At 39.3% G+C, this 288,358-nt stretch overlaps 1 protein-coding gene and 1 long non-coding RNA gene across 3 annotated transcripts; one reads left to right on the top strand and one right to left on the bottom strand.

The window, feature by feature from the left end:
• Window positions 1-2,652: 2,652 nt before the first annotated feature.
• Window positions 2,653-212,851, bottom strand: ANO4 (anoctamin 4). Its single transcript, XM_087449050.1, has 26 exons — window positions 212,662-212,851; window positions 194,903-195,007; window positions 183,129-183,265; window positions 180,385-180,543; window positions 150,336-150,436; window positions 134,795-134,926; window positions 106,494-106,600; window positions 95,663-95,718; window positions 93,178-93,299; window positions 89,791-89,925; window positions 88,621-88,717; window positions 83,849-83,909; window positions 59,295-59,377; window positions 55,725-55,865; window positions 53,062-53,226; window positions 47,379-47,415; window positions 45,157-45,268; window positions 44,226-44,283; window positions 43,988-44,085; window positions 41,956-42,098; window positions 28,385-28,537; window positions 27,261-27,408; window positions 20,977-21,096; window positions 7,532-7,637; window positions 5,579-5,774; window positions 2,653-3,414 (listed from the first exon to the last, which is right to left on the bottom strand). Exons 1-25 carry the CDS (start codon window positions 212,714-212,716, stop codon window positions 5,583-5,585), a joined length of 2,823 nt encoding a protein of 940 aa, XP_087305176.1. The 5' UTR covers window positions 212,717-212,851; the 3' UTR covers window positions 2,653-3,414; window positions 5,579-5,582.
• On the top strand, window positions 81,066-104,680 carry LOC147913750 (uncharacterized). Of its 2 annotated transcripts, none has more exons than XR_015556377.1 (3): window positions 81,066-81,154; window positions 90,889-90,937; window positions 104,485-104,680. It is a non-coding gene; the product is annotated as an uncharacterized LOC147913750 (long non-coding RNA). The 2 variants fall into 2 exon arrangements; XR_015556375.1 differs by lacking the exon at window positions 104,485-104,680 and adding an exon at window positions 102,437-102,988.
• Window positions 212,852-288,358: the final 75,507 nt, after the last annotated feature.

Here is a 288,358-nt window from a genome sequence, read left to right on the forward strand (position 1 = left end):
ACTCAAGCCAACCCATACGCAAGTTCCCTGGATGAACAAGGCCACGGGTTTTGCTCTGCAGTTGATCAGCTCTACCTGCCATACTCTCTGCTTGAGTGTTGCTGTGTTACACAGCTTCTAGGTATTCTGGCCAGGCTTTCTGGTCAGGCAGGCTAGGAGCTACAGTCAGCAATGGATGGGGCTGTGAATTAACTCCCTTACCTGGGTGGAATGAGAGGGCCAGTGCCAAGCAGCCTCCTAAGAAGTGTTCCTGATCAGGCTTTCTGGTTAGGAGAGGCTGGGTGCAACACTCACTAGTAGGGGACGCTGTGAATTAGCTCCATCCCCTGAGGGGCAGGGATACCTCCAAGCCTGGCAAGGTTCTTTGTTTGCGGCTTGACTCAATCTGACCCACTCCCCAAATTTCCTGGCCCTACTGTGCCACTGGCTTTGCTCTGTGGACTGTCAGCTCTGCCTGCTATACTTTTTGCTCAAGTGTTTCTGAGCTACATAGCTTCCAGGTATTCCGGCCAGGCTTTCTGGTCAGGTGGGGCTGGGAGCTACACCCAGCAATGGGCTGGGCCATGATTCAGCTCCCCTGCCTGGGCAGGGACAGACCAGGCTCCAAGGCTAGCAAGGCTCTTCATTTGAGGACCTGAATCAGGGAGACCTGCAATGCCCCAAGTTCTCTGCTCATGGCTCTGCAGATGAGCAAAGCCACTGGTTGAGACTACTACTTGGACCCTGCGGGTAGGAACTCAGTCTGCCAAAATCCAAGTGTTGGTTGTTGCAAGTGCCTCCCCTCTTCTCCATCACAGTCGGATTTCCAATGATCAAGCCCTGTAGATTCCGCCACAATCCCTATGGAGCAAGAGCAGTGTAGGGGCTGCCAAGAAGCGACCCACTAGGGGAGCTAGATGTCCACATTGGGCTCTCTTTTCCCACTGGAGGAAATGTAGGCTCAGAAGAGACCTCTCCATGTGGTGCTGCGCTGGTTTGGGGGACGGGCAATGCAGTCAGGGTATAGCTGCTCCACTAATGTGGTCTGTCTTGGTCTCTGTGGTGCAATGGGGTGCTTCAGCCTCATCCCTGTGTTCTAGGACTTTCTCAGCAGAGTCTTGTTCAGGAATAGTTGTTAGTTTTCTTCTTGTGAGGGGGAGCAAAGTCAGGAACAACCTATGTTGCCATCTTGGTGACGTCATTCCTAGCACCTGATTTCTTATGAAGTCCCTCATACATTTCCCTCTATAACTTTCTTTCCTTTCTCCACCAATAAACCTAAATGCAACTTAAGATATTCACCACATGTTACTTATACCCAAAACAGGAAAGGTGAATAAATGCATTCACTGTGCTGGGAGAAAGAAATGAAAGGAGGGAGGGAGGAAAGAGAAGAATTATATGTTAGAAATGTATGAGAAATTGTGACTGCCAGAGGCACTTGCAATAGCGAAGGCAGAATTCTACGAGCAGGAAAAATTTCTCACCATAGAGTTGTCTTACGTTCAGTTTATCCTCAGGCCAGGTAGAAAGTGGTACTTAATAAATGTTTACTCCTTTATTCTGACCAGTGCCTTGGCTGGTCCTCTACCTAGTACTGAATATTCATGGTCCATTCTAAACCCAAAGAGGAGCTCACAACTCCCTCTCCTATCCCCATCACTCTCCATAGCTCAAGGAGCAAGAGAGAAGCTATGAATGTGTCAAATCCAAGGATTTATTGGGCTATGATGCTTGGGGTAGAGCTTCAGGCACTGCAAGCAGAAGTTACAATGCTGGGTCAGTAGAGCAAGTTGTCTTTTTGGAGCCTCTCTGGTATTTCATCTCTTGAGATTTTCCTTGGAAATTCCTCTCCCTGGGGCTGGTGTGAAATATTTCACAGACTTCTTAGCCAATGATTGAAAAGAAAGCTCTGTCAACGGCCTCTTGTCTTCAGTTCCCATAGAGTGCATCTCCTTAGTTTAGGCCCTGCTAGGGTTAATATTTCACTCCCAGGAATGTCAGGTCAGAAGGAGCATTAGAAAGATGAAACTAAGAAATGGCTGAAGTTCTATCCTGCCCAAAGCCACTCTGACTGACTGTTCCCATCTAAGGGAACATCTAATGTCTTTTGGAAACAGTCAGCTCAGGTGAACCCACAGCCAAAATGAGACAGTGTTTGATGGACGTGGTAATGGGAGCACTCTCATCTCCCCAACTGGCATAGGAAATGTGATGACATGGTTCAAGGGTAGGTTCTGGAATCTCTGGAAAAAGAGTAATTACAACAACAGGTATTTCTTAGAAACACACTTTTTTTTTTCCCCCCAGACAGCCAGCCCCTTTCCTAAGATTAGCAGAACATACTAGTAGGCAGGGAATTCAAAAGCATCATAGGTATCACTGGTTATACTTTACATTTCCTCAAAAAAGTGTGTCAATGGAATTTTCCAAGCTGTTCTGAATGATTTCTAATTAGTCAGCTTGATACTGTAAGAAGATAGCAAGCAAATAAGATGGAAAAGGTGGGTTAGGAAGAAAAGTGTAGTCTCTCTGAAGGGTGAAGTGATTTCTCAGGAGTGTTTGGGAGTAGTAGACCTTTCTTTAAAGATCTCACTCTTCTACAAGTCCTCTTATTTTATGAGAAGAAAATATGACAGAATCTCAGAAGATCCAGCTAAAAATATTCCATGTGCATAAATTTATTTTAAATTTTATTGCATCACATTATACAAGCATTAAACACGGCTTCATGTCGATGACTATTTAAATGTGAAAATTTGTCATTCGTGTCAGTACGTTTTGGCTATTTACAAGTAAGGAATTTCTCTGTACTTTATATATATCTGTATTTATATGTACATATGTAAGAATATATGACTATACATATGTACACACAGAAATACATCTATGGCCATACACATAGCTATAGATATGTCATATACAACAACCTCCTCAGAAAGATCTGAAATTAAAAAAAGGAAAGAAAAAGTCGTAAACAGGGTCTTGTTTGTGTTGTTTGGTGACATGGAATTAGGACCAGATGATGACATTCTAGGAATGCGTGCCCAGGTGTCTGAATATCCTTTTTAGCCCAGTGTCTGTAAAATTCACATGGGATAGAATGCAAAAAAGGTAGCAAACAGGCTGAAAAACAGGCCCAGTATACAAGTTCCCCTTGGTTTTAAAAACTTGAGAATGGAACTGCCCATGATGTGCATGCTTGCTTGGTCAAGAATGGTCTATGGATAGAGAGCAATTGTGTGCTGGACTGCAACGTGATTTCACAGCAGCGTGATTTCCCAGGCAGTCCTGTAAGGGTGCTGACCCCTCCGCTGCTGCCGATGTCTGCGACATGCACTGCGGTTGCATTTTAGTCATTCAGTTCAATGTGCTTTTGCACAGCCGGGAGAAGTAAACACAGTTCAGGTCCTTGGCCTGGAAATGAACTACGACCTGGAAAGAGAAAAGAAGTATTAAAATCCTATGTACACACGAAAGCTTAAGAACATGATGTGCAATGGTTTGTACTTACCATGAATCAAAGGCATTCAAAGAATTTTTAACCCGAAACTGGTATAAACATTATTGTGCCTGCTTTACAGATGAACAGATTGAGTCAGAAGGGCAGTCTGAAGCAAGGTGACATCCTGCCAACTACCGGGGGAATAGAGACAGACAAACACTACGCTTTCAAGTAAAAATTAGAAATGGCCTCCTTGGGGAGAAAGCAGTGCATAATTATGAGGATGGAAGAAACTCTCAATTGGTTACCAGCCCTGCGGCCCAGCGCAGCCCTAAGGGGTGGATATTGTCAGCAGTAGAGCTCCCAGGAGCAATTCTCTTCACTAATGTCTGCCTCCTATCCCAACCAAAGCTATCTGGATTATCAACCTTTCTCCTCTGAAGGCTGCCCAGAGCCAGGGAAAAGGTGATCAGAATGGGTGCAGGGTAGGAGCTTGGAACAAATTATAGAATCCCAGAAGGTTAAAGCCACACAGGCTCTTAAAGTATTGTTCAGTCCAATTCCTTTACTGTTGCAAATGTGGAAATCGAATCCACATGAATGTTCCACCCCAGGTCATAGAGATAGAGAATGGAAAAGCCAGGTCTAGAATCTGGTGGACTAGAACACAATGCTTAACAACAATACAAATCCTGTGTCGTATTCCACAGAACCTTATTGTTTCATAAATGTCTCAGGTACATTGCCTCGTTTGAGCTGCATTATTAGTTCTGCCAAATAAGAAGGCTTAAAAAAATTAAGTAATTTCCCCAAAGTCACATAGCCAAATAACAGATCTGGAAAATGGCAAAATTACTAAGTTGTAAAACATTAAAAAAAAAAAACATTTCTTGCCTTTAGTGAAGCCAAGGCTTACTTTGGAATTGAGGGCAGGGCCAATGTTCAACATCTATATACCACTGTTATCCCAGTGGACCCAGGGTCTAGGTGATTTCCTTCAAGTCCACCCTCCTGGACTCTTAATACAGATCTGGGCTGATACAACTTCACTGATTTAACAACAAACATCACTGCAGATATCTGCTACAGCTTAACTTATATGAAAAGTGAAAAATGTATTTTTTTCTTCCTGTATATCTCATTTTTCCTTTGGAGGCCACACTTTGGAAAATGTTTTCAAAGTTAGTCTTCAAACAAGTGGAGAGAGAGAAATGAAGGGCAAGGAAGGCAAAAGAAATGCTATAATATTAGGTTCACAGAGTATCAAAACTGAGAGCTCCTCTAACCATTTCATCACTGAGGAAACTGAGGCTCAGAGAGGTTAAGTGACTTGTCCAAGGACACACAGCTAGTAACTGACTTGCCAGAGAAGAAAGGTTTCAGAAGAACTTTCTGATAAGATATGGGGGAACATTACAGAACTTTATTACAATGTTTTTAGTCTTAATCCATCCAACCTTCATTAACCGAATGTGCGTTTAATGGATGCCATGTGTTTAACACTGCTAACTAGTTGGGAGAATAAAATTACAATCCATAGAGGCTTTCCTAAAGATGCTTCAATTGTGCTGAGGAAGCTTGATGACTGTTTGAAAATCATACATTAACAATAGAGATCAATATATGTCAATACATGTGGTACTGATGTAATAACCAGAGACGTTTATAAAGAGTCAGTTTCAATGGGCTGATGAGTCTAGGGAAACCTTCTTAAAGGGTTTGGCATGACATGGATCAGCCTGGGAGGAAACAAAAGGGTGATGGAGGGAAGGCCATCTTGGGTGAGATGGAAAGGTGGCTTTAACCAAAAAAGAAGGGGCAGGTTGCTCTGGGGATATTAAAGAGAATATAGTCAGGCTGGAGTAGAAGGGAAAGGAAGGTTTATTTCAGAGAACACCTAGGCCAACTCATGAAGCTCTTGACTGCCAGGACAGAGTGAGGCATGGAGGCAGAGAAGAGTTGCAGGAGTTGTGTGCAAAAGGATGATCAAGTTAAATTTGCAATTAAAGTAAGAAACAAGCTGATTTTGGAAGCTTCTAAGAAGTTTATTTTGATCCCTACCAGTAGAACAGTGGCAAGCTTTGATTCAGGGAGTTTAAAGCACCCCCTCCCAACCAAGGAGAGTTTCAGACCATGAGCACACCTCTCGCCTACCTGGTCATGGCCACTCATTGTGGTGTGCTTTTCCATTCTTCTTCCTCTCCTTTCGTTCCTTCTGGAGACGCTCCAGTTCTGCTTCATACATCATCTCCTGAATCAAGTACTTCTCTCTTCTCATTCGATCCCTTAGATCTTTTGGGAGGTCTGGGATCAGATATGAAATGAGGTGCTTTATACAAAACACGAGGTGCTGAAAACACAGAGCAGAATATACCAGCGTCAGGTCTATTGTCCTTTCTTTGCTACAAAGAGCTCTGGGAGTTGGTTCAAGAATTCATTTCACTCCAGGAATGTGGAGTGTCTGGAGTATCTGGAAAGGGGGATGAGGCCAGGGGAGGTGTGTGTGAAGAAAGATCGCAGGGATAGGTGAGGACTGAACTTGGTCTGATGGCACCCCACAGGGAATGAGAAGAGGAGTCAGGAAAGAAGGTGGAGAAGGAGTGGTCAGAAAATGCAAAGGAGAGCCAGAAGAACATATACTGCGGAATCAGAAAACCCAGGTTTGAATCCCAGCTTGGTAGCTTTTACTACTTAAGAGCTGTCTGTCTACCTGATGCTAAGTCAGTCTGAGCCTCAATTCGCTCAGGTATAAGCTGGGTATTACTGTGAAAATTACAAGAAAATGTTTTAAAATGCTTTATAGATTGCTAAATGCTTTGCAAATCTTGATTGTAACAATTATCAAAGGGCCTAAGGGAAGTGATCATTTCAGGAAGAAACTTTTATTCATTTATTTTTTTGTAAACTGCCACAAATACTAATAGCTGGAACTCTAGAATCACTGTCATTTCTGTTCATCTATATGATGATGACCAATACAGTACTAGATGACAATTTAAAGGTCCTTACAATTCTAAAGTATTAATAAAGATTAATCATGTTCAAATGATACCATTAAGTATTCTTAACTTTATATAAAATTTGGTGACACATGCATGACATATAATCCTGCCAATTAAGAGGATTTTCTGCATTTTTCTAGTATTTTAAAATAATTTAATAACAATATATTGAAAAGAAATGGAAAGTTATACTTGATAAGTCAAATAACTTAATACAACCACTTTTTTATTTCGTATGAAAAAGCTGAAGATAGTAGTGGGTTAAAAATATCTTCTTTAAAAAGGAATTGAGCCATTGATAAGTTAATTCTCAGGGAAGAGCAGCTTAATATTGTCTCTTTTTGGTTCCCTGGAGTGAAGGAAAAAACAGTGATGGAATAGTTTCAAAGAGGTATAGGAAACTTCTAGTCTAAGCCAAGAGGCAGCCTTAGCTTGCATTAATTTGGCTTTCATATATGTGACAGGAGATGAAATTGTCATTTATGAGCACAGTTATAGAAATGCAAACTATTTTTAGCAGCAATTTACTTAAAGACTAAAAGAAAATAGATGCTGTATTTTTATTGACACACAATATAGGCAACTACCAGGTAGATTATATTTTATAAGTCCATTGAGTCTTAGATAATGAATACTTATTTGCATGCTTAACATAAGTAATGTCATGATGATACACAACCAGAAGTTACCACCTGTAATACCTATTTCAATGTTTTCCAATCCACAGTCCTTGAACACCTGCATCAGAATAATCTTGGAGGGCTTGTAAAAAGCAAATTGCAGACATGATGTATCAGAATCTCTGGGAGTAGGGATGGAAAAACTGCAATTTTCCTAGTTTAAGAACCATAGTTCTTGAATATTATATTTAAGACCAATGATTCCTGACTTATGCATTAACAATCAACATTGTACTTTCAAATATTTCTTGGAAAATTCAAGTACTTTAATTAAGGAGAAGATAAAAAAGAGATTACATAACACTACTATACTAATTCTGGGCATAAATAATCACAATGAAAGTTCTCATAACTTCTATTTATGCATTACTTCTTGTTACTTCACTATGTCAAAGGAAATAAAGGAATCAGCTGAGCAAACTTACCTCAAACACAATGATAAAAGCCAGTCGAGCTGCTAGGACGTGCCAGAACTGCAGTGTGTAGCCATAGGGCACCAGTGAATGAGGAGGGTCACGGTAGTCTCGGTATCTATAAACATACAGGACAATGTTACACTCTGAACTATGATTTTCCTGACTCCCAAATCTCTACCATTCCCACTATGTAGTCCTCATTCATGAGAGAAAAGTTTAAAAGGTTTCTGTATACTAGACATCTGTCATTTTGGTTGTTCAGCATTTCTTCTTCTGGTAGAAGAATATCTCTTCTCCTCTGGGGTATCATCTGTGTGGGTTGGGCAGGGCTTGCCCCCTTTCCTGAACCCAGCTCAGAAGATGAGGCAGACCTGATTGGTGAAACTACTTCACCAGGATTTCTGTAAGAATGATTACTTAGTGAATTATCACTAAACCCACAGAAGTTAAAGCCTGGAGCAGCTGGTGGCCATCACAAACTGTACACAGAGAGCCTGCTTGAAAATGAAGTCAATAGAACAAAGAAAGCCAGCAGAGAGGCAGCATCTTGCTGACAGGGCTGGAGGCCTGGGATTCAGCCATAACTAATGTTGATATCACCCCTATAACCTCCCAGTTACCTCAACCAATCAATTTCTTTTTGTTTCAATTTATACTAGATTTCTGCCACTTGCCACTGAAGAGTCCTTCTTAATGTATGCTCCAGCTGTAGCTTTTGAGGCAGCGTCAAATTCCACAAATGTTTGTTGAGCATCTACTAGGGGCCAAGCACTATTCTAGGAACTTAAATCCATGTGACTCCATTTTATCCTTACCATACCATTACTATTATTGCAGGTGGGAAAACTGACTTTCTCAACATCATATAGTTTTCACGTGATTTGAATCCAATATTCTTTTCATTAGCTCCAGAAATATGAAAAGACCCAGAGATATTGGTTATTCCAACAGATCTGCTGTGTAGACATACCAAATTCCCTTGTCTGAATAAAAATTATGATTATTTAGGGGCCGGCCCAGTGGCACAAGCGGTTAAGTGCGCATGCTCTGCTGCAGCGGCCCAGGGTTTGCCGGTTCGGATCCCGGGCGCGCACCGACGCACTGCTTGTCAAGCCATACTGTGGCAGCATCCCATATAAAGTGGAGGAAGACGGGCATGGATGTTAGCCCAGGGCCAGTCTTCCTCAGCACAAAGAGGAGGATTGGCAGATGTTAGCTCAGGGCCAATCTTCCTCACAAAAAAAAAAAATTATGATTATCTAGCTTCTCATATGAGACAGTACCTAACCTTAAGATCAGCACTAATTTGCATGAGGGTACAGGATAATTCCTATGCAGAGTATCTTCGAAAAGTATCAAGGACTACAAAAATATGAGCTGTCACTATTATCATCATCTTCACAATCATCTTAATTGTTATTAGTGTCTATGGAATGTAGCAATAATGTATCATGATTATTTTGTCAGTAAAGTGATATTACATTGAGTACCCGGTGCTGAAATTAAGAATGAATCTGTTAGTGCCATCAGACTGTTGGCTCTGTCTATAATGATGAGGATTAGGTAATTGTCTAAAACATTGTTCTTTCTAATATATTGTTACATAATCTGTTACTGTCATAGGTCCAATAACAATGTCTGGAATTTTAGAAAGAAGAATTTTATTCAGGACTAAAAGTTTGCACGGACTATTCTAACCTTCTTTTACTTTTTGCAGAGCACAGCTAGTCAAGAACCAGGAATTGTGTTTTCTGCAATGAAGATAACAAATCTAATTCCTTTGTTTGTCTTTAGCTGCATATATTTCAAATATAGTCCAAATAAATATTCTAGAAGAAAAACAGCATATGCTTTTAATTATACATCTGGTCAATTATTAGACAAAAGTACATTTATAAAAGGAGGGAGCCCAAATTGTTTCAAGGGTCACCTTCACTAACTCCTTAAACTTTTTATACAATAGTGTTCACTAAAACAGGAAATTCTTTTCAGGACTTACTGGTCCGTCTCCTATTTATGCCTCTTCTCTGCTCTCGTCTTTGCCCTTCATTTTGACTACTCCATCTCCTAGCTTCTCAGACCTTGTTTGGCTTTTCATTTGAAGAATTTTTTTTTTTCTGTGAGGAAGACTATCCCTGAGCTAACAGAAGATGCCAATCCTCCTCTTTTTTGCTGAGGAAGATTGGTCCTGGGCTAATATTCATGCCCATTTTCCTCTACTTTATAAGAGACACTGCCACAGCATTGCTTGACAAGCAATGCATCAGTCGGCGCCCAGGATCCAAAGCTGTGAATCCTGGGCGCGCACTTAACCACTGAGCCACCGGGCCAGCCCCTCATTTGAAGAATTTTGAACAATCTCTTTCTCCCTAGATCCCTTCTAAATTCATTGAGTGGAAAATCATGGTTTTTTCCTTAACCTTGCAGACCAGTTTCCTTGACTATTTCCAGAAAATACAATTCAGATGTATCATTCTTGAAATTCTTGCTGCAAATTCATAGCAAATAAATGAATTCATTTATTCAGCATAGGATATGTCAACTCTAAACAGCCATTAAATATAAGTATCAAAACTAGAAAGTTGAAATACTTTTTATGACTCAATAATGAGACTAGATTATCAAACACAGTGACTCTATTTGTAAAATTGTACACATATAATATGCAAAAATGAAAACAGTTGTTTCTAGATGGTAATTTTAAATTTTAATTTATGGATTTTTAAGATGAAAAATTAGTGTTCTTTACATTTTCTTTTTAATATTTAGAAAACACTTATGGCTATGGTGAGCTGGCAATGTTTTAGATAATTTCTATGGAGAGATCCAGTTGTAGAGGCTATGCATCTATCTGTTCAGCCTGCATGTAATGTACGTCCATTTGTGGATCTACCACAGAGCTCAGCTAACCTGTGCTCAGAGGAACATAATGTGCCTATATTGGCACTTAGGTTCTGAGAACAAGAATCAGATGTTGTGAAATTCTTAAGTTTCAGTTTTCAGAAGCAGCAGGCCTCTGGCCTTCCTACTCTCTTAAGTCATTGTACCATAAAGTCAAGTTTCTCTCTAGAAAATTTCTTATTGCTACCCTAAAGGAATTAAAACTCAGTGGTGCCAATGAGTTCAGCTGTCATCTGCTTCACCGCCTGCTGCTGTGTCCAGAATTATGCACTGGAAAGCATAGTGGAACCAAGTTTGGGGTTTGCCTGATAAATATCATCTTGGGTAATTCATGAAGCTTCTGTGGACATCAGTTTTCCCTAGCAACAAAATTAGAGTCTCCCCGCTCACCCTGTCCTAAAATTTTGGACTCTCACTCTTTTCTTCTACGAGTTTGCAGGTGACTGTTGCAAGTGGACCTCTCAGATCATGCTCCAGCCTATCCTGATCCCACTCACCTTTTCCATGAGGCAGAGGTTTGAGGCAGGACTATGCTCAGATGTCATTTGTGCTCCAGGTCTCTGTTTTTGATGCAGTGCTGTTTATTTGCAAAATGACTGGCTACATGTTCTCTGGCACTTGTATAAGAAAACGCTTCCCTGTCCTGCTGCAGAAACAGCCAGGAAGCTAATCTTTAAAGCTAATTAAATCAAAGTTTTACTCCTCTAATCTTTTAGTCTAGTACCTTCAAAGACACTAAGTAGTCCAGAGGTATTAATGTTTGGGGGAATTTTTTCCTGTGAGTCAGAGTTGTTTTCAGAAAGTAACAGTTTTAATTTCTTGGCTTCAATTTTACATGTGGGAAAAGAAGGATGTTTCTTTTTGACTTAAATTAGTGCATTCTCTAAAGCTGCTTTTATTGCTCAGGCAATGGATGATTGGCTTGCAAACATTATTTTTCTAGCACCAGATATAGTTAATTCATTCCCATTTTTTAAACTGTGAAAATAAAAGTGCATGTACATTTGAAAGAATGATAAATGAACCTTATGTTCCATCCAAATTAAGACACAGAACATAGTTAGTGGCTAAGAAATGCCTCACTGGCAATCCCAGACACCCCAGGAAGTAACTGCTATTATAATTTCCTGCTTTTCTTTATTTATACTACTTAGGCAACTGTTCCTAAATAAAACAGTGCTTAGTTTTGTCTGCTTTAAACTCTATATAGGAGGAAGTCAAGATGGCGGCGTAAGCAGACTCGGAACTCACCTCCTCCCGTTGACACAGCCAATTTACAACTACTCGTGGAAAAATTACCCCTGAGACAGAACTGAAAACTGGATGAGAGGAACTCCTGCAACAATGGACAACCTAACTGAGGTGGAAGAGGCAGAGACTCCCTTCTGGAGAGGAAAAACGCCGCCTTCACAAGCCGCCAGCTTCACGGCCGCAGGGAGCAGCTCACAGGTACGCAGCCTCCCTGGAGGCGCGGGGCCCTGAGCCGGGGAGCGCCCCCGCTGTGGGCATTTTGTGGACCCAGCACAATCGAGACCAGCGGCATAATATCTGACTTTGCCTGCTACTAAAGCATTGGGGAGCACCCCCAGAAAACCCGGTTCACAAAGAAACTAAAACCGGCTCTTAAAGGGCCCGCGCGCAAACTCACCCGTCTGAGAAAGCATCCTAAAATCACCAGAAAGAAAGGTGCACAATGCTGTGGTGAAAAGAGACTCACCTAATAGGCCCTGAGTGCATCTAGATGAGGGGTGAGACCTCTCCAGGGACTGGGACATTGACGGCAGCCATTGTTGTGGCCTGGTGTGGGCGTGCTGACACAGACGCCATTGGAGTTCTCCCTGAGGCCTGCTAGCCCAGGGTCTGCTCCACCCACTAGAGCACCGATTTAATCCAGCTCAGCCAGGGCAGGCAGCCCACCCTAGAGACTGGCCCCACCCAACAACAAGCCCTCCGGCAACTTGTGGGCCTGCACAGATTGGTGACTGGATTCTCTGCAGCCTGGCAACTGAGCCGACTTGAGCAGGGCAGGGTGTGCACAAGGAGCGGGTGCAGAGTGTGGGGCGGTGGTGGAGTGTGTGGGGCTCCCGCCGTGGAGAGACTGGGTCCGCTTCGGGAGGTTGGGGCACGCACACGGGGCAGGACTGTGTTGACTGTGTGTGTGGACCTGTGGGCGGCAGGGCTTGTCAGCTGCAGAAGACTTGTGTTTCTCAAAGACCCACATAGGGGGTTTGCCCCACCTTCCAAAGCCTGAAACAATTGGGTGCTCATGTGCCCGAGGCCAGCCCCACCTAGCTGCAATCCTCAGAGAGCTGACAAGAGACCTAATAGGCTGGAGGCTTATAGCAATTGTAAGGCCCTGAGCCTAACAACCTGCCACGCTGGGGGCATACTCACTTAGAAGAAATACTGCAACACAAATGTGGTATTAGAACTTGCAGCCAACTGTCCTGGGGCTCCCCACATCTGATAAAGAGACTGAAGGGCCCACAACAACTACAAGCAGCTGAGCATTACAACAGCTGGCCAGGAGCATAACTCGGCCTCCCTGGGCACCTACAGGGAGAGCAAACAGGCCAAAACAGAAGGACACACGTAGCCCACATAGGGGTCTCCCCTGGAACACTGAGGACTGAGGGAAGCACACTGCAGGCCTCCTAATCCATCACTTACATAAGGTCACCTATCCAAGAGCAGGAGACGTAGCTGACCTACCTAACACATAGACACAAGCACAGGGAAAGAGGCAAAATGAGGAGGCGAAAGAATACATTCCAAGTAAAGCAACAGGACAAAACCCCAGAAAAGGAACTAAGTGAAACAGAAATGAGCAACCTACCTGACAGAGAGTTCAAACTAAGAGTGTTAAGGATGCTCACTGATGTGGGGAGAAGAATAGATAAACTCAGTGAGAATGTCAACAAAGAAATGGAAGATATAAAAAAGAACCAATCAGAAATGAAGACTACAATACTGGAAATGAAAAATTCACTAGAGGGACTCAAAAGCAGAGTAGAGGATACAGAAGAATGGATCTGTGAGCTGGAAAAAAGACTAGAAGAAATTACCCAAGCTGAACAGGTAAAAGAGAAAAGAATTAAAAAGACTGAGGACAGTCTAAGGGACCTCTGGGACAACATCAAGCACACTAACATCCGTGTTATAGGTGTCCCGGAAGGAGAAGAGCGAGACAAAGGGGCAGAGAATCTATTTCAAGAAATAATAGATGAAAGCTTCCCTAACCTAAGGAAGGAAACATACATCCAGGTACAGGAAGCACAGAGAGCCCCAAACAAGATAAACCCAAACAGGCCCACACCAAGACACATCATAATCAAAATGTCCAGAATTAAAGATAAAGAGAGAATCCTAAAAGCCACAAGAGAAAGTCAAGTTACATGCAAAGCAAACCCCATAAGGCTATCAGCTGACTTCTCAGCAGAAACCTTACAGGCTAGAAGAGAATGGCACGATATATTTAAAGTGCTAAAAGGAAAAAACTTACAGCCAAGAATACTCTACCCAGCAAGGATATCATTCAAAATGGAAGGAGAGATCAAAAATTTCCCAGACAAGCAAAAATTAAAGGAGTTTGTTAACAAGAAACCAGTGCTACAAGAAATGTTAAAGGGACTGATTTAAGGGGAAAAGAGAAGACCACAAATAGGAAAAATTATCTATTTCCATGATAATAACGTAATGGATACAAATGCACAAAAAAGAGGTTAGATATGATATCAAAAACATACAAGGAGGGAGGAGGGGAATTAAAGAGTAGAGCTTTCAGACAGAGGTCAAACTAAAGAGACCATCAATTCTGTATAGAAGAAGAAAGGAACAGAGAAGGACTACTAAAACATGGAGAAAAAAAAAGTTAAAAAATGGCAGTAAGTACATGCTTATCAATAGCCTCTTTAAATGTCAATGGACTAAATGCTCCAATTAAAAGGCATAGGGTGGCTGATTGGATAAAAAAACAAGACCCATATATATACTGCATACAAGAGACACACTTCAGACCTAAAGACACTCACAAACTGAAAGTGAAGGGATGGAAAAAGATACTCCACGCAAATGGCAATGAAAAGAAAGCTGGGGTAGCAGTACTCATATCAGACAAAATAGACTTTAAAACAAAAACTGTAAAAAGAGACAAAGAAGGGCATTACATAATGATCAAGGGAACAATCCAACAAGAGGATATAACACTTGTAAATATCTACGCACCCAATGTAGATGCACCTAAATATATAAAGCAATTATTAACAGACATAAAAACAGAAATAGACAGTAACACAATAATAGTAGGGGACTTTAACACTCCACTTACACCAACGGATAGATCATCCAAACAGAAGATCAATAAGGAAACATTGGCCTTAAACGACACACTAGAGAACAGATGGACCTAGTAGATATACACAGAGCATTCCATCTAAAAACCGAAGAATATACGTTCTTTTCAAATGCACATTGAACATTCTCCAGGATTGATCACATATTAGGCCACAAAACGAGTCTCCATAAATTTAAGAAGATTGAAATAATACCAAGCATCATTTCTGACCACAACGGTATGAAACTAGAAATCAACTATTGGAAGAAAATCAGAAAGCCACAAATACGTGGAGATTAAACAAAATGCTACTGAAAAATGACTGGGTCAACGAAGAAATCAAAGAAGAAATCAAAAACTACCTGCAGACAAATGAAAATGAAAATACGACATGCCAGAATTTATGGGATACAGCAAAAGCAGTTCTAAGAGGGAAGTTTATAGCAATACAGGCCTATCTCAACAAACAAGAAAAATCTCAAATAAACAATCTAACAATGTACCTAAAGGAACTGGAAAAAGAAGAACAAACATAGCCCAATCAGTAGAAGAAGGGAAATAATAAAAATCAGAGCAGAAATAAATGAAATAGAGACCAAAAAAACAATAGAAAAAATTAATATAACCAAGAGCTGGTTCTTTGAAAAGATAAACAAAATTGACAAACCTTTAGCTAGACTCACCAAGAAAAAAAGAGAGATGGCACAAATAAGTAAAATCAGAAATGAAACAGGAGAAATTACAACAGACACCTCAGAAATACAAAAGATTATAAGAGAATACTATGAAAAGCTATATGCCAACCAATTCGACAATCTGGAAGAAATGGATAAATTCTTAGAATCATACAACCTTCCAAAACTGGATCAAGAAGAAGTAGAGAATTTGAATAGACCAGTCACCAGTAAGGAGATCGAAACAGTAACCACAAAACCCCCCCCCCCCAAAAAAAAGTCCAGGACCAGACGGCTTCCCTGGTGAATTCTACCAAACATTCAAAGAAGACTTAATACCTATTTTTCTCAAATTCTTCCAAAAATTGAGGAGGGGGGCAGCTCCCTAACTCATTCTACGAAGCCGACATTACCCTGATACCAAAACCAGACAAGGACAACACAAAAAAAGAAAATTACAGACCAATATCACTGATGAACATCAATGCAAAAATTCTCAACAAAATACTAGCAAATCGCATACAACAATACGTTAAAAAGATTATACACCATGATCAAGTGGGATTTATTCTAGGTATGCAGGGATGGTTTAATGTTCGCAAATCAAGCAACGTAATACACCACATTAATAAAATGAAGAATAAAAATCACATGATCATCTCAATAGATGCAGAGAAAGCATTTGACAAGATACAGCATCCATTTATGATAAAAACTCTGAATAAAATGGGGATAGAAGGATAGTACCTCAACATAATAAAGACCATATATGAGAAACCCACAGCTAATATCATCTTCAATGGTGAAAAACTGAAAGCTATCCCTCTAAGAACAGGAACCAGACAAGGATGCCCACTGTCACCACTCCTATTTAACATAGTACTGGAAGTCCTAGCCAGAGCAATCAGGCAAGAGAAAGAAATAAAAGGGATCCAAATTGGAAAGGAAGAAGTGAAATGTCACTATTTGCAGATGACATGATTTTATATATAGAAAACCCTAAAGAATCCACCAGAAAACTTTTAGAAGTAATAAACGAATATGGTAAAGTTGCAGGATACAAAATCAACATACAAAAAACAGTTGCATTTCTGTACACTAACAACGAAGTAGCAGAAAGAGAAATTAAGAATACCATCCCATTTACAATTGCAACAAAAAGGATAAAATACCTAGGAATAAACTTAACCAAAGAGGTGAAAGATCTGTACACCGAAAACTATAAAACATTGCTGAAAGAAATTGAAGAAGACACAAAGAAATGGAAAGCTATTCCATGCTCTTGGATTGGAAGAATTAACATAGTTAAGATGTCCATACTTCCTAAAGCAATCTATAGATTCAATGCAATCCCTATCAAAGTTCCAACAACATTTCTCACAGAAATAGAGCAAAGAATCCTAAAATTTATATGAAACAACAAAAGACCCCGAATAGCTAAAGGAATCCTGAGAAAAAAGAACAAAGCTGGAGGTAACACACTCCCTGATTTCAAAATATACTACAAAGCTATAGTAACCAAAACAGCATGGTACTGGCACAAAAACAGACAATGCAATAGAATCGAAAGCCCAGAAATAAACCCACACATCTATGGACAGCTAATCTTTGATAAAGGAGCAAAGAACATACAATGGGGAAAAGAAAGTCTCTTCAGCAAATGGTGTTGGGAAAACTGGATAGCCATATGCAAAAAAATGAAAGTAGACCCTTACCTTACACCATACACAAAAATTAACTCCAAATGGATTAAAGACTTGAATGTAAGACCTGAAACTATGAAACTTCTAGAAGAAAACATAGGCAGTACGCTCTTCGACATCAGTCTTAGCAACATATTTTCAAGCACCATATCTGACCGGGCAAGAGAAACAATAGAAAAAATAAACAAATGGGACTACATCAAACTAAAAAGCTTCTGCACAGCAAAGGAAACCATCAACAAAACGAAAAGACAACCTAACAATTGGGAGAAGATATTTGCAAACCATACATCTGATGAGGGCTTAATCTCCAAAATATATAAAGAACTCATGCATCTCAACAACAAAAAAACTAACAACCCAATAAAAAAATGGGCAAATGACCTGAACAGACATTTCTCCGAAGAAGATATACAGATGGCCAACAGACACATGAAAAGATGTTCAAAATCATTAACTATCAGGGAAATGCAAATCAAAACTACAATGAGATATCACCTGACGCCCGTCAGAATGGCTATAATTAACAAGACAGGAAACAACATGTGTTGGAGAGGATGTGGAGAGAAGGGAACTCTCATACACTGCTGGTGGGAGTGCAAACTGGTGCAGCCACTATGGAAAACAGTATGGAGATTCCTCAGAAAATCAAGGATAGAACTACCATATGATCCAGCTATTCCACTGTTGGGTATTTATCCAAAGAACTTGAAAACACCAATGCGTAAAGATACATGCACCCCTGTGTTCAATGCAGCGTTATTCACAATAGCCAAGACTTGGAAGCAACCTAAGTGCCCATCAAGGGACGAATGGATAAAGAAGATGTGGTATATATACACAATGGAATACTACTCAGCCATAAGAAATGATGAAATCCAGCCATTTGTGACAACATGGATGGACACTGAGGGTATTATGCAAAGTGAAATAAGTCAGAGGGAGAAGGTCAAATACCGTATGATTTCCGTCGTTAAGTAGTAGATAATAACAACAATAAACAAACACATAGGGACAGAGATTGGATTGGTGGTTACCAGAGGGGAAGAGGGGAGGGAGGAGGGCGAAAGGGATAATTCGGCACATGTGTGTGGTGATGGATTGTAATTAGTATTTGGGTGGTGACCATGATGTAATCTATGTAGAAATAGAAGTATAATGATGTATACCTGAAATTTATACAATGTTATAAACCAATGTTACTGCAATAAACAGAAAAACAAAACAAAAAAAAATAAACTCTATGTAAATGGATTCATATTGTATGTGTTGTGCTATGATTACATCTTTAATTATGCAATTTATTTTTCAGTTCTCAATTCTGTCACATTTTCTATTTATCTGTTCTTGTGACAACACCACATTGATTAATTACTATAATTTTATACTATGTCTAACATAAGGTAAATCTCAACCTTCAAACGTGTCTTGACTATTCTTCATCCTGTGCATTTCCATATAACATTATTTTGGCCCTCAGGTGCTCAGAATTGGCCTAATCACAATTCTTAATTTTTATCACTAACCTTATTGGTCCATTCATGTTCTTCTTTTCTCTAATTTTGATGTTTATTCATTTAATACTTGAATAATATAGTGAACTCTCATAAACCCACCATGCAACCCATGAATTAAAACATTACCAGGAAATTCTATCTATCTCTGTGCTCCTCCCTCATCTCATCCCCTTGCTGTCCTTACCCTGAATTTCATTTTTATCATTAACATATATTTATGTATGTATATGTATTCTCATTTGCCTGAATATTATATTATTCAGTTTTGTTTTTGAACTTTATAGAAAGCCTTCTGAGGCTTGCTTTTTTTTCACTATCATGCTACTGAGTTTCATCCATGCTGTTGCATGTAGCTAATTTATTTCCACTGCTGTAAAATAGACCCTAGTTTATTGGGTCTATATCAACAATATATTATTGTCTTATGTGGTGTGTGTTTAGATTTATACTCAAAGGCTGGTCATTTCTCTGTTTTCTTTCAACTTCCCTAACCATGTGAGGTCTTGAAAAACAAAACTTAAGTCTACCCAGTTCAGCAAACGCCCTTTGGGTAAAAGTTGGTTGCAATGCTCTGCGTACTACTCTGGGTTCTGCCTTTATTTATTATTTAAAAAAATTTTTTTTTACAACTCAACAACAAAAAAACAACCTAATCAAAAAATGGGCAGAGGATATGAACAGACATTTTTACAAAGAAGATATGTGGATGGCCAACAGGCACATGAAAAATGTTCAAAATCACTAATAATCGGGGAAATGCAAATCAAAACTACAGTGAGATATCACCTTACACCTGTTAGAATGGCTATAATTACCAGGACAAAAAACAACAAATGTTGAAGAGGTTGTGGAGAAAAGGGAACCCTCATACACTGTTGGTGGCAATGCAAACTGGGACAGCCACTATGGAAAACAGTATGGAGATTTCTCAAAAAATTAAAAAGAGAAATACCATATGAGCCAGCTATTCCACTGCTGGGTATTTATCCAAAGAACTTGAAATCAACAATTCAAAGAGACTTATGCACCCCTATGTTCACTGCAGCATTATTCACAATAGCTAAGATGTGGAAACAACCCAAGTGCTCATCGACTGATGAATGGATAAAGAAGATATGGTATATATACACAATGGAATACTACTCAGCCAAAAAAAGACAAAATTGTCCCATTTGCAACAACATGGATGGAACTTGAGGGTATTATGTTAAGTGAGATAAGCCAGACAGAAAAAGACAAACACCGGAAGATAAACAAATACATGGACAAAGAGAACAGATTAATGGTTACCAGAGGGATAGAGGGTTGCGGAGTGGGCACAAGGGGCAAAGGGGCACATATATATGATGACTGACAATTAATAATATACAACTGAAATTTCACAATGTTATAAACTATTACGATGCCAAGTTTTGTTTGTGGTCACCATAGGCTTATGTATAACAATTTGTATTTATAACAGTCTATTTTAAGTTGATAACTTACGTTTAATCACATTCAAAAGCTCTACACTTTTACTCTCCCCTCCACGTTATGTTTTTGATGTCACAATTTACATCTTTTTGCCTTGTATATCCCTTAACTAATTATTGTAGTTATAATTATTTTTTACTACTTTTGTCTTTTAATCTTCCCTCTAGCTTTATAAGTGATTATTCTACTATGTTTTCTATATATTTATCTTTACCAGTGAGATTCATAGTTTCATATGTTTTCTTGTTACTAATTAGCACCCTTTCATTTCAGCTTACTTAATATATTTTGTAAGGCTGATCTAGTGGTGATGAAATCTTTTAGATTTTGCTTGTCTGGAAAACTCTCTCTCTTTCAATTATGAAGGACAACTTTGCCAGGTAGAGAATTCTTGGTTAGCAGCTGTTTTTCCCTTCAGCACTGTGAATATATTGTGCCACTCCCTCCTGGCCTACAAAGGTTGTGCCGAAAAAAAATCTGTTGATAGTCTTAAGGGGGTTCCCTTGCATGTGACAAGTTGTTTTTCTCTTGCTGCTTTTAATATTCTCTTAGTGTCTTTAACTTTTGACACTTTCATTATAATATCTTGGTGTGGGTCTCTTTGGGTTCCTCTTATTTGGAACTCTATGGGCTTCTTGGATTTAGATGTCTGGGTTCCAGCCCTAGAAATTCTGTTTTAATTGGTCTGGGTCACAGCCTGGTCAAGAGGAGATTTAAAATTTCTCCAGGGGATTTCAATGCATAATCAAGGTTGAGAACCACTGCTTTAAACCCACCAGTCAGAAAGGGCTGTCTGAGAAAAACCTCCCCATAGCAGAGCCAGCTCAGCTTAGGCTAAGAGTGTTATGCTCACCTGCAGTACTTCAGAGGAGTCCCTGAGAACTCACTGCCATCAGACTCAGGCTCAGATCGATTCTCAAAGTCAGAAATTCGAAACACAGACAAGCTAGCATTCACATAGCCAACCATGCACCTAAAAGAGAAAACAAATTCTATAATTAGAACTCTGATCACCTCTGCACCCAGTTCACTAAAGGCTTTACTTCCTAGAAGCTCCTGCAGTTGTAAGTACCTTTTGCTGGCTCCTTGTCATAAGTGCCCCAGTTAGGATACACTGGAAAACCCTGGGGATGTTGAGTCAGGAATAAGTAATTTCTTTTGTTCTAGTCCTTTTTGTGAAGAATCATTATATAGAACATCACTACCCCAATCAACGCTTCAGTGAACTAGTTGAAAGATAGCATTGCATGATCAGCATAAATGATAGGTAAGTCCCTGCTTCTTTCATTGACGATACACACACATGCATACATAAATACATTCTTTCATTAAGGAATATCTATACTTTTTCATAATGCCATGAACATGACTGGTGTGAATATGACTCCCTCTCCACACAGCCAACTCATATCCTATGCTACACTCATGCCAGACTATATTACCTGCATGTATCATAGGCTTTCATACCTCTGCTGAGGTTGTCTTTTCTGTTGGGATTCCCTACTCACTTCTTTACAAGTGGAAATAGTGCTCACCCTTCAATGGCCAACTGAATTGCCACCATTTCTGGGAAGACATCCTAATCCCCCCAGTAAGAAGACTCATTCCCTTCTTTCTGCAATGCTGCTACACTTACTTCACAATTGCCATACAGCTTGTGCTAGAGTTGGCTGCATATATGTATGCCTTCTCCTTTGGATTATAGTTTTTTTTTTTTTTTTTTTTTTTTTAGAGCAGAGCAGGTGTCATAGATATTTTAGATATTAGATATAGGACCTAGGACAGTCTCGTGCAGCATAGGAATCCTGTAAATATTGAATTCAATTGGAGGAAAACTGAAGTACCAGAGAGTCTATCACGGTCTTGAGAATGGACTAGGAATAAAACTATTGCCTGGATCCCCTAGGGATTATAAACTTCTTGAGGATGTGGCTTTCATTCTATACTGGGGGTCAGTAAATTACAATACTACAAACTTGGGCTTTGGGGTCAAATTGTAACTCTGCTGTTTTCTAGCCATGTAATCTTGGCAAATTATGTAACTTCTTTAAGCAACAAAAGTGCCCACCATGATAGGGATTAAACGAAATGATATATATAAAGCAAATGATATAGTGCTTAGCCTAGAGCAAGATCTTAATAAATGTGAGTGGCTATTATTAATTCATTTTATTTATTTCTTGCACCTAGCTGGAGATCAAGAAATAATTACTGACTGAATGAATAAATCATGGTCTTCAAACTCTCTTCATTAACATGTCTGTGTGATTATCTCAAGTTGCTGAATACCAAGCCAAAATGATGACACGAACATAGTTCTGAGAACACATAGGTTCTGTGTGTTGTCTTGCTCAAGACAAATCACTGGTTTCATCATGGCCTTAAAAAAAATGAACCAGGCAGAAGGACCCATTTGTCAAATCACTCATGGGTGAAACGAATGGTCAGCAGGTGTATAACATGCCTTACTCCAACTGGCAGCAGGCCTCCCCTATCACTGTTTGAAAAGGTAATTTGGAATGATGTCTCTCTCATCTATGAACTGCCTAGAACGTGACATGAAAATAATTAGTGCCTTGATGATTATTAGCTGTCACAGAGAGGGAGCTAGTTTTGTGAAATATAGTTTATGGCAGTCTTCTCAGTAGCTGAGCCATAGGAAAAGAAAGGTGCTCTGGAAACTGGGAAAAACAGGCCCAGTACTGAAATGGAATATTCATGACCCCTCCTACACTCTTCTGTCACAAAGCAGCCCTGAGCTGTATTGAGATTAAAGCTGCTGTCTAATGGCTGCTCTGTTCAAAAACTCACTTTAGATCTAAACTTGAATGAAATACCTGTCTCATGGACTGAACACCCTACCCTCAAAATAAGGAGGATATATCTTTGAACTATTTATTAAGCATATTCACATAATGTCAGTCATAAATCCAAGCTGAAAATGTGCCTTTAGTGGGTGTGTACACACTTCTGGTTATACCCTTCTGGGTACAAAGCATTACACATGGACCTAGTACATATATAGTTATCAGCTGTGTTAGTCTTCTTTCCATATTATTTCCATAATCAGGTAAAGAAGAAGGACCGCTAATACTGAGCTGTCTAGGCATTTCTCTAATTCTTTTCACTATGGTAGAATATTAGCTTGCCAACATCAAATAGATGAGATGGTCATCAATGCAGGGAAATGAAATTTCCCATGCTTTGCTGTATTAAGTTCAGCCAATGGCATCCATGTGTCAACTCAATGAACTACTGATACAGTAGGAAGGCCATGGGCAGCAGCAGATCCCATATCTATCACTAAGTTTGCTGGCGGGACATCTATATACTCTCACTGTGACACATCACCAGCTCCAAGAGAGACAGAGGAAAGACGAGGCTACACTGATGATCAGGGAGAAGAGAGAGGTATGGAGAAAAAGTATCAGACAGAGAAAGGGTTGCCTGTGAATATAAAATAATGAAGTCTATTTTCTTAAGGGGCTGGTAGATTACCTCTGAAGGCATTTCTAAGAAAGGAGATTCAGAACATGTCTTATGTAAGGGTAGCATTGTTTGAATTAGGATGCATACCTCTTCCAAGTAACTTACGAGAAGACCACATTCATTTAAATGTGAGAATTCTGGTTTTAAACCCATTCATTACTTATTGTTTTCAATCCTTTACTACGGGGAAAAGGATGAACTAGTCATCATTATAATTGGTTTCAAGAGAAAAAACAGAATCAGAAGTTGACTTTTGAGTTTGTAGATTCCAGATCCAACTCACTGCGGAGTGTCTTTGAATTCTGCTACTAAATTTGCTTTTGAGGTTTTAGACATTGTGATACAAGTAGCATGGGGATAAGACTCAAAGAGTGAAAAAGCTAGGGGAAATTAGATCAAGTTTGTGCATTTAAAGTCAAACATGCTTTATAGACAATAAATGACATTTATTTATAGATAATAAATTAGGCTGATGAAGACAGAAGAAAGTGGACTTCTGACTTTTTGCAATAAAAATGTCAGACTTTATGAAAAAGAAAGATTAGACCTCTGTACGGTAAGTTTTATCTTTTTAAATACAACTTTGCAACTGGTTATTGTGTTGATCTATTTAATTGATTTATAGTTTGTATAAACGTTATTTATAGTTCATTAAGTAAGATATATGTGGTTGATTCTGTGAAAATTTGAGCATTGTGTCCTTGATCAAGTCTCTAATTCCATATAATATCACTATTTTTACAGAAAAATCAGCTTTTATTTCTATCACTAAATCAGGTATATACCTCACAATAATTCGAAGGCCTGCATATATCCTTAAAGAATGTTCCAAAACTGTAGTCCATGTTTATCTGATAACAAAATAATTAGTTTATTGCATTCAGTGGGGGAAGAAATCAAGTGGTTATTTGTGCTGTCTGGAAAAAATTTTAGTTTGTTGATTGAAATTTTAACTCTGATTGACAGAACAATTTTATAGGATACATCTTCAGCTTTACTTCATAATTTCTGTCTCCTGATGTCTGCCCAGAGGTGATCTGAGTTCTCTAAACTCTTTTCTAAAGGGCTCTTGAAAAGATACCCTGAAAGAGGAAGTGGCTTCATTTTGCAAACAATGAGCAATCTGATCATGAGCATTGTTCCAGGAATCAACCCAGGCAGGCTGTAGCTGAAAAGAACGAGTGTCTTAAGAGGAAAAGTGAAAACTTTTGAAAAATTCTCCTGTACCTATTGTGGAGAACATCACCTCAAAGCACAGCATTCCTTTGAGGTACAGACCTGGCTGAAAAATGAGAATGTCTTCCCCACTATGCCACTGAAGACTCGTTTGCTGAGCATCCATGAGAGCAGAGAGACTGTAATTGGAATGCACAGCCAGGAACAACTAAAACATTCTGTCATAGGGACAAGGGGCATGTAAACTGAATGACCTTAGACGTATGTGTGAAATTCTCATCCAACGAGAAGCCAGGGAAAGCTAAAAGAATGGTAAGAAGGAGGCATGGAGGTAGCCTGAAGTTTTGGAGAAAGGTGATTGGTTTGGTTGGAGTACTTTTGATTTAAGGGTCAATTTAAATTGAAATATGGCATTTCTACAGCTGAATTAAATCATAGTAAGTGGGATTTGAACTATGACTGCACATACTACTCCAAAAGCCTATGACATTCTAAAATTTAACAATGCTGCTCCTCTATGAGTTCAGTCATTTCTAAACTGGAAAAAGAAACAAACCTGAAAAGGACAATAGAGTAGCTGGTGGGCAGAAAATAAGATTTATGAAGACACATACAAAATATAACTATTTAAAAACAAGAAAAATGACCAATGTATTAGAAGATAAAAAGTAGATCTACACATATCGAAAGTGGCAGAAGGCTTTTAAATCAAAGAGAAAGCTTATGTATATAAAAGCCCTAGAAAGCCCAATAAAACTGAATTAAGGAGGCTATTAGATAAATTTTAATCACCACAAACATTGCCTTAAATCTATTAGGCTGTCAAAATTCTAAAGCTTTGATTCACTATCAACTGCGCATAAATTTTTCCACTTTATTTTTTGGTTCCTCTCAAACCAAGATAGGCTTCACCACATTTGGAGTCGGGAAAGACCTGAAATAACCACTGGGACTTAAATCCCAGGGAGTTTCACTGTTAGATGAGCTAGAGGGCCACTTATTGGCCTTGGCCCTGAGGGCTGTGAGGTTCAGGGTGGAGAGAACCATATAAATCTAGGCTTTACCTTCGTGTAGGTTCCAACAGTTACTCTGCCTTGTGATTCTGGATTTAACTTCTCTTAATCTCTTTCCGCTAAAGTAAGGGTAATAACGCATGTCCCACTGCCAGGGTTGTTTTGAGAATCAAATGCAAAACATATGCGAAAGTGGTTTGAATAAAAGTAAGCTTTTTTAGGTTAAGTCAGCAGAGAATGTTGACAACAGTTACAATTAGACAGAAATGCATGGGTAGTGCAACATAAATCTTTAAATCTCTCTTAAAATTGGATGGTATGATCACTTAAAGTTGCTATATAATTAGTATTTAATGGCCACATGGTTATTATAGTAAAGAACTTTATAGAAGCTTCTTCAAATAGCTGCATTGTGAGATGTATCGCATTTGATCATCCATGTCCATCCATAGAGCATTTATGTAGGATTAATAATGAAATTGGACCTAGGCCAGGTGTGCATGAATTTAGCTGACTTGATTTGGTGGCACTTTACTCCTTGGGGCTAATTGAACTATAATTGCTATAGAGGATGAATTAGTTTGGCTCAGACCAACCAGGAGGCAGGGCTGCTTGTGTGAGTAGTCAGCGGCCCATGTGGGATGATTTCTGGGGCATTGAAAAGACCCTATGACCTCAAATTACATCCCATTCTGACCCACAGACATCTAAATCTCACAATCAGAACTTGATTATTTTGACTTTAGTCAAACAGGTATTTTTCTCCCATTAAAGTTATTAAGACTTCTTGTTTCTTTTCCAAGGGTATAGAAATGAAAGCTGGGGGACAAGTTATAATTTTGCCTAGGTTTTATGTTACCAGCAATACCCAGAAAGCCCTGGCTTTGGGAATCATTGATGTGATGCCGTAGAATTGAGCTCCCAGGGTCCACCCAATTTGCCTGGGGTAATATAGACAGTGGTCAGGTCAATAGCCAGGAAAGAATCATTTAGTTACTTATTCCACAAGTATTTATTGAGTACCTACTGTGTACTCATAGATTTGCAGAGTCTACATATAATGACACAAGGGGAATCAGATTCTAATTGTCCTTTTACAAACTCATAAAAACAGCATAACTATATACTACATCATGTACCACATTTTTGTCTGTACAAATTAGCATACCACACATTTCTGAATTCATTATGGGCAGGGGTCGGGGTGGGAAAAATGATTAATTGCTGCTCTCACATTGGGTTCCACCTAAAACTTGTCTGATCTGTATGACCTCCCTCCCTTCAGTAGATCGGGATGTGTTTTCTTTGGCTGAAAGTGTTATTATATCATAATTCTACCTCCCCCATCACAGGCCTTCTGGTCCTGGGTTACTTCAATGCAGAGGCTTCTGTCTGAGTGTCCAACATCACACAATGGATAGGAAATGGACATTTCATGACAGTTTTATGGACAACTTACTTTTGCCCAGCTTCTCCCTGGCCTGCACAAGGTCCATACTTGTAAGCATACACCAAGCGAGGGATAAAGTCAGACGTTATCGCTATGACAAATGCATTTGTAATAACAGACAGAATTCCGATGCCTTCAAGAATTCCATACCAAATTCCTATTCAAAGAGAAGTGTTATATTAGTTCTAGACACAACAGCAGAGATAATAGGTATGAAAACAACTGGGGTAACTAATTTTCAATAGTCCTTTCCACGGGTCCTTTCGTCTTCCCAAATACTGACATTTGCAACCAGAAGTAAGAATTAGTACTTGCAAACACCTTGGCATTGAAGGAATTTCTGTGGAAGTGCCAATGCTCATGACTTAATGACTCAGTCAGGATCAGACGTAAGTCAGAGTTCTGGTCAACGATAAGGCACCAAAACACCATCTGATAAGATCAGTACTCACAATGTCAAGCCGCCACCAGACTGGGAGCTCCTGAGAGGTGCTGACTTCTTTTGGGCCCAGTCCCTGACACAGTGACCCAGGGTAGGTACTCATTGAATGTGTGTGTGTTTCATACGGAGGTTAAAAGACCACTATGAGCCAAGTACATCCACACACACTAGCTGAGAGCCTGCCTGCTCTGTACTAAGCACCGAATGCAGAAATGAATAAAATACAGTCTCTGATCTCAGGCAGCTCTCAAAAGGCTGCACCTGATTCAACTCAGCATCTCTAGTCAAAGGCCAAAGGCCATCTCCACCTTTAGAAAAACTGGATCATGTTTCGTGTGACTCAGGCAAATATTTAGGAAAGGGCAAAACAAAGTTAAGCAAATGGAAGATCTACTTTAAAAAGGAAATAAGTGATAATAAATCAAATTTTTAGATTCCGAAGTCTTAAGATGGAAATAACCAAATTGAGAATCTATTGAAGCACAAATTCTCTAGCACTGGAAATTATAAATTTCCAAATAGTCAGCTTTACTTCTTGTCTACTATTATTAAAGCTAACATAATTATTCTTTTGCAAGACTCAGTTGAGTCATCTTACATGGAAACTATAAGTAAAAATCTAAAGTTGGTGGCTATTTTTATCCACCAGATGGTTAATATCTTTTAAAAAACATACCCAAATCCAACTTACCTATGTCTTTGGCCCTTGAAGCTAAAGGTCGCCTCCATTGTGTGACAAACTTGTAAGCATCAAGTCGAATTTCAATTATGTTATTCAGTAAGGCCAGAAGTGGTGCTAGGGGAAAAGCTGCCACAAAGATAGTTGTAAATCCAAACTGAAGAACTAGAGAAGAAAACAGGAAAAAGAACAAAGAGTACTGGTGTTCCATGACTATTTTCAAAAGGATAATAATCTGAATGTATCATTGACTTAACCCATATTTTTCTCAATACAGAAGCACAGGGAAGATCTTTTCTAGAAAAACGGCCAGGACACTGGAAAAAGAGGCACTCCTTGGGCCTGGAAGCAATGGCATCCTAGGAGCCATGATCATACCTAGGGTCCAGATCTTGTTTTCCAAATACTATTCTCTAATAAAAAGAACCAGGGCTCCTTGGAGAAATATTTGATTCCAGAGCTATTGTAGGGAAAATACAAGATGAGCCTGGAATATCTTGTGATGCCACAAAGTTAGGAAGCGCTTAAAAAATGATAGGGACACATAAGTAAGACACAGAACAAACTTGAAGGAGCTCCCAATGGCCCAAGATGGAACAATTTGTACAACAAAATAATCATAATACTGGACTACAACCCAAAGACTAAGTATCAAGGTCCATACTGATATAAATATACACTGACTAAATAAATGGGGAGAAAGGACAGCTCTTCCTTTTTGTAGAATTCTAATTAATAAATGTGGAAAGAATGATGAAAATAGAAAACTACCATTAGTCAAACATTACAGTAGTAATTGTTGCAGGTAAGAACCATCAAAGAATGCTAAAATTAGGAGGTGGAATTATATTTAAAAAATAGGATATTTGTATATTCTCCAAGTATCTCCCTATATGATAATAATTACAAAAGGAAAGATAGTATCTTTACAGTCGAGAAACCTGGTAGACATCTCTTTAACCAAGTGATCAAAGTTAATATCACCAGTGATAAGACATATTGATATCACATACCCCTAATATGATGCACTGAGGAAGGTACATCACCATTTCTATAGTATTCCTGCCAAAAATGCATAACAGCCTAATCATGAGAAAACATTAGAAAAACCCAAATTGAAGGACCTTCTATAGACTGTAGACTGTTACTATAGTCTACAGTATACAGACTATCTAGTAACTATAGACTATATAGTAACTCTATAATAACTATAGACTGTTACTCTTCAAATGTGTCATAATCATAAAAAATAAAGACAGAACTGCCACAGATTGGAAGAAACTAAGGAGACACAACATCTCAATCCAATGCTGGATCCAGGATGGAGCATAACGAGAAAAAAATGGAAAAACGCAATATTCAAATAAAGCCTGTGATTAGTTAATAGTATTTTATTAATGTTAATTTTCTGGTTTCAATAAATATGTAAGATGTTAACATTAGGGGAAACAAGGTGAAGAGTATATGGGAACTCTGTACTATTTTTGCAACTTCGCAAAAATAAAAAATTAAGAAAAAAGACAGTCTCTCATGCAAAACAACCAGATGGCATAGTTGAAAATAAAAAAATACAATTTATTAGACTCCAAAAAAGTACTTGGCTGAAGGAATGACTATAAAATGTCTTCTGTTTCTACTTTTTAAACTTTATTTTAGAAAGTAACAACAACAAAACAATGACTTAACACTTATACACCATTTTCTATGTAACAGGCACTGTTCTAATTACTTCACATATAATAACTCATTTAATTTTCAGATCAACCCTATTATGTGGGTACTATTATTATTCTTATCTTACAGATGAGGAAACTGAGGCACAAAGAGGTCAAATAACTTGCCCAAGACACGTAAGACATGCAGAATTGCTAAGAAGCAATTCTAACTTGGGTGATGTGGTTGGTTCCAGAGCCCCGAAGAGTCCATTTACCTCATCTATGTGGCACTGCCACCTCCAGGGTGTCTCCTGTATTTGGTCACATTCATACTCAGTGCCTGTGCTGGGTGGCTCTTCACCCACCAATAGACATAGGCATTCCTCTTGTTTTTCTCTTGGTTTTTATTTCTCCTAACTTCCCTCTTTCCTCGGGTAAGTCCATCCACTCTTATGACTTCATTATCATCTCTCTGATGAGGATTCTCAATTCTCTATCTCTATCTCTTATCAGGGAATTTCCAGTTCTCTGCTGTTATGCTGCAGAAGCAGCATCCTCCAAACCATCTCTCAGCCTCATCTTTAAACCTTTTCCTCCTTTCATGTCCTTCCTCCCCTCAGAGTTGTCTGGCATAAAAACGAGGTCTCAGCTAGCTCAGCCTTCAGAAACATGAGCCTCCAAGTCTCAACAATTAATAATCCTTCAAAAATGTCTCTCATCCCTCCCCCCTCTCCATTGTCCCTATTGGAGTTCAGACTGATTTTCTAACTGGCTTTTCTGCCTCAGACTTTTGCCTTCCTCCCCTAACACACTGCTGTATTAGTTAAAGCCCATCACTCATCATCTCCCTTCTCAAAATGTTTCAGTAGGTTCTCATCGCCTAGAGACTAAATCCCAAACTTTTCACTGTGCCATTCAAGGATCTTCCAAGCCTCATGTCCAAACATACCCCAGGCTCCAGACAGGTGTCCCAAACAGTCCTCTACTCTGGCCATACTGGGCTTCTGGTTTTATGGAGTCACGTCATGTACTTAGTGTTTCCGTTCATACTCTGGTGAAATTCTATTCTTACTTCAAGGGTAAGCTCAAATGTGCTCTCTTCTGGAGCCTTCCATAATTGTAATAAACTACTGCTTCCTTTGTAGCTCCCACAACTCTGCTTACCATCATAAAACTTATTTTGTCTTGATTTTATGGCTCTTTGCCTATATAGTATCAGGTCTTACATTTAAGTCTTTGATCCATTTTCAGTTAATTTGAGTGAGTGGTGTAAGACAGGGGTCAAATTTCATTGCTCTGCATGTGTTTATTCAGGTTTCCAACACCATTTGTTGAAGAAAAAGCATTTAGGTGTTCTTGGCTCCCTTGTTGAATATTAGTTGACTGTATAATTGGTGGCTTAATTCTGGGCTCTCTATTCTGCTCTGTTGGTCTGTGTGTCTAATTGTATGCTAGTACTTTTATGTTTTTATTACTACAGCTTCGTAATATAGTTTGAAATCAGGAAGTGTGCTATCTCAAGCTTTGTTTGTTTTCCTCAGGATTGCTTTGGCTATTTGGGGTCTTTTGTGGTTCCATACAAATTTTAGGATTTCTTTCTGTGAAGAATGCCATTGATATTTTGATGGGGATTGCATTGAATCTATAAATGGCTTTGGATAGTATGGCCATTTTAACAATATTAATTCTTCCAATCCACAAACACAGGATGTCTTTCCATTTGTTTTTGTCTTTTATTTCATTCAGCAAAGCCTTGTAGTTTTTGTTGTACAGATCTTTCACTTCCTTGGTTAAATTTATTCCTAGGTATTTTATTGTTTTTGATGCTATTGTGAATGGGATTTCTTTATTTCTTCTTCAGATGTTTCATTATTAGGGTATAGAAATGCAACTTATTTCTGTATGTTGATTTTATATCCTGCAACTTTACTGAAATCATTGATTAGCTCCAAAATTTTTTTGGTTGAGTCTTTGGGATTTTCTATAAACAAAATCATGTCAGCTGCAAATAGTGACAATTTTACTTCTTCTTTTCCAATTTGGATAGCTTTTATTTCTTTGTCTGGCCTAATTGCTCTAGCTAGGACTTCAGTACTGTATTGAATAAAAGTGGTGAGAGTGGGCATTCTTGTCTTATTCCTGATCCTAGAGGAGAAGCTTTCAATTTTTCTCCATTAAGTATCATGTTAGCTGTGGGTTTGTCGCATATGGCGTTTACTATATTGAGGCATGTTCCTTCTATACCTAATCTGTTGAGGGTTTTTATCATGAAAGGAGGCTGTATTTTATCAAATGCTTTTTCTGCATCTATTGAGATAATCATATGATTTTTATCTTTAATTCTATTAATGTGAGGTATTACATTTATTGTTTTGTGTATGTTGAACCAGCCTTGCATCTCAGGGATAAATCTCACTTGGTCATGGTGTATAATCATTTTAATGTGTTCTTGAATTTGGTTTGCTAATATTTTGTTGAAATTTTTGCATCTATATTCATCACGGATATTGGTCTATAGTTTTCATTTCTTGTAGTGTCCTCATCTGGTTTTTGTATCAGGGTAACGCTGGCCTCATAGAATAAGTATGGAAGTGTTCCGTCCTCTTCAATTTTTTGGAAGAGTTTGAGAAGGACTGGTATTAATTCTTCTTTAAATGTTTAATAGAATTCACCATATGGTCCTGGGGTTTTCTATGTTGAGAAGTTTTAGATTACTAATGTAATCTCTTTACTTGTTATTGGTCTGTTCAGATTTTCTATTTCTTCCTGATTCAGACTTGGTAGGTTGTGTGTTTCTAGAAATTTATCCATTTCTTCTAGATTATCTAATTTGCTGTCATGTAATTGTTCCTAGTAGTCTCTTATGATTCTACATATTTCTGTAGTATCAGTTGTAATGTCTCCCCCTTCATTTCTAATTTTATTTAAGTCTTTTCTTTTTTCTTAGTCTAAAGGTTTGTGAAGCTAAAGGTTTGCCAACTTTGTTTATCTTTTCAAAAAACCAGCTCTTAGTTTCATCTATCTTGTCTATTGTTTTTCTGATCTCTATTTCATTTATCTCTGCTCTGATCTTTATTATTTCCTTCCTTCTGGTAACTTTGGATTTAATTTGTTATTTTTTTCTAGTTCCTTGATCTGTAAAGTTAGGTTGTTTATTTTAGATCTTTCTTATTTCTTAATATATGCATTTACTGCTATAAACTTTCTTCTCAGAACTGCTTTTGCTACATCCCATAAGTTTTGGTATGATGTATTTCCATTTTAATTTGTTCTGAGATAATTTTTATTTCCCTTTTGGTTTCTTCTTTGACACACATTGGTTGTCCAGAAGTGTTTTATTTAGTTTCCACATATTTGTAGATTTTACAGATTTCCTCTTGTTGTAGATTTCTAGTTTCATACCACTGTGGTCAGAATAGTAGTTGGTATGATTTCAATCTTCTTAAATTTGCTAATATTTGTTTTGTGTCCTATCATATGATCTATCCTGGATAATGTTCTGTGTGCACTTGAGAAGAAATGTGTATGCTGCTGCTATTAGACAGAATGTTCTATATCTGTCTGTTAAGTCCATTTGGTCTAAAGTATGGTTCAATTTCAACATTTTCTTGTTGATTTTCTGTCTGGATGCTCTATCCATTGCTGACAGTAGGGTATTGAAGTTTCCCACTATTATTGTATTGCCTATTTCTCCCTTCAGATCTGTTAGTATTTGGTTATTATATTTAGGTGCTCTGACGTTGAGTGCATATATATTTATGATTGTTATATCTTCTTGATGTATTGACCCTTTTATCATTACATAATGATCTTCTTGGTCTCTTGTTACCATTTTTGCCTTGAAGTCTATTTTGTGTGATATAAGTATGGCTACTCCCACTTTGTTTTGATTTCCACTTGCATGGAATATCTTCTTCCATCCCTTCACTTTCAGCCTACGTGTATCTTTAGATCTGAAATGAGTCTCCTGTAGGAAGCATATAGTTGGGTCTTGTTTTTTTATCCATCTAGCCACTCTGTGCCTTTGATTGGTGAATTCAATCACTTATATTTAGAGTGATTATTGATATGTAAGGACTTACTACTGCCATCTTATTGTTTGCCTTCTGGTTGTTTTGTATCTATACTGTTTCTTTTTCCCTCTGTTTCTGCCTACCTCTGTAAATTGGTAGCTTTCCATGGTGATATGCTCAGTCACCTTTTTTTTTTTCTTTCATGAATCCACTCTAGACTTTTTCTTTGTGGTTACCATGAGGCTTACATAAAACATCTCGTAGATAAAACAGTCCATTTTACACTGATAGCAACTTATCTCCAAATTTGCCTATAAAGGCTCCACTCTTTTACTCCTCTCCTTTTATATTTTTGATGTCACAATTTACCTCTTTTTATGTTGTGAACTTGTTAACAAATTATAGTAGCTATAGTTATTTTTAGTGCTCTTTTCGTTTAACCTGTATACTATAGTTAAGTGGTTAATATACCATTCTAATATAGAGTTACAGTTTTCTAATTCTGACTGTTTATTTTCACCTTTACCAGAGTTTTGTGTACTTTCGTATGTTTTTGTGCCACTGATTAGCGTCTTTTCCTTTCAACTTGAAGAACTCCTTCCAGCATTTCTTGCAGATCAAGTCTAGTGGTGGTGAACTCCCTTAGCTTTTGTTTGTCTGGGAAAGCCTTCATATCTGAAGGATAACTGCTGGATAAGGTATTCTTGGCTGGAAGTTTTTATCTTTCAACACTTTGAATATGTCATTCCACTCTATCCCAACCTGTAGAGTTTCTTCTGAGAAACCCACTGATAGCCTAATGGGGTTTCTTTGTAGGTTACTTGCTTTTTTTCCCCTACCTGCCTTTAAGATACTTTCTTTATAATTAATTTTTGTCAGTTTCATTATAACGTGTCTTGGAGAAGGTCTTTTGGCATTGAGATGATAGGGTGTTCTATTAGCTTTGTGAACTTGAATGTCCAATTCCTTTCCCAGATTTGGGAAGTTCTCAGCTATTATTTCTTTAAATAAACTCTCTGCCACCTTCTCTCTTCTCTTTCTGGTACCAATTATTCTTATATTTGCCTTTCATTGAATCTGAGAGCTCTTGTAGGGTTTCTTCACTTTTAAAAAAATCTAAGTTCTCTATCCTCTTCTAACAGAATTATTTCTATATTTCTATTTTCCAAGTCATTTATTCTTTCCTCCATCTGGTCTTCCCTGTTACCTATGCTCTCTATTACATTCTTCATCTCATTTATTGAATTCTTCAGCTCCAGAATTTCTGTTTAGATCATTTTTAAAATTTCAATCTCTTTGGAGAACAAAACTCCTTCTGTTCATTAATTTTATTTATGAGTTCATTGAATTGCTTTGCTGAGTTTTCTTGTAGCTCATTGAATTTCTTCATAACAGCTATTTTGAATTCTTTATCAGCTAGACAACAATATCCGTGCCTTTGAGTTTGGTTGCTGAATTATCATTTTCTTTTTGTGACACCATATTTCCTTGATTTTTCCTAGTGTTTAATGATATGCACCTCTGCTTTTGCATTTGAAATAGAAAACACCTTCCTTAGTTATGAATTTGTTTACTTTGTTTCATACAATTCAACAGGCTATATGCCTAGTAATTTTTATTATATGCCAGACATGTAGAGGCTCTAGATTAAGGGTCAGCAAACTACAGCCTGGAGGCCAAATCTGGCCAGCTACCTGTTTTGTTTCTTTTTTTTTTTTAACCACCTGTGAGCTAAGAATGGTTTTTATATTTTAAATGATTATATTTTAAATAGTTGTATAAGTATATAATAGCCTCACTCTTTCCTGTTAGTCCCCAAAACCTAAATTATTTACTATTTAGTAAATTATTTACTATCTAGCCCATTAAGAGCAAGTTTGTTGATCTCTGCTCGCCGTGATGTTCTTTTCCACCAGAAAGGGTTCCTCATGCTCCTGTTAGGCAGATACGGAAGGAGATGATCACTTGAATTGGGTCAGAGATTAAGCTGGGCTGGTATTCAGATGCAGTTTTTGTAAAGCTTGGTCCACCTCTGGTTTGTTCTTGTTCCTTTGTTGTGATTGAGAACCTGGTGGGTCTTTATGTCCTCAGCCCTGAAAGACTACAAGAGACTCAGTTCTGCCCTTTGGAAGGTTTTAACATTAGCTCCTTAGCTTCTTGCCCATCACATCTTCAAAATATTGCATTATTAGAGATAAAGAATGACTTTACATAAAGATAAAAGGTAAATTTAACAGTAAGATAGAATAATCTTAAATTGTCTGCACATAATAACATAGCTTCAAAATATGTAAAGGAAAGTTAACAGAATTAAAAGGAGAATAAGATAAATCCACAATCATACTTGGGAATTTTAATGCCCTCTTCTTAGTAACTAGTAGATAACATAGACAAAGTTTAATAAGGACACAGAGGATTTGAACAACACAATTAAACAACCTTGCCTAATTGACGTATGCAGAACATTATACTAAGCAATTGCAGAACACATTTGAGACACTTATCAAAATAGACAATATGCAGGAGTACAAAGCAAATCTCAACATATATCAAAGGACTGAAATAACAGAGAGAATATCCTCCAACCACAGTGGAATTAAATTAGAAATCAATGATAGAGGGATAACTAGAAAATCCACAGATGTTTTGATATTAAGCAACACATTCCTAGAAAAACACACAGGTCAAAAATAAATTACAATGGAAATTGGAATATGTCTTAATAATGAAAATATAACACGTCAAAACTTACAGGATGCAGTTAAAGCAGTGTTCATAGAGAAAATTATAGCTCTAAATGCCTATATTAGAAAAGAAGAAAAGCTGAAAATTAGTCCTTTAAGCTTCCTTCTCAAGATGTTGGAAAAGAGAAAATTAAGCCCAAAGAACATACAAGGAAGGAAATAAGGATAAGAGTAGCAATGAATGAAATAGAAGGCAAATGTATAGTAGAGAAAAAAATCAACAAAACCCCAAGATGGTTTTTTCAAAAGATTAATAAATCTCTAACCAGAGTGTTAAAAAAAGAGAGAGAAAAACACAAACTATGAAATTATAAATGAAAAAGAAGACATCACTGCAGATCTTATATACATTAAAGGTTAATAAGAGTATAAACAATTTTATTCCACTAAATTTGAAAATTTAGATGAAATGGATAAATTTCTTGAAAAATACAACTAAAAAAAAACTATCACAATGGATACTAGAAGAAATAGAAATCTAAATAGTCCTATATCCATTAAATAAATTAAATCTATAATTAAAAACCTTCCCATGAAGACAATTCCAGGTCCAGCTAACTTCACTGGTGAAGTCTTCGAAATACATGAGGAAGAAATAATAGTAGCCTTACACAAACTGTTTAAGAGAATAGGAAAAAAAAAAGGAAAATTATCCAAATCATTTTAAAAGGCTATCAAACAATGATACTAAAATCTGAAAGAAACATTACAAGAAAAACTACAGTATGATATGTTTCATGAACTTATATACAAGTATCATAAACAAAATCTTAGCAAATTGAATTTGGCAAGTCAAGAAAAAAAATGCATCATGACCAAGTGGATATTTTTTCCAGGTTTTGCTAAGTTGGTATCACAACTTAACAACCAAAAAATGCAATCAATGGACTTCATCACATTAATAGAATAAAGAAGGAGCCCATATCAACATTTAAATAGATTTAGAAAAATGATTTGATATAATTTAATAATGACAACAATAATAACTCTCAGCAACCTAGGGATATAAGGAAACTTCTTTAACCTGTTAAAGGTATGTGTATGGCAGAGCTGGAGGAGAAATGAATAGGCAGAGCACAGAGGATTTTTAGGGCAGTGAAAATACTCTGTATGATATTATAATGATGGATATATGTCATTGTACATTTGTCCAAGCCCATAGAATGTACAGCACCAAGAGTGAAACCCTAAACCATGGACTTTGGGTGACTATGATGTGTTAATGTAGGTTCATCCTTGGTAAAAAATGTACCATTCTGGTGAGTGATGTTGATAACGGGGAGGCTATGCATGTGTGGGGGCAAAAGGCATATAGGAAATCTCTGTACCTTCCTCTCGATTTTGTGGTAAACTGAAAACAAGACTAAAACAACTGAGAAAAGAAAATCCCAATAGAAAAGTGAGCAAAGTGTATTAACAAGCAATTCATGGAAGAGAAAACATAAATGGCCAATAAATATATGTACAGACAACCAAAATAAAACAATGAGATATCACCAAAAAATAAAAAAAGGGGGGGGGGGGACGTACAAAAAAATACAGCTACCATCACACTTAATGGTAACATGTTGAACATTTATACTCTCAGGTAAGGAACAACGATGTCCAATATCATCGGTTTTATTCAGCATTATATGGAAGGTCTTAGTGAAATTAGGTAAGAACAACAAAAAAGGTATAATGATTAGAAAGGAAAACGTAAAATTATCATTATTTGTAGGTGACGATATGTATATAGAAAATCTCAAAAAATATAGAAATAATTATAATTGGTATTAGCAGTCTGTGTGATAAAGGGTCAATATACAAAATCTATTATATTTCTATACACTGGCAACAAAACATCAGAAAGTAATACTATAAAACAACATCATCTGCAATTGAACTAAAATTCACAAAGTGTATAGGAATAAATATAACCCAAGTTGTACAAAACCTGTACACTAAAATCTATAAAAAATTGCTGAGAAAAATGTAAAAAGGAATAAACACAGAGATATACCATATTCATAGATGAGAAAAAAATCTCAATTCTCCCCATATTTATCTAGGGGTTCAATTCAATTCCAAGGAATATCTCAGTGAGATTTTTGTTGAAATTAGAAATCTGATTCTAAAAGTTATGTAGAACCAATTTTGAAGAAGAACAAAGTTGAAACTTCAGTTCATTTAAAAACACCACTAAGAAAGTGAGAAGTCAAGCCACCAACCAGGAAAGGATATTTGATTTGCAACATACATACCTGACAAAGGACTCATATCCAGAACATGTAAATAACTTCTATAAATCACTGAGAAAAAGAAACTATCCAAGTGACCATAAGCATATAAAAAGGTCCTTAGCCTCATTGGTTGTCACGCAATTTCAAATTAAAACTATGATGAGATACTGCTCCAGACCAACTGGAATGGCTAAAATTTTAAAAAGACTGCCACTAACAAGTTTTAGTGAGTATGTGGAATAACTGAAGCTCTTAGACTGCTAGTTGGAGTGTAAAGTGGTACAACCCAGTTTTAAAAACTATTTGCAAGTGTCTGCTGAAGACGAACAAATGCATACCTTATGGCCTAGTAACTCCACTCCAACGTAAGTTCCCTTCAGAAATATGTACATGTTAACCAAAACACATGTACAAAAATGTTCATAGCTGTAGTATTTGTAAGAACCCAAATTTAGAAATGATCCAGTGTCTATCACCAGTAGAATGGATGGCTAGAAAATCTGCAAACTCACAAAATAGTTCATCCACCGGCACAATGATGCCTGCATTTCCATAAGTAAATTTGCCCTTCTTCGTCTCAAGCTTGACAGAGGCTTTGATTCCTATTTAAATGCATCTATCTAGCACATTAATCCTTAGCGGTGCTCAGATGTACATTTCACGGTACAGGAGAGAGTTGAGGGATTGGCCACAGTGGGGTTTTTCCTGTGTGCTGTGGGGGGCAGGGGAGAAGTTTGGGGAGTATCTGTGAATGGAAATGCAAAAAAAACCAAAAATGACTAAAGGAAAGATGGGAGTGGTTATCAGAGACAAACTCTGCCTGTTTCATAATTTTGCTTCAGGTACACATTCTAGGAATACTATACAGCAATCAGAATTAATTTCTGCTACCTGAAACAACATGCAAGCATCTTTTAAACATGATATGGAATGAAAAAAGTCATTTACAAAAGACTATGTATTGCGCAATTCCATTTATATGAAGATCAAAAAAAGGCAAAATTAATTTATGGCGTTAGAAGTCAGGAAAGTAGTTAGGGAGGGTGTTATGGCTGGGAGATGGGACAAAGGAGCCTTCTTTGATACTGATAATATTCAATTTCTTGATCTAGCTCACAGGATGGCAGACATTTTCTGTAAAGACCCAGATAGTAATTATTTTAGGCTTTTTGGGCCATACAGTCTCTGTCACAACTAATCAACTCTGCTGTTGTAGTGCAAAAGCAACTGTAGATAATATGTTAACAAACAGGTGTTGCTATGTACCAATAAAACTTGACTCACAAAAACAGGCAATGGACTGCATTTCACCTATGGGCTGTAGTTTGCCAAGCCCTCACCTACATAAATTGGTTACATTTGAGTGTGAGTTCATGAAAATTCATTGATTTGTACATTTATGATTTATATACTTTTCTTACTATATATTACACTTCAATGAATAAAATTTTAAAAATATAACAAAGCAGAGAAGTCACCAAGAAAATAACAAAATGACAAGAACAGAAGCAAGCAGGATTCACTAGTCTGCTTGCGAGGCCTCTGAGATTTGTTTCTTGTTGCAAAGATACTGCATTATTTGGAGCAGTACCAATTCTAGCCACATAAAAACTTTTCAAGCACTCAATATACCAGCATCATTGTTTATTTCCTTCTTTATGGGAGAAGAGTCCATTAAGAGACCTCAAAGTGGTTAGTTCTCTTAATGAATTCACTTTATTAAGTTTTATTATTAATGCCCAACTTGATTTCTTCTCCAAGTTATATCATTCTGCCATTCTATAACCGAAACTCTAAAAACATCAGTAGATACTTAGGACGTAAGCAATCTAAGAAGCATTAAGCATCAATTCTACTACTCTTTTAATTTTCAGTTTTGCCTAGAAAGAACTGCTTCTTTCAGAAGTAATGCATCTTGCCCATCCCTACTCCCACTTTTATCCCAATGTTACAAAGCTTAAACATAATTAAAAAAGAAAACAAACCTATACACTTAATTTATCTGGGATTTTTTTAGCTTTTCTCCCCTGGAAGATAAGAACAGAATCATAGTAATAATGATATAGATAATATGTGCCAAGTGCATACTACGAGCCAGGCATTGTTCTAAGCCCTTCCCATGCGTTAACTCATTTTATCCACATAAACACCTCCTAAAGTAGTTACTCTTATTATTAGCCCCACTTTAGAGACGAGGAAATTGAGACAAAGAGAGATTAAGTAATTGCCCAAGGTTTCTTAGTTAATAAGTGATAGGGCTGAGATTTGAACCCAGGTAATGTTTCCAAAGCCTATGCTCTTAGATACATGCTAAGATAAATAGCTGGGTTTGATTCTAGAGAAATCTGATTCCTTAAGTATAAATGTAGCACAGCTTAAGCATTCCCAGCTACCTGCCGTTCCCCTCCAAGAGAAATGACTATCCCCACTATACCCCCTACTGATTCACATTGCAGCATCTATGACACTTTATTGCACTTACTCTACATCTCTTGCTTTCCCCCAGTATCCTATGCTCTCTCTGAAAGCTGGGACTGTGCCTTGTTCCTTCTTGCACCTCTAGTGCCAAGTATAGAGTCTTCCTGGACATAACATGGCTCAACAGATATCTGCTAAATGAGTAAATCAATCACACCAGGAGTGATAACTCCTTTTTCTTTGGTTCACCAAGTTTTCCAACATATTTTTGTTTTCTAGTGATTTTTTACAAGGGACAGGACACAATGTCACGAAGAATTTGATGTGTCTATAGGCTTTTGGCACCATCTTTATGGATTAAGCTTCTAAAAGCAAGACACTCCTTCCTCTGCCTTTAGCTCAAGAATCCGCACACACTGAGGCCTTGATGACAATGGGTGTATGTTTAGTTGAATATAGCTAGAGATGCAGAATTTGCATTTATAATTAATAGGATAAAGGATGAAAGGATAAAGTAGAATATTCTCATACTCATTTCTAAGTATTCATCGAAGAGTCCGTAGGCATTCATTGGCTGAAGGTTGTAGTCCTTTTCCCATTGTGGGAAACTGATTTTCCTTTCAGGCCCACGTTCTTGTCGTACTTTCCTTCTAGTCCACCAATTCTGAATTAACCTGCACAAAAAGATCAATTACTTTAAAAAATATATATAACTGTTCATAAGACTTAAGTAATAAGAAAGAGAAGAGTTCGAATATAGAACCATAGTTTAAAAATTTTAGGACAGGCTGCAAAGGAAATGCAATCTTGGATTAGGAAGAAAATAACAATGGAGCTATACTTCAAACATTTGTACTTTCAACTGAACTGAATCATTGGTGAATTTATTCTAATCATTCATGAAACTGTCTCATGTTCAGTGTCATCTACGAGGCTTGGATAGAGAACTGAGAACATCTATAAATCGATCTCCCAGCACAAAGGCAACACCCAGACCTCTGAGTAGAGGAAGATTTGGCCTAGCTGGCTTAATTTAGGACCCATGAGCAGTCTTACCATGTGGGTGCTAACCTGCATATTCTGACTTGAGGAGCCCAGAAGATCTGCAAACCCACAAAATGCTTCCTCTCTTGGCACACTGAAGCCTGCAGTTCCACAACTGGACTTGCCTGCTTTTGGCTTGAGCTTGACAGGGGCTCCGACTCCCAGTAAAATTCATCTCACACTGGTGATGTTAGCACATTAATCCTTAGTAGTGTTCGAGCATCTTATGATATGGAATGGGGTTGAGGAAATGAGGGGCTCAGGTCTGTGTGCTGGAGGGGACAAGGAAAATGTTGAGGGGTATCCAAGTATAGAAATGTCAAAAAAATGTGAAATAAAGGAAATATGGGGATGGTATCAAAGACAAACTCTGCCTACTTCACAATTTTGCTCTATGTCCATGTTACTAGAAGATAAAATATAGTTCCCTTGATGTCTATGATATTTTGATAAATTGTGGTTTATACTTTAAAGTAGAATATAATGCTTCTAATTTTTTTTTTTTTAGTGAACGGAAGTAATATGCATATAGTGAAGTGTTTAACAAGACTTATAATAAAGATGTTTCTAACAAGCTACTTGCAAGCTGCATTCAGCACAGTGTTCTTTCAGTGTTTTTTAATTTTATGCTTTATTCTTTAAAAGCTTTATAGAAAACATCAAACACTTGCAATAAGATTTCTAAAAATAAATCTAAGAATAGAAAATTACTGGCATTGGTTCTGACAGAGAGCTAAGGGACGACTTTTTCAAAGTGAACCAAGTTCTAGCTAATTGTTCTGGCTGAGAGATCCTCCCTGAAACCAGGAGTCCTCTATGGAGACACCAAGCTGACATAGAAACCACCAGGTGTGGATTAAAGCAGAAATGGAAGAAGTGATGCTGATTTGTCCCTTTAAAACTTAACTGACCAGAGCTGAGCAAACACAGCAGAATTCAAGGTTATCCTTACAAAGGTGAGATAAGATTTTGTCCACTCTCATCAGTATAAACTATGATCACTGGGTGATAATATTTTTATTGGTTAAGATATACTGACTTAGAAATATTCTGGTTTCTTTTCTGAGCTCCTAAACTTTTCTCCTTTCTGTAAGTTTCTTTTCTGTACAGTCTGAATTCAAGGTAGTTTAAAAAAATTACCATTCCTGATTTATCACAGGGGTGGGGGAGTAGAGATCTAGTTAATATGTTGTAAATAGCTAAAGGCTTGCAATACGGGAGCTTAAAGGGCAGAGGCATCATTTAAAGCAGCTTGAAGCAAGTATCCAATATTTAGGGGCTCACTGAAACTTCTCAAGGAATATTCACTTTTGTTCATGTGACTTGTGCTAAATCTTCCAAAAGAGCCAATATTTGTTATTTTCATGAATGTCTTTGACTATCTAAGCATGAAGACTTAGCTCTGGCTATATACATTGGCTTAATTGCTGAATTTGCATTGCTTATCTTACTTGCCACACCTAGAAAAGCCAATAATGAGCAATGCTGCCTCTCAACTATAGATACCAAAGGTACTTACGGGTAGCCAAGTTCCATGAAATTATTCCAGGTCTGCTTTAGCACCATTATAATACCCATTTGCATACAGAGATCAATAAGGCATCCACTAGGGTGGCACTGCAAGGTAAGCAAACACAGAAATTCAAGAATCAACGGAGAGGAAGAAAGCCGGGTCTGGTTTATAATCTGCACAAAATTGCCCTTAGGCTGTTCAACACAAGTCTGTAGGAAACAAGGAATGACGGGAGAATACAGACCTCTTCCAGTCTCCACCTGTTTATCAGCCTCAAGTAGGCACCTGGGTGTCCTGTAAATCTTTAACACACACAGGAAAAGAAGCCATTAGCATCCTATAGCTTTCAGTGAATATTATATTCAGATTAGCACATACTCCAACGAAAATTACTGGTACAGTAAGTAGCAGGGAATTGGGCAACTCGCCAGAGCTGTCATAACTACAGCTTCTGGAATTCTCCAAGGGCTATCTCTTCCAGCCTTTCTGTCTGGCTCCTGACTACAGAGGCCAGTTCTCGTGGCTGGCTGTGACTCTTGACAGTTTCTGCTGAACATCAAGTGCCTGCCGTGTAAGCAGCAGGTTGGATTTAAACACATGTGATCATTTTCAATAATAGTAATGCTGTTTTTTTTTTAAAAAAATTAAACTATTTGACTAGAATTCCATGCTGAAGTAGCCAGAAATTGAGGAGAGGCTGCTCATCCATCTCATCAAAATCCAATCCTCGGCCCTTCCCCAGTTCTCATATCCTCAGAAACACTTCCTGGTATAATGGAATTCATGGGACACGGCCACTAAACACAGGCCATTTCCAAATCCTGAAGTCAGCATCTAGGACAGGCTGCAGGCCACCCTCCCCATCGTGTCACCTGCTCAGATAGGTGTGAGAGCCAGGGGCCTGATTCAGGTGCAGACGGAGCCTCCAAGTTTTAAATCCATCTTTCACGTGTGCAAAGGATTTTCCTCTACTTACCTTAGCAAGAAAAGGTGTGCAGGCACTTCTGAGTGGAGAAGACCATTCCCCGGGTTGGGAATGGGAAGGGAAAGGAGGAGACTGATCTTCTCTTTTTACACTTTGTATAAATCACTCTAAAGGGGGGGCTTCCTGTCACCCCTGGCCTCTGAGCACTCTGTCCCCAGCCCTCGGAGGTGTGGAGATACCGGGTCCTTACCTTCCAAGGAAGAACGCGATGTAAAATGTGGAGCTGTTCAGATTGACAAACTGAAAAAGAAACATTTTCAGGGTGAAGCTGTTCTCCCACTCGGACTCTGTGCGAGGCTGTTCTGTGGACAAAAGGGGAGCAGTTTGAGAGGCTGCATGTGAGCCCCTCTCAATTCCCTTTCTCCGCCTCCCCATACTCACAGGGTGGGAGCAGAGGCAACCTAAGGAGGCTGCAGGAGACCCTAGTTTGCCTACAGATGATGTGTGATGGAATGGACCATCCGTGGGATACTCAAGTTTGCAGACCAGCCCCAACAAAAGTTTGGTGGAAAGTGGCTACTGACTTATCTGAGGGGATAGAATATCCAGTTTGTTCCACTATTATAGGATGCCCAGAGATCCTGGAGTAGAGACAGCCAGTCCGACAGGGCCTCATTCCCAGTCCTGGCTCCCTGTAGCAGCCTTTCCTTTTGCTCTTAGTTTCTGCCTATGGGATAGGGCCTGGTGGGGTCAAGGTCTTCTTCCAGCTCCTAATAATTCCTTGGTCTCAACTTCTACTTCTGGTGTAATGCCAGGTGCTACTGGGGGAGAGAGAGTCAGACCCCCATCTCAGAAGGCTGAGAGTATTTGACTTCTTTGCCTATCACCCTCCTCTACCATTTTCATTCTTATGGACAAATACAAAAGAGATGATCTCATCCTTAGAGCTTTTACTGTATGTCACCATCTGTGCTTACAATATCCTGACCTCAGTCAGGTGCCAATTCTCATCTCCTCATATTTTTCCTTCCATAAAGCAAATGCTCTTCGGACATCATGATAGGAACCAAAATATGCATGCATCACACCTCCAACTTGACATCTCGTGTCAAATACACTTAACCTTCCCTAGGAGCTGCATCCTTACCTCAAGCAAAGTCAAAGAAAATGTATTTAAGGCACTAGCATTGAGCATGTTCCCTGAGCTTCTAATTGCTCATTTACCATTTCACCCCACCAATTCCTTTTCCATGAATTATAACTCAAAATGCTTCCTGGGAGCATATCTGAGAAGGGAGGGGAGAAAGAAAGAGACTCCAATTTAAAATGGCTTAAAAGTAAATTTCAGAACAAGGCTGTACGGCTGTTGAGGGAAGAAAAGACAAAGGATTCTTAAAGAGTTTTAGTTTTATTTCACTTCTGCTACCGATCTTTTGGTTCCATAGGAAGGTCTCCTAGGTGTTAGCCAGCTGGGTGGGTTCCCAGGTGTCCCAACCGTGGATGGACCAGGGCTGTATCTCCACTGGCCTCTTTGCTGGCCTGGATCAAAGTGCCCCTAACCGTAGTCAACCAATGGGCAGCTACCTCTTCTGTGGACATAAACCTCTTTCTATCTCTTTGGGCAAAGGGTGGTGGTGATGGGAGATTCCAATGACTTTAAAGGAGATACACCAAGTGCCTCGCTCTGTATCTGGCACATAGAAGGACTCACTACATGGCATCTTTTATTATAATGATTATTATAAATAAAAACACTTTTGTGATTTTTTTCCCCTTTGGACAAGCTATGTACGGGAATGTGCTAAAACAGGTTTTGTGTGGGAGCATGTAATTTTCTCAAACTGCGTAGAGTAAAATGACTAATATCTCATTAATAAAATTGGGACAATTTTGTATCTTGAATATGTAGTAAATGTCCAGCTTATAGCTGGCTACCAGAGTGTTCTGGTGCTTTATGGAGTCGGAGAAATGTTCTTGCGGGTGACTTGTACAGATGAATGCTATTTCTAAAATGTCAGTTATGTTAGCCTGCCTACACTCCTGGTAAGGGGTTCCCAGTCTTCAAAGCAACTAATTTTGCTGTAATTTTTATATGCCATGAAAACTTGACACGTTTTTAATTAAATAAAAATTGTAGGCAAGAGCAAATGAAAGTTTTTCTAAATGATTCTGGGCCTGTCATACACATGTACTTTTGTGATGCTATATTTTTTGTGCATTAAGAGAAACCTACTTTAATTACATTAGCTCATGATAGATAATGTTTGTGACAGGTTTTAAAGCTTTAGGTAGGAAAGATCTGCCAATTCTAGACATTTGTAAAATGTCCTGTTGAGGGCAAAGAACAAATTGTTGTATGCAATTCAAAATAAAGGGAATATTTCTTTTCAGCAGTATTTCAGAAAGGAACCCTTGAAAAGGCATTTTCTAGACCGCAATACTGAACTGTGAAATAAAAAGAGTTCCACTTACCTAAATTCGTCAGAAGCAGCGCAACTTTTTCATAGAGCTGTAAAATACATTTCATATATTTAACAAATGAACTGTACAAGTTCTAAAATCTATAATTATAAAGGAAATAGGTAATTAAGTCATGAGTGAAAATAATTTCATTAACCATCTACTGCTCAAACAATGAAAACATTGTGATCAATTGTGTCCTTCTAGGGCAAGAAAGAAATGTACAAGGTCCCATTTCACTATTTTTAAAAACTCAATTCTTGTTTTGACATAAATAATTCAGTGACAACAGGCTAGCTGCAACTAATTACCAGCTTGCTAAGTGATGCTGGATAAGTCACAACATTCCTGGGCCTCAGCATCCTCAGTGTAAACTCTCTAAGACTGCTTCTGATGGTAAAGACTCTGCAATCCTATTGCTTTTATGGACTGCTGCATTTTCTAGATTATAGCACTCTCAAACTTACGGTACTCTGTTTTCCATTCGTGAATTGGATGCTTCCTTAACTCATCCAGCCATCTGATAAACGGAAGATCCTACGACAGAATGGAAGGGGCATGTGTGCATGTACACGTGCATATGTGTGTGTGTGTATGCATGTATATATGAAAGTGCAGGGGTTGTAATTAGTATTTTTGTGGTGAACATGATGTAATCTATGCAGAAATAGAAGTATAATGATGTACACCTGAAATTTTTACAATGTTATAAACCAATGCTACTGCAATAAACAAAAAATTAAAAAAAAAAAAAAAAGAAAGTGCGGGGGTACAGTTTAGGGCAAACCCAGCTCTAGGAGAGTCCTCAGGAAGGGTATAAATTCAAAAAAAGAGCAAGTGCTTTCTCTCAAATGAAAGATGATAAATGAAAAGGAAAAGAAAAGAAAAACTAGTCAATGGATTTGAACAACGTGAAAATTAAGACCTCATTTAGACTAAAGCAATGAATTCGCCCTGGTTGAAATTGCCCAGGCTGGAATTACAGCTTTACTAGCCTGTAAGCTGTAGGTCTTGGGAATGTTACCTCACCTCTTCCTTAGACCATCATTTTGCCTATAGGCAGTTGAGAATGAGTACTGAACTCATTGATCTTAAGGTTCTTCCTAACTTTTGAATTCTCTTATCCTAGATTTTTGCTAACTACAGACACAGGCAAAATACTCAGATTGTATGACTCTAAATTTTAAGCAATTACTATGGTTTGTTATAAGATATAATTAATATGGCCATAGTATCAAATTTTGTGTATAGAAACCGCAGACTCTTGGAGTCCAATGTTAAAAGAGATTGGCATAATTTTCAATAAGAAATCCTATATAGATTAGTCATACATTTCAATTTTATTGCAAAAATAAAATACTGATGATATAAACCATGATTATTTTGGTTTGGACACTGAAAAAATTAGAATTTAAAAAAGGAAGAGCAAAGGAATTGAAATATGATTAATATTAACCTTTTGAAAAATAAGGCAAAGTGTATGGGGACACAGTAGAAATCCATGGCACCTGTGAACACTTTGTATATATGTTGAAGACACAATGAGATGGACAGTGAGCCGTTGAGCAGAATGCAGCAGGAAAGGGCACATAAACAGAGGGAATGATGGCTGGCAAGAGATCTTCAGATGAGCGGATTCTGGAAAAGGTCTGATTTCTCATTAGGCAGTTGAGATAGAAACCATGGATGGTTTGTTCTGATAAGAGCAGTAGAAAATCTAAGTTTCCTAACTGGATGCCACAAATTGTGTGTTAAATCTGTAACTGATGGCAAGCTTTCTGATCTTAAGGATATGTCCAAAAGAAGTTATGAGAACTTCTAATTTTGTCTTGTCAGACCAATTAATGTATGTGGGCTTGTTCTGATGCAAGCCATATTTTCCGGCTTGTTTCTTTGTGGAACAAGACTTTGTGGTTTTCACTGTTTATGGTATAATGAAATATCTAATTCATTATACCATAATTGCACAATAAAAAGGATGGTAGTAACTTTTAGTCACTCCCTGGGATATATCCTTTGTTGGCATATTTAGCTTGTAACCATCATATTGAGATGTTCTTTGGTCACTAGTGAAGCAGAATGGAATTGAAACAGTATGACAAGGAGTAAGAAAATCCATCCTATTCACTCCATCTTTGAAATATTTAAAGACATGGAATAAAATGAAAACTAGTAAATACCCCTTAACCAATCACTAAGAAGCATAATATTTTGTTAGGATTCAGAATACTTTTGTAAAATAACATGCATTTTATTTTTAAAGTATGCGCTACATAAAAGTAAATCCACATCAAGAAGATAGACATCTCTTATAGATCTGCTTCTTCAGTTAGGACTGTACAACTATAGCAGAAAGTCAGAAACAGAATACGTGATCCATAACAATTATATTATTTAAAAATTAGAGGCTTTAATGAACATAAATTAAAAAACAATCTAGCTCTCAAGGTTTTTATATTCAATTAATGAAAAATTATTAGTGATTAATGTCTACATGATGATATTTTTTTGTAAGACTAGTATGGCCAAACTTTTAAGCAGTTGAAAACAATTTATATAGCTATAAAAATCTATATTATTGAGTCATGAAAATATCTTAAATTGAGTAATTTCAGAAGTCAGTAGATAGTTTAGTTCTGAACTGGTCACAGCTATTTTATAGTCATTAGTCTGTCATCTCTCCTTTATGTGATATTTGCTTTATAAGGACTTACTTTTTTTTTTTAGACATGCTGATGAAAATCTTTCCAAACTATATTACACACTTGGTTACCTTCATAATGGAACCCGCAAAGCTTCAGGGCATAAGACAGAACGGTAAATGTGTGTGCTGGGATGGGGATGTCATGTCATCAGAGATGGCAGAGGAGGGCAAGGCAACTTGTTCCTGCACAAAAGGGTCCTGGATGATGCTGCTTTGAGAATTCTTATATAGGCTTCTAATTTTCTTTCCTTCCCGTTGCTATGGCTTATCATTTCCTATTCTTGTCAGTATTCTTGCCTTAGTAAGCTTCTGTTATTCTAGTTTGATGTTGGCTCAGAAATAAGAACACCAAAGATATTCACATTGCATCTAAAATAAATGAAAATAAACCTTAAGCGCATTCATAAGAATAATATATGTTAGCTTTAGCGTGTGGACTCTGCATCATCCATTTTGGTGACTCGGAAACCCTTTGTTAGAAAAAACATATAAAATGTCTAATAGTCTAGCTCCCAGCACATAGTAGGTGCTTTGTAATGTCCATAACTACATACTTTTCCCGCTCCTTATGCTCCCCTCTTCATTTTTAGTTTGTTTACTTTCTCTTTCCTTGGCTATGTCTCATGAAGTAGAGATTGCTGGGTAAGTGATTTCCAGCTAAATGAGGTGTTGCTCTGATAACACTGGCATCTGCTCAAAATGTAGGGGCAAACATGTATTTATAGACTCACTGCATAAATCAGAAATTTATTTCTTAAGATGTATAATTAAATTTTAATAAGACATTGGAGAAAAGAGATGATAAAAATACAGTAAGCTTTAATTCATTGCATCCTACCTAGACGTAGAATCTTTCACCACTCTGGCTGTTTGGTTAATTTCACTATGAATCACATTCCTTCACAATGTATATTCCAGAATTAACTTTGAGACTAGCTGAGTCGTGGAGATGAGAGTGCCAGGGGGTGCCAAACATCTACTTTCAGTCTCCACTTGATCAAGCAGTTACACAATCATCATGTCAAAATGATCAGCAACTGCTCTTTTTCCCTTTTTATAACTTCTGGATTCTGAAACTTTTTTCCTAAAATAATAAAGAAGTTCCTGTGTATTTTAATAATAATAATAACAACAAATTACCTATATTTCATAAACTCATTGATTACTAATTCATCTAAGAATCATAAATAAAGTCCTTTATTATTAGGTAGGTTGAATTCTTTTAGGAATCACACAAAGTTTATTTACTGTAGACTTTAGGATTGTTTAAAGAGCTAGAAATGAAGATCTAAATAGATAAAACTGTCGTTAATAGTTTTAAATTACTTGGCCTTTGGAAAGCCCTCTTCTAATGATGAGAGCATTTCAGCATATGGCCCAGATTTAAGATGCAATATAAATAAGTGTGAGGGGAACTATAATTCATTGAATATCTACTCCATGCCTGACACCGTGCTTGGCACTCCACACATATTATCTTATTTATTCCCTACTACAAACCCCTAAAGCAAGTATTTTTAGGTATAGGTTGACCTCAAGTCTAACACTGTCAGCCACTACCTTTTATTCTGCAAATAATAACAATTTACTGAGGCCTACTATGTGCCAGGCCCTGTTTCAGACACTGGGAAATAACACAGTAAAAAAAAAACAGACAAAAGTTTCTGCCCTCATGGGCCTACATTCCAATGGAGAACAGATAATAAACACAACAAAGTTTAAAAAATAGCATATGAGGTGGTGATAAATGCTGTGGAGAAAAATCAAGCAGGCAAGGAGATAGGAAATTGTCAGAGGGCAGGAGTAGTTGCAATTTTAAACTGAGTCACCAGGGAAGAGTTACATTAAAAAAGTAACATTTGAACAAAGACCTGAAGGAGGTGAGAGAGTAAGCTATGCAGACCCTGTGGGGAAGAATATTCCAGGCAGAGAGAAGAGCAAGTAAAAAGTCCTAGGATGAGAGCATGCCTGGCACACCCAAGGAACAAAGAGAAGTCCAGCGAGGAGCAGGAGGAGACGAGGTCAGAGATGTCACTGGGGCCAGATGAGGGAGAGCACCGGAGGCCATGTGAACTTTTATTCTGAGCAAGAGGAAAGCCACTAGACATTGTGAACAGAGGGGTGACATGAGCTGACTTACATGTAAGAAGCTCGCTTTGGCTGCTGTGATGAGCCTGGACTGAGGGAGCAAATGTGGAAGCTGGGAGACCAGTTAGGAAGGCACAGCAATAACCCAGGTGAGAGATGCTGGGGTCTTGGACTAAGGTGTGAGTTGGGGATATGTGAAAAGTGATCAAATTCTGGAGACAGTTTAATGGTGAGAGAAAGGCAGGAGTCAAAGAGAATGCCAAAATTATCAGCCTGAGCAACTACAATGGCGGAGGCTGTGGGAGAAGCTGATTCTAGAGGGAAGATAGGGGGTTTGAGTTTTAACGTTATTAGGTGAGTATGGTTGAGTAGACAGTTCAACATATGAGTTTGGGGTTCAGGAGACATCTAGGCTGAAACATACAATTGAAAAAAGCCTGGAGTTAACCTATGCAACATGTACTTTGCAGGGTTATCCGGAGGGATGCTTTGAATACTGATGACCTTCCCATCATTCAGATTCAAAAGGAAATGAGAACCAACATTGTTGAGCTTTGTCACAGATTCTGAGCTGGGCCTTTAAAATACATTCTTTCTCTAAATTTCCCCAAGGGGTATACAGTGTAATCTTATTGGGTAAATAAGGGAACTAAGATCCAGAGAGGGCAAATGCCTTGCCCAGTCTTACACTGTAGAAAATCCTGGAGCCTAGATTTGACTCAAGCCTTCTAGATCCCCAGACCTGAATGCATCTCATGTCAGGCACTTTGCCGCCAGGCCATCATGCTACATGACTGACTGACTCATCTCTCTGAGGCCAGGTCCCTTTAGCAACAGAAGAAAACTATCACCTGCAGCCCACATATTTTACCCATTTGACTAGCTACCTTGCAGCTCACTCACCACGTTCAGCAGCATAATGATACAGAAGTTGATGCACACAGCAGTCCCTGTGGTTGCAACCTGAGAGTTATTCCTGATTAACGCCCACTTAAAGGCAGCGAAAGTGCTGACGGTCACCACCCGGTAAATGACGATCCCGAACACGGCGGCGATCACCACGCAGATCTGGCAGGAAGACAGAGGAGACCCAGTGAGCACCGCGGGGGAGTGCTTCAGGAAGAGGGTCCCGCCACGTGGAAAATCCTCTGATGAGAAAAGGAAATAAAGCAACGGTGGTACTGACTCAAGAAACTACAACCAAATGCATACTCTTCATCATGGTTAATACTTTCCATTGTCTGTCTATATTTTCTTTGTCATTCAAATAGAAAAACCATAGCCCTTGAAAGCTGATAAACTGTAAGCTATGGGGTAACATTTTATTAAGCAGAATATTAGATTGAGCAGATAAATATTTATTATGGAAATCTTATCATGTCACTATTCTGTTTAAAACTATTTATTGGTTTCCTTTTAGGATAAAAGCTAAGACCTTATGGTGGCCTGCAAGACTCTCCAGCCCCACTGAGGGCCATTTTCCCCTCCCTCTGGAGTCTCTGGACCTTCTCTTATTGTTTCAAATGGGCTAGGCATCCTTAATCTTCAAGACCATTTCCTTTGCCTAAAAGGCTGACTCACCATTTTCCCTGCCAAACACATACACACGGACACAGTCTAGTTAATACCTACTCATCCTTCACATCTCATCTCAAGAACCACTTCATAATTAAAGCTTTTCATGACCCCCAGACTTTTCTCTTTTGTTACATGATACCTATACTTTTCTTTCAGTATCCTACTTATAATTTCTGACAATTTGTCTGTTTGATTGTTGTCAGTCTCCCCCACTTAGAAAGTAAGCTCCATCAGGGCAGGGACAGTATGTGTTTTGCTCACCATGGTTCCTGCAGCACCTTAACATAATTACAGGTGCACAGTAGATGTTCAGTTATTTGTTGCTGAATGAGCCAACCAGGTGATAGGTGCATAATCTCTTATTAATCTGATATATACACAGACTGAACTGAGGCATCTTTCTCTGAAGATTTCATGGTATTTGAGAATAATACGGCATATCTTCTAAATCTATGAAATAATGGGAATCTGAGACTCCAAAAAGTTTTGTGACTTTCATTAGGTGACTCACTTACTACGTCAGAGTAGAGACCTTAGTCCACTCAGTTATCAAAAAATGGACCTTAATACTGGGACTCAGGATGGCCTCTGCTAACTTAGAGATTCCTTTCCTCATAGAGGCATTCCTCTGTTTTACACAAACTCTATTTTTGGCTTACTCTGAGTGACATGCTCCAAAAGCTTGAGTGTGAACTCTAGCTGGAACTGGCCAAAATAATAGTAATAAACAAAGAAACAAAAAACTGCCCTCGTCTTAATCCTAGAGCTGTTGATAGGGAGATAGGTGAAATCTACTTTGCATTTCAGACAAGGGTGGCAACATGGTGGAATGGACAGCTCCCTGGACTCAGTCAGAAGTCAGGTCTGAGTCCTGGGTCAGCTACTACCTAGCAGTGTGACCTTGGGCAAGTAGCTAGTCCTCTCCATGGCTTCGGCCTCCTAGCTCCAGGTTCCCCATCTGCAGCATAGGGAAAGCTTAATCTATATCTATAGGTCTTGCTGTGAGAAGAAAAAACAAGACAATAAATATGAACGTACTTTTAGAAGGCAAAGCGTGACCCAATTGCTTACAAAGAAGAATCTGTAGAAGGTCATGGATTTGAATCTTCATCTGAGCTGAGGGACTCTGCCTACCCTTTCATCTATCCAGTTTCTTTCTGGCTAAAGGGAGCAGATTGTCTGGATTTGCTATAGTCTTGTCCTTCCTTCTCTAATGATCTAAGATATATATTTACACACTTGCCATTTGAAAAGAGGAAAGGAGAATCCTAGCTCCCCCTTTCTATTCTAAAATGACATTTCTGAAAAATATGCATATGTTTTGTTCAGTAATTAACAGGGTCGAAGTTGATCACAAAATGACTTCTTTTTAGGAAAAACTAAAAATCCACCTAATGTTTTTCAAACTTATATAACCATTAGTTATGCCTGGAAAGCAATTTTAGGGGGTTATAGCCGGTATTAAAAAAATACACTACAATAAAAAAGAAAAAAAAATTACAGTTCAGTGTGTATTGTAAGGATAAGCATTGTTTCAGTTACTAGATTTTGTTTTATACATCTATTTGCATAGCATATACTGAGTCATGACAGAGAACGTATTTCTTACATTAGTCTGGTAAAAAAAGTTTGAAAAACACTGATGTAGGTCCTATGTCATATTTTTAGTCCCTTTCAGCATGGTATAGAGAGGCAAGTGGAAAGAACATCAAATTAGAGTAGAGGATCTGAGCTCTTGGCTATTTACTGGTTGACCCTGGATAAGCCCCTTCACCTTTTGGAGTCTCAGTTGCCCCATCTATAATATGGGGACAGCAATACCACCCCTGACCACCTAATGAAGTTGTAAGAATTAAATAACAGAACATACAAAAATGTTTTGTAGAACTAGGAAAATGCCTAATATGATTATTGTTGTTACCATGCTACAAATATTTACTTTATGAAACAAATGGAGTTTTGAAAAAATTTGAAAAAAAATTTCAAACCATAAAAAATATTCCAGATGCAGAAACGATAAGTCGGCTGCATTTATCTGCAAATGCTTGATATGGTTCTGGCTTTCCCGATATGGGATTCATCCGCTCTTTCTTGGAATACTTGGCTTCAAACTGGGGCCGTATTTCTTCCTAAAGAACAAGCAGGCACATTTTTAAGCTCTGAAGAGGTGTTCAGACAATAAGAAAAAAATATCATTTTACTCCACTGTAAAACTCAATCAACAGGCACCATGTAATCAGTCAATCAGTGAGGTGGGCATGGAGACCCAGGTTTAAATGTTTGGAAATTGGCCACTTGAAGAAAATCTAAGGATGATGATCTAGACTTATTATCATCAAGGCAATGAAATTTAGACTAATAGTAAATGTCTCTGTTATCTTATTAAACTATGCTTGAAGAAAGAAACATAATGAGAAAAGGGACTACCCATCCTGTCCCGAGTGGTTTGAAACAACTAATAAGCTTTTCCTTTTATTACCAGGAAATGATATGGACACCAAGACTAAGAAAGCTTCTGAACAGCAAAATGTTCAGAATTCATTTTGTGAGTTGTAATGGCAATAAGATTCTTAGTTTTCTCCTACAATTTTTTTTTCTGTTTTTTGATTTAGGCAGCTAAAAACATGGTGAATTGATTTTTTAATAAGCTCCTATAGGAGTTGTTCACCTTTAACCAGTAGATTTTAAATGTATTCTTAATTGGCATTGAAAAAAAGGTAAATCCTTTCAAATCCAGCTGAAATCAAGGCCTCTCTAATTCTAAATCAAGCTGAGATTTTATTTCATTTAGTTGAGCCCCATCCAACATGAAAAGCTTCTGACTAAAAAGCAATTATGGGATTAGGAAAAGGAAATCAGCGAGAGGGTGTGCTGAAGTGGGTCCAGTTAATTAAGTATGTGTTCTGTTTGACTGTCTTGGAAGAGGAGGGAAAATGAGCGGAAAATCTGGTGAAATGGGAATTGAGTTAATCCAGGCAGAAATGCTCAAGAATCAGATGAAGGTACCGACAGAAAGTGAAGAAGGAGCCTACAGAAGAGAGGTTTTGGAGAATGAGCACAGTTTTGCAGTAGCCTGCCTGGGTAGGAGGAAGGGCATCCTGGCTCCTGCTATAGGATAGCCCAATGCTGGACCTCACTAAGTGACGGGTGATGGGGAAGGTCAGGGGGAGATACAGTCATAAACAGGTTCTGCCTTCTTTCACTTATTTTAGGCAGTTATACCTGAGGATATAAACAGAACAGACCTAGAATCTTCTGCTTCTTTGGGAAACTCTTTCAATCTATCAGGTTATAAGTGTCATCAAGAATGTTTGAGCTAATCATCCAGGAACTGAGGCCAATCACAGGGCCAGACCTGTGTTCTGGAGTGTTATGGGCTGAATCATGCCCCCTCCCCCAAATTCATGTGTTGAGGTCCTAAAAAGTACCTCAGAATGTGACTGCATTTAGAGACAGGGTCTTTACAGAGGTAATTAAGTTAAAATGAGGTCATTAGGGTGGGCCCTAGTCCAATATGATGAGTGTCCTTATAAGAAGAGGAAATTTAGACTCAGACGTACAGAGAGAACCGATGTGAAGACTCGGGGAGTAAATGGCCATCTATAAGCCAAGGAGAGAGGCCTGGAACAGATCCTTCCCTCAAGGCTCTCAGAAGAAATCAACCATGCCAATACTTTGATCTTGAACTTGCAGCCTCCAGAACTGTGAGAAAAGCAATTTCTGTTGTTTAAGCCACGCGGTCTGTGGAACTTGGTTATGGTAGCCCTAGCAAATCAATACCCTGAAGAAGGCACGTAGCAAGTCAGCGTTTCTGCACAGCATGCGAGAGCCACAGGCTAGAAGAGGCAGTTCTACAGCAAATCCTAAGCTGAGAACTGGATCTGCACGTGGCTACTGAGGTAGGCTCCTGTGCAAAGGTATGCTGAGTCAAAGAGTGGTTCAGTGCTCCAAGCTTTCTAACAGGAGCTGGGAAGACAGGGGGCTCCAGACTTACAAGGGATATGTTTACCCTAAGGGAACCTATGTCTTGGACTCACCACAGGTGCCAACGGTGACTTTTATATTGGTTTGGTCAAAGTTAATTAAATAATGCCACACACGATAGCTGAAAGGGGAAAATTTAGTCACATTTCTTTTTTTGGGGGTGAAAAAAGTCCAAAGGGGGAGTAATTTGTCCAAGGTGACACAGTTACTTAGTGGTGACTCAGATTTCCAGGAAAGAACATTTTTCATCCCACTGGAAAGCTGCTGCCATGCACACACATAACAAAAACAGCAGAATGGCTCCACCCAAGAGGAAGTCCTGAATGCAGCCTGACTGCTGCCAGTAGCCTCAGGAGTTTCTTCAAATGCAGAAAATCGTATTCTGGAGAATGCTTATAAAAGCATGAGAGGGGCCTTATCAAAAGAACAAGGATTGCTGACAATCCCAGTATCATTTCTAGATCTAAAAAACTACGGAAATGTGTTCACGCACATGAGGAGAAAAGGCAGTCATTCACGAGGCATGATTTGAAGGAAACAAACAAAAAATACCTCTCAAAATTCTCTCTCCCACCAAGCCTACCACAGGGTTAAAATTCTCCTTTATGTTTCCAGAAGATTATTTTTAATATATAAAAAATATATATGTGTCTCTTGGGAGAAAAATACCCATTAATACCCATTATCACAATATAGGATTAGTTTATCTGATTTACTGGCACAGCAAGGCTCTGAGGAAATGGGACTCACGAGAGGTAAGACATAATGGGTGGGAGCAAGGAAAGAAGAGATCAGGCCTGGATCGACTGACAAGGGAAAGCAGAGTCTGATGGGGCACATGGTGACCAAACCCAGCATGGGTACTCAAGACTTCTGACAAGAATGTGGCAAGACAGGAGTATCAAGACCAGACATAGGTTAGGAAAGGGCATAATGTATTGGCCTAGAAGGGGTAAAAGGAGAGTGATGGGGCTTGGGAATGTGCTGAGAAAGTGAAGTCTAAGGGACTGAGTTTACTTCTCTTTGACAGTTTTATTTAGAGCTGGCCCTGAATTGAGCCACATCCACCAAAGACACCACTTGAGGAGTAGTTTCTTCTCAGTATTTACCTCTTCAGGTAATACTTCTGTGCCTGTGCACACCTGGGCACTGTCCAGGGTCCTGGAAGCCTCACAGAAACCTTTCCTTGGAGTAATTCTCTTAGGAGATTTGCTTCCATATGCCTAGAGTTATAAAACTAACAACACTCATTCTGCTGAAGTAAAAAATGGATGATATTTAAGAAAACTAAACAAATCTTACTACCAATTCTTCTGGTGCCTCTACCTACAAGTGAAATGCTTTACTTATTCACGGAATTTTATTTCACTAAGGAATCAAAATATTGTCTTTTTTTTTTTTTTAATTCTGCTAGTACCTTTTATATTGCTTGAAATCTCCTGCAAAGACAGAAATTGAAAATGCTTTATCAGTAAACCTGACTTCTGTTACAGAGCAGAGAGGGGTGACTCAAGGAGACTGTGTATTTCTTGGTGACTTGCTTTTTAAAAATTTTTGAGGTAAATGATACAAACCTCCTCTTCTTCCCAATCTATCAAATCCCAGTCATAAGCAATTACTGCTCGCCGTCTTTTCCAAAACTCCAGGAAAACTGTTGCTGGAACAAGCAGAGAAAGACAAAGACATTTTCAAATAAAACGATGCTGTTAACTGTCACTGAATAATGAAGCCGTTGCAAAGAATGACAATTGTTTGTGTAAGCATCCTTGAAGATCAGAATTTCTAGGTAAACGTCATTTAACAAGGACTGTTCTCTGAGAATTATTAAGCTTGTGTCAAGCATAAAGAAAAATTAGAGATTTCATTTAGAATTAAATTAAGCTGATCTGCAAGTTGAGGCAGAACAAACTTAGAATGACAAAGCTCCTGGGATGTAAGAATACAGAAAACTAGGTTACCAACATCTTTCTAATTGATAGAGTATTTATTTTTAAAAGCAAGGGGCAGGTAGGGGCAGAGAAGAAAAAAGAAAACAGCAGTTCACATGCGTTTGATTGGCAGTGATTTCTCGTCCTCCAAATCTTCCTCACAACAAATATCTACTTAAAATGTATTTTACTATTCTATTGAAGGAAGCTATTTTACTGGAGGAAGGAGTCCTACTGCTTCTCTTTTTTTTCCAAACCATCTCTTTACTGTCACATTGAAGGCAAAGCTGTGCAAATTCTGTTATGAACTTTTTCCCACAGCTGACCTCCCCATGCAGGGATATCTGGGGGTTATCCTCATTCAGCCAAAGTAACTGTCTACTCAATTAGATTAAAAATATCTACTCTAGGGCTGGCCTGGTGGCATAGCGGTGAAGTTCATGCACTCTGCTTCGGCAGAGTGCCCGGGGTTCACCGGTTCAGGTCCTGGGCAGGGACCTATGCACCGCTTATCAAGCCACGCTGAGTCAGCGTCCCACATAGAACAGCCATGAAAGACGTACCACTATGATACACAACTATGCACTGGGGCTTTGGGGAGAAAAACAAAAAGATCTCCAGAGCTTAAAAAAATGTATATATATCTCTACTCGAATTATTGAGCCTTATACAATGGCAGAGAGAGATACAAAAAAAAATAATCAAGACATAATCTTGCTGCCTTGGAAGTCACAAGCTAAATGAGGGGATGCACACACATACACATACTCGAACTTTGAGGATAACTGCAACTAAGGACGTCACAGAGACACCCTAGGAGATGGAATTGGAGGATCTATCTCTGTTGGGTCTTGCTGTGTACTGAGACTTACAGAAGTAAAAATATGTCAGATATTTGGAATCAGTTTCGTGAGGAAATGTAAATATCCAAATGCCCATTCCAAAGAGAGATAATTACTTTCTGTTCCATTCCACTTTTCTTTCACCTCCTCATTAGTGGTCTTCAGACATAGAACATATATTTCTAAAATAAGTAACTGGAAAGACAGCATAGGGTGATAGTTAAGAGCTCTCTGGCATGTGATCTAGACATTCCTGGTTTTGAAATCTAGATCATATACACGCTGTGCTACTGTTGGCAAATCAATTAACTTTTTAAATTCTCAATTTCCTGCTAAGCAAACGAGGGATGGCAATACAGGTCTATAATCCCTTATCTGCAATGTCAAAATTCAAAAGGCTCTAAAAATTCTAAGTTTTCTCCCCCTAAGTTTGGCAGAAACTCATCTTGTGGCAAGCTCTGACCTGGACTGATGTGAGGCTACTTAAAGTCTCTATTTATCCCTCTTAGTGACAATATCTATACATTAAAAGCAGCCATATTAATGCATTTGAATATGGGGTCCTTCCCAGACCTCTTGGAGTATTACATAACATATGGTATATATGCCATACTGCCTTTCTAAAATCTGAAAAATTCAGAGTAGTTATAGTTGTTAAAAAGCCACACCTAAAATATTCAAGTGTTTAATTCTAGAAAAGGGAAATTAAAATAAATATATGTGTCTGGAGGTTAATAAAGTTCAAAAGCTGAGCAGCCATTTTCCACTGGAGTCTTTCCTGTGAGTCTTGCTGTGTCAGCGGGTCCTCAAGACCACCTCCAGGTTTGATGATTCACTACAAAGATCCACAGGACTCATATAGTGGTTCTCATGGCCAAGATCTATTACAGTGAAAGGATATAAAGCAAAATCAGCAAAGGGAAAAGGTGCATGGGTAATGTCTGGAGGAAACCAGGTACAAGCCTCCCAGAGTCATCTTGTCTCCTAGTGGAGTCACAGGATGTGCTTAATTCCCCCAGCAACAAGTTGTGACAACATGCGAAACGTCCTCTAACAGGGAAGCTTATTAGAAACCCAGTGCCCAGGGATTTTACTGGGAGCTGGTCACAGAGGTACCCTCTGCTTAGCATGTGCCAAAATTCCAGAGTCTCAGAAGGAAATCAGGTGTTCAGCAGAAACCATACTGTTTGAGCAAACAGTTTATGCACGATGAGTTACTCTTAGCAGTTAGGGTGGTGGAAACTCTCCTGAAATCCAAGTTCCCAGACACCAGCCAAGGGCCAATCTTGAAAGCAGGACTTTGTAAAGCAGGCCTGCTCTGTTAACTGTTTTCTGTATACTTATCCTCTGCCTCACCAAATTATCTTGTCTTTGCATGGGGTCCCAGAGACAATTTCTTTACTTGGTCCTATGGCCCCTCAAACAAATGCCACTTTGTAAAGACTGTCTCTCTTTGATTTCCAGAGTCTTCCCTGGCCTTGAAGAGACAAAGTAGCCTGATCTTGAATGTGTGGCTATTCTATATAAGAGTCAGGACTATACCCTGTGGCCTCAGAGAGGCTTGATGGGGACCATTCTAGGATAGCCTGAGGCATAGGATACACCTGCAGTCTGTCTTACTGGCTGCTCCCACTAAGGCCTACCAACCCATCTGTAGTTCTCATCTGAAGGAACTGACTTCTAAGGTGAGCCAGTGGCTGTCAGAAATATTCTACCACTTTTCTCCTCCCCAGCACGTGTTGAACCCTGCCTGGAGGAGACAGAAACTCTAACCAGTAATCCCTTTCTTTGAACAATCATCCTCTCTCTCTTCCATTCTAGAACTTGGGAGGATGAGAAGAAGAAATTGTTGCTTGTGCAATTGCCACTCTCTTGTGAGTGTTTTTGTGTGAAAATGCCCATTCATTTGAGGAAGAAGAATCTGCTTGTATCTCTACCCATGAATTAGAACATAACTGAACTAATATAGGTCTTTTCAAGGCAAAGCTCCAATCCCACACCCTCATTACACTATGATTGAAACACCCTTGTCTGAATACCCACAGCCCTGGGAGCCCACTGCACTTTGAGTATGCCTAGTTATATGCTGCCTTATGTCATGAGCTCACACTTTCCTTTGTCTCCTTTGGAGCTGGCTTAGGCCATATATATGATTATGTATATCTTTATGTTAATATATATCTTTGTCTTACACCACCCAATACTATGATAAGTTTGATTAAAAAGCATATATCTTTTATGGATTGATTCTCAAAAGACTCGAAACTCCTAAGTATTTTGTCAAGATTTTCTAATACATGAAATTCTTTCCCCCAAAATTTGGTCCAAAATATCTCCTTTTTCTCAGCTAAAGCATCAGAAGGTTTAACCTTACTGCTAGCATTTTGAACTCCTTAGATTCCAATCTTTCTTTCCATGTAGCTAATGATTTTTCTAAACCCAAATCTGACCAGGTCTCGTGGGGATCAGTGGAGCCATATCACCTATAGGAAAAGCTCCCATTACCAGCCCAGGATGCAAGGCTCCTAATGACCCTGCTTGTGCCCAACTCTTTCTGCCCTGACTTGAACCATAGACTCCAGGCTAAATCACTAGCAGTTTCCATGCCTGAGCTGTTTCATAACTTTCTTAGCTTTGCCCACACTATTTCTTCAGCTTGCAATGTTCTTCCCTATTTGGGTCCATTTGGTCGACTCCTACTCTCATCTCCAGACTTGGCCCTGTGTGTCCTGCAACCACTCCCTTTGAACCCTCTGTCTGTTCCCATGCTGAATTGCACATATAACTCTAGGTCAGTGCTGACCACAGCATTCAGCACTTAGAAAACAACAACAGAAAAACTTGATCATTTCTACCACTAGCTTATGGACTTCTTGAGAATAAGGGCTGTATCCTGTCTTTATTTACCCCAGAGTCTAGCACAATGACTAGCATCCACAGAAGCACAGTAAATGTACAAATGAAATGCTGCCAGGAAAAGGAAAGCAATGTGGCAAATTACTCTTTTCTCACATATCTAAATCTTATAAGAAATTTGGATATGTTTGAAGAACATGAAGCTATATCTTCTGAATGGCTCATGCATCAGTGTCAGTTAAATAAATAACTTATTAATATGAAAAATTGAAACTTATTATGCTTCTCTTTTGCCTTGCAATAAAAATATCATTCTGTTAAAGTTACCAATTCCATTATTTGGTTGCACGGAACCTGTGGCAAAGACTACCAACTGTCCTCTAAGATCCATTCATACCTTATTCCATGGTAAAAATATTATTGCTGGGAACATGGCTGTTCACCTATACTGTATTTCCCAGATATCCTTGCCATTAGATGTGGCCAATGGACAGTTCTCATCAGTGGAATGTGAACAGAAGTGACGTGATATATACCACTTGCCTGTTGATATCTTAAGACACTAGGGGTGCTTTTTACACGTTCTCTTTCCCTTTCTGGATGGGTGGAACCCAAGTGACTCAGCTGAGACCATGAAAATGATGCCAAGGCATCGGGGGAGGGCAAACAACTCTTTTGTAGGAATATGAGTCCTTGAATGACCACGTGGAGCAGGGCTATCTGCCATCCTGGAATGCTGACCTCACTTGGTCACTGAGACATTGCATGAGGCAAGAAGATGAAATAATGTATGCGTTACCTCCCTTACAGATCTTATATAGAGCAATCTCAAGCCACAATATCTGAAACTATTAGTTTTACTTATAAGATAGAGTTACACATGCTCTTTCCTGCCCCTTTTCTACCCTCACCTCCTGTACTACCACCTGGCCTACCCACAAACGAAGTTCACCTGAGGTGTTAACATCAATCCCAAATAACAACCCTCTCACAACATTAGTTGACACATCAGGAAAATCTGAGACTTCTGCCTTTCCAATATAGGTAGGGTCAGGGTTAGTGTTCAGGTGGGTTCGTGTTCAAATACCAGGACACTCTTGGCTCAGAGTCATACCCAGTTGAGAAGGCTGTCACATGTAGCCGATAAGGGACACAAAAGGGACATGACATAGAGTGTCCTGCAGGGCACACTCTATTATCATTTTCTTAAACAGAACAATTATTGTCAATTTCAAATCAATTTGTGGCAGACTTCTTTGCATTTACCAAAGCCACTTCTTATCTTTCCAGGCATAGTTAGATTACATTTTCCAGCCTTTATTGCAATTAGGCCACGAACCAAATTTTGGCCAACGGAAAGTAAGCAGAAGTGATGTGTGCTACTTTTGAATTAAAGAATTAAGAAGTAGGTGTATCATCTCTATGCCTTTTTTCTCCTTTTCTGGAATGAATGGAGAGGACTCTGAGAATACAGAAGAGGATAAAGCCACACTCTAGAAGGAATCTAGGTACTTGAACGACCGTGTGGAAGGCTGTCTGACAACCAGGAACACCTGGTTGGGTTTTATGTGTGTGGGTTCTATTGAACATCAAGGTTTTGTCCTTTGTATATTATGGCAGCTAACTTTACACAGCCTAACTGATATAGGTTTTTTCTGGAGAGTATAGCTATGGTTAACATTCTGCAAATAGGAAGAAAAAACCCACTGAGTTACTATATTTTTGTCATCTTCCTAAGTCACTTAGAGAATCTTATGCAGGGGGATCTCCCCCTTCAGCTGCATATCTTAGGCTCCATGGCAGGATTGAAATGCTGCACTATTTAATATTTAGCTACCATATAGTAAAACTTTCTTACATGTTAGGTACTATGTTTTATTTTCTCAAAAGTCTATAGAGGTTGGTATTATTTTCATCATTCTATGGATGAAGAATCTGAAGTACAGAGAAGTCACATGGCTAATAAATGACAGAACTGGGATTTGGACCTGATCTGCCTCTTTTTTTTTTTTTCAGCTTAAAACAACAGAAGTTTATTCTCTCGAAGTTCTAGAGGTTGGAAGTCCAAAATCAACGTGTTGGCAAGGTCAGTTCCTACCAGAAGCTCCGAGGGAGAGTCTCTTCTGTGCCTCTCTCCAACTTCTGATAGTTGCTTGCAATCCTTGGCATCCCTTGGCTTGTAGGGTCACTGCTCTAACCTCTGCCTCTGTCTTCACATGGCTTTCTCCCCTGTGAGTGTCTGTGTCTCTATTTTCTCTTACCAGTCATACTGGTAATGCAGTATGGCCTCATCTTAACTTGGTTACATCTTCAAAGACCCTATTTCCAAATAACATCACTTTCACAGGTACTGGGGGTTAGGACTGAAACATATTTTTTGGAGGGACAAAATTCAACCCATAACAGGGTTGTTTGGGCTATAACAATGACTAGGGGAACAACTGGCATTTATGGTAGGATCCAGGGGTGCTATATGTCTGACTTTTAGTTACTACATCACAGTCTAATCTGGGAGCTCTAATTTCTATCGAATCGAGAAGAGCCAAAAAGAAAGACAAACAAAGCCCATTATTCCAACTATAGGAGCACTTTGCTGAAACTAATTATAAATACAAAGTATCATACCCCAGGATTATACATCACTAGGGAGCCTAGCATTTACTCTCTATCCTTCCCTTAGATCTATACTCTTCTTCTGGGAGGCCTGGAAAAGCCCACACTTATTTCAAAAGCTTCCAGAGATACAATGCTGCCAATTTTTTCCCTCTGATACCATAATAGATATTGAAAGGCCTAATTTGATTCATTTTGAAAATGTCTAAACTGGTAGTCTAGAGGAGAATTATGTCTAATGCTAGAAAATAATTATAAAGGCATTTTTTCTTATTTTTGAAAAAATAGCAGCTTAAATATCCTATAGTCTAACTTTTCTTAACTTGTCAAAAGATTGTGTTCCATTTGTTTGTATAAAAACAAGAAGTGAGCTGCAGCCAGCAATAAAATGGGAAGTACATGTGGGAGAGAAAGGATGATTTTTACTTCAGAATGGTGACCTGCTGTCTGATGACTCAAAGCATCTTCAGATACTTGGTTAAGATGATTCTCTTACTTCCTAGGAAGTAGAATGACCTACTTCATACACACATTCAGTCATTTTCTCCCAAGACTAATTTCCTTTCTTAAAAAGTAAATTAATAATACTAACAGATCTCATTTTTTTCAGTCCTTTATAACTTTCCGAGAATGTTCATTTGGAGGAGGAACAGAGGAGTTACAATGATGCACTTTCCAAGAATTTAGAAATAGAGGGATGAGGTCACCTCCTGGGAGCATAACTTGTAAAATCTTTGCATAATGAATGAGCTTAGCCAGGAGTCACAAACTCAAATGCTAAAAGGGCCAGATCAGTACAGAACCTAGAAGAGGAAACCACACAATAGGGAGTGGTGGGGATTAGAACAAATTGGGGAGTGTGTGCACCACGTAAAGTGGTAGGTGTCCTCAGTTCCCATTGATTGTACTGTGACCAGATCTTCAAAATTTTCAAGGGAAACTATAAAAATGTATCTTCATGTGAACTATCTCAATTTCAAAACGATAATAGTTTATTTGTATACTTTTAAAATTGGTGAGGACCAAACAGAATATTTTTACAGGTTGTTAATTTGCAACATCTGAGGTAGGCCACTGACAGTAATAATGTAAGTGAATGTAAATGAGTGACTAGAGAGCTTGTGAAATACCCTAAAATGCCAAGGTGAGGGTAATCTCAGGATCCAGGAAGGACAGGAATGTGACTACATTTTAAGAAGCTGAAACTTCATTATTGGTATTAGAACCTTTTCTGGAGAAAATCAGTGTGTCCAGATAGGGGATGGCCAAGCTGGAACTTAGGAAAAACAAGGGTCTAAGAAAACAAATTTGATAGAGTGTGATCTAATGTAGGGTATTAGAAGGATATCCTGACATGAACCAGTCTCTAGGGGTGTTCTATGTAACTGGATAAGGATGACAAATTAAGCAAAAAAAAAAAAAAGAAAAATAGCTCTTGCTCCCCTCTTCCATTCATTTAACAATTATTACTTGCATTCTTTTGATGTGCGAGGGATTTTGCTAGCTGCGCTGATTTCCAAGCTCAAACAACAGATGATGATTAATTTGGCTTCCTAAGTATCCTGGCACAGGAAGAAGGTGCTCTAGATGGTCATTATAAAATAATATTCTCTACCATATACCTGTATTCTCAAATTCTGGATTATGAATTGGTGCTTGCGGAGTTTAGAAGAGGAGTCTGTTTCCCCAAGTCAACTTAGCTCTGGGTATTCCAACAGTGTTTCTGAACCGGTAAACCTGAGTAGATACCATGGATCATGGTAGTTTCCCCAAGGAATCACAATTTTCTGAGGCTCTGTCTGGGGGTATGCTTCTCTTCTATAAAAAGCCATCAAAATGCAGCAGGCTGAGGATTTTCACTTCCATTCAGGAGGATTAACTGCTGCAATATAAGAAACGACTGTTATCAGCACTGGACAAGAGACAGTGCAGGACTGTGACCCCTGAGAGAGAAGAAATAAGTGAGGTGAGCCCTAGGATCATACCAGCTCATTGTGTGGAGGCCGTTTCCAGGCTACAATTTAGGCAGGGGGAACGAAAACAGATCCTAGTGGTCTTACTAAGCTTGGGAGACAGAGATTCGAGTGGGGAGGCTGAGTTAGCAAGAATTTGTGGGGTAGAGTACCAGAGAGAAGGGAGCTACACTGAAAGAAAGTTCCATATATCAGCAATGAAGTCCCTTCTGCTCTTGACATGCATAGGGTGAAACTACATGAGGCTGCTTTTTGGTAGCTAAACAGTCCTCAGAGTTCACAGAGGGCTTGAAGTAATTCCCAATCCCACTAGTCAGAGTGCAGAGACGTTGCAATACATAGGGTATTGTAAGAGGCCTCATAAAGGTCATGCCTTACAGTGGATCTTTGGACTACCCTAACAAGCTAAAAACAAGTCTTAAAAGGATCCAACTAGGTTGCAAGTAAGTTAACTGCTAGCCTGAACAAAGTCCAACACTAAAGAAACACAACGAATACCAAAACTCAACCCTTTCCAGCATTTAATAAAAAATTACCCAGGCATGCAATTAAGCAGGAAAAGAAAACCTATAAGCAGGAGAAAATTCAATCTATCCCAGACTGACAGTCCAGAACTGACAGAAATGATATAAGGAGGATGATAAAACAACTATTATAAATATGCTTCATATGTCAAGAAAGTAGATGAAAACATGAGCACAATGGGGAGAGCAATAAAAGGTATAAAAAGACCCAACTGATTGAGATTTGAGATGAAAAATGCAAGTTATGGAAAGAAAAATACACTGGGTAGGATTAATATAAGATTAGATTTTTCAGAAGAAAATATCAGTAAACCTGAAGACAAATCAATAGAAACAATACAAAAAGAAGCACGGAGAACACAAAGACTAAAAAGACTAAAAAATATGAACAAAGCACAAGTAACCAGTAGGACAATATTGAGTGGTCTAACATACATGTAGTTGGAGTCCTAGACAATATGATTCTGGAAAAATATCTAAAAATATGCAATACCTGTATATTGAAAATGATACAACATGCTTAGAGAAATTACAGAACACAAGTAAATGAAAAGCTAAATGATGTTCATGGATAGAACTATTTGATATTAAGTTTTCAATCTTCCCAAATTGATTATTGATTCAACTCACTTGCAATCAAAATATTAGGATTTTTTTGGTAGAAATCGACAAGTTGAAACTAAAATTTATATGGAAATGCAAAGGACCTAAAACAGCCAAAGAATTTTTTAAAAGAATAAGATGTCAATCCTTACTATTACGCTATAACAATCAAGACAGTGTATTGTTGCCATAAAAGTACACATACAGATCAAACATAAAAAAATTCTGGATATAGATCCACACATATATGGCCAACTGATTTTCAACCAAAAAGTGCCGAGAAAATTCAAGGAGGAAAAGGATAATCTTTCAACAAGTGTTACTGGAACAACTGGATACTCATATATGGAAAGAAATGGATCTGACCCTTACCTTACACCATATAGAAAAATCAACCTGAAATAATTCATGAACCTAAATATATGAGCTAAACTACAAGCTTTCTAGAAGAAAACAGAAAAGATAATCTCAGGGACCTTGAATTTGGCAAAGATTTCTTAAATAAAACACAAAAAGCACAGACAGAAAAAAATAAAAAAACTTAAATTGGATTATACCAAAAGTAAAAACTTTTGATTTTCAAAAGATACCATTTAGAAAATAAAAATGCAAGCCTCCAACTGGAAAAAATATTTGCCAACATATGTATGATAAAGGACTTCTACCCAGAATGTATAAAGAACTCTTTCAACTTAAAAACAAGAAGACAAACAACCCAATAACAAATGGGCAAACAATTTGAACAAACACTTCACCAAAGATGTGCAGTTTGCAAATAAGCTCAAGAAAACATGTTCAACATCACTAGTAATTAGGGAAATGCAAGCAAATTAAAATCACAACGAGATAACAATATACACCCACTAGAATGACTAAAATGATAAAGACTGATAATTCCAAATGTTTGTGAGGATGTGGAACATCTGGAACTCTCATAAAATGCTGCTGGGAATACAAAATGGCACAGCCACTTTGGAAAACCATTTCTTATAAAGTTAGGCATTCACTTATCCTATGATCCAGAATGCCACTCCTAGTAATTTCCCCAAGAGAAATAGATACAGGGACTTTCATGCAAATGTGCAAAAAATTTGTACTAGCCAATGATTCTCAGGTTAATTTATAATAGCTAAAAACTGGATTGGATCCAAATGTTATTAATTAGTAAATGGATAAACAAATTTTGGTATATCCAGGCAATGGAATACTATTCTATACTGAAAAGGAACAAATTACTGACATACAACAACATAAATGAATCTCAATAGCATTAATCTTAGTGAAAGAAGCCAGACACAAAATGCTAAATATTGAATGATTCTATTTGTATGAGAATCTAGAACAGGTGTAACTACAGTGGTAGAAAGTAGGTTAGAGGTTGCCAAGGGACGGATGCAAAGGCATGAGAAAACTTTCCCAAAGATAAAAATGTTCTACATTTTCATTATTGGGATGGTTACACGACTATATATATTTGTTATAACTTGTCAAATTTTATATATAAAATTGTTGGATTTTATTTTATGTAAATTATATCTAAATAAAGCTGACAAAAACTCCCCATAATCCCATCACCTAGAGAAAACCACCATTAACATTGGGACATAATTTCTTTCTGTTTTCATTAGTATTTAATATACCTGAAATCACACTTTATTTGTATACTTTATGTCCTATATTTAACAATTTTTTTTTTTTTTTTTGGTGAGGAAGAGCTAACATCTGTTGCCAATCTTCCTCTTTTTGCTTGAGGAAGATTGTCCCTGAGCTAACATCTATGCTAATCTTCCTCTATTTTTTATGTGGGATGCTGCCACAGCATGGCTTAATGAGTGGCACGTAGGTCCATGCCCAGGATCCGAGCCTGCGAATCCCGGGCCACCGAAGTGGAGCGCACAAACTTAACCACTATGCCACTAGGCCAGCCCTAACAATTTTTTAAATATAAGCTTGTGTTATATTATATGCTTTGAAAGACTAATTTTTAATGGTTGCTTATAATTTCGCTAACCATTCTATTGTTGGATATTTAGGTTATTCCTAATTTTTTTTCAGCTTTGCTATCAGTTAATACTTTCTTTTATTTGAAGTTAGGTTATTCTCAATTTTTGCCAGTTATTAGTAACTAAAGCAAGGAAAACATATTTACATATAAGGTTTTTATTCTGTGATTTAGATCTTTCTTGAAGCCCAATTCTGCATGATATTTTGACTGCACATTGGAACAGCCTTCGAAGTGGCTACCTGCTATGTACTGGTCCACCCTCACCCCTTCCCACACTGTTGCCAGAGTTACTGTGCAAACACAACTGATGATGTCACTCAGCTTATAAGTTCAACCGGATTTCCTTTGCCTACAGGGTGAAGCCATGGTTCTCTGTGATGGTACAAATATCCTGTGATAAGCAGATCTCAGCCCACAACATGCACTCTGTTTTGGGTTGAATTGTGGCCCCCTCAAAAAAGGTATGTTAATTTCCTAAGCCCCAACCTCAGAATGTGACCTTATTTGAAAATAAGGTAATTGCAGATTAACTAGTTAAGATGAGTTCATACTGGAGTAGGGTAGGCCCTCAATCCAATGATTAGTGTCCTTATAAGAAGACAGCCAAGTGAAGACAAAGACAGAAGAAGAATGCAGGTGAGATGGAGGCAGAGACTGGAGTGATGCATCTACAAGCCAAGGAACACCAAGAATCGCTAGCCGTCACAAGAATCTAGGAGAGAGGAATGGAGCAGTTTCCTCCTCAGAGCCCTCCAAAGAACCAACCTTGTTGACACCTCAATTTTGGACTTATAGCCTCCAGGACTGTGAAAGAATAAATTTCTGTTGTTTTAAGCCACTCAGTTTGTGGTATTTTGTTACAGTACCCCTAGGAAATCAACACATATTTCATGTCCCTATCACACTGAACACCCAACCCTTCCCTTTCAGAGTTTTCCCCCACTATTCTTAGCTCAGAATGTCATCCACACCTTCCCCAACCCCACTCCTTTGCCTGGTAAATATATTACTTGGTTCCAGTGTCTCATCTGGGGTGAAACTTTTTCTGCTTTTCCTTTTTGTCTCAGGAAGTTGGCTGCATGGACCCTCACTGTCCCATTGTAAATTCGACTTAACCCTCCGTTTTATAATTACCAACTCTCTCTTAGTACACCATGAGATTTTTGAGAGCAGAGATCACATCTTACACATTTTTTGTATACCCAGTGCCATGCCAAGTGACAGTGAGAATGCACTGTCTGCTGAGTAATGAAATCTTAACCAGTATATCCCATAGAAGATACATGGCATGGTGGACACATTTTGGAATGACTCTGTAGTTAGGCTCACCAATCTGGTTTAAAATCCAGACTCCACCACTTATCAGCTGCTGGGTAATCTTGGGCAAGTTGCATAACCTCTCTGAGTCTCAATATCCTCATCTATAAGATGCGGATAGTAATTTCTTCCTGGTGGGTTATGAGAAATTGATGAGGCATCATATATGACTGCACCTACACACCTAGCAGGCATTTAGTAAATATATACTTTTTTTTTGAATATACAATTGCCATTTTTGTTGGATATATGGATAAGATTATAAAAGACAAAATGCATGTAAATACCTAAAACAAAACGCCAATTATTATAAAATTTATTTTCAAAAAATGAGACATACTTCATTCACAAATTACTGACAGGACCATCCACAGAATCTTTGAATTTGCATTCAAATAACCACAATCTTGTTATTTTGATTGGAGGGCTCTGAGAACCTTGACTTGTTTGTTGACTGGCGATAATTTAATTTTTGGCAACACTGAAAGTGGGAAAAAAAAAAAAAAAAACAGAAGAAGGAGGAAAAAAAAAAGAAACTAAGAACAGAGGGAGATAATCTGCTTCCGGACAAGTCTCCACCAACATCTAGCTCCTTAATGACTCATTTTTTCTCATAGGAAGAGAAGCTAATTCAGGCCATAACTGTTCTGTCTCTGAATCTTTTTGAACAATGCTGAGCACTGAGGAAAGAGCCACACTGTGGTTCAAGCCCAGAGGCCTAGGCTTACCGTGTACCTGGAGGGTCCCCAGGAGGCCCTGCTATCACACACGTGTGAACTTGGACAAAGGTGGAGTTCCGTCAAGCTTTCTAACCCCACATAAAGGCCCTCCCCAGCTGCTGCAGATGGGTTCCAAGTGGAGCCTTTTGTTTTCTCTGGTGAACACACAAAGCAAAAGGCAAACACATCAACCCTGTCCCTTTGGAGGTCTTGTAAACCACTTACATCTGTTCTCAGCATCTCTGTATCTAGCAATTTCCTGAAAATAAAGTACATTTGTTTTATTAAATGTTGTAACTTGTCAATCACGAAGGATGGTCCTGAGACCATTAAACCGAGCTCCATTAGAACTGACATGATTTTATAGAACGTCAACATGGCAAAGCAGGATAAATGGTGCTCAGGACAAGTGAAACAGTCCCTTATTTTAAAGTTCAGATCTCTGAAGCAGAAGCAAACAGGGTTACAAACAGTACGTGATCCTAGCAGTAGAGTGTAGGAGCTAAGACAGCCCAGTTTAACTCTTGGCTTTGCCACTTTCTAGCTACTGCCTCAGTTTCCCCATCCATCACATGGAGATAAACAGTACCTTCCTCAAAGGTTACTCTGCAGATTAACTGAGATGATACTGTACAACGCTTAGGATAGTGTCCAGTGCATAGTAAGTTCTCCTTAAGTGTATGCTATTATTACAACTGTTATTATTGGCCATTCCAGATTTCCGCAAAAGCTATAGCCTTATCTACAAAGAAACATCAAGGTAAATCATTCTTTTTCTCCAACTAGCACATTTCTGGGAACAATACAAGATTTAAGCAATAAGTTGTTAACTAAGACAAAGCAACTCAGAGGATGAATTATTCCAAGCTTGCCTCGCCTGGAGTGGCTCTAAAACGTTCCCTTGTGCCCAAAGGTTATCACAAAACATCTATCAGATTCTTACTGAGTACCCTCCAAGGCATGAGCACTGTCAAATCTCCAATCCACCCACTTGCAACTCAGAAGCTTCTCAACTCCATTCCCCAGGCAGCCACCACCAATCAGTTGAGGTCAGCAGGGATAAAATAGATCCTATTTGTTATCCCCAGCATAAGACATTCAAACTTGTAAAGAAGGGATGCAATCCCCTTTATAATGGTGATACTGGGTGAGGGATGTGGGAGATGACAACCTCTACCTTACAGACAAATGTCATTATATCAGAATTTTACTTCTATATAGTCCCAGAGGATAAACTGTGGGAGAAGAAAACATTATTTACGTCAAAGTATATCTAAAATTGGTGAAATGCTGAAGTGAGAAGGGAGTTTTGTATATTAATTCTTCCAGAATACCACTCTGTATACAGAAGCATTATCTCATCGCACAGTAGACTAGTAGCCCAAAGCAGAGCTTCCCAATAGGTATGCCAGGAATGGATTATGGGTTTGCAGGAGGTAATAACCCCTGCAGCCCTTGGGGCAGCTAAGGCTAGGGTGCTCTGGGCAGTTATTATCCCTGGCCATGAGCAGGCTCCTTCATGTATATCAGTAAGCTGTGCAAATATTATCATTTATATGTGCCCCATGACTTGAAGAAGTTTGGGAACCACTGGTTTAAGAAATGAATACATTTTCTAAAGTCTCCTCATTTGTAACCATGGCAAAGCTTAAGCACTGGGTGGTTTATGATACTTTCTGATCATGGTTACCGACACTGATATGTTCTAGAAAAAGCAGATACACATTTGTGATCTGAGAGCTCAGTCCTACAACCAAAACTCTGTTATGATTAGCTTCCTTTGTTTGCAAGGGACAGAGATGCACTATGGGGTAGCACAAATAGTGAGGGCTTTTTTTTTTTTTTTTAATTTTTTGTTTATTGCAGTAACATTGGTGTATAACATTGTAAAAATTTCAGGTGTACATCATTGTACTTCTATTTCTGCATAGATTACATCATGTTCACCACCAAAATACTAATTACAACCCATCACCATACACATGTACCGAATTATCCCTTTCACCCTCCTCCCTCCCCCCTTCCCCTCTGGTAACCACCAATCCAATCTCTGTCCCTATGTGTTTGTTTATTGTTGTTATTATCTACTACTTAATGAAGGAAATCATGCGGTATTTGACCGTCTCCCTCTGACTTATTTCACTTTGCATTATACCCTCAATGTCCATCCATGATGTCACAAATGGCTGGATTTCATCGTTTCTTATGGCTGAGTAGTATTCCATTATGTATATATACCACAGCTTCTTTATCCATTCGTCCCTTGATGGGCACTTAGGTTGCTTCCAAGTCTTGGCTATTGTGAATAACGCTGCAATGAACACATGGGTGCATGTACCTTTACAAATTGGTGTTTTCAAGTTCTTTGGATAAATACCCAGCAGTGGGATGGCTGGATCATATGGTAGTTCTATCCTTGATTTTTTGAGGAATCTCCATACTGTTTTCCATAGTGGCTGCACCAGTTTGCACTCCCACCAGCAGTGTATGAGAGTTCCCTTCTCTCCACATCCTCTCCAACACATGTTGTTTCCTGTCTTGTTAATTATAGCCATTCTGACGGGCGTCAGGTGATATCTCATTGTAGTTTTGATTTGCATTTCCCTGATAGTTAATGATTTTGAACATCTTTTCATGTGTCTGTTGGCCATCTGTATATCTTCTTTGGAGAAATGTCTGTTCAGGTCCTTTGCCCATTTTTTAATTGGGTTGGTAGTTTTTGTTGGTAAGATGCATGAGTTCTTTATATATTTTGGAGATTAAGCCCTTATCAGAAGTATGGTTTGCAAATATCTTCTCCCAATTGTTAGGTTGTCTTTTCGTTTTGTTGATGGTTTCCTTTGCTGTGCAGAAGCTTTTTAGTTTGATGTAGTCCCATTTGTTTATTTTTTCTATTGTTTCTCTTGCCCGGTCAGACGTGGTGTTTGAGAAGATGTTGCTAAGACTGATGTCGAAGAGCGTACTGCCTATGTTTTCTTCTAGAAGTTTCACAGTTTCAGGTCTTACATTCAAGTCTTTAATCCATTTGGAGTTAATTTTTGTGTATGGTGTAAGGTAAGGGTCTACTTTCATTTTTTTGCATATGGCTATCCAGTTTTCCCAACACCATTTGTTGAAGAGACTTTCTTTTCCCCATTGTATGTTCTTGGCTCCTTTGTCAAAGATTAGATGTCCATAGATGTGGGTTTATTTCTGGGCTTTCGATTCTATTCCATTGATCTGTGTGTCTGTTTTGGTGCCAGTACCATGCTGTTTTGGTTACTACAGCTTTGTAGTATATTTTGAAATCAGGGAGTGTGATACCTCCAGCTTTGTTCTTTTTTCTCAGGATTCTTTTAGCTATTTGGGGTCTTTTGTTGTTCCACATAAATTTTAGGATTCTTTGTTCTATTTCTGTGAAAAATGTTGTTGGAACTTTGATAGGGATTGCATTGAATCTAGAGATGGCTTTAGGAAGTATGGACATCTTAACTATGTTAATTCTTCCAATCCAAGAGCACGGAATAGCTTTCCATTTCTTTGTGTCTTCTTCAGTTTCTTTCAGAAATGTTTTATAGTTTTCAGTGTACAGATCTTTCACCTCTTTGGTTAAGTTTATTCCTAGGTATTTAATTCTTTTTGTTGCAATTGTAAATGGGATGGTATTCTTAATTTCTCTTTCTGCTACTTCGTTGTTAGTGTACAGAAATGCAACTGATTTTTGTATGTTGATTTTGTATCCTGCAACTTTACCATATTCGTTTATTACTTCTAAAAGTTTTCTGGTGGATTCTTTAGGGTTTTCTATATATAAAATCATGTCATCTGCAAATAGTGACAGTTTCACTTCTTCCTTTCCAATTTGGATCCCTTTTATTTCTTTCTCTTGCCTGATTGCTCTGGCTAGGACTTCCAGTACTGTGTTAAATAGGAGTGGTGACACTGGGCATCCTTGTCTGGTTCCTGTTCTTAGAGGGATGGCTTTCAGTTTTTCACCATTGAGGATGATATTAGCTGTGGGTTTCTCATATATGGTCTTTATTATGTTGAGGTACTTTTCTTCTATACCCATTTTATTCAGAGTTTTTATCATAAATGGATGCTGTATCTTGTCAAATGCTTTCTCTGCATCTATTGAGATGATCATGTGATTTTTATTCTTCATTTTATTAATGTGGTGTATTACGTTGATTGATTTGCGAATGTTAAACCATCCCTGCATCCCTGGAATAAATCCCACTTGATCATGGTGTATAATCTTTTTAACGTATTGTTGTATGCGATTTGCTAGTATTTTATTGAGGATTTTTGCATCGATGTTCATCAGTGATATTGGCCTGTAATTTTCTTTTTGTGTTTTCCTTGTCTGGTTTTGGTATCAGGGTAATGTCAGCTTCGTAGAATGAGTTAGGAGCTTCCCCCTCCTCAATTTTTGGAAGAGTTTGAGAAGGATAGGTATTAAGTCTTCTTTGAATGTTTGGTAGAATTCACCAGGGAAGCCGTCTGGTCCTGGACTTTTATTTTTGGGGAGGTTTGTGATTACTGTTTCGATCTCCTTACTGGTGATTGGTCTATTCAAATTCTCTACTTCTTCTTGATCCAGTTTTGGAAGGTTGTATGATTCTAAGAATTTATCCATTTCTTCCAGATTGTCGAATTGGTTGGCATATAGCTTTTCATAGTATTCTCTTATAATCTTTTGTATTTCTGAGGTGTCTGTTGTAACCTCTCCTCTTTCATTTCTGATTTTACTTATTTGTGCCTTCTCTCTTGTTTTCTTGGTGAGTCTAGCTAAAGGTTTGTCAATTTTGTTTATCTTTTCAAAGAACCAGCTCTTGGTTATATTAATTTTTTCTATTGTTTTTTTGGTCTCTATTTCATTTATTTCTGCTCTGATTTTTATTATTTCCCTTCTTCTACTGATTTCGGGCTTTGTTTGTTCTTCTTTTTCCAGTTCCTTCAGGTGCATTGTTAGATTGTTTATTTGAGATTTTTCTTGTTTGTTGAGATAGGCCTGTATCGCTATAAACTTCCCTCTTAGAACCGCTTTTGCTGTATCCCATAAATTCTGGCATGTCGTATTTTCATTTTCATTTGTCTCCAGGTATTTTTTGATTTCTTCTTTGATTTCTTCGTTAACCCAGTCGTTGTTCAGTAGCATTTTGTTTAATCTCCACGTATTTGTGGCTTTTCTGATTTTCTTCCTATAGTTGATTTCTAGTTTCATACCGTTTTGGTCAGAAAAGATGCTTGGTATTATTTCAATATTCTTAAATTTATGGAGACTTGTTTTGTGGCCTAATATGTGATCAATCCTGGAGAATGTTCCATGTGCCTTTGAAAAGAACGTGTATTCTTCGGTTTTTGGATGGAATGCTCTGTATATATCTACTAGGTCCATCTGTTCTAGTGTGTCGTTTAAGGCCAATGTTTCCTTATTGATCTTCTGTTTGGATGATCTATCCGTTGGTGTACGTGGAGTGTTAAAGTCCCCTACTATTATTGTGTTACTGTCTATTTCTGTTTTTATGTCTGTTAATAATTGCTTTATATATTTAGGTGCACCTACATTGGGTGCGTAGATATTTACAAGTGTTATATCCTCTTGTTGGATTGTTCCCTTGATCATTATGTAATGCCCTTCTTTGTCTCTTCTTCCAGTTTTTGTTTTAAAGTCTATTTTGTCTGATATGAGTACTGCTACCCCAGCTTTCTTTTCATTGCCATTTGCATGGAGTATCTTTTTCCATCCCTTCACTTTCAGTTTGTGAGTGTCTTTAGGTATGAAGTGTGTCTCTTGTATGCAGCATATATATGGGTCTTGTTTTTTTATCCAGTCAGCCACCCTATGCCTTTTAATTGGAGCATTTAGTCCATTGACGTTTAAAGTAGCTATTGATAAGTATGTACTTACTGCCATTTTTTAACTTTTTTTTTTTCTCAATGTTTTAGTAGTCCTTCTCTGTTCCTTTCTTCTTCTATACAGAATTGATGGTCACTTTAGTTTGACCTCTGTCTGAAAGCTGTACTCTTTAACTCCCCTCCTCCCTCATGTTTTTGATATCATATCTAACCTCTTTGTTGTGCATTTGTATCCATTACGTTCTAATCATGAAAATAAATAATTTTTCCTATTTGTGGTCTTTTCTTTTCCCCTTAAATCAGTCCCTTTAACATTTCTTGTAGCACTGGTTTCTTGGTGACAAACTCCTTTAATTTTTGCTTATCTGGGAAAATTTTGATCTCTCCTTCCATTTTGAATGATAACTTTGCTGGGTAGAGTATTCTTGGCTGTAAGTTTTTTCCTTCTAGCACTTTAAATATATCGTGCCATTCTCTTCTAGCCTGTAAGGTTTCTGCTGAGAAGTCAGCTGATAGCCTTATGGGGTTTCCTTTGTACATAACTTGACATTCTCTTGCGGCTTTTAGGATTCTCTCTTTATCTTTAATTCTGGACATTTTGATTATCATGTGTCTTGGTGTGGGCCTCTTTGGGTTTATCTTGTTTGGAGCTCTCTGTGCTTCCTGTACCTGGATGTCTGTTTCCTTCCTTAGGTTAGGGAAGTTTTCATCTATTATTTCTTGAAATAGATTCTCTGACCCCTTGTCTCGCTCTTCTCCTTTCGGGACACCTATAACACGGATGTTAGTGCGCTTGATGTTGTCCCAGAGGTCCCTTAGACTGTCCTCAGTCTTTTTAATTCTTTTCTCTTTTACCTGTTCACCTCGGGTAATTTCTTCTTGTCTTTCGTCCAGCTCACAGATCCGTTCTTCTGTATCCTCTACTCTGCTTTTGAGTCCCTCTAGTGAATTTTTCATTTCCAGTATTGTATTCTTCATTTCTGATTGGTTCTTTTTGATATCTTCCATTTCTTTGTTGACATTCTCACTGAGTTCATCTATTCTCCCCAGATCAGTGAGCATCCTTAATGCTCTTAGTTTGAACTCTCTGTCAGGTAGGTTGCTCATTTCTGTTTCACTTAGTTCCTTTTCTGGGGTTTTGTCCTTTTCCCTTACTTGGAATGTATTCTTTTGCCTCTTCATTTTGCCTCTTTCCCTGTGCTTGTGTCTATGTATTAGGTAGGTCAGCTACGTCTCCTGCTCTTGGATAGGTGACCTTATGTAAGTGATGGCTTAGGAGGCTTCCAGTGTGCTTCCCTCAGTTCTCAATGTTCCAGGGGTGACCCCTATGTGGGCTACGTGTATCCTTCTGCTGTGGCCTGTTTGCTCTCCCTGTAGGCGCCCAGGGAGGCTGAGTTATGCTCCTGGCCAGCTGTTGTAATGCTCAGCTGCTTGTAGTTGTTGTGGGCCCTTCAGTCTCTTTATCAGCTGTGGGGAGCCCCAGCACAGTTGGCTGCAAGTTCTAATACCACATTTGTGTTGCAGTATTTCTTTTAAGTGAGTAGGCCCCCACCGTGGCAGGTTGTTAGGCTCAGGGCCTTACAATTGTTGTAAGCCTCTAGCCTATTAGGTCTCTTGTCAGCTCTCTGAGGATTGCAGCTGGGTGGGGCTGGCCTCAGGCACAGGAGCACCCAATTGTTTCAGGCTTTGGAAGGTGGAGCAAACCTCCTATGTGGGTCTTTGAGAAGTACAAGTCTTCTGCGGCTGAGAAGCCCTGCCGCCCACAGGTCCACACACACAGTCAACACAGTCCTGCCCCGTGTGAGCGCCCCGACCTCCCCAAGTGGACCCAGTCTCTCCAGGGCGGGCGCCCCACACACTCTGCCACCGCGCCACACTCTCCACCCGCTCCTTGTGCACACCCTGCCCTGCTCAAGTCGGCTCAGTTGCCAGGCTGCAGAGAATCCAGTCACCAATCTATGCAGGCCCACAAGTTGCCGGAGGGCTTGTTGTTGGGTGGGGCCAGTCTCTAGGGTGGGCTGCCTGCCCTGGCTGAGCTGGATTAAATCGGTGCTCTAGCGGGTGGAGCAGACTCTGGGCTAGCAGGCCTCAGGGAGAACTCCAATGGTGTCTGTGTCAGCACGCCCACAGCAGGCCACAACAATGGCCGCCGTCAATGTCCCAGTCCCTGGAGAGGTCTCACCCCTCACCGAGATGCACTCAGGACCTATTAGGTGAGTCTCTTGTCACCAAAGCACTGTACACCTTTCTTTCTGGTGATTTTAGGGTGCTTCCTGAAACGGGTGAGTTTGTGCGCGGGCCCTTTAAGAGCCAGTTTTAGTTTCTTTGTGAACCGGGTTTTCTGGGGGTGTTCCCCAGTGTTTTAGTAGCAGGCAAAGTCAGATATTATGCCGCTGGTGTCGATTGTGCTGGGTCCACAAAATGCCCACAGCGGGGGCGCTCCCCGGCTCAGGGCCCCGCGCCTCCAGGGAGGCTGCGTACCTGTGAGCTGCTCCCGGCGGCCGTGAAGCTGGCGGCTTGTGAAGGCGGCGTTTCTCCTCTCCAGAAGGGAGTCTCTGCCTCTTCCACCTCAGTTAGGATTGTCCGTTGTTGCAGGAGTTCCTCTCATCCAGTTTTCAGTTCTGTCTCAGGGGTAATTTTTCCACGAGTAGTTGTAAATTGGCTGTGTCCACGGGAGGAGGTGAGTTCCGAGTCTGCCTACGCCGCCATCTTGACTCTGACCTCTCATGAGGGCTTTTTGGAAGACCCACTAAGGGAGGCAGAAATCCCACGGGAACTAAAAGACTAGGCTACTCAGAGACAGGATATGGAAGCCAGAAGCTTGAGAGACTTCAGCCACAAGAGATCCTGGGTCTTTACTTTGATATTCCACTAATAACATGACTTGGCTACATTCTCTCTTTGCTTCTCTTTGGGGGATTGTCTTGCATTCTCTCCCAGTTGGCTGCCAGTTAGCTTCTGGACCCTCTCTTCTATATCTTTTCCACCAGTTCTTTGCTTCTGTGTATTTCTAGGTTCTGATTTATTCATAATTTCAGCCTGCTCATAATTCCTCCTGAGCCCTACTTCTACCTGATGGTCAATCTTAATCTCTCTCTTTCTCCCCGCTGACCTCCATCTTTCAGTGTCAATTCCTATTGCTAACTCCCTGTCTCTTTCTACATTTTCCAATCCACATTCTTGAGAATAAGACTCTGGGTGGCCCTGCTAGTCCCTGTTTGGGCAGAATCTCAGGTCTTGTCCCAGGCCGCTTACCAACCTATGGTTTGGCTGATCTTGAGCCAAATGCCCACTGGTTGATAGGGGCTGGAGTCACAGCATTCAAAATATGTCCCTTCAACAGAGCTGTGGTGAGTGGGACAATTTTCCTTTGAAGATCTCTAGGTAGGAAGACACAATACATCTAGAACAAGCCTCCTCAAGAGAACAGTTTTATATTTCCACTTGTCAAAGAGACCATCTAAACACATTCATTGTCTCACAAAGAAATCCTTTTGGTAATTTTCTTCTCTTTTCCTTCTCTCTCTTTTTTTTCCATCCATCTATCCATCCATCCATCCATCCATCCATGCATCCATCGATCCAACAAATATGAATCTCTCTGTCTTCAAAAGAAATGTATGAGGTCTCCAATGACCACAATGGTCCTCAAGGACCATGAACCCACTAGGGGAGATAAGTTGTGTATGCAAATCATTATAAGTGCCCAAAGAATGACATAGGCCAAATGTTATGAAGTTTAAAGGAGGAAGACATCTTCTGGCTAGAGAAGATGATAATTCAGCTGGGCCCTAAAAGATGAGAAAGATTCTGACATTCATTCCAGATATAAGGAACAACATGAACCTAAGCCTTGGTTAGTAGAGTTTTATAACATCAAAATTCAGATTCTGGTATTTCAAGTTCTAGAAGAAATGCATACTCATTGTAAAAAATTAAAACCAAATTGAAAATATACAGTGTAAAAAGTTTCTCTCTCATTACTGTTCACTTACCCTTCCACGAATTCTCCTCTGCAGAGGTAACCACAATTAATTTACTCTGAATTTGTCTAGACTCTTTTCTACACTATTAAATTAAAGCTTTATAATTATTTGACTAGGAAGATATTATTAAACCCATTTCACAAAGAAGTGGGTTAAGTGATTTCTTTGGGTTAAGTAATTCTTTAAATGAATGTTCCATTACACCTTGTTATTATGGGGCTGTTGGCTTGAACTGATATAAAAGGACTCAATTCAGCCTTGTAAGTAGCTCTTGTTTATAGGGGGCCATTTTGACCAGAACTGGAAGAAAGCCAGATGTGGGTGCGCATACATTAGCCAGATGAAAAGATTCTTCTCACAAAAGAAAGTCCTATATACACTGAGATGGGTATTCAGGTCTCACCAGACCTTTTGATGTACTATAAACTTCATTTTTGTCTCCAACAGAAGGTGAATTTTACTCTAATAATGGAATGCTGATAGAATTGTTGAAGGTTTAAGAGAAGAGAAATCAGACACGTTTTTCCTCTACAATATCACTTTTTAAAGATTTTATTTATTTATTTTTCTTACCCCCCAAGCCCCAGTAGATAGTTGTACGTCATAGCTGCACATCCTTCTAGTTGCTGTATGTGGGACGCGGCCTCAGCATGGCCGGAGAAGCGGTGCGTCGGTGCGCGCCCGGGATCCGAACCGGGCCCGCAAGCAGCGGAGCACGCGCACTTAACCGCTAAGCCACGGGGCCGGCCCTACAATATCACTTTTTAAATAAATCAAATGTATTTACCAGCTTCCATCTAAAAGAACAGCCAACTGAATTTACTCAAGCTTCTTTTTTTCACATCCAAAGTCAGATTTCTAAAGGAACATATCATAGAGCATATGAGGGGAACTCAAGTTATACAGATGTAGAAAACTTACCCCAGACGGCCATGAAAACAGCAAAGAAGACGGTAGCTCCATTGTCAAAAAGGTGGGTTACCTGGGAACATCATGAAACACATTTAAACAAATTTCTTATATATCATATTCCAATTCACATTTTTTTCAAGTTCTGTGAAAATAGTTGTGATGATACAATGAATTTTGCAGGGTTTCTTTGGGAGCTATTCCTTTTGGATCATAATCAAGAAGGAGGTTCCTCTAACTGTGAAGCAGTTTGGATATGGAGGAGAGAATTGGTTCCCTTTATGTGCGTATCATCTAGTTGAACATTCATCAGCAGCCTCAATAGCGTTCTAAGGATTTCCTTTTGTGCACTATAAAAACTATCATACATGCACATATGTATACAAATATATTTATATTTAAGATCAGAAAGGTATTATTGTTGCTGCTTTAAAGGTTTCTGATTTTCCAAGCACTGTTTTTAATGCCTCATTTATTCACTTTGAAAACATGGCTACTTTGCTCGTGTAGTTTGGAGCAAACACTTTCTGGGTTGCTCTCTGGATTTCAGCATTATAAAGAGAAGAGAGCAGACCACTAACAAAATCCACTTCCACCTTTATTAAAGCCTTGGATAATCACCATATTTACTTATTACGTATAACAGCTAGCGAATACTGTATTGCTAGAATAACATATTCTATTGCAAACACCACAGCAGAAAGCAAAAATATCTATTCTCGCTGCAAAACTGCCAAGCTCATTTCTGCCTCCAGGAAAAATCACAGCACTGTCACGCCAAATTGAAATGATGACTGATACGTTCATAAAGCATAACCTTTTTTTGTGTGTGCTTTATAGCTCTCTGTAAAGTATACTTTACTGTCCCTTAGAGAATGTGGCAATTATAAACAAGTCTTTTCCTGTTATATCAGAGTGTGAAGTATTTCAAAATTTTCCAAAAGTTTATACCTTCTCTTTCTTTGAACATAGAAGAGATGGGCAGCAGTGAGACAAAAGTCTAAAGCTGATTTATTTCCCACGCCAGAGGGAATGTTAAGTTGTATACTGGGCACTCAGCATTAAACCAAGCCTGAGAGTTCCATTGGTATGTGGTTGGTCTCTGCTCTCTATGAGGGTATTTTCTGGGAGTTGGTGGAAGTTGTAGCCTGCACCATCAGTGTAGATTCTGAAATAGACTGTGGTTGCCATTGTTTTTGGTTGCTCAGATCATCTCTCCTCCCTTCTCCCTTCTCCAGATAACAAATCTCTCTCATGTAGGTGTCCAGGGGGCACATGGCTCAAATAGAACCAGTGGAATTCTTCCCTGGGACTGATATGCAAACATTTGGAGAGAGACATTTTCCTGTTGCAGTTACTTGGGAATTGTGAATCAGGATGGGTCTGTTAACAGGGACTTCTCGTTCCTACTAAGATGATAAGCTAGCATAGGCTGATGGCTCCCTCTGCCAAAATCAACCCTGGAGAAGCAAGATAGTAGATTCTAGGAACTAATAAAACACAAAAATAAACAAACAAACAAAACCCCTGAGAAGCCCAAGGAGAGATGGAAGGTTGCCTTGAACTGGTGCGTGTGTGTGTGCGTGTGTGTGAGAGAGAGAGAGAGAGAGACGGTAGGGGGTGATGGTGTATGGGGAGAGTTAGGCGGCAGTTCCCAAGCAGAGTGAGAGCACAGGTTAGAAAAATACATGAGTTCTACTCCAGCCTCTCTCTCAATGGTCATTGGACAATTAATTTCCCCTCCCTCAGAAATCAGCTGCAACAGGCCAAACCACAAGTGCTGGTGTTCTTAGGGTAACATCCAGGGATGCTCAGAGTCCTGCCTGGTTGAGGAGATGAGGAAAGCAGGTGCTGCCTGGCCAGCGGCCCTGGGGTGTTCACTCCTCAGTCCATTCCCTCTTAAGCCCTAGGGCTGGTAGATTACAATCAAGGGAGAGTGCCTCCTCCCAATTCTGCTTTGTTCTAAGCAGGCTTAAAAAGAAAACTCCAACAACAAGAAGCCTCTGGCAGAGTGGGAGTGCCTGGAACACACGGTCCTCTCTGTAAACTCACCAGGACTGACAGCCTAGGGTTGGCCTCTGACCCTTACCCAAAGTGGTTGACACCTCCAGGGGACAAGCAACCACAGGCCAAAATAATGGAACATCTGGGACAGACAGCTGCCTCCAAAAAAACTTCCAAACTAGGCAACATATACCTTCTGAAATAGACATTCTATAACAGCAAACAAAGAATTTAAAATAAGCGTAAACATATGCTTAAGGAGATAAAGGAAGGAAGACGTAAGCCTGGAGCTGCGGCAGTCAGCAGCCACCTTCCCCATGGTGTGATGAGAACCTGTCTGCACAATGATCATGTGGACAGGTGGCCAGAGAGACACCTGGAGGCCTGCAGGATTCCTCATTGTTCTAGGCCTTGGGGTCCTTGTTCTCAGACAGTGTGTCTAGTATCTTTTTCAGTGAAATGAGCCAGTAAATCCCTTTCTGCTTAAGCCAGTTTGAGTGGAGTTTCAGATCCTTGCAAATGCAAGGGTTGGGGATAAGCATCCCTGATCAGTGGAGCAGCCATTGACTGGATTGGATCCAGGCTCCGATTTGGTCCAACATTCCTATGTATCCTCAGTCCCATGAAGTCAGTTTGACATTTTTAATAAATGTTTCTAAAGGAGACTCCGTATTACTTCAGTTCTTTCACTCTGAGGCTTTCTAGCCTTCATTTAACTAAGTTTCTAGGCAAGACCAAATCTAAAATCCAGAATCTAAACATCTTGTAGCTCAGTATGGCACAATGACATATTTTGCAGTCAAATAAACCAAGGCCCAGCTACTTACTGCTGTGTGACCGTGGATGAGTAATTTTTACCTCTCTGAGTCTTTGAGTATAATGGGAATAACATCTACTTTGAAGTTGCTGTGAGAATTAGAAATAATAAATGTAGGTTACCTAGCTATTTTTATAGCCATGGCCTAGCTATTATTATAATTATTATTGCTCTAGATCTTATGTTCAGTAGCAAACTGCCCAAAGCAGCCTTTATAAAATCTGAGCACTCTAAACTATTCATGATGATCCTTTTGAAGAATTATGGAGCTCCTAAAGAGAAAACTTCACTCAAGGCATATCTTTCTGTGTAAAAAACAAACATAAACAAATACCCCAAAACAACAACAACAAAACTGGGCTTCTGAGATTCCCAGAAAGCAGGATTTTTGTACCCAAGTCATTCAGGCTTAACTCACAACGTTTTTTTTTTTTTTTTCCTGACGAAGATTCACACTCAGCTAACATCTGTTGCCAATCCTCCTCTTTTTGCTTGAGGAAAATTCGCCCTGAGCTAACATCTGTTGCAAATTTTCCTCTATTTTGTATGTGGGCTGCCACCACAGAATGGCCACGGACCAGCGGCATAGGTCCAAGCCCACGAACTGAATGCAGGCCGCCGAAGCAGAGCATGCCAAACTTAACCACTAGGCCATGGGGTCTGGCCCTTAACTCACAATCTTTAAAGAAAATTATATTACTGACAAAGTTCTTTTGATCTTCACCAAATCTATATTTCCCAAATCACTTTGTTAAATTTGTCCTCATCCATTCAGGTTTATCTGTATGTTCTCCAAAGGTAGGGAGAGCATTTCGTGCTTTTTTGGTCCCTTATAGCACATACTAAGAGCTGAAATCCTTCTAGAATCACAGTTGGCTGCTGTGGTTTGGGGTCCTCCCACAATGCTGGCCACCTACAGTGCTAAAGACGTCATGGATGGGCAGGATCCTGGGCTGCCTATCAAATGTTCTCTCATTTAAAAGGAACAAAACTCTGCAATGCCAACAGTATGATTAGACAGACCCAAGCTGCAGCAATTGCAGAGGTTCAGTCAAATCTGCCAACCTCTTTTATATCTGGAATCTGGGCAAGCTGTTGGGCAGTGGGTCTTGGAAGAGCTGTCATCGGCCCGTACTCCAGCTATTGCTTTGCATTAGTAACGCTGCCCCTAAGTAAAAAACTATAGGAATTTGATGAACGTGTCTAAAATTTTAATAAAGTAAGACATAACATGAGAAAGGGGCATGCAATGACATATGTTGGACATAACGGTGCTATGTATTTGTTTTTTTCAAAGCATTTTCACACATACTACCTTCTTGGGTCCTCAGGACATGCCACGGGGCAGGGAGGGCAGGTATTGCTGCCTGTGTTTTAGAGCTGAGAAAGTTCAGCCTCAACGAGGCTGTACATGTGCAAGGGCAAGGAAATAAGTAGCTGAGCTAGCTTTGAAGCTAAGTCATTTTGACAAATAATGATGATGAAGAGGAGGAAAAGGATGGCGGCTTTCATTTATGAGATCTTACCATTTGCCAAGCACTTTGCTCAGTATGCTGTGTCTTACCTCATTTCTTATAACAGTTGTGTGAAACAAGCAGCATGTTTTCCATTTTACACATGAGAAAACTGAGACTCAGAGAGGTTAACTAACTTGTTCCCAGACTGACAAGAGGTAAAGAGCAGAGTCATGATTTGAGTCTTTCTCTGACTCTAATAACCGTGGTCTTTGCACTATGCATGTTGCAGCTTCTTGTGATGATAATTAGAGCCAACACATTAAAATATATACACAGTAAAAAAGATATTTGAATTAGAATCCTGAATGATGGAGGTAAGTCTCTCCTACAACATAAACTTGAGAATCAAAGACCAGAAATGGCAGAGAGAAGACAGTAACCCTCTGTGCCTCAGGAAAGTGTACGTAAAACTCAATCCACCTAAAATGCTTCATATTTGAAATTACCTTGGCATAAACACAGCTGTCTGACAGCCTCATGAATGGACAGTATTTATCACACACAGGACACATGATGATATCTGTAGCTTGGCAGACTTCTTTACTGGAAAAGAGAACAGAGGAGGACTACTTCGTGATGACATAAGAGCATTTGTTCCCCTCCAATTTCACCAGAATATTCAACAAGCAAATAAGATCCAGTAGATTAAATTTTTGTCCTCAGAAGCTTTCAGCCTGCTCTGTTATTAATGTAAACAAGTGTCTGCACATTTTCATAATCTGATAAATCTACTTATTTATGAGGCTGTTTCTTAGCTTTAAATATTAATGTTAAACTCGGGAAAATACGTGACGCAAAACATTGGTTGTTCTACCCCAAATTATACAAAAATCATTCACAACATTGCATAGGTTTGAAGCAATTTCATACTGAATTATAAAATCAACAAGATACCTAAAAGTGCCTGCCTTGATCTCTATAGGCATGATAAGTTAAAACTGAAAATGGAGGAATAAATAAAAATACTAGGGATTAGTTCTAGGAGAAAGCTATATTTCATTAACAATTTCACCAGAAAGTAAAATATTTTTGTAGGTGAGAGGATAAATCAATCACTTTTATTTCTGTAATCACTTCTAAAGGCATATTTATTATTTAAGATCATTGTCCAGCCTTGCAATAAGATCTCTATGAATACCTTAAACTGTATTCTGGTGAAGGAACCAAGATAACACCCATCAACACCGAATCATTCTCAAAGCCCCAGTAAGTTGGTAAGATATCTTTCTGGCTTAGGTTTAAAGGGTCCTTGTATAAATACAGAATTTATAAAAAAAGATTGTTAACCCACTGTTTTACAGTATTAGCAGAAAGCAGAAAATGTCAGAAAGAGAGCAACTTTTAGCCAGTGAATGAAAGTGATTTGTTCTGTGGATGTAGAGTGGCCTATATCTCCGTAAATGTAAACTTTGCTTCCTTGGTAGCTGAAGACTACAGCAACAAGGGCAATGGATGGAGAGATCTATTGAACTGAGACATCTGAATTTTTCCAGGAGAGACTGGGAAGGAAGTAGGAAGGAAAAGCTAAGAGGTCCCATGGTCTGTGAACACCCCCAAAGCACAAACACCCATCTCTAAATATAAGCAAAGGCAGGCTCACCCAGGGCTCTCCGTACCTGACTTGGCAGTGATCCAGAGTAATGACTCCATACAAAAAGACAAACAATCCAATGAAGGCAGCCGGGAAGAGCATGCCGGTGTACCAGCCCAACCAGGCAAAATACAACCCAATCTTCTCTCCAAAGTACCGCCTGTTCAAGACAGAACAGCCTTGCAAATTATAGTGAAGTGTTTAAGAGTTAGGTATTATAACACTTTGCTCAGGCATTTTACTTTGTAGTTGTCTTGCTGCTAAACACACAGACAAGGTAAGCCAAGAGAATGGAACATTTGATCAAATCTAGGCTCTGGGCTTCAATTTCTTCTCTTACTACTCTATATCAGAAATAGAATGGGCTCTTCCATTAAAGAACATGATTATGCACAAGCTTGTTCTGGGAACACAAAATAAACCCATGCCCATTCAGGAAGATGACCCTTGTTAATACAGAACCAGGGGGATCTGATGAGTTGGTGCCAACATATAACTTCTGAGAGTGTGCTTGTTTGTAATGTACATATTATAATTATACATATATATATTTAAAAATTAGGAGACAAAGTTATTGTGAAAAACTTTAAACATCCCTTTCAATATTTTGCAGCTTTACTAGATGTTTACAATTCTAAAATCACAAGATATTAGAAAGAAAAGAACTCTAATTACTGAGATTCAACATGAATCAATACTGAGAGCCAATTTCCCTCTTAAGTGACAACTTTTCAGGCTTCAACATCTACCTTCATAAATACTTTTCTGAGACTAACTAGCTTGCCTAGTGCCCTGCGGTCTGTGAAGTTTGGACGTGTTCGGGGAATTCCTTGTTTTTTCTTTTATTTCTTAAACATCATTAATAATGTGATTGACTTGTGTTATAATACAAGCCAAATTGTGCTTTCCGTGCCTCTCAACTGCTACATTTAATTACTTAGAAGTTAATTATTTCTTAGTCCAATATAAAAATACTTTAATTATTTTTTTCATTCTCATTCTAAACAAATGTTTTTGATCATCTGTTTCCAAATACTGGCTGCCGCTTTCTTTTTGGAATGCCCAATGGCTCCTAAAAGCATGGGATTATTTATTTACCCCATCTTCTTCTGTGTCCCAACAGAAACTTTCCACCCCCAGAAGACTTTGCCAATGGATATTCAAAAACACAGGTACATTCTTTTATTCACTCAAGAAATAAAAAATTCCTTCTATGTGGCAAATACTATGCTAGGTGCTGAGAATTAAATGGTGAGCAAAATAAGCTTGGTCCCTGCTCTTGTGGGGCTCACAGGCTGATAGAGTAGACACACATCGATCAATTAAAGAAATAGGTTTACAATTACAAAACTGGGGAAAGAGCTACAAAAGGCGAGGAACACAACTCCACAAGTCTATAAAACAAGGCCATCTGACCACCCTAGTTAGGAAAGACTTCTCTTCCTAACTAGGAGGAGGTGACTATTGTGCTGATGAATGAAAGGTAACTAGGTGGGGTTGGGGACAGAATAGAGCATTTCTAGCAGAAGGAACAGTATGTACAAATATCCTGTGGTAGGAGGGACCAGGTCAATAGGGCAGTGTGGCTGGAACACCAATAATAAGAGGTGGGCTCATGAGGTAGCTGATGGCTGGGCCTCAGTGGGTCTTGTAGACCATGCTAAATGCATTGATCTTTGTTCTGAGATAAATGGAAAATCATGAAAGAGTTTTAACAATCAAGGGACATGAACAGATTCACATTCCAAAAAGATCACTCTGTCTGCAGGGTAGAGAATGGATTAGAAGGGGCCAGTGTGGGAAAAGGTAGACTAAGTAGGGGACAATAGCCATAGTCCAGGTTACAGGTGAAGGAAGCAGTATGGCGGAGATGTTGGGGTGTGTCTAGATTCAAGAGATCTGGAGGAAGCAAAATCCATGGGACAAGAACTATTTAAGAGATAAGATTCCCTAGATGCTCCACAACTTAACTCTACTCGAATCTTGCTGGTGCTTTTCATCTCCCTTCCCTTTGGCCAACACAAATCCCATTGTTCTTCTAGAGCTGAGCTCTACAGAGCCTTCCACAGGGGTACAGACCCACATTCGTCCTTTCCATTTTTCTGACTTATTGTAAAACTTATCACCTCCATCACACATTTTACCTAGTTGTGCATAGTCTTGTATTGCCTTCTAGTTGTCTCAAGTATGTATGCAAGGCCTGTTTTCCTGAAGGAAACTGAGTTTCTCAAAGCCAGAGATCGTGGCTTCTGTTTGTCTTTGCCAATAGTACTTAGCATTGAACTAAAAACACAATGGGTAGTTAATTAATGCTCATTGATAAACTACAGAATCTTAATCAAAACACTGTCGTAGAAGGGAGATGTTTTACCTGCAGCAATTTTCTGTAATTTTAAATCAATGTAATCCTATAATATGGGACTGAGGCTGGGAAGAGAATTTGCTTTTATTTTTTTCCCCACTGTTTTATCATGTATTGATACTGGTCAAAGGAAAATGATCCCATCTCAGAAAATATTTTGCACTCCCCCAGATCATCTGGATCATTTGTTATTAATACAGAGAATGGGACACAATTCATCAATGTCCTTGGGTCAACAACAGTAAACACTTGGTAACAACTCTGGCAGGAAAAGTGACTATCCAGGGAGACGAAATGTAAAGTGGGTTGTCATCTTATTTCATTTTCCTCTGGGCTCATCTTTTAAGGGCCCCAGAAAAAGTGAAAGAAATCCAGCTAGTCTAGGAAATGAGATCTGACTTTCTATTCCATAAGGAATCCATGAAGTGTGGATTGTTGCTACCCAATCCTAATAACCACGCTCTAAATAAATAATGAGATGTCAAAGGATAATGCTGCCATGGAAGAAAGTTGGGCATATATAGACAGTTAAAAAAAAACATTTTAACTGCACAATTATCATAGGTTAAAAGCTGACATACTTTGTTGACCTCCAGAGTTAAAACAATCTTTAAAGGTTATTAGTTTAAAATGAAAATTGAAATAAGCCTGAAATTTATTAGAATGACAGCACCTTATATTTCCTACTTACATAATAGTAACTAATATTCCATTTGTCACTGATATATGTAAGCAGTGTTATATCTCTACAATTGTTATTGATAATTTGTTAATAATGGTCACACGGTAACTTGCTCCTTATGGAAGCCTGTGGGAGGCCTGACTGATGTCACAGGTCCCTTCCTAAGGCCTTTTTGAAGGAAACACCATCCTCATCAGAGGGAAGCTTGGTTTACCAAAAATGAGCGACGTCCTCTGATGAGTTGCCTTCTCGAGATGAAGCCAGATTTCAGCAAGAGCTGTGCACCTCAGACCCGTTTTTCTTGTCCCAGCTGACTTGCCCTCATCATTCTGTGCAAGCTTTCCATTTGCAGCTGGTTAAAAACTCACCTTACAAGATCCAAAGGCTGGTATTTATACCACACGCCCCAGGAGGCCCAGCACTCATAGAGCAGGTGTCGGTGGTTTTCCGCTCCGTGGGTTCTAATGGAGTTTTTACTTCTGTAACTTCCCTGGGATAAAAACATCACTGCTGGTGAGGTAATACTCACAAAAGCCATAAGGAAAAGCTGATGGTAACACTCTTATGTCAGGAGTAGCAATAGGGATGATATGAGGAAAAAAACGGGTCCATACTATTGAAGAGAAAGCAGTTTGATGAGTCGTTCTGGACATTATCTTGTTGATGATACTGTGTAGTAAAAAGCACGTGCTTGCTAGAATTGGGCAGGTTTGAACTTAGTTCAAATTCAGTTCCACTACTTTTTAGCCAGAAGACCTTATATTCTCTGAGCCTTGGATTCCTAGTTCATAATGGAACTAATAATATCTGCCTCATTAGGTTTCTTCTGTGGTTTGAATGAATAAAATGTCTTGCCCAGAGGCCACGTCCAAGACTTATTAGTTCTCTTTCCCACTTGTCTCAAGCCCGTAGTTAGTAAACAGCCATTACTGTAACCTTGTTACATTGGCTTATCTATAAGAAAACCCTAGAATGTAAAAGCTGGAAGTACCCTCAGAATTATAATAATTCAAAATTAATTCGACCTCCTCATTGAACGAATGAGGAGACCAAGGGTCAGCGAGGTGGGGATTTTTCTGAGTTCAGTTAGTGGCAATGCTGGTTTCACAAACAGAAAAGGTACATTCTGGAGGTGAACTAATTGTTGACATTAACCTGAGGAGTCCTTCTATAGTGGAAAGTGTACAGGGCTGAGAGACAAGAAACTCGGATTCTAGTCTCAATTCAAACACCAACTCACTGTGTGACTAGAGGTGGGGTAACCTTTCCATAACCCTCTATTCAAATTTTTAACGTGAAGCAAGGGCAACAATATCTGCCCTTCCTGCCTCTGAAGGTTGTTACGAGGTTAAATAGTATAATCAAGCTAAACTGAGAGTAAAATGTCAAAAGAACGATTATGTTCTCATTGCTGCTGCTCTTAGTAATTTGGAAGTTCTCCTCTCATAGAATGCAGGGCTTTACCGAGATATGAAAACCATAGAGAAGGCCTTGAGTTACTCTGTGGTGTTTCATAGCCGCATCTCCTCAGACACCATCATGCCTGCCACCCACTTGCCTGCACAGGTACTTCTGCTCCCCTACCACTGCTCAGGCACTGCCCTTACCATGGGCAAGGGATGGGCAGTGGGAGGATGCAGTTCTCACCGAAACTCTCTTTTGGGCAATACAAACTAATAACTACAGGAAGCCACATGATGTTTTGGGGGGAAATCTGTCTTTAGAGTTCAGAAACACCTGTGTGTGGCTCTAGAAAACCTTGGGTCAAAATGTTTACTTCTGTCATACTAAAAGGATCACTCCAAAAATGTTCCATGTAAAAAATGTTATGTAAATAGGGTCTCAGACCAAAGCTTCTAGTTTTCTTAATTAACAAGATTTTTAAAATTCTACATCATCTTTTACATCCTCAAGGGGTCGAAAATAAGAAGTATATTTTGGAAAGACTTGCCATTTGTGGACAGTTGGAACTGTCCTCCAAAGTTTATTGGTGAACTGTTAACACTGTTTCTAATAGAAGACTGTTCTGAAAATCATTCTAACAGTAGTTTCACCCTGGCTAGTTTGTGAGGTCTTGAGGGCATGGGCTATGATATATTTATCTTTATGTTCTCTCTGTCATACAGTGACCAGTATGGAGTGGGGGCTCAATATCATGAAAATGACAATAATCTCTCACCAATAATGAGGATTATGTCCCTGAAAACCCATGTGTAAGAGAATTCTGCGTTAAACAACCCAAGATATAATGGGGAAACTAGAGTTGAGGGTAATCACAGTTACATTTACAAAAGTCCTTATATATGATAAAGACTGTGTAGTAAATAAGTAAATAAATAAGTTAAAAAGACTAATAAGTAAAAAAAAAGTCAGAATTTATGTATCTTAAATGAGCAATGATAAGTACAACACTATTAATTTCCATTTATCACCCTTTGGTTACCAGAGACTTTGCAAGATGGCTTCCTCTCACTCTTTAAAGAATAGCTATTTCTTTCTTTCTTGCAGAGACTATATATTTCAGAAACATTTTCCCCTGGGTCTGGTGCCTCATGCAAATTTCAATGCCTCTTTAATTTTATGACTTGGAGGCTCTCAGCTATTCCTCTGAATTTATGCTGAGTGACTCTTGATTCAAGTATTCTTGCAGTTACATAAAAAGATATACTACAGAAATAAATCTATGCTGGGGGAGAAACGTCACAATGCAAGTAGGCTCTCCCTAACTACCCATTGAACAAATTAAATTCATTCTGAACAAATGTCGTATCAACAAACTCAATTAATGGCTATCATCAGAAACTGATTTAATAATGAGAAATTGACAGAGAAGGAGAAAAGGCAGGACAGTACCTCGTGCAGAGGAAATGCAGCTTCATAGGAGCCATTGGTAAGCAAACGATTCAGACCTAAAACAACAAAAAAGTCCAACTCTAATACGAAGTTGGAATTCTCACATTGTTGAAGACTAATGTAAGGGTGCTACTTTTTGGAAAAAACAATCTAGGTTTTCAGAAGTGATTCAAGCCCACTTGGAAAGGCCAATAGTTTAGAAAGGAAGTCTTGCTATCTGCTTGGAAATTGGAATTAAGGGCTGGGAAATCAGGTTTCCAAACAGAAATAAAACAACGAAGCACACTTGGTACAGTGCTTGGCATAGAGAATAGAATGTACTGAGAAAAGTGGATGAATTTATCATCAAAAAGATCATTTTCCACCAGGACCTCTTCTATTTTCATCTGGAACCTTCAACATGGACAAATCTAACTCCTCTGCATTGGACTAGCAGTATGACTTTGGAAAAGTCCTCTTGTCCTCAGGCCTCAATTTTCTCATCCATAAGATGGGGGAGGCATGTCGGATATGTGATCTTTTTAAACAGCTTTATTGAGGCATAACTGACATATAATAAACAGCACATGTTTAAAACACACAATTCAAGAAATTTCGATTTATCTATATATCCATACAACCATCAGCACAATCAAGATAGTAAATGCATCCATCACCCCCAAAGTTGTTATCATGCCCACTCCTCCCTATGCTATCTCCAAGGCAAACAATGATCTGCTTTCTGTCACTATCAACTAGCTTGCCTTTCTAGAGTTTTATATAAATGGAATCATAGAGTATTTACTCCTTTTTGTCTGATTTCTTTCAATCAGCATAATTATTTTGAGAATCATCCATGTTGTAGCTCATTTCTTTTTATTGCTGAGTAGTATTCCATCATATAGATATATAACTCTTTGTTTGTCTAGACATTTGGGTTGTTTCCAGTCTTCAGCTATTACATATAATGCTGCTATGAACATTCGTGTATAAGTCTTTGTATGGATATCTGCTTTCACTTCTGGGTAAATACCTAGAAGTAGAATGGCTAGATCATGTGGTAGGTGTATGTTTAACTTTTTGAGAAACTGCCAAACTATTTTCTGACGTGTGTACAATTTTACACTTCCATCAGCAGTGTCTGAAAGTTCAAGTTCCTACATATCTTTGTCAACACTTGGTATAATCGGTTTTTAATTTCAGACTTTTTATTTTATTATTATTATTTTTTTGTGTGAGGAAGATCAGCCCTGAGCTAACATCCATGCCAATCCTCCTCTCTTTTTGCTGAGGAAGACCAGCCCTGAGCTAACATCTATTGCCAATCCTCCTCCTTTTTTTCCCCTTTTTCTCCCCCATAGCCCCAGCAGATAGTTGTACGTCATAGTTGCACATCCTTCTAGTTGCTGTATGTGGAACGCCGCCACAGCATGGCTGGACAAGTGGTGCTTCGGTGCGCGCCCGGGATCTGAACCTGGGCCACCAATAGCGGAGCACACACACTTAACTGCTAAGCCACAGGGCCAGCCCCTAATTTCAGACATTTTAATAGGTGTGTAGTGGTATCTCTTTGTGATTTTAATTTGCATTTCCCTGACAAATAATAATGTTGAAAATTTTCTCATGTGCTTGTTTACCATTTCTATGTATTCTCTTGTGAAATATCTGTTCCAATCTTATGCCCATTAATTCTTTTTATTGTTATGAGCATTCTTTATATATTCTAGATGAAAGTGTTTAATTATACATACACTTTGAAAATTTTTCCTCCTAGTATGTGGCTTCTCTTTCACTCTCTTAAAAATATATTTTAATGAGTAGAAATTTAATTTTAATGAAGTCCAATTTATCCATTTTTTCCTTTTATAAATTGCACTTTTAGTATTATAGTATTTAAGAAACTTCTGACTAACCCAAAGTCACAAAGATTTTCTCCTAGAATTTTTATAGTCTTAGGTTGTACATTTAGATCTATGATCCATTTGAGTTGATTTTTATATATGGGTTCAAGTTCACTTTTGCATATGGGTATGAATTGTTCCAGCACCATTTGTTGAAAAGACAATCCTTTATCTACTGAATTGCCTTGGAGCCTTTGGCAAAAATCAATTGTTCATATATGTGTGGCTCCACTTCCGGATTCTCTATTCTGTTCCGACTGATCTCTTTGTCTATCTTTATACCAATACCACACTCTCTTGATTACTTTAGGTTTATAATAATTCTTGAAATCTGGTAGTGTTAGCCCTCTATTTGTGTTCTTTTTTTCAAAGTTATTTTGGCTATTCTAGGTCCTTTCATTTCCTTATGAATTTTTGAATCAGCTTGTCAATGTCCACACACACACACACACACACACACACAAACACACACATACACAAAACCTTGGAAGTTTTATTGAGATTGCATTGACTCTATAGATTAAATTGAGGGGAATTGACATCTTAATATCGAGTTTTCTGATCCATGAATGGCATATGTGTCTCAATTTATTTAGGTCTTAAATTTCCCTCAGCAATGTTTTGTAGTTTTCAGTGTACATATCTTACATATCTTTTGTCAGATAGATATTTCACATTTTTTGATGCTATTGTAAATGGTATTGTCTTTAAACTTTCAATTCCTCAAGCCAGCCCGGTGGTGTAGTGGTTAAGTTTGTATGCTCCGCTTCAGCAGCCTGGGTTCGCAGGTTCTGATCCCGGGCACAGACCGATGCACTGCTTGTCAAGCCATGCTGTGGCAGCGTCCCATATAAAGTAGAGGAAGATGGGCATGGATGTTAGCCAAGGGCCAGTGTTCCTCAGCAAAAAGAGGAGGATTGGCAACGGATGTTAGCCCAGGGCTACTCTTTCTCACACACACACACACAAAAAAAATTCAATTCCTCGCTGTTTGTTGCTGGTTTACAGAAATACGATTAAGTTTTCTATATCAATCTTGTTTCTTGCAACATAGCTACACTCATTTATTATCTACTAGGCTTTTTCTAGATTCCATTGGAGTTTCCACATAGATGATCACGTCATCTGAGAATAAAGACAGTTTTACTTCTTTTCCAATTTGGATGCCTCTTATTCTTTTCCTTGTTTTATTGCACTGGCTAGTAAAATGATGAATATAAGAGCAGACATACTTGTCCTGTTCCTTATCTTAGGGGGGAAGCATTCAGTCTTTTATCATTAAGTATAATGTTAACTGTAAGTATTTCATAGATGCACTTTATGAGGTTGAGGAAGTTCCTGTCTATTCATAGTTTCCTGAGTTTTTATCAGGAATGAATGTAGGATCTTGTCAAATGCTTTTTCTGCATCTGTAGAGATGATCACAGCCAGCCCTGGTGGTCTAGTGGTTAATTAAGACTTGGCATTCTCACTGCCATGGTCCAGGTTCATTTCCTGGTCAAGGAACCTCACCGTCTGTCTATTGGTTGTTATACTATGGTGGCTGCATGTTGCTGTGATGCTGAAAGCTATGTGACCAGTATTTCAAATACCAGCAAGGTCACCCACAGTGGACAGGTTTCAGTGGAGCTTCCAGACTAAGACAGACTAGAAAGAAGGAACTCGCCATCCACTTCTGAAAACATTGGCCATAAAAACTCTATGAATAGCAGCAAAGCGTTGTCTGATATAGCACTGGAATGTGAGAGGATGGCACAAAAAGACCAGGCAGGGTTCAACTCTGTACACAAGATTGTACACAGGGTTGTACACAGCTGTACAGAAGGTTGCTAGGAGTTGGAATCAACAACAGAACTAATAACAGAGATGATCACATCGTTTTCCTTTGCTAATATGATGAATTATATTGATTGATTTTCACATACTAAGCCAACCTTGCAGTCCTGGATAAACTGTACAAACTCTGCTTGGTCATGATGTATTATCCTTTTTATATATTGCTGGGTTTTATTTGTTAAACTTTGTTTATAATGTTTGCATCTATATTAATGAATAATTTTATTTGTAGTTTTCTTTTCTAGTATTGTCTTTGCCTGGCTTTGGTACCTGGATAATACTGTCCTCACAGAATAAGATGAGAAGTATTCTATACCCTTCAATATTGTGAAAGAGTTTTGTAGAATTGGTATTATTTCTTTCTTGAATGCCTGATAGAATTCACCAGTGAAACAATCTGGGCTTGGAGTTTTCTTTGTGAGAAGATTTTAAAGTATAAATTCAACTTCTTTAATATAAATAGGGCTAATTAGGTTATCTATTTCTTCTTGAATGAATTTCAATTATTTGCCTCTGTCAAGAAATTTGTCCATTTAAGTTGTCAAGTTTAGTGACAATAGGTTATTTATAATATTCCCTTATTATCTGTTCAATTTCTATGGTGATATCACCTCTCTTATTCCTGATAATTTGGGAATTGGTGTTTTCTCTCTTTTTTTCAAGATTAGCCTGCCTAGAAGTTTCTATCGCTGTGTAACAAATTACAAGAAATGTAGTAGCCCTTTACTATTTCACAGCTTCTGTTGGTCAGAAGTCCGGGCATAGTTTAGCCAGGTTCTCTGCTCAGGGTCTCACAAAGCTAAAGGCCAGATTGCATTCTCATCTGGAGGCTCAACTAGGAAACAATCCACTTCCAAGCTTCCTTAGATTGTTGACAGAATTCACTTCCTTGCAGCTGCAGCATTCATGGCAGCTTGCTTTTTCAAAACCAGCAACAGAGAAAAAGAGTCTCCGTTGCTTCAAGTTTCTGAGCTCAGGGAAGGCCTAAACCGTCTTTTAAAGGGACTGCCTGTTATCCCACCCAGGATAATCTCCCTTTTGATTAAGTCAAAGTCAAACTGATTAAGGACTTTATTACATCGGCAAAATCCCTTAAACTTTGCCATATAATGTAACATAATCACAGGAGTGACAAAATCACCTTTGCAATATTCTATTTGTTAGATGTAAGCCACAGTTTCCACCCACACTTAAGGGGAAGGGATTACATGGGCATGATTCATTGACGAGTCACTCTAGGATGTGTCCACCACAAAGTTTATGAATTTTATTGAGCTTTTCCAAAGAACCAGCTTTTGATTTCATTGATTTTCTCTACTGTTTTTTCTGTTTTCTATTTCATTGATTTCTTCTCTGATTTTTATTATTTCCTTTCATCTACCTACTTTAGATTTAATTTCCTTTTCTTTTTCTAGTTTCTCAAGGTGGAAGGGGAGGTCATTAATTTGGGACATTTCTTTTCCTATATAGGCATATAGTGCTATAAATTTCTAAGTACTGCACACATTTTGATATACTGTGTTTTCATTTTCATCGAATACAACGTACTTTCTAACTTCCCTTTTGATTTCTTTCACCCAGGAGTTATTTAAAAGTATATTATTTAATTTTAAATATTTGTAAATTTTCCAGAGATTTTCTTCTTATTGACATCTAATTTAATTCCACTGTGGTCCAAGAACATACTCTGGATGACTTGAATCCCTTTAAATCTATGAAGTCTTGTTTTATGTCCCAAAATGTGGTCTACCTTGGTAATGTTCTTTGTGCATTTGAAAAAAAAAGGGGGTATTCTGCTGTTAGGGGTGGTGGAGTGGTCTAAAAGACCAATTAAGTTGAGTTCATTGATAATGTTGTTTAGGTCTTCTAACTCCTACTGATTTTCTGTCTACTTGTTCTATTAATTGAGAAAGGGGCATTGAAACATCTGACTATAATTGTGGATTTGTCTATTTCTCTTTGCAGTTCTATCAGTTTTTGCTTCATGTTGTTTGAAACTCTGTTATTAAGTTCATAAACATTTAGGATTGTTATGTCCTCTTGATGAATTGACTCCTTTATCATTGTAAAATGGCCATCTTTATCCCTGGTTAATATTCTTTGTTCTTAAGTCTATTTTGTCCTTATCAGTATAGCCATTCCAGCTTTCTTTTAGTTAGCATGGTATATCTTTTTTGATCCTTTTACTTTTTTTTTTTTTTGAGGAAGATCAGCCCTGAGCTAACATCCATGCTAATCCTCCTCTTTTTGCTGAAGAAGACCAGCTCTGAGCTAACATCTATTGCCAATCCTCCTCCTTTTCTTTTTCCCCAAAGCCGCAGTAGATAGTTGTATGTCATAGCTGCATATCCTTCTAGTTGCTGTATGTGGGACGCGGCCTCAGCATGGCCGGAGAAGCAGTGCGTCGGTGCGCGCCAGGGATCCGAACCTGGGCTGCCAGTAGTGGAGCGCGCGCCACGGGGCCGGCCCTGATCCTTTTACTTTTAACGTATTTGTGTCTCTATATTTAAAGTGTGCTTTGTGCAGGCAGCAAAAAATGGGGTCTTATTTATTCACGTATTAAGTTCTGAATTTTGGATTGGGATCTTTAGACCATTTACATTCAATGTTCTGTGAATGGTGAGGTGTTCCAATCTCATTGGAAATCCTTTTGGACTGTTCTTTCTCTGGCCTTGGGTAGCTTCCTGACACATATGCACTAATCAGTACTCTGCTCAATATTTGAAGTGGGGCCTCAAGTATTGATGCAGATCTTTAGGGTTCTCTCTCTATGGAGCTCTCTGCTGTTACTTTGTTCTGTGAACTCTAGCTACCTTGGTCCCCTGGACTCGCAGCAATATCTTCGCAACTCAGAGAATCTACCAGGTTCTACCTGTGTTCTCCCTCCCTGAGCTGCTGTCTAGAAACTATCTCAAGGTAGTAAGCTGGGGCAAGTGTAGGGCTCACCTCATTTGTTTTCTGTCTCTCAGGGATTCCTATTCTTGGCTGCCCAATGTCCAGTGTCTTGAACATAGTTGTCTCATACATTTTTCTGTTTTTTCTTTTTTGATTGTTTCAGGTGGGAGAGTGAATCTTGTGCCTGTTACTCCATCTTGGACAGAAGTAGAAGTATCATGTGTTGATCTTTAAAGTTTCTTTCAGATCAAGAATTATGCTACTTCCTAAAATGTACCTCAAAGAGGGTGACTGGAAGGATGTCTCTCAAGTGGCTTACAGAGGAATGTTCTCTATGCTTTAGATCCTGATTAGAGTTCAGAGGCTTAGCCTAACTGGAAAATGGAACATGCACTGAGTCACTTTTTATTGATGGAGAGTCAATCAATGTTTAGTTACTTTTAATCACAGTAAAACATTAATATGTTTTAAGATGCTTGACATTAACATTAAATGTCTAAGAAAAGCATTTGAAATACAAATATCCATAGGGCTTTGTATTTTGCCTAGCACAGAGGAGGCCCTCCATAAATACCTTTGTAATGAATGAATAAATGACTATGTAAAAGCTTTGATTTCCCGGAGTCTCTATTGAGAATTCCACACATCTCATCAACAACTTTCAAACATCCCAGATACTAGAAAAAGTAAGATTCACAAGGACCTAATAAGAAACTCTCATGATGATCTTTGAAAGTTTATCATAATTTATCAGAGTCATGCAAAGTGAGAAAGGAGTTAATATTTGAAGTCTATCACTTTACTAGCTTTCCCTCTGAGCACCAATTTTGAAAATACAAATCAATTTCAAGATTTATTTTACGTACTTATATTGTTAAATAAGTCTTTGTTGATCTATTAATTGTTAATCTATTTTGAAAATGGATTTCAACAGGTTTGATTTTCAGTTGTAATAAATTCAGAGTGAAGTTGAAAAACTTACATAGTGGTAATTTACATTCCACTGAAATACCCTTATGAATCACGTTTACAAATCAGTCTTTTTGCGTTATCTCTAATCATTGTTGGCTCATGAAAGATGCCACTTTCAGAAAGTGCTTCAGGCAGAAACTAACCCTGGATAAATATTAATTCTATCAATAAATTAAATTTTCTTCTACCTTGTTGTTTCTTTTATTTACAAAACCAAAGATTACAATGAAACATTGGGTCAACAGAGCATTTGTAATTTTAGTCCGTATTTTTCAGCCTATTGATCAGCATATTGATTAACCCACTGATCCTGGGTTAATAATTCATTCTGTGATTGGTCATGTCTCATTAAATACTTTTCCAGCTCATCATTACCAATTTTCAAAGCATTGGGGTTCTTGAATAAAATTCTCCTTCTTTTATCAAATGAGAGAACATTTTCAAAGATAATTTCTTACCAATAACAATACTACACTCCCTGTGTTCCTTCAGAACACTTAAAAATCACCCTCTCTGCCCTTCTTTTGTCTTCATCTTGACTAGTTGCAAAAATAGCCCACATTTCGAGATGCAAAAATTAAGAACAATAATTGCTCTACAGCTTCATTGTACATAGTTTTTGATTTTGTAAGGATGCCAATGGTTAGACAATGATCATGTTTAAAAGATTTCAATACAGTTCACCAAGGACTCCTACTATATGCCAGATACTATGCTAGGAAATGAGGATACAATGATGAATAAGGCAACTTATTTACAATTCAGGAGCTTATTATCTAGACTAGAAGTTGTTACTGCAGATTCTCAACACACTAGCGTGTTATAATAAGTTGTGAGGTGTGCTGAAACTTATAATACCAATATTATTGGTGAAGGTATTGTTTTTTAAAATTATTTGTATTTTTTGAAATAATCCAGAAAAGCTACTGCCGTAATCATTTCACATCCACTCACTTCTTTTCCAGTATGTTTGTGATATGACATTAACTGATAAAAGAGTGATAAAAAGTATGTGTAGCACATCCTAAGTTTATTAAAAAATCACATGGACAAATATGGGATAAATATGAAAAAATTAATGCAATATTTTAATTATTAAGTACACCAAAATGTTAACACTGGTTCTCTTTAGATGGTAGAATTTTCATAATGTCATTGAAACTAAATAATTCAGGATAATAAAAGAAGAGTTGTACATGATTAATTATCAAATAAACACTCCAAAAATAATTACCATAGGAATTCAGAAGACGGGAGAATTCCTTCAAGCTGGAATGGTCATGGAGAACTTTACGGTGAGGATGTGTCTCAAGGATGGATGACTGCTGCAGAGAATATGAGGATGTGCTAACCCACAACCACGTTGAAGTTAAGAAAGACTTAAATCAGGTTCAGTTTCACCATACTCACCTACACTGGCTCACTGAACATAATATTCCAGGTGTATTCAGATCTGGACTGGTAGCCATCTGTTTCTCCCTATTATAATTTATGCAGTTTGGGATCAAAGTAGTTTTTGGTAGCTCCAACATACTAGTGACTCACACTGAGCTGCATTCAACTAAACTTCTCAAGTCTGTCCCTCTCATGATCTTGTTGAGCAACACTTCTCCCACACTATACCAGGGTAGTTGTTTTGCTGAACTTGAGTGTAGGACTTTACATTTACAAACTATTAAATGTCATCTTGTTGGATTTGGCTGAAATTTCCAGATCACTGAGCTCTTTTAGGCTCCCGACTCCAATGACCAACATTTAATGCACCTTTCCAGTCTTCACCCTACCTGAAAGCTTGATGAATAGGCTGTTTAGGCTATGTGCCAGTTATCAATGTATTGCTCTTTAGCTCCAAGTGAACTTTCGTTGCCTGCTTTGCAATAATGGAGCTGGACCTTGTAAATATTTCTCCTTCAGATGGTACAATGTTAAGCTTTGTTAGTAGGAGGCACTGGAGGGACACTGGAGGAGGAAAGAGTTTGTCTAGTATACTCCTCTTGCAGGCTTCTGCAACACCCAGCTCCTGCAATGCATGGTGGCCAGCAGCACATGTCACCTCTTCAAGGGGAGGTATCCCCTTGAACAGCTTCATAGAGTAGTGCTGGTGGTGTAACATCTCCCAGTGAATGGCTTCCTTGGAATCCCTCCAGGCAGCTTCTCCCAGTACTCAAGAGGGCAGATTCCCAGAGAGTCCTACTGGCACAGAACCCCCAGCTCTGCCACCTAGTGAACCACAGGTGTACCCCTTCCAAGAGGGTCTGGATCTCAGCTTTGTTGGGGGGAATCTTTCTACGAGTGGTGGCTGCTCTTAAATATCTGCTATTCCTCTATTCTTTAGAGTTCTTCTTACCTTTCACTAGCCAATCCTCCATTACTCCAATCCTCTGTCAAAGTTAGTTATTTACATTAAACTTTCCCTGTTCAAATTATGTGTGATTTTTGTCTACCGATTAGACCCTGACTGATATAGGTCATTATCCAAACTATTGATAAAAATCTTGCTGGGACAGAGATAAGGACAAAGCCACCCAAATCCTCCTGATATATAATAATCTGTTTAATAAGGCAGGACATTTGGTAATATAATATGGAAAGGTTCTCATAAAAATGCCCAAAATATAAATTATGGAGGCTATTTAATGGGGGAGGTGATTATTTGGAGAATTTACTTACATGTGACAGTTCATCTCTGCACTTCAGATCCCTCTGCCTGGAACACCTACCCTTCCATCTTCCCATGCTGGCTCCCTCTTGTCATTCAAGTCTTAATTCAAATTTCAGTTTCCCAGTGAAGCTTTCCGTGACTACACCATCTCAGCTTGAACTCACCCCCACCCCTTACCAGTCTATCTTTGTAACATCATCCATTTCAATTTCCTCACATTACTTATTGTATTTACTTATTTGTTTATTGTCTGCTTTGAACTTGTTGAATATAAGTTCCTGGAGAGAACTGGGCTTATCTCCCCAACACCTAGCCCAGTGCCTGGCACATAATGGGCACTCCATAAATATTTGCTGAATTAAGAGAATTTCTGCATGATCTTGGATAAATGAGATAACATGCTATTTAAAAAAGAGATCTAAGGATGCTATTAAGATTTTACACTTGTGAGTTCTCCATCAAGGAGTAGTTAGAGGTTTTATAAATGATAAGCATTTCTAGAATTGAAATAAACTTAATAAAACCAAAGGAAAGTCTCTAACCCCCCAAAATCAAATGTAGCTTATTATACTAATATACTACTTACCAATTTTGTTTTTTCCTTCTTCATACTTTATTCTTTGTAATATATGATGTACAATTCTACTTCTTGTGGCATTATTGAAGAAAGTGTCTTTGTTGTGTATGATGAAGCTGTACACACATATTGAAAACACAAGTCGAGGATTAATTGGAGGTGAGGTATCTAATCTTTGATACAATTTGGTGTTACTCATATAGAAGCGTCTTCAATCAGTCATAGAGAGGGCACGTCTGGGACAGCATGAGAGACCCCAGAGGCCACACCAGAAGCAAGAGGCTCACAAATCTCAGTAGTTTTGGTTCTCAGTCTCCTGAGCTTTAACATCATTATATCAGGAAGGAGCTGGAGCTAAATAAAATTCAGAAACCTTAAACTAATAGCAAGTGTCTAGGCCTCATATCTTGTTTTTTTCTCAGTAAGGTCATTAGATAAATTGAACTAAAAATTCATTTTGTTTTTATCTCTTTTTGTCTTCTGCCCCATCCCCTCCCATGTAATAACCACCTGGTTTTTCAGGAATTTTAATATCTGAAACTGGCTTGGGTGGTGGACACAGGAGTTAAGTAAGGAGCTCTGGTCTGGCTCAGGGGTGAGGTGAGAGGTGAGTATCTAGAAATTGCCTCTGTCCATTCCTTTCCCATGTTCTTTCTCAGATGGGACCCCTCTTCCAAAGCATATACTTAAGATTGCTTTCTCTCTCAGCCACTGGCCCAGCCAGCCTCCAAAGTCTCTCACAGAGCTCATATACACACACCACGACATTGGGTTTTCCAAGCCTACTGAGAGGTTTTCCAGGTGACAGACAGAGCTTCCAGGGCCACATAATCCAGCATGAGGTGGCCATGTCTTCCCCTCCCAGGAATGTGTTAAATGGCAGAATATTAGAGATACTGTAAGTATAATTGGTCCATAAATGGTAAGGTTTATTAACTCAGCAAACTTTTATTGGGTAGTTTTATGAGCTGGACACCCGGCAAGCCATATCAATGTTAGTAGCATCCCTCTCAAAAACCAACTCAGAAGTCACCTCCCTCAGCAAGTCTCTCCACCCCTCCAACTACACTCTGCCCTCGAGTTCAGTACTTTCTCCTCTGAGCTACTTCTTATCTCACAAACACATCAATTCACTGATCATTCTGTACTGTCATTTATTTGTTTTCATTCATTCATTCAGCAAATGTTTATTGAGGGCACTCTGTAGGATACTGATTATACAGTGATAAACAAAAAAGATAAAATCTTTGTCCTTGAGAGGCTTACAGTCTAATGAGGGAAACAAATCATAAAGGAAATGAACATGATCGCACGGCAGAGACGGGCAGAATCAACCTCCTTTTGAATGCCTTTCTCCCACACAAGACTAAAGGCGCATTTAGGACAAAAGGCTGAATCATCAGAATTTCTGTAGCCCCAGGATCTAGTGAGAGGCTGGTACACAGCACAGGTACAGGTTTTTGAACAGCAATAATTGAAGGTCATGGGGGTTTATGTTGGGGAAATTGCTATTGAATGTTTTTCTTCAAGAAGATGGATTCTCAAGAGTTGTTCAAATGAGGGGAGGAAGAGAGAAAACTGGCCCTGAGAAAGGGTGGTCCAGGCATGAGGTTTGGTTTGGGAACAGAGTTGGGAATGTGAGTTTGGGATAACATATAAAGGAGAGAAAGGCCAGAGAACATGAAGACAAGATGTAAATCACATGAACTGATTCCTTGGAGAAGTATTCTCCTCTCACTTCACTTCTCTTGGATTCTGTTATAGAATATTGCTCTCAGAAAAAAGTAATTTGACTTGGTAGATGAGAGATAAATGTTATGTCAGTGAATGAGGAAGCTGCAGCATTTATCTTACATTTTCTCTAGGGTTTTCTGAAAATATTTTATGACAGCAAAGAGGAAGAAGGGAAAACCACGAGTTACATCAAATGCGGTTTCTTTTATTTTATCTTCCTCTGCTTTTTCATCTTATTTGAGATAGACCATTACATTTTAATACCAAATAAAGATGTCATAAAGAAATAGACAACAAATAAAAAAGCCCATTTTTGACTCACAATTTCAGATGATAACTGAAAGCTGATAAGCACGACCATGCTTGACAAGACAATTCCGGGCTAAAAGCCCATGTCCGTCCTTCATTAAATGGTTTTCTGCTTCCTTCTCCTTTTATAGCACCACATTACACTTCGTGAGCTCATGTAATAGTGCTCTATAATAGGCACCACAGACAAGCTTCAAAATTTTGTTTTCCTCTTCCTTACATCTAGGTTGTACCTGGAGCCCCAGATTCTATAGTGGGAACAAACACATAGAGCAGGTGCCAACCACAATTCTAAGCACTCCACAGACGTTACCTCATTCAATCCTTATGGTAAGCCAGGAGGTAAGTACTTTATAGCCCCACCTGACAGGTGAAGAATCAGAGAGGTTAAGTGATGCGCTCAAAGTCACTCAACTAATAAGGGGCAGAGCCAGGTTTGAACTCAGGCAGTGTGGTTCCAGAGGCTGCTCTCTTATCCACTCACTCCTCTGCCTCCCTGTGTCAGAAACTTCCTGATTCCTGGAGGTTGGCTTTCATTGGGATCAGCCCAAAAGTTGCCCTGCTTGGAACTCTCTCCTTACTTCTACTCATCCTTCAAGCCTCAGCTCAGGTCACATCTCTCTCCAACAGTCTTCCTTGACCCTCCACCCTCTCCCTGTAAACTGAAGTGGTGCTAAACAAAAAGAAGGAAGCAGAAAACCATTTAATGGAGGAGGGAGATGGGCTTTTAGCTCCAACATCACTCCTACTTTCCTTTAAGACTTTGAAGTGAGACAGACTTTAGTCCAAACCCCAGCTTTGCCACTTACTAATTGGTGTTGGAATCAGCTCTCAATTTCTCTGGGTCTCAGTTTCTTTATCTGTGAAGTGGGGATAACACTGTAGTCACTCTCATAGGGTTTTTGTAGAATTTGGCAAGATGACAAGCATTGCTGAGCCCACTGTCTGGCATTTAATAAGCTCTCAGAGTTAGCTGACAATATTGCAATTGCTTCTATGACGTTATATAGAACTTGTTTGCCTACATGCCTGATGTCTCTGTATGAGCTTCTTGAAGGCAGGGACCAGCCATGCTCATCTCTGTATTCCCAGCACTGGTACAGGGCTTGGCACATGACAAGCCCTTAAAGTTGGCTCAAATGAGCTGACCTTGTGGAGAACACTAACTAACACTGGGGGCTATGACACTAAATTTCATCTCCTTATACCTTGGCCTCTACTCCTGTCTCCTGGAAATCTTTCTATCCGCTCCATCTTTCTAGCTACCACCTGAACCATCCTCTCCACATTGCCTGTCTAAGGATCTTCCTGTAGGGTGTGGTGCAATCTTATTTTCTCTGTCACTCCTTCAAATAGGAGAGATAAGAAGGAAGAGTGATGATTCCCTACATCGTGGTTTTCAAGCTTTTCTTATCCATTTAGAAAAAACAACTGTCTTCAAATGAAATCTCTCTCTCTCTCATACACACACACACACACATACGATGTAAGCTGAGCTGTTCTGGCAAACATAAGACTTGGTGCTCAGTCTCTGAGGTATCAGAGCTCCACACAGGCTTAGAAACTGAGCTCTACTCTCATACATTGCTGGTGGGACAGCAAACTAGTACAAATTTTATGCGGGCAACTTGATCAGGTCTATCACAATTATGATTCACATTCTCATTACATACCTTTCGACCCAGCAATTCTTCTTTTAAAAATGTATTCTACAAATACACTCACCCATGTGCGAAGTGACAGATATACAAGAATGTTCATTATGGCATGGGTTATAATAGCAAAAATCTGTAAACGATCTAAAAAATTCAGCAGTGGCAGATAGGATAAACAAATTATGGTACAAATCTACAATGGAATACTCTATAGCTGTAAAGAGATTAAGGGTGCTCACTGTAGATATAAAAAATCTCCAAGATACTACAGGGAAAAAACAAGGTTCAAAACAGTTACACAGCTATTTGTGTCAAAGAGGAAAAGATATATGTAAAGGAAGTACACAGCTATAAACCTATTGACATATATATTGCTTGTGCTGCATAGAATGACTATGGAAGGATACATATACTTCTGGAAGCACTGGTTGTCCCTGGGGAAAACTAGGTGGCCGGGAAGGTAGGAAGGAAACTTCACTGTACACACTTAGGAAACTTTTATCATATGTAAGTATTACCTATAAAAAATGGAAATGTTTAAAAAAAAATTTTAAGGGAAAATGCAGCTTTTGTTCAAAGTCTGTTCTCACCTTTACCCTGAGGAGTGAGGAGGGAAATAAACTCTGAATTGGTGGAGGATCAACTATGTGATCAAGGCCCTAAACATATATCTTCTTATCCTACCCCCTTGGAGGGGTTATGTAATACACCCAAAGTCATACAAGCAGCAGGTGGCAAGGAGGGATTCAAAAATCATCTGTCTTGTTCCAAACATTTCCATTCATTTGTAAAAGGAACTGCTGAGAGCATAGGTCTGCCTGTGTGCATGTGTGTGTGAAGGGGGCTTTCTGGCTTCTATCTTGCCCTATGAAGAAGGCCTGCTGATCCGCTCACTAAACAATGGGCAGACCTGAGCCTGAAGCTCCCACTGACTCCCTTCTAGGACCTCTACTCTCCTGCTTTCTCTGGAGGTGAGCAGCCCTCTGTTTTCACTTGACAAGACTCCTGATCTCCTCTTTGCTAGGAAGGGAGGAAATGGGAAAAGAATGTGCTGTGAAATTGGGGTTTAGCTACAGACCTCCTGGAGCTGTGATTATTTGCTCTTTGCTGATATGTTCTCTCATGGAAAACTGTCCATAGCAGTGTTGTAAAGTATTGTAATATGCTGGCTGTTTAACAAGCAAACATTCTGCTTGTTCTGTGTAAAGCACTGTGCATCGATTGAGGGTGTTACTTGTGGAAGTAGGTGGAGGGTCAGAAGGGATGTGGGTGTTATGTATGTACGTATTTTGAGTGAAAAGAATGCAAACGTGGAACCTCCTCTCTTCAAAGGAGCTTCTATTTTTTTAGATAAAATGAGAAACACACAAACATTCAAGGGTGTGAATTGGGGAAAGTTACTCATTAAAGCTGGGTATAAAATCAGCTAATTATAAAGTGTGCCACTTTTAAAGCAAATAACAACTCATTTCTTTTTCTAAACTCTCCTCTTAGTCCAAAGCTATGAGGATAAGACTACACTTTCTTCACAATTACTTTAGTTGGAATTGTCCAGGTCCAATACTGTTGAATAGAAACATCTGAGAAAATGAAAATGTTCTATATCTGTGCTATCTAATATGGTAGCCACTAATCACATGCAGCTATTGAGCACTTAAACTGTGGCTAGCACAACTAGAAAGTGAGCTTTTACTTTAATTTTAGCTGATTAAAATTAAAATTTAAATAGCTACATGTGGCTAGTAGGTACCATATTGAAAACACAGATAAATGATTGCCTAAATTGTAGATTATACGTTGAGCATGTGGGAAGAGCCTTAATGATGGGATTCTTATCCTGCATCTCCCCTTGATTATAAAAACTGAAGCAGGAGAGCATTCTAGGGGTGAGAGTGCCCTCCAGGTCCATGTACAGGTTGCCAGAAGACCTGGGTTCAAGTCCTGCCCTTTCACTTTAGCTTTAGGGGAATTCATTGGGTTTCTTTGGAACACAGTTACTTGTCAGGAAAATGAGGGTCATAATGTCTTAGTAGCCCAAGGATGGGGTTATATAGTCACAAATTGAGACTATAAAGTATTGAGAGAGATTGGCAAACCTAGTTGGGAGATGACTGGACTCCATATATCCAACTGGCTATTTGACAGTGTATTTGAAGTCTAAGAGACAACTCAAACCAAACACGGCCCAACCAGAACTCTTGATCTGCATCCTCATAAGAGAAAAGTCTGCTTTTCCCTAGTTTTTTCTAACTTAAAAATGGCACTGTTATGAGTCTAATTTCTCAAGTCACAAACTTGAAATGCAACCTTGATCCTCTCTTTCTCTTATGTCCTATAGCCAATTAAGTTCTTAGGTCCCTCTTCCCAAATGTTATCCTGAATCTGATCCTTTCTCACCCTCTTTGCTTTGAAGTTGTTTCCAGGACAATGCAATAGCTATCCTAAGTATTCTAATTTTACTCTTTCTCCCTTTAGCGCATTCTCTATATACTAATGATTTCTTAAAACATAAATAAAATCTTATCCCTCTTCTGCTTAAAACTCTTCAATGACTTCCCATAGATTTGGAACAAAGCCCAAACTCTTCTCCATGGTCTAAATGCTTGTATATGGTCTGGTTCTTGTCTACATCAATGACCTCATTTCCTCTCCTCTTCCCCTTAATCATTGTAAACCAGCAATATTGTCCTTTTTTCTGTCCTTGAAAAAAAACCAGATTTTTATTATCCAGGATTTTTGCTCATGCTGTTCCTAGATTTTTGCACAACTTTTGGGTCTCAACTTAAATGTTACCTTGTTACCATCCTAGCTAAGACAGTCACTCTCCTGCCCCACAGGTCACTCTCTCTTTATTCCAGTACCTTGTTTTATTTTCTTCTTATGTTTTACTCTCTGAAATTTTTTTCACTGGAGTTGATGGGCGGAGATGTATCTACCTGTTCATTGTCTGCCCCCTTTCTCCTGTAGAATGCAGGCTTTATGAGGACAGGGGTTGGCATTATCCCCTATTCTAGGGCCTGAGTGAGCAGACCACGTGCTTCCCAATACCCAGAGGCTCACTGAATGTTCCAAAAATTGTCAGATTAAACTATAGATAAATTTTCACATTTTTTTCTTGAAGATCTTGAAAATCAGTTTCATATTATCACTATGCTTTTTATGTGGTACTCCTCTAGGGGAAATAGAGCAATGAAGATGGTTTTTAAACTTGATTTAATACCTATATTATAGAATATCAGAGATTGATAAAACAAACAAGTATCCTCAAAGGTATGAAAATCCCCATTGGTTAAAGCCTTGGGAGGAAGTGGTAACTTTGTCAAGAAGCATTTAACTACCTATAGATGGTACTGTACAATTATTTTAGAATTATAGCCATATTCTTGATCTCTATAAATTTAAAAATCTAAGGCATATGGCAAAGTAGGAAACAGAACCAGATAACTAATCAAGGCAATTTTCTTGGCCTTGGAGTAGAGAAGCTTGAAGCATGTGCCCCGCTGGATTTCAGAATTGCTCTGCATCAGTGACTGCTATATACTTCTAGTTGCTTTCCACTTTGAATGGAAGCATCTAGTGTATTATTCTGTGCCCACCACCCCACTATCTGTTGGAAATGTAGGGGGCAGTTAACTTGTCTTTTTCATTCTCAGATCTGTGGTTCAAGAAGAACCATACCTGAAGAGCTGCTTCCAAGGATTCTCATCCCCAGTGGAACCTGATGAGGGACATGAGATCCTGGATGCTGAGCCTGATGCCATATTGGTATGGGACGTTCGGGGATCCTGGGATGGGAATGAGTATATTTTCTATGTGGGAGAAATTTGAATAAATTATGGCCAGATGGCAGACTGTGGTAGATTGCAAAAAATGCCACAATTCCTCCCATCCCTATATACAAACCCCTTGGTGATGTGAATTTCTTGCTTCTTCCACCAAGAGGTAGAGTCTGTCTCTTCATGTCTTGAATCTGAACAGGACTTGGGACTGGCTTTAAACGACAGAATGTGGCAGAAATGATTTTTGTGAGTTCTGAGCCCAGGCTCTGCAGCTTTCACTCTTGATGGCTTGGACTATGGCCCCAAGACTGCCATGGAAAGAAAGCTGAGTTAGCCTCTCTGGAGGTAAGAGACCATGTAGAGAAAGAAACCCAGTTGTGAGCTAGCACAAACCACTGGACTTGTGAGTGAGACAATTTTGGACTGTCCAGCCCAGTTGAGCTAAGAGATGATGGCAGCCACATGACTCTAGGTGAAGTGGAGGAACTGACCTGCTGAACCCAGCAGAATCACAAGCAAACAAAATGTGTGTTGTTTTAAGTCAGTATCTTTTGTAGTAGATTTTTATGTAGCAATAGATGACCAATACATAAGTCTTTTCTGATGGTTGAAGTTGTATTATTTCATAATACAAAAAGAAAAGTAAAGGTTAATGCCTTAAAAATAAATACTTCAGGAAATTTTCTTAATTAGTCTTTTAGAGATTTTTTTTTTTAACAAGAAGAAGTAAAGGTGATACAGTTAACTGTCACTTAAATTATGTCCTCAAGTTAATGAAATCTAAGTAGGAACAAAGCAACCAATTAATTCTTAAGTCACAAGGCCTATTTTGAGAGTTTTTTTGGGCTTTAGACAACTGCAGTGCAATAACTCACTTCTCACGTTAATTATTGTAATGAGTAAGAAAAAAAGATGAGGTGATTATCAGATAAAACATATAATATTCAGAGTTCTGCCTGTTTGGTAAAGATTTTCAATCCTCTTTCTAGGATAAAGTAATCAGCTACTGGAATATAAAGCAAAGTGAGACATTTTTCTTATTCCAATGGTCATTTCTAATTGTACTAATTTATGACACCATCTTTGTCATCTGAGTGTTAAACACAAATTAGGAAATACTTGCTCTTAAGACTTCCAGGTAAAGATGGAAAATTAAACACTTGCATTCAATTTTGCTCTCTCTCAAAACCTGATGACAACAATAGTAATGTGTGTGTGTGTGTGTGTGTGTGTGTGTGTGTGTGTGTGTTAGAAAGGAATAAACCCTCAAGGAACAAAGATAGCAGAAAATAACAGCAACAAAACATTGCGATGTGAAATCAGACAGACAAGTGGTAACAGACTTAGGAGACCAGAAAAAGCTGAATCCTAAACCAGCTCTGGGGAAAACCAAGATCAATCATATTTATACTACAAAATCTCAAAAAATCTTAGAACTGGGGCACTAGTGACCACTGGAAGTGTGGCGAAGGGAATGCTAAAATAAGTGCTGGTTAAAAGCTAGTGAGGAAGAAGTTAGATCTCCAGATCCTCGCGAGTACTCTAACAGAAGACTGGGGCTATTTTTTTTTTTTTTTTGTGAGGAAGATCAGCCATGAGCAAACATCCAATGCCAATCCTCCTCTTTTTGCCAAGGAAGACTGGCCCTGGGCTAACATCCATGCCCACCTTCCTCCATTTTATATGGGATGCCACCACAGCATGGCTTGACAAGCAGTGCGTGGGTGCGCGCCCGGGATCCGAACCTGCGGATCCTCAGGCCGCTGCAGCAGAGTGCGCGCACTTAACTGCTATGCTACCAGACCGGCCCCTGGGGTTACTTTTTTTTATAAGGTAATACAGTCTATGATATCAGGCATTGTTAGGGGTAGGGGTACCATAATGAAAATAGAGGATCAAAGTGAATGTTTGCATCCTGGAAGCTAACTCCTGGCAGTCTTCATCCACTTAGACTCCAGAACATTGGCAGCCAGGCCTTGAATTTCCAAGCAGGAGACTGGCAGAGACTTCTCTGGGGAATCTGACCAGCCTAAGAAGAAAGATCTAAAGATAGTGACAATGCAGACTCCAAAATGAAACCACACAATCATTTCCCTACAATGAAGCCCACAGTTGACAGGACCCACCTATTACTCTGAACCTCTACTGGAGTTTTGCACTTTCTATTCTTAAATATGGACAGTCAGCCAAAGATGATTAGGTATCTGAAGAAATCCATTAACATACAAGAGAATAATACAAAGAGACAAAAACAAACAGAAAAAAACATGTTAGAGAAAATTAGGCTATGTAGAGCGATGAAACATTAAAAAAAATCATTATGCTCAGAAAGTTGAGAAAATATCGTTTATGTAAAAAAAAGCTCAAAATATGATTTTAAAAAAGCCAGAACATTATAAAAATATCCCTTAGAAACTAAAACAAAATGACAGGAAAAATTAAAAACTCAATAGAAGCATTTGAAAATAAGTTGAGGAAATCTTCTAGAAAATAAGTTGAAGAAATCTCCTAGGGCAAAAATATATAGATTAACAAAAAAGAGAGAAAATATAAAGCATGATAGGATCAGGTCAGAAAATCCAATATTTGAAAAACAGGAATTTCATAAAGAAAGAAAAAGGAACAAAACATTAACAAAATTCAAGCATTATTCAAGAAAATTTCCCTGAACTAAAAGATAAGAGTATTCAAGTTGAAAGGTGCACTGATTATCCAGTGAAATAGAGGAACATAGAGCCACATCAAGATACATCACTATGTATCTTCAGAACAATAGGGACAGAGATGATCATATAAGTTTCCACAGAGGAGAAAACAAGAATTAGGAATTAGAATATTTTTGAAGTTCTCAGCAGCAATATCAAATTTTAGATTCAGAAGAGTGAGACCTTCAAAATTCTGAGGGAAAAGGATTTGGGCTGGATATAGAATTCTATACCTAGTCAAACTATCAATAAAGGGAAAAGTATCAAAAATATGTGTATTAGTTAGCTACAGCTGCCACAACAAAGTACCATGGATTAGGTGTCTTAAACAACAGAAATTTATTTTCTCCAAATTCTGGAGGATGAAGCTGCCTCAATTTACTCTTTTGAGCCCAAGAGCTCATATAATAACATCTACTTTATTGGTTAAATGTAAAACAAACCTGGCTTAGAGTCCTGTTCTGCCAAGCAGTAACTATTTGAATTGAGAAAAGCAATTTCTCTCATTATCCCTATCTTTCAAATGGGACAAACTTCAAGAGGAGTTTGAGGATTGGGAAGTATTGCATGCAGTGCACTCATGTACACATCGTGCTCATAAATGATAGCTTTATGATTTTATAATTAGCTCTCAATTTGTCACTTTTTATAAGGATTACTGATCTTCATAGTTCTAATAGGCCCCAATGAATAAGCACCTGCTATTCTGAAATGAGCTATTGAAAGGTCTTTTTCTTTTAGTAAAATATCTTCAGACATACAAAAATGTATTGAATAATATCAAACACTTATATACCCACTAACTAACTTAAGAAATAAAAGTTTGCAAATACAGTATAAGTCCCACTGTGTGTCCTCTTCAACTACATTCTTCTCCCCCGGAGGTAACCACTCTTAGGAATTTCTTTTATAATTCTCAACGTGTATGTATTCATAAAAATATAGTTTTATATTGTATGTTTTAAAACTTGACAGAAATGGCATCATGCTATACTAATTCTTCTGCAACTTGCTTGCCTTGCACAACCATGTGAGGTTCATTCATGTTGCTACAAGGAGCTCCAGCCCAATCAGATGCCCCGCTGCTTAGAAATCTATGTATGAGGACACTACAGTTTCTTGGTTCATTCTCCTGCTGGTGGATATTTAGACTATTTCCAATGTTTTATTATTATAAACAACACTGTAAAATGCACATGTGCAAATGTTTCTCAAGGAAGAACACACCTAGGAGTGGCATTTCTGGTATGTATATTTGGATAGATCTTAAGAAAGAAGCAACAGTCAGATTTGGGAGTCTAATTTACCCATGTGTCACAACATCCTGATGTGACATGATCAATCATGAGGTGTGTTACCATTAATTCGACACTAATAATGGCTAGTGTGCCTAAATTCGGGAATTTAGTTCTTAAAAAATCGAATGGATTTGAGGTACCTTTATAAAAACATCAATTTATTCCTATGTATTCTAATATGCTTTCTAGAGGAACATGAAAGCACAAAGGAGGGTGCTGAATAAGTAAACATTACCATGTGTCATGGTAGAAAAAGGTTGGAGAAACGTTGATTGAACCAGTAAATATTTTTTAAATGTAAATTACCTAACACAAGGATAGCATTAATCGGGCCAGAGGTTGAAAAGCTATTGGTAAGACACAGTAAGTCAAACAGTACCTTTGATGTTGGCTAGGTGCACACAGAACCAAGGGAACTGGGGAGGCGGGTGGTAATCTGGATAATTCTGGAGGAACACGAGGAGGCAGGAAGAGCAAAGAATGGGGGAAAGGAAAGGAGAAGGCTGTAGGAAAGAGGAGAAAAGAGGAAGAGAGAAAAAACTGATATCCTGGAATTGGTAACAATTCAGACCAGTCCTAGACTATGTCCATCTTTGGGCTGCACAGTGAAAATCAACACAGATAGAACACACATATGTTAAAATTATCTATCTGTTTATACATCAGGTACATATATTATTAACAATAATAGACAAACTGATTAACATTTACCGTAGGCACTTACATACTGTGTTGCTAATTTTCACAATATTACTTGGGTATTATTACTATTTCCAACTTAGAGATGAAGAAACTGAAGCTCAGAATCATACAGCTTGTGAGTTGCAGAGCTGGGATTTGGGGCCCAGGCCCCACAGACTCCAGAGCCTGTGCTCCTAACCAGAGCTGTGTGAGCTCAACCATGAACTCTCAAGGGCAGAAACCATGATTCATTCATCTCTGTCCAGTGGTACACAGTGCCTGTCACTGAACTGGTGCTTGATGCTGACCGAACTGAAATGGGAATTCAGAATGAAAACACGAAAGCATTGCAATATTCACTTAGAGATCACTTTTATTTGCTATTCAAAATTGAGCCAGAATAAAGAGGAAGCCATTTTTTAAAAATCTATAAAAACAAGTTTGGAAACATAAGTAATTTCCTAGTTATTCCTCAGGCCAGAAAAATCCAATTTAGAATAACCCTGGGTTATTCTCAGCTTTCCACTAATTAGGATGTTACTGTAATTCAGTCAATAGCAAGTTTTTGCCTGAATTACCTAGGCAACTGATCATTCAGTGACTCATCCACGGCTACCGTGTTAGTCTGGTCTTGGTGACTAGCTTTGTTTCTATTTTCTCTATTGGAGCTGAGTTGGCCTGAGTGTTGACTGCAGGGCCAGATCTGTCTACTTTCCTGCAGTTCATTTATATCGCTATGATCAGCAAAGACCTAGAAACTCAGCCAAGCATCTATAAAATTTGGAAGTTGGTAAAATTTATCTTCCATAATCCCCAGCTTCTTTTGCCTTTTTTGACCTTTATTCCCCTCTACCATCTGAGTGGTATCCTCTCTCTGTCTCCGCTACAGCCAGTACCCTTGGCTGTATAGCTCTTCTTTCCTCTTTCACTTCTTTATTTTTCTCTCTCTAGAAGAGATCTGACAGACTTATTTATAATGGGGTGTGAATGAAGAATAACATTAAAATTTTCATCTTTCCCAGGGACATTTTTACTTTACATGCAGATGACTATAACCAAAGGATTAAAGTTCAAATCATAAAGTTTAGTCATTAGGGAGTGTACTGTTTATTGTTATCTCCTAGCTTCCCTCTTCTAAACTCTTCTCTGCGATGCTGGAGTAGGGACTCTGCCAACCACAATTCTACTTTGCAACCGGCTCTCTGATATCTTCTGACACTAGGGGGCACTACAAGGAGACTGGAAGGGAAACAAAGTGGGTAGAGGAACCTGGTCTTTCCTGATTGTCTGTTGTTTCTGTCAAAGTCACCCCAGCAGTGATTCCTCAACCTTGCAGTGGCAGTTGGTTCTAGTCTCCAGCTCTTAAAAAAACAAAAACACTCCCCAAACTAGACTCACTGACATGCCCTATACCCCAGAGGCACCAGCAGGGCAGCATTTCCTCCTCAGAGGTCTGGGGCTCAGCTCCAGGGGCCCCTCCTCTGAGCTTCTAGGTTCATCGGCTTCTAGGTTATCAACCTCCAACCTCTTCCTTCTGTTCTCCTAATTCTAGGGGCAGAGCTGCTTCACTTCCTGCAGTTATTATCTGTGTGGCCTATGTGCTCCCTTTATGACATTTTAGTTCTCCAATACCTATTTAACCAATCCCCCATATTAACGTCTCTGTTAAAATAACTGCTGGGTTTCAGTTTTCCTGAATGGAGCCTGAGTGGTATAGGGAGCTAGAAAAAGAAACATTTTAGGGGGAAGAGGCCTTCTCTCTCTTAGAAACCACATACCACATAAGCAGCCATCTACCTATCCTGCCTGTTAATCTGACAGGAATATCACCACAGTATAAAGATGGTTTCTAAATTTGAATTTTGAAATTTTCCAATCCCAAGTCTGATTTCTACCCTACAGAGTTTTTCTCTTTTCTGCCCAAGTCGTTGCTAACTTGCATGGAAACTTCCTTTCCTAAAAATATGAAAGATGTTTAAAACAAAACAAAACAGTGCAAGACATCATCTGAGCCCTAGAAGAGCTCACAGACTAATGCGTTATAGAAATCTGACAAGATAAAAAAAAAATTAATATAGGGTATTCCAGGGTAAACTGCATTATTATTCCCAATTTGCTGCTTTTCTTTGTGAGGATTATATATCCCTACCCATTATCATGGACTGGCAGCCCCCTCCCTGGGGGAGAAGTATAATTCCCCACCCCATTCCCACGCCTGGCCATGAGACTTGTTTTGGCCAATGGAACATGAGCAGAAGTGATATTTGCCACATCTAAGCAGAAATTTTAAGAGCCGGTGTGTGGCTCTATCATTACTTTTTCCCTCTGCCATGAGAATGCACGTCTTAGGTACCAGCTGCCCCTTCAGCCAAGATCCCATAATACACATGACATGTGAAGCAGAGCCTCAGCTGACCCACAGCTAATATGTTATATGAGGAAGAAATAAGTGAGCCACTGAGATTTCAGGTTTGTTTGTTACTGCAGCAAAACCTAAGCATAATCTGACTGTCACAGTCTCTAACCCAACAAAGACAATCCAGTAATTTATGGCTTAATTTGCTTACTCCTAAAGAGGATAGATTTCTTTTTCTGCTTGTGGAGAAGCTATGTCAGTCCACATAATAAAGTGATGTGAGATATGGGTGAGGCTTGGGTGAGGAGAGGAACAATAAAGGAAGAGGAAAGAAAGGTCATGCAGGCTACAGTGGGGGAGGGATGTTTTTGTCAGGGGTAGTAAGGGAGGGTGTGAAGGAAGGAGAAAGGATGTAATAAGTGGTTGCAGAGGACCATGTACTTGGCTTCTCGTTGTGTCTTTTGAGAAACTCCAGTAAAGACTGGAATTTCCCTCTAATGACTTTTGTTTGCTGAACCATGCTTTGTGCAACACACAGACATGGAAACAAATAATTGTGATATAATATAATCAGTGCCATAATCAAAGCATCTACAAAGGCTAATGGGCCCAGAAGTCTAACGCTGTCTGCAGGAGACATAAGAGGTTTCATAAAGATGACATCTGAACTAGTTCTTGAGGGGAGAACAGGCTTTCACCAGAGAGTGAGGGGAAAGAGAGCACACCTTAGGAAGAAGGATAAATAGTCATCGGATAGTCAGGCAACCCCCACTGCAGTGAGTCGTAGGAGCACCCAGCCCAGGAGGCTGGGGGAGGGGAGAAGAAACTGGAAAAGCAGTTTTTTGTGCTATGCTAAGGAGTTTGAACTTTATCTCAAAGGCCCTAGGGAATCTTTGAAAACCGTTAAATAAGGAGGCAATGCTACCACATGTGGCAGTGCATATTATTCACTGCCAAAGGTATACGACTAAGGAAATAAGAAGGTTAGAAATCCAGGCGATACTCTGCTTGTCAATCTGTGGGCTGTGAATGCCTTGAGGAAGGGTGTCTTCCTTCTAATTGTACAAAGATGCTATATGGGCTAAAAGTAGGAGCCCTGCAAATGACCTGTGACATGAGTGTAGTGGACAGATTTGGGAGTGTGGAAGGACGGCAGAGGTGAGGAGACTTATAACTGCTCATGCAACAGTTGGTGGCCACTTCAACTAAGGCAGTGAGGTCAGAAAGGGGGGCTGGGACCAAAGGACTTGGTGGTGATGGTGGACGGTGAGGAAGCCGGTAGTGTTCAAGTTGGTCAACCTGCAGTGATATCACTAACCAGGAGTGGGAAACACAAAACTGATGGACAGTATTGGGGGTGAGGGAAGTGGGAAATGAGAAGAATCAGGTTTATCCCTAGGGATAAAGACATTTCTAAGACATGGTCCTAAATTAGCAGTCATTTGAAAGTACTATTCACAAAGTCCACAGGTTTAACTCCTGTCCCCTCCCAGTGCCACTCTTAGATGTGAGTAAGAAGTATCCTGCCAAGGCCCCAGATTTTAGAGGACTCAGAAATGGGCTCCCCCAGCTGTACTGCTCCCTGTGGGGTGAGGTATCAGTGAGGCCAAGGGGATGTGCCCGCTTGGAGCCTGCACCAAAAGCCCCAAGCCCACTTCTGGGTTTTTGTGGGCCTCTACTCCAGGTCTGTCCTCCTGAAGACAACTCTACACATGACAAGTAGCAAGGCTGTTTGCAGGGGGTGTGGATGGTACCTGGATGTGGGGCTGGGGTGTCCACATGCATGACCCTGAGGCCCCGCAGTGCCGGATGGAGCTATGGGTGGGAAGAGAAGAGGGCAGGCCATGGGTGGGGGGACAGTTTTCCCCACATCTCACCAGTGGGCTGGATCTCTGAGGATCCTGAGAACTTGGACTTCCAGGTCTTTATGCAGGTGTATTTGTCAAGGTAGAAGGAGGGACTATGTTGTACTTAATTGTTAACATGATTTATTACTTTTAATTATTTAGACATATAGTCTATAGGCTTCATTTGTACTCTTGCCCCAGGCCTTACAATTGTTATGAGCAGGACTGCCCTCATCTTAGATTCAAGAGTAGTGATTTAAAAGAGATAAACCTATTGTCTTTTATCCCAAAACCCTAATTAAGATAAATGAGCGCCTTGGTGTGAGGGTGCCAGCAGAGTAGGTAAGAGTGAGCTCATGGCATCTGACTGTTCAAGAGGGTTTCCTGCTTCTGCTGGCTGTGTAACTCAGATAATTGACTTTTACCCTCTCTGTTCCATTTCTCCGTCTCTAAACTACCAGCCTCATAGATGGCCTGATGTCTAGTGAGTGCTTGATAAATGTTAGCTGTGGTATCATGAAAGGAGCCTGGGTTTGAAATCAGGCAGATTTGAGTTCTAACTCCAAAGTCTGCTTGTTACTGTGTAGCCCTGGGTAAACTATTTAACTTCTCTGAACCTGGGTTCCACCTTTTGTAAAGTGATGATAATGAAAAGTTATGTTGCAAAGTTGCTGCCAAGGTCAAATGAAACAATGAATGAAGATCACGCAGCACGGAGCTCCCCCAACCACCTCCCCTGTTCCCTCTGACCAGTGCTGCAGACGGTGTCATGCACAGTAAATTACATCACATACAATCCACCTGCAGATGCGCTACAAGGCCCTTTCCTTCCTTTTATGTTAACCCCTCCTTATTTCATTGTACCTAAATTGGGTAAATCTTCCCTTTTCCTAGAGATGCTTTAAATTGCCTTTTTCCCACTTTGATGAGTAAAATAGCATCTTTCCCAACAAATTTAACATGCTCAACTTAAAAATTTAAATGGAAATATACACACATACCTATACATATGAACACACAGCAACGTATATATTTCTCTACTACAGTACAATCCTTGGCACGCAACAGTACATTAAAAATATTTGTTGAATGAATGAATTGATAAACAAAAAAAATTATTTATTTACAGATGGATAAATGGCAATTTCTAAGTGACTTATTCATAGTTGTTCCCACAAATACTAAGAGAACACAGCTCACTAACTATTGGATCTCCAACACCCAAAGGTATACTTTTCCCACATGACTGTGTGAATCTTTTGTCCTTTAAACTAAAGTCATTAACTTACATCCTACTTAAAAGGAGCCACATCATCTTCAGAAGCACAAATCTCAGGCTGTGTGGCTTGTTTCATTTTCATCCCAGTTTAAAACCTTCCAGGACAGAGATAGGTCTCCCCTGACTCTATGGATCAATAAAAACAACCTGCATATTGAGGATCCTAATGCCAAATAGGTGACTGCAATAAAACAAGTGTCTGAGAGGCTGTAAGTCACAGAGGCATTAAGAGAACGTTAATCCTACCTCAATCAATCTCAGTGTCTCTTTGCCTAAAGGACTTTCTAAAGATTTCAGATCTATGAAACAACGGAAAAGCTCCAAACACTGAAAAGAAAATACAGTAAAAGGCACCTGCTAGAAGAATCATAGATATCTTCAGATATCCATGCTGAGAGGGTTTAGAAATCAAATATGCAGATGTCACTGACAAATAAATGTGAAATGGCACTGCATCCTGACGTAGTCATTCAAGCTGCTATAACAAATTACCATACACTGGGTGGCTTATAAACAACAGAAATTTATTTCTGGGAAACTGGAAGTCTGAGGCCAGAGTGCCAGCATGGTCAAGATCTGGTGAGGGCCCTCTTCAGGGCTCCAGGCTTCTCATTGTATCCTCACATGGTAGAAAGACAGTGAGCTGGCTCTCTGGTCTCTCTGCACTAATGTCATCATGTGGGCTCCACCATCAAGACCTCATTACATCCCACAGGCCTCACCTCCTAATACTATCACACTGGGGATTAGATTTCAACACATGAATTTGTGGAGGGACACCAACATTCAGTCTATAACATATCCAGAACACCGAGTAACATCTAGTTTAAAAGTAATGCTGTTCCAGTTCAGGTCAGATATTTACCTTTGCAAAAATTAGTCTTTGTCACCTCGAACTTGCCCTTTACACACTGACTGTAACTTTTCAGAGATTCTCCCAAGGATTCTCATTGTACTCCTAGCTCATAGTAGTAGGAGGAGTAGTAGTAGTAGTACTAGGAGGAGGAGGAGGAGTAACAATGGCTATCAATTATTGAGTGCTTTCTATGGCCAGATACCGGACTAAGTATTTTACATATGTCATTTCATTTAATGTCACCAAATTCTACTGCCACAACATTCCCTTCCTTCCTTCTTTCTTTTCCTCCATCAAAACTTACCTGTCCTCCTTCCTAGACCCTTGGGGCTTTGCAGATTGGCAAATTTATATAGCTGTGCTGGGCAGAATAATGGTCCCTCAAAGATGCACACATCCTAATCCCTAGAATCTGTGACTACGTTAAGCTAAGGTTGCTAATCAACTGACTTTAAGATGGACATTAGCCTGGATGGTGGGCCCAATGTCATCACAAAGATCCTTAAAAATGGAAGGGGAAGGCAGAAGAGTCAGAGGAGGGGCATCATGACAGAAGCAAGGTCAGAGTGAAGTGTTGCGATGTGAGGATTCAACTGCCGTTGCTGGCTTTGACGATGAAGGAAGGGGCCACGAGCCAAGAAATGTGGCAGCCTCCAGAAGCTGGAAAAGGCAAAGAAACAGACTCTCCCCTAAAGCCTCTAGAAAAAAATGCAGCCCTTTCACACCTTGATTTTAGCCCATTGAGAACCATGTTGGATTTCTAACCTACAGAACCATAAGATCATAAATTTGTATTGTTTTAATCCATGAAATTCATGGCAATTTGTTACAGCAGCCATAGAAAACTAATACATAACATTAATAGGCTGACTGGAGCCAGAAAGCCTGACCCTAGAACCCAAGCCCTTCCCCTTACCAACTGTGTGACCTTGGGAAAATCATTTAATTTCTCTCTGCCTCAGTTTTCTCTTCTACAAAAATGGAGATAATGACTATGCCTTACTCACAGGACTAAATGAGTTTATAATTGTGAAGTACTTGGAACCTAGTAAGCACCACATAAATATTAGCTGTCATTATTCCTTCAATGAACTCCCTACTGTTGTATTGAATTAGCTTCCCTGAAATTGTTTGAGTTTTGAGAGGGGCTTTCTGGAACTTCAATGCTTCAATAAAATGACTAACTCTAAGGATGACAACCTGGGCCCCACAGCTGGCTAGTGCAGGAGAGCTTTCTGTGTGGTCAGATCTTTAGGTTCCCACACAATCAGAGCTGGTAAGCAGCCTGTAGGCCCAGTTCTGGTGATACCATATAAAAGGACCAAATTGGGGGCTGGCCTCGTGGCATAGTGGTGAAGGTCACACATTCCACTTCGGCGGCCCGGGGTTTGCAGGTTTGGAACCCCAGGCATGGAACTATGTACCACTTATCAAGCCGTGCTGTGGCAGGCATCCCACATATAAAGTAGAGGAAGGTGGGCACGGATGTTAGCCCAAGGTCAATCTTCCTCAGCAAAAAGAGGAGGAGTGGCAACAGATGTTAGCTCAGGGCTAAGCTTTCTCACCAAAAAACAAAAAAATGACCAAATGTATTGTACATTGACTTACAAAAATGTGTACCCATAGATTTGCTTTCATTGATTCTCCAACATGAAGATATGTTCAAATGGAATGTGAGGCTATCTGCTTTTTAATCCATTCTCAGCTTTAATTTTTGCAGAATGTAGTTCAAACAACAAAGACTTAAAATGAGATTAATTCAGGGTACATTGCAGTATTTTGCTGAAAAGGTGTCTAAACTCCCACAGAAGGTTATGGCCATGAGTAACGAATTCTCCAGAACCATGCTGAGGGGCCTACCGGAAACAGCCTCTGGAAAAGCCCTACAAGGTGTTTGCTCTGAGGAGGTGGCTGAGGATATCGTCCACCACTTCATTCACAGCCCCCCTTCCCATGCAAGAATTTTATTTCTCGTAAATACTGGGAAAATGTTAAGCAAAGCACTGCTTCACTAAGGGATTGGTTTCCTTTCTCTCCAACAATCAGAATCACGTGACTTGCTTTGTTTCTCCCTCTGGTCTACCCGCTAGGCTGAAAGCCCAATTTTTTGGCTCATTTATCAACAACAGATATATAGGCCATGGAGGCCTGCAAATCTGAGCCTATTTTCTTCCTGAACTTGAATGCCTATTCTAAATGTTATTCTCCTTGGTTCTGAATATTTATATTACACCATTTTATCTGTCTCTTTAACCCACCTCAAATGCTTTAACAATAAACTCCAAAGGCAGTCAGATACTTTTATACGCACAGGCTCACGCTAGTGTAATATGTCTGAGCAACCACTTTGGATCAACTTGTATGGCACACATGTGAGGTGGGGGCATTGTGGAGAAAACACACTTCTCTCCTGTTCGCTAATCTGCCATTCATTGGAGCGACCTTGAGCAAGCCACCCTCTCTCTGACCTTCATCATACTACCTGTACTCTCAGAGTTGTCATGGATCTGTGGTGTAACTCTGGAATACAACAGTTGTTTATAAATGGTGGTCAGCATCACTTTTTATCATTGCAATTGTTGTACCACTACTTGAAGACTGCCATTCGGCTGATCACTATTGTCCATACCCCACTGCCGTGGTCTACTGGCTTATTTGGTTGAGAGGAAGATCAAATAATAAAAAGGCAATCAAAGGGAGGTTACAGATAATCTCCCACCACCAACCCTTCAGCAACTTTCTCCTGTCCTTATTAGCCCTTGCTGGCCTAGCACCAAGATTTCCACGATTAGTGGTCTCTTGGGCACCAAGAGGTGTGTCATTTTGTTAATCCCTAGACTTTTTTGTTATTCCCCAACTCACAGTCAGGATGGGGGGAAAAAGGCATGCAAGCCAATTTCATGGCAAGTGGTCTTTTTATTCCACCCATTTTGTATATGCACATGACACATGAATTAAAATGTGTGATGCATGAGTTAAGTATCTTGGGGTCAGGCATTAGTCTTGATAACAGGATTTAATGGATAGGGAAGATGATTTATCAGTTAGCAGAATTGAGACCAAAAATAAATCAAGCCATGGGTAAATTCAAGTTGAACACGGAGACCACAGTTGACTGACTAGTTGACTGTGTTTTTCAACTTTTCATCCAGATGTTCTGGTTTTAGGAGATGAGAGAATCTGACTCTGGAGCCCTAGCTCTGTCCTCCAGCAGTGGCAATAATGCCAACTCTGCTGTGCGCTCCTTTCCTGTTCTGTTAGGTCTTAGGAGCATACCCGGGTGCCACTGGCTGCCGGGCACACAGTTTCTGCCCTCAGTGGCTCACAGTCTAGCAGGGGGAGAAAGGCATGTGAATAAATGCCATTTCAAGGGGTCTTTTTATAATATCCATTTCATACACGCCCAGGACACACGTTGAAGTGTTTTGTGTACAACCAAGCTTTGCAAGGAAATGGACTGGTGCTGAGTTATATGTGGTACATATTTTCACTATGGACTTTCAAAATCTAGAAATGTAAAAAACATACATAAATACGTCGTCTCTCACTAGGATGACCATAATTGCCTCCTAACTGGTCCCTGCTGCTACTCTTGCTCCCTACAGTCTGTTCTTAACAGAGCAGTCAGAATGACTCTTTCAAAAGTTAAATTAGACCATATCATTCCTCTGTAAAAGCCCAAGTCCTTACAGTGGCCCCCAGGCTGTATATCATCAGCCTCTCTCTTACCTCTCTAACTCATCACTATTGCCTGTCTCCTTGTCATTTCTGTTCCAGCCACAAGGGTCTTACTTTTCCTTGAACACACCCAGAAGTGCTGGCAGATTACAGATTAGGGCCTTTGCTCTGGCTGTTCTCCTGCCTGGAACTCTCTCTCTCCCTCCTTCCCTCCTTCAAGTCTTTCTCTAATCACACCTTCTATCTGAGGCCTGAAGAATATAAACCCTGTCTTTTGAAAATGCAACCTGCACCCACGCCCCCAGGCCAGCATTCTTCATTCCCATCCTCTTTTCTCTTTATCCATAGCATTTATCACCTTCTAACATGCTTTACAATTGACTTTTTTAAATGTTTACCTCAGCACTATTGACATTCGGGGCTGGATAATTCTTTGTTTTGGGGGCTATCTGTGCACGGTAGGATGTTCAGCAGCATCTCTGCCCTCTACCTGCTAGATTCCAGTAGCAACCTCCACCCTGAGTTGTGACAACCAAAAATGTTTCCAGACATTGCCAAATCACCCCCTAATTGAGAACCATTGGTTCATAACTTATTGCCAGTTACCCCCAGCTAAAATGGAAGCTCCAGGAGGGCAGAGATCTTTGCCTACTTGTTCACTGTTCATTTCCAAGCACCCAGAACAACAACGGTGGTGGAGCATGTGAATGAGTGAATATCAATTTAAACATATACACACACGACAAACAAATTTCAGATTCTTCTATTAAGAAGTGATCAATATTTCACTTCCTTTTTATGGATTTTCATAAAAATAAACAAAATAATGGTAATATCAGAAATAAAAAATACAGGGAGGAACATTTTTCTCTCTGTATCTAACAGAAACATTTTTCTGAAAGACAGCTCAGAATTGATCTATTTCTTGAAAGACTATACTGTATATATATTTTAAAAAGTGATATGACTCTTTTTCGCATTTCCCCTTCTCTGTCTACCAGCAGAAAACCTTTATTACAAACATTGACCTTAGAAAGTAATTGCCCCAAGGGTGTGACTGCTATGCCATTTTAAGAATGAAGGGCACTGATACTCAAGCAGGACAATATTACAGGCAAGGAGGTGAAGATGAATAAATTAATTCCTGAATGGACTTGTCTGTCACAGTCATCAGATTCGACTAGAGGTTTAAGTTATCTCTGAGAGTGGGTGGTCCTGCCTGAAGGGTGTCACGTGGTAAAAGACAGCAGAGCAATGGTTCTCAAGGAGAGAGAGGGGTGTGATTTTGTGCCCACGCCCCCCACCACCACCACCAGGGAAAATCTGGCAATGTCTGGAGACATTTTTGATTTTCACAACTAAGGTGGGAGGGAACTGCTACTAGCACCTCAGGGATAGAGGCCGGGGATGCTACTAACCATCCTACGATGCACAGGACAGCCCCCCACAACAAAGAGTTATTCAGTCCAAAATGCCAACAGTGCTGAGGTTGAGAAATCCTGCAGCAGAGCACAACGCTTAAGAGTGTGGGATCTGAAGGCTCTCTGTCTGAATTTGAATTCCTGCTCCATCACTGAGACAGACTGTCTAGTTGTTCAGCAAACCTGTTTCCCTTTTCCTCTAGAGCACACAGCAATGCATCTTAGCATCCCTCGAGTTGGGGGTAACTACATGAGTAAGCTCTGGCCCACGAAATGTGGGTGAAAGTACTGTATGCCACTTCTAAACCTGGCCCATAAAAACTTTCTACAAAGTCATTCATCTCTCTTCCTCTGTCAACCAAGTGCAAGGGATCTAGGGGATGGCAGAGTTACTAGACAGAAGTAGCCTGGGTACCCGACTGACTATGTGGAGCAGACACTGCACCTCCCTCCCCGTGGTGACCCACACTAAGCAATGATGTGAACAGCAAATAAACTTCTATAGCGTTAAACCTCTGACATTTGGCAGTTGTTCGGGCAGGTAGACTAGCCTTGGTGTGCGACCTACTGCAGATTCTTTAACCTCTTTGTGTCTCACTTTCCTCATCTGTAAAATGGTGACAATAATAGCTCCTTTCCCATAGGGTTGTTGTGAGGATTAAAGTTTTTAAAATAGTGTCTTGCATCAAGTAAGAGTTTTCCCATCTGTAGGCCCACTTTTGGTGATACCACCTAAAATGACCAATGGCATTCTACACTGACTTATAGAGATGTGTATGCAGAGGTTTGCTTTTATTGCTTCTCAAACATGGATATATATGTTCAAATAGAATACTAGGCTATTTATTTTTTAATCAATTCTCAACTTTAATTTTTTTGTACAATATAGTTCAAAATACAGATTACTATTCTGTGTTGTCTTTATTACTTTTATCCTTACTCCATTCATTTCATAGACAAGTATTGAGCTTCTATTGTATGCTAAGCATTGTGTTGGTGTAGGAGATACAATTGTGAGCAAAAACAGACACGGCCTATGCCTCCATGGACGTCATAGGTTACCTGGAAAGTTTGGCATTAATCATACAATACCCAAATGTTATAAAACTTCAAATATGAAAAATGTTAACGTGGGAAACATGAGGCTAACAGAGTATACAGCAAGGAGACCTGGTTTTTGGAAGGATGGGAGGAGGGCTTTCCTGAGAAGAGTCTTTGGACCTGAGGTTTAAAGGATGAATAAGAGTAAACTAGGTGAAGGAGGAAGGAATGGGAAGAGAATTCCAGGAGAGAAAACAGCATGTGCAAATGCCCTGAGGCAAAGTGCATCCAAAGAATGAAGAGAGGTTGTATGTGTCTGGATCATAACAAGTGAGCAGTGGAAGGCAGTGAAGGCAGATAAGGCTGGAGAGGAGTTGGTAGCATGGCCAGGCCATCTGAGGCCTTGTAGGTCACCTCAATAATTTTGGTATTTATTCTAAAGTTTTTAAATAGGATGAAGTGATATGATTAAATGTGCATTTTGAAAACATCATTCTTTATGCACTTGAGAGAATGGATTGGAGGTGGGCAAGGATAGAACCAGAGAGATCTGTTATATTATTTCTGGGTTTTAGAAGTGAGATAATAGTGGGGAAGACAGAGAGAAGTTGCTGGATTAGAGAGATAATTAGCATGTAAAATCATCAGCCCTTGGAGATATACTAAAATCATCAGCCCTTGGGAAGTAGAGGTGGGCGAGGTATCTAGAATAGCTTCCAGACTCTGATTTCAGCAACTGGACAAATATTAGTGCCATTTACTGAGACAGGGGACAATGGAAGTGGACCACGTTTGAGGATAAAACACCTTGAATTTGGTTTGAGCTGAGTGTGCAGTGAGCTAACTTCACATCATCTTTATTCTTTACTCACATGATTCTCTTATTTTCATTCCTATTTATTTTCTCATTTAACAAATTATTATTAAGAACCAACTATGGAATTCAAAAATGGTGATACAGACATCATCTTTCAAGGAGCTTATAGACTAGGAGAAAGCAATGAAAATGGATGGTGCTATTAATTAAGAGCTATGATAGGAAAAAAAATATTACCAAGGCATAGAAGAGAGCATCTCACCCAGAATTGGGGAAATCATGGAAGGGTTTCTGGAGGAAATGTCTCTGTTGAAACCTGAAAGAAGGGAGCCTAAGGGAAAGGGTATTCCAGGCAGAGGGAAGAGCATGTGTAGACAGCAGACAAGAGGACACAGTGAGTTAAGGAGCTCAAAGCAGCTCAGTGTGGCCAAAACACACAGCCAGGCGATGGAAGCAGGAGCTAGTGAGCCAGCTTAGCTGTCTGGGTTTTATCCTGAGAGAGAAATATTTTTAAGGCTGTTTTCCCACTCTGTTCATTATTTATTAAACTTCCAATTCTCTTTTCTCTCTTTCTACTACACATACACACACACTTAAATTTCTATTATTCTCTTTTATTCCTAGACAAATACAATATCAAACATTCTGCAAAACCAAGAAGTCACAGGAGATTTTGGACCGCATTTGGAAAACCAGGAGATCATGTTATAACTCCCAGAGCTCATTAACCAGATATTTCTAATTACTTTTTCCTCCTTAGTCCTCCTATCTTGAAAGCTCATCTTCCACTGATCACTCCCGTTTTTCAAACAATAATGCCAGGTTTTCTCATGCCCTTTACCCAATCACAGAGGACTACTTGTAGTTCTTCAAACACTCCATTCTGTTTCATGCCTTTATTCTCTTATATACACATTATTCTCTCTTCTTGGGATATCTTTTCCACCTTACCTGCCTGGGCAAGTGTTATCCTTCAAGACCCACCTCAAGCATTTTCTTCTTGTGTTCAACCCTCACCTCTTACCAACTTTTCTCCAAATCTGGAAAATGGAACACTCTCTCTTTTAAGTCACACCCATCATACTATTTACAATTATTTTAAATGGTCTGCTGTCTTTACTAGGCCGGAATCAAGACTGTGTATTATTTATCTTTATATCTTCTGTAACCAGACAGTGCCTGGCAAGAAGTAGACACCAAATTAGTGACTGTTGAATGAATCAATTATTCAATGAATGAATACCCAAACAAGTCAAAAAAAGGCTTCTCAAATATATGACAGATATGGCTGAATACCTCTATCCCACATGCTATCATCCCTCTTTATTATATATTTTTAAAAACTTAAAACTTAAAAACTCCATGCATCCATCCATCCATCCAAAAATTCTGAGACCCTCCCAAGCTGTGGTAGGCGCTCTCTCAGGCAGGGGAGAAGCAAAGAGGAAATCTGCAGGTAAATCAGACTCTACTCCAGTAGAATTTAAAGTCAAACAATCACTTGTGTAAGAATCTTCAAGATGAACAACATAGGCATGGTGAAAGTTTAAATTAAGAGTGGAAACATGTCATTTTTACTTTTTCTCTTAAGAAAACACCCATAGGTCCTAATCTCTGAGTTAACATGAAGTCCCTCTCAGTTCCTATTTCTCATGCAGGATTTAACTAGAATTTTGAGGCCTGGCTGTGCGTTTCATGTCTTCTTCAATAACCCTTTCAAATGTTCACATAACGTGGCTAGGTTGGCATCAATCTGACCTGTGCGGATCCAGGGTTTGGCTATTTCAGAGGCCTACTGAATTGCTTCCTTTGCATTGTACATTATACATTTTGATACAGAACATTGTTTGATTTTCCTTCTCTCCTTTGCCCTCCAGAGGTCCACAGACTTTAATTGATTTTCTGTTGCTGAAATGTGCCCCCACCTCGTACTCCCTGCAACTTGACAACTACCATTTGGTTTATTTTTTTCTCCAAGTCGGTAACCTATTTTTTAAAAATTCTGTCACTCCTTTCCTCCCTCCAGGTAAGTCATTTTTATTGAGGCTGTCTCTATGGCTGGAGCAGGGAGAGGCAGGAATTCCTGAAGTCTGGCTGAGAGTGAGGCTGGGTCGACCTGATTTATCCCCCTTTTAGGAGGCTGTTTTTGCCTAGTCATTTACAGTCTTTGGCATGCTTTTCTCTCCTACCACAGACCCTGGCATCCAGCCATGATTTCTTGTCATCTCAGAAGCTTCAGAGTCAACTGTCTATCACTTTTGCAATTTCTCAAAGGCTCAACTACTCAGCCAACTTCTCTCTTGGCCCCCCTGCATGTCAATAGTGACAATTTACTGTTCAGAGATGTCTGATAAATGAACCAGGAAGCCAGCTGCCAGGTGATGTGGTTTTTTCCTGGAGCAACTTGGTGAGTTACTGAAGAAAGGGGAACTGAGAAGTGAACTGAGATTTTTAAAAAAGCCAACCCCTCTTTTCAACAGGGAAAGGAGTAGACCAGTTCCCTGCCTGCTGGCGAGATGCAGATGAGCCTGCAGGGGGCTCTGAGCACTGGGGATTGGCAGAACCACAAGACAGAAGGAGCCTGGGGCTTTGAATCACCATGGAGAAGATCGTTGACCCAACATACATATGGACACGTGTTCTATTGTATTAAGCCGCTGAGATGTGGGGATTGTTTGTTAGAGCAGTTAGCTTACCCTAATACAATAGGGATATGAACACTCACAGGACTGTTAGGGAAGAAGGGCACTAAGCTGTTCCTTCCACGTGCCAAGGAATCAAAGGCGCGCAGGAGCAGGCTCTGCCACAGCTGCACGTCCTTAGTAAGACAAGGGCTTTCACAGGAAACACTCACTGATGGATCCTTTGCTGGCTGAAAGGGGCAGTGTAGCAGTCATTCTCCTCCAGGTCTGGCAGTGTCTCCTTGTCCAACCTCATTGGCTTCTTAGGTAACCATCTCCGAAACCTGCTTATTTGTTTATCGATCCTGTGGTACACGAAAGGCAAGACCAAAGGGTACAGCATGTCAGCATTGCCCCAAAACACAGGCAGGAAGTCTCCACAGAGCCGTAATTATGACACCACACCCTCCAGGCACTCTCACTGCACTCATGATACCCCCATTTTACAGACGGAAAGAAGAGAGCCACAACTCCACTGTTCCTTTGCTTTCACCAAGGGGGCTCGATATTACTGTTTATGAAACAGCAGCCATGAGTTGTATGTCCACCCACATGCCAACAAATAACCAAGGAGTCATAACAAGGCTGGTAGGCTCTGGAAAGAAGTTGACAGTCCCTTAAGCAAAGCAGCAGAGACTAACTTCTTATATTCTGCAGGTTCTAGAAACTCATTTTGTGCTTGGAAAATCTCTCCCTCTGAGGTCAGGGAAGAGCTCTAGCTGTAGATAACTTTGGCCAGGGGGCCTGACAGCACATCCCAGTGGGTTGACTGCGTACAGAGAGCCTGACGTCACAGTTTGCTTCCTGCCTCTCATATCTTCCGTGGGCAGCCTTTCAGCAGACAGCAGGCTGGTTAGCTTTCGTGCTTTCTTCTCAAACTGACCCCATGGTTCTCATGGTGCTGGGGTGTCATGACACATGTGTCACTCTGGCCAGGGCACACAATGATGCCAAGTCAAGGAAAACAACAGTGTCCTAGAAATGGTTTTCAAGACACATTTTCCCCCTTGCTACCTCCCCATTTCCTCTGATTTCTGCTGATGAAACCATCTGGCTTCCAAGTGCTCAGATTCTGAATTATTCACAGCAAACCACTAGAAAGAGCAAATACCACACCAGACTTTAAAATGATTATGCTACCTCAGGTATGTATACCACTGGAAAAAATTGTTTTCCAAGAGCCCATATCAAATAGCATCTCTGTGAGGTAGACTGAACAGGTACCATTCTCGTTTTCCACATCACAAAAGAGACCCAGGGCAGACCCAGCCAGTGTATAAAGGACCAAGATGCAGATTTTGGACTCTTGATTTAGAGATCACCCCATCAAAGTAGTTGATAATGGGAATCTTCACTTAAGGGCTATAGAAGGGACAAATTTCTCTAAAGAAGAAAATCTCTAAATGACTTCTAAGTCTATTAACTGAAAATACATGGAATTTGGGCATGTTTTGTTTTTTTCCAATTAAAAAAAATTTACATGGCAATTTATCCTTTTTAGTGAAACTCCCAGCTGAATAGATTATTTTTTATATAACCAATCAACTCAAAAATGAAAAAATGAATGGTAAACTCCTCTTTTACCACCTCTTTTATTCTCAGCACTGTTCCAGCCTTATCACGACCCCTTACTCTGTCCGATGGCGGCCATCCTTTCTCCAGAACCTCTTGAAGTTCAAACTGGAAAGGGTCTCACAGCTTCTCTAGGCCCCTCCTCTCAAAGATGACCCATCTCCACCACATATTCACACAGAGAAGTAAAGATTCTACCCAGGGCCATGTACCCAGAAAAGAATAGTAGATTGGAAGGGCCCACAGCCCCAGGAAGGGGAAAAGTTCCCATCTCCTCCATCCTTCATCCTCCTGGTCCTCCCTTCCCTCACCATCTCTTTAAAGATAGCTAAAATACAGAGAGATGATGAGCTTCAGAGAGGCAGTATGACACAGCAGTCAAGAACATGAACTCTGGGGCAGGAGTGCCTAGATTCAAATCTTGGCTCTGTAAATATCAGTAGTGTGACCTTGGGCAAGTTATTGAACTTTGCGTTGCCTCAATTTCCTCATCTGTAAAATGGGCATGATAATGATACTCAATTCATGGAGTTCTGACGATGAACTGATCAACACATATGTAAAGTCTCCAGAACAGTGTCTGGTGTACAGTAAGCCACTGGCTATTATTACTACTTTCTTTTTCTTTTTTTTTTTCAAAAATAAGAATTTGAGCAACTCCCTTGCCTCTTAACATTTGCCTTTTTGCTTTTCAATTCAAAGTTAATTGTGCTTCACTAGCATCTATCACTTGTCCAAGTTCAATGATTTAGTCCTTAAAAGGACTCATAAATTTGACTTCCTAGGATAAGCTGGTGGTCTCCCTCGTGGCTCTTGGCTCTTGCCTTAAAACTCATTCAAGAAAGAGGACACTGGCTCAGAGGTTTTTCATAATAGAGCTTTTACCTCCCACACATCTCCAGTCTGCAGCACTAATCGGATTACACTTTGTGGAGTTCACATTCTCACAGAATCTGGGCTCTGCGTGCAATGACTATGAATTAAACCCAGCTAGGTACAGTGCTCAGCATGGATAAAAACTAATAAAGCTGTAAAAAATCAGGCATAAATACTCTATGGGAAAGAAATGGCAGCTTTCAGGAACCGCCTTGTAGCACACAATTTAAACGAAATGTGAAGATGGTGAAGAGAGAGAAGAACAGGGTAATGAAAATGATTAATAAATCGAAAAATGAGGAGGGGCAAAAGGAAGTGAGGGGAAGCTGCCTGATGTGCTGGAAAGAAGCTGGGATTTGTAATTAGGATGCCTAGATCCCGGCTCTGCTGCTTGTCAGCTGTGTTACCTTCCACAAATCACTCACCTTGCTGAGCCTTATTTTCAAGGGTTTAAAAATGGGATAATAATCATTGTCATCATCTTACTGACCTCACAGGATTGTTAGGAGGCTTATAAAAGATGGTGTGCGTGAAATGCTTTAGAGAAGCTTCCAGGTAGACAGCAGTGCTATTAATAACTTCTTGAGGACCACGGAGACTAATGTAAAAGTGATGGAAAGCAGAGGAACTGGGCTTTTTAAAAACTATGGTGGAAGATAGATATTTCAGATATCTTAAAAATAAAACCCCTGAGACACTAACTGGCTGGAGGGTATGGACTGGTCTTCACTGGGATAGCCTGAGCAGAAGCAAGAGGACCAAGCATGGATTGTCCAGGTTCCATCACACACGCTGGTCCATGCTGTGTGCTCTTCACAGTGACAGAAACAAATACTCAAACGTGGTCAGCAGTTTGTGCCCTCTTCTGGTTGGCAGAATGGCCCCCCCAAAGATGTATGCACCCTAATCCCCGGAACCTGTGAATACATTATGTGACATGGCAAAAGGGACTTTGCGGATGTAAGTAAGGTTATGGACTTTAAAATAGCATCCTGGATTACTCAAGTGGACCCAATTTAATCACATGAGCCTTTAAAAGCAGAGAATTTTCTCTGGCTGGAGACAGGAGAGATGAGACAGAGGAGAAGTCAGAGAGATTCAAAGTGCGAGAAGGATCCAACCCGCTGTTGCTGGCTTTGAAAATGAAGACAGCCAGGAGCCAGGGAGAGTGGGCAGCTTCTAAAAGCTGAGAATGACCTTTGGCTAACAGCCAGTAAAGAAATAGAGACCCCACTCCTACAACTGCATGGAACTGAATTGTGCCAGCAATCTGGATGAGCCTGGAAGCCAATTCTCCCCGATAGCCTCCAGAGAAACCCAGACTGATCAACACTTTGATTTCAGCCTGTGAGACCCTGAGCAAAGCAACTGGTTGAGACCCCTCCCCAGGACTTCTGACTTGCAGAATTGTGAGATAATAAACTTGTATTGTTCTATGAAGCTAAGTTTTTGGGAATGTTTTATAACAATACGAAACTAATACACCTCTTAAAACAGTCTGGGTCTGACCTTCCCCTTGAAACCTGATGGCTCGTCAGGCTCCCAAAGGCTGAGGCTGATGTTCCACATGCTGCCTCCACCTTCCAGCCAGGCGGCTCTGGGAACAACGGTTCATCTCTCTGTGGCTGGATATTGGGTGACCGCTCTTCCACAAACCCACTCCCACCCTCAAACTGTGCCATTGAGACATTATTGAGGATCCCCTCCCACCATGCAAAGGATAAACACATAGTGCAAAAGCCACTGGGCTGGAAAGTGTGAGACTCCAGTTGGGTTCTTGATTCTGCCATCATGTGTCAGTGTGGACTGCGACAAGCCTTTTATCCTCACCGAGCCTTAGTATCCTCATCTCTAAAATGATGAGCAATCAAATGCTTTTTAGATACTACACATTGGTGATGATTTGGGCAATATCTTGGCTTTATCACTCTAAACAAACTTGAGTTAATAAAGAGCTTTCCTTTTCTCAATGCACAATAGATAACCTTCTGTATAGAATGACAGACACTGGAGTCAGCTGGAAGTGGGTTCACCTCCTAGTTGCACATCTTGTTAGTGGTGAGTGCAATACTGGACAAGTGACTAAACCTCTCTGAGCTAATATACCCTTTGCATAAGGTGGTGGTGAGAACAACACAAGATAAGGAATATCAAGTGTTTGCACAATGCCTTGGATGTACAAAATGCTCAATTAAGTGGTAGTTTCTAGGATGAAGAAAATGGTGACAATGACAATGAACTTTCATGTAGAAAGTTCTTAACAGAAATTTAAGAGCTCTGATTCTCACTTGTATATTGAGGTCTGTGCTCCCACATTGCATCTAATAAACATCCCTGAACAGGCAATCCTGAAATTTACTTAGACATGTAAAAGTTGAGAAATGAACCAACCAGAAGGCATCCCATTTATCTCTTCAGTATAGGAGTGGGGCTTACTTAATAAAGTCTCTACTGGCAGGTAAAAGAAAAGAAAAAACATTGGCTTAAGGATTTAGCATTGATTTGGGTTAGATACATTGTCACTTTTTTTCCATTTCTGCCATTTACTGAGCAAAAGCCCTCTTACAGACTACACAGGCAAATCAATAAATAGAAGATGGATCATCCATTTGGGGATTTCTGGCCTTGACTTGTCAAGTTAATATCTGGACTAAAAGATGAGTTACTTTTATAGAAAGTTGTTCTGATGGTAAGTTCAGGGTCCCGTCAAAATGCTGGTTCATGGCAGGTGAGGTTTCAGATAGCTGGAAAGAGCTGGCAGTGCAGCACAAGCAAATGAGCACAGACACCACCTCTGCTGTGCTGTGCCTTCCCAAGGTGTGCCTTGGAAATGTGCCTTGAGAAGGTTCGGCTTATATCTCTTCTTCCCTCAGTTAACTCAGCGGTAAAAAGGGGAGACAATCCTACCTACCTCAGAAGTGGTGATGATTCAAGAAAAGGCCATATGCAAAGGACTTCACTCCCAACATGCTAAGCTGTCAGTAGGCCTTTATAAATTACCTACTATGTGCAGAGCCCTGACCTGGATGATGTACCCTGAAGGTGTACCCTGAAAAATAGAAGACAAAGGCCTTTCCCTTGAGCCACTGCCAACCCAGGAGGGAGTTTGTACCAATGACTACTTAATTAGGCTGAATTAAATGAAACAAGCTACTTCAGAGACACCTGCTTTTCCCCAGATGGGAATATTATAATAATAGCATCATATCTCTAACAGTTACATTATGTTTTCAGGGATGATATGCCTAGAGGGAACCTACAGATGAGTTTGTTGTTCTTTTTTTTAAACAGAGGCATCACACACAGCCCTACATTGTAGTAAGTGAAGCCCTCCTAGACTGATAACAGGTAGACAACAGCAGCCTTAGATTTCTTTTTCCTCTTCCTAGAGCCAAGTCCCCTGTATTTGTAGCCTCTCCTTGGATAGGAGTTAGGGATGGAAGCTAATGCAATTCTTTTAGGTCATAGGGCTACTAATTGAGGCACAGCCTAAATATCTTACAGAAGAGTCCAAAGGCTTTGGAACACTTATGTATATTTATTTTTAAAAACAGGGATGGAAATATACAAGTCATTTTGTCATTTTGCCTCTATGCTCATCTGATATGATTACAACTGCACTGAAAGTATAATGTAGTAGGGTCCAGCATTCATTCTGCCAAGCATCGCAAAGAATAATGGCAGGCAGATTGTGTATGGGGGAATGGAGGAAAAAAGAATGAGCAGTAATGAGACTTCAGCTACAAGCCACCCACAATAATCAGATTTGTTACTTTGTAATCACATCTTCTGTAGACAATATTTGTACTATTTGGTGAAGGCAAAAAAAAAAAAATTATAAGGCAGAATAAAGATGATAAATTCTCTTTCTTTATTGGATACGTAATTTATAATGCCTGTAAGTCTGCCCAAAGATAAGAGTCAAAACAGCATTTAATAGACCGAGTAAGTGGATGAAAAGAGCATTTACTCCAAAAATACATGTCTGAACTATGTGAGTGTACTTTATGGAGTCAGGTGACTTTTTCAAATAAAGATATTTGGAAAACGATGCTTTATTTCTCTGGCTGCTCAGAAACTTTACAAAATTTATAATTCATTTCTCTTATCCTTAAAGGAGATAGGTTTATTTCAGAGATGCTCCCATGGACTAATGAAATGAAATATCGTTTATATGGATGAAACTAAAATCCAAAATAAAAATCCATATTTAGTATGATGTGAGAATTTTAGAATATTGGAAGTCAATGTTTTATTACTTGTGTACGCCCAGGATAACAAGTTGTAGATGTGCACTTCAATTTGTAATATCAGTCCTGGCTACAAAGAGACACTCTTTATGATCTAAATCAGTCTGTTCTGAGGTGAAATAAAGAGTTAAAGTAGATACGAAATTTTCTGACAAACTACATTTTAAAATTTACACCAGACGTTGGTTACACCACCACAGCAATGTCCAAAACTTAATTCTACGCGGTAAGCAATGAAGTTTATCTTAAGAGGCCATTCTGAATCAATGTGTCATACCACCATAGTTAGGATTTTCTTTCCTTTATTTTTTCACAGCGTCTTCTAGTGCCTTCCAATGCCTACATTCTTTTACGGTTGTGGTTTATGCACTTGAAGTAGCACCCACTTTTTCAGGCCAAAGATTAGTGTTTAGTAAGCTGTTCCCCCAGTTCAAGAAACAAGGCTTTCTAAGCTCTTAGTCACTCAAAATCTCTCCTCTACACACAAAGGGAATACATGATTGGTCATGTGTTCAGTCTCCTTTGCTTTCCTCCTCTTAGCTTCTGTTCTAAATCCCATTCCTCTTTCTCCTTTCCTCTACCATGAAACTTATCACTGCCCCTGATTTGTCAGGACCTCCCTGTGTTCTCCACCAGCTATAATTTGGTTTCCTCACCCTCCACTCTGTGGTCATCATTCTCAAAATGTAGTCCCAGACCAGCAACATCAATATCACCTGGGATCTTGTACAAATTACTATTGAGCCTCACCTCAGAAACCCTGGGAAGGGGCCCAGTAATCTGAGTATTAAAAAGCCCTTCAGATGATCCTGATGCATGCTAAAGTTTGAGAACCACCACTCCCTGGAGACTGCTATCACGGCAGTTACCAGCAACTTCTAAACAGTATTGTGTTTTTTACAAGACCCTTCACCAGCAAACAGATTATGACTCACTGAAGGCTCAGATGATGGTTAGCATTTTTTTAGCAATAAAGTACTTTTTGATTAAGGTATGTACATTATTTTTTTAGACATAATGTATTGCACACTTAATAGACTATAGTATAGTGCAAATAATAACTTTTATATGCACTGGGAAACCAAAAAATTTGTGTGACTTGCTTTATTCTGATATTCACTTTATTGCAGTGGTCTGGAACCAAATCCACAGTATCTCCGAGGTATGCCTGGATCCAAAAGCAATTCTCATCTCTCATCCTTCATCAGGAGCTGAAGAACCACTCCTTCTTATGAAAACTCATTCCTGGTACCTTCGACACTGCCCTCCTTTAGTTCTCCTCTGACTTCTTCCATTGTTCTTTTTCATCCTCCTCCCATCTTCTCCTGTCTCCTTAACACAGATTTTCCAAGGAATTGGCACTGGCCTTCTTCTCGTCACTCTCTATATCCTTCCCTGGGAAATTCCATCCACTCCTCTGGCTAATGTCATGACTTCTATGGCTTTGACTCCCAAATTGGATTCTCCAGCTTTACCTCTTGCTTTAACTGCTTTGCCGTTGGTTCCAAAGGCCTTCAGGACACCAACACCTCAAAGACCTACCGTGAGTTATATTAATTAAATTATTAAAACAAAATTTAATTTTTGTGAGAATTATTAAAACAAAAATTATCATCTTTATCACCACACCTATATCTCCTCCAGATTTCCATTCTTTTTTACCTCCAACAACATTTTCCCAATCCCTTAGGTATGGAAACCTCTTTCTCCTCCTCCCAATTCTCAATTTCCAAATATCTGCTAAGTACTAAGTCCTTTGGCCTATAATTTCACAATCTTTCTCATCTACTTTGCCTTTTTGCTCTGTAGGTTATTTTTCGTCTATCCAGGGGGAAGAACCTCAATCTGAGTGTCCTTTAGAGCGAAAGCTACAGAGGGAGAGATTACAGCTTATTTTAAGGAAGAATTTTCTAATAGTCAGAGGTGCCCACAGATGGGTTTGGGAATTCCCTGTCTTCAGAGATGTGTAAATATCTTGACGATATTTGATATCCTATCCGACCCTGAGATTACACGGTTCCTTCTATCACCATTTTCTTTTAAGCCCTCATTTCCCACCCCTCCCCCATAGTGTGAGCAAATGTTTCAGTCCCAAGTCTGTGTCTGACACTTTAGGCAGACCTGTTTTTTCTATGCTTCTTTTCTTTTTGACTTCCTTTCCGCCTACTCCAATCCTCACATGTGTGTATGGAGATTCATTCATTCACTCACTCCACCTACTATATGCTAGGTGCTAGAAATATAGAATTGAATGAGTCATCCTTGCCTGTAGGTACCATCCAGGTGGAGAGATGGACATCTATATCATAGATTATAGCACCGGATGATGGGGGCATCTGGTACCAATGGGAGAACAGAGAAGAGGCATCATGTAACCTGGTTAAAAGGTCCAACCATGCAGATTGAGTTTTGAGGACTGAGTAGGCATTACCTTGGTGAACAAGATGAGAAAGAACCTTCCAGAAGGAACTATATGCAAAAGTACATAAGCCCAAGTGAGTATGATGTGTCTGGAAACCATGAGTGGTTCCATAAGGATAGAGCAAAGAGGAAGAGGAGAAAGATGGGAGGAGAGAGATGGATGAAGACAATTTATAAAGGGATGTGTTTTAAGCTGAAGTCTTTTAAATTTATTTTATTTTCCTACTATGAGGAAGCCACCAAGTGACAAGATTGGATTTGCTCCTTAGGAAGATGACTAGAGGAGAGTTTGGAAGAGGGTCAGAATAGAGGTAGAAAGATAAATTTGTGTAAAATAGGCAAGAGGTGATGAGAGCTCAATTAGGTTAATGGCAGTGGGAACTGAGTGTGATGTATGGATTCTAGAGGTGTTCATGGGGCAGCATCTGCATAACTTGAAAGACTGCCTAGATGAGGAGGCAACACATCCAGAAGGAACCTTAGGTTTTAAGTTAGGTGACTGTGTGGGTAGTAGACAAGGCCTGTATAGGGAATACAAATGGAGAAAATGACAAGCAAAATCAGAACAGTGTTAGTGGACTAGTCACTACAGGGTGGAAAAAGGAGACTATAGGAGAAGGATAAGATCAGAAGCAGAAAGGGAATAGGAGGTACGAAAAGACATAAGGTTATTATTATAAATATTACATATAATAATGGATACCATCCATTATAATGATAGATACCAGATACCATTAATAGACACCATTTATTGAAGATCTACTACACACCAGGCACTAAACCTCACGTCAACCCTACAGGGTGCGAATTAGTATCCTCATTTTACAAATGTGGAAAACTTAGGCTCAAAGATGTGAAGTAACTTGTCCAAAGTCATCTAGTGCCAAGATTTAAACACAGGTTTTATGATCCCACAGGATGTGCCTTTTCCCACCCATATTGGATTTATTGAATGAAGGCTGCTTGGCAAATTTGGATGAGAGTAAGATTTCTCCCCACTCCGTTAAGCATCTGGAATATACTGCATTCAATACACTGAAACAATATGTATAGTCTTGATATTTCCACTGTGCCACCAAAGTGGGGAGAACTTTCTCTTCACTTTGTCGTGTTTACTTCAGGTTTTATTTGATTTGGGTTTTAACTTACTCCATCCATAGTCAGTCAAATCTTTAATTTAATGAGAAGGTGGCGATGGACCTGTCATACAGACCAGTGGTTTCTAAAGCGTGGTCCCAGGACCAGCAGCACTAGCCCCACCTGGGACCTGTTAGAAATAAAAATTCTTCAGCCCCACCACAGATATGCTAAGTCAGAAACTCTGGGGGTGGGGTCCAACAACCTGTGTTTTAACAAGCCCTTCAGGTGACTCTGAGGCTGGCTGAAGTTTGAGAACTATTGAGACCTACTGACATAGGCTAAAGCGTTGCATCAGGCTTTTACAGAAGGTCATTATGTGACGAGGGGCTAATCTAAGCAGCGGTGAATCCAAATGCCATGGCTACTGCCTAATGAAAGAACTGCTAATAAGGATGTGCACAGGGGAATCTGGGGAAACCACAACATCTTAGTTTCTTCAGATGCCAATTCTCACACCATACTTTGTTGGGTGCATGTGCATTTGAGTAAACCCACTAAAATAAAACAATTACTCTTTTAATGATCACCATGCATTACACAGAAACAGAGTGAACTTGAATCCTAAATCTCACAGAACTGGACGAAGTATAGGACTTTCAGAGAAATGCAACAGTTTTCAAGTTTAACCACCAGCACAGCTCAGGGGGAATGGTCACATAAGACCAATGAAAATTGTGAAATTTGATTGCCAATGATCACACCAGAATCAAAGTAAAGGACATCACTGATGTTTTCCCCTTCTCCCTGGCTTCTCAAAAAACAAGGACAAATCAACTTTGGAAGGAGACATAGTATAATACAGACATCTTCATCCAGTGGGATTTTTTTTTTCTTTTTGTAAAAAAGAGGGTAGGAAGTGCTCCTGAGTGAGATAACACACCTGTATACTTCACTGAAATATTACTAACATAGGAGGGCCTGCCCATGGAGGGCCAAGAAACTATCAGCTTTTTGAGAAGGTGACTGTATATACTTCAAGAATTCGAGTTACATAGAGTGGAGGGAGAAATTTATGTGGAAAAAAATACATCCAGGCCAAAGATGCTCTAAACAGCCAGGATATGGGATAATTTATCTAATACGATGGGCTAAAACAAACAAACAAAAAAACCCAGTCCCAACACACCTGCAGATGAATTGCATCCTCCCAAGTGTGGAGAAGTCACAGAGAACACTCTGAGAGGGATATTTTCATCTTTGCTTTTTCTTCAGGCTAACCTGAAATAGCTATTTTTGGAATGTGCATGGCAGCCTGTTTTCCCATGCGACAAGGGCCCATCTTGCCCATCTTGTGTTCCTTGTCATTGTCGGGGCACACAAGCCAACAGGTCAAGCAAACATAGTCATGACAGAGCATGCCACTAACCTGCTCATGAACTTGTACCGGCGGGGCAGGTAATAGATTTTTCTCCTGGAAGAACAGCAAAAATGAAGCCAGTCGAGAAGAAAACCCATCGTCAGTTACAGTTTGAACTAGCAAGGAAGGAAAGGAGATTGAAGATAGAAGCCTGTAAGAGGTGAAGAAGAAAAAACTAAAGAGAGATTAACAGTGAGAAATGTAGTGGGAACACAGGGCAAAGCGTTTTTGAGTCATGAAATCTTATGAAACAGTTTCCATTTGATATTTTTCCCCTCCTCATTACCATAATTTTTTGTGGTTGCTCTTTGCCTACAAAACCCCTGCAGAGCAATGATTTGGAGCAATTGGTATTTGTATGAATGCAGCTGAAGTCAGACTTTTTTCAGGGATGCAGAGATGGATTGCCAGCGTGCTGGCAACATACATAATTTAATGGGCACGCTATTATATTAACTAATATTTATATAGCACTTTAAGTTTACAGAATACCTTACTCATTTAGATATAGGGAGGGGTAATACAAAAATATATATATTTTACAACCAGTATGGGAAGGACATCAATCAGCATCAACATTCTGCTGTAAATCACCATCCTAGGGCATAATGCCTAACCATTGGCCCCTGGTTATAGATGACCTAAGGAGGTAAATCAAGGAATCCTGGAAAAAATTTTTTTAAATCTGACTTAATAAGAATCTGTTGTACTTCTGTATATTTGCATTTAAAAAAATATTACAAATGAAAATTCTGTGTGTAGTTTGAATGGAGAGTACATGTGTTAGATGCTTCATTAAAATGCAATCTCCCTTTCCATATTTGGGCTTCAACCAATGGAGTAAAATAGTCCCCCTTTATCCACAGTTTTACTTGCTGCAGTTTCAGTTACCTGCGGTCAATCGTGCTTCGAAAATAAAAAACGGAAAACTCCAGAAATAAACAATTCATAAGTTTCAAATTGCATGCTGTTCTGAGTAGCGTGATTAAATTTCATGTCATCCTGCTCTGTCCTGCCTGGAATGTGAATCACCCTTTTACCTAGTGTATCCATGCTGTATACACCACCCGACCCTTAGTCACTCAGTAGTCATCTTGGTTATCAGATCCACTGTCTTGGTACCGCAGTGCTTCTGTTCAAGTAACCCTTATTTTACTTAATAATGGCCCCAAAGTGCAACAGTGGTGATGCTGACAATTCAGATACACCAAAGAGAAGCTGTAAGTGCTTCCTTTAAGTGAAAAGTGAAAGTTCTCAACTTAATATGAAAAGAAGAAAATTGTATACTGAGGTTGCTAAGATCTACAGTAACAATGATTCTTCTTTCCATGAAATTGCAAAGAAAGGAAAAGAAACTCAAGCTAGTTTTGCTGTTGCACCTCAAATATGCATGTATAGGAAAAAACATAGTATGTGTGGGCTTCGGTACTCTCCGTGGCTTCAGGCATTCACTGGGGGTCTTGGAATGTATCCCCCCCGCGGATAAGGGGAGACTACTGTAGTAATGAAAGGGATGTGGTTTATATGTATTCCGAACTGTTACTGAACTATCTTATCTTTGGAAAATGGGAAGTTTATACGCCAAAACTTATTTTGCATATCTGTGAAAATTTAAAAATATATCCATGTTTTTAATAGGCAAAACTACAGAGACCATAAAAAGATCAGTGGTTGCCAGGGGTTTGGGTCGGGGGAAGAGGGGATAAATAGGTGGAGTACAGGGCAGTGAAACTATTCTGTGTGGTACTGTAATGGTGGATGCATGACATGCACTTATCAAAACCCATAGAACTGCATAACACCTAGAGTGAACCCTAGAGTAAACTATGACCTTTAGCTAATAAAAATGTATCAATATTGGTCCAATTTTAACAAATATACCACATTAAGATATTAATAATAAGGAAACTGTCAGTTGGATGAGAGGGGATATACGGGAACACTCTGTACTATCTACTCAATTTCCCGTAAACCTAAAAATGCTCTAAAAAAACAGTCTATTAATTTAAAAAACCCATATCCATGGACATACAGGTATTTAAGAAGCAGCTTGTATTAGCAATTTCCCATAAGAATCCTATTCCTCAACTTCCTTTCAAACATTGTAGGAATAAAAATCCAAGGAGACTAAACCTTGGATTAGATGCAGAAGTGCAGTCTACAGAAAATAATAAATACAGATGATATTCTTTGGGGCATTTAAATTCAGCCAAATTGATGTTTGTACATTTTGTTGAAATGATATGGCAGGACAATTCCTCCCTTGGAAATAAAAATGTCTCCGTAGGCTCGAGTTATTTGTCTGAAACTGCGGACAATATGATGGCATAAATTTTAAATACATCACATTGCATCAAGTGAAACCATGCTTAGACAAAATCACATCAATAAAGGCAGACTTTTGGTTTTGTTGGCTAGAAGATGTTGGTCTGATACATGACTCTATCGAAGCATCTTTTGTAGTGGTTTCTTTTCCTTTTGGTTCTTATATGTGATATAGTATTAATCCACATTAGATAGTTACAGCGTTGATAAATAACTGGCTTTAATTAATTATAATTATAATGAACAATTTTTTGTGGAAACTAAATTGATATTCCTTCTTTCTCTTAGTGATAATATATAATTTTTAAAAAATCCTTGGTTTCTTAGATTTCCTTTGTAACATTTTAAATACAAAAATAAATCCAAAGATTAGAACTATGCTTATCTCAATTCTTTTGAGAATTTTGCCTCAAGGCAAATGGATACTAGAAATCCCAGCCTCTATTTTGACTTGGTATTAGGACATAAAGGCCAATAAACAGAGAAAATAAGATGCACCAGGGAGATAAATTACAGGCCTATGAATGGAAATTGCCCTTCTCTAAATGTGTCCCCAGCTCCTCTCTGTCTCTGTGAATGTAGCTGATTCTTTGTCTCTATAATTTTCCACAGCTCATTAAGATGTATATTTTAGAACTGGCACCAATTTGCCTAGTTCCTATTGTCTGACTTGGTCTTATTGGCAAACTGCAAACCAAAAGTATTTAATTCTTTATTCCCTTTGGAACTGTCCTTGGTACTAAATCCCTCCACCTCCTTTAGGAAATTCCATTATGGATTTCCCACATATCTTGGCATTTATAATTTCAGGTTTAATACTTTATTTCCGTCTAGCAAAGGAAGATCACTTTTCCTTAATCCACAGGGAAAATAAGAATATTCACTGTGAGATGAAGGTAAATTCATCTTTTTAAATAACTAAGAAATCCACACAAAGTACTTTCTATTCCCCTTGGAATAAATATCAGTGCTTGTGGGCCGGCCCCATGGCTTAGCAGTTAAGTGTGCGCGCTCCACTACTGGCGGTCCAGGTTCGGATCCCGGGTGCGCACCGACGCACTGCTTCTCCGGCCATGCTGAGGCAGCGTCCCACATACAGCAACTAGAAGGACATGCAACTATGACACACAACTACCTACTGGGGCTTTGGGGAAAAAAAAGGGAGGAGGATTAGCAATAGATGTTAGGTCAGAGCCGGTCCTCCTCAGCAAAAAGAGGAGGATTAGCATGGATGTTCGCTCAGGGCTGATCTTCCTCACAAAAAAGAAAAAAAAAAACAATGCTTGTGTTTGCATGGTATTTATGACCTTAACTTTTTAAAATTTAAAAATAGGATATTTTAAAAAATAGATCACATTTTCACGAAATTTCTTGAACTTGTTTCAGTGGAAGAAGATTTAAAGGACTGGTCAGTAAGGACCGTAAATATTCCCCTGTACTGCTGATGCCTGGGGTCTGGCTGTTCAAAGCAGCAGTATACAGGGCTTCTAAAAACGGCACTTTGGGAATGAAAATGCCACTTGTAAAGTTCTTCTTCCTCACAGGCACTTGAAATATCTACCTGCTAAGCAATGAATTAGCCAGAAAATTTCACAAAAAGCCATGAAGTCATTATTGGCTGTGAAGACTTAAGGACTTCCTAAACATTTGAAGGATTTTCTTCTCTGACAGGATTCCAGGCTGCATTTCAGTTATATTTGTTCCTAGAGAGGAGCACATTGGGTTTACAGTGAAGCAGCAGACAGAGTTAGGGGGAAATACATTTCCACCTACCTGAAAGGCATTCTTACATTCATTTGTTCTGCATATCTTCCAAGCACTTCCCATGGAGCATGCAACTTCACAAAGATAATGTCACTATTTATTAGAGAGGACTGAAACAGAAAAAAGAAACTAAATTGAAAAGTATATCCAAGTCTCCTATGGTTAAAATTGAGTTGGAACTTCGAACGCATGTACTGGTATGGAGTTTAAGATTTGGGGCCTTTTTCAGCAATAAGTTAAGCCCTACATGTGTGCATATTCATTCAACAAATATACCACTGTGTGTCAGGCACTGGAGACCCAGCTGTGAACAAAAGAGAGATAGATGTCATTTACATTCTGTCAAAATATTAAAAAAAAAGAAGACAGGCAAAAATAAGTTGAACAGAGAAGGATAAATTAAGATAGTGATGAGTGTTCTGAAGATAAGAAAGTAACGGGAGAAAGAGTGATAGGGAGGCGGCAGATGCTACTTAGGACAAGGGGTCAAGGAAAGAGGCCTCTTTGTGGAGGTGACATGTGAGCTGAGACATAAAGAAGCTGCCAGTTGGATAAAGAGCATGGGATGGATGTTCTGGGTGCAGGCCCTACACTGGGAAACTGCTTGGTATGTCCCGTGTTAGAGGAACAGTAGGGAGAGGAGAGGTCTGGAGCATGTCCATCACGAAGATTAGCATGAGAAGAGCCTGAAAAGGTGAGCAGGAGACGGAGTGTGCTGTGCTTCACAGGCCACAAGATGGTTGGACTTTACTCTAGGAACACTAGGTAGTCATTTTGATTTAGGTTTTCAAAGGTCAATGGGACTGCTGCATGGAGAATAAATTATAAGGGAGAGGGGCAGCAAAAGCAGAGAGAAGGGGAGATGCTCTCTTTCATCCAGGCAAAGCAAATGGTGGTGGTGGTGAAGATGGAGGGAGCTAAGGGATGTGAGACTTAAATCTGCGTCAGTATCAGGCAAAGCTTTCTCAAAGGACTGTGCTCTTTAGCCCAAAACCTTTGCCTTCTCTGGGGCTTTGTATCAACACAGAACTTAGGGAAGTAAAACTAGGACTTCACACCCTGATAGCAACCCAACAGGTTTTGGCCTACGCCTCTGGCCAAAGGGACATCTCCAGTTAGACTTCCTTTGAAAGTCATTTCCCAGGGGGAGGACTGGGTTGTGGAAGGAGGTAGAAAAAAAGTGAGAAAACTGCAAGCCAAACTAGTTTAAATTAGCAAAATGGCCAATTATTTATCTGTATCTTTTTCACACAGGATTGTTCTGGACTGAAAACCATTTAACCTTGCATAGCTTAAGAATGTTGATTTAAATTTTTATAGTTTAAGATATGTTAGGCCTTTGTGGCTAAACGTTCCTTATAATAGTCTTTATAAACAAGCCACTGTTTTTACACAGCTGACAAAAGTAGAAACTCAACTACATGCTCTAGCTAGGGTAAATCTGTGCTACAAGGAACTGTTTTTAAATTGCAGATGATACGCGATTATAATTCATTTATCCTTCTGTCATTCAGGGTCTTCTTTCCGAACATTATACTTAATTCATAAGAACTCCTCAAGATATTATGAAAATCAAACTGGTGTCAACTACAATGTTCTCAGGCACTCTGGTGATGTTGAATTTCCCATGGAGAGGAGGGCCAGGGCCCAAATCCACGATGGTAGGGGGTACTCTCTGATACTGGTCTGAAAAATCAAACTTCATAGCAGATAAGATCATCTGAAATGAGGTTTTACAGTCCAACTTGGGACAAGCAGACCCCTGACTGTAAGCCCCCCGAGAAGAAGGAATGTTTCCATTATTCATGGTTGAATTCTCTGGGCCTAGCACAGAGGGAGCACAACAAATATTTGTCTAATTCATGAACATGGTTAGTGAAATGCGAATATTTAGTCCTGGCCCAGGTGAAAGCAGTGAGTCCTGTGAAGCAGGAAGGGACTCTTGATGAAGTGACTCTTGAAGCCAGCATAGCAGGTTACTGCAAATGAGACACCCCGCACTGGGATACAGACAAGCCAGTAAGCACTGAAGATGTGATGGCCAGTGCTGTGTCTTTGCACAAACTGGTTTTCTATTTAATAACCTATTATATTCAGTTCTCCCTCTACTGAGTGCTTAGAGCTAAGCAGCCAGGGGGCATGTGAATGAGCTCATTGATGGCAATGTGCATACAGAACATAGAGAAACACAACACACACACACACACACACACACACACACACACACAAACTCTCCGTCCTGTCCCATTCACGTCTGTGGACGCACTGATGCCTTGATCTGAGATGGTCTCACAGTTTATCAGTTGAGCATTTCTGTGCTCTGGAAAAGACGGCCACTTGTTTTTCAAATATAGTACAGTGTTCCAAGTTATAAAGCAGAAGAAAGACTATAGTTCCTAAAAATGGGTCTTTTTGTTTATATTAAACATACACTTTAGAGTCTGGGAAGGTTTTATGGCTTCCTTACTTAGAAAGTTTAACTGTGGTAATGGGAAATCTTTAAATTCACCTAGCTTTCCTACAAGCTGTTGTTTCTTCTTTTATCTTCCTATGAGAAAACGACTAAAACTGTGCAATATGGAAGACAATACGGGAATGTGACTTGATTCACAGAATCAGCCAAACTTTGATTCAGAGCAGAATATCATCTCAGAGTATACTCTCTCCATGGAATTACTGTAATTGCTAGTTTTACAGAAAAGGTACAACCTAGTGAAAAAAAAATCTTTTTGGATATCCCCATGAATGTATGAAAATATTAAGGAGACCACAATAACGTATTCCACTTAGGGGACATTTTAAATGCCACATTTCTAAGTGTAGAAAAGCAAAGTTAATTATCTGAACACATACTCAGTCAACAAAAATTCTAATGTAGGTTCCCAACCATTTTCGGCATAAAAGTGCAGCTGTTTTGATTCATTTGGCATGATAAAAATATTCTCATTTTTCTTATTATTTCAATTATAATAATAATTATAAGATCACTTTCACTTTATTATTAATTTTTTAGAGCTTTGTAATTTTGGAAGCATTTTCACAAGTTACCTCATTTTATTCCCACATAAACCTTGTGAGAGAGGCTTTCCTTCAATTTCTTAGAGGAGAGAGAGAACAGGTCAAGCAACTTGCTCACAGCCAAACCGAACACTTGCCCCATACAGAGCTGAGTCCACACCCACATCCCTTGACTCCCTTGTCAATTTCATCTAATAAACTCTGAGCTTTAAACAAATCTGTGGCTTTGTACATGGAGTGAAGAGGCATAATCTCTGAATTGCTCCTTTCCCAGTTTATACAAACTAATCTGAAAAGAATTTCATATTTTAGAAAACAAAGTAACAAACACAAAGAGCAAAATTAAACTACTAATGAACTGAGACTGGATTTGGAACTATTCAAAGTTATTTTGATCATCTTGAGAAAAATGTTAACTGAATTCCCTCGAATGATGATGAATGTCTATTCATAGGTTCACTGTGTGCGTGTGTCTGTGTCTGTGTGTGTATGGGACTTATTATTTGAATGCAATTTTTCAAGGAGGAACTGAACTTCAGCCCAGAAAAATAAATGTGAAACAGATGATTGCTAATTATATGGCTCATATTTCACTCTTTGCTCTACTGCTGAATGATTATGCTACTGCTTCTAAATAGGTTTTTCCTCATTATTAAGTATTTCTTTCCACATAAATCTAAGTATGCAACGGCCAAAGTGAAGAGAAATGAAAATGATTTTTTGAAACATAGAGTTGTTTCATTAATATACAACAATAAAAATCCCTTAGGTTAGAACCTTGGGGAGAAGAAAAATGGCCATTTCGAGGAGTCTGGAAAAATATCCTTAGAAGAATGACTGGAGAAATTAAGAAGTAGAGGGAAACTACCTGGAGTAGAAATAGATAAGATTCACAGAAAACATTCTTTCTTTCTTTGCTTCATTCAACAAGAACACGTTGAACAACTTCTATGTACTATATGGTGGGAATGCAAAGATATATAAATTGTAGTCCTTGCTGTGGTATGTCACAATTGAGTAAGGGAAGGTTAGGTAAGGCAACAGTAAGGAAAAGAAGAAATAGGATGCCATTATCTGATCCAAGCAATCCATCTCTGAAAGACCTATCTATGACTGTACACATCTCTACATCTCATGACCCCTGACAGCACTGCTGAGAAGGGGACTCTGAGGGACAAATAGGTTTAGGAGTGGGGGCATGGAGGTAGATCATGAACTCAGTTTTGGAAATGTTAAGTTCAAAATGCCCATGAGAAGATGTCTTGTGAGTAGTTAGATAAATGAGTCTGGAGCTCAGGGGAGCAGTCTGGGCCAGAGATACAAAGTAAGGGTGGCCAGGATATAGACAGTATTTAAATCCACAGGATTGGATGAGGTCAATCTGAGAGAGAGTATGGGTAGAGTGTCACACGTGTAGCTGAACCACAGAGGTTAGTTAGGAATGCAGACTCTGAGGTTGGACTACACATATTCATATTCATATATCTCTTAACAGCTCTGTGATCTTGGGCAAGCTATTTAACCTCCCTGTGCCTCAGTTTGTTCAACTGCAAAATGGGAAATGATAGCAATATCTATTGAATCATATTAAATGGCATAATACAGGTAAGATGTTCATAGTACATCTAAAATCATGTTATCGTTATCTCCAGGAAGAGCCACACCATATTGGTGGTGGTGGGAAGAACACAGCACGTCTACTCATTCAAGTTGAGATCCTGAGAAGGCAATAAATAAGGAACCAATATCTGGAAAGGATTCTCCAGTCCTTGACTATAAGGCTCAACCAGAGGAAATGCTGTGAGTCAAGCCCACAATTCCTGTCTCCTGTCCCTCCATGGTCCCCAGAGTCTCCTACATGTTCCTCTAAGGACATTTATTCATTCAACAACATTCAACATTCATTCATTAAGTGACTACTACATATCAGGTACTCTACAGGTGCTGGATGTAGACAGTAGACACAGCAGACAGAATTCCCAGTCTAGATTAGGAGACAGACATTAAACAATAAACAAACATGATTTAAAATTATGAAAAGTGGTAGAAACAGAAAGAATGTAGTGTTGTGGGAGAGAGAGGAACTAGGGGCACTTCCTTTAGATCAGCTGGTTCATCTCTGAGGCGTGACATCTAACCTGAGATCCAAAAGGTGAGAAGGTGTTACCCATGGGAGAAGCCCAGTGAAAAGCATGCCAAGCAGAGGGAACAGCAAGTACAAAGACCCAGAGATGGTACTAGGAAATGAAACGTTCAGGTGATCGGACATTGTAAAGTGTGGGGTAGGGAGAGTTACCTGAGATGGGGCTGGAGAGGAGGGCTGGAGACAGACCATGCCAGGCCAGGTCCAATGTGGTAAGGAGTTTGGATTTTATTCTCTAAGGTCAATGGGAAGTCCCTAATGGGTTAAAGGCAGAGGGGTGATGGGATTGCTTGTTTTAGAAAGTGCACTCTGAATGCCCTGTGGAGAATGTCTTGGAGAGAGCACAGGACTGGGAAGTTCAATAGGAAGGTTATTCCAGTAAGCCAGAGGAGATAAGATGGTGGCTGGAACCAGAAGGTGGATGTGGCGAGGAGAGAAATGGACAGACTTAAGATCTCTTTGGAGGTAGATTTGAAAGGATTTGAGGTTGATCAAACGAGGAGAGTGAGAAAAAATCCAGTGTCTGGAATAATGCGTAGGTTGTTTTGCCCAGAAAACTGGATGGATGGTAGTACCACATATTGAGTTAGGGAAGAATTGGGGAGAAGATGGTTATTTTGGGATATGCATGTTTGAGGTACCTGGGAGACACTTACACAGAAGTTTGAAGTAGGCAAATGGATATGCGAGTCCGGCTCTCAGAAGGGTGGGAATTATTAATTTGAGAATGGCAGGCATGTAGTTGATATTTAAAAGCATAGAACTTGATGAAGTCACCTAGGGAAAGAGTATTGGGAAGTGGTAAAGACCGAGCCCTGGGGCAGTAACACCTAGAGGTTTGGAAGAGGAGAAAGCAACCATCAAGGAGACTGAGAAGGAGCCATCAGAGAGGTAGGCAGGAAACAGGGAGAGGGACAAAGCAGAAGCCCAAATGCTTCCAGAAGGATGATCTGTGTGAGATAATCCAGGGACGGCCCAGGTAACCTTTCCCACAGCCACCCCTGGGCTGCTACCTGGAGTTGGCCTCATTCAGCAGTGCCGCTTGTCCCATCCCTGGGGCGGCCTCCCCTTTACCTGCTGACAGTGCCCTTGGCCCTGGTCCTGATGTTGATGCAGAGCTGGGGTGGAACTGTTTCTAACAGTGGTCAGCTTGTTCCCTGAAGGGAAGCTGAGAACTTCCATGTTCCAGCTGGTTCTCCTGAGGAGTCAGAGCTGAGTTCAAGGAGGGCACACGGGTACCAACCATGTCTATCTCCCAAGCACACCTCCCTGCCACATACAAACCAGCAGCAAAGAATGAAGCCCTCACGTGACTCCTGTCACCGACGCTGGGGAGAGTTGTCAGCCCTCTCAGAGCACCTTGTCAAGAGGTCAGAAGAGGCTCAAGTCTCTGCTCTGCACTTGAGGTTCCCAGTCCCAGGCTGCAGCTCTCCACACTTCTCCCAAAGGTTATCAGGCAACAAAAACTCCTGGCAACCTCCCGGAATTCCTGAGGTGGGCATGCAAATCGGCCTCACCTCCACCTCTAGGTCCTCATTACACACACATATGCTGATTTCAAAGAAAAATCTCATTGCAATTTTGAGTTTCATTTTACGCCTATGATGTTTGTCTGCATGAGCTCATGATCCTGTATAGAGTCACACACGGCTGTGTATGTCTGTGTGTGCACGCATAAAGGAAATATACCAGAAATCACATTTGCCATAGCAACCTTATTCTGGGAAATTTTTATCAATTTTATTTTCATTTCAAGTCCATTTTCATTGATTGAGTTATATTGAAACAGGATGGTGGCACTTCTTTAAAGGTAGCAGGAGAAAGGAAAATAATTTTAAAAGATTTGGTTAATCATTTATTTATCAAATATTTATTATACACATATTAACCTTTTGCCTTTTGCTGGGAAAGGGTCATTTGTGTTATAATAAGGCAACTAGCTCTGATGTACCTTGGGCTATACAAAAAGAGAAAGAGAGAGAAGCCATTTTTGCCTCTGAGACGCCAATACCCTAGCCATGGAGATAAAATATAGTGGGTCTCTCCTTTGCTAACTGCGGTGAGGACTAGTTCCAGGATCCCCGTGGATTCCAAAATCCACGGATGTTAAAGGTTCAAGCCCCTTAGTTGGCCATCCTCATTCGCTGGTTCCACATCCACGGATTCAACCAACTGTGGATTGTGGCCACCTGGAAGTACATGTGGAATTTGAGTAGAATTAGAAAACAAGAGATAAACAAGTCCAAGGATATGCAACCTTTCTTTGTACATTGAGTAGAGAAACCACATGGTATAGCGGTTAAAAGTCCCAGCTTTGGAGTTAGGTTCAAGGGCCAGATCTGCTACTTAGTAGCTGGTGACCTTAAGCAAGTTATTTAACCCCTATAAGCCTCAATTTTCTCGCCTGTGAAGTGGGAATAACAACAGCACTGACTTCAGATTTCTTCTCAGGACTACAAGGTTTGATGTGTGCAAAGCACTTAGCTAGTTTCCTTTGCACTACAAATGCTCTTTATGGTAAGGAGGAAGGTAAGTGATTCATCAAAGGCATTTGAAAATATTTTTAAAAGTTAAAGCTTTGATTGAAGAACAAAAAAGATTGCTTTCTTCCCACCCGGTTTGCAAATTTTGGCTACAAAAGCATAGTGATGGGACATTAGGAATGGAGAGGTATTTCCTTGACGGGACTAGGAAAGGCAGCTGCATTTGAGAATTGAGCAATGTTCCTTTCCGTGGATATTACAGAGTTATATGCTCAAAGGGACCTGGCTCTCACTTGCAAGCTTATTTGATTCTGGTTTCACCTAAGACAAAAAGTGCATATGGGGGTTACATTTGTGCCAAATAGGGACCTGGAACAGGAGGGCATGAGAAGGGGAATGAAACAGAGGTCTGTTTGGAAATCTTCTCCCCATGGGTCTAGGTTAGTCTAGCACCCTAAGAGGTCCTGGGGTCCTACAAGAGGCTGTCGAAGTTAAAAAAGCCACCTGAGCTCAAAAGATGATCCCAAATCCTTTCTTTAACTCAGTAGAAAACAGTCTTAAGAGCTAGAACTTTATCAAGAGTACAGAAGACTAAAGGAGACCTAGGCCTAGATACTTTATAGAAGTATCTAGAAGTATCCTTGATTTGACTTGAAAGGTGATCATTGGCCAACAGCCAACTGTGCGCTGCTGTGTGGTGGAAAGAACGCGTGGGCCACATCCTGTCACAGCTCTCCCTTACGAGCTTGGGTAAGTCCCTTCACTTCCCTGTCAGTTTCTCCACACAGAGATAACATGACTCCTATGCTATAAACCTCTAGGGCTGTTTTGAGGCACAGACTGGAACAGCCTGGGGAGAGCATGTGGAAGAGTGTCCAGTCCCGCCCAGTCTCTGGCTAGCTTAGACTTGGAGCCTGGCTCTTGCTCTCTGCCCTCGGTTTCCTCACCTGCAGAAGGAGGGGCTGGAATGAATCAGTCTGTTACAAACTTGTTCAGCGGAAGTGAACCTGGAAATCATGGTCTTGCAGATGACCATGAGTCTCAGCGTGTGAATTGTAATTTAGCATTCACTCACTCATCCGTGCATGTATTCCACAGACCTTATTGAGGGCCTACTATATGCCTCCCAGGTGCTGCGAGTCCAGCTGTGAACAAAACAGACTGAATCCCTGCTCTCATGGAGCTCAAGTTCTACTGGGGACACAGACCCTTCATAAACAGGTAGATAATATTTCCGATGGTGTGCTTTGAAGAAGTAAAGAAGGGTAAGGAAATAGAAAGTAATGGTAGGAAGGAGATGCTATTTCAGATAGAGCGGTGAGGACAGGCCTTTTAACAAGGTGGCATTTGAGCAGAAACCTGAAGAAAGTGTGGAAGAAGGCTATTCCATTATCCAGGGAGAGAGCATTCTAGGCAGTGAGAAGAGTCAAAGGCCGAGGCCCTGAGGCATAAATATGCTTGCCATTTCAATTTATTGAGCACGAAGGGTCAAATCAGGGTAGCCGCTCGCATCTGTTCTGTACCTGGATATCACTTTCTCATAACTATGCTGTTAGAAAAACAAAGCAAACCCCTAAAATTCTCGGGCGAAAAGGAGATATTAATTTCCAATTAGGAACTCAGATAAGGCCCTTGGAGAAAAAAAACAGTGGTGGTAGCGGGGGAAGCAATTACATAGTGCTTACTACATGCTAGGTAGTGTTTATGGCTTTTATGTACAGTAAATAATCTAATCTTCACACCAGCCCTATGAGGCAGGCTTCATGTTTATCTCAATTTATTGCAGACAAGGAACCGAGCACAAAGATGTCGGGTGTCTTGGCTAGGATCGCACAGTGAGTGTGCAGGGGAGCCCGGAGTCTCACCAAGGCAGTTGGGCTTCAGAACTGCTGCTCCACCAGGAAAGCTGGGGCTAACCTGAATGTATTTTCTCATGGATTCAATTCCATTGTCATTTTATTTTTTGCAAAAATGCTTGGTTACATTTTGGAATCCAAAGTACAGTGCATACAGTGCGCTCTGAACATCCTAAGATGAATGTAAGGCCAGTGGGAAAACAAACCTGAAGCCTGGTTCTGCCACTCACTACCTGTGTGTTTCTGGGCACGTTACTTAGTTCAAGAGCCTCAGTTTCCTCATTTGTAAAATGAGGATAACAATAGCCACCTCACAGGGTTGTTCTGAAGATGACATGGTTGTATCGTAGGTGGTTCAATAAGGAAGAATTTCCTTCCTCCCATAGTTACTGAATGCTCAGTGGACATTCTGCTAACCTATAGCTGACACTAGAATTTCTTGGTAGATCTGGAATCTAGTCTCTGAAACTGATGGAGAAATGTACATTTCTGGAGGGTTACAGGGCTGGAAGTAATCACTAAGCAATTTCATCTCCTCTCAGTGGGGCTGCCATCCAACCAGCTGCGTGTCACTAGGCAAATGACTTGTACTTTTCTGAGCTTTAGTTTTCTCTGAAAAATGAGGGCACATGTCTATAAAAGGGCATATGTGTGTGTGTGTGTGTGTGTGTGTGTGTGTGTGTGTGTTTTATTCTTGCTTCCCTTAGGGACACATGAGGATTTGTGAGTGTAGTTTAAAAAAGCTCTTCAACTGATTCTGACACAATTCTCTCTTCACAACTCTCCCTCTCTCTCTCTCACACACACACAAACACACACACAGACACACACACACACACACTGTGCCCTGGTTGAGAGAAGCCTATGAGGTTCTGTGTGTTCCTAAATGGTCACAATGTTCATTCCTTGAAGATGACATTAGCATCAGTGACAGAAAATAGGTGTGTGAAATGGTCACTCTCTTCCTTAGCAGACCTTTAAATGGGGTTCCCTGAGGAGTTCACTCAGGCTCTATTCTCATCTTTCTGTTCTCGCTGGTTGATCTCATTCCTTTCCCATGGCTTTAGATGTCACCTATCATCTGCTGTTTCCCAGATTCATATCTTTAGCCCAAACCTTTCTTCCAAGTTTCAGATCAGCACAGCCAATGGCCAACATGATATCTGCCCTCGGTTGTCTCATTGGCACATGAGACTCAATGTGTCTAAAATGGATCCCACTTCTCTGGCAAACTGCTCTTCTCTGCGCCTCCAAACTCGGGAAAAGGCACAACTATCCACCCTGTTGCTCAAGTCCAGGAGTCAGCTTTGATCTCTCCTTTTTTCCTTACCCTACATCCAATTAATCACCATGTCTTATTGATTCTACTTCTTACATGGCTCTCAAATCCATCTACTTCTCTCCATTTCCACTGCCATCATCCTCCCTTAAGACACCATCATCTATCTCCTTGAAGACTGCAATAGCCTCATAGCTGGGCTCCCTCCAATTCCATTCTTGCCTCGTGTATTCTCGTCGGCATTAGAGACATGTTTAAAAATGCATGTGATCCAGGGTTTCCCCGCGGCTATCTGGAAAATCACTAAAGTGGCCAACGCATGATCTGGCCACTCCCTTATCTTGTGTCACTTTTCCTTTCTCTGGGTTCCAAAAGGGTTCCAGTCACATGGCCTTCTTTTTTCTTCTTTCCAAGCTGCCAAACTCCTGACAATCTAAGGATTTTCCCATGTGCCTGATAAATCCTGCTCCGTCAGGTCTTATCTTATACGGCAAGCAGAATTCTAAGATGGCCCCAAAGATTCCCACCTGCCCAGTGTACACGTCCTGAATAACCACCTCTTCTTGAGTGTGGGTGGAACTTATGAATATTAAGGGATATCACTCCTGTGATTGGGACACTAATCTCTTGACTTTGAGTTAATCAAAAGGGAGATTCTCTTGAGTTGGCCTGAACTAATCAGGTGAGTCCTTAAAAGAGAGTCTTAAGGTCAGAGAGATCCTCTCGCTGACTTTGAAGAAGTAAGCTACCATGTTGTGAGAGGGCCTATGAGGGCAAGGATTCATGAGTGGCCTCTGGGAGCTGACAGCAGTTCCTGGTTGGCAGCCAGCAGGAAAATGGGCACCTCAGTCTGACAACCAGAAGGAACTAAATTCTGCCAATAACCATGTGAAAGGACCTTCTAGAAGGGAATGCAGCATGGCTGACACCAGATGCAGCCTTATGGGATCCTGACTGGAAGACTCAGTTGAGTTGAACCCATATTCCTGACCCACAGAAACTATGAGATCATAAACATATGTTGTTTTAAGCCTCTAAATTTGAGGTAATCTCTTATGCAGCAATATAAAACTAATATGGGTCATATTTCAATTAATTAATTCTACATATTTCACCATTGTCTCTAAGAGACTGTACAGTTTCTGCACAGCTGTATTGCCAGCACCCAGGATGTTACCGAGCACATAGTCATTGAGAATGAATGTTCCCTAAATTAAAATATAAACATCTTGGGATCTTGACTATGAGTAGCTTTCTCATGTTATTGATTACCTTATTAAAACACTGTTCTCAGATAGAAAAAATTCATCCTCTTGCTACTACAAAGATTTCAACATGGTTTAAATTTATGAGAAGCTCAGGTAAACACTCCTCTAGGCCACTATCGGGAGAGGTCCAGTGCTAAGGAGCTAAGCGCAAATTTTCACGTTTCATCAGAGGTTCCGTGCATTGCAATCAAGTAAACACTGCTGTTACGTGCTCTTGGTTAATCTGCATCATCCCTACATCAAGCCTAGGAAACTTACTGTATCAGGATATCTGAAGAAAATCAACGTTTGGTGTATCAGTCAGGATCGGCTAAGTTATGTTGCAGTGACAAGTAACCCCAAATATCAGTGATTTAAAATGGTAGAGTTATATTGTCAATATGGTAGCTACCAGCCATGTGTTGCTATTGAGAACTTGAAACATAGCTAGTCCAAACTGAGATATGCTGTCTGTGAAAAATATAGACTAGATTTGAAGACTTAGAATGTCTGAAAAAAAGAATATAAAATACCTCATCAATTTCTATATTTATTACAGGTTTAACTGATAATAATTTAGATCTGTTGTATTAAATAAAACATTAAAATTAATTTAATCTGTTTTTTTTTAATTTTCATATGTAACTACTAGAAAATTTAAAATTACATTACATCTATTGGCTGGTGCTATGATAAAGGTTTATTTCTTGTTTATGCTACAAGTCCATTGCAGGTCAGCTCACTTTAGTGACTCAGTGATTCATGATGATGGGTCACTGTGCCAGAAAGAAGGTAGAGCTCAGAGGGTCTCATAAGGACACAGGCCACTTCTGCACGCAGCCCATTGGACAAAAATAACTAGTCACATGGTCCCATTTGTCTACAAGGCTACCAGAAAGAGAGATTGTATCTGATGAGTAATGCTAATTAATACACAACTTATATAGAACACCCTTCTTCCATCACTTACTTAGGATCACAGTAGATCCATCATGTAAAGCAAACATCTTATCTTCCTTACAAGGTAACCAACCATAAAGTCATTCAAATTTATTTGTCAAACACCTGAAAATAATCTTACGTACATTCCAGGTACTATATTGGCCCCTAAGGATATAGAGAAGCCTAAGACATGGTCCTGGATCTCAGGAAACTCACAATTCAGCAGACCAACTATCATACTAACTAAAAATAATGTGATGAATATGAAACGAAGTTGTTCTAGTGTCCTCTGGGAGCACAGGAGAGAAAATGCTCCCTTGTGGATGCTCCCTCTGTGCAGTACTAAATCTCTCCTCAGAAGTAAGCAATGTCAGCTCTGATCTACACAACGCCAACAGTCCTTTCACGTGCTACAGATCATCACGACATTTCCTTCTTCCTTCAAGGTGGTGTGTTAGATAAATTGAACGTGGGGACAACTATATCATCACAATTATGCTTTATATTATCACAAATGACCAACACACTGATAACTATTCAGTTATGACCCAGCCAGTAACCCATGTGTCATTATGCCCTTAGTAAACTGCAGCGATTAACAGCCATGAAATAAGCATGACCCAGAAAGGACAGATGAGCAGGGTGCCCGCTGCCAGCAAAGAAGCAATTTAACTTTGGAAATACTTTTTAATGCGTGTGGAAAGGTTACGACATCCCTCCTAGGCCTATTATATTTACCTCTTCGTGGAATGCTGGTCAAAACTAGCGGATGCAATAACAGTGCACAGAGCTGTATATCTTACAAAGTGCTTTTTACCTAAAGGTTATGAAGAAGCTGTTAAGAAATGGGACTCACATGATTTTTGATAACAGAGAAATGTAGCTGATAGATTATACCTCAACTCATATCAGTCCCTCATTGGTAAAATGCTCATAGAACTCCTTTCCCTACTTTACAGGACTAAGATATATATAAAATATTAGATAATTATATATATTATATATAAATATTAAATATATTATTATTATAGATCATTATATATTGTTAGATAGTATTATATATAAGCATATAATATTATATTAGATAATGCATTTGAAGCCATGTTGCATGAGTGCCATTAGTGTCCTTGGCATCTGGTTCTCCTCTCCTTCAGGGCACATGGAAGTCTGAGCTTCCTGGCCCACTGTGGCAGGCTGAAGCCATATGATAAGTTCTAGCCATTGAGCTGTGAGCAGAAGCCTTGAAGACTGGTGTGTGATTTGCCTTTCCCTGAGGAGGTGTCTGGATGAAGCTTTTGTAATGCTGGGTCCCTGGTAACTACAAAAGCAGTTTCCTTCCCCTTCCCCCCACCCCTGCTGTCCTGAGATCAAGAAGTAAATCCTGTTGCCATAAGCCTTTGAGATGACAAAGGCTTGAGTGACATGTAGAAGTTACATAAAGACCTGCGTGGAACCGCATGAGATTACAGGGAGATAGATATAGAAGGAAAGGGGACCCAGGACCCAGGTCTTAGGATGCTCTAACATTTGGAGATCAAATAGAAGAGGAGGCTGAGCAAAGGAGATTGAGAAAAGGCCAATGAAGAAGGGAGAAATCCACGAGAGCATGACATGTCTCCGGAGCCAAAAGAAGAACATTTTTCAAGGAATGAACAATCCACCATGTACAGGAATGCTGCTGACAAGGCCAGTAAGGTAAGAGAGACAACAGGACTGCTGGATTTGGTTATAGTTGACCTTTATAAAAGCAGTTTCTGTGGAATGGTGGGAGAGAAAGCTCAGACTGAGTCATTTGAAAAGAGAATGGTAGGTGAGGAAATGGAGACAGTGACGCTAGACAAATCTTTCAACAAGTTGTTCTGTGAAGTGGAGAAAAGAAACGGGGCAGTGGTTGGAGGAGAATATGCGGGTCAAGGGATTTTTCTTTTTAAGATATGAGTTACAGGAGCATGTTTGCAATGATTGAGTAGAGAGCAAAAACTGATGATGCAGGGGAGACAGGAGACAATTACAGGAGCAAAGTCCTTGAGAAGGTGAAATGGGAGGCGATTCAGCACATAATAGGAAGGCTCCCGGGATAGCAGCAACACTTCATGCATAGTAACAGAGGGAAGGCAGAGATTGTGCAGATAGTCACAGAAGATCCTGTCCGATGGCTTCCATTCTCTCTGCGTATAGGCAAGGTTACCAGCAGAGCCTGTGCATGCATGGTGGTGGTGGGGCTGGGGGGAGGGTTGCAGATAAAGGAGGTCAGATGGTTGAGGGGCGAGAAAGAAAATGAATTAACAGTTGGCCAGCTCCCTCACCTATTCAGTCTTTGGTCAGACGTCACCTTCAGTGAGCCCCCCACCCAAGACCCTATTTGAAATTAGTACCCCCTCACGCCCAGTACTCTCATACTCTGTTATCCTTTTTCCTTTGCCATATCATTTATCACCTTCTAACATACTATGCTTTTTACTTATTATGTTTGTTGTTCACTGTCTCCCCCATTAGAATGTGAGTGCTACAAGGATAGGAGCCCTTTGTTTTGTTCACTGATGTATTATTAATGCCTAGAATTGTGCCAGGCACCATATATTTATGAGGTCTCGCTGCGTGTAATTTTCTTTCCTACCTACCGGACTGCTAAGGTCAAGGAAAACTGTATTGAAATAAAAAATGAATATATGAAAGACACAAGGAGGCAAAGACAAGAAGGATGGAAAGGATGGGAAGGAGGAATGAAGTTAGTTCATTGTTAGGGTTAGGGAGAGAGCAAACCAACTAGGCTCTCTGGCATGCTTTGGTGCTCATCTGAGATGGTGGTCATGATTTAAAGTGAACCAGTCAGCATGTTTTTCTAGCAACATTCAACGCACTCAAGTGCAGGCACAAAGAAAGTGGGGTTCAATCAAGGTCAAGGCTTTGCCAGGCAAATAAGTCAAAGTAATGAGAGGATTCAGGTGCTCGTAAATGAGCGGTCGTAATGATGGACTGTGGAATCAAAGCTAAGTAATGAGCAAAACTAAATGATGGTCAAAGTGGTTGGGACAATTCATCAGCAGACTCATTACCATATTCAATGTACTTCTCAGTGACATTTTGGAATATTTAAACTCATTCAAAGCAAGTTTCAGTTCCAAGTACTAGCTCCAAGTATTTAAGGGTTTACTTAGTATCCTCTTTCCCTAAAGAGACTTTGTTTTAAAGGGAGATTAAGGTACAGCTTTGCTAAGTATAAATAGAAAAAGAAAAAAAAAAATGGAAAATCACAAACTAAAATTCAGTACATACTCACTGATTACTTCTTATCTATGTTTTGACAACCAAATAAAGCACTATGTGACATAAAGAATCAAGACTAGTGGTTTTTCATTTGACTGGAGTTTGTACCGGGAAGTGCAGAGTGGGAGATCCCTTCCAGCATTCAGTGGATGCCTCCAACATAACGTATACAGTGTTATCCATGAGTCACTGAATGAAGGACTAGATTTCAGAAGATCCACAGGCACTCATTAGAGTCTGAAAAACTGAATAAAGGCAGCCTCAAATGAATGTCAAAGTGATTTACTGCTGTGCAATCCAAAATAATATCCTGGCTAAACCAAGGAACCTACACACTGAGGAGGAGGAGAGGCCCCAAGAAGAGACATAATGCATTTCTGAAACACTAATGGACACGAGGTCTCACTGTGTGTAATTTTCTTTCCTACCTACTGGACTGCTAAGGTCAAGGAAAATTGTATGCAGTACAGTTTCATTCTTCTGCCTGCTCTACTCCCAGCCTTCTATAAAGCTCTGTTTAATTTTGACATATGTAGAAAAAGTCAGAATGGAGGATGGAGGTGAAAAACAAAGAGCTCTAGTGAGCAATAAACACCATCTGGAAGACCATCACGATCTTAGTTAAGTTTGCAGGTAATAGCTGGTATGGTTGGTTTAGTAAAACCCTTGGCCTGAAAGAAATCCAGCAATGAGATGACAATTTAAATAGAAGTACACTGGGATAGATTTGGTTGCAAAGAGGCTCAATGATATAATGTTAGATCATCTTGAAAAAAGTGAGTAAAAAAATGCATATCTGGCTAGTATCTCCAGTGATTCTGGCTAGTATTCTCCAGGGAGAATAATTATATCTGATGTAAATTATATTCATGGGAAATTGAGGAACGATCATAAACAATGTGAAAGTCAAGATAAAATGGTGAGCCAGGCACTATGCTGGGCTCAGTGGGGAAACCCTTGTGGTCCTCATGGGAGTCCCACTCCGACTGGAGAAGCAAGGACGCACAGAGGAGCCGTGATGCCTCAATCAGAAGTTATTGTGCCTTTGCTCATACTGTTTCCTGTCTGGAATGCCATGCCCTTCTACTTTCCTGCTCAGTAAATACCTATTCATCCCTCAAGAACCAGGTCACTTCCTCTAACCTCCCTGAAACCTCTAGGTAGAGTCTAAAGTTCCCTTAGTGCTTTCACAGAAACTTTTCAGGCTACGTTCTAATCATCTGCTTTCTGTCTGTCTTCATTGCTAGTCAATGAGCTCCTCAAACACACTGAGCATATTGTGGCGAGTTGTATTTTCCAAAGATGCCCTGACAATAGCTTTCACCCCACATGTCTTCTAGGATCTTGTCACTCTCCATCAAGAGGTAAATCCCTCTCCCTTCCCTTTGGACCTGCCTCTGCCAATGGGGTGCAACAGAAGAAACGCTTCTGGGTCTAGGTCATAAAAATGCACTTCTGCCTTGTTCTGGTGGAACCCAGCCACCGGGTCATAAGGAAGCCTGAGGCAGAGAAGCCTGTGGAGAGGTCCACATGGAAAGATGGAAAGGCATTCAGCTGACAGCCAGCACCAACTTTCCAGCTATGTGAGTGAGCCATTTTGAGAAGGGGTCTGCCAGACCCCCAGAAGTGCTGCTCTAGCTGATGCCCCATGGAGCAGAGAAAGGCTGTTTCTGCTGAGTTCTGCCCAACTGCAGATTCGACAGTAAAATAAATGCCTGCTGTTTTAAGCCACATGTTTTGGAGTTGTTATGCAACAACAGATAATTGGAACACTTTTTCATTTTTGATTCTCTGCTGCCTGGCACAGTACCTGGGATATAACAGGCACTTAATACATGTGTGCCTGATGATTGACGCTCTTAACACCAAAGGAGCCAGAAGTGGTGGAGGGAACCTCCCTCTTTATTCCTCTGGTGGGCAGTTGTGGGGGAAGCAGTTTTCAGCTGGTCTTTCCTTTGTTCTTTCCCTTTCCCCTGCATCACAAACACACGCATGTCTCGTTATGCAGGCTTGTGACTGCTACTGTTTGACTCTCAAATTAAAGATTTGGTCTCAATGAATTTAGGTCTGCTTTGAACAAAGAGAACTGCCTAGTATTCACATCAGAACAAAGGTGTGGGTGTGGCGGAGGTACTGTGACTTACTCAGCCATATGAAACACCAGACAAACTATCCCACCATCACCCTGAGGGGCAGTATTAGGGTTCATGACTTACAACTGTAACATCATTCGGGTATGACAGAGAGGGGGCTGGCATAACCTTAAGTGAAAGGACAGGTGGCCAGTTAAATCTGTTAGAAGCAGGGCTGGTGGGTGCCCCATATCGTTTGTTGTCAGCTTGGTATCTCTGCCCCCTCCTTCTGAGGCCTCCTCCACATTGCCGAGGAGAAGCTGGGACTACATTTCCCAGAATCCTCTTTCCTGTGGGAAGAGGAGGGGGTGCTCAGGTGAAATTTGGAAAGTGGAAAAGAAGAGGCTATTTCTCCCCCCAGGTATGCAGTTAGACAGTTGTGTAAGTTATTGTGTAAATTAGAGACAGCTTCGGGTAAGTTTTTTGAGAATCATCTGTGCCACAGCCAGACATTCTTGAGATGCTTAGAGGCTTCCAGGCCAGCTCCTGGGACCCACAGCTCTGGTGCTTCAGGATGTAGTTGGAGGTGGCTTCCCTGCCCGTCATTCCCCAGCCTTTTCAGCAGTGCTGTAAGCCTCTGTACGAAACACTTAATCTTGGAAGACATAGAGTGGCTTGTCTTCTGAAAGACTCCTAACTGAAAGAGGAGCCAAACAGCTGCAAGCTCTCGAGAAGACTTTCAAAGAAGAAACTTTGGTGTGTATGTAGACGAAAGTGTGAAAGACCACAAAAGACGTGGAAGCTAAGCTGATGAATGGCAAAGAGCAAGTTAGAGAGGGGTTGGCAACCAGGTCAGGTCTCCCCATAGATCCCAACACTGCTCATGCACTTGATTTGCCCCTGGTCACTTACAGGTCACTTAGATGCAAACACCAGTCTTCCCCGCCCCCTCCCCCAGCCAAACCCAGCTGGTTCCGCCTCCTATAGTGCACCCCGCCCCCCCATTCAGTTGCTCTGCTTATGCTTCCTACTCTCCCCCCAGCCCACACATGGGGAAACACAAGGCAAAGGTAATCCCAACAGTGGGAACACTCTGAACTGCTTTAGAGAGTTGGGTTTAGGAACGCGAACCCCAATTTCTCTCTGTGCTTAGTTCCCCCATTATTATACTGTCCTTGAACTCCTGGGAGGACATAGCGACTCCCTTCCAGCATTCCTGTGTATTTTCTCCACAGCACTCATCACACCTGACATAGTTGTTTATTTAATGCCTCTCTCTCCTCAATAGTAGTAGATACTCGTTAGATACTTGATGAATGAATAAAGAATGACTCCATCCGGAAATGGAACCCTCAGACACCATCAACTGCTCTTAAAATATGCCTAACACACAACAGGAAGTGAGTTAAGCCTTGGCCCCTGCCTCAAGGGACAGTGCTGCATCATCAGTTTTGCAACTAAAGTATATCAGGCTTGGTTAATAAAATTCACTTTACAGTTCACCTTTTTCAAATGCTCCACTTCTAAGGATCACAAGCAGGAGACATGCATTTACAGACTGCTTCAAAGCTTTGAAATCTCTTTAATGAATAATTACTGTCATATTCCTACTACATATATATATATATATATATAAAAACAACAGGAACAGAGGCTAGTCTGGTGGCATAGTGGTTAAGTTCATGCGCTCTGTTTTGGCGGCCCAGGATTTGCGAGTTTGAATCCTGGGCGCGGACCTCCACACTGCTCATCAAACCACGCTATGGTGGCGTCCCATATACAAAAATAGAGGAAGATGGGCACAGATGTTAGCTCAGGGCCAATCTTCCTCACCAAAACAATAAATAGATAAAAAATAAAAAAAACACAACAGGAACAAAAACAACACCATAAAAAAAGGACATCAGTTCCTTTCATAGCTGCAACAATACAACACCTACATCTGGTATGTAAAAAATGATGACAATGTGTTTTATGTGACGCATTCTGATATAAAACACAATATTTGTGCTTTATAATTAGACAAGTTCAATTTAGATCACTGAGAAGATCTTTTAGATTAATTAAGTTTCTTCTTGTGGGATGGTAACAATAGTTCATAATATGACTTCAGTTCTTCAGCTGTGCCTTGTATAATGGGTATTTTTTTTTCTTAACATTGTTCTGTCTTGAGTGAAAGAATATGCATGAGTCACATGAAACATGTATTGATTTAGAATAATCTTTTGAGTAAATCAGTTCAAGATAACTTTGTACTGGTCATTTTGACCTGGCAACAAAAATGTTTTGATTAAACTTTGTTTTCCAAAATAAGAAGAAGCAGTTGAAGCAATAATAATTAGGCCCTCAGATCTTCAAGCAGGTTTCAAAAATTAAAGCGAAATTAAGTGACGAGAAAGACAGGGAGAGGGAGAGAGACAGAAAGAGAAAGGCAGAGATAGTGCCCTCCCCACCAACAGTTTGATGAAACTGTCTTAAGAAGATGGACCAGTGAGAATAAGACCCTGATTTTAATGGACTGATACAGGGTAGTGGGAGGCGACACCAAAACCTGGTGATGAGGTAGGATTTACCATTGGTATCTCTTGCCACCCACCAGATCCCTTCAGCTTTCCTTTGACACAGGCCAGGGACCCCCCAGTCCAAAAGGTGAGAGTTGAATGCAGAACAGGAAAGAGGATAACCAGTGGTTGAAGCCACTCCCTTCTTTATGAATACCAACAACAACCATGTATTGAGCACTTAATAAGTGCCAGACTCTTTTCTAATGTCATAATGTATTAACTCATTTTATCCTCATAGCCATATGCGATAGGAATTATCTGCCATTTAATAAATAAAGAAATGGAGGCACAGAGAGGTTAATAGCCTTGTCTGGTTATTTACTTAGTAAATGATGAAGTAGTAAGTGGGAGTAAATCCCAGCTGTCTGGCTTGAAAGGCCAATCTTAACCTACTCTATTCTTCCCCTCAAATATATAGGCCTCTTTCTGATTCAAGAGTGCTTAAATCAGTTGATCCACATGGATGAAAGAATGGAATAGCTGCCTATAATTTCTCTACCAACTTCAAAGACACAGCAACAAAATACAGAATGTTGGATCAAAGGGTCTAACTCGGTGGTTCTCAACTAGGGATGATTTTGCCCCCCCTGCTCCCAGGGACATATGACAATGCTTGAAGACATTTTTGGTTGTCATTACATGGAGGGGAGTGCTACTTGGATCTAGTAGGTAGAGGCTAGGGATGCTGCTAAACATCCTATAATGCACAGCACAGCCCCTACAACAAAGACTTATCCAGCCCGAAACATCAATAGTGCTCAGGTTGAGAAATCCTGGAGCTGAACAGATTGGTGTTATCCAGACACACCATGGAAATCAGCTATTCACAATCTTTTGTGGGAACTCAAAATTCCATTAGCTAAGCACTGGGCTAAATCTTTGGGGTACAAAAATCAGTAAGACACAGTATCTGCTCTCAAAGTGATTTCACCAGCTACATGGAATCTTTGCCTTTAAGATTCAGTATCCTAAACTTAGAGGAAAGATTGGGCAAATAAAAAAAGAATAAATGGCTATGTGCACTTGTTCTTTCTTTTTTCACTTCCATCAAGGACCCCTATGAATTCCCTGATTTTGGGGATCTCAAAGTGGGTTGTCTGAAAACTGTAGATTTGGTAGCATCTCTACTACAAACTCAATATCAGTGGTAATGAACGCTGACTGGTGCCCAGCCTGGGAGTCGAGCTGCCCTGAGTGTTGGAAAATCACCCTCAGGCAAACAGGATCTGCACCCACTTCCCACCATCTCCACAGACCTCAGCTGACTGACGGACAAGGGACCCTTGCTTTAAAGGTAAACCAGCTGTGGTGCACTCTCTGCCCCAGAGCTTCCCTGTTGGATCAGAGAACACATTCTTGGCTTAGCTTTTCTCCCCTGCCCTCTTCTACTTCCCTCACTCTCCCATCTCCTCAGAACACTCCACCAATCAACAACTTTAGCAAGAATCATCACCTCAGGCTCTGCTTCTATTTAGGGAAGAAATTGAACCTAAGGCATCACTTAAAAAAAACGCCACTGCAAGTACAGATCAACAATGGTAACTCCTGAAGGACACTGCCATGGTCTGGATGTTTGTATCCCTAAAATTCTTATGTTGAAATCCCAACTCCCAAGGTAATGGTATCAGGAGATGGGGCCTTTGGGAGGTGATTAGATCATGAGGGTGGAGCCCTCATGGATGAGATTACTGGTCTTATAAAGGAGACCCCGGAGAGCTCCCTAGCCCCTTCTGCCATGTGAGGACACAGTGAGAAGACGGTGTCTATGAACCAGGAAGTGGGCCCTCACCAGGCAATGAATCTGCGGGTGCCTTGATCTTGGACTTCTAGCCTCCAGAACCGTGAGAAATAAATTTCTGCTGTTTATAAGCCACCCAGTATTTTGTTATAGCAGCCTGAACGGATTAAGACAGACACTCAAGGAATCTCCAGGGCTTTGATGTTCAGAAGAAAATATGCTTTCTTCATTCTTTGCTTAGATCTGTCCTCAATTCTCATTTCTCTTCACCCCAATCTAAGACCCTTGGTAATACATACGTGTGACATATAAAAAAGTGGAGATTACTGAGTGGAGTAAGGTCTGAGTTTCTCTTCTGAGGCCAGAAAGCATTAGTGGACAGGAATTTGAGTAGTTCAGTTTGTGCTGACATTTATTTTAGACATTCATTATTGTGATTTTAATTGTGAAGGAATGGAGGAGTCCCTGGTTCTTTTCTTCTCATATTCTCAGAGAGAATCTGGATCCTGAGAGAGCATCTACAGTAACAAGCTGGATAAGGTTGCAGAACACAAACAGGGATGAAAAATAGAACAGTATGGGCAGGAAGCCTATGAAGGCAGAGAACAGTCTGGGTGAGATTAGCACCCTACATGGGGAAATCTTTGTGAAGTTTTCCCTTAAATAGGGGTAAAGCAAGACGAAGATGGGGAATGAAGGACAGTTTTTTAGTTCTGGGTTGACATAATTTCATTCCCTGATGAATCCAAAACCAAATCCTCTGGAAGCCGATAAGTGTCTGAACTTTGACAATGCTAAACTTGTTACCTAATGTATTCTGAGTTCTTCCAAGAGCATTAAAGATAATCATAAATCTCATTAATGCATATACATTAGCAATAAATGGTCAATTGATGTTGCTATTCCTAATGGTAACATTTTAAGGGATTTGTAAACTCTATGAAAAATTTCCTAAAAACTTTGCCTTGAAAAACTATTTTAAAAGTAAAAGTGTTAATACATTGCATTAGCTATTATGATAACATTATAATAACTATAATGATGGTAATAATAAAGATTTATTAAATGCTTACAATATGACAGGTAGAGAGATAAGCACTTGATATGAATTATCTCATTTAATTATCATAATAACCCAGGAAATAGATCCCATTATTAGCCTCATTTTGCAGACGAGCTAACTTTCCCAAGAGCACATGGCTTTTAATGGTGGAACCAAATGTGCACTCAGATTTCTGACCCCAGACTCTTAACCACTGTATTAGTTATCTATTGCTGCATAACAAATGACCACAAACTTAGAGGCATAAGAACACACTAACGATCTCACAGTTTCTGTAGGTCAGGAAACCAGGCACAGCCTAGCCAGGTCCTCTGCTTCAGGGTCTCAGCAGGCTGCAATACAGGTCTTGGCCAAGGCTGCAGTCTCATCAGAGGCTCAACTGAGGAAAGATCTGCTTCCAAGCTCCCTCAGTTGTTGGCAGAATTTCTCTCCTTGTGGTTGTAGGACTGAGGTCCCTGTTTTCTTGCCTGCTGTCAGCTGGGGGCACTCTCAGCTCCTAGAGACCATCCCACCTTTTTTGCATGTGGCCCTCTTTCATAGACTGTCTCACAACATGGTAGCTTCCTTCCTCAAAGCCAGCAATGGAGAGTCTAACGCCAATTGGCTAGGACGGGGTCTTATGCACCATAACATAATCATAGAAGTAACATCCCACCACATTTGCCATATTCTATTGGTTAAAAGTCTCAGTTCCCACCTGCTCTCAAGGGGAGAGAATTATACAAAGGTGTGAAAATCAGGAGGCAGGCATCTCAGACTTGAGGGTCTTTACTTTACAACCACTAGGTAAGTAACAGACTGCAATCATCATGTTTGTGCCATCTTCTCAATTTTTGCCAAATTGCCAAATTTTACATCATCTATAATGTTTTAATTACTTATATTTCCTTAAATTGACTCACTTTTTAAAATAATTATTTTAGAAACAACTTTTATATTACAGTTATAAATGGAAAATCAATATCACTTGCCATAAATGGAAGGTAAACAGGTAAGGTAAAATAAAAAACAAAGACTTAGCACTGTACTATGTATATGTACTAACACATACACTACGTATATGGGCTCATTTAGTCCTTGCACAGTTCGTGGTAAATAATATTATCCTTATTATGAAAAATGTGGAAACTGAGATCCAGAAAAATTTGGTAAACTGCTCAAGATCACTCAGCTCGTAAATGGTTGTACCAAGATTCAAATACACAGCTGGCTACTGGCAGCCAAAGTGCACAAAACTACAGTCTAGACAGCACCCTACTTCTTTATGCACCCCAATTTTCCTGGTTCCTTTTTCTTTTCCTTTTCATAACTCAGCCTGTTTCCTAACTTCTTCAACCTTGAGATTCATCTTTAGATACCATGAATCAACATGATATAAGGGTAAAGAGTAAGTACAGTCAGGTTTTAATCTTGGTTTTATCCCCTACTGGCCTTGTCACCTAGGGCAAGTTACTGCCTTGCCTCAATTGTCTCATCTATAAAATGGGGATGATAATCCCCATCTGTGACCATCTGGGCACAGATGCAGGCAGGTGATCCATGCATTGGGAGGGATTGTTGGTCATTCTTTTCTCTTTGCTTCAAGGACACTGCTCCAGAAATTCTTCCTTCGTTCTTCCACATCAATTTTGCCTCTCGAATAAATGATTTCTATTAGCGTGAAAGCAACCAGTTATTTCTCCTATCTTAAATAGAAAGGACTCTTTCTTGACCCAATTTCTTACCCCAGTTATCACCCCATTTTCTCTTTTCCTTCATAGTGAACCTGCTTGAAAGCGCTATTTATATTTGCTCTCTCCAAATTTCCCCTCCCATTCTTCCGTCAACACACGTTAGTCATGCTTTCACTTCCACTTCTCCCTGGAAACTTCTTTTGCTCAGCTCACCAAAACCCTCCACACTGCTAAATTCAAAGATTAACTGTTAGTCTTGATCTAACTATCCCATCAGCAGCATTTGACACAGTCAGTGTCACCCTGCCTCCTGAAACCCTTTCCTCCAGGCACCACACGCTCTGGTTTCCTTCTAGCTCCTTTCTGCGGGCTCCTTTCCATCCTCAGCTCAACCCTTGGATGTCTTTTCTATTTGTAGTCATTCCTTTGGTGATCTCAACAAAATGTATATCTCCAGCCTAGAGATCTTTCCCTGTGTTCCAGACTCTTCTATCTTCCTCAACACATCCACCACTGGGACACCTGAAACTTAACATGTCTACAACGGGACCCACTCCTCTCTGCATCCCATAAATGACAACTCCTTTCTTCCAACTCCTTAAATGAACAGTGTATGACAAATGAAGAGCCCTGTGACTCTTCTCTCTCACACCACTCACTCAGTCTGTCTGCAATCCCCATGAGCTCTACTTTCTACTCCTCTCAACATCTCCTCTGCTGTGCACTTATCAAGCCACCATCATCTCTTTCCTGGATTCTTACAACAAATTTGCTAATTGATCTTCCCCTTCTTCTGACCTTGCTACCTCTCCCCATCCCACAGTCCAAAGTCACCAGGCAACAAGAGTGACCTTGATAAAACAGAAACCAGATCTTGTCATGCCTCTGCTCAAAACTGTCCAGTGATTTCCCATGTCACTCAAAGAAAAGCTCAAGTTCCCAATGACTGCTAAAGCCTGATGTCCTCTGGTTTCTATTGCCTCTCTAGTGTAATTTCTCACTACTCTCCACCTTGTTCAGTCAACTCCTGTCATACTGGCCTGCTCATTGTTCCATGAACACACCAAGCATGCTCCTGCCTCAGGGCCTTTGCACTTGCTCTTCTCACTTTCTCTGGAAGAGAGGCCCACTTTTGCCAATTTTTATAAAAATGAAAGCCCCTCCCAACACTTCCTGCTTTACTTTCTCCTCCTTAGCAATTATTGATATTTTATATATATATATATATATATTTACTTATTTATTTTGTGCTTCAGTTCCAATAGGGTAGAGATTTTTGTCTGTTTTATTCATCACTGAGCTCTTAGTGCTTAAAGCAGTGCCAGACATAGAGTGTGCAATAAAATATTTGTTGAATGAATTAACTATCATCAAGATGGTATGATTTCTCTGATTATGGTTATTTTGTAATGCCTGTAATGACATGGGTTTTCCCCCATGTTCTGCATGATTCTAAAGAGGAAGAGAGCTCCATTAATACAATTGCTACACACACATTGCAAGTAATTCAAGTCATCCACTATTTGACTATTTATACGAAGGAAAAGATGAACTTATTATTGATGATAATGATTTCAAAATAGGTACCAAAAAGTCAATGATGGACATAAAATTAAAAATGGAAAAATATCTAAAATAGAAAATGTGAATTAATATATACGTAAGTTTACCTTTAGGAAGAGGATCTCTTTAAACAGACAAACACTGAGAAGCAAATCACTTGAACTTAATGATATTTTCTGTGGGAATTTTGCTGTGCTTTGCTCTCTCGGGACTAATATGAAAGACGAGTTACAGCATAGTAAAGGCACAGGGTGCCAAAGCAAGCACTTACCTGCTGACTAATCAGGAAGAGGCAAAGGTTTTAAGAAAGATTAAATTTGACTATGTCCTCACTTTTATCATTAATTAAAGATTCTCCTAGTGTGTTTCTTGACATTCAATGTTAAAAGAGACAAGGATTCTCTTACTGTCAAACTGTCCAACTACAGAGCCTGTCTTTACCCACTTGGAAGCATAAACCTCTAAGTCTGTGAGACGTTTGCCATAACTGATGGACATCATGACCCATAGCTAATGAAGATACAAATAATTCATAAAATGTACTTAGTGTTAATCATTTCTGACATATATGGATTCACAGTAAGCTCCCTGGGTTTTCTTTTTTCTTTTCCACCTTGAACTAAGCTCTTTGTTTTGTGTATAAAAGGTTGAAGTAACTTCTAGAAACTGAAATAGCTATAAAATTGTTGTCTCTCTGCTGCAGCTGTTTATAAAACACTTGATTTAAATAAGAGTGCTTCTGATGGTTTCTAAATCTAATAACACAAAGTAGATACAGGTTTGTTTATTGTTCAACCAAGGGACATTTTATTTTAATTCTTTGTGACAGGAAAAATTAATTTACCTATAATTTCCTGCTGCTTCCCAAGCAAAGAAGAACCTGCAAAGGCCCCTCTTCTTGCTGAGCTGGCTGAGGCTGTGAGGATGCAAAGCAGAGGTCGGAGGCTGAGTGAGAGCCAACTGTGCCATTTATGCAAGGGGTATGGGCAGCAGGGCAGGACTGGAGCCAGGCAGTGGGAAAGGCTGCTGAGGAAGAAGTTCCAGAAAGAGGAAAACCTAGTTGTTGGTTGTGAATAGAGGATTGTGGGAAAAAGGAGAGACAGGGAAGCTGCCACCCAGAGAAGAACTTTTTGGGGGAAGGAGAGGAAGAGATGCTTAGATAAGTTTTTATGAAGCTTTGCCATCTGGTGACATTGCCTTTTTTCCAATTGCTATTATTTTTTTTAGTATACATTAAAATATATTAGTATATATTATAGTATAATATATAGTGTACGTTAAAATACTTAGCTAATAAAATTTTTAAAAATTATCTCCAAATAAAATTATCTTATATACAACCCAAATCACATGAGCAGCCCATCATCATCTCATGGTCAACACTGGATTACACAGGACAAATGTCTAACAAAGGCAGAGTAATCCTCCTCAGCTCCCTGCTCTAATCCTGGTAGATGAACCCTGTAGTACAGATGATGTTTTACGAGACACATAGGAGATTTGTCACCTCTTTAGTAATGTGTATTCAAAAGTATTAGGCTTTTTGAGTTTTAACTAATAGGTCATAAAATGACATTGAAAAGACCTATGCAGAAGAAACACTAGGAATTGAGAAAATAGTTATGAAGCTCAAAATATAAATCTTTCATTAATTGAACAAAGCTACCTAGTTTTGATGGCAATCAAACTTTTGACAGAGTCAGAATGGATCAGAGGAAGAACTTTCATTATTTAGGATAATGCGGCAATTCAGATCTTTTATTTCTTTATACAAAAATTTTGAAACAGGAGAAAGAATAAAAGATGAAGGAATGATTTTTAAGGATAAAAATATTTATGCACTATTAATGTTAAGAAAAGAGTATACAGTTGTCTCAATAAGAACTTAAAGAACAAGATTTATCAAGGATACGTTCAATGGGTACAGGAAAGATTTTTCTGGAACCCCACAAAAGTGGAAAAAATAACATATTTAATTCTGTTTGTTGCTCTGGGGGAACCTCCAACTGACATGGTGTTTTGAGCAATCTGGTTTCACTTTCCTGAGGAGGAGAACATGTTCCCTTAAGGCCATACTTATCTCACCGTTTTTCTAATTCTCTTTTTTGGAGACATTCCAGAAAAATATCGCTTCTGTTTTATGAAGGCTCAAGAGTTGAGGTCAGTCTAACAGATTCGGAAAAATCCCATTTATCTCAAGTGTCCCAAGATCAGCATGCAACCGGCACTGTACAAAGAAAAATCTGGGTGTCTGATTTCAAAGATCTATCCCCTCAGGTTTGAGAAGTAGAACGAGAAGCAAACATTTTTAACTGCCAATATGTTCTTCTCATTGACTCTGAAAAGCTCGAGGAGCTTTGCACAATGTTCAGGGAAAATCTGAGAAGAGTTATATAATCCAGCCAACAGGGCCGGGTACACAACAACCCCATTGTGGATTATTATCAGAGGCCTGGCTGGGCCTCTTGTGCCTTCCTTACTAAATTTTTCCTTAAAACTCCTCATGCAGAAAGGAAGGAAGGAAGCGGGGAGAGCAAAACACTAAAGATAACTCTTGAGTTTGGAAACCTGATAAAAACAACCTGAAAGGCTCTTAAAAGTGGAATCACTTTGGGCTGGCCTCGTGGCGCAAGCGGTTAAGTGTGCATGCTCCACTGCGGCAGCCTGGGGTTCGCCGGTTTGGATCCCAGGCACGCACTCATGCACCGCTTGGCAAGCCATGTGTGGCGGCGTCCCATATAAAGTAGAGGAAGATGGGTGTGGATGTTAGCCCAGGGCCAGCCTTCCTCAGCAAAAAGAGGAGGACTGGCAGATGTTAGCACAGGGCTAACCTCCTCACAAAAAAAAAAAACTGGAATCGTTTTGTAAGTTCCAGCTGTTTTTGGCCAAATCACCCAGTCTCTTCCGGTGTGTGAGGATTTCTTGAAATGTGAAAAGAACCTCCCGAGTGTGGTGATTGCATTTTATCCCAAGTTTTCTGTGCTGCAAAAGTCTAATTGCTGAAACATTCCCCAAACACTGCAGATTGGCAAACTCTGATCAAATGAAGCATTCAGTTAACATAATGACTAATTGCTTACATTTTAAATTGCCTCTTGATAGGAATAGATGTATATTTATATTTTTTTCTCATCCAAGCTATCTATTTACCTCTTTCTCCATTTGTAATCCTTCTGCTCTAATATTTCTTTCAAATACTTCTCTCTTTTCAGTCTGGGGGCTGGATTTTCTGTATACAAGAATGTAGTCAATTCGACACTTTCCATCTCTGAAGTAAAGTCCATTTGATTTGCTTTTTTCTGACGCTGTCTGCACACAAAGAGAAAGGGACAAGTTTAAGACACTCATAAAACAGCCCCAAGTGAGTAATGTTAAAGAACAATCAAAACTAATTTTTTCATTGAGTTTTATAAAAATTACATTTTTATTAATGAAAATGTAAAGAGGAGACAAAATACAAAAATTGGAAAAAGCGTTGAGTCAAATGCGCAAAACTTAGGACACCTAGAAATACTGAATGTTGGCAAAGATGTGGAACAACTGAGAATTCTCATATTCTACAGGTGGGAATGAAGATTGATATATTTACTCCAGAAAACACACTGGCACTATCTTGTAAAATTGAATATTTGCATAACATACAATCCTAGGGAAATTCTTGTTGAAGCAACTAGGAGACGTATATATGAATATTCATAGCAGCATTGTTCATAAGAGTAGAAAATAAAAATGGAAATCAATTCAAGTGTTCATGAACGGGCAAATAGATAAATTGTAGAACAGCTATACAGTGGAATATTATACAGCAGTGAAAGTGAACTATAGTTGCATCTAATAGTAAGCATAAATCTTAATACTGACAGAAAAAAAGCAAGTCACAGAAGACTTCATACTGCATGATACTATTTTTATAAAGCACAAAATAAAGGAAATCTAAAAAGAAGTTGTTAAGGCTACATATGTATGTGACAAAACTATTTTAGAACAAGACAATAAAAAACACAAAAATTCAGGAAGATGGTACCTCTGGTAGGGTAGAGGGATGGGAGTGCAAATAGCTTTGATGGTTTTAATGTTTCTCAAACTTTTCCAGAAAAATGAGAAATAAATGTTAAAAGAGATAAGAAAAATATTTTCCTTTGTGATACTTGTGTATGTATATAAACACACAAAATATCTGGACAAAAGTTTTACAAAACAATACTTAATCCTTTCTACTTGCAAACATGCTAATATTAATTTTCCATTACATTAAAAAACAATTGGAGTTAGTAACCTACAACTAGATTGCCACCATAATTTGAAAAATACCATTCTAGTTCACAAGTTGGATGGTGGTTCAAAGTGTTCATTTTATTATTATGCTTCATAACCTACATATAAATTACAAGTATTATTTTGCAGTGATTACATATATAAAACTTAAAGAACAAAAACAGTAGGTGTAATTTTCATCCAGGCTCCATAGGCTTGTAATTATGTACAACACTGAAAGAGACCATCAAGAACGGGCTGGTTAGGCTGGAGCCAGGCTTCTCAGGCTGATAGATTTCAAAAACATGTCTGTAAACCTAGCAAGTGGAAACGAGGGAGCTACCTTTTCTCCAAGCCACAGTTTACATCAGTTTCCAAATAGTGGTGTGAAGGACACATGTCATACCTCCAAAGTCTTTGCTAGAATCCACATTCTTGCACAAGTGCCATGCACACAACCTCATCCAAAAGGAAAATTTCAACCAGGAGGGATGGAAATGCCCATGTCCCATGTCTTGGTGTGGATGTTTTCAATTGATGACCAATCCTTACTGACTATTTTTTGGCTCTTGCCTTAAGAGGTACTTGGAAGTCTACCTGAATAAACACTTTCTTAACAATTATTTGCCAAGCAAGGAAACTATCTTGTAGATTCAGCAAATCAGCACCTGCCTGCAAAAACAGGGCTTCAGCCAAGGCATCAGCAAGAAGATTAGCAAAGCCCTAACCTCTCTGAGACTGTTTCCTCATCTGTAAGTTAAGAGGATGAGACCAGTTGCTTTTGAGGTCCTTTTCAAGATCCCTCCTTTATGTCACATCATGACATTCAAAGTATCTGTGTGAAGAGATGATGACAGAATGTTTTTTCTTTAAAAAAAAAAATACATGGATAGTAGCATAGGGTGTTTGTAAGGAGAGGTTTGGGAAGCTTGGTAGAAGTAAACAATTTTCCCTGTTCAAAGATATAATCCTTTCAATGGTTAACTGGCTCTGGAATAATAAAAAATTAAGAATATGCAATAAACAAATGACTCTGATCCTGTGTTCCTATTACCTGTACCGAGTGCAGGTACAAAGGTGACATTAAACTCCCTTGAATGCAACCAGAGCAACAGTGAATGTCACTAACAAAAGACTTCTTTTTCCAGAATGACATATGAACAGATGGGTCTATTTACAATGGCAATGAGTTTCCAGATTATAGAGGCAAATGGAAACTCGAAGAGGCGTCAGACAACACAATCTACTGAGAGCTGGTCCATTTCACTGTTCTACGTACTGGTGGATTTACACAAGGAAGTGCATCCATGTAAAGGTTACTTTTTACTAGTCAGTGACACTCAGAATGTAAATTATCTTAAAATGACAGGTGGTTTTAAGAATCTTCCTTTGTATAAACAAAATGTCTTTAGGTATAACAAGGGAAGTGCACGACCCACTGAAAGTTTGTTTTGAGCAAAGGTAGATTTAGGATTCCTGAAATGTGCCAGATCCATGGGGGTATCAAAGGAATATACGACCTGCCCCTTGCTTTCCAGGAACCTACAGTTCAATGAGACTTTAAACAGTCCATTGGAATATGCTTCACGGGTTCCCATCTAGATCAAGAATTGCATTTTTAAGAAATCACACACTCTTACCTCTCCCCCTGCTTCCAATCTGCTAGCATCATCTGAAGTGCTGGTCAGGTTTCCAGGGTGAAGGAGAGAATCGTCATCTTTGCAAGGACTGTTGACAGCTTCTAATTCATCAAAAAGAATATTGACATCCTTGGCCACTAGAACCAAAGTAAATACATTACAAGTGGGATTAAGGATCTGGGATCTTAGAAGCAATACTAAAAGAGGAGACATCTACCCCTTGGTTTCATATTTTTTCGTTGTTTCAATAACACCTTGAGTGACAGGTATAGTATTTCCTAAGAAAAAACGATGTCAGATGCAAAATATGTTTGACCAAACAGTGTCTTCATTAGGCAAGATTAAGGCAAATGCAAAGCAAAGTCAAGTACCTCCATAATATAAATATAATTTGTCTTCCATGATCACAAGAGGTGTTGTGTTCGTTTAGCTTTCCTTCACATAAGGTACTTTCATTTAAGACTTCTAAAAACTTATTCTCCACATTGGAGATAACCTATACTTTTTTATTTTTTATTTTTTCATTTCAGTGCCATATAACTTGCTAAGTGAACCCACAATCGTGCCACTTGCATGGTTCAGTAAGAACTGTCATTTTATCCCTCCTTTTTACTTATTTACAGCCTAAGAGAGAAAACCCAAAGAAGTCAAAAAGTGACTCATTAATGACACTCAGGGCTCTTCCAAAAGACTGTTGATGTTAACATGTCCATACATAAAGTACTGTCTATCAGAGTTCCCCATACAGAACACCAGGTCCAAATGCACAGTGCCTTGCAGTACACCAGAAAGGAAAGTTCAGCACTAGTGGATGAGAAAACACAATGCCAGGTATGAGTCCTTTCTTGACCAACTCGAATTATGGACCAACATTGAAGCTTTGATTCTTTAAAAATGACTAAAGATTTTCAACCTGTCAGAAGCCACTGCACAGAATAATTTGTAGGAGATTGGGTTCTATTTACCCAAGCATATAAAAGACTATTCATTCTTTCATTCTAAAAATTTTTAGAGGTGTACATACTATGTGTCAGGCATAGAGCCTGTGTGATGGCTGTACCTTGGCGAATAAAAGTGACATTCTTCTTGCACTTGTAATAAGTAGATAAAACAAAGAAATGTAGTGTGGTGAGTGCTATGAAGAATAGAACAGAGTTTGGCTATAGAGAGAACAGAGATGATGTACTTAAATGAGGTGACCAGGATCTAAAGCTGTATCCAAGTGTGTGATTTTAGGCAATTCATTTAACTTGTAAGTTTTTCATCTATATAATAAAATGGGCATGAGAATAAAACTAACATTTATTGCTTACTGTGATAGGCTGAATCATGGTCCCCAAAGCGGATCTCATCCCTGAAACTTGTGAATGTTACCTTATATGGCAAAAGGGACTTTGTAGATGTGATTAACTCAAGGATCTTAAAATGAGGAGATTATCCTGAATTATACGGGTGGGCCCAACGTAATTACAAGGGAGATTGGAGAGTCAGAATTAGAGAGACTGGAAGATCCTATGCTGCTGGCTTTGAAGATGGAGGATAGGGCAGTGACTCAAGGAATGCCAGTGGCTTCTGGAAGATAGAAAAGGCAAGATGGCAGATTCTCCCCCAGAGCCCACAGAAGGAACACAGTCTTGCTGACACCTTGGTCACTTCTGACCTCCAGAACTGTAAGATAATAAATTTGTGTTGTTTTAAGTCATTAAGTTTGTGGTAATTTGTTACAGCAGCAAAAGGAAACTAACACACTTACTACAGGTTTTTAGACTCTGAGGCCACAAAGAAAAAAACACCACGGTCTTTTCATACAACCAAGGTTTAGGAGCACTGTGCCAAGTACTCAAGGAGAGGAAGCAACACTTTTGAGGGAGTGCAATATGTCCAGTGTCATGGGATGCGTCAAGATCAAAGACAACTTCTCTGACCACCCTACGTAAAGAAGCTCCCCCTCACCCAATTATTCTGTCTCTTGTCACTGCTCATTTCCGTCACAGCACTTTTCACAATCTGTAATTATATTCTTTATTCATTTGTTTACTTGTGTACTAGATGTCTACCCTACTAGAATATAACCTCTATATGGGCAAGGACCTTGTCTGTCTTGACTGGTGTACAGAGATCCTGGCACCAAGTAAGCCCTCAACACATATTTGTTTAATGACACAATGATGATCCCAAGGTGGTCACAGTCTAATTATGTCTGAGAGCCATATTCTACGCTTCTAGGACTTTTCATATATATTTCTTCTAATACTATTCTTAGTCACAAGCCAAGAGCTACAGTTTCAAGTGGATACTGATGCAATTTTCAAGTAGATAGTGATTAAATCTCAAGTAGATATTGATTAGATTTGAACAACAGGATAAAAATATTATTTTAACAAATTCAGAAGACCTGCTTACTATTCAAACCCTACCACTTAGCTGTGTGAACTTCTGCCCCCATTTCCTCACTGGTGAGTCACGTATAGAAAACTTCTCTCTCAGGGTGGCTGAAAGGATTAAATGAGATAATGTATAAGTTAGCAGGGTGGCTGACACATAGCAGAGCTGCAAGAAATGTTGGTTTGTTGATTTTAGACTCTGGGATCTTAAGTTAGCATTTTAGCTTTATCAATACGAGAAGGCAGAAGAGGCATTTATAAGTTAGAATGGTTATAAGGGATGAATTGGAATGAGATGAGAGATAAGTGGGAAGCTAAAAAGGACACAGATTCCCATCTAGGTGACTGGCTCACACTGGGGAGAAACTCTTAAATATCCATTCATCCATCCATGATAATTGCCCCTAAGGTTTGGCAAGGATAGAAAATTACCAGGTCATCTTCTGCCAGTATCCCTTTCTGGCACTGGCACAATCAGTTCAATAAAGCCCGCTACATCTGCGATTCTCATCTGGGACCAAATTGTCACTCTGGAAACATCTGGCATTGTCTGGAGACGTTTTTGATCATCATGACTGAGGGAGGGGGTGGTGTGAGTGGTATCTAGTAGGTAGAGGACAGGAATGCTGCTAAACATCCTACAATACACAGAATAGCTCTTAAAACAAAGAGTTATCCATCTCAAAATGGTGCTGGGGTTGAGAAATTCTGTTCTATATTAAAGGCCCAATTATGTGATTCTAGAGGGATCAGCTAACTTGGGAAAAGGAGAGAAGCCTTTCACTTTCCTTATTGCTGCCCATCACAATTATTGTCTCGAAGTCATTATGGGGCTAACGCAACCTGAGTACTCAAGGGAAATTAGTGTGTCATGGCAATCTGATTTTTAGAGAATAAGTGATATTGAGGTACCATTATCACCTGCCAACCTTTCAAGAGCTTCAGTAGAGATTAGAAATGCTAAACTGCCAGAAAGTGATCAGCTTCTGTAGAACATGTAGACACTCCACAGACAGAAGAAACACATGCCCTTCATCAATATTTCACCATTGTTACTGGTATATCACCTTCAATTACAGGAAAGTTTTAGGAACAAAGCACAATATCCTTTGATGCAAACTTACATCATTTTATTTAAGGAGAAAACAACCCCCAACTTCCAAAGTTAACCAATTTTTAAAAATCTATTCATTCAACAAACATTTATCAAGTGCATACCATGGCCAGACAGTGTGCTGGGCTAACAACTGGGGCTCAAGTACTGGACACGACAGGCATGGTCCCTGCCCTCACAGAGTTCACCGTCCAGCCAAGGTGGGAGTGGGGCTTCTCTATCCATGGGCATGGACACTGCAAACATACTCCTCATCCAAACAAGGTCACTTAATGGATTCCATCACCTCCGTGATGGAGGTGATGGAATCCATTTTTTTTTTTTTCCTCAAATAGAAAAATGTTTGATAATTATCTGCCTGGTAGAATTCTGCTATTAGGCTCATTAAATAAGACAGAGAGCCAAATGTTCTGAGGAGTCAATTAAAAATGACAAGAGGGAGAGAGAATGCAAAAATTCCATGCAGCCCAAGTAATGGACTTGCATTACTTGCATAGCCCCCCTCAGGAAGGCCTGTGTGAACAGAACCAGGCAGCTAAGACGGGTCAGGGTAGGTGGATACCATGCATTTGGGAAAGCAAGGGACATACCCCAATGATTCTCTTTTGCAAAAAGCAGGCACTCAGCCTAAAAAGACCTGGTAACAAAACAGCAGGGACTCCCACATCACAACTGAACGAGGGTCAAGAACCTCAAATTGCCTGGGACACCAAAAAACAGCTACAGAGTCTGAGTAAAGCAATAAACTCAGTACAGAAAAGAGATTTCTGAGGGCTGGCTTGCTGTACTATCCCTGGATAGGGGCAGAGCAGAGAAGTCAGAGGGCCAGGAGGCAGGCAGGGCCTGACATTCTTCACGTGATGAGAAGGCAAATTTACTGCGGTAGTGATGAATCTACTTATCAAATATTTGTGATTATTTCAATTATTCCGTCAGTGAAAACCATTTGGGATGTTAGCTATTATTCATTCTCTAGGGAAAACAGACCACAAATATACTACAAGGGGCTCAAAGAAAGAAAGAAAGAAACTAATTAATTATCTTCTGCCATTTGTTCATCGAACCACATTTACTTTAGGTGCTGGAGGTATAATATGACCAAGACAAGAGTGGGAAGCCTCGTCCTTCCAGACGAGAGGATGAAATCAAGGAACCAGTGCTATAAAGGCAATGAAAAAAACAAACACTAAATGTGTTTTAGAAATAGTCTAAAAGAGTAAAAAATAAATACCAAACAATCAAATGGTTCAACTCACTACTCTTTTCTTTAATTCTCTGTTTTCCAAATGCAGCAGAATAACCCTATCTTGGTATTACAGTGTAGGAATACTTTAATCTCAGTATTTTCTGATGCAGAGAAAATAAAATGAAATTATAGGTCACTGAAGAAGACGCGAAAGAGTTGTGCAGCGCAATCCAAATATCTATATTTGTTCTCAGAGCACCAGTTCATTATACTATTTTTGTCCTGAGTTCCAAATTATTACATCTGATACTCAGAATTCTGAAAGTATTGCATATTGACCTCAAAGCCTCATTAGACAATGCAAAAAAGGACACCTTCAGGAAGAATTTAGGATGCAAAAAATAAATTTTAAAAAAAGATTGTTTATATCTTAATTGGAACACTTACCTGGCTATTTTATAACAAGTTCATCTTTACGTCTAGGGTCCCTTTCAGGTGAAGGTCCAAGATGGCTCGAAAATTGACACAAGGGCTAGCAAATAGGAGGCGCTCAATGTCCATTTTAAAATAAACAAAAGCTAGTTGTAAGATCATATCAATTGTTATTTTTTCTTATTCTAATTATCCCAGTGAGATTTCTTGAAAGAATCTGTTTCTCTCTTAGACTCAGAGATTAAATATGAAGGAAGTAGAAAGGGACAGTTTATTGAAAGGCAAAGAGTATGTATTAAGGATTTTCAGGTCTGTTTTCTCCTTTCATCCTCAGAACACCTCATGAGACAGGTATTATGAGAAAGAAGGCAGCTTCAGAGATCTAAGAATGGCCACACAGCTAGTAAGTGACAGAGATGAATTCTAACCCAGTTCTGACTCCCAAATCCATGCTATTTCTAGCCGGCTTCTTGATTCGTGAAAAGCACTCCACTGTTGTTAAATCGTGTTTGGCTTTCAAGAACAGAAAGTCATTTAACCACCAAAGCATTATCTTGTCACAGTTTTAACATTTATCTGAATAAAGCTAGACATTACATCTGTAGCCCAACAGGTCTCACACTTTTTAAAACTTAACAAATAGATCAAATTAAATGTTTTCAAAAATTCAGGGAAACACACAGACTCAGCACAGCTTTGCACCCCCTAGGCTGCGATTTCAAAAACCAAATACTACTTAGCATTTCTATGACACTAGCAAGCCTAGAACTCTCTAGATGGTCATTACTCTTCAAATGAATCTGATAATGGCTCTAAGGCAGAGACTGCCTGGTTTACCAATAAGAAAAAAAACAGGGCCTAATTTAGAAAACTCAACATAAATAGATAAAGTAATTGGAAAGAACACAAATCCTTCCTTAACTGGTTTTATTCGGTTCCAATAGGCCAGTAGTTTTCAAAGTGTGTTCCCTGGAACCCCTGGATCCTTTTGAGGGGCTTCAGGAGCCATGGAGGGACAGAGAGGAAACTGAGTGGGCAAAGCACTATCCCTTCTACCCCTCCTACCCCAAACAGCTCAGTCATCTGTTTTATATATTGAGATTATATGTAAAAAATATATTTGGGGAGAAAACAATAGATTCTACTGCTTTAAAAAGTTTGGAAACCTCTGCTAGTGTGTTATGGCAACAATTAAATGGTTAGGTTAACATCTTCCCAAATTAAAACTGGCATAAGAAAGCTGGGGTTCTAACTGTTACAGGTCTGAGAGTAAGCACTCTTTTTCTGCCGTGGAACGTTTACTTGAAATACTTAGAGATTCAAAATACGTCTTTGCAAAAAAAAAAAAAATCATGAGATTTTTTAAAAATGTGTGGTCGTTAAAAAAAATAATTTCATTGGCATTTCCTGGCTCAGTCACGATGCAGTTTATAAAACAGAGCACAGACAATGGCACGGGACGCCCACAGTACACTCTGCGATGGGGCCAAGATCATTAACTGGTTCCTGGGACAGCACGTTTCTGATGAAGAACTTCTGCTACTCCTTCATTCTCAAGACAAGACAGACACCTGGGTTACTTCCATAACAAGGCAGATAATGATGGCACCTCTTACAACCCCGGGAATGATATTTAGAGAAGAACTGTGTACTTAATTCAAGCTTTGCTCAACAGCCCTGGTTACCTTTTCACAACTTGAAATGAGATCAGTGATGTTCTGCATTAAGGATCCTCAAAGTCTACTGACCATAATTTCTTCTTCTTGGGAAAGAGCATGAGCTTTGGATTTAGACAAGTCCGGATTCAAATGCTAGTCCTCCCACCTACTAGCATTTAGATTGGGTTATTTAACTTATTCAAACTTTAATTTCCTTATCTTTTTAGTGGGGATAATACCATTTACCATATAGGATTGTTGAGAGGAATGAAGACAAGGTGGTAGTCAACACTTATATGGCACTTACCTTGCGCCAGGCACTACACTAACGGCTTTACATAGATTTACTATAACTATTCCCTTTACAGATGTGGAAATTAAGGCAAAGAGAGTTTAAAACTATATACAATAATATAGGTAAAATGTCACCCACAGAGTTGCCAGACAAGATTACGTGTTCAATGTATGTCATCCCCTCCTTCTCCCCATCTTACCCTTTGAAGCAGCATGACCATATGGATTAAAAATAAAATTGGAAATCAGGGCTCAAGAAATTGGATTCAAAATGACTCACTGGACGTCACTGAGAAATGACTCAGTCTCCTCAGCTACAGAAGCATAGGGCACCACCAATGTGGGAACAGCTACAGGATTATGTAAGCACAGGTGCAAACACAAAGGGTCAGACTATAAAATAACAATGATCCAATAATCCTTCCAAACTCTGAGTTCTCATTTCAAACGCTTTTTGCTCTTTGCAATCTTTCCTTCATAAAAACCTAGAAGACTACAACACAATAATGTCTGCCAGAGTATGAATGCCACTCAAGAGTCCCCCCAATCTCTGTCTGTATATACTGGGAATCAAGAAAACAAGAAGTAAGGACAAGAAGGAGGGACAAGTGACAAAAGGCAGGGAAAGGAATGATCTCTAGAAAGGGCTCGGCATTGGTAATAATTTAAAGCGAGTATTAAAAGGGTCGGTATACCCTTTGAATGATATATTTCTCAATGGTTTGCTCATATAATGCATGCTTATACACATATACACACGCCTGCTTCATGGACTGCAGAGCGTTAAGATGTGATTCTCAATCTAATTTCGGAATGAAATCTTTTTAAACGTCTACTTCTCAAAAACATCTGGATTTTAAAACTGGTAACTAACAAGCAGGATTTGTTTTTGGCTAAATTGATATTATCATACATAATAAAGTAGGCACTCAAATCTTTAGATTATGTATAGAGGGTTTGAATCTTACTAGACAAACTCAAGTGTAAGAATTGCCCCATGACTTTGTCATCATTACATCAAGTTAAATCTGTCTCCGAGTCCCCATCCCACTGGCTTGGTGGACAATTTAATTTCAGTCATTGCTGACATTCCCACTCCTCTACGTCACGTATCTAGGACTACACAAAGGTTCTAGAGGTTTTGTAAACAGCAGAACATTTAAAGAGATCACTCAGGTCTCCAAGATGCAGTGGCTACTGCTGAGCTGCCCCCCTCTCAAGTCTACAGAGGAATTCATTCATTTATTCATTCATTCACAAAACTTATTTAGCAACTACTATACTCCGTACTCTGTGCTCAAGGTAATGAGGATACAACAAAGAAACAGGAAAATGAGACTGCCATCTTCCTAGAGCCTCCAAAATTCCCTGAATGCTGGAGGATCTGTTCCTTTCTCAAGCTGGGGAATCTCAGCCACAGCTGGCAGTTCAGGTGGCTCAGGTGCAGTCCCCCAGGCACACCACACAGCCATTCCCTCCCCTTCCTCCCACCCACAAGAAGCCATGCTACCACTGCAGGATGCTCTAACAGAGCTGATCTTAGGAAATTCCCCCTGTCTCTCTTTCTTTTTTCTTCTCCTATCCAAGCATCAGCCACTCAGAAGCTCAGGCTATCAGAAAACAAAAGCCAGAACTTTAGACTACACAAAATTCTGCTGAAACAAAGGAGTTCAAGGGACCTGGCTGCCATCTTGGGATGGGGAGTGAAGGTTGAGAATAGAGAGGGAGGGAAAAAAAACATCAAGGAAACACACACACACAAATATCCCCTTACATTATACTGCCATATATAAATGCTCTTCTCCTAGAAAGCAATCAAATTGTTTTCATGTTAACAACAAAACAAAATGTGATCTGTGAATTTTTAATTTTTCCTGAACTGAACTATGTAAACTTTCAACACTGCTTTATTTATTTATTTTTCTGTGAGGAAGATCAGCCCTGAGCTAACATCGGCCAATCCTCCTCTGTTCACTGATGAAGACTGGCCTTGGGCTAACATCTGTGCCCATCTTCCTCCACTTTATACGGGATGCCGCCACAGCATGGCTTGACAAGCAGTGCGCCGGTGCGCGCCCGGGATCCAACCCCGGGCCGCCGCAGCAGAGCACGCGCACTTAACCGCTTGTGCCACCGGGCCGGCTCCTCACCACTGCTTTAAAATATTATGCCTAGTACAGTGCCTGGCAAATGACAGGTGAGATAGATAGATGGATGAATGGATAAAATAACTCTTTTCTTCCTTATAAGTTGTACATCTGATACGGGGGAAGTTGAGAAACAACTTAAGGAATGTCCAGCCACTCTGAGGCATCTTCTTTTGAATAGATGACGCTATTCTTAGGGAATAATATTATAGGGCGAAAAAAATGTAAATGTACTTTACAATGCAGAAGCATGGGGAGGAATTCTTGTTTCAAGATGTAACAACATAAGAATAAAATTTTTAAAATCCAAAGTAGTTCATTTTTCCTAATCATTTTTATTTAATCTTCTATTTAGCAGAACAAGGGCCGACATAACAATTAAATATTGACTCTATCAGATAGTAAACATCTAGCCTTGTGGGTGTATACTCAGTTTTTTCACCTTTAAAATGGAGAAAATAGTATCTAATATTACTTAGGGGTGTTTTAAAAATGAAAAGAGATAGCATGGAAAAGCACTTACCATAATGGCCAGCCTACTTCAGACACTCAAGAAGTGTTTGAAATACACACACACACATACACACACCCTCTCTTCTAGCTTGATCTTGAAGGTCATACATATATGTTCACAAAATTCTAAGAAAACAGTGAAATCTTTCCATCATCCTGCTAATCTCAACAAAAATGTTTGTAGGAGAGGAGTTTTACTGACACGCAAATCCTATATTTTTTTACATTTTTATATGCTGGTTTCTCAAAGCTTTTTATCAACAATAATCTAAGGAACAGTCCCTTGAAGATCCAAACTATGTATTTTTATACTTAGAAATTTCAATAAACTGGTTAAACATTTGAGTCATATTTGGAATCTATGTAGAAATTGAAGGTAGAAGAATGGCCCAAATGTGTCCTACCAAGAAAGACCCAGGCTATGTGGGCACATCCCGAACCTACTTAACATAATACTTATTTTTTAAAAAGAAAATAAATATATTAGTTCCAAATTATTAGAAAATTCTTAAACCTATAAAAAAGTTGATTTGCATTTTAAAGTGAAGCAATATTTCCTTTCCTTTATTTTTAAATTTAAATATTAAGTACTCATACTATACTAGTCTCATAAACATTTAGTTCATTTTGGTATAAGTTTGTTCAGCCCTAAAAAATTTTAAGTTCATCTCCTGTACTTACACAGAAGCCAACTTTCATCACTTATTAAAAATTTTTTAAAAATCCTTTCAGCATTGTATAATCTATCATCTTTCAAATCAAATAAAGTAACCACATAATTTTACGACTTTTCATGCACAGTTATTTTCTCTCTAAAGTCTATTAATTTGATTTTTATTCTCCTGGGGAAATTTTTTCTCCTTTATTCATTAACCTAATATGAAGGGATTGCTGATCCAGAACAAATAGCTGGTCCTCTTATATTCTTTATTAAAAATATTTCTCTCAGAACAAGCCTCATCTTCCTCAGTTTTAGGATCCTTCTCCTCACTGTGTTTAAACCCCATACCGAGCACATTCGTGAAGGAATTAAATGAAGGGTAGGAGACCCTCCATTCTAGTCTGGTCTCCATTATTATCATATTATCTTGGTACTTGACTTCTCCCACCCTAAGTTGTCGTACCTATAAAGTGGAGATACTAATTATCTCATAAGGTCAAAGGGGAGTAGAATGACAACAGGGGGTAACAACTATAAAAATGTTTAAAATTGTTCATTAAAAATCAGTATAGAAATGCAATGTCACAAAACTAAAAGTAGCAAAGAATTGCAGTGGTTCTTTATGCAATGCTCTTCAGATCTAAACCCTTCAAATGCAACATTATATAATACTATCTGATATTAAAAGAGGAGTATCATTATCTAGAATTAGAGCTCCGATAACAAAATACGATTGTTAATGACTTAGTATGTGATATATGGTGTCACCCAGCCTCAATGTTAAATCTGTAACTTGAGTTAATGTATTGATTATGATAATATTCTTAGTGAAAACTATAAAACACAAAGTAGTTTAAAAAGAGTAAACCTTGATTAATCAAAACGCTTAGAAGAGAGGGGTTCACTTCTGGGTCACAGGCCATCATCAATGACTCCAGATACCCGTTTTGGAGAATAAATTCCAGATTTCAGCTTACGGCATCAACATTCACTTACTACTTACATTTGAGTAAAGGAATAGTATTCTGGGTTTTTTTAACAATTTTTTTTATTATGATGAATCAAGGAATCTAAAAAATGACAATACCTAATGATTTACTAAATATTATAGCATACTAAATATACAGAATTTATAATTCCACTACAGCTTTTCCACCAGGCTTCTTCAAAGACCCCAATATTATGTGGTTCAGTTTCATAAATTAAACCCACATCTCACTACCCATCTCTTCTGGTCTCAAAATTATTTTACACAGTATCACTTTTAAGACATCATTTTACTTTGTAAAAGCTTGGCATCTAAGGTTTCTAATTTTATTAACCCTCCCAAGTATTATAATAGTTTCTCCTTTTCATGGTGAATTTAAAATTTGAGTGGAACTTACTTTCTTGTATTGCATTAAGAATCTCTGAAAAGTCCACATCACTCTTTGGGCCGTCAGGTAGTATTTGCATATCCAGCTGGTAGCCTTGCAAATCCACACCTCCTTCTAGAGAAATGAAAGATATTCATGGAGTTTGCACTGGTTATCAGAGAGCCCAGCATTAGGGTCCCAAAGAGAAGCAATGTCAAAATCTAAAATGAACAGCCAGCTGGTTTGCCAATGATCCTCCCTCTTGGACAAATGACTTTAAAAAAATGAGGAACATTACCAGCCATTTGCTCCTTATGGGACCAAAAAGGTTTAATTGTATTTCCAATGCAAAAATAAGGCAATCACTTTCTTAAAATACCACATATTTCATAATATTTACTGATGATTTCCTAGTGAAGAATATAACATGTTAACCTCCACTCGAGGACATTTAAAATTATTTTCAGCTTCTACATGGCTAAAAAGTGACATTCAACACAAACACTTTATGACATCATCTTCTTTAAAACTATATTAATTCATTCTTAGGGAAGGATTTAATATTCTTGATATCACAGAAAAAAAGGTATTAATATTTTTCCCTCACATTTGGACTTCTCTGCTACATCATTTATTTTTCAATTATACTAGAATACTTTTATTTATTCTATGAAATAATTAAGCCTTTTGTATAAGGTTTGTCTGATGTATTTTTGGTGTGTTCTAAAGGAAAGGCTTTTAACGCTGCTCCACACACCTATAGGACATTTAAGGAAGTCAAAGAAACCAAGATATTAAAAAGTAGCTTTATCATTAACAATAATAAACCTCCAAATGCTTCTTAAAATAATTGGTAAGAATTTCTCCAATTTGAGGAGTCTGGAAGGGCTAAAAGCCAGTGCTAAAATAAACAGATAGCCTGATGAATAGAATGGTGCATGCCCTAGCTTCCAATATTTCTGTAGAAATAATTCTTTCATAATCCCAGGAATTATTCTTAGCCTCAAATAAGATTTTAGTTATATCTCTAACTCAAAAAGATTAAGACACAGTTACTGTCTTACAGGAACACTCATTCTAGGAGAGAAAGGGACAGAAGTAACTTAATATAATAGAAGGCGAGCTTTGGGAAGCCAGGAACTTCCACCCGCATGCTCTAATCCTGCACTTAGAACAGTGCCTACACAGATAGGCCCTCAACAAACGTATATTGAACAAATGAATGAGGCTATGTGGTAACTATGAAACAAAGGCAGTAGAGCTACAAGTAAAGCTATAAACTCAGACTCTGGAGTCAGACAAAGCAGCATTCAAATTCTTATTAGGTAACATCGAATCTCTTTAAATCTTAGTTTCCTCATCTATAAAATAGGGGTGATAATAACAGTCTTACCGAGTAGCCATGAGGACTAAATGAGATAATGCATGAAAAGCTCTTAGCTGTCACACAGCACTCAGTAAACGGAAGCCATTACTATTATCATCCATAATAATTTATTAAAGCAACGCTGGCATTTATATATCTGCCAGGCTCCATGCTATGTACTTTATTATCTCATTTAGTCTCTAACCTTGAAAAGGAGGTGCAGTGAGAAGGAGCAATTTGCTCAAAGTCACACAGCTACTAAGTTGGAAAGCTATAATACCAAGCCATGCTGTTAATTAGTCTTTAATACCACTCACATCCAAGCAGTCACAAATACAGGCTGCTGGAAATAAGAGAATTGGATTTACCAATAGTCCCATGTTCTAGTGACTTCAGACCAATAGAAAAGCCATTATATAACCTAAAAAGCAAATGACTTCCTAAATAGACTAATAAATAAAAGCCCAATTTATTTACTTTTTGTTTTTCATAGTCAGGAGCTTATAAATTCATGCAGGAGTATTTATGACTACTAAATAACCACAATTTTAAATAACTAAAATTCCACAAATTTTTAATAATGTTTTTGTTAGAGGACATATAGTATAGGAGTATAAGAAGTCACAAAAGCCGCAAGATAAAGGAGGCATTCAGGTCATTAAAGTCTGTCTAAAAGAATATTTAATAACATGGGAAATGCTTAAGATATAATGAAAAAGTTAAAAAAATGGAATACAAGGATACAGATAAAAATATGGATATGTCTCAAGTATACAAAAAACAAACCCTTTTATACAACTAGAAAAAAAGTCAGAAAGAAAATACTCCAAATGTATAGAAGTTATCTCTCAGCTGTGAAATTAGGGGTGTATTTTGTTTTATTCTTTATCTTTTCTGTTTTTCACAATAAGCATAAAATATTTAATTTTAAAGTCATTTAAAAATTCAGATTGTGGCAGTGGAGGATATTAAGTATTTAGAGTTCAAGATTCAAAATTTAAACAGTACAGATGTTAAGCCATTAAGGAATTAATTTAAGATTTTCTAAGTTAATGTAATTCTTAAGATGTATAAGTCAAATAGCTCCAAATTGCAGGGTGTAACATTCTCGTCACAGTAAACAATAAGACCGCGTTTGGAATCCCTAAAATATAAGGTATTTTTCTTCCTCTGCTCTAGAAGAAACATAAAATACACTTTCATAAAGTATAATATAATGGTCTGGAACTTCTGGCAGTAAGTCATTCACTGAAGTCTAACATGACAAAGGAGGGATGCTGTAAAACAGAGACTTTTGTAAACTTTCCTAAATGGAGAGTGATCACCGTGCAAGGCCATTTCCAAATGAATCCTTCAAGGTGACAGTCTTCATCTTTAAAACATACTGCCCAAGTGAGAGAGACTAAATAACCTCAATACACAAAAAATTGTATATCTACTTTGAACTTTTGATGTTTAATTATTTATTCTTAGTCCTATAGTTTTGATATGATTTCTAAAAAGTTGAGAATTGGAGTTCTTCCTATAGTCAAGGATGTCTCTAACTGAGTCAAAACACAAAGCTCTGAAAAATTAGGCAAGATGGTGAAGATGTCAGGGTTTCAAACTGAAGAGTCTTTAAAATAAAATATAACCCCACTGGGCCTCAGTCATTGACATGCAACTAAGTGCAATCCCAAGGAAACTAAACAAATAAGTTACATTAAAGAGGGAAGCTAAAAAGATTCCTAAAGACATGGAGAACATACTGAACAATTTAAAAAATCAAAAATAGCTACAAATCTCATGTGATCTCCAAATTTACCTTTAGTTTTTCTCACACTTGATTGATAGGAGTGATTATATTCAAATCTTAATCGTGATTCTGTAGTATGAGTCAAGTTGAAAGTAGTTTCAATACAAGTAATCTTGATAACAGCACTTACATTTAGGAAAAGGTCTTCAGCTGAGCAAACAATATTTTAAAAATTCATTTCAGGTTTGTATCTAGCTTACAGGGATTTTAGCTCAATACTTACATACCAAAGGAATCAAAAAGAACAAGTTCCAAATATGAGTTTCTTGATTAGCAAATATGTCAATGCCTCTCTCATTCCATCTGTCTGTAGAAATCCCTTTCTACTTTTAAGGCCCATCCTAAATGCTCTGCTTCAGGAAGCATTTCTTGATCCTAACAAGTAAATACTATTTTCCACCCATTGAACCCATATAGCTATCTACATTTTCCATCAAAAATAAGGTAGGTAAAGTACCTACCAGCACAGTATGGAGGAGACACTGACAAAATTTGAGTTCCTATTCCTCCCCATCTGGGTTTCATCCTCATCTCTAGCACCCTCAACTAGGCTGTAACATGATGCAGGCCTGGGACCAAACTGCATCCACATTTTTATCTCCTACAGAACTTAGAACTAGGCCTTAAACATATTAGTTGCTCAGTTAATGCTCTTTTACTGCAATTTCATATTACTAGTAACAATAATCCATTATAGACTAAGACAATGTCCCAGTTTTCCTTCCTAGTCCACAATTTTAAGGCATCTTGATAGGCTAGCTAAAGATGACTATGAAAGACATATTCTAGATCACACATTTGCCTTTTTTGTAAAATCTTTTTAAATTTTGTCAAATAACAAAGAAAATCGAAAAGCACTAAAGGGCTTATAATGAAAATCAGTAGTTGCCAACCCTACCCCTTTCTCAACCCCAGTTCTATTCCCCCAGTTCAACCACTTTTAAGCATTTATGTTTTTATTTCTTTTGGACACCTCTATTCCATCATTTCTTGATCAATTTTATATATCACTTATTGTTTTATGCTATGACACAAGACTACATAACATATTACTGTCACTCTCCCTTGTCCTTCACCTACCCATCAAATCACTATTCTTAGTTATTCTATTATACTGTCTTAGTTTAGTACCTTTAAATAAATTACTTAAAATTCAATTTATTATTCAATCAAATATATACAAATCTTATATTTGCAAATTAACACAAAGTGGTATAAAAAGCAGATTTTGCACTACACTGACCTGGATTTGAATGCCATTTTTATGTGACCTCGAGCCATTGAATAATGAGCCTCATTTTCTCCATTTATAAAATGGAAAGGATGAAATTTGGGGAGGCTTGTAAATAATTTGGCTCATAGTGTTAGTTCACCATGATCCACTAAAAATTTTATGTAACATATTCCTTCTCTGCAAAATGAGGGCCAATTCCAAGTTTAGGGCCTAGACTAAATAAAAACAATTCAGTAAAAAAAAAAAAAAAAATCCTGTAATTTGGACTTGTAATAGTTATTCCATATCGAAACAGAAATAAAGGAAAATGTGACAAAACAAATCTTACCTTCCTCTTGAGACACAAAAGACGGAGGACTCTGTAACATAGGTTTAAGCGGACAAATGGTATTTTTCGTGATTTCTTCCTAATAAATGATGCTAGATCTGAGCTTTTGTCTATATTCTATTTACATTTTGCAAACAAAAAATTGGTAGTTCCTGTCCTGAGAGGTATGTTTAATACACATCCTTAAATGCAGCATTTTTTTTTTTTACATAATAGGAAGCAGTGATATTTCAACACAATAAAATAAATCCTCACATGTAACATTTTTGGACTTAATAGGCTGCAAAGACACAATTTTTGGAATTGGGAGTTTGTTTTCAGTTCCTCATAAGTGAATTCAGTGTTTCTATGAGATGGAGAATGGTGTTAAGAAGGGAGGGAGGTACATTCTACCTTCTTTACAGACTTTCCCTGCATCAGCCAGTGTCCAAGATAAATCTTTCAAGAAGGAAAAATGGAAATGAATTTAGTTCTTCTGGAGCATCTGAAATCAGAAACCCTAGATTTACCTGTGGGATATTCTACTGGTTCTGGAAAAACTTTCCAACTCTGTTTCTTAACTTCATTTATAATACTTACAATAGAGGATGCTTCATAAGTGCTTTGCAAAAAGACACGAATCACACTCTTTTATATCAGTGTTGCATAACTCTAAATCTAGTGATATTGCAAGGTCATTCTTTTACAGAAGAAAGCTCGGCTTTGTATCAGCAGGAAAAAACAGACTGATTCACTCACACGAGTCACTACAAAAGCTAAAGATATTCCTTCAAATTATTTACACTGAGTAGTTCTAAGGACTGAATTCTGGACTGGGTCCTGACTGGAGAATCACATTTGGCTATATTGGGCAGATGTTTCTCAGGTCTAAAATGAAAATAAGAATCCCACTGCTTCAGCCAGTAATAGCTGACCTTCAACAAAATTGCTTCCACGTTTCCCAAGATTGGCAAGATAGTGATCTAAGTTATAATGAATCTCCGCACTAAGAGTTCCAGAGAGGGCCTGGAAGTCAGAGCTGCAGAGCTCCAAAAGGCTGGAAGAATTTGTGAGTCCTATAGGCAGGGCTCTGTGGGGTCTCCCAAGCTCCTAGACACTGAAGTCTGTTGCTGTGAGGACAGGGACTCTTACAGAGGAGGGGAAGAGAGAAACTCAGGATTAGGAGGGGTCACAGAATAGAAACCATGAGACTTTCAGCATCACTATAATGTTGTTTACTCTCTTAACTTGCGTGATAAATCTACAAAAGGGCTTGAAATGAATGTATGAAGCAGTATGACATTGCAAGACAACAAGCCTCATGAGAGCTTGTGCATCAGCCTCTCACCCCTAACTCAGGGAATTAAGCATAGTGGAAGTTCACCATTACCTGACTATCTACCACACTTAAGGGCTTAGGTTAGGGTTAGAGCTTAGTTATAGTTACATGTTGTTGAGCTAAATAGTTATTTAAATCTCTCCAAGCTTCTCACATATAAAATTATTTGAAATAGCCTCAGGCAGAAGATGCAGTTTCAAATTCCATAAAACACAACACTCTTTCCAGAAATTTATCACTTGGGTTTTTTGTGTGGCTGCCTTTTCCATGGCTTTTCTTCATTCACTTTGTGTTTTCAAACGGCTGTGAAAGGAGTCTTCAGAATAGTCTCTCTAACTGTATCATATAGGTCAAAATATGTGCATATGTCCCTCAACAAAGGGAAAAAATGCAAATATCTAAGGAAAGAATTTGGTATGTATTTTTAGAAAACACAAATTTGTTACTCAGCAAATGACAGGAAGGAGCACAGATACCAATGCCCATATTTGCCAAGGCCCAAAATAGCTTGTTTTCCTAAGTATCCCATATTTATTAAACTCATATCACACATCTTAAAAAAAGCCCCACTTACAAAGGAAAAGATTCAAGTGAAGGATGATTAGTGTTATTTCTAAACCATAGCACTAACTGTTCTGAAAGGCACAACATTCACCTTCAACCCAGTAAGAAATAAAACAGAAGTCCAAAGGAGCTCTTATAGTATTTCTTCCACATAATTTCAAAGCCATGTGGAAGACCTTATCTTCCAACCACACCAAAAAGCCATTTCACAAATAGGAAAACAAATAGACAATTTCATCCAAGCTTCAGATCTATTCAAGGAGGACAGGCGGATTCCCTGGGTTCAGTAAATAAGCTTCAGCCACAATTCTCAATGTCTGTTTCCAGATAAAGTGATGATGAGAAAACACCAAAATTTCACACTCAGTAATGCTCATCTTCAAGAAAAAAAAAAATTGGCACAGTGTAAAAAACCATCCATAAGAAGTTAAAGACATAGGTTCTAGCTAGGATCCATCAATTACTAATTTTGTACTTTTAGGCAAGTAATTTCATTTCCAGAGCCACAGTAAAATAGGGGTACTTCCACCCCACAGACTGCTGTAAGAACTACATGAGATGTAGGAGAAACATTTGTGAAAGCCCTTGGGAAACAACTGCAGCATCCTCTAATAGGACTATGATTATTACTGTTGTAAAGATTGGTTATACTTTTTCCTTATTTTTTTTCCCCTAAAGAACGAATTAAATCTAGACTCTCATCTAGGCAGAACTAGAGACACATCTTTCTTGGCTGTCTCTCTTTTTTAAAATCTCTCTTTAATTGCTCCTCTCCTTGCTCTCTCCCCGCAGCCTCTGGTACTGCTGTTTACGCAGTGAAACACATTATGAAATGCACTTACTGAGTTCAGAACGTTCCCTAATTTGAGACCAGGTCTTGACAGGAGGGCCAGAATGAAAGCTTGGAAACTCAAGGAAACAGGAACGAGTTTCATAATATTGGAAACAGAAAAAGGGAGGATGGAAAAACAAAAGTTTAATGCAGAGTAGAACAAAAAAGAAGTTACAAAGTGGAGCCTCACTTATACAGTCGGCCCTCCCTATCTGCGGGTTCCACACCCACGGATTCAACCAACTCCAGACCAAAAGGCCTACAATAGTTGAGTCTTTACTGGACATGTGCAGACTTTTTTTCTTGTCATTATTCCCTAAGCAATACAGTATAATGACTATTTAGCATTTACATTGTATCAGGTATTATAAGTAATATAGAGATGATTTAAAGTACAAGCAAGGATTTGCTAGGTTATACGCAATTATTCTGCCATTTCATATAAGGGACTGGAGCGTCTGTGGATTTCGGTACTGGGAGGCAGGGTCCTGGAACCAATCCCCCACAGATACCGAGGGACGACTGTACAGAAAGAAATAATCATCTGTTAAGGTGACTACATATAGTTTCAATGGAATCCTACTGGTCCCTTCTTCAGTACAATCTTCTCATGCTAAGGTTTGAACTATTACAGGGCTTTTAACTTAAATTTTCTAAGGCTTTCTTATACAAACTTGCTAGGAAATATTGCTACCCAGTTATTTGAAGAAGAAGGTAAAACATGGCACATTGAAAGAGAGAATCAGACCACCTGAGTTGGAATCTTGCCTCCACCACTTACTGACTACATGTTCTTGGGCAAGTTACCTCACTTTCTCTGTGCCTGAGTTTCCCCATCCATAAAATAACAATAATAGCATGAGGATATTATGGGAATTAAATGAGACAATGAAAGCAAAATAGCTTAACAGTTCTTGAGATTGGGAATATGGTAGAGTGCTTAATAAATTGTAGCTATAATTTTATTATTGTCAAACATTTAATACCCTTGTATACAGACAACACTACAATCATTCTAGCTCGCTGGAAACAACAAAATCCTAAAATTTCTCTTATGTGAAATTGACTTGTCCCAGCATTCAAAAACCGTATCTCTATAAGGGAAAAATAATCATGCATAAAAGGGGAAAGAGCCACTTAGGTTTTAAAAGGGAAGTAAAAGAATTGTGTTAAAAATTACTTGGGAAAATAATGAGACATAACAGCTAAACATCATTTTACAAACTTGAAAAGAGAATAAAGGACTTATTCAGGGACTAATGGCATTCCTCTAGGACTATATGATGGGCCTAATAGATACAGGAAAAGCAATAGAATATTTTAGATTTCAGAATACTTCTAATCGATTTTATATGACATAGTCATTAAACTGGAGTAATTTGATCTATACCCACTAATCTTTATAGTTTCAAACTAAAAAATTTGCAATCAATGTTTCAGTTTACTCTGCTCTTGACCCTTAAATTGTAGTCCCACGTCTGGTGCCATTTAAAACTTTTATTATTGGCCTATAAAGGGGAATAGAAAATAATATTTGTTAATTACGAGTGGCTAAAGGATAAGGTCAAAATGAAATTGATACACAAGAGAAACATCTGAAACAATCAGAGGAAAGAGAAACCACACAAATACAAGATGATGATGAATGGCTCCTGTGTCAGTATAGCACAATGAGAAGCCATCTTATTGGTATTCTGGCACAAATTAACTGGGAAACTGCTCTATGGTGCAATGACTAAGCAAGAAGTGACTCCGGGACACATGCACTTTCAGGCTTCTGATTTGGTTTTGATGATGGTGACGACAAAAATGATGGCTACCATTTATTACTGAGCACCAACTATGTGCCAAGGATCATACTGAGCATTTTATGTGAATGAATTTATTTAATGGTCATAACAATGCCATATAGGGTTGCCAGATATAACATATAAAAATACAGGGGACGCAGTTAAATTTGAATTTCAAAGAAACTAGTAATTTTTATTATAAGTGTGCCACATGCAATATTTGGTACATACTTACACTCAAAAAGTATTCATTGTTTATCTGAAATTTAACTGTGAGTCTTATATTTCATCTACCAACCCTAACACCATGAGAGAGGAATTAATATCCTCTTTTGCTGTTGAGGAACCTGAGATTCAGAGAATCTGCCCGAGTCTGTATAGCTATCAGGTAACATATCTGGGTTTTAAACACCTAACATCAAAGCTTGCATTCATAGCCAGTATAACACACTGTCTCTATTATTATGCTCTTTCCTATATCTGGATGGCCACCCTCCTGGTCCTCCTGTTAATATCATAGTTGACCTTCAAAGTCCAACTTGTACACCATGTGCCTTTTGAATCTTTCTTAAATTTTCCCCAGTAAGAATGTTCCCATAAATTTATTTATATCTCTGTCCCAGCCCTTAATACAGTTTGACTTCTATTATAGCAAGTTAAGTACAGGTCCCTGTAGGGGACATTCTTCCATGTACATTTCCCTTGTCTAACATCATCTCTATTCCCTTTTGGGGAAGTGCTTTCCCACACTGTGTGTAAGCCAAGTGGGAGGAGAAACCAAGATATCCTACTCTCCTATTATAAATGTTGAAGGGAGAGGTCTCTGTCTGTGCTATTTTTTCTCTCATCACCTTCTACCCAACCAAGGGAGAGGTACATGGTGAATAGGACTGTCTCTCCTAGGTCTTCAAAGCTTAAGCCAAATGACAAAAAATTAATAAAAATTATAAAGGTTCATTTATTCCAGGTAGTCAAATAGTTCTTTTCTTGGTTTCTGTTCCTTTTTCCAAGGCTGGTTCTCCAGGCTTTCCATCCATATCCTTCAAATTTAAATTCCTTCTTTGCTTGGATTAAATAATTAGTTTCAGTTGTTTATAACCAAAGAACCCTGACTGATCATCTCTTTGGACTTGACTATGAGCTCTCTAAGGTCCACGTGTTGTAGAGTTCTACTCCATTCCAGCCCCGAAGAGGTATCTTCCAAATAATTATTTGTTAGTACATAGTAGGCATTCAGAAATGTTTGTAAACTCAAAGCTGGGTAAATGACCTGAAATTGTTTAGGGCTGATGGCATGGAAGATCTACAAGACCCTCTCACTCTCTCTTTTTGTACTTAATAACCACTCTGAGTGGACGTCAGAGAGCATTTTGGGAATTGGGGTTATTAACTTTGTAAAAAGTAGATGGATAACTTAATAGGCCTCAATATGACTAAAATGTCCAGGCTGCTTCTAAGATCTGACTCACTACAAATAAGAAACTCAATTTGAGAGCTCTTCTGTAATCTCCCAACAGAGAGCTATGACGCATTAGTAGAAGTACACTAAAAATAAAGGGATGGAATTGAAATCACAAGCTATCTTGCAGAATAATATGAGTTATACATATATACTTAAAAACAGGTTTCTAATTGTAATTTGTTTAATTTTTCTTAATTATAATTCTGTGCTGAAGAATTGGTTTTATTTATATTTTCGACCAATAGAAAATGCAAGTAGAATTCCAGAATCTATGATAAAATTACAGATAGATAAACGTAGTGATGTGTTTTTAAGGCAAGAGCAGTGACTTGAGATATGCTAAATTACCCCACGCTGATATTACACCATTAGGAAATACCTTAATAACATTTCTTTAAATTTGTATTACATTAATATCAGTATAGGATGGCAATTAAAGGCTGACTCTACTCTACCCAGGACAAACATCAACAGAATATTCTATGCAATTCTGGCCGCTGTATTTTCAAAGAGGGAGTAATGAAATGAGACTGTTTCTAAGAGCAAAGCAGGTAGGATGGTAAAGAATCTGAAAACCATGTCACTGAAGGAAGCACTGAAGAAAGTAGGAAGTATTTCAGTTGGCAAATAGCTCTGGATCAGTTTTTGAACAATTAAAGGATCATCATTTGGAAAAAGAATTAGATTTACTCTGTATAACTTCAGAATGCAAACCTAGATCCAGTAGGTGGAATAGATTTTAACAAACAGCACAATCATTTAGTAAAACCTACTCCAAATAATGTATGGGGTTAGGGTAGATGGAGAATACAAGATAATTGAATATAGTTCCTGCCTTCCAGGAGAACTATAAAATCTAACAAGAGGACTTTGATAAGGCCTCCAAGTTCTAATGGAAAGTGGGAGATCAATTTTGACTAGTGAGATCTAGAAAGACTTTGGGGAGGAAGTGGAATTTGAGTTACATTTTGAGGAATGAGAAGGGTTAAATAGAGATTTATTGGGGGAAGAGGCATTCCAAAAAGAGGAAGGAGCTTGAGCAATGGCAGAGAAATGGAAGAGGAAAAGCGTACTTGAGAAATAGTGAAGAGCTGTGGATGGTTAAAGTAGAACAAGGCAGCTTGTGGAGCATAAAGGAAGATAAGCCAGGAAACACAGGGAGAGGTTAAATTGTAGAGGGCTTGAAAAACTGGGCTCACAAGGCTCCACTTTCTTCTGGACAGAATAAAGGTTTTTAAGCAGAGGAGGGATAATATTAACCATCTTTGGAGGAGAACTTTGGGGTGGTCTGGAAAGATAATTAAAGAGAGCCATGGAAGGCCATTCCCCGACATCCAAAACCCTCCCACTGGGCCCTCCAGAATTCTCTTCCCATCATCAGTCTTTTCTCAGATTGTTCCCTTTGTCTTCTTGCTCTAATGAAACCCTGGCTCTTCCCAGAGGTCAATTCCTCCCTGTGGCTCTTTCGTTTGTGACTATCTTTTTCCCACAGCCCTGACACCAATGGATCTGGAGAAGGAGGTATCTTCCTTGGCATTAATGCCACCTTCAGACCATTGTTCTTCCCTCTTCCCTAAATACCTCCAGCCTTGAATCTCAGGTTGTTATAGTATATCACCTTCTATCCTTTATCATTGTGCTCTCCTGCTGCCTCCTAGGTCATGCTCCCTCATTCCTTGATAAGGTTAACTCCTGGCCTCTTATAACTCTCCCCAAAACTATTCAATTCTTGACAATTTTAATACCTTTGTAGATGATCCTTCCCAAACCCTAGTTTCTCAATCCCTGAGAATTCTCTCCTCCAATGATCTTGCCATCTACCCTATTACAGTCACCCATTGTATACCCTAGTCTAGACTTTGTCATTACTAATAACAGCACCCCCCTCCATAATATCAGTCCCATGCATTCCACTCTCACAACTACCTCTTACATTTCCAGCTTTTCCTCCCATTACCCTAAGCTCAACACCTTTTCAACCTCTCTGGGACCTTCAACCAACTGATCCTATCAACTTTCCACTGTTCCTCACCCCCTTGATGGCTTCACTCCTCTCTTTGCCAAACTTAAATCACATAACTGATTGTTGCTATCATTCCCTCTCATGCAGCTTTGATTTTCTCTCTCTCTTTTCCTAATTCCTTGGCAAAATCACAGCCCTCACTAGAAAATCTAACTCTCCATCTATTTTCTGTCTTCAGTGATGTAGCTAAACAAGGTTAAAGAAAAACCCACAACCATGGTGACTTGTCCTACTCTAATTTCATGACCATGAATCTCAAATGGCCCTTCAATGTGGGCTAGCAATCGTATTTCCCCTGTCCATACCATCATATCATCATACCATCTCTGTCTCTCAACTTGACTCTATTCTCATTCTCAGTGACGACCTGGCTTCTCACTTTACAGATGAAACTGACAGTGGGAAAAGAATTTCTTAGACCCTCCTCACACTGCCAACATCCACATACTCTCCCTTCCCATCTGTTATCACAGATAAACTCTTCACAATTCTATTGTGCATAGCTCTCACTTCTTTCACTGACGCTCACATCACGAATCCTCCCGTCTCCCGAACATCATGAATTATCTGCTGGAGATTTGCTATTTTGAAAAGAAACTCTCTCTTGACCTTACTTCTCCTGCAGCTGCTGCCCTATTTCTTCACCAGCCTTCGCAGCAAAACTGCTTTAAAAAAGTTGTCTACATTCACAGTATCCAGTTCACATCCTTCCATTCTCTCTTAAACCCACTTTAACCAGGGTTTCATTCCCACCACTTCTCCAAAACTGCTCTTCACAAAATTACCATCTATCTCTCCTTTGTTAAAATCAATGGCCAACTCTTAGTCCTCACCTTGACTTTCAGCAACACTTAACTTAGATAATCACTCCTCTCTTCTTGATAAACTTTCTTTACTTAACTTTCAAGACATGTAATTTCTGGTTTCTCTCCATCCTTGCTGATAATTCTTTCTTGGTCTTCTTTGCTAGTGGTTCATGTTCTCTCTGACTTTTACTATTGGAATGTGCCAGAATTCAGCCCTTAATCCTCTCCCCTTCTCTATCTATACTCCTCCTTTGGCCATCTTGTTCCATCTCACAGCTTTAAAGACCATTTATATGTCAATAGTCAATTTTATATTTCCTTCCCAGACTAATCTCTCAAACTACAAACACATTTATCCCACCACCCACGTGATCTCACCAATTCTCAATATTATCATGTCCACAATCAAACTTCTGATCTTGGTCCCATGTCTGCCCTCAAACCCACCAAATCTGCTTCCTCTGTAGCATTCTCCATCTCAGTTGATACCAATCCAATTTACTCAGCCCAAAAACCTTGGAGTCATCCTTAGTTCTTATTTCTCTCTTACCTCACATCCACTCCATTGGAAAATCTTGTTGGCCCAACTTTAAAATACTTGCAGAATCCAAATTCTCACCACCAGTTCTGCCACCCATAGTCAGAGCTACCATCATCTCTCAACTGGATTGTTACAGTGGCCTCCTATCTGACCTTTCTCCTTTTACCTTCTCCATCTATAATCTATTCTCAAACAATAGCCAAAGTGATCGCATTACAATATAAGTCAGATCAGGGAATTCTTCTGCTCAAAATGCTTCAAGAGCTCCCATTTCACACAGAGCTCAAAGTCCTTACAATGGCCTGCAAGGCCCTGCCATCTGGTCCCTCTGACCTCTCTGAGCTGATGTTTCTCCTTCACTCCAGGCTCAGGGGCCATTGTGCTATTCCTTAAACTTCCAGACTCATTCCTATCCTAGGGTCTGTCCACTGGCTATCCCTCACTGGAATGCACTTGCCCATCTACATGGCTCATTCAGCTCCTTCTGGTCTTTGATCCCATATCTCCTCCACAGTGTGGGCTACCCTGGCCACCTTATTTAAAATTGCAACTTGTAATCCTTCCAACTGATTCTCTTACTTTTTTTAATCCATAATACAAATCCTCTTCATAAACACTATATAATTTATCTATTTATTATGTTTACATATTGTCTGTCTCCCCCAGCTAGTATGTGAACTTTCTGAGGGCCAGGATCTTTGTCTGTTTCATTCACTGATGTATCCCAAGTACTAGAAGAGTACCTGGCAACCTAATAGGCCCTCAATAAATATCTGTTGAAAGAAAGGCAGGTAGAGCAGTTGGACAGCTATTGTAATTTGTCAATTATACTCCAATAAAGCTATTGCAATAGTCTGAAAAACAGCTAATGAAGATTCAGTTCAGTCCTACCCTACAAATATTTTGGGGGGATACAGAGATAAATAATCCAGAATCCCTGCCCTTGAAGACCTTATGGTGGAGAGATGAACAGGTAATTTCAAAATGTTAAAAGATAATGGAGTGAAACCAGGGCATCCTAGAGAGAGCAGCATGAGCAAAGATTGGGAGACATCAAACAGCATCATGTGTCTGGAGAACTGAAAGCAAGTCAGTCTGATTAGATGTGATGGTAGTTGATCTGCCAACTTGGCTAGACTATAGTCCGCAGTTACTCAGTGAACACCAATCTAGGTGTTGCTGCAAAGGTGTTTTGTAGATGTGATTAAAGTCCATAATCAGTTGACTTTAAGTAAGGGAGATTTTCCTAGATAATCTGGGTGGGCCTGATTGAATCAGTCAAAAGGCCTTAAAAGCAGAGTTGATGGGACTGGCGTGGTGGCACGACGGTTAAGTGCACGCCCTCTGCTTCAGCCACCCGGGTTCACAGGTTTGGATCCCGGGTGCGGACCTACGCACCACTTGTCAAGCCATGCTGTGGTGGCGTCCCATATAAAGTAGAGGAAGAAGGGCACGGATGTTATCCCAAGGCCAATCTTCCTCAGCAAAAAAGAGGAGGATTGGGGCCAGCCCAGTGGCGCAAGCGGTTAAGTGCGCATGCTCCACTGCGGCAGCCCAAGGTTCACCGGTTCAGATCCCAGGTGCACACCGATGCACCGCTTGTCAAGCCATGCTGTGGCAGCATCCCATATAAATTGGAGAAAGATGGGCATGGATGTTAGCCCAGGGCCAGTCTTCCCCGGCAAAAAGAGGAGGATTGGCAGATGTTAGCTCAGGGCCCATCCTCCTCACAAAAAAAAAAGAGGAGGATTGGCATCGGATGTTAGCTCAGGGCTGATCTTCCTCACACACAGAAAAAAAGCAGAGTTGAGGCTTTCCTGAAGAAAAAGAAATTTCACTTCAGCTGTGCCCAAGAGTTCCAGCCTGCCCTTCCTGACAGCCTGCTCTATGGATTTCAGACTTCCCTAGACAGCTATCACAATCATGGAAGCCAATTCCTTGTAATAAATCTCCAGTGCATATCTTCTACTGGTTCTGCTTTTCTGGTTGAACCCACACTGATACACTAAGGTATAAAGTTTAAGGCAGAAGAGGGCAAAAAAATGAAGGATGAGAAGCAGTAGGGGCTAGATCATATAAGGAATCTGTTTTTAACATGCTAAGAGGTTTGAACTTTACCCTCTAACCGGCAGGACAAGCAAAGTGAATGACATGATTGGGGTGGAGGATGAATCATTCTGGATTTGGTGTAAAGGATGTACTAGAACAGGAGGCAAGAGGAAGAGAGAGAGATGCTGGAGACTGGGAAACCAGGAACATTACCTATGAGAGAAGTAAGAGGAGAATCAAGAAAGAAGACCATCATAGAAGCCAGGGAACAGTGTTTTGGGAGGAAGTGGTGGTCCATCCTGTCTGGGGCATCAGAAGAGTTTGCTACTCACCACATAGTGACAAAAGGAGGTCACTAACGGCATCAAGAAGAGCTGTGTTGGAGTGGAGGAGCTAGAAACTAGATTGTGTGGGGGTGAAGAGTGACTGCAAATGGAGAGAGCAGAGCAAACAAGGGTAGATTATTCTTTCAGAAGTTTGGCTTAGAAAAGAGGAGGAAAAAGTGGCAGAAGAGAGAAAAGGATACACTGTCAAATGAAGATGATTAGAATGGGAGAAGCTTGAGCCTTTTTCATAGACTGAAGGGAAAGAGCCAACAGCAAAGGAGGGAGAAGAGAGATGACAAGAGGCCACACATTCTCCTGAGCAAGGTTCAAGAGAGGAGGAGTGGCCAATGCCACAGATGAGGGCTTATTTAAGGACACTGGGAGGACCCTCATCTTCTGATAACTGAAAGAAAGCAGGGAAGGATGGGAGTAAACAGAAATACATATGGAGATGGAGGGTAAGGGCTCTGCAGTAATTCACGCCCATTGGCCCTGGGGTTCCTCAGTGAGATTAGGAAATAAGGTTATCATCTGAGAGAGAGAGAATGGTGTGACATGGCTAGAGATGGAGGCTTGGCTTTAATTGGGGCTGCGTAGTCACCTGCCAGGACACTACACAGAGGAATCAGGATCAGTTGCGAGTTATACTAAATGACTTCTGAATTCCCTCACAATTTGATGTTCCTACAAGGCAGATGGACAGGAATGTTGTCTTGTTCACTTATGTTTCTTCAGCACCCAAAACAATGCCTGGCATATAGTAGGCACTTTGTTGAATGAATGAATACCTAAATGAGCTTCTCATCCAAACAAGCAAATAAAACCATTTAGTTGGAATTTCTGGCTTTGATATAGACTCATTTAAACATTTTTAAGATGTTAAAATGTTTCTCAGAGCCTTGAAATTTAATATGACTTTAATCTTCTCCCCTAATCTTAGGAGGATGCAGGCAAATCAAGCCAGATAACTCAGGCTTCAAAAGTGGGCATTTTCAGCTTGACTTTTTCCCTGGGCTATCCTAAGCAAATTATCAAGAAAATGGCCAAAATTCTATTTTGTTTTATTATACAGTAAGTTTTTTGAACTAAGCAAGTTTATTCACTGGGATTTTCATTAGATTCTTCCACCGTAGGTGGAATGTAGCCTTAATCTTTCTGCTACATCAAGCTCTCTCTCCTCTTATTGGTCGTGGTGACATTTACCACCGACTGAAGTAAAGAGAGGGAAAAAACAAGACTCTCTAAAAAAGCAAGCTTAACTGGAATTACGGCATAATTAGATAATAAAAATATAATGCAGGCTGCATTAGGCTGCTGCTAAAATTGGTCCCTGTTGAACTTTCCCCATGCATTACCTGGGTGGAAGACTTTGGTTTTCCCATTAGTGATTCCAGAAGAGCTTGCCTCCATTTTTATTGACCTTCTGCCTGGTGGGAGTGAGGAATGCCTGACCACAGGCAGGTGACGTGACCTTGGGCGGCTTGCCACACTTCGCCGTTGATGGATTTGCAAACGCTTTTCAGCCCCATGAATAGATAAACTTAAACCTGGAATGAGAAATAGCACCATTATATGGAAGAAGTCAGGTCAGAATGGCTAAAATGCCAAATCATTTTCTGGCATGAAATCCAGAGAGCATAAGCAACTATGTTTCAAATTCTCAAAGAATGCTAGTGATGCTAGAATTGTGATATCAACTGACTTTCACATTACACTGTTTACTGAACATTATTTCATTCAAAAGTAGACATCCTCAGTTATCATGAAAGGGTTTTATGAACAGGAATCCAATGAAGATAGATATTAAAATTCTTTCCAAAACCTTTGGAAAATAGGCACATATTTGACATTCTGTTATCAGGGACAATGAGGATTAGGAACTGTTTCTGGGCTATCTGGAATTTCAATAAAAATCAAGGAACTTTCTCCACAGGATTCATGTATAAGCCAGAGTTCAAGACTGAACTCAGATTTACACCTCTGATAACATGAGAATTCTATACGCTTTTAGAGCTTTTTTTTTTTAATTTAAATTTTAAATATGCCCTTTACTCCTTTTGCCCTCTCCCCTCTCCCCTTCCCCTCTGGTAACCACCAATCTATTCTCTGTGTCTATGTGTTTGATTGTTATTGTTGTTTTTTTATGTTTCACATGAGTCAAATCATATGGTCTTTGTCTTTCTCCGTCTGACTTATTTCACTTAGCATAACACACACAAGGTCCATCCATGTTGCCGTTAAGTGGCAAGATTTTATCGTTTTTATGTCTGAGTAGTATTCCATTTATATATATATATATATCCCACATCTTCTCTATTCATTCATTCATTGATGGGCACTTAGGTTGTTTCCAAGTCTTGGCTATCGTGAATAATGCTGCAATGAACATAGGCATGCATATATATTTTCAAATTACTGTTTTCGTGTTCTTTGGATAAATACGCAGAAGTGGAATGGCTGGATCATATGGTAGTTCTATTTTTAATGTTTTGAGAAATCTCCATATTGTTTTCCATAGTTGCTGCACCAGTTTACATTCCTACCAGTAGTGCGCAAGGATTCCTTTTTCTCTACATCCTCTCCAACGTATGTTATTTCTTGTCTTTTTATTAATAGCCATTCTGAAGGGTGTGAGGTGATGTCTCATTGTGGTTTTGATTTGCATTTCACTAATAATTGGTGATGTTGAACATCTTTTTATGTCCCTGTTGGCCATCTGTATGTCTTCCTTGGAAAAATGTATGTTCAGATATTTTACCTATTTTTTAATTGGGTTGTTTGTTTCTTTGTTGTTGAGATGTATGAGTTCTTTATACATTTTGGATAATAACTCCTTATCAGACATATGGTTTGCAATATCTTCTCCCAATTGTTAGATCGTCTTTTTGTTTTGTTGATGGTTTCCTTTGCTGTGCAGAAGCTTTTTAGTTTGATGTAGTTCCATTTGTTTATTTTTTCTTTTGTTTCCATTGCCTGAAGAAACATGATATTCAAAAAGATACTGCTAAGACTGATGTCAAAGAGCATACTGCATATGTTTTCTTCTAGGATTTTTATGGTTTCAGGTCTTACATTCAAGTCTTTAATCCATTTTGAGTTAATTTTTGTGTATGGGATAAGATAATGGTCTACTTGCATTCTTTTGCATGTGGCTGTCCATTTTCCCAACACCATTTATTGAAGAGACTTTCCTTTCTTCATTGTATGTTCTTGGCTCTTTTGTCAAAAATTAGCTGTCTATATATGTGTGGGTTTATTTCTGGGCTCTCAATTCTGTTCCATTGATCTGTGTATCTGTTTTTCTGCCAGTACTATGTTGTTTTGATTACTATAGCTTTGTGGTATGCATTGAAATCAGGGAGTATGAAACCTTCAACTTTGTTCTATTTTCTCAGGATTGCTTTGGCTATGCAGGATCTTTTGCTGTTCCATATAAATTTTAAGATTGTTTTATTTCTGTGAAAAAATGTTTTTGGGACTTTGATAGGGATTGCACTGAATTTGTAGATTGCTTTAGGAAGTATGGACATTTTAACTATGTTAATTCTTCCAACCCGCAAGCATGGAATACCTTTCCATTTCTTTGTGTCTTCAATTTCTTTCAACAATGTTTTATAGTTTTAAGTATATAGGTCTTTCACCTCCTTGGTTAAATTTATTCCTAGGTATTTTATTCTTTTTGTTGCGATTGTAAATGGGATTGTATTTTTTATTTCTCTTTCTGATATTTCATTGTTAGTGTATGGAAACACAACAAATTTCTGTATGTTGATGTTGTACCCTTCAAGTCTACTGCATTCATTTATTATTTCTAGTAGTTTTCTGGTGGACTCTTTAGGGTTTTCTATATATAAAATCATGTCATCTGCAAATAGTGACAGTTTTACTTCTTCCTTTCCAATTTGGATCCCTTTTATTTCTTCTTCTTGCTTAACTGCTCTGGCTAGGACTTCCAATACTATGTTGAATAAGAGTGGCAAAAGTGCACATCCTTGTCTTGTTCCTGTTCTTAGAGGGATGGCTTTCAGTTTTTCACCATTGAGTATGATGTTAGCTGTGGGTTTGTCATATATGGCCTTTATTATGTTGAGGTACTTTCCCTCTATACCCATTTTATTCAGAGTTTTTATCATAAATGGATGCTGAAACTTTCAGATGCAGTCAAATTCTTTCTCTGCATCTACTGAGATGATCTTCTGATTTTTATTCTTCATTTTATTAACGTGGTTTGCAGATGTTGAACCATCCCTGCATCCTGAAATAAATCCCACTTCATCGTGGTGTATGATTCTTTTGATGCATTGTTGTATTCGATTTGCCAATATTTTGTTAAGGATTTTTGCATATATGTTCCTCAGTGATAGTGGCCTGTAATTTTCTTTTTTTGTGTTGTTCTTGTCTGGTTTTAGTATCAGACTAATGTTGGCTCATAGAATGAGTTATGAAGCGTCCCCTACTCTTTAATTTTTTGGAAGAGTGAGAAGGATAGGTATTTAATCTTTGAATGTTTGGTAGAATTCATTGGGGAAGCCATCTGGTCCTGGACTTTTGGTTTTTGAGAGGTTTTTGATTACTCTTTCAATCTCGTTACTAGTGTTCGGTCTATTCAGAGTCTCTATTTCTTCTTGATTCACTTTTGGAAGGTTATATAATTCTAAGAATTTATCCATTTCTTCTAGATTATTCAATTTGTTGTTGTATAGCTTTTCATAGTATTCTCTCATGATCCTTTGTATTTCCGTGCTATCCATTGTAATTTCTCCTCTTTCATTTCTGATTTTATTTATTTGAGTTTTCTCTCTTTTTTTCTTAGTAGTTTAGCTAAAGGTTTGTCAATTTTGTTTATCTTTCAAAGAACAAGTTCTTAGTTTAATAAATCTTTTCTATTGTATTTCAGTCTCTATTTCATTTATTTCCACTCTGGTTTTTATTATTTCCTTCCTTATACTGATTTTGGGCTTTGCTTGTTCTTCTTTTTTCTCGTTTCTTTGGGTGTAATGTTAGATTGTTTGAGATTTTTCTTGTTTCTTGAGGTAGGCCTGTATTGCTATAAACTTTGCTCTTAGTACCGCTTTTTGTCTGGGAAAATTTTAAATATACCAAAAGAAAAAAGAATAGTATTATAACAAGCCCCATGTACCCACCAACCAGCTTCAACAAATATCAAGATTTTTCCATAAAACTGAAAAAAAAAATTTCCCAATCTTCATTTATCCTACTCCCTTTGTTGTAAGTTTGTTTTTTGGGTGCCAGAGTAGTTTAAAGCAAATCTCAAACATCATGCCAATCTTATCAAAAACAATATTGATGGCATTGACTTACATCTATTATATCAATATGGATTACACTTACTGATATTTATGAACTATATAAAAAAATTCTGAGTTCAAAAGATATATTAAAAAAATACTCATTGATCATCATTGGAGGTTGCTAAAATACCAATTTATTACTCAGAAAATTGATAAATAAAGGGCAAGAAGCAAGCATTTATCCTGGTTTTCCTTTACTAACCATATTTCAAGGTAACCAAATAGTTGATAAGAGAAAGTTCTTTACTACAGAAGAATTCCAGCTAGTAAATTACTGATGGAGAAGAGATTTAGAAAATCATTTTAGAAGCCTCAGTGAAATATGAGAGGCAATATGATTTATCCAAAGAAGCACTGTGAGGATAGAGCTGGAATTCAAACTCATGAATGCCTGAATACAGATTTGGTCTTTAAAAAGAGCCAAGGAAAGGTGTTAGCCTTATTTAACACCAACCAGCTAGGGAGAGTTGGTCAAGAATCATGCCCTGTGATAAGGGAAAGCTAAACTTCACCAAATCACAGAATTTTTTATTAAGAAGAATCTCTTGACACTTGAAGGTAGAAATTTAGAGATGCAAGTTACCTTAATGGTTAGCTAATTAATCTGGTGCCTTACACAGATGAGGAAACTGAGCCTGGCAGGGTAGAACAATCGGTTTACATGTTACCAGTACTGGAAGGCTGCAGTGAGAAGTCTACCAAAATCCTAGACATGAGGGAAATAAAAAGCCTGCTCAGAGGTCAGTGGTAAAACAGCAATCATGAGTCATTGTCAGAAGTATGAAGAATTACCTTGAATTTCCCCAAAAGGGAAAATAAAAAGGATATGACCTAGGCCACTTTGTAAACTCCACCGAATTTTAAGAAAGGATGACTCAAATCAGAATGAAGTTTGGTCAGCCATGGAAGCATAAAAACAAAAAACAAACAAAAAAAAAACAGTATAATAGAGACAAACATGGGCAGTGCCCATCCAGGCAACAGCCTCAAAGTTCAAGGGTTCCAACTGCACAGGCAGACAGTCCTAACACACAATTTTACTTCTCTTTATTCACTTAACTGCCCTGCTCTGACAGCGCTCACCAGACAAACTTCAGATTAGAATTTGGCTTTCAGTGCAGAAAGAGAGTAACTACACTAGTGTTCCCATCTACCCAGCAGACAGGGTTTTCAGTGTGGGCTAACAAACAGGCATCCTGGTCTTCTACACAACTACCTCCTTATGAGTTGTTTAGTATGAGCCTGCCCCCAAGATCTGGTTTCTAAGCCCACAAGCTGCAAGCCTGAGCCTTGTTCTTAGGAAATTCACCCAGGTAAGGCCTGTCATGCTGGGTGACAGCCTGGCAGCCTTCCCATAGCAATGCATGCCCTGCTCTAATGCTCAGGCAAATGTGAGACTCTCTCTGTGGACAGGACTAGCACCACAGCGTCAACCTGGTATTCTTCCACGCAACCAAGCTCCCTATCACCATTGTATGCTCCACATTTCCAGAGGTCCAAAATGAACATCTGTAGACCCATAAAGACTCTAGAAGAATGCAGAGATTTTCAGGTGACAGATGAAGGAGATGGGAGAGATGTCTTAAGTCAATATCAGATGGTACATGCAGTCTCAGTCTGCAAATATGAAACAGACCACTCTCCCATTTCTTCTTGTCTCTTTTGCAGAGGATTATTGAAGGTACCAGCACTGTGACTCAGCATGGAACTTCTAGCTCTTATCTAACTCCCCTCAAGGAAGCACAAAATGACAGAAATGAGAATAAAAATTACACAGTGTAAATAAACGGCATAGGTACTTGAAATGGTTGAATTCTACATTTTAAAAAATATAATAATGTAGGCCATGGGAAAATGTTAAAAATAAAAAAGAATTCAGGAGTATTGCCAGGAGAGGATGGACATGAAGAAGATGGGTATACTACAGGGGAATTTGGGAGGAACCCTTCATGCCTGAACAAATCCATCTGGATCCTCCAAGAATTAAGAGTCCTCAGAGGTACAAATAAAGGGCCTGGCCCATCAGAGCTCTCTTCATCCAATGGCTAAGTCCATAGGGGAAAGAGATATGTAAACAAATAGTACACAAGACAGCAAATGTTCTCCAGACATATGAAAAGTTAACATTTATGGAAAATTCAGTAGTCACATCTTCAGAAATGAATTGTCAGTCAATAAATTGCTTCATCCAATTTGTTCTTAATTACTTTGGAAAAAATGTTGACTCTGATTATCCACTAAATGCCAGGCACTGTGCTAGATATTGATGATTATCCCATTAATGCCTCACCACAACCCTAAAAGACAGAGAATCAGTATCTACGTTTTACAGATGGGAAACCTGCGGCTCAAGAGGTGAAGTTACTTGCCAGAAGCCACAGGTGAGTAACTGAAATTTGAACTCTACTCTTTTCCACTATAGCACATAGCCTGATGAATTAAATACCAATCCATAGGCTAATTTTTTGTCTATAGTGATTCTGAAAATTTTAACGAGGTGGGGTTGGAAGGTTTATAATCTATCAAGGCGGTTGGGAGGTATAGCATGCTGGCACTCCTTTGACCCAAGCTCTCATAGAGCCATCTTTTTTCCCCACCTTTCCATCCATGCTGAAATGTCCTCCTGGTTCTTGACCAGCTAGCAAACACCTTAGTCAGAAAGAACCAGTGGAAACTACACCTTCCCTTTGAAGGCCTGCCAGTTCCCCTGGCTCCCAGTCAACACTCCAATTGCAATTAGCCCTTATAATGCAATGCCCTGCCATCCCATTTCTCCAACTAGCTCTAGAGTCTCTAAGGGCAGGGATCACATCGTGTACTTCTCTGATTCCTTCCTCAGCTCTGAACAAGGGACATTCTATAAAGAGGTATGACAACCTCCCTTTACCCCATCTTCCCCCTGCATGTTGCATTCTACAAGGTGCCAAGACTGCTCGGGCACAGGCAGAGCACAGCATCAAGAGCCAGTCAAGGAAATGACACTGAGCATGTTTACCTGTGCAACAAATTTCTGATTTAGTGCTTCCTGTTTCAGTACACCGTCGTCATCTCCCCTAGACTCCTTGAGGCCTGAAACTTGGCTGCTTCCCTCAGCTTCAGCAGGCAGCTTCCTCTCTCACTCAGCTGAGAAGATAAAGCGCAGGTGACGTAGTTTCTAACCTTCAAGCAGATTTTTTTTTTACCTCAAAATATCTTTAAAAAAAAATACATTTTCCTCTTGGGACCTATCATCTACCTTACTTGATCAAAACCAAAGTCAGAACCTTGAGAGACACACACCTTTAGGGATGAGGAGAAGGAAGTATAGTGTGTGGTTAAGAAGTGGGTGCTGGAGTCAGGGTTTCTGGCTTCAATTCTTGGCCACACCATCTACTACCAATTTTACCTACTGCAAGTTATTTCTTCTTTTTGAGCCTCAGTTTCCTCACTTGTAAAATGGGTACAATAACAGTTTATACCTCACAGAGTTGTGAGAATGAATTAATACCTCTAAAGTGCTTATGGCAGTGCCCGGCATAAAGCGGGTGCTGGTACAAGTTAGCTGACATCATTACCTTCTATCACATCAATGACTTCCCCTTACTCTACATTCTTCCCCCTTCGGCCCTAGCATTTAACACCATTGCCTCTGCTCATCTGCTTTTGAACTCTTTCTTTGGTTTCCATGACACTTAAGCTTCTTGCTACCTCTCCTAACTTCAAACTCTCTTCCCTCTCCTGTTCCCAAAGGTGGGGGTATTCATTTCCTAGGGCCACTGTAATGAACTACCACGACTGGTGGCTTAAAACAACAGAAATTTATTATCTCACAGTCTGGAGGCCAGAAGTCTGAAATTGAGGTCTTGGGAGGGTTGTGCTTCCTCCAGAAGCTCTGGGGGTGAGATCTGTTCCTTGCCTCTTTCATCATCTTAGGGTTCCTGGCATTCCTTGGTGGTTCTTGCTTTGTGATCACATCACTCCAATCCCTGTCTCCACAGTCCTATCACCACCTCCTCTCTGTTTGTCTCTATCTCCCTCTGCCACTCTCTCATAAGGACACTTGTGATGGCATTTAGGGCCCATCTAGGTAATAGAAGATAACTTCTTCATCTCAAGATCCTAACTTAATCACATCTGCAAACTCTTTTTCCAAATAAGTTCACATTCACAGGTTCTGGGGATTAGGACACAGACATTTCCCAAGGTTTTGACCTGGGCCTTCTCTTTCTCTACCTCCTCTCCCCAAGTAATCCTCAATACTCCACATCTCCAGCTGCCATCTTTGTGTGGTCAGCTCCCAAAGTCACTCCTGCTTTGCACTGTCTCCTAAATTTCAAGCCCATCTTTCCTATTTAATCTGACGTTTTTCTTGAGAAATTCAATGAGTCCACAGAAACACAAGCGGTCAACATTCTGATAACAGAAAACAAAGCTCAGATTTCTTTCAAGCTCCTCAGATCTTTATTTCTCAAAAATTCTATCTAAAATGTAAGCATTTTTCTTGATGAAATAAAATTCTTTGGTGCTCTTTCTTTCTGGCTCACTTCCAAGGTACACCAGTTCTGGCTGCGTCGCGTGGTAGAAGTGTGCCTGTGTAAAGGGGATTTGCTTTCATCTAAATGTCATTCCTGTGATTCAGAAGAGCTCTGTGCCATAGGAACATTTGTAGTTCTGTCAATGTTTTACAACTTGCAGCAATAGCGTCTACGTGTTACATCACTCTCCTTGTCATTTCTTAGATAAATTACTTTTCAAACCACTGAAAAACTATGTTTTGAATGTCACCACCATGAGCAAAACATAAGACTCACCTATTCTTAATCAAGAAAAAAAATCATCTGTAGGAGGGGATATTTATTTCTAGTTTTCTCTTTTACTCAGATTTAACTACAAAGTGGAGAACAAATCGGGCACTTCTCCCTCCCAGAACACTTACAAGAATGGAGGTGGAAATTCTGGCTCATCTCAGGCCTGGATTTACTTTCCCAAACTTTCTGGAGGTTTTCTAATATCCTCTCTTATCTGGCTCAAAAAACATTTTACAAAACAGTTATTAAATAGACTGATACCCTCCTATATCCTAGGGATAAAAAAAGACTCAAACCCATAGGACTGCTCAGAGCAAATAGCACACCCCACTTGTCATTAGCTTAGGCATGTTCCCATTAGAGGGGACAGAATTTGTGCCATCTCAGTGAGGTGAGCTCAGATGGACCCAGAGCAAACAGATTCTGCAGAGCTTTGAGCCTCAGAAACGGCAAGTAACAAAATGGGTGCGTTGCAGGGAGCAGTCACAGATGCCGAGATCTAACCCATATGGGAGCCTCCAGAGGCCTGAAGCTACATCACTGCTTAGTCTCAGTAGGCCTGATAAGAGGATTTGCTACAGTCCAACCTTCCTCCACTGTACTAGGTCCTTAGGTGTGTCACACCTCCTTCTGTTTGGTCTTCCTGCATCTCGACAGGCTGTTTGATGGACTGGCATCAGCATGTTACACAAATCTGGCAGTACCAGCACATCAAACCAGGAAGAACTTCCTGCCAAGTCGCTGTTATTTGTAATTTTGTGACAGTTGTCTGTCTAAAGCCACATTAACTTGGCATTCAAGCACTTTGGAAACAGACCAAAATGCTAAGGACTCGATACAATACTACCCAGACTTAACTTTTGGCTCAATGTCTATATGAAGAATTTACAGAATCAAAAAGGATAAGAGCCTATAGGAATGTTTAACCAATATTACTTGAATTCTAATAAAGTGCTGGAGATAAATTACCAGGGTTTGTCTCCTTCAAATCTACCTCTAGATTCTTTATAGCCTTTCTGTAACTTCTTTCTGTCCTGCAGCTGGGGATGATTTAGAGTCTCCTTTTTTTCCCCTGCTACAGAATTCTACTAGAAGGACTTCATTTCAGGAAACCACAATGACAAGGTGGATTATTGTTCCCAATTCCTCATACCTTCTCTCTGCCTTATGACCCATCGATACTTCCCTACAGAAAGGAAAAGTGTATTTCCTGCTCCCTTGATTTTGGACTTGGGCATCATGACTTTTCTTTGGCCAAGGGGATGTTAACGGACATGATGAAAGCAGAGATACGAAATGTGCTTACACAGTTTTGGCTTGGTCTCTGGCGCTTCTGCCATCACCATGACAAGCACGCGTCCTAAGTAGCCGTGGGTCTCAGAACGAGACACACGGAACAGACTCAAACCTACCCTGTAGCCCGGAGCCAAGCCCCAGCCAAGATCAGTCAAATACCAGCTGCCCCAGAGACCCTCAACAAAAAAGGCAACTGCTTCTGGATGTGACCCACTGAGATTTGGGGTTGTTGGTACCCAGCAGAGACTTGACAATCATAGCCCCAGTAACAGTCCTCATAAGGTGGGAATGAAACAGTGCTAGTGATTCCAGTTTGGTCATAAGTGGTGAGTTCACAAATAAAACACCTTCCTTCTTCCCTGAAATGTTGTCCTTCAGACTCCCAATCCAACACACTTTTCTAGAATCAGCTCATTCATCACCCTCTAAAGAAATCCCATTACCCCCAACCTCCTACCCGGCCACCCACTCCCACTCCCCTAAGCTGACATGTCCCTTGCCTGTACTCTATTAGCACCTAGTACATACCTATATCAAAGCTCATTCACCTGCATGGTAATTGTCTACTTATCTGTCCCCCAAACGAGGGGCTGAGACTGTGTCTCATTTAATGTCAATCAGAATGCATGGCTCATAGCAGGTATTAATATAAATACTTCTAGAAAGGAACTGAGGGACAGAGGGACAAGTGTAGAACATAGCAGGGAAATGGGACTGAACTCCTCATATCCTCTCAAATTCTACACCTTTGTCATGCCGATTTTGTTTGGAAAGTGTTTAGTCGCTGGGAGGGTAGCTGAGACCTTTGAAGCAGGTAGACATGGCGGGAAGCAGTGAATCCAGAGAGCCTTAAACAGCTTAGCTCTTTCCACTCTCCTTTCCCCACCCCCACCAGCCCATCAGTTAAAATTCTCTGTGAAAAATTACCCATGTGAATTTTCTTTTTCTTCATAAAGAGTGATTTAAGACTCAAACAATGATGCTATTCACTGTTGGTGAGGACAAGCCGAGATAGGGGCTCTCAGACACTGCTGCCTCACCATTCGCAATCAGGCAATTCGATAGAACTTTTAAAAGTTCATGCCCAAATAAGACTTTTTCTCTCTACAGATATGTAATACATTGCAAATTGCAACTAAATGTTATTTCTTACTACTTAAAAATAGGATTATATCCTCAGACCCATAATTCCACTTTTAGGAAACTATCTCAAGCAAATTATCAGACAAACCAACACTTATGTACAAAGATGTTCCATTCAGAATTTTTTGTAACATAGGGAAGCAACAGAAACATGGGCTTTCGTGTTGAATGAGTATCGGTGCATATTCTGCCTCTATATGTAGTAGCTGTGGGACTTCTGGTGAGTTACGGTTGACTTATGAGGTAAGCCTCAATTTCTTCCTTTGTGAAATAAGAGTTTAAATTAATGCCTCAAAGATTTTTGATAAGGGCTAAAAGAGTACGTGTGTTCACATAGCATGGTGCCTGACATGTGATAAGCACTCAGTAAATGGTACTTAGTATCATAATTATAATTAATAATACTGACATTATAACTATAATCATTATTAATAACTGATATTGGAAACTAGAAAAATATAAGTTAATAGGGGAACAGTTAAATAAATTATGGTCCACTCATATGTTAGAATGCTATGCAGCAAACATTGGTGAAAAGGATGTTAAGATAGGAAAATGCTCAAATTCATTCATTCTTCCATTCACTCAGTCAATGCTTATTGACTGCCTTTGTCATTTGAACACTCATTTATGAGGATATAGAACCACTGGGTGTTCAAGTTGAAAGGGATGGATTTCCAAGGCTTTCATTTCCCCAACTTGGGCCTCATTTTCATTTGTAAACCAAAAGGTTGGAGATCTTCTCTGTGCTGGTGATGTTTTGTTGGCCCCCTGCCATCTCAAGTCTATTCTCTACCCTTCTCCACCCTGTTCTGTGCCCTGGGAAGCTGACTCCTACAAACTGCATCACTGGGTTCCTTCACAGGCTTCCAGTTGGCCTCAGCCAACGGGAGGCACCAGCAGGAGCTGGAGAATGGGTGGAATGAGAGGTTGAGTTACTTCTTCCCTGCTCCCTTCCTGCTTCAGAACTTCTGAAAGCCCTCTACAAGTCTACTCCTGTTGGGTGGCCCCTTGCCCACAGCTCCCACTCTAGCCAGGTTCCAATATTATCCTTTCCTCTTTAGGCAGAGTAAAGGCTCCCCACCACTGCTAGACCCTGGGTGCTTACCCATCACTGGCTGCCTTTCTTGTTAACTTCCTTAACCTATCCGCCCCTTTGCAGCATAAGAGATCCCTTTATTAAAATCTCTTCATTTACTGGAATTCTGTTTCCTACCTGAACCTTGAATATTAGAGTCTTGGAAATCCATCCCTTTCAAGCTTAACAGTTAATGGTTCTACATCCTCATAAATCAACAACATTACTGAAAACTTCCTTAGAGTGTTCTCAAAAACGTCATGTTTGCTATCCTTTACCTTTATTCCCCAAGATTTTCTCATTTTGGGTTATATTTTTTTCTTCACTGCTCTGAAGACCTATCTAAACTCTGGATTTCTCACTTTGCTTTATCCTGTGTTATTTAATTTATACTAAATCACTATATTTTCACTCAGGGAAACACTGAGCGAAAGGCTATGGATTTCTAGTTTGAGGGTTTTCCTTGTGTTCTGTGGACTACTCGCCCCCCATCCCAATATGCACAGATACATATAAAACATCATAGATAATTGTCATAGGTGGTATTCAAGGATGTGAACAAGATGGAAAGTAGGCAATTATAAGTATATGGTTTAAAATTACTACCTTGGGAAAGAGTTCTTTTTGAAATCTTCAATTGTTTATTGATTGATTCAACAAACATTTGTTAAGAGCTTACTCCGTGCCAAGCACTGAGGATTCAGAGACTAAAGGACAGAGTCCTTGCACTCATGCAGCTCAGTCTGACAAAGGAGGCAGCCCCCCAGCACTAAAGGAACAAAGAGCAAGGGCATCTAATGTAACCCAGAGGAGATATCAATACTTTCTGGATTAAAAAAAAATCAAGGTCATTTGGTCTCTCCTTCAGAAGCTGGTGAGGTATCTCTGGTTTTCCTAAAACAAATTTGACTATCTGGCATTTTTCATAAGCATGGTCAAATGTTATCATACTCCAGGCACATACAGTTGGGGGTAGGCAACAAAAATATCTAAAGAGAAACTAGATGTCTACTTCACGTGGTAAAATGCACACATTGTGAAAAAGTACACACTGCAATCCTAAATTTCAGCGGAACCACTTATTAAATGGTATCACCAAGTGAGCAACTTAAATAGCATAAGAACATTATTCCTTAAGATCCTGGGACTCAACTTTGTCACTGACCTTGGCAGTCAATAAAGTGCTTCTAGAAATGAAACCCAAAATATCTTACTACCATAAACATCAAATGATAACCACTAACCCCCTAAAGGGAACAGTGTTTTATATAAGGTTTTGGTCATCTAGGAAAGTGAGTAAAATTCAGTTAACAATAATTTTTTTTCACAGAATAATTTATTTCTACCGACAACTACCAAGCCCTACATGCTGCTAGGCTTGAATGACAAAAACAAGGAGGATGAAGGCAGAATCTGTGTTCTCGCAAGGAAAAAAGGGATGCGGGAGTAACTCTAACGGAAGGGAAATGTGAAAGGTTCACAAGGCAGGTAGAGTTCAGACTACGTACACTCCAAGGGGACAATGAGTCAGCACACTTTTCCTGTAAAGGGCCAGAAAGTAAATATTTTCGGCTTTGCAGGCCATATGATCTCTGTTGAAATTACTCTACTCTGCTACTGTATCCCAAAAGCAGCCATAGACAAGACATAAATGAATGAGTATGGATGAGTTCCAATAAAATTTTTCTCATAAAACCAGACAGTGAGCCAGATGAGCTGTAGTTTGCCCACCCCTGACTTAGAGAGTTAGGGGGAAGGCTATCAGCGAAGGCTTCACAAGGAGGGCAGTACTGACACTAAGCCTGGACGGCTGGGTAAGTTTCTAATAGGCAGAGATGGAGGGAAAGATGATTCCTGGTAACAAAGGCATGAGGGTATGAAAGAAAAGAGCAAATTCAGGAAAGGAAGATGCGTCGTGTCCAGTTTCAACCATATTTAAGGTGTCTGAGCAGTAACACTGGCTGTTTAAACTCAAAGTAATGACAATGAAAATTTACCTTTGTATGGAATTTTTAAATTTTTAGAGAATTTTTGAAGAGCCTTAAATCCTGCACTAAATATAATCTTTATTTTAAGACAATGGAGAATCACTGAGGATATGTGAGCAAGGTGGGGGACGCATGATCAGAGCAGGGGTTTAAGAAGACTGCTCTACTTCAACTGGAACAATAGATCGAGGTAACAGTCATAGGAGCCTGGATCAGAGCAGCAGCATGAGGAATGCAAACAGGTTAAAGAGACAGATTGAAGGTACATTCCGTAGATTTTATAAGCGTTTTGATATTTAGAGGTGAGGGAAAGGAGAGAATCAAAATCAGGGTTTGGATCTGAAGATACTAACAGAAATAAAAACACAGATGGAATAATTTGACAGGCGAGGTGTTGGGTTCGGCTTTGGATAGGCTGGGTCTCTGGACCCCCAGGGACATCCAAATAAAATGTTCGCCCAGCACTGCCAGAAATAGAGGTATGGAGTTTGGAAATGTTTCTGGCTGGAGTTCTCTGCCTTGAGATCAATGCTGAAGCTCTGAGAGAGGCTGCAATTTCTGGAGAAAAGAGATCAGATAAAATCATGGGAGAACTTCTAGAACGTGAGTAAGTAAAATCACAGCAACAACAGTTAGCATTTGTTAGGGTTTACTCTGTGCCAGGCATTGTTCTAAGAGCAATAAATATATTAATTCATTTATTCATCACATCAATCATACGTGGCGCATGCACATTTTTTATCTCCATTTTACAGATGAGAACATTAAGGTACAGAGATAGTAACTTACCAAAGGTCACACATAAGTGGCACATTCAGGATTTGAACCCAGGCCACCTGGCTAGGCTACACAGCACTACTGCTCTCAGCAGGAAAAGGGAATCAAGGGGACTGCATGTTAAAGGAAGGTTGAAGAAGTTGAGAACTGAGAAGAGAAAGGTTTAAAGTGGACTGAGATGGAAATGGATGTCAAAACACAAGAAGCCAATGCACGAGAAGATGGTCAGGGAAGATGGGAAGTGCAGACAATATACTGAATTCACGTCTGTGGCAGACAGAATAATGCTCCCCTAAATGTCCAAGTCCTAATCCCTGAAACCTGTGAATATGTTACCATGCATTGCAAAAGGGACTTTGCAGATTTGATTAAGGGCTTTGACATGGGGAGATCATCCTGGATTATCTGGGGGACTCAATCTAATTACATGAGTCCTTAAAAGCAGAGAACATTTTGTGGCTGGAGTCAGAGAGAGATGCTATGTTGCCGGCTCACAGAATGGGCCATGAGGCAAGGAATGTGGCAGCTCTAGAAGCTGGAAAAGACCAGGAAATAGCTTCTCACCTAAAGCCTCCAGAAGGAACACAGGCCTACTAACAGTTTGATTTTAGCCAAGTGAGACCTGTGTCAGACTTCTAACTTGAAGAACTTTAAGATAATAAATTTGTGTCATTTTAAGCTACTGAGTAAGTGGTTATTTGTTACCACAGCAATAGAACACTAATTCAGGTCCCCATCTCTCTTTAATCTGATTAATTTTTTTTTTTGAGGAAGATTGGCCCTGAGCTAACATCTATTGCCAATCTTCCTTTTTTTCCTTTTTTCTCCCCAAAGCCCCAGTAGATAGTTGCATGTCATAGCTGTACATCATTCTAGTTGCTCTATGTGGGACGCTGCCTCAGCACGGCTTGATGAGCGATGCGTAGGTCTGCGCCCGGGATCCGAACTGGTGAACCCCAGTCCGCCGAAGTGGAACGCGCAAACTTAACTCCTATGCCACCGGGCCGGCCCCTGATTAATATTCTTGATAATGATTCTAAGACCCTGGTCCACTAGCCTGTCCCAGTCAACAACCACTGATGATGGACCTTCCCCAGTGTCAGCATGGCCTCCCCGATGTCCAAGGCAGCGTACTGAGGGGCCAGTGAAAGAGAGAGATGGTGAAGATGCCTTGAATTTCCTTAATCAATATTTAATTTAACTGACCATAAAACAAATGTTAACTCAGAGAAGTCTAAAAATTTACCAAAAGCATCTCCAGAGTGCAACCCACTAATTATTTGCTGATAACTGCTCTATGCTAATAATGGTGCAATTAGATTTTTAGCCATACGATGTGCTTCTATAGACACTCGGTTTAACAAATGTTTGAAAAACAGGAACAAAATGACATTAAATTACATGGACTTTGAAATGTAACTTTTTAATTGAGTTTACAATGAGTGTTTCAAAGGAACAATGAAGGTTATTTATGTGATTTGATTTATAAAGTTGATCTTCACTAATATCAGTGCTAACAATTAAATTTCTGATTCAGTTAATAATTAATGACAATCCCTCTGGCAGACCACTATTATTTTTTAAGACCCATTTGAAATGTTTTAAATTATTTTTTTAAAAGTCCATTTTCTTTAAATAAACATATATTTAAAATAATTTACTCCCTACTTCACAAAAATATTTAGCAGAAGGATTTGAAATAGCTCAAAGCAAGGTATATATTCACACATTTTCATTCTATATGATCTTTTAAAACTTGTTTTGTCACTACTGTTACATAATGTTGGAAGCCTATCCCTCAAGTCAAATTTCAATATATTAATGAGTCTAATAGCTGGAATCAGGTATGTACCACTTTTATAGCAATGTAAATATTGTAAGCCTTAGCCAACCACAGTTTTCAAGTACCTCATTCAGTAAATGTGTAACAACAGCAAGATCAGGTCTTCTAGAAAATAAGGAAGTAAGGTGAAAATAAACAGGGCATTAATATTGCTTTAAAATACTTGCCTCCGAGTGGCTACTGATCTCAAAATTCACTAGCATAAAATATCTGCTGCGGTGGACAATCTTTCTCCTAGATTAGGGGCCAGCAAACTATGGCTCGTGGGCCAAATCTGGTCCACAACTTGTGTTTGAAAATAAAGTTTTATTGGAACACAGCCACACTCATTTGTTTCTGTATCGTCTATGGCTGTTTTTGCACTATAATGTCAGAGGTGAATAGTTGTGACAAAGACCCTATGGCCCTCAAAGCTGAAAATATTTACTGTCTGGCCCTTTACAGAAGTTTGCCTACCCCTGTCTTAAATCAATATTGCTAAGGTATTAGGATAGCATTGCCCAGGTATTGTGACTATTGAAGCAAACTCTCAAATATTTCACAGACTATATCTGTTGTTTGAAATTTTGGACCTTAATGACTTGAAATTTCACTGACTTTGGCATTTACTTCCTCTCATTTTATTTTGTAAGGCATAGAAAAATACCTGTGTAGCTGCTTGGCCTTTTCACACACTAATGTGGTAGTTTAGGGGTACATTTCTGGGGGCTGTTGGGAACAATAGGGAAGAGTATAAACAGAGATCCAATAGACCACAAAAAGGCTCACATGGTCTAGTGAGGAACTAAAATAATAATAACATAATATATATTATAATTTAATCATTTTCTTAGGTTGTTCATGGAGGCTGAAATGAACCGGGTATAGTGGTAATAATAGCTTATATTGAGGCATCATGGTTAAGATGGATCATGGACCCTGGATCCAGACTGCCTGAGTTCAAATCCTGCCTCTGCCACCACCACCTGTGTGTTCTTAATCAACCTCTAGGGGGCCTCAGTTTCCTTGTCTATAAAATGGGAATAATAAAAGTATTTACCTCATATGATACAGCAGTTTTGGGACAATAGCAAATTTTATTAAAATATTGACTATTTACTATGATATATTAGTTACCACTGAAAACTAGATTAATGGTTAAAAGTGTAAGCTCTACAATCCACCTACCTAGGTTGGCATGTATTCTCGTTCCACTCATTTTTGGCTGTGGAACTTTGGACAACTTGATCTAACTACGGAAATAATAGTAACATCAACTCCATAGGGCTGTTTTGAGGATTATATAAGTTAATGCATATAGCAGTGCCCAGCACAGAGTATACACTCAATAAATGTTAGCTATTTTTATTACTTTCAGTATTAGTATTATCATTATTAATATTTTCATTATTGAACATTAATTATAAATGCTCTTCACTATGAGGTCAATATTATTATCAACACTAAAGACAAGGGACCTGAGGCATAGGGAGGTTAAATACCTGGTTTCATTCATTGAGTGATGGAACTGGAAACTGAGCCTTTCCAAAAGTGGCATTAGGACACCTTTAGGCCTTCATCATAATAGAGGCAAATTTCTTCAAAGAAAGAAAAGCTGATTAAGAAACAGGGTTGTGGAGGGAGGGACTAAGATGGTGACGTCGGAAGCTCCTAAAATTCCTTCCTCCCACAGATGGAGTGAATGTACAGCTACACAAAGAGCAATTCCCTCTGAGAGAAATACAGAAACTAGCTGAGTGACTCCTACACATTGGGCTAATGAGAAAATACCCACATGGAAATATGTAGGAAAGTGTGAGACACACTCATGCCATAAATCTCATCCCCGGTATAGTGCCATACAATCAGGAGGGAACTTCCAACCCCCAGCTACTCCTTGAGGAATGAAGGGTTTGGATCACACATCTAGCACCCCAACTTTTAAGGCTCACACCCAAGGGACGGGCTCCCGAAACACCTAGCTCTGAAGACAACAGGGCTTATGTCCATGAGACCCACAGGACTATAGCAAACAAACAGTTCTTAACAGATAGTGAGCATTCACTGTGGCTATTCCCCCCAGGGCTTGGTGCAGAGTTAACAGGCAAAAATAGTCATCTCCCAGTCTTTCCCTGGAAGGGGATTGACCACACACTTTACAAGTTGCTGCCCGAGGTTCTGACTTCTAACTAGCATGCATCTAATACTTATTGTGATCCTCCTTGGAGCCTAAAAGAGTCAATGGGTACTTCCCCTGCCTTTTCCCTCTGGCTCACTCCAACAATAAAACCTGGTTGCCAGTATCTCACGAGAGGGAGCTTGTCCACACATCTAGCATTCCAACTTTTATGGCTTCCATCTGAGGAATGGGCCTGATATCTTCTAGCTCTGATAGCCAATGAGGCATGCATTCATAAGTCACACAGAAAAATAACAAACAAAAATGGATGCAGAAACATCTCCCCTCTGACAGCTATATACCCAGGATCAGCACAGGAGCAAGCAAAAATTCTCATCTCCCAGTTTCCCCCTGCAAGGGGCTTAACTATATACTTTCCCAGCTGCTGCCTGAGGGTCCAGCTTCTAGTCAGCCTGCATCTAGGTGCTGACTGTGATCATCCCCTTCGAGACATTGACAGGTCTTGGCACAACCTAAAGTATTGGGAGCCACTAAGAACAAAGATGGTGGCTTGGATAATCACAAAGATTTCAGAGAAAAGAAGCTTATGCTGGACCAATTGACGAGGTTCATCACCTACATGAGGCCAGTCTGTATCTAATGCACAGACCAACACAGAGAGCGAAGGAAAATGAAGAAACAAGGGAATATGTTCCAAACAAAAGAAGAAGATAAATCTCCAAATATTGGTCTTAATGAAATGGAGATAAGAGATTTACGTGATAGATTTACCTGATTGCATTCTTAAAACTGCAGAATACAATAACTGAACTGAAAAATTCAATAGAGGGGTTCCACAGCAGACTAGATCAGGGGAAGAAAGGATCAGCAAACTTGAAGACTAGGCAGTGGAATTACTCCAATCTGAGGAGCAAGAAGAAAGAATGGAAAAAAGTGAAGATACCTTAAGTGACTTATGAGACACCATCAAGAGGATCAATACACACATTATGTGGATCCCAGAAGAATAGAGAGAAAGGAGCAGAAAACTTATTCAACAAAACAGTGGCTGAAAACTTCCCTAACCTGGGATAAGAAACAGGCATCCAGATCCAGGAAGCCCAAAAAGTATCAAATAAAATCAATTCAAAGACCTACACTAAGACACATTAGAATTAAATTGTCAAAAGTTAAAGACAAAGTGAAAATCTTAAAAGCAGCAAGGGAAAAGCAACTTGCTACATACAAGAGAACCCCCATAAGACTCTCAGCAGATTTTTCAGCAGAAACTTTGAAGGGCAGAAGGGAATGGGATGATACATTCAAAGTGCTGAAAGAAAAAACTGCCAACCAAGAATACTCTACCTGGCAAAGTTGTCCATAAGAATTAAAGGAGAGATAAAGAGTTTTCCAGATAAACAAAAGCTGAAGAAGTTCATTACCACTAGATGGGCCTTAGAAGAAATGTTAAAGGGAGTTCTTCAAGTCAAAATGAAATGGCTAATTAGTAACATGAAAACATAGGAAAGTATAAAACTCACCAGTAAAATTAAACATATAGTTAAATTCAGAATACTCTAATGTTGTAATTAGAGTTGTGGTGGGAAAATCACTTATAACTCTAATATAAAAGTTAAATTATAAGTCTAATATAAAATTTAAAAGACAAAAGCATTAAAATAACTATAACTACAATAATGTGTTGAATATACAATATAAAAAGATGTAAAATGTGACATCAAAAATGTAAAATGTAGAGGGAGACTGGAAAAATGTAGACCTTTTATACACATTCAAAATAGACTTATTTTAAAAAGACTTAAAATAGACTGTTATAACTATAAGATGTTTTATGTAAGCCTCCTGGTAACCACAAAGCAAAAACCTATAGTAAATACACAAAAAATAAAGAGAAAGAAATCAGGACATATCACTACAGAAAATCATCAGATCACAATGGAAGAGAGCAAGAAAGGGAAAAAGGAACTACAAAACAGGCAGAAAACAATGCACAAAATGGCAATAGTAAGTCCACATCTATCAATAATTACTTTAAATGAAAATAGGCTAACTTCTCTAAGCAAAGAGGGGCAGGGGGGAGGGATGAGGGTGAAAGGGATAATTAGGCATGTGTGTGGTGATGTATTGTAATTAGTATTTGGGTGGTGAACATGAGAACATGATGTAATCCATGCAGAAATAGAAGTATAATGATGTACACCTGAAATTTATACAAGGCTATAAACCAATGTTACCACAATAAACAAAAAATAAAAAAAATAAAGTCACTGAGTGGCTGAATGAATTAAAAAAAACAAGACTCAACTATACGCTGCCTACAAGAGATCCACTTCAACTTGAAGATACACACAGATTGAAAGTGAATGGATGGGAAAAATTATTCTATGCAAATGGAAACAAAAAGAAAGCAGGGATAGCTATACTTATATCAGACAAAATAGACTTTAAGCCAAAAATTGTAACAAGAGACAAAGAAGGTCATTATATAACGATAAAGGGGTCAATTCATCAAGAGGATATAACAATTATAAATATTTATGAACCCAGCATTGGCGCATTTAAATATGTAACAAATATTAACAGATCTGAAAGGAGAAACAGACACAAATACAATAGTACTAAGGACTTCAATACCTCACTTTCAACAGTGGAAAGACCATACAGATAGAAAATCAATAAGGAAACACTGGATTTAATTGAGAGGAGGAAGTCAAGATGGCTGCGTAGGCAGACTCTGAACTCACCTCCTCCCGTGGACACAGCCAATTTACAACTACTCGTGGAAAAATTACCCCTGAGACAGAACTGAAAACCGGATAAGAGAAACTCCTGCAACAACGGACAATCCTAACTGAGGTGGAAGAGGCAGAAACTCTCTTCTGGAGAGGAAAAACGCCACCTTCACAAGCCGCCAGCGTCACGGCCGCCCAGGAGCAGCACAAAGGTACGTAGCCTCGCTGGAGGAGCAGGGCCCTGAGGCGGGGAGCACCCCCGCTGTGGGCATTTTGTGGACCCAGCACAATCGAGACGAGTGGCATAATATCTGCCTTTGCCTGCTACTAAAACATTGGGGAGTACCCCCAGTAAAGCTGGTTCACAAAGAAATAAAACTGGCTCTTAAAGGGCCCATGCACAAACTAACCCCTTTCAGAAAGCAACCTAAACTCACCAGAAAGAAAGGTGCACAGTACTTTGGTGAAAAGAGACTCACCTACTAGGCCCTGTGTGCATCTTGGGGAGAGGTGAGACCTCTCCAGGGACTGGGACATTGGCGGTGGCCATTGTTGTGGCCTGGTGTGGGCGTGCTGACACAGACGCCATTGGAGTTCTCCCTGAGGCCTGCTAGCCCAGGTCTGCCCTACCCACTAGAGCACCGATTTAATCCAGCTCAGCCAGGGCGGGCAGCCCACCCTAGAGACTGGCCCCACCCAACAACAAGCCCTCAGGCAACTTGTGGGCCTGCACAGATTGGTGACTAGATTCTCTGCAGCCTGGCAACTGAGCCAACTTCAGTGGGGCAGGGCATACACAAGGAGCGGGTAGAGAGAGTGGGGTGGTGGTGGAGTGTGTGGGGCTCCCACCGTGGAGAGACTGGGTCCACTTCGCGAGGTCAAGGCGCGCACACGGGGCAGGACTGTGTTGACTGTGTGTGTGGACCTGTGGGCGGCAGGGCTTGTCAGCTACAGACTTGTGCTTCTCAAAGACCCACATAGGGGGTTTGCCCCCACCTTCCAAAGCCTGAAACAATTGAGTGCTCCCGTGCCTGAGGCCAGCCCCACCCAGCTGCAATCCTCAGAGAGCTGACAAGAGACCTAAAGGCTGGAGGCTTATAGCAATTGTAAGCCCCTGAGCCTAACAACCTGCTACGCTGGGGGCCTACTCACTTAAAAGAAATACTGCAACACAAATGTGGTATTAGACCTTGCAGCCAACTGTGCTGGGGCTCCCCACATCTGATAAAGAGACTGAAGGGCCCACAACAACTACAAGCAGCTGAGCATTACAACAGCTGGCCAGGAGCATAACTTGGCCTCCCTGGGCACCTACAGGGAGAGCAAACAGGCCACAACAGAAGGACACACATAGCCCACATAGGGGTCACCCCTGGAACATTGAGAACTGAGGGGAGCACACTGCAGACCTCTTAAGGAATCACTTATATAAGGTCACCTATCCAAGAGCAGGAGACATAGCTGACCTACCTAATACGTAGACACAATCACAGGGAAAGAGGCAAAATGAGGAGGCAAAGGAATACATTCCAAGTAAGGGAACAGGACAAAACCCCAGAAAAGGAACTAAGTGAAACAGAAATGAGCAACCTACCAGACAGAGAGTTCAAACAAAGAGTGTTAAGAATGCTCACTGATCTGGGGAGAAGAATAGATGAACTCAGTGAGAATGTCAACAAAGAAATGGAAGATATAAAAAAGAACCAATCAGAAATGAAGACTACAATACTGGAAATGAAAAATTCACTAGAGGGACTCAAAAGCAGAGTAGAGGATACAGAAGAACGGATCTGTGAGCTGGACGAAAGACTAGAAGAAATTACCCAAGCTTAACAGGTAAAAGAGAAAAGAATTAAAAAGAGTGAGGACAGTCTAAGGGACCTCTGGGACAACATCAAGCACACTAACATCTGCGTTATAGGTGTCCCGGAAGGAAAAGAGTAAGACAAGGGGGCAGAGAATCTATTTCAAGAAACAATAGATGAAAACTTCCTAACCTAAGGAAGGAAACAGACATCCAGGTACAGGAAGCACAGAGAGCCCCAAACAAGATAAACCCAAAGAGGCCCACACCAAGACACATCATAATCAAAACATCCAGAATTATAGATAAAGAGAGAATCCTAAAAGCCGCAAGAGAAAGTCAAGTTACATACAAAGGAAACCCCATAAGGCTATCAGCTGACTTCTCAGCAGAAACCTTACAGGCTAGAAGAGAATGGCTTGATATATTGAAAGTGCTAAAAGGAAAAAACTTACAGCCAAGAATACTCTACCCAGCAAGGTTAGCATTCAAAATGGAAGGAGAGATCAAAATTTTCCCAGACAAGCAAAAATTAAAGGAGTTTGTCACCAAGAAACCAGTGCTACAAGAAATGTTAAAGGGACTGATTTAAGGGGAAAAGAGAAGACCACAAATAGGAAAAATTATCTATTTCCATGATAATAACATAATGGATACAAATGCACAAAAAAGAGGTTAGATATGATATCAAAAACATACAAGGAGGGAGGAGGGGAGTTAAAGAGTAGAGCTTTCAGACAGAGGTCAAACTAAACAGACCATCAATTCTGTATAGAAGAAGAAAGCAACAGAGAAGGACTAATAAACACTGAGAAAAAAAAGTTAAAAAATGGCAGTAAGTACATACTTACCAATAGCTACTTTAAACGTCAATGGACTAAATGCTCCAATTAAAAGGCATAGGGTGGCTGATTGGATTAAAAAAACAAGACCCATATATATGCTGCATACAAGAGACACACTTCAGACCTAAAGACACTCACAAACTGAAAGTGAAGGGATGGAAAAAGATACTCCACGTAAATGGCAATGAAAAGAAACTGGGGTAGCAGTACTCATATCAGACAAAATAGACTTTAAAACAAAAACTGTAAAAAGAGACAAAGAAGGGCATTACATAATGATTAAGGGAACAATCTAACAAGAGGATATAACACTTGTAAATATCTATGCACCCAATGTAGGTGCACCTAAATATATAAAGCAATTATTAACAGACATAAAAACAGAAATAGTAACACAATAATAGTAGGGGATTTTAACACTCCACTTACACCAATGGATAGATCATCCAAACAGAAGATCAATAAGGAAATTTTGGCCTTAAATGAGACATTAGAACAGATGGACCTAGTAGATATATACAGAGCATTCCATCCAAAAACCGAAGAATACACGTTCTTTTCAAAGGCACATGGAACATTCTCCAGGATTGATCACATATTAGGCCACAAAACAAGTCTCCATAAATTTAAGAAGACTGAAATAATACCAAGCATCTTTTCTGACCACAACGGTATGAAACTAGAAATCAACTATAGGAAGAAAATCAGAAAAGCCACACATACGTGGAGATTAAACAAAATGCTACTGAACAATGACTGGGTCAACGAAGAAATCAAAGAAGAAATCAAAAAATACCTGGAGACAAATGAAAATGAAAATACGACATGCCAGAATTTATGGGATACACCAAAAGCAGTTATAAGAGGGAAGTTTATAGCAATACAGGTCTATCTCAACAAACAAGAAAAATCTCAAATAAACAATCTAACAATGCACCTAAAGGAACTGGAAAAAGAAGAACAAACAAAGCCCAAAATCAGTAGAAGAAGGGAAACAATAAAAATCAGAGCAGAAATAAATGAAATAGAGACCAAAAAAAAATAGAAAAAATTAATAAAACCAAGAGCTGGTTCTTTGAAAAGATAAACAAAATTGACAAACCCTTAGCTAGACTCACCAAGAAAAAAAGAGAGAAGACACAAATAAGTAAAATCAGAAATGAAACAGGAGAAATTACAACAGACACCTCAGAAATACAAAAGATTATAAGAGAATACTATGAAAAGCTATATGCCAACCAATTCGACAATTTGGAAGAAATGGATAAATTCTTAGAATCATACAACCTTACAAAACTGGATCAAGAAGTAGTAGAGAATTTGAATAGACCAATCACCAGTAAGGAGATCGAAACCGAAACCACAAACCTCCTCCCCCAAAAAAAGTCCAGGACCAGATGGCTTCCCTGGTCAATTCTACCAAACATTCAAAGAAGACTTAATACCTATTTTTCTCAAACTCTTCCAAAAAATTGAGGAGGGGGGGAAGCTCCCTAATTCATTCTACGAAGCCGACATTACCCTGATAACAAAGCCAGACAAGCACAACACAAAAAAAGAAAATTACAGGCCAATATCACTGATGAACATCAATGCAAAAATCCTCAACAAAATACTAGCAAATCGCATACAATGATATGTTAAAAAGATTATACACCATGATCAAGTGGGATTTATTCCAGGTATGCAGGGATGGTTTAACATTCGCAAATCAATCAACGTGATACACCACATTAATAAAATGAAGAATAAAAATCACATGATCATCTCAATAGATGCAGAGAAAGCATTTGACAAGATACAGCATCCATTTATGATAAAAAATCTGAATAAAATGGGGATAGAAGGATAGTACCTCAACATAATAAAGGCCATATATGAGAAACCCACAGCTAATATCATCCTCAATGGTGAAAAACTTAAAGCTATCCCTCTAAGTACAGGAACCAGACAAGGATGCCCACTGTCACCACTCCTATTTAACACAGTAGTGGAAGTCCTAGCCACAGCAAGCAGGCAAGAGAAAGAAATAAAAGGGATCCAAATTGGAAAGGAAGAAGTGAAACTGTCACTATTTGCAGATGACATGATTTTATATATAGAAAACCCTAAAGAATCTACCAGAAAACTTTTAGAAGTAATAAACGAATATGGTAAAGTTGCAGGATACAAAATCAATGCACAAAAATCAGTTGCATTTCTTTACACTATCAACGAAGTAGCAGAAAGAGAAATTAAGAATACCATCCCAGGGCTGGCCCTGTGGCTTGGTGGTTAAGTGCGCGCGCTGCGATGCTGGCGGCCCGGGGTTCGGATCCCGGGTGCGCATCGAGGCACCACTTCTCCGTTCATCCTGAGGCCGAGTCCCACATGCAGCAACTAGAAGGATGTGCAGCTACGACACACAACTATCCACTGGGGCTTTGGGGGGAAAAAATAAAATAAATAAAATCTTTAAAAAAAAAAAAAAAAAAAAAAGAATACCATCCCATTTACAATTGCAACAAAAAGAATAAAATACCTAGGAATAAACTTAACCAAAGAGGTGAAAGAGCTGTACACTGAAAACTATAAAACATTTCTGAAAGAAACTGAAGAAGACACAAAGAAATGGAAAGATATTCTGTGCTCTTGGATTGGAAGAATTAACATAGTTAAGATGTCCATACTTCCTAAAGCCATCTATAGATTCAATGCAATCCCTATCAAAGTTCCAACAACATTTTTCACAGAAACAGAACAAAGAATCCTAAAATTTATATGGAACAACAAAAGACCTCAAATAGGTAAAGGAATCCTGAGAAAAAAGAACCAAGCTGGAGGTATCACACTCCCTGATTTCAAAATATACTGCAAAGCTATAGTAACCAAAACAGCATGGTACTGGCACAAAAACAGACACACAGATCAATGGAATAGAATCGAAAGCCCAGAAATAAACCCACACATCTATGGACAGCTAATCTTTGACAAAGGAGCCAAGAACATACAATGGAGAAAGGAAAGTCTCTTCAACAAATGGTGTTGGGAAAACTGGATAGCCACATACAAAAAAATGAAAGTTGACCCTTACCTTACACCATACACAAAAATTAACTCCAAATGGATTAAAGACTTGAATCTAAGACCTGAAACTATGGAACTTCTAGAAGAAAACATAGGCAGCACGCTCTTCGACATCGGTCTTAGCAACATATTTTCAAGCACCATGTCTGACCAGGCAAGAGAAACAATAGAAAAAATAAACAAATGGGACTACATCAAACTAAAAAGCTTCTGCACAGCAAAGGAAACCATCAACAAAACGAAAAGACAACCTAACAATTGGGAGAAGATATTTGCAAACCATACATCTGATAAGAGCTTAATCTCCAAAATATATAAAGAACTGATGCATCTCAACAACAAAAAAACTAACAACCCAATTAAAAAATGGGCAAAAGACCTGAACAGACATTTCTCCAAAGAAGATATACAGATAGCCAACAGACACATGAAAAGATGTTCAAAATCATTAACTATCAGGGAAATGCAAATCAAAACTACAATGAGATATCACCTCACGCCCGTCAGAATGGCTGTAACTAACAAGACAGGAAACAACATGTGTTGGAGAGGATGGGGAGAGAAAAGAACTCTCATACACTGCTGGCGGGAGTGCAAACTGCTGCAGCCACTATGGAAAACAGTATGGAGATTCCTCAAAAAATCAAGGATAGAACTACCATATCATCCAGCTATTCCACTGCTGGGTATTTATCCAAAGAACTTGAAAACACCAATGCATAAAGATACATGCACCCCTGTGTTCATTGCAGCGTTATTCACAATAGCCAAGACTTGGAAGCAACCTAAGTGCCCATCAAGGGACGAATGGATAAAGAAGATGTGGTATATATACACAATGGAATACTACTCAGCCATAAGAAACGATGAAATCCAGCTATTTGTGACAACATGGATGGACATTGAGGGTATTATGCAAAGTGAAATAAGTCAGAGGGAGAAGGTCGAATACCGTATGATTTCCTTCATTAAGTAGTAGATAATAACAACTATAGACAAACACATAGAGACAGAAATTGGATTAGTGGTTACCAGAGGGGAAGAGGGGAGGGAGGAGGGCAAAAGGGATAATTTGGCACATGTGTGTGGTGATGGGTTGTAATTAGTATTTGGGTGGTGAACTTGATGTAATCCATGCAGAAATAGAAGTATAATGATGTACACCTGAAATTTATACAATCTTATAAACCAATGTTACTGCAATAAACAAAAAATTTTTAAAAAATGCATAAACGTTACAGAGAACATGGAAAACACAAAAATTTATTTTGCTGAATGGTACATCATAAACACTCAATATATTTTTCATTAATTTATGCTGTATTTTCATTATCTCCTTTATCCTGGTTTCCTTGGGGTTGATACTTCAATTTTGCTAGTGGTTACAATGTTGTAACATTAGTACACTTACTCCAATTTATTCTTTTTCAAAATGAAAATTTTAAGGCTATAACTTCATATTTGATTTTAGCTTTGGCCACACACGATACATTTTGATATGTAGGTTCCTTATTTTTATTATTTTCTAAACAATCTAAAAATAAAAACATATTCTTTGATCTAAAAAAATAAAAAAAATTAAAAAAATAAAATGCATAATTGAGCAGATGGACTTAACAGACATAAAGAAAACATTCCATCCAACAGCAGCAGAATACACATTCTTCTCAAGTGCACATGGAACATTCTCCAGGATAGATCATATGTTAGGCCACAAAACAGGTCCTAACAAATTTAAGAATATTGAAATCAGACCAAGCATCTTTTCTGAACACAACTGTATGAAACTAGAAATGAATTATAAGATGAAAAATGGAAAATTAAAAATATGGAGATTAAACAACATGCTCCTGAACAACCAATGGGTCAAACAAGAAATCAACAGGGAAATCAAAAAATATCTTGAAACAAATGGAAAGGGAAACACAATGTAGTAAAATGTACGAGGTGCAGCAAAAGCTCCAAAGGAGGGAAGCTTACAGCAATAAATACCTATATTAAGAAAAAATAATGATCTCAAATAAACAACCTAATTTTACATCTCAAGCAACTAGAAAAAAAAGAACAAAATAAGTCCAATGTTAGCAAAAAGAAAGAAATAACAAAGATGAGAGCAGAAATAAAGTAAAGAGACTAGAAAGACAATAGAAAAGATCAATGAAATTAAGACCTGGTTTTTTGAAAAAATAAATAAAACTGACAAACCTTTAACCAGACTAAAGCAAAAAATAAAGACTAAATAAAATCAGAAATGAAAGAGGAGACATTAAAACTGATACCACAGAAATACTAAGGAACATAAGAAGCTATCATGAACAGTTGTACAACAAATTAGATAACCTAGAATAAATGGATAAATTCCTAGAAACATACAACCTATCAAGACTAAACCATTAAGAAAGAGAAAATCTGAATATACCAATTACTAGTAAGGAGATAAAATCAGTAATCAAAAACTCCCCAAGACAAAAAAAGGCCAGGACCCATCACTTCACTGGTGAATTTTCCTAACATTTAAAGAAGAATTAATACCAATCATTCTCAAACTCTTCCAAAAAAAAAATTGAAGAGGAGGGAACACTTCCAAACTCATTTTATGAGGCCAACATTACCAAAGCCACACAAGGACACTACAGGAAAGGAAAATTACAAGAAAATATTCCTGATGAACACAGTTGCAAAAACTCTCAACAAAATATTAGCAAATCAAATTCAATAGTACATTAAAAGGAGCATACACCATGATCAAGTGGGATTTATTCCTGGGATGAAAGGATGGGTCAACATATGCAAATCAATATATATGATACACTACATTAACAAAATGAAGGATAAAAATCATATGATCATCTCAATAGATGCAGAAAAAGCATTTGACAAAATTAAACATCTTTTCATAATAAAAACTCTCAACAAACTGGGTATATGGAAGGAACACATGTCAACATAATAAAGATCATATATGGCAAGCCTACAGCTAACATCATACTCAATGGTAAAAAGCTGAAAGCTTTTCCTGCAAGATCAGGAACAAGACAAGGGTGCCCACTCTCATCACATTTATTCAAAACAGTATTGGAAGTTCTAGACAGAGCAATTAGGTAAGAAAAAATAAATAAAAAGCATCCAAATTGGAAAGGAAGACGTAAAACTGTCACTATTTGCCGGTGACGTGATGTTATGTATTAAAAAACCCTTAAAACTGTACCAAACTGTTAGAATAAACAAATTCAGTAAAGTTGAAAGATACAAAAATCAATAAACAAAAATCAGTTGCATTTTTATACACTAATAACAAACCAGCAGAAAGAGAAATTAAGAAAACAACCCCATTTACAATAACATCAAAAAGAATAAAATATTTAGGAATAAATTTAACCAAGGAGGTGAAAGATCTCTACACCAAAAACCATAAAACACTGATGAAAGAAATTGAAGAAGACACAAATAAGTGGAAAGATATTCCATGTTTCTGGACTGGATGTTAAAATATCCATACTACCCAAAGCAATCTACAGATTCAAAACATTCCCTATTGAAACTCCAATGGCATTTTTCACAGAAAGAAAAAATAATCCTAAAATTTGTAAGGAACCACAACAGACTCCAGATGGCAAAAGCAATCTTGTGCAAGAACAAAGCTGGAGTTATCACATTCTCTGATTTAAAACTGTATTACAAAGCTATAGTTATCAATACAGTATAGTATGGGTATAAAAACAGACACAAAGATCAGTGGAACAGAATAGAGAGCCTAGAAATAAAACCATCATATACGGCCAATTAATTTTTGACAAAGGAGCCAAGAAAATACAGTGGGGAAAGGACAGTTTCTTTAAATAAATGGTACTGGGAAAACTGGATATCCACACTCAAAAAAATGAAACTGGACCTCTGGGCAGCTGGCCCAGTGGTGTAGTGGTTAAGTACATGAGCTCCACTTCGGTGGCCCAGGGTTCGCAGGTTCGGATCCTGGGCATGGACCTACACACTGCTCATCAAGCCATGCTGTGGCAGCATCCTATACACAAAATAGAGGAAAATGGGCACAGATGTTAGCTCAGGGCTAATCTTCCTCAGCAATAAGAGGAAGATTGACAACAGATGTTAGCTCAGGGCTAATCTTCTTCACAAAAAAAACAAAAAAAGAACCTGGACCTCTATCTTAAGCCATCCACAAAATCAACTCAAAATGGATTAAAGACTTGAATGTAAGACCTGAAACTGTAAAACTCCCAGATAAAAACACATGCGGTAGGGGCCAGCCAGGTGGCATAGTGGTTAAGTGCGCGTGCTCCACTGTGGTGGCCCAGGGTTTAGATCCCGGGTGCGCACCGAAGCACCACCTGTCAAGCCGTGTTGTGGCGGCGTCCCATATAAAGTAGAGGAAGATGGACATGGATGTTAGCCCAGGGCCAGTCTTCCTCAGCAAAAAGAGGAGGACTGGCATCAGATGTTAGCTCAGGGCTGATCTTCCTCACACACACACAAAAAAAACAACACAGTGGGTAATCTCCTTGACATCAGTCTTGGCAAAGATTTTTTGAATTTGATGACAAAAGCAAAGGCAACAAAAGAATAAGAAACAAATGGGACTACATCAAACTATAAAGCTTCTGCACAGCAAAGGAAACCATCAACAAAATGAAAAGGGAACCTATGGAATGGGAGAAAATATTTGCAAACCACATATCTGATAAAGGGTTAATATCCAGAACATATAAGGAACTCATACAACTCAATAGCGAAAAAACAAATAATCCAACTTAAAAACGAGCAAAGGACCTGAACAGACATTTTTCCCAAGAAGACATACAAATGGCCAACAGGTAAATGAAAAGATGTTCAACATCACTAATCATCAGGGAAAGGCAAATCAAAACCACAATGAGATATCGCCTCACACCTGTTAAGATGTCTGTTATCAAAAAAACAAGAGATAACAAATGCTGGCAAGGATGTGGGAAAAAGAGAATCCTTGTACACTGTTGGTGGGAATGTAAATTAGGATAGCCACTATGAAAAACTTATGGAGGTTCCTCAAGAAACTAAAACTAGACCTATTATTTGATCCAGCAATCCCACTTCTGAGTTTGTATCCAAAGTACACAAAATCTTTATCTCGAAGAGACATCTGCACCCTCATTTTCACTGCAGCTTTAGTTACAATAGCCAAGACATGGAAACAACCTAATTGTCTATCAATGGATGAATGGATAAAGAAAATTTGGTGTATATATACATATATATATATAAATAATGGAATATTATTCAGCCTTAAAACATGAAATCCTGCCATTTCCTTTTATACATAAGTGAACCTGGAGGGCATTATGCTAAGTGAAATAAGCCAAAGAAAGACAAATACTATATTATCTCACTTATATGTGTAATCTTAAAAAAAAAAAAATCTCAAAGATACAGAGCAGATTGGTAGTTGCCAGGGGCTGAGGGTAGTGTGGGGTGGGGGGGTGGAATAGAGTGAGGCTGGTAAAAGGGTACAAACTTTCAGTTATAAGATGAATAAGGTCTGAGGATCTAATGTATAACATAGTGACTACAGTTGATAATACTGTATTGTATAATTGAAATTTAACTACTCAGCCATAAGAAACGATGACATCCAGCCATTTGTGACAACATGGATGGACATTGAGGGCATGATGCAAAGTGAAATAAGTCAGAGGCAGAAGGTCAAATACCGTATGATTTCCTTCATTAAGTAGTAGATAATAACAACAATAAACAAACACATAGGGACAGAGATTGGATTGGTGGTTACCAGAGGGGAAGGGGGGAGGGAGGAGGGTGAAAGGGATAATTGGGTACATGTGTGTGGTGATGGGTTGTAATTAGTATTTTGGTGGTGAACATGATGTAATCTATGCAGAAATAGAAGTACAATGATGTACACCTGAAATTTTTACAATGTTATAAACCAATGTTACTGCAATAAACAAAAAATTTAAAAAAAAAAAAAAAAATCACCGCTAAAAAAAAAAAAAAAAAAAAAGAGTACAACTTAAGTGTTCTCATCAAAAACAAGTAAATATGTGAGGTGATGGATGTGTTAATTAACCTGATGGAGGGAATCTCTTCACAATGTATATGTATATTAAATAATCAAATTGTACACTTTAAATATATTACTATTTTATTTGTTAATTATAACTCAACAAAGCTGAACAAAAAGAAACAGGGTTGTGTATTAAATAAGAGTTGCCATGACAACTGCTTTTCTCCCTTTTAGACAATTGTATTAGATTATAAAACTCCAAAAGCACATAATGTTCGAGTTGGGAGAAAGCTTACAGATCATCTATTCCAACAACCTTATATTCCAGACGAGGAAACTGAGATCTAGCACAGTTCAATGATTGGCCTAAGACCACACAATTTTGGCATCAAAGTGAAAACTAAAATCAGATCTTCTGGTCTCAAACCCTTCCATCACAAAACACTGCTGGGGCTTAATGATAGAAACCTAAATGGAAATCATTTTACATTGTAATCTACTTGTTACTAAATAGTAGAGAATTTTTTTTTAATTTTTTGTTTATTGCAGTAACATTGGTTTATAACATTGTATAAATTTCAGGTGTACATCATTATACTTCTATTTCTGCACAGATTACATCATGTTCACCACCCAAATACTAATTACAACCCATCACCACACACACGTGCCAAATTATCCCTTTCACCCTCCTCCCTCCTCCCTCCCCCCTTCCCCTCTGGTAACCACCAATCCAATCTCTGTCTCTGTGAGTTTGTTTATTGTTGTTGTTATCTACTACTTAATGAAGGAAATCATATGGTATTTGGAGAAGGTTAAATAGTAGAGAATTTGATAAGCAGAGCCTATGAATGCTTGGAATATATTCTGCAAATAAACTCTGATGAAAAGGCCCATACGTCCACCAAATCTGACCCCTCCTAAGACTGCACTGGGTGGATGCATGCATTGGTTTAGGGATGAAGAAGGGAATTTCAGAGCAGGTCACATAGATAACTGTCTTCATGGCTTAGGCTAGATACTCTTGCAGCACAAAGGCCTGGCCGAAAGTTGCACTAAACACATGAACATGTTTTATGGAAGTCTTGCATATGGAAAATGGTGGTGAGGATCCATTGGCAGTGACATTAACTTGCTCACCTCACAGAAAAATCACATCATTAGGAATAAACATGGTCAAGGGATTACCAAAATTTTGAAGCCCGGAAGCAGTGATTCACCCTGCTCTTTGGATATGAAATAAGAATTAAGTTCTGATGTATGTGACTTTTTATTTTATAAATTAACTTCAGACTTGCAATATTACAATATATTTTCCACACTGCAACACAGGATAGTGATTAAGAACAGACTCTGGAGCCAGACCCTCTGGGTTAATGTCTGGACTAGCTCTGTGACCTCCCATGAGGCACCTCTATGCCTCAGTTTCCTCATCTGTCAAATGGGGATAAAGACCTGAAAGAGTTACTGTAAAGATTAGATGAGTCACGTGCTTAGAACAGTACTTGTCTCTAGAAAACACTCAATAAATATTAGCCATTGCTATTACTATCACCATTACTACTGAGAGAGACCCTAAAGAATTTAATTACAGTCTTTCAGAAAAGCACACATGCCATTCAATTTTTCCTATTTTGTGATGTTCTTCAGTCTCTGACTTCTAACAATCTCCTAGAATCATCTCAGCTCTCTTGCCACACCCTTTTCCCCCTGTTACATACTTCTGCCTCCAGCCATGCTAAACTACCCCCGCAGTGTGTGCTGTACTATGTCATAACTCCATAAACATGTGTGCCTCGTCCTCTCCACCTCGAGTGCCTCCCCTGCCCCTCAATCCTGGGCCACTATGACAAACCCTACTCTTTCTTATAGAGGTAGCTCAACCATCACCATTCTGGAGTGCCTTCCCCAATTCCCAAGCCGATGCATGTTCTCCTCGTTCCCTGCATCAGTGAAACTATGCATACTTCTATTATAACCATTATCCTATTATTTTGTAATTACCTATATATAATAACTTTGTCCCTTCTAAACTGTGTTCTTTCACCGATGTATCTCAAGTGTCTGGCACTTAGAAGGCATTCAATAAATTTCTGTAGAAGGATGAAAAAAAAAAGAGGGAGGAGAGGAGTCAATGGACAATTATTGAATGCCTACTATTTCCCTACTGTTTTGCCTGATGCTGAAATACAAGAAAAACAGGAAATGGTCTCTGCCTTCATTTTTTCCCCAACTTCATTGAGGAATAAGTGAAAAATATAATTATATATATTTAAAGTGGACAACATAATGATTTGATACACATATACACTATGGAACGATTACCAAGATCAAGATAATTAATCACCTCATATAACTTTTTTGTGGTGAGAACACTTGAGATCTACTCTCAGCAACTTTCAAGTGTACAAAAAATGTCTATGTATATATTTTTCCCTAAAGAATAAACAGAATACTCAGCTTTTAATACATCAAATATTTATCATGCATTTACAATGTGCCTAGCACTGTGCTAGATGTTGAAATAGATACAAAAGAACAAGATCTGCTCTCAGCCCTGAGAGACTCCCAGTCTCACAAGTAGACCACAGTTAGATTCACAAGCTCTAATCCAATCCTTGATCCCCAGATGAAACTGGGCTCCACAGTTATGCAAAGTTATCTGCTCTATTAGTGGAGATGGAGACTAATCCACAGGTTTCCAAACATCTTAATTTCTTGCTCATTTATCTACATGATTTCCACTTGCAGAGGAATTATATAAAATAATTCTAAGCTAAATTGAGTGTATAATAATACATCTAATATTCACAAGAATGTGTTTCAACAGTTTGCTTCACTGTCAGAAACTTTAATGGCATTAGAAATTTTATAAAAGAGATTTATGGTACTAAACTCAAATACCTTGATACCAAGCAAGACCTTTTCCCCCTGTGGATCCATTCCTTCATTCATTTAACAAACTTTCCTGCAGTAGGCACTCTGATACAGGGAAGAAAGACAAAACACTTCCCCTCCAAGAGTACAAAATCCAGCCTCTCTTGTGTTACAAAACCAGCACCTTCCCAGGGGTTGGTTTCTTGAGACACAGTAATTCAAGTACCATTGACAGACCTTTTCAAGGTCTGAGGTTCAGAAATAAATATTGACTGGTGAATCAGAGCATGCACCATTGAGAAGGTAAAATTTAAGATCTATCAACGGTTGATTCATTTCATTTAAAGACTCCTCATGGCTTTTTGAAAGCAAATAAACCAGGAAAATCTGATGCTCCTTTCATTAAAAAATAAAGTAACTGCCAGCTAGAGAACAGCACTCCTCAGGGAGACTATTCCAGCATTGCCAATAGACAATCATGGTAACTTGTGTTCATTCCTATTGCTTTAGGAAAAAGTTTATTTTTTATTGGTGGAGGGAGAGTCAACTCAGTAAGAGTCCTGTCTTGGCTCTAAGTTGTTGATTGTGATTTGGCTGCAGGAGAACCAACTTTTAAGTGGTAACACCATTGGATATTTACACATAAGTGGGACCCTCACTTAATATCCGATCAGGACATGGAACAAACTTCCCACTGAGTGCTGATGTTCTCACCAAGAAGTGTCGTTACCTGAGGACACCTGTCGTCACTTGAGGACAAATTGCATTGAGAAGACAAAGAGAATTAGCACCTATGGAGTGCCCACTTTGTGTCAGACACAACATTGCACATATATTATCTTAATTCACCAGACTAATTCCTTGGGGACACGACTAAGTTAGATTTACCTCTATCTCCTCAGCATCTTCCACAGTGGCTAGCACACTACAGGTGCTCAATAAACGTTGAATGGTTTCTCACACAGTAATGCCAGTCACATGGCCAGTAGGCAGGAGAGGTGGTATTCAACCTCTTCATTATTTTTTCCACGCCAGCAGCATATCTTTAATGGACAATATTGCTGTGTGATGCTGAAGGCCAGTGTGTAATTTGTATCTCAATTTATAACTCACTCACCTGCTCGCCACTGGGGGAAGGAACAGAATATCACAGAATCTACACTGATTAGCACCTGATATCAAGAACAACTCTGAAATATGACATAGTGCTCAAGAGCTTGGGGCCTGGGGTTAGAGAAGATTATGTCCAAATTCTGCCTATTACTAGCAAGTTACTTACTTCTCTGACCCCAGTTTGTCTGTAAAACAAGAACAATAATAGAACCAACTCTGTCTAAACCCAACTATCTTTCTACTCTATACTTGCATCTGAGCAGTTGAAAGATGCTGGAAAAAAAATCACTCAACTGTTTTGACTGTAAATAGATGATCACAAAATATCAAATGGGAACTCAGTGTAGGATTGCCCAACAATTCTACCTTTTTCTAGTAAATTAACCTTTCAGGTCTGAAGTAATTCACCAAACTCATGACACCTTCTCCCACCACCTCAGCCGCTGTCCTCACCTCATATTCCATTAAGAAAAAAGGAGGCACCCAGCCTAGAACTGACACCATATCACCAACCTACCTGAATCCATAGACTCTGCCTTCTTTGCTTTTGAAATGGAAGAACACCTGTTCTTCTTCTTCTTTTTTCTTTTTTTTTTTTTTTTTGGTGAGGAAGATTGGCCCTGAGCTAGCATCTGTGCCAATCTTCCTCTATTTTGTATCTGGGATGCCGCCACAGCATGGCTTGATGAGCAGTATGTCCAAACCCAAGAACCCCGGGCCGCTGAAAAGAAGCACATGAACTTAACCACTACAGACCGGACTGGCCCCAAGAGCATGTCTGTTCTTAGAATCAACCCCTCCCCTTGTCCTCCACATCTCTGCCCTCTCACCTACTCGATCACTTTCCCTTGCAATTCTTCCCATTATCACTCCATCATCACTTTCTCCCTCTCTATTGAATCACTCACATTGCAGATAAACATCCTTTACTTTCAAAAACACTCTTGACCTACACCCCCTTCCAGCTACCATCCCATTCCCCTGTGCCCTAGCCACCTCAAAACTGTGGGCATAGTCAGATATAGGACCATTCTCTTTTCAACCAACTCCAACTGGCTTTCCGCCCTCTCACTCCACTCTCAGGCCTCTTGTCAAAGTCAACAGCAATCCCCACCTTAATAAATCCCATGGCTCTTTCTCTGTCTTTACTTTCCTTGGTCTCTCACGTGTCTTCCTTCTCAAAAGCCTTTTTTTCTTTGTTTTTAGATCCCCACACTCTCACAATATCCTCTGCCTCACTAAGAATTCCTTCCAGAACTGGCTACATAATTTGTGAAGCCCACTGAACAATGAAAATGTGAGGCCCTTAAAAAATTAAGAATTTCAAGACTGCAACAGCCAACCATTAAACCAAATGTGGGACCCTTCTAAGCAGGGGAGCCCTGTGTGACTAGACAGGCCACATGCCCATAAAGCTGTCTCTGGTTACTTTGTCTAAAGGTTGGAGGGTCCCCAAGCACCATCTCAAGCCCTTTTCTCCTTTCTACCTATGCTCCTTCTAAGGATCTCATTTTCTCTCAAGGCTTAATAACCACAGCTATGCTGATGACATCTAAACTAAATCTCTAGTCCCAACTTCCCCCCTGAGCTCCAGATTTCTTTACTCAACTGCCACTTGGGCATCTCCACTAGCACATCTAGGAGATACTGCACACTTGACATGGCCAAAAGAAAACTTTCGAGTTTCCCCTATCCATCCCACAAACCTGCCCCTGCCTCAGTGCTCCAATTTCAGTGAATAACACCTCTATTCTCCCAGTCGCTCATGCCCAAACTTGAAAGTCATTCTTGATTTCTCCATTGCTCTCATATCCCAGATCCAATCGATCAAAAAACTCTATCATCTTTAGCTTCAAAATATATCCCTCATCTGACCAACTTTTTACCACGCCTACTAGCTGTGGTAGTAGACATGGTAAAAAGTTTGGGTAGTAGTTTCACTCTAGACCAATACTTTGCACATAATGGAAGCACAATAAATATTTCTCAATGAACAAATGGGTGAATGGGGTTGTTGTGAAAATTATGAGGCAATTGGTGGAAAGTTCTTATTTTACAGTTTGATGCTCAATAAATGGTAGTTGTAGATAATGTGATTAATAAAAAAAATCCATCATCATTGTGGCAGAGACTGGCTAATTATTCCCCAAATCCAGTTCCTTTCGATTTCCCTATGTACACAGCTAGACTATATTTGCCAGGCCCCCTCTATTGCAGAATGTGTGCCCATGTGCCTGAGTTCTGGCCAGTGGAATAAGTCCAGAGTGATGTCGCCATCCTGGCTCACAGAACCTTCCTACAGGAAATCACCTACTCTTTCTCCTCACGGTCTGCTGGCTGGTTGGTGTATCCCAGGTTGACCTTGGAAACCATGTATGGATAACAGCAGAGTCTAGCCCTGGATCCCCGGAAGTAGGGGAGAGCTTCATCCCTCCCTGCAGGACAGTCGGACTTGACCTGAGTGGGAAACTTCTATTGTACTCAGTGATAGGGATTTTGATATTTAACTGCCATAGCAACCGGAGTTACTTTAACTAATAGAAACTCATCATTTCTCTGGCAGCAGGTCCCTGGGGTATGTGCAGTTTCAAAAGGAGAGGGAGCTCAAAGGACTTGTTTAGGAATCAGTGTGCAGGATGTTGGAAGGAGCCTCTGAGAGTATCCTTTTCAGTAATTATAGTATACTACCTCACCTAGGAGTCAGATCAAGAGTGATCTTTGGATTTTTGTCTTTTTTGTTCACTTGTACATAGTAGGTACTCAGTAAGTATTCATTAAATAAATGGATGGTAGGGAGAAAAGGCCCTAGGTGGCTTAGGACAGAATAGTCTTTACTCTCTAAGGGAACCTCAGGGAGGCATTCAATTATGATATGACAATTACTTTCAGTGACTTGTAGAAACTACATAACTAAGTATTTTTTAGATTGTCAACGTGTCCCATTTTTATAAAATGATAGCTGCTTGAAAATAAAGTGCAAATCAAGTCATTTTTGTGGCTTTTTCCTACCAATGCACAAATTAACAAGGCTCTTACTGCAACATGTTAGTTTATTAAAGCTAAAAGAATAGCTAAATTGGACTTACATTTATTTTTAATGACTTGCTTAGCTGAAAACACGTGTTAATTCAGCAGCTAATCCTCATAATCACTTAGCATCATAAAGTGAAACACAAATGGTTACCTGGACACATAAACGCATGACATCCCTGACCATTTTCTGGTTTGCCATGGTTGCTCATAAAATAGAACTAATCTCAAGATCACATGTTCATTCTCCCTGGGGACTAATGGGCATCTTTCAGCTGCCCTGCCCCTCTCAATCTCCTTTTGCTCCCTCTCTGCCCTGTGCCAACATCTAATAACGTTGTGGTGCAATTGTTTTGTTTCTATGTCTGTCTTCCTAGCTGAAGGGCAAAGTAGAATAAGGTCTAACTCTTCTTTGATTTTCAAAACTTAAATCAGAACTTGGTATTTAGTAGGTGCTCAATACATGTTGAATGAACAAATGAAAAAATATTGAAAAAGTTAATCCAGTAACCATTTGACTGCTGAGACTAGGAAAATAGCATCACTAATGCATCATAAATTCAGTAATTGGAGTTATTAGTGGCAATCACATATAAATGCAAAGATATGTCAGCTAAGCTTACTGCTCAAAATTTACTCAGTCAGCCACTACAGACTAGTAGCTATATGTACAGAATGGTGAATAATTAACAGTCTGTGCTCTCAGAGTGCTAAGTCTACAAAAGGAGAAAGACTTATAAAAAGATACATTATAAGCCACGAGGTGTTTAGTGCTGGAACAGAAGTGCATACCAAGCACACTGGGGCACAGCTCTGGGAACAGCTAATTGCCTCCAACAGTCTCAAAAACCACTTCATAGAGAAGCTGACTTTCAAGGTGTAAATTGAAGAGTGCTAAAAAGTTTGGTGTGGAGAGAGAGGGGTTTCTCACAAATAACACCCCATTTATTTTGTACCAAGTTTGATTAAAGAATTGCTATCCATTTTGAATATGGCTTAGAAAGTTTCAGGGATGCCGTGGATTTGTAACACCTCTTCGTCTTGTCTAGTCCTTCTTTCAATAAGACAGACATGATAAATGACTTTCTTTTCTTTGAGGAACAGATCACCAAAGATTTAAGGTGATATAAAACCTCAGTAATCACAAAGTGATGGATGCAGATAGACTACCAGGAACAGCTCTAGTAAAAGGATTTCCAGGGGACAATTAACAGCACTATATATGGGACAGCAATATTAAGAGGCATATGTGCCACCTATTAAAAGAGATTTTTTTTGTCATCTCCTAGTACTGGGTAGGAATGATGTAATAAAGGCAGAGAGGAAGTGTACCCATTCTCCAGATAAATAAGGACACATCCCAATAATACCTGAAAAATACCATCGTGGAGAAGGCGACTTCTCTAGAACCACAAACCTATACCCTTAATGTATGGAATCCTATATAATTATATGTTTGGAAACCTAAAGTAATTTCAGGAACAAATGAGACAATAGTTCCTGCCTTGAACTAATGAATATAGAAGACTGGATATTGATTTCCTGGACTATGGATTACCCTGCCACACTACAAAAGTTTATTTATTGTCCTGCAGTGTCTAAAAGAAGGGCTTGCAAACCCTAATTAAAATTTAAATGAAAGCCGTTATCAGATAAAAGTGACCTACAGGCTAAGGGATTAAAATAAATTATGCTATGATGGCATTTGAAAGTAAGAAAATAGAAGATCAGGATGGTTTTCTAAAAGAAAATTCTGCAAATATATGGAATGACAAACTGTCATGTTTCAAGGACTATGCTGTAAAAAGAATTAAAGAAAACTGAAAACAAATCCTCACTGCATTCATTTCATTTTTCAATAGACAACCAATGCTGCTTAACTGAATTCCATCAGCTGAAGAATATGATAAGGATGTCTAAAGAAACTGAAATAATTATTTTGTGGACTTTTTAAAACAGAAGTCATATGATGCCCTGGAGTTTTAAATAAGGTACATTAAAATGAGATTTTCTGCATAAAATATTACAGGAAAATATCAAAAGTGTTGACCCTGTCCCTCAAATTAGGACCCTCTCAGCTCCTTTCTGGCAACCCTTTCCACCCAGTTCTCCCTGCCTTGAGTTCCAGCAACTGCTCCTTTCTATCACTGCTTCAGGCCTCCATATCCCTTTATGAAATTCTCCTCAAATTATCCTAATTTGAATATGCTGTTTTCTACTGAGACCCCAAAATGGGATTCTAATATTGGATTGCTCATGTATTTGAGAAATGCAGGCAGAATCTCCCTTGCCAGGAGGAAATGGAAAACCAATGACCCAGGGCAAGTGGTGACAGCAGCTGGTCATGTTGTCACCAGTGGTGGCAAGGGATGAAGTGCAGGTGGAAGGGAAGGTACAGGGAGGCCAAGGAGCTGAGGCACTTAATTGCTGTGGTGATGGTAGTGATTATAAAGATTATCAAGTCTCTTGGCTTCTTCTCAGAGCCCTAGAAGGTGTACAAAAGGAAAATGAGAAATTGAAATCTGAGAATATACAATTGAGAGGATGCAAGGATAAGCTAAAGTCCCCATAGCCACTCGTCTCCTACAGTCTCAGCAATCCCTCATCTTCTAGGGTTGCAGAGCAGACATGGCTGAGGACCAAGCCCAGGGCCCGACTGTAAAGGCTGCAGAGCTGCAGTGCCAGTCACATGATCAGCTCCACCAGGTGTCTGATATTAAGGTAAGGCACTGGTGGGAAGGGAGTGGGACCCTGATAAATGGGATGCAATCATTTGGGCAGACACAGACAAAGCTGAAAACTCTGAACCCACAAAATCCTCTTGCACATGGGGACAGATATTTCCTCCCCGTCTAAGAAAAGAGCCTCTTTCTCTATAATAGTCTATTGGTGGGTTATTCCCCTTAGGACCCACTCCTACCACCTCTCATTGCCTCTAGGTCTATCTAAGGTTAGGTCCCAGCACAGCCCAGAGGGAGAAGTATGAGACAGTCTACATATCTTAAGATTTACAGAACTTCGCCAATCTGTATTGGCAGGAACCAGAAGAGCATTCGTGAGTTCCCAAGAGCACTGGACCAAGAAGGACAAAATATAAGACTCAATCTGGTTTAATTCATTGACACAGTGCACTCGCCCAGGATTTAGGATTTAATGTTTTAACTTGAGCACCAGAGAGTGGCACCAGTGATCTGCCAAATTGTCAAATTAAAGCCTGGACTCAAAAGTGGCCTAAGTTATCTGCTCAAGTTGAACTTTCCTGCCATCCTGTAGAGCAGGGGTCAGCAAACCATGGCCCACAGGCCAAATCTGGACTGCCACCTGTTTTGGTGTGGTCTGAAACCTAAAAATGTTTTTTACAATTTTTAAATGTTAAAAAAACAAACACATAAACAAACAAAAAACTATCAGCCTTTGGCAAGAACAGTTGCTGAAATTTTGCCTCTTGGCTCACAAAGCCTAAAATATTTACTATCTGGCCCTGTACAGAAGTTGGCTGAGTTGACTCCTGCTTTAGTGGGAAGAGTCTAAGGCCTTAGAGAGATGGGAGCGCTGAAGTGGATCTATTATGAGCAACCACCACTCCCTAATTTCAACTACTACCTTCACTAAGATTGGGGGGAAGGCATCCTTGAAAACCTTGTGGTGGTTGTCCTCTGTAGTGGCTGTCCTCTGAAGACTGGAGATGGACGGGGTGTGAGAGGGGAGGATGTTGAAATGGAATCAGGTTCTTTGATCTCAATGCAGAAAAAGGGATCCAAAAGTGGTAGACGCCAGCTGGTGGCACTTAACTGTCAGTGACAAGATGGATGCAACAAACCACAGGGATGAGTTGTAATCAGAGCCTTGATCCACAAGGATCTGTGGTGATGACTAAATGATAACAGGATTCCAAGAAATGAAATAGAAATAGATGGGCAACCTACAAAGGTGCTACTTGAAACATACAAGAGGAAAAATTCTAGGTCTGATGGGCTGAAACCTAATGCAGTCACTGGAGTGGGGACCCTCAGCCTCTTACCAAGTTCCACTGACCCATAACTTCTCAATAGAGGGAGAGGCTGGGTCCTTTTGAGGAGGACCCTGCAATGCTGCCTCAGCATCCCTCAAGCCTTCCATAGAGGATCCTGTGGCTGTTTCCAGGGTGACTATGCACATGAGAAAGGGAAATTGATCTTCCAAAAGTTAGATACTGCATCTCAATTTGCACTGCACTCTGGAGAGCTCTCTCAAATATTGCTGTGGTGCACCATTCAAATGGGAGTGGGGGGGTGCTTGTGGAGATACGTGATAAAGTCTTGGCTTGAGTCCACCTCACACTGGTCCAATGGTACCAGAGACCCATCCTGGGGCTATTTCCCCAGTCCCAGAATATGTAGTAGAAATAGATATATTTATCAACTGGCAAAACCCCCACATTGTTTGGATGATTCATTGAATGAGGAGCAAATGGGCCCCTAGAACTATTCCACCTGACAGAATAAACTAAAATCATTGCCACACACCTGGGGGAATTGCAGAGATTGGTGCTACTCTCCATGACTTGAAGAATTAAGGAGTGGTGATTCCTATGTTATCTTCATTTAACTCAGCAAAAATTGCCAGATGGTTTGTGGAGACTATTAGGCAACAATCACAAACTGAACCAAGTGGTATTGCCAGTCACAGCTGGGGCTCCAGAAGTGGTATTTTTGCTGTAGAAATAAACACAGACTGGCATCTGGTATGCAGCTATTGACCAGGCAAATGCAATTTCCCCCCATCTCCATCAACAAAGAAAATCAGAATCAGTTTGCTTTCAGTTATTGGGGAGAATGGTATACTTTTACTGTTAGCCTCAGACCTCTCTGTCATATTATTGTCTGGAGCACTTCTGCCAGCACCACTATTAATGGACTTGCAGAATGCCTTATCTATTTGCTGTGGTATCTCATGTAACACTGCTTCTGTCCAGGGAATGTATTTTAAGGCATGAGAAGTGTAGCAGTGCACTCTCATGCCTGGGTTCACAGATGTTACCATGTTTCCCATGTAAACATTATTTTACATAATTTATCGCCTCCTCAACCAGAATATCCAGGTCCAGGAACAAGAAGGAGAGGTAAGAGTGTTCCTATCTTAACTCTAATCCTAACACCTAATAACCCACTTGTAGGATTTTTGCTTTACATCCCCATGACCTTGACCACCTGACCTCAGAAGTCCTAGCACCTAAAGGAGAAATCCTAACACCTAATAACCCACTTGTAGGATTTTTGCTTTACATCCCCATGACCTTGACCACCTGACCTCAGAAGTCCTAGCACCTAAAGGAGAAATGCTTCTATCAGGAAACACAGCCAGAGTTCCATTGACTTGAAAGTTGAGCTTACCCCTGGGTAGTGTGGGTTGGTCATACTATTTAACCAACAGGCAGAGAAGTACTCACTAATTAATCCCAATTACCAGGGGGAAACTGGGCTAATACAACATGGAGGACTATGCTTGGAACCAGGGAACACTGTAGCAACCCAATAAAGGGGGGCTGCGAGGACTGAGATTCTGCAGGAATAAAGGTTTGGGTCACCCCCTTCCAGCCCCATCTAGCTGAGGAGCTGGAGAAAGTAAGGGGAACATGGAGGGAGGATGGGAGAAGACAGCTCGTGCTACAGAATCAAGAACTGCAGCAGCTATGCTTTGCATTGTTCCTTTATTCACTGACCAAAGGTTTAAGGAGGGAGTATCACTGAAGAGACATTATTTAATGAGCTATAGCTGATGGGACCTTCTGTGTCCCCTGTGAAGGGAACAAGAACTTTTCACTTAAATAAAAGATAAGCACATAAACTGAGGGGCAAAAAGGGTGGGCTGTGCCAGATATCATCCATTGCCCCTCCAGGTCTCTACCCTTCTCCATCCTGCCCTGTGCACTGAAAGGCTGACTAGAATGGATTTTACCAATGGGCTGTCTTCCCTGTGGCTTCTCGTTGGGTTCTGCCCATGGGAGGCACCAGTAAAAGACAAGAGGGCTAAAAGAGAGAGATGTCAGGGTATTAACTCCCCCAGTTCCTTCCCTGTGGGATCAGCAACAGCTGGCTATGTCCATTGTATCTGTCGTGTCCCACCTAAGTCTGCCAGGGGCTCCCTCCTCCCCCCACCCCTTCAGGCCTAGGGGAGGGAAACAGAGCTGCAGGTTCTAGCCCCAGAGCGCTGTACTGCCCCCGCGGTTTCCTTACACCCTGCCCACACCTTTGCAAATGGTTCCTGTATTACATTCTTCTCAAATTATCCTAATGTGAGCGTTCCATCTGTTTCCTGCTGAGACCCAGATTTATAGAGCATCAACAGGGTAAAATAAAATGCAGCTTTGGTGAGGTCTGTTTTTCTGAACACACACACAAAAAATATGATAAGTTTAAGTAAAGTCCTTGAAGCAAAAGCAGAGCTTATTACGAAAGGTGTCTGTGTGGGAGTGTGTATGTGTGTGTGAGTGAGAGGCTGAAGAAGGAATTCCCACTGAGAATCCTAAGCCTAAAGGGAGAGGAAACTATAGTGACAATCAACTTAGGGGTGAGAACTTCACATCTATCTACCTGTTCTACCAACTGGGAACCCTTTAGGATAGAATTCTGGGTAGAAATAGGAAATAATCACTGATAGCACACGATTGTTGCTTCGCTACCCAATATCTATTCCTAATTTTTCTTCTGCTAACAGCATCCTAATTTTTCTTAGGGGGCTGTCCTTCCCTATCCTACTTCCATGTGATTCAAGTGAAATGAACCCAACTCATCCCTAGATCCACAGCGGGGCAAGAGACCCAGGTGTGTCTGGCCAATTAGAGTATCACATCCCCTTGACCACAGATACTGATTCAAGAGTGAGCATATGACAGTATGAGAGTCATATTTTGGGACTTTTGCTGCAGTGACCTGGAACAAGGCATCCAGATGGCTGGAGCCACTGTCAGCCACCTTGCAGCTAAGAGTGGACAGCCTGCCTGAGAAGGAAGCCAACCCAGAGGAAAATAGATTGCAATGATGGGGAGCAGCTCTGATGACACTGTTTGAATCTCCTGGATCAAACCATGCCTGAAGCTAGATATTCCTATGGACTTTTCTTTTTCTCAAGGCATTTTGAGTTGGGTGCTCTGTCACCTGCAATAGAAAAAGTTCTTACTATCAGTGACATACCAATGGCAGGGTAGTGAGATCAGTCTACCCTGGCTGCAGGCATTAAGAAGGTAGATTATAAAGAATTTAAAAACAATAATAGAACCCACTATGAGTCAGTCTGCTTTTTATTATCACCATTCACTGGCAATTTTAAACCTTATCAAAATTATTCCTCCCCCCAAAATCTTTTTATTAGTCAAAGTTCTAAATAATTGTTGCAGTTACTGTTAAGTTTTAATAACATAATATACATATAAGCCTTAAGTAAAAATAGGCTAATTTATTAATTAACTTTGTATTCTAATTGGAAATTAATTCAGAGAACTCTCAATTATATAGTTGGCCTCCAGACTTAAGTGGACTCAACTACATACTTTCATTTCAGAGTAAGTTTGTTATGGGAGCTCAGAAGAAGTGGACCCAGTTCAGCCCAGGGGAGTCAGGAGAGGCTCCCCAGAAGAGTTAACACTTGAGCTGAGTATCGAAGGTCAGTGTCTTCATCTCATGCTGGATTAGTCTAACAGATTCCTAACTGGTCACCCTTTCCCTGTTCTAGCCACCCTGCAGTCTATCTTCATCACAACCTGATGCTTTTAAGACACACCTCTGACCAAAAACTCACAATAGCTTCCCACTTCATTCAGACTAAAGACTAGATTACACTGACCAAAAAGCCCTATGTGATCTGAACAACCCACTCCCAGCCCATCCCACTGACGCTGGCTTCTTTCCTCTGCTTTAGCCCTCCAAGCATGTTCCTGCCTCAGAGCCTTTGTATTTGCTGTTCTCTCTGCTGGGAACCCTTCCAGCTCCTCTCCACCCCATGTGCTCATGGCTTTCTTCCTCACTTTCTTGAGGCATCTGATAAGCACCTTATCAGTTAGGCTTTTCTTTCCCTGCAACAACTGGCAACACTGCCCCCCCTCCACACCCACAATCATGATCTCCCTCATCCTCTTTATTATTCACCATAGCACTTACAGCCACCTGACATACTACCCATTTACTTCTTGGTTAATCATCTGTCTCATCCAACAGCATGTAAGTTTCAGGAAAGCTGTACTCACAAAGCTTAAAACAATGCCTGGCATAGACTAGGCTCTTAATACATCTTTGAGAATGAACGAATGAACCATTGGAGAAACATCTTAGACGGAGGACAGAGACATGGGAAAGCGTGCTCCATTGAGGGAATTTAAATTTAGGAGAGAGAATATGGAGAGGTAGGCAGCAAGGACCCAATCACCACAGCCTTGTGTACATATGTTCTTCCAGATGCCTGAAATCTTTCCTGGGAAGAAACAAACAAAACCAGGGCTGGAGGGGGATGGAGGCAGAGCTTTTACCAGATCAACGCAAGCTCTCAAAGCAGCCAAGTCGATAATCCCTCGATACCTCAGGATAACATGTAAATACTAAGCACTTTTTGAACCAAATAAAGTTCTTTGCAATCCCTGGTGAAGTAATAAACTTTGAATCAATCACTATGCACTAGCCAGGCTTTAGCATCAGAATTTCCTCCTAATTATGATGCCCAGTGGAAAGATGGTCAAGATACAAGCTCAGCACCAACTCCAAACCAGTTTATGTGCAAATACATCATCCCTCCAGCCAAAGCTGCACTAATGGTACTTCTTTAAATAAGGCTTTTTAAAGACCCCGATGGCAGGGAAAATACAATTCGAGAATCTACATTAAACTGCTTCTTCATGCCTGGAAAATTAGCCAAAGAGCTACCAAGGAGGTGAAATGTCAGCCATGCACTTTGTGCAACCACAAATAGTAACATATTTAACACCAAATAGTTACTCCGCACCTAATGTGCGAGGCAATTTTTGGTCCTTTTCTTTACTCTAACTATCATCACCTAGTGCCCACTAAATGTCACATATAGTGCTGGGTGCCTAGGAGTGAAGAAGAAAGAGACATCATCCCTGCCCTCCAAGAGCCTCGGGAACCATGGCAGATCTATAAACACAAAACTATCGTGTGATAGGTTACACACTACTACAGGGATGCAGAAAAAGTGCATTCTCTTAGAGTGAACACTTTAAAAATACTCACATTTTTAAGTCTTCAAATCATCTTTGATTCATGTACAGGAGGTATGAGATTTGCATCTGCTATACATTTTTTATGGGCCTAGATGCTGGAAGTTTTATAGTGTATTAGGATGGACTTGGTTATGCCATGGTAACAAAAAACTCAAATTTTAGAAACTTAAAACAACAAAGATTTATTTCTTGCTCATGTTACATGTCCCATTGTGAGTGAGCTGAGGGACTTTGTTCACATCACTACTCAGAGACTCAAGCTGATAGAGTAGCCACCATCAAAAATCAGAATACATCAAAGCATGCACTGGCTCTTAAAGCTTCTGCTCAGAAGTGACACCTGTCACTGCCACACATTTAATTGGCTATAGCAAGTCATATGGCCATATCTGAGTTCAGTTGAGTAGAGAAGAGTAACTACACTGTACTGATCCCAAAAGAGGAAGAGAGTCAAATATTTGTCAACAGCCCTGAAGACCACCTTAAAGGTGTAACAGAAACGGAAGTTTGAAAACGCTATTCCCAAATATCTTTATTATGTTACTTTTTGCCCTAAGGCTTGGCTTCCCTTGCGAGTTCCTTCTCTTCTTCTCTGGGAGATGAAAATCCAGATGCACAATGACTCCCTTTGTGAAAATCTAGTACGTGACACTTTCCTGTTCCTATTTGGCAACTGTGGGAATCTTGCTTCCAATACACACTTGAGTCGCTGCTGTTGGGAGTAATAAGAAAATGAGGAAACTGCGGGTGGAAATAGCAAAAGGAAGCGGGGCAGATGGCAGAGGAGTAGTGGCTTTTGCAACAAAGCTACTGCCAAGAAACAGGAAGCTGAGGCAAAAACGGACCCCCAATCCTGAAACCCTACTCCGTATCTGTAAGAAGAAAGGGACTTAAGTAACACAGGCATTGAATATTGGAATGGAGAACCAGGCAAAGAAAATAAAGACAAAAGCATTTTTACATGCAAACTATCTGTAATCAAACAGGAGAAATTAAGAGGGATGTTCTTTGAACTATGAAGGAGCATGAAGTTTCTAAGAAGCAAAAGATGATAAGTAGAAATTAATTATACAATTCATCCCCATATAAATATAGAAATGTCAATTTTCTCTATTTAGTATGAGGTCTACAGCTTTATTTTAGCAAATACAAAATATTATTTGTATGGATTTTCATCAGCTTAGTTAAAAAAAAATGTTCTTCCCAATCCATGAAGTCCTCAATCACAAATTCTCCTACCGCCAATGATAAAATTTATGCTTTCATACATATATCCCTGCCGGGGAATTAAGAGATGGTGACATTTCATTTTCTTTTCTGGTTCTAATGGTTTGATTTCAAATGAAGGCCTTTAATATTATCTTTAATCTGTTTCATTTTGTCTTCTCACGTTAACCTATTTAGTATGAAAATTCTTTCGTAAGAAAAGCAGTGACATAGGTTATTTTATAATTTTGGTTTAAGGAGATGGCAGTTCTATTACAAATTCAGAGCTTCAGAGACAATCCAATTTCTTCCTTTCATCCCCCATCCTACCACTTCTCAAACACAGCTGGCGTAGGGCACTCAACCTCCTATTTCACATGGATAGTTCAATGATGCCATCGTTTTGACAGCTGAACCCTGAAAATCTTGATGTGGCACCACACCTGTCCACATATCAGCTTACAGGGAGGCAGGATGCACTGGAGGTTATGAGTGAGGGCCTTGGAGTTGGCATGGCTCAGGGTTTGCATTAGAGTTAGTGACCCAGGGCAAGTAATTACATTCTCTGTGCCCTTGTTTCCCCATGTAAGGGTTGTAGTGAGCATAAAGTAAGATTGTGAAGTAAAACAGTGGAAAACAGTGAGTGCTCCATAAATGTTAGTTGCTATTATCACTACCTACTATTGTCATTCTGTACTGATAAGCTCCACTACCCATAAGAACTTCTGGTTCTGCTTTGCCTGTTGTGCATTTGAGATTATCCATTTAAGGTTTTATGAACCTTATAAATGCATTTTTTATACCCACGAACTTCTTAGCAATAAAGAGGGGCTATTAAAAATGTGACAGTGTGCACGGCCCACTGTGACCTCCAAATGTACCTGCATGTCTTCTCAGGCATTTCAAGAACACTTGAGCTTCCATATGCCCACTGAAGGTTTCTCCACTACCATATGACACCACACTGCACTGCTTCTACTGAAACAAAAGCACCATCACCTTAAATCTTAATGAACTCAACTAACTAAAGAAGAAAGGATAAGTCCACCTGAGAATCATATTTTGCTCATCTCTCCCTCAGCCTTACACCCACATCCAATCAATCAGAAAGTCTTGCCAAGTTTCCCTCTTAAATATTTTAAGATCATCTGCTGTCCTAAGAGATAAAGCCCATACTGCTTACCATGGCAAACATGACCTAGCCATCTAGCCTCTGCTTTATATCCTGCCACTCTCTACCTCACATGTGATTCTCCCACAATAGGAAACTGCCTTGGTTCCCACGTTCATATTGCTCTTTCCCTACTCCTGCCTTTGCTCATGCTGGAACACCCTCCCCTGACCATGGTCTTGGTATACCTAGCAGACTTCTTCCTATGCATCCTTTATGATACAATACAGACATCATCTTCCACAACCTCCCCCTAACCCTGATAAGATGAAGTAGGTGCCCATTTCTGTGTTCTCGGAACACCCTCTACCCTTCTCTAGCATTGGTTGCACCCTGCTGTTTCACAATAATTGATTTTTGTGTCTATTTCCCCCGACTGCTTGAGAGCTGGCCCTATACTTTACTCACCTCCTATTTTCTCAGTGCTTAGTATAGAGCCTTGAACAGATGCTCAACAAATATTTCCTAAAAGAGGAAGCAAGTTTACCCTCAGAGATACTGCTACTTATCAGTCACTTGTAAACTTGGAAAAGTTCCTTAACTTCTATAGTAATCATTTTCCTCATTTATAAAATAGAGAACTGGCTGGCTAAGTCCTCTGCCAACCATAAGGTAGCATGATTCTAGGATGCATGCTTTTCTAAAACCAGCATTTCCAATTAGAGGCAAAAATGAACACTCTGGCTGGTTATATCCAAAATCATTTGGCAAAGTACTCAAGATCTACAGTCTAACAACCTTCCCTTCCCTCAACCATTGCTCCAGCCACACCACCAAGTTCAACGTTCTCCAAATGCACTATAGATTTTTCATGCCTCTGGCTTTTTGTCCACTAAGTTTTCTCAGCGTGGAACATTATCCTGCCTCTCCTCGCCCAGGGAAATCCTACTCTTTCCTCTACCCACAGCTGTAGTGCAAGCTCCTTTGTAAAATTTCTTCCTTGATTAGATCTTGACTGTAGCACTTGTTCCATTTGCCCTAATATCATAAAAGTTGTTAGCATGTCTACATCCTTGACTTCACTTTAAGTTCCTTGAAAATTGACGTAGGTCCTATTCATCACTATGGCATTCAAAAACGCATGGAGCTTTCCACACAGTAGGTGTTAATAAATGGTTTTTGCTGGAATGTGAATGTATTCCTGATGCCCCTGTAAAATGACAAAAGTCTCCTCAAAGAACAAATTGGCAGTGTCTGGACAAGGATTTTTAATTTAATATCCTCCTTCCTGATATTTTAGCCATAGAAAATAACGTAAAACTATATACGCAAAAAAATATTCTGGGAAGAAATTGTTTGAAACAAGAAGCTCTGTAAGCATGATAGAGTACACTAATTCAAGAGACCATCACAGAGCCATCAAAAATGGTAATTTGAAGATTACTTAGAAATATGGAAAAAATTATGTAAACCAGAAGAGAGTTACAAAACAAAATTAAATAGATGGCATGGTTGGAACTATAGAGCCCTATGAATAAAGATTTGAAGGATATACAGAGACTAGAAATAGACCATTCTGCCTCAATTATGAGGTTATGGGAAAAGTTTTCTATTTTTTATAAACCTCTTCCAATGTTAGCATAAAGTATTTTGGTAAATAATAATAAAATCTTAAGGACAGAAAGTAGAAAAGTCAATAAAGATAAAAACAGAAATAAAGAAGAAATAAAAGGATGTGCTGAACCAAGCTGACATTACTAACACATAGAAATGACACAAATTGGGCCGGCCCCATGGCTTAGCGGTTAACTGTGCGCGCTCCACTGCTGGAGGCCCGGGTTCGGATCCCGGGCGTGCACCAACGCACCGCTTCTCCGGCCATGCTGAGGCCGCATCCCACATACAGCAACTAGAAGGATGTGCAGCTGTGACATACAACTATCTACTGGGGCTTTGGGGGGAAAAATAAATAAATAGAATCTTTAAAAAAAAAAAAAAAAAAAAAAAGAAATGACACAAAGATTTAACAAAGTGATAAAAGACCAAGCTTGAAAATAAGAAATGAAATATCCCAGCTACAGAGATAGAGAAGGAACTCAGTTCCTGATCAGGAAGCAGAAATTGATACGTTTGTGGCCCAAATGGGTTTCAGATTAAAAACCTAGGAGCTTGGGGTATAAAGCGTATGAGGAGATAAAAGAAATGGACTTGAGACTACGTTAGGTGAGAGCTGGTATTTAGTCTCCCTACATGAAGCCCAGGAACTCAAAAGGTCACCCAGTCCATGAAAAGGGCGCTAAGTAAACACTGCTCATTCACCCATGAAAGTAACAAGGAATTTTGCTGGTTGCACATGCCATGAGGGAGGAAAAAAGAAAAATCACCTGTGAGAAATCCAAACCCTTGGCTTGATCATGGGTGGGTATAGAATTCAAATTCAGATTTGCATGGAGTGAGAATCCTGAGCTGAGAAATTAAAATAGAAACCAGCTGTTAGGCTGGTTAACCATCTAGGCCAGTTAGAGGCAAATATGAATTGGTTCTGAAAGGAACCATATAGGAGCCAGGACGCTTGGAACCCCCTCCCCACCAACGCACACATAAACAACCACAACAATCAAAATTCCTGCAGAAAATAAGCTCACAAAGGAAAGCTACAAACCACCTGAGGAAATGAAACATGATGAGCAAGATTAAGGAGATAAAAATAAAGAAAATAATTTGTACCTCAAAAACTAAAGAAATAGAAAAATTTAAAAGACACTATAAAATAAATATGTTTACTCTATTGAATGAGTAAAAAGAACAGGGATATAGCTCTATGGGAACAAAATGTTATTTTGAAAAAGAAGCTAACTGAAGAGAGAGTTAATAAACTAGAAGATAGACCTGGAAAATCATGCAGAATGCAAGACAGAGAAATGAAGGAACAAAAAAATATGAAAGATCCATTAAGAAACAGGAAGGATAAAATACCCAACCCTGTGTATACACAAGTTCTAAAATAAAAGAAGACAGGACGGGGGAGAGAAAATTCAAAATAATGTTTGAAAAATTTCCACAACTGAAGGAAGACATGGGTCTCTAGCACTTCTCAACCTAACCACAGCTAGCACAACTAGTACAACTGCACTCCTTCAAAGAAAAGAGGAAAGAGCTAAAACAAATAAAGAACAAGACAATTACCAACAAGAAGGCCACAATTAGATCGACAGATTTCTCATGAGCTACCAAAAATGCAGAAAGCAATGAAAAAATATCTTCTAAGAACTAAGAAATTATCTTCTAAGAACCAAGGGAAAATAACTCACTTTGGAATTCTATACTCAGCAACACTATGATTCACGAATGAAGCAAAACAAAGACATTTTCAAGAAAATAAGATTTTGCCACCCATAGAGCCATAAAGACGCTCATTGCTAAGAACCAAATAGAATCCACAAGGAATGAGTGAAATTCAAAAGCAACAAAAAGCAAATAAACTGGTTATCATATTGGTAAATCTACATAAAATGATTGACTACAAGAAAAATAATAATGGTTAATTTGGGGCTGATCAGAAAGCAGGTGTAAGTAAAACACTAAACCAAAATATTACATACAGGAGTGGGAAGACCATAGTTCAACAGTATTTAGATCCTTGTGCTGTTGAGGAAGAAGACAGAGATACTCTCTGTAGTTTCTGATGAGTATACTTGTTAAATATCCATGGATACTACAATTAACACTAGACTTTAATAAGTCAAAGAAGCATGCTATGATTTCTAAGGTAAAGGGTAGATAAAGGCTATAGTCTTTTACTAACAGAGGAAAAAACAGAATAAGAAAAAAATGCCCAAACCAAAAGAAAGCAAGAAAGGGAGAAAAAAGAACACAGAAAAAAAAATAGCGCATAGAGAAATGGAAGACAAAGAAAAGTTGGGGTTCCAGATTACAGGATACTAAAGAGATAAGACAACTAAATACAATGCATGATTCCCAGATAGGAAAAACTAATTGTTATAAAAGACATTATTGGGACAATTAGGTTAATTTGACTATGGACTATACATTAGATAACAGAATTATATCAACGTTATATTTCTTGAATTTGATAATTTACAGTGGTTTATAAGAGAATATCCTTATTCTTAGAAGGTATTTAGGATTACAGGGTCATAATATCTTCAGCTGACTTTCAAATGGTTCAGGAATAATAACAATAAAAATATGAGTAGACAGTGATAAAGTAAATGTGGTAAAATGTTAACAATCAGTGAATCTAAGTGAAGAGTATCAGGTAGCACATTTCACTATTGCAACTTTTTTGTAAGTTTAAAAATTTTCAAAATAAAAGGCCTTAAAAGTTAACAGAATAAAGTAGAGAAATCACATGTCCATCCCTTAGCACATTAGGAGAACAGAGATATTTCTTAATCTGATGATTAAAGTACAACAAATATCATACTTAACAGTGAATTACTGAAAGTTTTCTCTTTGAGATAAGGCACAAGGCACCTATGCATACTATCACCATTTAAGACAAGAAAACAAATAAAAGATATAAGGTTTAAAGGAAAGAAACAAAGGTATCATTATTAACAGATGACATGATTATGTTTGTAGAAAATCCAAGAGAATCTACAAGTAAATTATTAGAATTCATAAGAAACTTCAGCAATGTTGTTGAATATGTCAATAATCTAAAAATTAATTATATTTCTAATACCAGCAAAGAGAAAATTAAATTCAAGAAAATACTGTTGTATCAGCATCAAAATACCAAATATCTAAGACTAAATCTAAGAATAATGATATACAATACCTCTATAAAGAAAGTGGAAAACATGGTTAAGAAAACCAAGTAGATTTTAATGAAGAGCTATACTGTGTTCGTAGATTGAATGGCTCAATATGTTTAAAATACCTATTCTCCCCAAATTCGTCTCCAAATATAAAGCAATCTTAGTCAAAATCCTAACAGGTTTTACATGACAAGCTCATCCTAGAATTTATATGTAAACCCAAAAGGCAACGAACATAAGACTCTCTTGAAAAAGAAAACAAGATTCTTGCATTGTTTGGGATACAGATACTGTTTATCTTTAGCCTTTAACAAGTATTCATATAAAACATTTATGTGTACCTCAATTAACATTAGAATTTAATAGGTCAAGGAAGTATGCTGTAATTTCTAGGGTAAAAGTAAATGAAAGACTTTACAGGTTCCAAACTAACAGAGGAAAAAAACGTGGAAGAACTTACCAAATCCTGGATATTGAAAGTTATTTAAAAACTATAGTAATTAAGAGAGTGGTACTGGTGCAATGATTGACAAATAGACCAAAGGAGGAGAGGCAAGAACTCAGAAACAGATCAAGGCATAGAAAGGTATTTGAATTAAGGCAAAGATAACGACACCAAGTAATTGAGAAAGGACAGTCTTTTTTAATAAGTGTTTAGACATAAATATGAAGGTAAAAACAGTAAATTTGGGGGAACGTAATATTAGAAAATATCTTCATGAACTAGGGGTAAAGAAAAATTTCTTAAACGGGACATACAATGCACTAACAATAAAGGAAAAGACTGATGCAGTAGATAGTAAAATTAAGAACTTCTGTTCATAAAAGACATTATCAAGAGAGCTTTGCAAAGGCAAGCTACAGACTAAGAGAAGATGTTTTCAGCACATATCCCACAGGAATGGCTTGTATCCAGAAAATATAAAGAACTTCTTCATATTAATAAGAAAAAGACTATAATTAAGCAGAAAAATGGGCAAGAGACTTGAACAGGCTATGCACCAAAGAGGAAATTCAAATGGTCACGAAATCTATGAAAAGTGCTCAACTTCATTAGTCACCAGGGAAATGCAAAACAAACCCTCAATAAGATAGATATCCTTACACACACACCACATGTATTATTAAATTGCTCCCAGAAAGGTTATACCAACATACTTCCTCTGGCAGAATAAAAGAGTACTATTTCACCAGATGCTTGCTAACCTTGAGTATTATTATTTTTAGTTAAATTGCCAACTTGATAGACAAAATTGATAACTAATTGTTTTAACTTGCATTTTTGGAATTTTGCAGATTTTGTACTTTTCACATGTATATTGACTAGACCATGTATATTTTTCTTTTGAGACTATCTGTACCCGTTTCTCTAAAGGCTGTCCATTACGGCAAACATTGTGTTAGTTGCCTTGTTCATAACTAAGAAAGTGCAGATTGTGTTGAAGGCAGCAATGTGCCCAGTTCCAAATACTTGCTTCTTCATACTTTCCTGAAGCCAGGAGCAGTCATGTGACCCAATTCTAGCCATGAAGTAATCAGAAGCCTACTATTGGAAGCTCCAGGAAAATGACTTGTTTCCTAATGAAAAAAGACAGTCTTAGCTGCCCTCTGCCCTTCTCCTCCTTCCTGCTGCCTGGAATGTCAAGAACTTGATGCCTGGAGGACATTCTTGTGAACAGAGTGATGACAGCCACATACATGTTTAGGATGGTAGAAGCAGCCTCTATCCTTGATGCCTTCCAAGAGCTGCTGAACCAGCCCTGAACTGCCTACCTCCCAACTTCCTTTTACATGAGAAAAATAAAGCCCCATTTGGTCGAGCATCTCCAGTAGGGTTTGTCACACGCATCTGAATACAACCTAACTGATACTACAAATCAGTAAGAAAGGGATGGATATAAGTTTTTTTTTTTTTAAGTATATTACTCATTTCATCAGTTAATGTTACAAATAGATTTTAGCAAGTCTATAAGCAAAAAAACACAAATTTCAAAGGGAGGAACGGTATAATGATAAATACAGATGGATGAAAATTTCTAAGAGAAAATTAAACACAGTTGAATACTGAAAAAAGTGGAAATGTAAATAGACAATTTTCTGATAAACTATAAACTAGCAAAATTAACTCAAGAAGCAGTAAAAACTAGATAACCAACAAGAAAGTAAGAAATTAGAAGAATGTTACTTCCCCAAAGTCTCTGCCACCCACCTCACTTCTCCCACCTCTTCAGCCACATGAGCCTGTCGTCCTTCCTCTCACATGCCAGGCTGCTCCCACCTTAGGGTCCCTGCTATGATTCGCCCTCTGTCTGGAAGTGTTCCTTTAGGTATCTCTGCTTTATCAAACAGCTAGAGCAATTTTTAAAAGCAAGTCATGTCAGATCACTCCTCTATCGAAACCCTTGCAATGGCGCCCATGTCACTAAGAGTGAAAACCCAAATCCTCAAAATGCTTTCAGAACTGGAACACTCCTGCCCCTAGCCCATTCTCTTTCAGACCTCATTTCCTGCTCTCCCCCACACACTCTGCTCCACCCACGCTGGCCCTCTTGATATTCCTTCAGTGTGCTGAGCTGCGCTCCCATTAGGAACCTTTGCACTTGCTGGTCCTTCTTCTTGGAACACACACATCCATACATCTGCATGGCTCACTCCCTCACCCCCTCAGGTCTCCGCTCAAATGTGTCCTCCTCAGTGAGATCTTCCCTCACAGCCTCACTTCAAATATCCCTCTTGGTTGATTTTCTTTGCTTCTTTGCATTGACCACCACCTGAGGCATTGCAGAATTACTCCTTTAAGAAATTTTAATTCTTCAATGAAGTTATAAAAACATATAGGAGAAGAATATACGTAAATATCTATCTGCATTATGGATGTGGAAAGCAAAGAAAGAATTCACAGAGAAAAAGATCAATAGATTTGATCTAAATAAAATTTCTTGAACTTGCCTAGTTCAAGAAAATTAAAAGGCAAGCAAACTAGAATTGTCTGGAAAAATATCTGTGACCATAGAAATATAGTTTATATAGAAAAGCATTAAAATCTGTGAGGAAAAGAAGTAAATCTCCTAAGGAGGTAGGGATAGATGTTTAACCAAAAGGGAAAGAAAAATGGGAAACAAACTTTAAAATATTCTACGTCACTAATAATAAAATTTAAAATCTAAGCAGGAAGATATATAATTTTGCATGGTTTTAAAAAATGACAATTTTGGAAGAATATAGCGATATGGCCAATTTCATAAATTGATGATGGAGATATAAATTAGGATAGTCTTGCTGGAAGCATTTTATGTCAAAGAGAAACTCTAGTATCAAGAGTTTAAAAAATATTTATACTCTACAATCCAATATTTACACTTTCAAGTATATACAAGCAAGGTAAGCATATATGCATACTAACATTCATAGATATTCGCTGTATGATATTTTATAACAGCTAAAAATTGGAAACAGATATCCCACAATAGGAGAATGGTTAAATAAATTATTTTGTATACATAACATGGAATATTAATGTCCCATTAAAATTATTTAAAAGAATTTTTAACAACCTGGGAAAATGTTTATTATAATATTATGATAGCTTAAAAATGCAGGATGCCACATAGATTACACAGAGTAGGCTCTTGAGTATGTGAAAATATCTTTATCATCAAAAGGTCAAAAGAAATATATCAAATACCAATAATTTCTGCGTTTATATTATAAAAAAAAGGAACGTTTCCTTCCTTTTAACATATATTTCTGTATTTTCTAAATTTTCATCAATGATCAGGTAAAAAGAAAAGCCCAGAACAAATTAACCTTATTTAAAAGAAAATAAAAATACACATTTTAAAATACAGCATTAATGATCCGAAGTTCTGCCAGTGTAATTATGAGTTATAATGAGTATTAATCGTTCTATTGGGTATTTCATGTAAAATTTATGCCTGTCATTTAGATATAAAGAATGACAGACATTATCATTTTCTAATGCCAGAAAAGTTACCTAAGAGAAAAATCCCTAGTTCCAAAACAGAAATACAAACCAAAAGAAAGAAAGTGATGATGAACCTGGCACCAGCGTGTGAAATTCTACCAAAAAGTGCCGCCCATTATCATGATCTCATATCAAAATGGAAAGAAGACAATGAGGAGAATGATTCCTGTTAGTCGCATGACGAGTAGGTGTACAAGGAAGAACCATGTCCATCTAGGCCAATTTTTAAATTATTTCAGTCAACTGTCAACTTTGATGTTACTTCCTACCATTTCCAAATTCCTTTCTTTAATCATACATACAAAAGTCCCCTCTCCAAGGATCAATGGCAGAAGTACTGATGAAACTTCCATGAGAAAATGTTCAGAGTTTATTGTTTTATTAATTAATAATTAATATTTAATCAAATATTCCCAAGCAAATGATGAATTTAATCTATAAACACAAACATTCTAAAAACTCACCCTCAATGGTAATTTAGGGGTAGCTCTCAAACTTCCAGTTGCCCTCAAACACTTTCAACTCATTTCAACCAACTATTAAGAACATATTGCAGAACCTGAAAGACCACGCACTTGATAGTCAGAACCCACAGGTCCTGGCTGTTCAAGGTACCACTGGAGTTCTATGGTGACAATTAACAGGACAATTAATATACTAATCCCTATTTTTGGCAATTTGGCAATATTACGAGGCATGTATCCAATGATCTAGCAAGTATAACTCTAGAAACTTTCCTACATATACATGTGCATGTGCAAAATGACATGTACAAGGAAACTAATTCATAGATATAGAGTTTGAAATAGTAACCTAAATACCCACCAATAAGGGACTAGTAAATCAATTGGGATACACTCATATAGTGGGATACTTCCAAGTTGCAAAAGAGATAAAAAGAAGCTCCTTGTGTACTCATTCATATCAGATGTTCACCTCGACACACCAGTATTTAAATATCAAGGAGGAGAACAGCATGTAGCATGTTACCATTTGTCTTTTAAAAGGTATAAAACTGAAATACTGATTGCCTCTGGGTTGGAGAAATTGGTGACTGGGGGACAGGGGCAGGAAAGAGACTTTTCCTTGTATACCTTCTTGTACCTTTAGAATTTGTAACCTATATTTGTATCATCTATATACAAATAAAACACTTGAAAGAATACACACAGGACAATTCACCTGTACGTTTCTGTTTCCCTAATAGTCACAATAACAACTACTGCTAATGGCCCAAGTTTTTTTTATTTTACTAAAATATGTGTCTATTGTAATAGGCAAATGTTCTCCGACTGAAAACAATGGCAACTACCACAATATATTTCTACTCAAAGAACAGGATTCTTTTATTTTCATTATCAGTTCGATTCATGCATTCATTCATTTAACTGTGATTAGTTGAGTGCTCTCCATTTGCCAACACATTCGCTGGCGTTACAAAGTAGAAGAGACACAGCTCTTATTTTAAGGAGCTCACAATGCAGTAGAGAAGACAGAGAAGTGAACAGGCAACTCATTTAGTCCACGACTATTTATTAAGCATCCACTGTAAGAATATCCCACCATGTCCAAAAGCCGAGAAAACCCATAGTACATTCAGCAACCTACTATCAGCTGGCTTGGTTTGAGAGAAGAGCGTGATGGGGTCATGGGCAGAAATGAGGCTGGAGCCGTGGACCAGGAGAAGTGAGATCACAAAGGACTACGCTTGTGGGCTGGGATTTTAGCCCAAGGGCATCAAAGAGACACAAATGGGGGCCAGCCCCGTGGCTTAGCGGTTAAGTGTGTGAGATCCACTACTGGCGGCCCGGGTTCAGATCCCAGGCACTCACCGATGCACTGCTTGTCTGGCCATGCTGAGGCTGCGTCCCACATACAGCAACTAGAAGGATGTGCAACTATGACATACAACTATCTACTGGGGCTTTGGGGAGAAAAAGGGGAAAAAAAAGGAGGAGGATTGGCAATAGATGTTAGCTCCGGGCTGATCTTCCTCAAAAAAAAAAAAAAAGAGAGAGAGAGACAGAAATGTTTTCAACCATTTGAGATTCCCAAACAATAGTTTCCAAACACGGTTGTACATCAGTATCACCAACAAAGCTTGATTTTCCCAGACACACTGAATGAGAATTTTAGGTCACGGGGCCATGAAATTTTTTAAAAGTTTGCCTGGTGATTCGGATGGTAAAACAAGTACAGGAACCACCGGTATCCAGGATCTCCTGCCACAGAGGTTCAAATACTCTATTGGTGATTGAGAAAGAAACAAGGAGAGCAGGTCTCTCCTCCTCCCTCCCAGTGCATGTGATGAGTAGGCAGAAAGCTGGCTTCATTGGGCTGTTCCCAATACCCAAGACAGAGAAAATGGAAAGTTGGGACAATGAGATAAATCAAGGCCAGTCCTCCAAAGAGGAACATTTACAAGTCTCATTTCACAAGGGGAAAAAAGCAAACGAGAGCCCAGTTGATATAGACACAAAAATTTCTTCTTACTTTGATTTTTTTAAAAGTGAGTACAAGATTCCAAAGTAGAGAGCACAACTTACTGTTTTCATGTCAGCCACCTCTTTGGAGTTACAGCCTCACATTGGGCATTCAGATGCACACAGCACATACAACCTCAATTAGCCTGAAAATTGGGATGTTTTTTCACCATCTGAGGCAAAATGAGAAGCAGCAACTGGCTACTGTACCAGGACAACATAATGCTTTACTGAGGACTGGCAGTCCTCATTCACAACTCTTTCATGCACCAGAGTAAACATTCATCTCTATTTTGGGCTTGCCTTCCCTTTTAAGATTCGGCTTGGCCACACTTTGAGGTATTTTGCAAGACATAATTACACAGCAATTCTGACACGAAAACAAAAGAAAAGGAAATAAAGCAAAACCAAACCACCCCACAAAGATGTACTTTCAAACATTTAACAGTCGTAAATCTAGACGAATCACATACCAAATAGATACCACCCACAACTCCACCTGACTTGCATAATGTTTCCTTCCAAAAAGCTGAGCGTATATTCACTAAATTTGTTCACTCACTCCAGTCCATGGGTATTTGTTGAGCACACATTCTGTGGCAGGCACTGTGATAAAAAGTGGTGATCAAGACAATACTCTCTGCCTTCATTTTACATATGGTGAAAATGCACACCAGACAAAGCACAGCAAGGACATGGGGTGAGTGCTGTGAAGTAGAGGCACAGGATGCTAAGGGAAGATACAATGTGAGGACCTAATCCAGCCTGGGGGTCATGGAGAGCTTCCCCTACAGACTTTGCTAAAGGTGTGATCTAGAAAATAAGTAGGAGTTAGGGAGGCGGGGGAGGGAGAGAAGGAATATATGTATGTACAGATTGGAAGGCAGGGCAGGAAGGGAATGAGGGTATATTCCAGGTAGAGGCAACAGCATAAGAAAATGTGCACAAATGAGATAGATCATGGTATACTTGAGGAACTGAGAAAATTCTTATGGCCAAGCATAGAAAGCAAAAGGAGAGTATCAAGAGAAGAGGCCAAAGATATAGGCAGGGGATAGATACACACGGTATCTAATTCATCCAGAACGTTCCCATGAATTAGGCAGAGATGGGTACTTTTGTCTCAATTTATAATTAGCTCTAGAATATAAAAGTGAAGTGCCTTGGCCAAGGTCACCAAATGAGAGCAAAGTCAGAAGTCTGCTGCTCTAGATCCATTAGTCTAATGGCTCCATCAGACACTCAAATCAAGATATTGCTTCAGCTCTAAATTATATAAAATTAATAATAATTTAAAAGAAGAGAATCAGTATGCATGCTATCCATACTTCTGTGGGTAATGATATAATTTGGAAACTTCATGATTTTTATTTTCAATTGAAGGAATGTGAACTAAAGAATAATTTCTGACGTTTTAATAAATATTAGCATCAATAAAAAAATTTATGTTTATAGCATTATTGAGTGATATTAGTTTTTCAAAATGTTACCATTGGAGGGAACTGGGGAACTGTACATGGGTTCTCTCTCTATTATTTCTTATAACTTCATGTGAATCTACAATTATCTGAATAATAATTTCAATTGAAAAATCCAATTATTGGTTTACCCCAAAACTAACAACAAGAAGAGGAAAGGAAAGTATGACCTTTATATACTACGAGGATCTTCATTTTTTCAGTGTTTAGACTATTAATTCATTCAAGGTCTTGAGACGGTATAGAGCTAACACTCATCAAGGGATTTCTAGGTGTCAGATGCCTTGTTAATTAATTTGTAATCTCATCTATGCCTCACAATAACTGTAAGGTCAATGTATCACTATTTCAGTTTAAATATTAGAAAACAGACACAGAACCGTTAAATAATTTTCAGTCTCAGGGCTTGAGGGGTAGGGCCAGGATTCAAACTCATGTCTGTGTGACCCTAAAACCTGGTTTCTAAGCTACAAGCCAGGTCCTAGGTTCTTTCCTTCCACAGGTCACTCACTCACTTTAGGCTTCCGTTTCCTCTATTCAATGAAGATTTGAACCAGATGACCTCTGATTTCATTTTCAGTTCTACATATCTGTTAACTTACATTAAAAGGGTAAAATAAATATTATATATGCTATCTAAAAGCAACTCTATAATAAAATATATTACCCCACCCCAACCCCCATTTTTCCCTCTTTCTTTAGTCTGGATGGCTATTAGAGTGAGCTATAGAGTGCTTTTTTTGATTCTTTGAAACTTCATCATACAGACAATATATCTATATGATGATATAGACATGTATCTTATAGAAAGATTCTATAGCAAGTATTTTAAGCCATAAAAAAAGTAAGCAAATTCAGTGGTTCATGTCACTGAAATGTGCAGGGACAGGCTAGTTTCAGTCATGGATGGATGCTCAAGCAACATTCCCTTGCAAGAGACTAAGAAGCGAGAAAGAGAGGTTGCCTTCAACTGAAAAGAGGGCAGAGAACTTGACCCTAAGCTATTTCTACCTTTTAAGCCCTAGAGTAATTACTACACGTCAGACAATCCTCAGCCCAGATCAACTTTTCTTTTAGGTGTCGTCTCAGAAATTTCTAAGATTCCGTTAACTCACATCCCCCTCCAGGTCCTACTCCTCTCTCTGGCCCCTTCATAGCTTTTTAAGAAAACTCCATGCACTCACTGTCTCCATCTGCTTTCTCATCTTCTGTTTGCTTTTTAATCCTTCTAATCTCCCCCCACCCCCAAATCCCCCAAAACCACTTTTACTTAGGGCACGATTACATCCATCTTGCCAATATGATGGGGCTTTTCTGCTCTTGGCTTCTTAATCTCCCAGTAGAATTTGACATGACAGACAACTACCCTCCTGAAACTACTCCTCTTGGATTCAGCAATAAAATATTCTCCTAGTTTTCCCCCTTCTGCTCTGGCTGTTCCTTTTCAATATTTTATTTTTCACAACTTCCTCTTCATCAACCCACCAATGAAACTGGATTTCTCCAGCGTTTGTCCAGGGCCCTCTTTTCTTCTCTATGTTCTTTGCCAACCTCCCCCACTCCCATGGTATTAATATTATGAATATACTGACACTCTCAAATTTAATTCTTGTTTTGACTGTTCCTCTGGCTGGCTATGTATACCCCCATGTGTATATCTCATAGGCTTTTCAAGCATAACAAGCCCCAGCCTTAATTTTTCATCCCTCCTTCTCCATCCCACCTCTCCAAAAAGCCAGCTTGTCCCGTTTTGATCTCAATAAAGGGCTCCACCGTCCACCCATTAGGTAGGCAGGAAATATCCCTCTATCTTACTACCCCACATGGCTGGTCTATTGGCAGGTCCTGTCAAACTCAATTCCCAAAATATATTTTGAATCTGTTTCTCTCCATCCTCCCTTCCTCCACTACAGTCCAAACCACCATCCTCCTTCCTCTGGACCCAACTCTTAACTGCTCTCGTCACATTGAGTCTAGTCCCTTTCCAACACAATATCAACAAGAGACAGAGGAATTGCTGTGAAATGAAATTAAGGGCATGTTACTCTCCTTCTTGAAATCTGTAAGTGGCTTCCCAATCCATATAGGATAAAACATAAAACCCAGTTTCACCTCAGAGTACTTTCTTCCAGATCTGCAACTTAGTGTTCCTCTTTTCTAAGTATCTCGCTTCTTCTCACTTGGCACTATCCCATTCCATCATCCTATTTTCTTTTCTTCATAGTCCTTAGCACTAGCTGAAATTATCTTTCTGATTTTGTTCCCTTGTTTAACATCTAATTCCCGCCTCTAGAATGTAAGCCCCATGAAGGCAGGCACCTAGCTTGTCTTATTCACCTCTGTAACTCTAATGCCCAGAACAGTGTCTGACATGCAGTAGACACTCAATAAATAACTGCAGAATGAATTAATGCAGTATAGACATCTTCAATATCACTTGTCTTGGTCTTTGACTTTAAGTGAGAGGAATAGAAATAAAGTGAGCAGTAACTTCACTTTTAGCTTAACTTCTATCTGAAGTGTCTAATAACTCCAACATTCTTTCCTCTGGACAGTGTTTCAATATGAACTAATGATAGATTTCAGATTGAAGTCTAAACTCCCATAACCTCTCTCACATTATTCCGTGCCACTCTATCAGCATGGTATAATTATTTATTCTAAAATAACTAATTAAACCATTCCTTTCTCCTTATTCAAAATTCTAACCAAAAATGATCTTGTATATATATTTGAGGGACTTTAGTCATTCCTATAATAACAGAATTTTCTTTTGTCATGTAATAGTCCACCTGCCTTCTAAATTACGGAGTAATTTTCATACCGGTAAAGCCCTTTATTCTGTTGAACACCTTGATGAGGCTTTGGATATATAAGTTTGGGGCCATAAGTTGGAGAGCATTAAACTGCTCTATAAAAAGAAACTGAAGTTCTCAGGAACAGAAGGTATGAAGGATATTTTCTTAATATAGATTGGAAACATTTTTACAGAGTTACAATACCATAGTGATGGGGAACATCAACAATCCAGACACGTCTTTAGAAAACCTGTTAATTCTTTACTTGCCTTGACAATAATGTATTCTCTAAGAATCATGACACTGATGATAAGGATGATGATGATAAGGTAGCCACTAACAATTATTAAGTGACGATGATATACCAAGCACTGTCCTAAGCACTGAGCATGCATTATTTCAGTCTTCCTCACAATCTGCCTAGAGACACCCAGAGAGTAAGTGATGGTGTTGGATTTGAACCTGGATTTGCCCAAGCTCCTAATTACTATGCTAAAAGAAGAGCAACAGTTCCTTTCTCATAATTCTAACAAGGAACAACTGGCCGGTAATATTGGTATGACAGAAACATTGGGAGAAAGAAATTGTGTCATCTTGGAGTTTGTCTGCGAAAGAAGAGAAAGGCCGAGTTAAGACAAGAACTTAGGTTTTTAATAAAATGGTTTATTAGACTTAGAAGTAAAACATGCATGATGTTATGCTCAGAAGTTCTAAATAGGAACCTGCCTTCCTCAAAAGGAATCCGAGACTCTGAAGAATGGCATCTCAACACACACACACATATTTGTAAACAGCTCTAAGACGAGGTGAAAGAGAAGGCTTCTAGAGAAAATAACATGGCTACAGAGGGAAACTTCTGAGGGGCTCAGGTTTTAAAACAACCTCATAAAAGATGAAGGGGGAAATATATAACAAAGAATGAAATAGAGGAATAGCACTGACCTATAACAAGAATGTCAGAAAAGTTTAACTAAAGCCAGGAGTGAGCTGGTGCCTGTGAAAAATGCCAAAGATGACAAAAAGCTTAAGCTGCAAAAAGAAAAACAAAAAGACATTCAGAGCCAGAAAATGAATAAAGAATATTATGTCCTTGGCTTTGGGTTAGGGGTTGAACATTGCAGTATTAGCATCTGTCAGAAGCTATACAGGATATTCAGCTGAGAAGTATGCCACTCATCTGGTTGACTCAGCTACCGGGAAGATTCTAGACACCTACAAAGAGGCAATGTACCTTTCTTAAAACACACTAACAAAAATGTCATAGAAGATGCACAGCTTCTATTTAATTATTTCCTTCTACAAAGAGCAAACAGAAAAAGGTAGGCTAAATATCATTAAGAAGTACCTGGAGCTAAGATAAGAAAATGACCATGAGAAACCCCTAAATTATTTCAATTAAGTTCACCCTTCAGGCTCTGATAAACTACATCCTAAGTTTCTGAAAGACCAGCCCAACTATCTTGCAACAACAAACAATGGTTTTAAACTAACATGAAATGCAACAGTCCAAGTTCTTCCTTGCCTCAGGGCCTTTGCCCTTGCTGTCCCCTCTGCCTGGACTACCTTTCACCCTGTATCTTCCTATAGTCTGTTCCCTCACTTTAATCAGGACTCTCCTCATTGTTACCTCCTCAGCCTTCTCTGACCATTCTACTTGTATAGGTAGCAACCCCCTATCCATTATTCTCTATCCTCTTAGCCAGCGTCATCTTTCTTCATAGCACTTACAACATCACAAGAGATGTTTGTGCTTACTTGTTTGTTGTCTGCCTCCCACATTAGACTATTAGCTCCGTGGGAATATGTATTTTATCTTATTTACCACCTTATGCACAGTACTTAGAACATACCAGGCACTCAATGAATATATGTTGGATGGATGAATGAATAAATGAATAAGTACATGAGTAGGGAGATCTGGCTTGGTAACAGTTTTTATGAAAAAGACATGACAGTATCAAATGGTCACAAGATTAGTATAAGCCAATAAAGTTATGTGGTAGCATTTTTTTAATGTCATTTTAGGTTTTATTAGCATAACAGTAGTAAGTCAGGGATACATTAGAATCTCTCATGTATATTTACCTTCATGATATCCATCTTTGGGCTGCTCTCCCCAAATTTCTGATCCAGTAGATATGTGGTGAGGCATGGGCATGTTTTTTTAAAGGAGTTTCTGTTAGTCACTCCCTATTAAGAACCACTGGCTAGACAAATGGAGATGGCCATTTCATTGGGTTTGTCAACTAATGTTCTATGCATACCTAAAAGATTCTGGCAGGGTCTGGAGACTCAACTCAAAAAAACACATGATCTGATAGTTTTGAAGGTAGTTTTATGGTGTATTTAGAGGCGGTACCTAACCAAAGACATATGCAGGAAATAATTAACATTCCATAGCCCAATATACCTCCTTGGCCAATTCACAGGTGAGTAAAGCTGACCTGTTACTCCAGTAAATGTCTTTACTGCTATCACTTCAGGGACCTTTTAGGGAGTCCCTGTACAGCCACGGTCTGGAAAAGGGGCATGGTTGCCCTGCAAATGAAGTGTCAACTTGTGAGATCTGCCTTAAAATATCTAAGGGGCTGTGACTCAGAAGAAGGGATCAAGTTTTATTTTGCTCCTAAATCCAAGCTCTGAAACAACCCAATAGGAACAAGAGACGTAAATAGGAAAAAGTGCTGAACAAGGAGTCACTCAACCTAAGTCCATCTCTGCTCTGATACTTACTAACCAGCATGCCTGAACAAGTGGTTTACCCTCCGTGGGTCTCAGTTCCCCACGTGTAAATGGCATAATGCCTGCCTGTCCTGAAACAACCTAGAGCACAAGCTGTTTTGTATGGGAAAGTTCACACTAGGGTTGAAAGGCTCACATTGTCAATGCTGCTGAAATCATCGCTCCTTGAGAAGGGAAGGGAACAGGTAATTAATGTTCTCTAAGCCAGTGGTTCCTTTCTTTTAGTTTGAGGACTTCTTTTGCATGTTAAAAAAAGTTCACTAAGCCCACCACTTATATTTACATAGGAGGTGGGGGGAGATAGAGAGACCACCAAAGTACTCTGTAAAAGTACTATGGGATCCATGTCCACGTGAAGAGCAGTGCAGTGATGTGCAAGGCAATACTTACTCAGACTTCAGAGAAGACCATACACATTTTTGACAAGTGCACATTTTACAATAACGCATTAGTTTTCTCGGAGTCTAAGCCCACAGGCACAGAATGCTCGTTTTTTTCCACCCTAAATTAACCACTGGGCAGCATCCAAGTCCACTCAGCTGACAGAAATGAAACAAAGTTCTGCCTAAACAAGTCTTTTTAAAATGCTCATTTGTATTAACTCTCCAGCAAGCAAATCTCAAACAAGCAGTGGGTCCTGAAAATTTTACCTTATTTCATTGAAAAGAAGATGTCACTAATTATAAGATGCCCATTATATGTACTGAGAATGAAAAAAAAAACAAAACACCCTGCCAGCTGAACTAAGAAACGATGCTTTCTTGTTACTTACAATTTTTACTTTATCTTTATTGAAAGGCTCTTTTAAACTTAGATTGATTTTTTTATCATATATCAATCTTGTACATATTAAAAAGAAATAAATTGGTTGAGGTATGCCTAAACTTCCTTCACTTGCAGAGTTTGAATCTACAAATCAATTTTGACTAAGTGTTTCCAATCTCTATGATTTCCACACAAATCATCCTCTGTGTCATCAAGAGAGCTGGTGGTATAACATCTCTTCAAAGAGGGATCCCATGTTGTCTGAGATTTTCTTCTGAGCCACTGACACCCATTCTACAAGTTCTGGTACAAATCTATAGTTAAAGGTAATGACATCACAACTGTGGTCTGGCCAACAGCAAGTATAAGATGCACCCTGATCCCAGAGAGATAAAGATGTGCATTTTAGACTCAAAATATAGTATATAATTCTTGGGAGAATCAGTTCTGAAAAATAATCTTCTAACTAATAACGAAATAGGCTTATATTCCCACATACCTAACAGTGATGTTCTCAGTCTTCTATCCCTCAAGGCTGGATTTGGAACCTACTTTTAATCTCCCTTCTGTTGCATCTAGTATATCATCTACTACATCCTTTTTAATGCTCACTTCACACTGCCCAATGGACTTGCCCCTTGCTCCTTCATCCCATGACCATATCCTCCTCCAAGCCTCAGTGTATCTCACACAAACTTCATCTCACACACACTTTATAATCACAGTCTCCTAACTGCCCTTCCTTCCTGAAATCTCTGCAACCCAACATATTAGAATCAATGACCTAAAAACACCCTTTCATCATTAATTCCTTGCTCAAGCATTTCCATTGGCTCCCTTTTTCTCATGGTTCAAACACCAAAGTCCTTTGAAGGCCCCCATAATCTGACTTCACTCAACTTATCAAACTTTATTTCCCACTTTCCTCATCACACATCTGACCTGACGCTGAGGCTATTCTCCTCCTGTCTTGTGCCAACCATAATGTGCCAACCATATCCATTCCCAACATCACATCTTTGCTCAAGATCTCTCTCCATCCATCTAATCCCTTTCCCTTGACCAAGTCTTCCTTGACTTTTCCAGGCCCTGTGGACTTCCCTTTTTTCCGTATTTCTATTACGCTATTGGTGAGTACATTTTGGTTTTAGACTGAAGGTGCACTCTATTCTTCTTCCCTATGAAACTGCCAGCTTAGAACCATCAAAAACTGAACAAGTCTTGGGACTCAGTCATCTCCTGCCATGTTGGCACCCAAGTCGCTTTTAGTCCATGCTCCTTTCAGCCATTTGCTACTGCATCCCCTCACCTTACCACCACCAACCTCAGCCAGCTGGCACCATTGTATTTTATTCCATACTTAATAATCACAAGGATCACCAAATCAACCATGCCCCCTACCATGGCCACCAACAGGCCAGATATGTTCCTATGGAATATTGAATACCCAAGGATCACTCAAATTGAGCAGAGTAAGCTGGTCTGTTAGACAGGAAGGGGCAGTTAGAAGAAGCTTGGAGGCTTTCTGAGAAATGGAGCTGCTTAATCATGATGTTTATGATGCTCGTATCAGACAATTTTGTGCTGACTCGGAAATCTAAAGGAAAAAAAATTTGTTGAAACTGTACTTTTATGTGACTTAACAACTAAAACTTTTTGCCCTGACTTTTGGGCATGAAATAACAATTTTTATTTATAATCCTTCTCCCAAATGATGGCCAGACTATCAAAAGATATAATATGGTAGTGGGTTGAGAGTACAAACTCCAGAGACAGACTGCCTCCCCTGGAGTCCTAGACCCACTGCTTATTAGCTCTGTGACCCTGGGCAAGTGACTTTACAGTCACTCATTTCCTCAGCTGTAAAACGGGAATGACAGCAGTATTACTTGTCTCATAGGGTTGCTGTAAGGATTAAATGAAAAATTCTTAGAATAGTGCCTGGCACAGAGTAAGTGCTCAATAAATATTAGCTATCACTGTCATTATCACTATCATCATCATCATTTTTATTATCGTTATTTTTTGCTATTAACGGAGTATCTGGCAGACCTGTTCCAAATACAAAGCAAAGTCTGGCTTCTTTGACATCCTTTCTTCAACCCACCCATAAATAATACTTGTCTCCAATGTCTTGTCATCAGCCCTCTTTCTTCACTTCCAACGTAAATTCTCTCCCCTGTGGATATTATCAACCCAGCTTCCCTCATGAGTTCCAAACCTACATCTAAGTTAAGATTCTTAACTGTCTTCTTTCACCTGGATGAGCCTTCCACATGAACTTCAAAATAACATCTCTCTCCCGGGACCCCATTACCTGTGGGAAAAATCCAAATCCCTCAGCCCAGCCTTCTTGTGTGCATCACACACAGCACTCTTAAAGTCCTCTGCCTTTGAATTTTCTAGGCTTTGGCTCATGCTCTTCTCCTCACCTGGAATCCCTTTCCCTTTTTCTCCAAGTTAACATAAACTCCCTTGGAAGCATTTCCTGTGCTTTTCTAGAAAACTCCTCTTTCCTCTAGACTCTCAAAGTATTCTGTCTCAAATATTCTAGTATCATACCCTTTATCACATTTATGAGAGTTATTGGCTTCTCTCTTTCTTATTAAGTAAGAGTTTAAGGAAAGACTTCATATTTTATTCATTTTGCACCCCTAATGCCTAGTACAGTGCCTGACACAAAACGTTTTTCAAATTGATTAACAGGCTTCTGAGCCCAGGCAAATCTTTAGTAGGTGTTTTAAATACTTAACATAAACTCACATTTCCATCTGTGTGGACTCCAAAAATTTATTGACAGATGGAATATAAAGGGAAGCAAGCAAGATGTGCAAAGATTATTGACTCTAGTAAATATTAATTTAGCAGACAGAATATTATACGAAATGCGTTTGCATTTTTCTGGGATTGTCATATTTTTCACCTGATGAATGGGGCCCTCAGGCAGTGGTCTTGCTATCACTAATTGAAATGTGTTTTCCTGATCTTCAGCTGGGCTGTTTTGTTGATTCACGTAGCACCTTGCTTAATTAAATAATACAAGTGCTCGGTTACATAAGGGCACCAAATTTCCACTTCCAATTCAAGAGGCCACGGTGGAAGAAGCCACTCAGCATTAGAAAATACTAAATAGCTGAATATATTGGCAGCACCAGTTACGATAGAAAAATTCAGATTATCAGCCTCTCTGATAGCTGCCTGCAGCATACAGGGATATGGTTCCATTTTACATTTGGGTATTCTTTGGGTACAGTGTAGAGAGAAACTAGAACAACAAGCACAAAAATTTCCACACGGGGATAAAACAGCACAAATAAACCAATAAACTAAATCCCTATATTGCAGTAAAATTATCTACTACAATGACATTACAAATCATGCTACTAATACAGACATTATGTTTACCTCTCCAGAATCTTTTTAGCAGTTTTTATTTTCAACACTTCACAATATCAAAGCAACGATGCCAGGGACAGGAAAAGTACTGAGCGGAGACCAGATTGCAGAGATTCAAATCTCAGCTCTTCCATCCCCTATGACTTTCCTATTTTCCTTGATCTCTCTAAGCCTCATCTATACGTGATTAAGGAAAAATCTGTTCCTCCTCACGTGTTGTACCCATACTATGCATTGTCCAGTCACCTAAAGCGAATTCAAAAATATATACAAAAGGTATACGCCAGGCGCTCTACAAGCTGCTCAGGACGTAAAATGAATAAGATATGTCCTTCCCTCAAAGAGCTCAGAGGCAACTAAAGACCTAGCCAGGCTTGTCCTGCTGCCTGGGTAGTTAGCCCTCGCTGTTGTGCTGATGTTCCCACACACCTGTGCCTATTAGATCATAATGTGCTGATGTTCCCACACACCTGTGCCTATTAGACCATAAGGCCCATGGATAGAGAGGCCACATCTTGTTCATGCATAGGATCCATGATGGTCTGGACGCCTCTTACATCTCTGATCTCACCTCTGACCACTTCCCGTCTCCTTCACTGCACTCCAGCCACACTGGCCTCCATGCTTTTCCACAACACGCCAAGGAAACACACGCCTCAGGGCCTTTACATTTGCTGTTCCCTTTGCCTTGATCACTCTTCCCCCAGATATCTGCATTGCTTGCTCTTTATGCCCATCAGTTTCTGTTCGAATGTCCCCTTCCTAGTGAGACTTTCCTTGACCGCTTTTTAAAACAGTAAGTCCGGCACCACGGCATTTTCTATCGCTTTGCCATGCCTGCTTTTCCTCCATAATACACATCACTAAAACCCCAATTTTACTCATCTTCCTCATTGTCTGTCTCACCCCCTCACCAAAATGCAAGCTCCCAGAAGACAGAAATGTTTATGTATACGCTGCTGTATACACTATACATATGGCACCTAAAATAGGTGCTGGTGCACACATAATAAGGGATTAATAAATATGCAATAAATAAACAAACTATGGGAGCTCTAAAAAAAATAGCATGATACAATATGCACTTCCAAGGAAATTAAAAATTCTGGAGGTTGAAGGGCAAAACTAGTAGAGAACATTTTGTGTGGCCACTAACCATCTATTTCTCCTTCTTAACAGCATCTCAATTTCCTTTTAGGGGTTATCTGTCTCCCACTATGTCTAGTCTTTGGGGATGGTAAATCCAGGTACCTGGCCTCTTACTAGGGCA

This window comes from Ceratotherium simum, chromosome 25 (assembly GCF_057802395.1).
Source record: "Ceratotherium simum simum isolate JZ-2026a chromosome 25, ASM5780239v1, whole genome shotgun sequence".
NCBI lineage: Eukaryota > Metazoa > Chordata > Mammalia > Perissodactyla > Rhinocerotidae > Ceratotherium > Ceratotherium simum.

Coding starts and splice junctions, on each gene's coding strand:
- ANO4 (XM_087449050.1), bottom strand. CDS start 212,716: ATGGAGGCAAGCTCTTCTGGAATCACTAATGGGAAAACCAAAGTCTTC. Junction 134,927..150,335: donor AATGTAAGAATGCCTTTCAG/GTAGGTGGAAAT, acceptor CGTGTACCACAG/GATCGATAAACAAATAAGCA. Junction 93,300..95,662: donor CTGCATTTCCTCTGCACGAG/GTACTGTCCTGC, acceptor TTTTTATCCCAG/GGAAGTTACAGAAGTAAAAA.